Source organism: Hemiscyllium ocellatum, chromosome 1 (genome assembly GCF_020745735.1).
Source record: "Hemiscyllium ocellatum isolate sHemOce1 chromosome 1, sHemOce1.pat.X.cur, whole genome shotgun sequence".
NCBI lineage: Eukaryota > Metazoa > Chordata > Chondrichthyes > Orectolobiformes > Hemiscylliidae > Hemiscyllium > Hemiscyllium ocellatum.
The window spans coordinates 84,534,803-84,763,776 of NC_083401.1; the positions used below are offsets into that span (position 1 = coordinate 84,534,803).

Genomic DNA, 228,974 nt, shown 5'->3' on the forward strand with positions numbered 1-228,974 from the left:
TTTTCATAATTTGTCATCACATTGTCCAAATGCAATTTTGAGTCACACTTTCAATGAGCACAATGCTAATCTGTTGCTGTAATAATTCACATTTGTACAGTAACATTGATGCAAGCTTAAAAACCAAATATTTATCTTCCAATGACAACTGAAATTTTTTCTTCATATCTGTTAAACTACATATATTATAGAAACTAGTTTAATTAATTCTGCAAACATATTATACACACTGTAAAATAAATTGTACAATCTTCCTGCAAATGGTAAACATTCTCAAATCTTCTTAATCGTCTGTTAACTATGAATTACAGTCCGATGTTCCTGTCTGTTTTGTGTAAGCTGTGGCATTCAAAATTGATAAATACTTGCTCCTGGCATCCAGCATCTTTGGGATTTCTGATGTATGTATTCCCTGTTTGAGCAGAAATTATGAAAACACAATAAAGAAATTGGTAGATGTGCTTATAACAATATTAAAATCAGTAGGCCATGTAACAGTGCTAATTTAAGCAGGGCAATGGTTAGGGTACTAAAGCAAGAGAAAAATATATTGTCAGACTATCTCATACGATCATAATTCATCATTTCATGCTAAAATTTAATTTGATTTCATATATCTATAAAATGTGATTTTTAGGCTGTAAATCAATAAAATTGGAGAATTAAATAATTTTGCATCTCTACAAGGACATTTTAAACTTGATGATTGTATGAATGCTAAATGTAATAATCAATGAAGAAAGCTTACCACTGCACATCATGAGTGATCTTCATTGCTGCCACTGAATGATCGGGTTCGGATCTGGTTCCTCAACTGTTCTATTAGCTCTGGATTCTCTTCCTGCATCTGCTGTGCAAACTGCTGTCCTCTAGACAAAACAGATAAGAAGTTAACCAAGATAAGTCCTTTTAGCGTCATAGAGTCGTACAGCACTGAAACAGACCTTCGCTCCAACTGTTCACGTTGACTAGATATCCAAAATAAATCTAGACCCACTAACCAGCATTTGGCCCATATCCCTCTAAACCCTTCCTATTCATATAGCCATCCAGATGCATACACAATCTTGAAACATTTCTGCTAATAGAATTGTAGGATCGTGCTATTAAGAAAATAAAATATGCGAAAGGAAGATGCATTGATCTCTTGGGGAATGGTGCTGGGAAAATAATAATGGGGAACAAGGAAATGGCAGAGGAGTTGAATGTGTACCTTGCATCAGTCTTCGTGGTTCAAGACATGATCAACAAATTCAAAATTACTGAATAATCTTAAGGGTGAAAGGGGGAAGAGGAAATAAATACAATAATTCCTAGAGAAAAAAGTACTAGGGAAATTAATGGAGCTAAAGGCCATTAAGTATCCTTGAATTGATAGGTTGCATCTAGGATATTTAAAAAAAATTGTGGCAAAACAAACTAATAGTAATCCTTCAAGAATTATGAGCAACTTCAATTTTGCTTAGGTTATTTCATGGATGTTACTTTGTTAAAAGATGTGTAGATGTCAACTCTCCACTTCTGTCTTGCATTTCTACCAAGGGTTATCATGAGGACTGGAGTCGGGTGGCCTTTCTTGACATTTGAGCACAATATTCGAGATTTTGATGCATTAAGCTACCTAAAAGGAACGAGTCATAGGTAAATATAATTTTGGCATGGAAGAGTAAGGTAATTTGAGGTCACAGGAAAGAGATTGGCAAGGTGAAAAATAAAGGAGAAGCAAGGCTGGTTTCATTGAAAAGCTGCAGCTGTTGCCTTAAGATAGGAAAAGAATTGCTTAAAAAAAATGTTGAAAGCATTTAACTGTGAAACTGTCATAGCTGCCTGTCTTCCGTTTCCAATGCAAAACTGAATTGTGCAGCTACATAAAACTGACTGCAAATTCACTTCTTTCATGGAATGCAGACATTCTAGCAAGGAAATGTATACTGTCCATACCCAAATTACCTTTAAGTTGTTGGTGAGCAGCTTTATTGAACTGCTGCAGTCTGCATCGTGAATTTATTTCCAAGGTGCTATCAGAAAGGGAGTTTCAGAATTTTAATCCAGCACTAAATGATTTTGAGGGAATTGTGCAGGCAGTGGTGTTCCCACAGATCTGCTACCTTTGTCCTTCCAGATAGTAGGTGGCAAGGACTTGGAAAATGCTGTCAAAGGTTATTGGTGAGTTGCTTCAGTGCATCTTATCAATTGTACTTCAGCAACTTCTACTTGTGGTAGAGAGAGTAAATGTTTAAGGTGGTGAATGAGGTATTGATCAAACAAATTGCTTCACCTAAAATTCCTTAAATGTTCTTGCAACAGCACTCAAACTGACAAGTTTTGATGAAAGGTAGGCTAATATTTTTTGGAGTTTAGATTTCAAAATAGTGGCATTTGGATGTTGGTAATGTTTGTCAAGACTTTGTGAAACAGTGACCTAATCTAGCATTGTTGAGAAAGCATATAGGTATGACCCCCGGAATGTCAATGGAAAATGTTTATATTGTGATAGTTTACGATAGAGTAAAATATGAAAAGTTGCTATCTTGTTTTCAGTTCAGAATAATCAATGATTTTAGTTTAGAAAAACACAGACACAAAGTGTTTAGGTCAGTTCACAGGAGACCAGATTGAGTTCAGAAATTTAATATTTCTGCGTAGAAAGGAATTTTTCAGAGCAGTTGAACAAGTAAGTTACTCAGCAGGAGTTTAGTTTGTCCCATTTGGTTAGAAATTTGCAGGTTATTAGAAATTGGGATAGTTTAAATTCTCAGTTTTATGGGTGTTCACAAAAGTAGATTCCACTGTTCACAGCAAAGAAATTAGGGAGATTCAATTAAAGGTGTAATTTAGAGGTAATTTCTATACATTTGATTTGGTGGTGTTGGGAAATAGGTTGAAAGGTTCGTTTTGCTGTGGCTTTTAATATTTTCTAATCTGTTCTCTATCTGCATAGCTTAATTTTATTTTATTCCTTCTGTGTAATAAAATTTATTATTAAAGAACTCCACTCTTGTGTGTGACTATATTTCAATGACATCCCAGCTGTGCAGCTTATGGGTGTGAAAAAGGGTTGAGGAGCCATCCATAAACTACACAGCCTTAGTGATAGTGGACAATTCGGTTAATCAGATAAGGCTCCACAAACATTTCCATGTTCAATGACGGGGCCCAACATACAAAATAAACAAGATTGACGCATTTTTAAGCCAGCTATGCCTCCTGAAGCATCCAATATCACAGAAGCTAATCTTTTGTATCTTTAGCAGTGTTGCTTCTTTATTTGCTCTCACCAGGGGAGGCAATGGCCTAATGATATTATCGATGGACTGTTATTCCAGAGACCTAGGTAAAGTTCTAGGGACCTAGGTTCAAATCCTGCCATGGTAGATAGTGGAATTTGAATTCAATAATTATAAAAAAAAAGTTTGGAATTAAGAGCCGAACAATGCTATGAATCCATTGTCGATTGTTGGAAAAACGAATCTGGTTCACTAATGTCCTTTAGGGAAGGAAACTGCCCATCTTTGGTCTGATCTACATCTGACTCCAGACTCTCAGTGTTGTGGTTGACTCTTCACTGGCCTCTCGGAATTAGGGATGAGCAATAAATGCTACCTAATCAATTATGCCTTCATTTTGTGAATTAATTTAAAAATATCTAATTCTGGTGATGTGCTGGCTTATGTGATTTCAGTTCTATTTTCTGTTGATTGTGTTTTCCCTTTCACTGCTGAAGGTGATACATCCCAAGTCAGGAACCAGCTTTTTGACAACTTTTGTTGTTGTGTGGGAAGTTCCAAGAACCAGGAGACCAGACTACCACTGAGCAAGGGAATTTTTTTTTTATATTTCAAAAATATACTTTATTCGTAAAATAATCATAAAATAATTTGATGGACTGTACATTAGGTAATGCCATACATATGTCAACATTTACATACACAGCTCAGAATTATTATTATATACAGGTCTGTACATTTCTAGCTCATATGCCCATATATTTAACTGAGGCGTCAGCAGAGCCCAAATGACTGCATGGGCCCCCTGTTCTTCTTTAGACAGGCAGATGTTGAATGGTGGTCTTTCTCCACTGCACCTTGGCAGCAGCTGCCCCAAGCTTCAGCGCGTCCCTGAACACGTTGTCCTGGACCTTGGAATGTGCCAGTCTGCAACACTCAGTCGGGGTCAACTCCTTCAGCTGGAAGATCAACAGGTTTCGGACCACCCAGAGAGCGTCCTTCACCGAGTTGATGATCCTCCAGGCGCAGTTGATGTTCGTCTCGGTGTGCGTCCCGGGGAACAGGCCGTAGAGCATGGAGTCCCGCGTCACGGCACTGCTCGGGACGAACCTCGACAAATACCACTGCATTCCTCTCCAGACTTCCTCTGCATAGACACATTCCAGAAGGAGGTGTGCGACAGTCTCGTCCCCCCCGCAGCCGCTTCGAGAGCAGCGTGCGGTGCGGCAGAGAGTCCAGGTGTGCATAAATGAGAGCCCTTCTCACCACCAGCCAAGTCAGGTCTTGGTGCTTGTTGGAAAGTTCTGACGATGAGGCATTCTGCCAAATTGCTTTGACAGTCTGCTCAGGGAACCACTCAACAGGATCCACCCTCTCCTTTTCCCGAAGGGTCTCAAGGACGCTACGTGCAGACCACTTCCTGATGGACTTGTGGTCAAAGGTGTTTTTTTTCAAAAATTTCTCCACGAAGGACAGGTGATACGGAACGGTCCAACTACTCGGAGCGTTCTGCGGCAGCGAGGCCAGGCCCATCCTTCGTAACACCGGGGACAGGTAGAACCTCAGTACGTAGTGACACTTGGTGTTTGCGTACCGGGGATCCACGCACAGCTTGATGCAGCCACACACAAAGGTGGCCATCAGGCTGAGGGTGGCATTGGGAGTGTTTTATCCCCCATTGCACCGATCTTTGTACATGGTGTCTCTTCAGACCCGGTCCATCTTTGATCTCCACATGAAGTGGAAGATGGCCCGGGTGACTGTGGCAGCACAGGTTCTGGGGATAGGCCAGACCTGTGCCACATATAACAATACTGAGAGTACCTCACACCTGATGACCAGGTTTTTTCCCGCGATGGAGAGCGACCTTTGCTCCCATCTGCCTAGTTCTGTCTCATCTTTCTGATCAGCTCTTCCCAGGTCTTGGCGCACGCCCCAGCCCCCCCAGGTGGTCAGTCCTGACGGTGAAGGGGATATAGGATTGGTCGGCCCAGTTCCCGAAGAGCATGGCCTCGCTCTTGCCTCGGTTTACCTTGGCCCCCGAGGCCCGTTCGAACTGGTCACAGATGCACAGGAGTCTGTGTACGGACAGCGGATCCGAGCAGAAAACGGCGACATCATCCATGTACAGGGAGGCCTTAACCTGTAGGCCCCCGCTGCCAGGAATAGTCACCCCTCTCAGGCTCGCATCCTTCCTGATGGATTCGGCAAACACACAAACAAGGCAGGAGAGAGTAGGCAGCCCTGCCTGACTCCAGATCTTACAGGGAAGCTATCTGATTCCCACCCATTGATTGAGACTGCACTGACAAGGTTGGTGTAGTGCAGTCTGATCCAATTGCAGATTCCCTCCCCAAAGCCCATTTTGGAGAGGACATCCCTCATATATGTATGCGATATCCTGTCAAAGGCTTTCTCCTGGTCCAGGCTGATGAGGCAGGTGTCCACCCCACTGTCCTGCACGTAGGCGATCGTATCCCTGAGGAGTGCAAGACTCTTAGAGATCTTCCTGCCCGGTACAGCATAGGTTTGGTTGGGGTGGACCACCGATCCCAGAGCAGACCTGACCCGGTTGGCAATGACCTTTGACAATATTTTTTAGTCTGTGTTTAACAGTGAGATCGGTCTCCAATTTCTAATTTCGTCCCTCTCCCCCTTCTGCTTGTAGATGAGGGTGATGATGCCTTTCCTCATGGATTCACTCATGGTACCTGCCCGAAGCATACTGACATACACCTCCAGCAGGTCCCGGCCAATCAAGTCCCAAAGAGCGGAATAGATCTCGACCGATAAGCCGTCGCTTCTGGGAGTTTTATTCTTTTTGAAGGACTCAAGGGCCCTGGTCAGCTCATCCAGAGATAGCGGCTGGTCCAGCCTCTCTCGTGTTCCGTCATCTAGGATCTCCGTGATAGAGGACAGGAACGACTGGGAGGCTGCGCTGTCGGTTGACTTTGCGTCATACAGGGTGGCATAGAAGGATTTGCTGATCCTCATGATGTCAGCCTGAGATGACATCACCGAGCCATCTTCTTCCTTCACAAGGGAAATGTCAGCACAAGTGAATGCCTCAAACTCCTGGCATTGGTGCTGCATCCTGTAAACCTCCAGGCTTTTCAATATTCTTCTCCCTCTTCACAGTCTTATTAAATATTATTTTCTACCTCAGTGGTCAGGTGATAAAAGAAATCCAAAGATCTAATTCTCTCCAATTTAAGAACTTCCTCCTCCCTTCCTCAGTAACCCTTCCATATCTATAAACTGTTCCTCAACAAGTGCTGCTCACCCTCCATGCTGCTGATATTACTTTATCAACAACCAATGACAGAATTCCCCCCTCTCGTTTCCTGCTTGAGCCCCAATCTCCCATTTTCTACTACTTATACATTCCATTTCTCCATGTAACTCAAATTTCCAATCTCCTTTACTCTGAGCTTTTAACCCTCCTTTCCCATTTCTTCCTGTTACTGTATTCAAAGTTTCCAATTTCCGACCTCCACCACTAATGTCAAGGTCACATCATTTCAGTCTCCATCCTGAACATCAACAACCATGCCACCTGACTGTCTAGGCTCAAAATGATCATTCCCTATACAGCTAAGACTTTCTGTATCAGTGATCAGGAGATATCTTGAACCAGGGATGCATTGAGGTGGAAAATCCAATAAGATTATCACCATATAAATCATCTAAAATAATCTCATGATTCATTCACCATTTAGCAAAATTATAATAAGTTCTAGTAGAGTTTGCAGCTGTCATGAAATGCGAAATAATTCAATCTTCAACGTAATGCAGCAACTCTGCCAAAAATGTCAGACAATTTCTTTTGTGTTCATTTCTGACTCGCACCTGCAAGTTATCAGTTGCAAATTGTTTCTAATTTATGAGTGTCCTTGATTTCAAGGAACAAATTGTATCTACTACAATGCAAATTATTTGGGACTGTCACTAACTGTTCGTATTTTGGAGATGCCATTTTTGGGGGGATTTTATTCAGGTTCAATGCACTAATAACATGTTTCTATATATTTCTTTACTGTACTTGCAGGAAACATTCAAGTACTGATTTGTTGGGGCCAAATATCAGAATGCACCAATCAAAAATTTGAGCAGTATCTGTATCTATGCATTTTAAAAGCACTTTAAGAGATTCAAAACTGTCATTAGGGGTTTGCTGGTTACATTGTGCAAATAGATCAATCAGATCAGTATGCAATTAAAGAACATCTAGCTTTCTTTCAGTCTTGGGGCTCTTAAGTTATAGTTCTTTAGTTTATATTGTTTCAATAACTGGACTAAAAAAAACTATTGTAACTCAACAACAGAAATACTTTACTCAGTCATTAATTCTCACAAATACCTTACATGAAAACTCAATATTCTGTACCATAATTTATGAAAAATAGTAATCAAATTGTATAATGTCAAAGGTTACAAGTTGCAAATACTCACGCTTGTATTAGGCTGCCCATATCTGTCAGACCTCCTACTCCTGCTGCAGGACCACTAATTGCATTAGACATCATTCCTGACATTCTGGTCATAATATAGAGATAAAATTGAAAAATATTCAATTTAATAAGCATATTTTATGCAAATTTATAAAAAAATGAAAAATACGACAACTTACAGTTGTTGTAATTGGGGGTTCTGCATCAAGCTTGCAGCCTAGAAAAAAATTATACAGTCAAAAAAAAAGCAGCAATCTTCAAGTATGAGCTAAGTGTTTAGAAGGCATAATAAATTTTGAGAAATCAGTTTTTTTCATAAACCAATTTCTGTCCTAAAATCTCCTTTGGAATAGCACAGTAAAGGAAAAAAAAAATGTTTCTTAAGAGGTTAGCTCACTAATTACATTCAAGACTGAGATAGACATTTTTCATCAGTAAGGGAATCCAGGGTTATGGAAAAAGACAGAAAAAGTGGATTTGAGGGTCATCAGATCAGCCATGGTCACAATGAATGACCAAGCAGACTTGGGGTGGCTTAATGGTTTAACATAGAACATAGAAAAATACAGCGCAGTACAGGCCCTTCGGCCCTCGATGTTGCGCCGATCCAAGCCCACCTAACCTACATTAGCCCACTATCCTCCATATGCCTATCCAATGCCCGTTTAAATGCCCATAAAGAGGGAGAGTCCACCAGTGTTACTGGCAGGGCATTCCATGAACTCACGACTCGCTGAGTAAAGAATCTACCCCTAACATCAATCACCCCTTAATTTAAAGCTATGCCCCCTCGTAATATCTGATTCCATACGTGTAAAAAGGTTCTCATGGCCAACCCTATCTAAATCCCTAATCATTTTGTACACCTCTATCAAGTCACCCCTAAACCTTCTTTTCTCCAATGAAAACAGCCCCAAGTGCCTCAGCCTTTCCTCATATGATCTTCCTACCATACCAGGCAACATCCTGGCAAACCTCCTCTGCACCCGTTCCAGTGCCTCCACATCGTTCCTATAGTATGGCGACCAAAACTGCACACAATACTCCAGATGCGGCCACACCAGAGTCTTATATAACTGCAACATGACCTCAGGACTTCGGAACTGAATTCCTCTACCAATAAAAGCCAGTACGCCATATGCCTTCTTCACAGCACTATTTACCTGGGTGGCAACTTTCAGAGATCTGTGTACATGGATACCAAGATCCCTCTGCTCATCCACACTATCAAGTATCCGACCATTATCCAAGTATCCCATCTTCTAGTTAATCTTACCAAAGTGAATCACTTAACACTTCGCTACATTGAACTCCATTTGCCACCTTTCTGCCCAGCTCTGCAGCTTATCTATATCCCGCTGTAACCTGCCACATCCTTCCTCACTGTCAACAACTCCACCGACTTTCGTATCATCCGCAAACTTGCTCACCCAACCTTCTAGCCCCTCCTCCAGGTCATTTATAAAAATGACAAACAGCAGTGGTCCCAAAATAGATCCTTGCGGAATACCGCTGGTAACTGCACTCCAAGATGAACCTTTATCATCAACTACTACCCTCTGTCTTCGTACAGCCAGCCAATTCCTAATCCAAACCTCCAACTCACCCTCAATGCCATACTTTACTTCTGCTTCTACAGCTTGTGACCTTAAATACTTTATTCCATAGGTAACTCCAGGCTAGAAAGCTAGGCAATGAAGTTCATTTCAAAATTATACAAGATCAAAACTGCAATCTTCAAAACAATTTTTGTAGCCACAGTATTTATTACATAGCTAGTTTAGTTAAGTTGTTGGTCAATGGTAACCTCAGGATGTCAATAGTGAGGGGGGGGGGGGGCGGTTGCGTTCAGTGCTGGTAATGCTGCTGAATGGAAAAAGCTGATGATACAACTCTCTCTCATTAGAGATGGTCATTGACTGGCACTTGAGAGATGTAAATGATACTTGTCACTTTTTAGCCGAAGCCTGATTAACCAGGTCCTGCTGCACATGGACATGGTCTGCTTCAGTAACTAAGAATTGCAACTGTTACTCAATGTTATGCAATAAGCAGTGAGCATTCCCACTTCTGACCTTATGACAGGGTAGTGTTAAGGTTGGGGGTGGGGGGGGGGGGGGGGGGGGGGGGGGGGGGGCGGGGGTGGTGGTGATGTGAAACATTGTGAAGGGTGTAATTGATAAAGTAGCTAAAGATGATTGGGCAGAGAGCACTGCCCAGAGGAACTTTTGCAGTGATGTCCTTGGGCTGAGAGAATTAAACTTCAGCAAGCAGAAGCATCATGCTTTGTGCAAAGTGAGACTCTAACAGACATTCCCATTGACTGCAGTTTTATGAGGGCTCCTTAATATCATACTCAGTCAAATGTTGCCTTGATGTCAAGGACTGTCAGTCTTACCTCACCTCTGCAGTTCAGCTCTTTTGTTCATTTTTAAGCCATTAGGTCATACAGAAGCTGATTGGCCATACAGAATCCAAATTAATACCAGCAAGCAGGTCATTCCTTTTTAAGTGCCTTTTGATTGTACTGTCAAAAACCACATTTTGTTAATGATTGAGGGGGTGGCTGTCAAGTGGGATTTGTCTGCTTTTTATGCACAGACATTAGATTACTTACAGTGTGGAAACAGGCCCTTCGGCCCAACAAGTCCAGGGACCTGGGTTGAATTCCCGCCTCAGGCGACTGACTGTGTGGAGTTTGCACGTTCTCCCCGTGTCAGCGTGGGTTTCCTCCGGGTGCTCCGGTTTCCTCCCACAGTCCAAAGATGTGCGGGTCAGGTGAATTGGCCATGCTAAATTGCCCGTAGTGTTAGGTAAGGGGTAAATGTAGGGGTATGGGTGGGTTTCGCTTCGGCGGGTCGGTGTGGACTTGTTGGGCCGAAGGGCCTGTTTCCACACTGTAAATCTAATCTAATCTAATCTAATCTATCATAATCTCATTGAATGGTTGAATGGTGGAACAGATTTGAGGAGCTGAAAGCCCAATTCCAATTCCTGTCAACACCAAATTCGTCTTTCCAGTGTACATTCTATGTTCTTGCCACCTTCAACCTTCAACATGGAATAGTACTGATTCATTAGCCACAGGATGACTTGTAAATTGTATCAGCAGATGGTTTCCTTGCCCACGTTTGACCTGGTGCTAGAGGATTTCATTAAACTTTGCCTCTGTATTTAAACCTTTTCTTGGCTATCCTCTCCTTATGGCTATAACCTCATGCAGTTCAACAACACTTATCATTCCTTCAACTCTCACCTCTTGAATATTCTCCATTCTTTTTACTTAACCATTGAAGAATTTACTTCCAATCATTTATCTCCCATAGGCCTCAATTCCTTTCCCAATTATTATATCTCCCAGCTCTCTTCATATTTAACACTTTTCTTAAAACCCATCTATTCAATTATCCTTTTGATAATCTATTCTAATATTATCTTTGCCCCAAAATCTATTCTTATGTGTAAAGTGTCTTCGAGCATTTCCTAGATTAAAGATGACATGCAAATATAAGTGTTGTTGTTCTCTCACTTCCCCAAGGGACTGGTGATAAAAGAAAAAATCCAAATTGAAGAGGAAAAAGGAGAAGGAAAGGAAAGTCAAGTCAACTCTCTCTTCTTATTTTCCCTTTAAAAAGCAAACAAATCTTCCAAGCTACCAAATATCATCATATGAATTAGATCCACAATTAATATTGTCCACTTTGGTACAGGTATGTTTTGCAGTAACCTTACTTTAATTATACTTACCATACTTACAAAACTTGGATTATTCAGTAAACTTGCTAAATCAAATCCCAAACCAGCGCCTGTCTATAGATACAGAAATCACTTATAATCACATTCGTATTAACAATTATAAATTAAACAAACAATAGGTAATCGAGTTCTAAACAACACCAAAAATAGAAATAAATTATGAACAAATAGTGCAATAACATGTTTGGCTTCTACAGTCATAGTTAAACTGATATTTAGCAACTACAATAGTATATTGTTCATATTAAATGCTACTTTAAGTTGTCATCATTTCATTATTATATTGTTTGTTGACATGGCCCTAACCTATTACATAATAGAAGCATTGTCATTGTTAAGTAGCTGAATAGTTTTGTTGACTCAGAATAGCTAAAGATTTAGTCTTAAATTATTTCTTTCAATAATAAGGTTTAAAGGTTTTATTTTAGGATTGCATCTTTAACTGAAAATAAAGTGAAAGGGGTGACATGGTCTGTGTCTGACAGCAGGCTTAGTTGAGGTGGCTGTTAACGCTTCAATGATTGCTTGGATTTGCAGAAAAACATCTTTAAATTTAGTCAAGTAATGTGAGCACTGGTGGTTAAGCTGAAATTTAATGCTCAGTCTTAACTGCCCTTGAGAGGTTGGTAGTGAGCTGCCTTCTTGAACTACTGCAAACCATGGTTTAAGGTGTTCACATTTGAGGACCAAATTCAGTACTATATAGCTACAGTTAAATTGCTAGCTATCAAAGTTGTAATAAAATATTGAGAGTGTAATGTTGTAATGAGTTCACAGTCATAGAGTCATAGAGATGTATAGCACAGAAACAGACCCTTTAGTCCAACTTGTCCATGCTGACCAGATATCTCAACCCAATCCATTCCCACCTGCCAACACCCAGCCCAGATCCCTCCAAACCCTTCCTATTCATATACCTATTCAGATGTCTTTTAAATGTTGCAATTGTACTAGCCTCCACAACTTCCTCTGGCAGTTCATTCCATACACATACCACCCTCTGTGTGAAAAAGTTGCCCCTTAGGTCTCTTTTATATCTTTCACCTCTCACCATAAACCTATACCCTCTAGTTCTGGACTCCCCCACCCCAGGGAAAAGACTTTGTCTATTTATCTTAGCCATGCCCCTCATAATTTTGTAAACCTCTATAAGGTCACCTCTCAGCCTCCAATACTCCAGGGAAAACAGCCCCAGCCTGTTCAGCCTCTCCCTGTAGCTCAGATCCTCCAACCCTGGTAACATCCTTCTAAATCTTTTCTGAACCCTTTCAAGTTTCACAACATCTTTCCGATAGGAAGGAGACCAGAATTGCATGCAATACTCCAACAGTGGTCTAACCAATATACTGTTAAGCCGCAACATGACCTCCCAACTCCTGTACTCAATACTCTGACCAATAAAAGAAAGCATACCAAATGCCTTCTTCACAATCCCGTCGACCTGCACTCCAAGGTCTCTTTGTTCAGCAACACTCCCTAGGACCTTACCATTAAGTGTATAATTCCTGCTAAGATTTGCTTTCCCAAAATGCAGCACCTCGCATTTATCTGAATTAAACTCCATCTGCCACTTCTCAGCCAATTGGCCCATCAGGTCCAGATCCTGTTGTAATCTGAGGTCACCCTCTTTGCTGTCCACTACACCTCCAATATTGGTGTCATCTGCAAACTTACTAATTGTACCTCTTATGCTCGCATCCAAATCATTTATGTAAATGACAAAAAGTAGGGGACCCAGCAGCGATCCTTGTGGCACTCCACTGGTCACAGGCCTCCAGTCTGAAAAGCATCCCTCCACCGCCACCCTCTGTCTTCTTCTACCTTTGAGCCAGTTCTCTATCCAAATAGCTAGTTCTCCCTGTATTCCGTGAGCTCTAACCTTGCTAATCAGTCTCCCATGGGGAACCTTGTTGAACGTCTTACTGGATCACATCTACTGCTCTGTCCTCATCAATCTTCTTCGTTACTTCTTCAAAAAACTCAATCAAGTTTGTGAGACATGATTTCCCATGCACAAAGCCATGTTGACTATCCCTAATCAGTCCTTGCTTCTCCAAATACATGTCCATCCTGTCCCTCAGGATTCCCTCCAACAACTTGCCCACCACCGAGGTCAGGTTCACCGCTCTATAGTTCCCTGGCTTGTCTTTACCGCCCTTCTTAAACAGTGGCAACATGTTTGCCAACCTCCAGTCTTCTGGCACCTCACCTGTGACTATCGATGATACAAATATCTCAGCAAGAGGCCCAGCAATCACTTCTCTAGCTTCCCACAGAGTTCTCGGGTACACCTGATTAGGTCCTGGGGATTTATCCACTTTTAACCGTTTCAAGACATGTCCTTACAAATTTGCTTCTCAATTTCCCTGTGATATGATACAATCCCAATAGGGTGATCATCCCTTTCTTATTTCTCAATTCCACCCAAATAACTTTCTTGGATGTATATCCGGGAATATCCTCCCTCAGCACAGCTGTAATGCTATCCCTTATCAAAAACACCACTCCCCTTCCTCCCTGGCCTCTCTTTTTGTCCATCCTGTAGCATTTGTATCCTGGAACATTAAACTGCTAGTCCGGTCCATCCCTGAGCCATGTTTCTGTATTGCTATGATATCCCAGTCCCATGTTCCTAACCATGCCAGAGTTCATCTGCCTTCCCTGTTAGGCCTCTCGCATTGAAATTGATGTATTTTAATTTATCAGTCCTACCTTGTTCGCAGTTTTTTTCCCTGCCTGACCTGTTTGACTCGCCTTTGTTCTCAACTATACCAGTGTAGGATTGATCTCTTTCCTCACTATCTCCCTTGGTTTCCCCCCCCCCCCCCCCCCACCTTACTAGTTTAAATTCTTCCAAGCAGCTCCAGCAAATCTCCCTGCCAGTATATTAGTCCCTTTCCAATTTAGGTGCAATCTGTCCTTCTTGTACAGGTCACTTCTACCCCAGAAGAGATTCCAATGATCCAAAAATGTGAATCCTTCACCCACAACATCAGCTCCTCAGCCATGCATTCATCTGCTCTAGCCTCCTATTCCTGCCCTCACTAGCTCATAGCACTGGGAGTAATCCAGATATTACTACTCTTGAGGACCTCCTTTTTAAATTCCTGCCTAAACTTTCTATAATCTCCCTTCAGAATCTCAACCTTTTCCCTTCCTATCTTGTTAGTTCTAATGTGTATAATAACCTCCTGCTGGTCCCTCTCCCCCTTGAGAACATTCTGCACCCTCTCTGGAACATCTTTAATCCTGGCACCAGGGAAGCAACACAACATTCTGATTTTTTGTGCTAGCCACAGAAATGTCTGTCTGTACCTCAGACAAAAGTGTCCCCTAACACAATTGATCTCTTGGAGCCTGGCGTACTCCTCATTACATTAGAGCCAGTCTCAACACTAGAAACTTAGCTGTATGTGCTACATTCCCCTGAGAATCCATCACCCACTACATTTTACAAAACAGTATACTTGCTTGAAATGGGATAGCCACAGAAAACTCCTGCACTAACTGCCTATCTCTCTTACCTTTCCTGGAGTTAACCCATGTATGTGACTGTATCTGCGACGTTTCCCCCTTCCTATAACTGCCATCCATTTCATTCCCTTGCTCTTATAAAGTCCTTATTGCCCCTCACTGTCTCTCCAACCGGTCTATTCAATCTGATAGGCTTCCCAACCAATGGCATTTATTGTAGATATAATCCTCAGTAACTCTCCCAAAACTCCCACATCTGACAAGAACAACATATCTACTAAAGGCCATTTTTGCTTCTTTCAATCTACAGACCCAGAAAATAGCACTGTCTTATTCCGCAACAAAACACAGCTCCAGGTTAAATTAATACTTATGGCTTATATTTTAAGTTTCATCAAGAGACGTATCTCAATGAAACATTTAATCAAGAAAGAACTCACTCTACTCACTATTGCAGACTTACTGTAAGACCACACTTAAAATATCCACTTATCTGTTTCTGTGCTGTGACCTCTCCCAAGATCAGTTGTGAATTTCACTGTTTGTTAATTTTCCCAGACACACTCTGAAAGTCCAGCGACATGTTCACTGTTGTGTCATTGAGCAATGTGGGTTTCTCTCTCTCTCTCTCCTGCACTGACCTCATCATGGGTTTCTTTTCTCTGTTCTTCTCCCTTTTAAAAGTGCTGTTGTTTTGAGTTTTTTTTTCTGCAAGTTCCAAAACAATGCATCATCATATAAAACAGTAATTGCTGCGCCTGGAATTCAAGGAAATCATTTCCAACACCTCAAAAAAGAGCAGCTGTTACAGCCAGAAATTTATCCCGCCCTCCATCTTGGATTACCCAGAATCCTGTTGAAGTGTTAAATACATAAACAATGGATGACCTATTTTGTGAAAGAGCCAGAAGGTTTCTACTTATTTAAAAGGGTTGGCACAGTGGCTCAGTAGTTAGCACTGCTACCTCACAGCGCCAGAGACCCAGGTTCGATTCCATCTTCGGGTGACTGTCTGTGTGGAGTTTGCACATTCTCCCTGTGTCTGTGTGGGTTTTCTCAGGGTGCTCCGGTTTCCTCCCACAGACAAAGATGCGCAGGTTAGGTGAATTGGCCATGCTAAATTGCCCATAGTGTTCAGGGATGTGTAGATAGATGCATTAGTCAGGGGTAAATGTTGGGGAATGGGTCTGGGTGGGTTACTCTTTGGAGGGTTGGTGTGGACTTGCTGGCCCTAAGGGTCTGTTTCCAGACTGTAGGGAATCTGAAAAAAAGCAAAATGTTCTTTAAAAATAAAAGGATGAAAATTATGTAAGAATCTAATGAAAAGATATTTCATCCATCCTTCACCACACACAATGTGGGTGATTATTTGAACTTGGTTTGTAATTCATGAATGGGAAGAAATTGAAAGATTTGCCTAACTTGAAAATAAAGGAAAAAATCTACAGTAATCTTCATAGTGACAACCAGCAGTTAACTTAGAGAATGTTCTGAAGCCTAAGTTTGAACTGAGAAGTACATGGCTGCTGTGAAGAGAGTTTGGAAGATTTGGAAAATGTGCCCATAAAATTTCATACATTGGAGAATAAATGGAACACTGGGGAAAAATTAAGAGTAAATTCCAGAGAATTGTGGCATACCTTTGGATTGTTCCCAGAAGACACGAATGAACGTTCAAGGCTTTTGTAACATGAGGGAATTCTAGGTGGGGTATATATTTTTCAGTGAATGCTGGTTGCTCGCATTTCTCTCACAAGTGACCATTTAATTCCAAGATTGAAGAGAGTGTGAGCTTCAAACCTTTCTACCTGGATACAAGGCCAGTGTGATTCACAATGTCATAGATTTGGCTTTGAGAGGCAGGGGTTTATAAGATTTCCATGAAAGTCACAGAATTATTCTTCCAGCATCCAGAAGATAAAACAATTAATGACAACATATCTCTATGATTCACAATGCAGTGAAGGGGAGTGAGCTACTGCTTGGACTGAAAAGACTAAACATGATTATTTGAAACAAAACTGGAAAATTCAACTGCTTTGCTCTCGAATGACAATTGTCAGGAAAAACCTTAATTGTGAAAGTTAAAACTCACACAACACAAGGTTATAGTCCAACAGGTTGTGTGATTTTTAACTTTGCCCCCTCCAGTCCAACCATATTTTAATTGTAAAAAACAACTTTATGGCTAAAGGTTAACAGTTGGAAAAGGAAAGTGATAGAAACCCTTCATGAGACTGGAACACTGATTTAGGAGTAGAAATACACCATTTATCCCTTCGAGCCTGCTCCACCAGGTCTGGGAAAACCAAATAGCTTATCTTGGTTGTTCAACAAGTAAAGGAGGGAAAGCTGCTTTCTGCAATTTAATGTAGAAACGGTCTACAAAGTTGATGTACAGGCAAAAGTACTTTAGCATTTTGTTATGGTAAAATTCTTAACGTGATGATCTTATGTTATCTTTTCAGCTATTAACAGGATGAAGTTCTTTCAACAAATTCTAAGTGCCATCTAAAAAGCCCAACTCCTCACTTTCAGAAAATAAATAATAGATATCTTAAGACTTTCACATTTTTATTTATAACATATATGCATCAAATACACTGTGTGTTAATGGGGTAATATCCCAAAGAACTTTCCGTTTAAATTACCAGTTAACCATCCATTAGTAATGAGCTGGAAATTCAGAGTTTTCAAAGAGTTACTTATATTCAAACCAGCAGGCAAATAGCCTGAGAAAACATGCACATTTTGACGATCTGGAAAACCTTGAGGTGCAAATGTTACCTTTAAAGTAGACAAGTGCATCACATGGACTGCAAATTCAGTAGAACAACACTTACTGGACTTGATGCTTCTCCTATTTTCTGTTCTGCCACTCTCAGGTTTGATTTGAAAGTTCCATTTTCAGGGTCCAATTCTACAGCCTTTTTGTAATAGGTGATTGCTTCTGAATGCTTATTCAAAGAAGTCAATGCTAAACTGAAAAAAAAAATCACTTTCAGATCTTCAGGAAAAGAAAAAGGATACTTTTCTCCAATGAATTTGAAAGGTGTGATTACATACCCCATCCTTCCATAAGCTTTGCTATAGTCTGGGTCAATGGCTATTGCCCTCTTGCAATCCTCTATTGCTGCAGTGTAATTATTAAGTTTGCTCTGAGCAGCAGCCCTAAACAAATTCAGTTGAATTTTAGTGTATGAACTCTGATTAAAAGAAAAATTATATCAAATTTCAGAGTTACATGGAAAAGGAAACCAATTCCTGCCAAAATGATATTGTTTAAAGATTTAGGTTTTAATATTTATCAAACATTAACTTATCGATAAATAAAATTTCTGTAACAGTTTGTAACCCACAGAAGCATAGTCACATAAATAGGTAAGTGTTGGCAAAATTGAAGTAAGCTGTTTCAAAATTATCTTCTCTTCAAATATTTGTTGATCAATGATTTCAAAGATAGATTTTTCATTAAATAAAAAGTAAGCAATCAACCAATCATATAGCATTGTTACAAATGTATACTGAGATATTTGCTGAACATTCTTTCACTAGATTTATCATTTGTTTGAAGATCACCAAATTTCTCAATTTAATATCTAGATAAACTAAAATTCAAAATTATTAGATGGTGTTACCATATAAATAATACATATTATGTGACATGATTTTACAGTAATATATTTAATAACCTTATTTGTTCCAATTACTTGTCATTTTATATCAATAAAATATGATATTTATATAATAAAGGAAAACCAACAGTACATTAACTGTCATTATACTTAAATACTCTCTGCAACTCAATGGTAATTACTCAAAATGTCGATGTACAAATAGAATTCTTCAAGTTTTATTAAAGTAACCACTGTTCAATAATGTAAAAAAATTGTATGGAGTGAATGTAAGGATTTTACTCAATCTCAGAGAAAGATGGAGGAAATATTGTGTCGAGTGTGATAAAATACTAATTTTGTTGAAAAAGCGCATTATTACAATTTTGACATACAAAAAAATGATAAATCTTCACTTAGATCTGTTGACACATTCGCGGTTTTAATCTTTGTGAATTTAATCAGACTGAAACAGATAAATCAATACAAAATAGACAGCAGAAAGAATTATTACCGGTTACAAAAGTAAACTGCACTATTTGGATCCAATTCAATTGCTTGAGTATAAGAGTCTACAGCAGCCCTGTAATTCTCCTCTTTTATATAGTTGTTGCCTGAATATTTGAACAAATACAAATTAGAGTTAATCATTCATATTTGTGAGAAAATGTATTGTCACTCCTTGTTTTGTATTTTATTTACTTTTAATTATGTAGCACAGGGTTTCTCAAACTGTGGGAACAAAATTTTGGGAAAACAGTACACAAATCCATATGGAGATTATGGAGTGCAGACAGGAGGAACCAGGAGAGGGAATTCAGAAATGCTGAACATTGGAAACATGCTAATTGGCCTGATAATCCAGTGTCCACAACAGCCAATCTGAAAACAAAAGTGGTGGAGTGTTCTGTGGCCCTTAGATTTGCTCCTGAGTTACAGGTCTTTCAGCGCTGGAGCTAGATTTCCTCTGTCCTTGAAAGCAGAGAATATTTCATCCAGCATTGTTTTGGGAACTTTTAAAATCCAAAAACAAAAGATTTAGCAAACAGGCAGACCGATAGATATGGATAGATGGAGTTCGTTAGATCAGCCTGTGCTTAGCATTGCATGTGGCAAGGTCTCTGAGACAGGATTGTGTTGGTTCTGGAGAGGGAGCGTCTCTGGAAGAGAAGCAGCAATTGGGTGAATGACCTGAGGAGTTGCATGGAATTCAACTTGGATAAATGCAAGGTATTACATTTTGGTAAAACAAACAAAGCCAGGTCTTCTACAAGTAATGGCAGAGCCCTGCGTGGCATTTAGAACAGAGACCCCTTGGGCTCAGCTACATAATTCTTTAAAATTTACATCACAGGGTAGACAGCGTGGTTAAGAAGACATTTACCATGCTTGAATAGGAGATACCGGTGTTGGACTGGGACATACAAAGTTAAAAATCACACAACACCAAGTTATAGTCCAACAGGTTTATTTGGAAGCACTAGCTTTCAGAGCACTGCTCGTTCATCAGGTGGTTGTGCTTGATTTTTAACTTTAGCATGCTTGCCTTCATTGCTCAGATTTTTGAGTCTGGGAGTTTGGCTGTCAAGTTGAGGTTGTACAAGCTGTTTGTGAGGCCTCTTCTGGAGTTCTGTGTACAATTCGGGTCACCCTGCTATAGTAAAGATATTATTAAATTGGAGAGGGATCAGAAAAGATTTACCAGGATTTTGTCAGGAATGGACGGTTTAAGTTATAAAAATAGGCTGGGACTTCTTTTCCCACTGGAGCATAAGAGATTGAGGGGTGACTTTATAGAGGTTTATATAATAATGAGGCATAGATAAGGTGAATAACAAGAGTCTTTGCCCTAGATGTTCAAAACCAGAGAGCATATTTTCAAGGTGAGAAGAGAAAGATTTAAAAAGGACATTTTAACACAGCCAGTGGCTTACATGTGGAATGAACTGCAAATGGTGATTCCGGGTACAACTACAGCATTTAAAAGACATTTGGATAAATATATGAATAGGAAAGGTTTGGATGAAGATGGGCCAAAGGCAAGCAATGAGACTAGCTTGGTTTGGAAAATGGTTGGCATGAACTAGTTGGACCGAAGGGTCTGTTTCCATGCTATATGACTCTATGAGTGGAGACACAATGGGGAATGAATGAATCATTTATGATCACATGTATTTCATAGTGAAAAATACAATAATTTACAATTAAAAGCTTTCACGGTCACCAGCGCCATTTTGAATAATTTAAGAATAATAAAAATAGCTTAAAGACAGTCCATAACACTTCTACTACCACTTCACTGCTGCCAGCGGCAGAGCCAGCCAATGAAGTCGCTGCTCCTCAGGTGCCATCTTTCTACCTCACTGATGTCAGCTCTGCTCCACTGATGCCGGGTCCCATGCTTGCCCCTCCACTAGTTGTCTCCTTAAAGCCAATGCCACAGTCAGGCTTTAGGCTCATCAGCTGCCTTGACTCCATCTGCCTCCCATTCCTGGTTCATCAGCCACAGTTGGGGGGGGTTTCCCAGAATGGCTGCCATTGAGAGGCCGAATCCAGGAGACAGAAGAACTGTCACACTGTGACTCAGAGATGGAGAGGGCTGAGTAAGCGCCCAAAAATACCTGCCCTACAGCTGACCCTTAGAGGAGTATGTTTCAATCTCAAGTGTGATCAGCAAGAGTTTGCAAATACTTGCAATTAGGCTAATTGCTGGATTTTAAGAATAAAAATCTCTTTTTTGCATTCTTAAAATCTAAACCTGTTGGTGAGGGAAGGGTAGACATTTTAAGGTTTTTACTTACAGCTGGTTCTTGCAGGCCTTATAATATAAAAGATAAACATTAAGTTCTCCCAGCACAGCGTGCAAGCAGCAAGAGCGTGGGTGAGCCTGATGTCAGTGGTGGCTAAATTGTTAGAGGGGATTCTGAGAGACAAGATTTACATGCATTTTCAGAGTCAAGGACTGATTAGGGATAGTCAGCAAGATTTTGTGTGTGGAAAATCATGTCTCACATTCTTGATTGAGGTTTTTTTGAAGAACTGAACAATAGATGACAACAGAGCAGTAAATGTTGTTTACATGGACTTTAGCAAGGCCTTCAACAAGGTTCCACATGAAAGACTGGCGAGTAAGATTAGATCACATGGTATCCAGGGAGAGCTGGCTAATTAGATACAAAATTGGCTTGACAGTAAGAGACAGATAGTGATGATACAGGGTTGTTTTTCGGACTGAAAGCCTATGACCAGAGGATTTCCACAGTTGTTCTTCATTCATATAAACGATTTGGATGAAAAGGTAGGAGGCACAGTTAGTAAGTTTGAGGATAGCACCAGAATTGGTGGCTTGGTGGACAGTGAAGAAGGTTATCAAAGAGTATAACAGGATCTTGATCAGCTGGACCAATGGGATGAGGAGTGGCAGATGGAATTTAATTCAGATAAATGTGAGTTGTTGCATTTTGGCCAGAACAAACAGTGCAGGATGTACACAGTTAATGGTGAGCCCTGGGGAGTGGTACAGGCATTATGTTATTAAATTGGAAAGGATGCAGAAAAGATTTACAAGATTATTACTGGGACTGGAGGGTTTGAGTTATAAGGAGAGGCTAGACAGGCTGAGACTACTTTCCCTGAAGCTTTGGAGGCTGAGGGGTGACCTTGTACAAGTCTACAAAATCTGGAGAGGCATAGATAAGCCAAGGATTTTTTTCCCCCAAGGGTAGGGTATTCTAAAACTAGAAGCCATAGGTTTAAGCTGAGGGGAGAAACTTTAAAAGGGACCAGAGGGGCAATTGTTTTCACGCAGATGGCAGTACGTACGGAGAATGAGCTGCCAGAGGAAGTGGCGCAGGCTGGTACAATTGTGACATTTAAAAGGTATCTGGATGGGTACATGAATAGAAAGGGTTTAGAAGGATTTGAGCTAAACACAGGCAAATGGGACTAGATCAGTTAAGGATAGCTGGCCAGCATGGACAAGTTAGTCTGAAGAGTCTATTTCCATGCTGTATAACTCTATAACTTTATAAAATAAAATTACTTTACAAAGCAAAACAAAATGAATGGAGTGGAAAATTTAGATTTACAAACTCATTTCCCCTGCAATATTACCCAAGTACTGTAGAACATGGCATATTAAGGCAACCGTTGAAGTTTTCAAAATCCTGGAAAAACTGGTTGATTTGCAGGCAGCAAGAAAGTATGAATTGCCAGTGTTGCTACAGCCTGTCACCAATTGAAATGAGTGATTCAAAATAAAATCAATGTGGCACATTTTATTGACTAAATTAATACTACATGGATACCTTTATCCACAATTCAATTTCTTTTAAGCACTGTAAAATTTATTACCTTCAATGTTTGACACAAAGAGCTCAACAAATTCATCGCAAGTCATTTTGGCTACTGCGTCATCATAACAATGGATCAATTTGATAATCCGAATGATCCCTCCACAATAAGTAATTTTCCTCTCCATCCATTCAACTGTATATTCTACATTTTTGAACAATCTGATGACAATTTGTGCATAAGTATCCCACAAATTGATAATGAAATCATAGACGACACCAAATGATGCAGCACACATATATCCACTCCTTGAGGGCTTTTTATTTTCCCCAACTATCCATCTATTCGATTTAGTGTAAATGTGATCCGTGAACAGCCTGCTACATGACTAAGGTTTGAACCTTCAGATGTTAGACTCCCCCTGACATAACTAATGTTTTTTCCCCTCCACAGGTGTTTCTTGATTGGTTAAAGAACAAGGCCCATGCTCATTTGCTATGGTTTTTTTTGAGTAGGCCCCCTCTATGCCTGCCCAACACATCACTGACGAACAACTTCACTTCATCTTTATCCATTTCATCATAGCCATGAACATACACAAGGACTCCTAAAGGGAACTTGATTTTTGTCAGGATTTACATTTGAAAATCACCACCTGCTTTCTTTGCATCAATCATGCATGGTAGTGCCATTATGAATTTTGTCTTCTCGTGTTCTGTGGTTTTCTCTAAGATTATTTTTTAACCCTATAAATGCTATAGTTTAGATATTGGGCATACCAAAATTCATGTCTGTTTAATTTAGGTTGCTGATGTGACAATGAGTATTCATGCATTTGCAGCAGTCTGATGAAGAATCGCTAAAAACTGGTAATTTTGGCATCAAGTTGTTATGGTAGTCTCAGTGCGATCTTATCTTTCTGCCCAATATTAAACATTTTCATTCCATAATGTGGTTTCATTAGCTAGCTGTTATTCTGAAATATTTGTTGAGCTAGTGTTTGACTTGCCCAACTTAAGCACTTCCATCATTTCTGGTGACACGGTAATCATTCACCAGATTTGAGGACCCATTCCATTACATGCTTCTCAAGACACGCCAGCCGTTAGTTCCCATTCCTGAGATTGTAGCTACCTCTTCACTAAAACAATACAAAGAACAGATTCAATGCAGTGCGACTAAAATAGGGAAATGTCACAAAATGCTGCCATACTTGGAATTTCTGGTACTTCCTGTTTAATTTTAGGTCTTTAGCATTCAGAGTATTTTGTTTTCATATTTAACTTCACTGTTATTTGGAATTCTTCCAAATCTGAAATACATTTTTTCAGCAAACAGACTTAGATTAGCTATTGATTATGCTCAGTCTGAAAACAAGCAAGCATTATCCAAGCATGACTTACTGTCATGAGAATCCAGAAATAAGATTTTCAGGTGTTTTTCTAATCACCTCCAGAACCAGCTGAGGTATTAATATATTGAATCTACACTGTGTGACAATGCTGATTGTGATCTGCATAATGAGTTAAGAAACCTGTAAACAAATAGAATGTTCCATGCCGCCTTGACTTGAGGTGCAGAGGAATGTTCTGACTGGTGACTGTTTAATCAAGTCTAAATAACAAGTATATTTTAAGAAGATATAATTTAATACTTCAAAATGATTACTGCTCCATAAATACATTAATTCGCAGCAATACTAGCAACTGCTAACCAGACAGAATTGCTCAGGGATAACAAAAATATCATGATCATTTTGAGCACTATAATTAAACATCTTAAAATTATGACACAATAACTGCACCCACACACAATAAATGCAATCACACAAAGAGTTACCTTCATTTTTCAACTGTTCAGCTCTAATTACATCTTGTGCAGATGGAGTAAAGTCTGATGGAGTGTTCCATATTAATTTCTTCTAGAATAAAAAGAATATTGCACAAATTTTGTCAGTGTATTTGTTTAGTTCAATGGCATTCTAATGAGATGATGATGATTCTGAATTGTAAATTACTTTCAAAACAAAATATGAGGAACTCAAACCATGTCACATACTGAGCGTGATCTTCCTCCTAATACTAGGATACAAAACAGTTAGGATGCACTTTTCATGTAATGAATCCCTACACCTTCATTCTCTAGAAGATGCTGACTCTTAGTTGAGTTTGATTCGAGGCTAACATAAGAAATCCAACAATATCGTACCCGAACGAGTATCCTTCCTGCAAGACTGGACACTGAGTATTGGAAGGCTGTTGTTATTGTAGGTTGGAAAGTTCTGTTGAAAGGATTCTAGGCAGTTCTCAAATGTCATGCAGCAGAACCAAAAAGAGGGACCTTTTTCACCCCTGAAGCTGCTCCACCTACTGAATTCACCTATAAAGACAATTGTCAACTACTCAACTACAGAAGCTATTGCAGCAAAATTCTGATGTCAAGTTCTCAAACTCATTTAAAAAAAAGAGAAACTTCAAGCAAGTAAAAGGCCTATAGCGAAATTGGACACGGACCTTACTTTCATCTTTTGTAAGAAACATTATCTTTATGTTACATCTTTGTATCGTTATTTTAGATAATAAGCTTGATACCTTTTACTTAGAGATCATTGAGTGATCTAATTTTTTTAAATACAAGAATGAAGTTCCGTTGCTGGTTATTTTAAAATTGGAACACTTGGAAACTAAAAGGGATCTATAAATGAGCCAAACAAATTAACAGTTTACTGGATGTACTGCGTTGAAGAGTGTAGTGCTGGAAAAGCACAGCCAGTCAGGCAGCATCTAGGAGTAAGAGAATTGACGTTTCAGGCATAAGCCCTTCATCAAGAATGTACTGAATATACTGAGGACATGTATAATCTGGTCATGACATTATTTCAGCATGAAAGGCACAAGCAGCAAGCTGAATATGTACTGGCTGAAAATCCATAGCAGTAGCTAAGGGCTATGAAAGACAGAGTTCAATATGTGATATAAGTCAGCACACAAAGATTATTAAATTCATGCTTTTTTCAGTCTGTATAGTTTAGTGTCACAGAAGGTGTTACTTTTATCAACTAGGAGTTTTAAATCTGCAATTCAATGGTTCAGGTTTGGAAGGAAAGGTTTCTGAACTTGATCATGTTACTTAATGTTTCATCCACATTCAATATAATATAATGTTTTCTGGATTTTACTGAATAATCAAGCACTTTACATCACTATTCTACTGAAAAAGATTTGCTGATGAGACATTTGCTCAATTCATGAGCCAACAGAAAAAAAAAACCGTGATCCTTAGGTTTTAAAACTTTTAAAATAACTGACAAAATCATGAGAGCCATGATGATATGAAAAGCAAATTTCTGAAAACATAACAGTTTAATCTGCACGCAATGAAAAACAAGTTCAGGTTTTAGATAAGCATCAAATAATCAGATCTTCAGAGTGCATTTTTTCTGCATACTCAAAAACTTAACATTGAAATTTTTAAACAACTTTTTTTCATATTTATGCATCATAGAATCGACATGGAAGAGATACTGAGCTAACATCAAAATCTGAAATGATTCAGAGTCCTACAGGAGATGAATTAACAGTTAAAACACCACCATTCAAAAGCATGCTTGGATTATAACACGATCAAAGTTATTCACTGTCTTTGTACTGCTAGGTGATGTCTTTTTGTTTGGTTGAGAAAAAAAAGTTAATTAAAGGGAATTCTCATCAAACATTATGAAATACAATGTCGATAACAACTTCTAGAAGTATACATTTTTCAGTCCTTTGAATACGGAGTATATTTTACTGAATGTGAGAGATTTTAAATTGATAGCAACAGCATTTATTTATATAGTGCCTTTAAGGTAACAAAGCATCCCCAGATGTTTCACAGAGGCACTATAAACCAATTATAATGACAAGACACATCAGGATATATGATGACGGATGATCAAAGGCTTGAACAAGTGTTAGGATTTAAGGATTGTTTGAAAGAGGAAAGAAAGTGAGATAGCGAGATGCAGACATTTAAGAAAAAAATGTTGAACTTAGGGCTGACCCAACTAAATACTCAGCTATCAATCATGGAATAATTAAAACAATAAAGAGGCTGCAAATTGAGCAGTGCAGAAATCTTGTAGTGTTGGAGGACTACAGGAATTCAGAAGTAGGGAGGAATCAGGCAATGATGGACCCAGAAATAATGTTGGGAATCTTAAAAATCAGGACAATACTTAACTGGGAACATGACCAGGTCATTAAGCTACAGGAAGATTATACTAAAAGAAGGTGAAGCATACAACAGAACACAAGGTTCAAATTTACATAAAGTAGAACGTGGGAGGCCTGCTACATATGTTGTAGCCAAGCCAACTCTGTGAATAACAAAGGCATGGATGAGGGTTTCTGTAATACAAAGTAGTGTCAGGCAATGCTATGGACGTAGAAATAGTTGATCTCTGGAATGGCACAGACATGTGGTTGAAAGTTCATTGAGACATTAACGGTACACAGAATCTTATTCAGTTTAAACACTTCCAAGGAGTGGGACAGAATCAGTAATTAGAGGACAGAAGACAACAAATGGTTTCAGTACTCTGAATATTTATTTAGAAGGCATTGCTGCTCATCTAGCACTAGCTGCCAGACAAGCAACTGATAATTTAAAGACAATGGAGCTGTTAATGAAATAAAAACTTGGCATTGTCAGTGTGTCTGTGGATAATGACATTGTTTTCCAATAATATCTCTAAGCATCAGAACTGAATGGTGACATACGATGGATATCTAGGGAGTTAAATATATGCATGAGACAGTAGCAACTGGGAATTCTGCAATTGGTCTGGTGATTCTCCACAGTTGGCCTACCAACTACAACACCACTAAGGAGTGAGAATGAAATACTTTCCCCTTGCCTATATTAGGGCAGTTAACAATAACTAAGAAGCTTAACACCATGCAGAACAAAGCAGCCTATCTGATTGAACAGCACCCCATCCACAACTGCAACAATGCAAATCATCTACAAGGTTGTACTGCTGCAATTTGCCAAAGTTCCTTCAATAGTAATTTTCAGACTTACAACCTCTGTCATCTAGAAGACCAAGGCCAGCAGGCACATGGTCCACCTTCACTTGCAAATACTTCTCTAACATACAGACCATTCTCAGTTGGAAATATCAACATTCCTTAACTATTCCTGGAACTCGCTCGCAACGATCTTGTGGGTGTACCAACATGATAAGGACTGCGGTTATTTGAGAAAGTGGCTCATCAACTTTTCAAGGACAAGTAGAGATAGATAATAAATGCTGACATTGCCTGGGAAAAGCAATAAATGTTGTAGCTAATTACCCACATCCTTTGAATAAATAAGAACTTTTTTTGTTCAAATAGAGAATAAGGACAATTCTGATCTAATTGTAATAATGTGATTAATATCTTTAGTATCAATTAAAATGTTTCACTACATTACAGTACTGTCAAAGTGAATTTAAGAAATTCATTGACAAATTAAATGAATAAATATTTCCCAACCACTATGAAACTGGTTTGCAATTACTCAAACCTTTATGTAAGAACCTCAACTGAACAAATCAGATTAAATTAACAAACATCAAATGGATTCAGTATTTAAATAATGAAGAAAAATCAGGTATTCCCTACCATAAGACAATGATAACATTTCAAAAGTGTCCATTAACTATTTTGTGGATATTGAGGAAACTGATTGAAAGCCATAACTTAAACTTGGTCCTCTACTAACTCAGTATGCCTCTGTCATACACAACCGTTAAACAGGATCAGAAATCACAGAACTCAGAAATAGGCTCAAGTATTATCTTATAGTGTTTTATATGAACAATTTTATCGAAGTCATTTTTAAGTTCATATAAAACACTACTTTAGTCACATGTTTCAACCATATATATATACAGAACATTATATATATCAAAGCATTCAATAGTACATACAATCATGGTTTAAACCTCCCAGTCCCAGTGCATATAGTCTCTTGCACAACAACACTTTTGATCTATGCTGGCCAAACAAAATTAAATAAATTCTTAGATTTCTTCACTTTTCTCCCCACCTTTGCCTGAATGTTTAAGAAAAAATAGCTCAAAACTTAAATATATAGGTGAGACAACTTTTTGACTTGGCTCTAGATCTCTGCTTCATAATAAATTTCTATGTTATCTTGTCACGGTCCTCCAGTTGTCTCATTACACAATTCTTCTGACAATCTGAGGTTAGAAAATCAGTTTTAGAATTGCACTCACATTTCCATTGTATATCAATGTGCTTCCTACATACTATTTTCATTAGTTTCCATTTAAGTATTTAGACCAACCTTAGTAATTGCTGCAGAAAATATCTCCATTAGAGGTGGTGAGACGGCTAGATCGATATCCTGGGAACTTATTTTGAAGACATTTTCCAAACACTGTATAGCAACTGAAAGAAAAATACATCTCGTTACTATCATTCATAGACCAAAAGTAATGTCCCTGTAGAATAGCATTTTTCAGACAATGAGTTTCCAAAATATAATCTACATTACAAACAACAGATATCACTAAAGCATTTGATTGTTTAGGGTATTACAGTTTTGTGATTCAGCACACCAAGTCCTCACTTCATGCTGTAGCTTCATTCACAAAATGTGCAACTTTAAGTTAATCAGATTTTCTAATTAACCATAACTTTTATATCTGTTTTAAGCTTTGTAGAACTCAACATCTCAGAAAAAAAACATTGAAACATTATATCCTGTAAACTGAAATGCTTCCAATTATTAAAATTACATTATTATATTATTTAAATAAAATAAATCCTTAAAAATGTGATAACTTTCTTCTACTCTTGTCTCTGTGTTTGGGAGAGTCAGAACACTCTGAACCCTCTCTCTCAGTGAAACCACCATTCCCTGCTCTCCTACTTCTTGTTTTCCTCTTCGCTAAGCAATGTTTCTAGAGATGAGCAGCCAGAGGCCAGAAGAGCAACTTTAACTTCCAGGAAGAAAGCCACAAGCTAGACAGGGAAGGTTAGGGAGCGGACACTGTGAACCTGAATGTTAGCGGCAAGAGGAAAGGTAATGGAGTGGCAGGGATCATGAGTTCGATGGTCAACACCGCAAGGAACAGGGAGCGCGTGTAACGTGCAAAGTAGAGGTTTTGACTATAAGAGGAAGGGTCAGAATTTAGGAAAGGTTGAGAACTGAGGGTCAACATAAACAGTGAGTATTAAGAAGTGGAGGAGGCTGCTTCCAATGGTGATATTCAGGTAACACGGCTTTAGGTCAGACATGGTGCAACTGACTTTATAAAAAAAATTACAATACCAAATGCAACTCAGGGTCCTAAATAACTGACGTTAAAGTTAAACAAAACTTAAAATGGGGCTTGTTAAACAGGGATTCACTGTAAAGGCCACAGAGTAACTATAATTCATAAGCTTATAATTATTCAAATCATAAGGGTCTATTTTCTTCTGCCACGCATTCAATTTCCTGATGAGAGCAAAGAATATTTTTTTTAATTTCCAGGGGACATAGGTGTCCAGGTCAGCATTTATTACCCATTCTTAACTGTTCTTAAAGTGGTGGTGAATTGCCTTCTTCAACTGCTGCGCTCCAAGTGATGTACATACGCCCACAATGCTCTTGTAATGATATTTAGTTAGAAATACAGTTTTGGCTAAGAAATAAGAATAATTTAGTAGGAAAAACAAATATGAAGTGTGAAATAATGCATTTTGGGAATACTAACAAGGCAAATAAATAACAAATGGCAGATCCCCAGGTAGTACTGAGCTTCAGTGGAGCATTGGTGCACATGTATAAAGAACCTTGCAGGCAACAAGTGGATTGGTTTGTTAAGGACACCTATGGGATATTTATCTCCATTGACTAAAGAGGCATTAGATAAAGAACTGAGGGGGTATGATAGAGTATGCATAAGGCAGGAGATGAAAAAAAGTATAAAACATCACATTTAAATTGACCAGATTAAAAGTTACAACTCATAATGCAATCTTCACCAAATAATTAAGAAATAATGTATAATGATACAGCATCATATGAAATTGAGAAGAGGGTTGAGACCTGCATTTGTAAAGGGATCCAAATTATATTGGAAAAAAATCCTTTCACTGAAATTTCAGAAGTATGAGAAATATCATAATTCTCACAAGGCATTTTCTTCCACTCAGAGAAGATATCTTGCTTTAAGGTGGCTTAAACATTGATGGATATTTTGTCTTTATTGTTAAATAATTTAATGACAGCTATTTTCAGATTCTCCTATATGTTCTCAGATATTCTTGAACAGTTTCGAACTGGATCCCATTAGATTTGGTATTACATTTTTTGGTGGTTTTCAACAGTACATATTTAGCCACAAGTGTACTGCTTATTAATTTCTATTAAGAAACTTAGAAAATTAATAAATCACTTAAATTTACCGGTTACAATTGAAACAAACCTTGATATCTTAAGTGGGGAAATATATATTTTTGAAGAGAGAAATTCAGACCCTTAAAATACCTGTAGGATTAACTATACCCAAGACAAGACCAAGATTATGGCAACGTGAATTTTGTAAATGAGTCAGTGGCACATGTGTACTTATGGGTGAGAATCAAAGCAGAAATTCAAAGTAGCACTTGAATTATAAACTTACAGAAACCTGATAAAAGTTGGGAGGTGGGGGTTCAGGTTTCTTGAATTAGAGGAAACAGAAGTGGCACCTGGGAGTATTGGAAGGACGAGAGGTGTAAGAGTTCATTCATTTTTACAATTTTTAAATCTTTTGGTTAATACAGATTTGTCTGCTTGTGCCTACACCTTCAAGAATTCTGTGTTAACTGAAGGCCAGCTATAGGTTTCCTGCCTCTTGCTCTCTTAGCAGTAGACTCAATTCCTTATTATGCCACAGGTATGTATGAATGTAGACTGCTATGGCCTTGGTACAGCACAGGCTTTTTGCACTGTGAAAAGCACCCTGAAAAGTGTACCAATAACATGTTACTCTTTTGGGACACAGACAAGGAGAATTTGTTTTTGTCTGAGAGTTGTGCAACTTTGGAACTCTCTACTTGAAGACACCCTAACCTCCAACGCTGACATAAACATTATCCCAAAGTACTAGCATGACTAGTATGTAGAAATGATGTACAAAACATGAACAAATTCCAAGAACTTAAGTATTCATGGCTGAGATCCGCAAACTAAAAACAAATGTTTAGTTTTTAATTGACTCCTATAATTTGGAATATTTCCAAAGCGTTGGTACACACTTCAATTCAGACAAAACAAAGTTGAGAATTCCCACTGATCAGAAAAACCATCTCACCCACTGCTTTGCAGCTATAAACACCATGAACCCCTTGATACTCCAAAGCGCTCTCACAGTTGTACCACTCTCCCTAGTTTTTTTCCATTTTGTCTTCCTCAGATTAAAAGTCTAATATTATCTGAAAATGTTTTAACTTCCTGATTTAATTCAGTAAAATTCTAATACATGTTCCAGTTTTCTTAGAGTCTCTTTCTCCAGCATTCCAAGAATTCTCGGCCTATGCTCTAAAATATTGAAACTCATTCAAAATAATACTAGCCACAGTCCCATTCCAGTACTCTCATGCTCTGTTCACAACGTTTCGTATTTCCAGGAAAATCCCCAGTGACAGGTTCAATTACCTGTAATGTTGGCTTATCATAATGCTGTTGATTCGAAGTAATTCCTTGAAGCACCGAGAGCATGCAGAAACTATGTATAAAACCTGAACATATTCCAAGTAACTCAAGTTGCCATTGCTGAGATCTGCAATAAGACAGACTAAAAGAAAATGCCTATTTGTTCAATTGACTCCTACAATTTAGAATATTTCCAAAGGGTTAGGGTTTGCATATATCGCAATTCAGACAAAATGCCAAGTTTGGAATTCCTGCCAACCACAAGTATCATCTTACCAGCTGCTGTGCAACCATATGGCATCAAGCAAAATGGTCCAAAAAAAGTTAGGAAATCTCTGTAGGATGGTTAAAAGTGGATGAACTTCAAGCTAATCCCTTTGGAGAAAGTGGAATCCTTCATAGAAACCTGTTGCAACTATATAGAATCATACAGTACAAGTGAGGCCCTTTGGCCTATCGAGTCTGCACCAACAAAACAATTCTAAATCTGCATAGTCCATTTCCCAGCACTTAACCCATAGCTTTCAACGTTCTGACATTTTAAGTACTCATCCAAGTATTTTTTAAAGGTTGTGAGGCTTCCTGCTTTAAATATCTGCTATTCACCTTAAAATTATGCTATTAATACTTCAGCTAAGTAGAATATCTGCTTCCTGCTCATGACCCTGATAGCTCCTCTCTCAGCTTTCTCTGATGAGAAAGAAAACCTGAGCTTATCCAGCCACTGTTCATAGCTAAAATACCCCATCCTGGGAAATATCCTCGTAAAATCCTCTGCATCCCCTCCGCATCTTTCTACAGTGCACTGACCAGAATTGTACACAATACACCAACTGTTACCTAACTAAAGTTTTGTACATCTCCAGTGTAATCTCCCTGCTTTTATAATCTATGCCACAACAGAGAAAGGCAAGTATTCCATATGCCTTCTCAGCCACCCTATTAACCTGTCCTGATGCCTTTAACAACCTGTGAACAAGCATCCAAAGATTCTCTGTTTTTCATTTGAGCTTCCCAGTGTCCTGCCACTCTATGAATACTCGCTTGGAGTTACTTCTACTAGGTAAAAACAATGATTGCAGATGCTGGAAACCAGAGTCCAGATTAGAGTGGTGCTGGAAAAGCACAGCAGTTTTACTGCTCCGTGGTTACTTCTACTTGCAGTCTAGAATAGAGTATAAAAGTAGGAAGATATTGCTGCAATTGTACAAGGCATTAGTGAGACAATGTTTAGAGTATTGCACATAATTTTGGTCCACTTACTTGAGAAGAGATGTAGTTATGTTGGAAGCAGTTCAGAAGAGGTTCACTAGATTGATCCAGAGAGGAGGGGTTTGCTTATGAAGAGAGATTGAGTAGTTTAGGCTTGTACCCTCTGGAGTTTAGAAGAACAGGAAGAGATCTAATTGAAGTATAGAAGAAGCTAAAGGGGATTGACAAAGAAGACACACAAATTATGTTTCCCCATGTGGAGCACTCTAGATCATAGTTCTAAGCGAAGGGTTAGCAGATGTAAAAGAGATGTAGAGAAATTACCTCTTTTAAAGCATTGTGAATCTGTGTAATTTACAACCCCAAAAGTGTAGTGGATGCTGCGTCATTTTGTAAATTAAAGGAGGAGAGAGACAGATTTTTAATTAATAATGGGTTGAAGGGTTAAGGGGAGAGTGCGCAGGAAAGTGGAAATGAGGCCAAGATGACATCAGCCATGATCATTTCAAATGGCAGAACTGTTTCGAGGATCAAAATTGTCGACTCCTAGTTGTTTTGTTATTTTGTAGGGATTGTCACTACAGGATGTAGTGAGTTTCTTTGCCTTAACTTACCAAACTTGCCTCATGAACTAACTTTCCCACCTGTAGTGTCCCTCAAATCTGATTCCACCTCCTGCACCATTCCCAGAACCACTCACCACTGGAATGTACCAGCATCCCTTACACCTTTGCAACTTTAAAAGCCTGTTGTTCACCCAGAAAGCATAGTCAGCCTGGAGCTGGCCTACACACATCTTAACATTTGCCAAACATGGAGGGGTAGGGAAACTGGGGCCCTACTTTATGGGAAACTGGAGGTCCTGCTGGATGGGTGGTGCACACCCTCTTCCTCCAGGACCAACACTAGAGTCAATAACACCAGATTTTCCAACTTGGTCTGATCTTTTAGTCTCGGCCTTCTTAAGAAATGCACAGCACTGTAGTAAGAAGGTCAATGACCACCCCCACTCCACCAGCCTAAGTGGAGCCATGTTCGCTATAAGAACTTGTCATAAGACCTTTAAAGCAACAGGACAGCAACATACTGGTTAAGAAAAGTATCTGGGACACATGCCTTTATTAGCCGAGGCACGGAGTTTAAGAGCCAGGACGTTATACAGGAACTGTATAAAATGTTGATTAGGCCAGAGCTAAAGAATAGAGATTATATAGAATAGAGTTGTTTTCCTTGGAGCACAGGAGATTGAGGGAGTTATGTGACTGAGATGTACAAGATTAGGATGGGCATTGATAGGGTAAACAAGAAGAAACTTTCACTTTGATAGAGGGGGCAATGACTGGACGCACAGATTTAAGGCAAGGGGCAGGAGTTCAGAAGGAATATGAAGAAAAATATTTTCACTCAGGATGGTATGAATCTGAAACTCATAGCCTCCAAGGGTGGTACAGGCAGAAACACAATATTTAAGAAATATTTGGGCATACACTTGCGATGCCAAGGTATACCAGGCTGTGCAATAAGTGCTGGAAAATGGGAGTAAAACAGATAGATGGTTGTTTTGACCAGCACAGACTTGTTGAGCCAAAAGGCCATATTCTGAGCTGTAGAATTCTATGATTCTATGATATCTCACTCTCACACTATTGTACCCACCTCCCACCAACGATTATCTTCCCTCACTTGCTTTCTCGTCCCTCAATACTTGACAAGGCTTGACTTGATGGAGGCTTATCTTTGTGTCAGCACTAAACAGCAATGCAAGAGAGAAGTAACAGGAATCCTGTATCTCTGGCTCAGAGAGCAAAGTACAATAAAATCATTGCAAGCAAGGATGCTGTAAGATCCAGCTAAGGTCAAAGGGAGTGAGCGCTATGACACTGAATAAAAAGCTGAGTGATGCAGCCTGATCCAGTCTCTGAGCATTTGCTGCTGCATTACAACAATAGTTATTGGTGCAAACTGAGGTGCAGCACCAAAGTGCAGAGAATTTTGTAAGTGAATCAGAGATGTGCCATGAGGGTTCTTGAAAATTGGCACATCTCAGATACCAAAACTCCTGGAAGTGGATGTGGAATGCTTGTGGCCAGTGCCTGCAGAGCATCCTGCAAGACACTGGTGCCAGTGTCCAACACGGAGGTCTTTCAGTACAAACAGGGTGCTATTTTGCTAGATATTCACTCTGCTTTCCGTGTCGAGTCTTCTTGATGTCTCGCTTGTTTGTTAAGTTTGGGAAGATACAAAGCTTAATGTTAATGAAGTGAGTTCAGTTGTCAACAAAATTACAAAAAGTAATACCTTTTAACTGGCACCTTACCACTGCCCAGCAAGAAATTTGCTACGCTGGTTGTCAAAAGCATCCAAGATGGAGCAAGATGCGCCTGATATTAAGATCAGCCTTATCGGACCTCTCACTTGATTCTGCCACAAATCTTGCCATGACCTACATCACTCAGATACTTAAAAAATTCTATCCGTGGATGTTTAAGATCTGGACATTACACCTTAGCAAGGGTAGAGAATTTCCAATGGTTAATTGAATGGCAATGCGGACTTAATGAGCCAAGTGGCTTACTCCTGATTCTAATTTGTATATCTGAAAAAGATGTACAACTTCATTAAGAAGGAATAATTGCAGGTCACTTACCTTAACAAGGCTGTACTTAAAACATGCTTATTCTTTTACCTGTAAGTACTGAACAAAAATCTTCACAAATCACAGTATCATAATTAAGGGAATATCTGGTCTTCCTCACAGGACGAATAAATTCATAAGACCAATGGTGTGCCAGGAATGGTAGCACAGTAATAAACTGTGCTTCTTAAACTTCCGTTTTTTTTTCTGACTTAGGAACATCTACGGTACTGTTGGAAAGTTCCAGAATTTTGGTTAAGCAACAATGAAGGAACAGTATTTCAAGTTAGGATGGAATGCAGCTTGGATGGGAACTTGCAGATGTTAATGTTCTTATGCATCTGTTGCATGTGGTAAAGGTCACGGGTTTGGAAGGTGCTGTTGAAGAACCTTGATGAGTGCTGCAGTGTATCTTGTAGATGGCACATACTGCTCCCACTGTGCTGAAGGAAGTGAATGTTAAAGGCGGTCAATGGGGTGAAAATCAAACAAGTTGCTTTGTATTGGATGGTGTTGAGTTTGAGTATAGTTGGACCAGCACTTAAATAAGCAAGTGCAGATTGTTCCATCATATTTCATCTTGATTTCTGCATTGTAGATTGGAGCCAGGCATTGGAGGCAAGTATAATTATTCATTGTAGAATTACTAGGCTTTGAACTGTTCTTATAGCCACAATATTTACATGGCCAGTCCACTTCAGTTTCTGGTCAATGGTACCACCAGGAAGATTGAGCAAAAATAAGGCTTTTGAACATCAAAGGAAGATGGCCAGATTTCCTCTTGTAAAAGATGGTCATTGCCTGGTATTTGTGTGACATGAACTGTACTTGTCACTCATTAGATCAGATCTACACGTTGTACAGGCCTTGCTGCATATGGATACAGTCTATTGTGGTACTGGAGGAGTCACAAATGGTACTGAATACTGTGCAATCTCAGTAACTATCCTTAATGATGGTAATTGATGAAGCAGTCGAAGATGGTTGGTCTAGGGTTCTACGCTGAGGAACTCTTGCAGTGATATTCTGGGATTGAAGTGATTAAACCTCAAAACTGACAACCATCTCTCTTTGTGTTAGGCCTGACTACAACCAGTGGAGAGTTTGCTCCCTAATTACTTATGCCTGACATTGTGAAAAGAATTCTTGATGTCATACTTTGAAGTGGAAATGTGATGGTGAAGTGTTAGTAATCCAGAACCCAGACCAATGTTCTGGGGACAAAAACAGAAGTTGCTGGAAAACCTCAGCAGATCTGGCAGCATCTTAGATTAGATTAGATTACTTACAGTGTGGAAACAGGCCCTTCGGCCCAACAAGGCCACACCAACCCGCCGAAGCGCAACCCACCCATACCCCACATTTACCCCTTACCTAACACTATGGGCAATTTAGCATGCCAATTCACCTGACCCGCACATCTTTGGACTGTGGGAGGAAACCGGAGCACCCGGAGGAAACCCACGCAGACACGGGGAGAACGTGCAAACTCCACACAGTCAGTCGCCTGCGTCGGGAATTGAACCCCGGTCTCAGGCGCTATGAGACAGCAGTGCTAACCACTGTGCCACCGTGCCACCCATCTGTGAAGAGAGATCAGAGTTAATGTTTTGGGTCCACTGACCCAAAACATTCCCCAGAATTCCCCAGAAATGGTTTGGGGACTTAAGCTCAAATCCGACCATGGAAGATGGTGAAGTTTGAATTCGATTGTTGTAGAAACCCATCTATTTCACATTCCTTTAGGGAAGAAAATCTGCTATTCCTACCTGGTCTGGCCTATAGATGACTCCGGACTTACAGCACTATGGCTCACTTGGCTGATTGTTAACAACCTTCTGAACAATTAGGGATGAACAATATATGCTGGCTTAACCGGTTATGCCCATTTCCCATAATAAAGAAAAATAAAATTGATGCCAAGAACAGTCACCCTCACCTCACCTCTAGAATTCAACTGCTTTGTTCATATTTGGGCTTCAGCTGTAATGAAGTCAGGAGCTGACTGGCCCTGGCAAAGCCCAGTTTGAGTTTTCAACATCACTAATGCTGTCCCGCTACCAAAACCAGAGGAATACACCAATCATGAAAGACCATCCTTAACACCAGCAGTCACTATTTCTTCCTCCCAAATAACTGCCAGTAGTGTACTAATTTAACCAAAAGAGAAATAAAAAAAATGGTGAATAAAGCATCCACTCCTGCATAAATGACTCAATTTTCCTACTGATAAATAATAAAACTATTGGTTTATCATTGCATCTATCCATTTTGTATCATTTTTTTGAAGAGAAACTGCATGGCAGATTTACAATCAACTGATACGTTTTGCAACATTTAAAGATTCAACAATTGTCAGTCCCTCACATTTCTCATGGTGCTCTGAGATAATGTAAATGCTCACTGTCACAGCACCTTTCTTCTACAATGAATTTCAGCCCATAACTGAACCAGTTTATATTCTTTTCTTCCTCTTAATCACACCTCCTTATATCTCTCTCTCATCAATCTGCGCCAAGGCCAGATCACAAAACCCAGGCACAATGCAGAGTTGTCTTCTCAAAAAACAGTCCGCCTCTCACCCCTCCCTTTTTCTCACTCACCTTGCAGCCTCCACCTCACCATCCAGCAACTTTTCAGGCCCTGCTTTCCCCATTCCTTTGCAGTCACCATCTTCCTCCCCCAGTCCATGGCTAGCACGAGGGTGCATAGCTTTAAAATTGAGAGGTGATAGATATAGGACAGATATCAGAGGTATTTTCTTTACTCAGAGTAGGAGGGGCATGGAACACACTGCCTGCAACAGTAGTAGACTCACCAACTTTAAGGGTATTTAAATGATCATTGGATAGACATATGGATAAATATGGAATAGTGTAGGTTAGATGGGCTTCAGATTGGTTCCACAGGTAGACGCAACATCAAGGGCCAAAGGGCCTGTATTGCGCTGTAATGTTGTATGTTATTCATTCTACAGTCACCTGAGTGTCTTTCCCACCAGCCTTCTTGCAGCCTGTCAACCCCCAGGCTTTGTAACCTCCCCTCAACTCCCTTGCAGCATCTCTTCCTTCCAACTGTTTTACTATCAAGACTCTTGTTGCAATTTTCTGAGCCTCCCCCACTGTTGCTGCCCACTTGTCCCACCAGAATTCTTTGGTAGCCTCCATGCTTCCCTCCCCAACTCCCCTCCCTGAAACCTTGGTGAACACCACCCTATCCCAGTAAATGAGACACCGGTAGCAAAAGTTGGCTTTTTCCCGTTCCAGTTGAAAGCTCTCAAGTTCAAGGTTCATGACCTTCAGTAAAAGTCAGCTCCAATTGCCCAGTGACTTATTCATCATTGGCACTTCCCTTACTAGCTGGTCGAGTGGTGGTGCTACCCGAGCACAGACAGTGATTAATATTGTATACACCTCCCTTTCCGAGGTCTTGCCCTTTCAACACAAAAGCTGTAGCATGTACAGTTTATAACCATCTAAGTTGAGAACATTGTGTTGGTTACAAAATACACCTACCTTCTAAGCTTTCCCGTTCATCAGAAGTCCAAGCCTGAGACTTTGTCTGCTCACGCAGAAAGTCAATAATTGCATAGGCAAGATGCTTCAGTTCTGACATTGTTGCCACCTTAAAAACATTAAAAATAACGTTAAGTGAAATACTAATATCCTTTTGGATCAGCAATCATGTAACTACTGCCGAATGTCACAGAAACACATCCGCTTCACTAATGTCCTTTAGGGAAAGAAATCTGCCGTACTTAAATAAAACAAAGAACTGTGGATGGTGGAAATCTGAAACAAATGAAAATGCTGGAGAAACTCAGCATCTGCAAACAGAAAATTTGTGGAGTCTAGCGACCCTTCGTCAGAACTAAAATTTTGGGCGAGAAATGGTAGGGTATTGGAAAAGTGAGGAGGGAGTTGGTAAACAGGTAACACTTTCTGCAACTGCACGAGAAGGAGCGATGGTATGTGAAATAGTGTTGGGAGTGGAGAAGTGGTCGAGGGTATCCCAGAGGAAACAACCCCTGAATGAATACTGACAAGAGAGAGGAGGACTGTTTGCGCCTAGTGGTGGCATCCTGCTGGAGATGGAGGAAATGGTGGGTTATCATCCTTGGGGTGGAAAAGGAGGACAAGGGGTAGGGGCTCCTTTAATTATTGTAGTAGGGTAGGGAAGGAAAGGAATGAGGTCAGAAACAGGAAATGGGTCAGACATGGCTGATGGCCCTGTCAACCAGGATAGCGGGAACCCTCCACTGAGGAAAAAGGTGGATATGTTTGATGCCCTGTCTGAGGAAGATAGCATCGTCAGATCAGATGCAACAGACAAGAAGAAATTGGAAGAATGGAATGGAATCCTTACAGGAGGTAGGGTGTGAGGATGTGCAGTCAAGGTAACTGTGGAAGTTGATGGGTTTGTAATCTATGTAGGTGGCCAGCCTGTGTAATCTGCTGTATTTACCTGGTCTGGCTGACATGATCTGAGACCCACAGACCATGATCTGGTTGACTCTTAACCATCTTCTGGGAATTTAGAGATGGTTGATAAATAGTAGCCAATGATGGCTGCCTCAGTGATAAAGGGGTTATGCCTAAAATGTCAATTCTCCTGCTCCTCAGATGCTGCCTGACCAGCTGTGTTTTTCCAGCACCACACTCTTTGACTCATGACGACTGTATTCCACGAACAAACAAAAATGACCAAAAAGCATCTTGTTCATTGCTGGGATTTTATTTGGCAACATCGTGCTGTATTTCAGCTGTGAATACATTAATCTTTGCTCATACATGTATCTCTTCTCTCCAATAAAATTTCAGCAAAATTTCTGTTGTGTTGAATTGGCCCCACTGATAAAAGACAGGAAGTTTTCATATGCAAAATTCAAAACAAAAATAAATTGGCAAGATCGAGAAATAACCCAGCTCAATTGCAAGCCGAGTCCTCCCTCTAACACAACAGCAGAAAATGCAATTAAAGCTACATGCTATACCTCCATGCATTTATCTAAATCCCACTTCCTTCTCCCTGCGTACTGTTAATCTCTCAGTATTTGCATTATACAACACATTCCCAAGCCAAATAATGTATTTAGAAATATTTTAAATACATTTGTGGCCTTCTGATAAAATTGGAGAAAGTAATGTTAACGAGAGCTTCCAAATAAAAAAATGAAATGTAGAACAAAAGGAACAGCATGGGTGTAGAGGCAAAAACAATAAAATAAAACTGTTTTTGCACTTATTAAACCATTTCATTTTCAGAGTATTAAACTTTTTGTGAATTATCTGCAAGATTCTAAAGAAAGTTTCATTAACTTGCCAAACTAATATTCTTCAAAAATCAAAATATCTTCAATTATAATTTGGCTTTATATCAGATACTTGTTGTAATTGAATTTCTCTTTTTATCCATCCTATAAACAGAAACATAATCACAATTGGCAGGAACAGTCATGGTTTGGTTAGAAACTGCAATAAAGCAGATGGGAGGCAGGTAAGGGCTTAGTACAGGTCTGCCTGGTGCTACATAGCCAAAATGCTGCAAGTTTTTCTGAGACTACAGCTGGGAAAAACATGTCCAACATAGAGCCAACATAAACATAATAGCACACTCCAGTTAGGATTTTTTGGTACTGGTTGTTTCATTTGTAGGTGGATAAAACATGTATCCAGTTGAGGAAGGTGAACTCCAGCTCACAGGGCATTACCAAAAATGTAAGGTCCAGATATTCCCACAAACCTCACCATCTGGTGCACTCTTCTTACCACTGGCATCATATTCCAAAGTTTAACAGTTCTCCGGTGTGAATAAGTCATATTGAGCACAAGGATGTATCATGCATGTAACAGAAACTGGGCATTCACCATACCAGCTACGGGTGCAAGAAATGGAAAATGTGATTTACGTAAACTTAATTATTTTAAACGGTGTAGATTGAGATTGTGATCGAGATTATTTGTTGCACTGCAACATATGGTACATGAACTCAAGTAACTCCAAATTGCTAATTTTGGATAAAAATTATTAGCTTTTATTTTTATTGATTTAAGAACAAACATTGATCTGAGCAGACTTGTTTTGAAGTTTTAGACTTAGAGAAGATGGGATAATCAATTAATTTGATCAAGATAAAGATAATCCCTTTACAGACAGCAAAAACGCACGTAAGAACTAGGAATCAGAGTAGGCAAATTCAATCCCTTGAGCCTGCGCCGTCATGTCATGTGATCAAGCTGATCTCATCTCAGCCGAAACTCTACTTTCGAGCCCACTCCGCATAACCCTTTAACCCATTACTAATTAAAATTACCGTCTATCTCCTCAAATTTATTCAGTGAGTCAGTGTTCACTGTATGCTGGGGTTGTGAGTTTCACAGACTCATGACACTTCAAGGATAAGAATTCTTCCTCATCAGTTTTACATCTGCCACCTCTTAGCCAAAAACTATAACCTTTCAGTGTAGATTCCTCACAGGAGGAAACACCATTGCTCTAGTGACGAGAAACCCTGACCATGCTGAGGAGGAAAGGAAAGGTAAGCTACATGATTGACATTGGTCACTAGTAGGTAAAGAGGCTCTACATCAAAAAGATGCTGCTATTGCAGGTTTGAGACAGTGGGACGTCAAAGAAGCCATTTGAGCCCTTGATAATTCACCAGAGCTGAGAGTGAGGGTGAAGGAAGTTCACAAGCAGAAATTGCTTGGTGCACCTGGAACTTACAATGACTGGGATTTGTGTGTTAGGTTAATGAAGTTAGCAGACTACAAAATTACTGAAATTGTTCTTGTGAGTAAATGCAATGTTGAGAACACAATGTAATTCAGTCTCAGGAGAAGAGTATGAATGACAAAATCATGAGCAGTCATTGACACAGTGCACGATGGATCAACTTTCAAGTGAGTTTCAAAGTTAGATCTTTGAAAATAATGAATTAGAATTCCTTGTAAAGGAGAAAAAATGAGAGATCTGGTAACCCCACAGTAGCACTATTGTCAGGTTGGGTTGCTTACAAATCCATGGGATATGTCATGACTCATCATATATTTGATGCGTTATGTGGGATTTTCTACCACAGTTTATTATTAATCCATTTTGACCAATATTAATTCTGAATAATAGAAGATGATTTTAAATTTACTTATGTATATTTTACAGAGAGTATTTTGATTTTCTAACTCTATACAAAAATATATTTTTAAATAGACTGTGGAAACTTGTGATTTTATTCTCTTAGTAAGTACCCGGGATCTGAAGCTTTGTCTATTTTAAACAAGACATAATTATTGGTCTATGACCAGATTGTCATGGTTTGGTGGTCTCATCCAGGACCATAACAGTACTGACCAAAAGATCTATTCGAAGTTGTCAACAGTGAAGATTCCTCATATAGCTTCATATTCCAGGAGTTATTTCTAGCATCAAATGTGTTGAAAACCTTTAACCCCTGCTAATGCTGTTGCTATCTCTCCCAGTGTTGTGATGTAGTAGTGATTTCTCTTTATTGCTTAAGATAATGAAGACCCCGGAAAACTCACATATTTGGCTTCCCTCTTATCATGAAGGAACTTACCCAACCTATCAACTCTATGACTCTCTGACCTCATTTTTTGCCCCACATCTTAGCATTTTTTCAAATTTTCCTTTTCAATTTATTATCACATGTACAGAGATACAGTGAAGAGTGTTGCTCTGTGTGCTACATGGGCAGAATGTACCAAACTGCATCAGGATAGCAGAACAGAATGCAGAATATTGTTACCGCTGCAGAGAATATGAGAGAGAGAAGCAGCAGGGAAGAAGCTGTTCTCAAACTGTATCCAAATGTTCATATTTTCTGCCCAATGGAAGAGGGTGGAAGAGAATATGACCAGGGTCTTTGATCATGTTGATTGCTTCCTGAGGGAGTGGAAAGTATAACTGCTTTGTGTGATGGACAGGGCTGTGTTCACAATTCTCTGTAGTTTCTTGCAGTCTCAGGAACAGCAGTTGCCATACAACACCGTGATATTCCAGATAGGAAGCTTCCTATGGTGCATCTATAAAAATTGCTAAGTGTCTTTGTGGACACGCCAAATTTCCTTAGCCTCCTGAGGAAGTAGAGACATTGATGCACCTTCTGAACCATGGTGTCAAATGGAGTGGTCCAGGATAGATTATTGGTGAGCATCACTCCCAGGAACTTGATGCTCTCAACAATCGCCATCTCAGCACCATGCCCTCCACTTTGCTTCCTGAAGTCTGTGACCAGCTCTATGGTTTTGCTGATGTTGATGGAGAAATTGTTGTTTTTACACCATGCTAAGCCATCAATCTCTTTTCTGTCTTATCGCTGTTTGAGATTTGACCTATAAAGTTGGTGTAGTCAGCAAACCTGTAAATGGCATTGGGGTGGAATTTGGCCACACAGTCTTCAGTGTATAAGGAATATAGTAAGGGGCTGAGTATCCATGTTGAGAATTATGGTGGAGGAGGTATTGTCACCTATTCTTATTGACTGTGATGAATCAGTCAGAAAGTCGAGGATCCAGTTACAGAGGAAGGAGCCAAGACCTAGGTCTTGGAGAGGTTTGTCTGGAATTATGGTGTTGAAGGTGGAGCTGTATTCAATAAGTAGGAGCTTGACATAGGGATCCTTGTTATTCAGATGTTCCAGGGATGAGTGCAAGGCCAGGGAGATGGCATCTGCTGTGGAACCTGTTGCATTGGTAGGTGAATTGCAAAGGATCAGGTAATTTGGTAGGTTGGAGTTGATGTGAGCCATGACTAGCCTCTCGAAGCATTTCATAATCATGGAGTTCAGAATCACTGGGTGGCAATCATTGAGGCACGCTGCATGACCTTTCTTTGTGACAGAAGATGGCGGTCTTCTTGAAGCAGGTGACCACTTCAGATCATAGTGAGAAGAGATTAAAGGTATCTGTGAATACTCACACCAGTTGGTCTGCACAGGATCAGAGTGCATGGTTGGGGACTCCATCCAGGCCAGTCACTTTCCATGGATTCACTGTCAAAATGGCCAATCTAATGTGTGCGGTGGTGACCATGGGTACAGGTGCATCAAAGGCTGTATGGATAGGTGACATTGTTTCACTGATCTTCTTTCAAAGTGAGCGTTGAATACATTGAGCTCATTGGGTAGTGATGTATTGCTGCCCATGATTCTCTTCCACTTTGCTTTGTAGTTCGTTTACTTTTACTTTGGTTAATACTTTATGTGGGGTTGAATCACTGGTTCTTTTGCTGCACCAAATGTGATGCGACCCTCAAAAATCTTCAAAGTCATCAAACATCTCATCAAATCACTGCATGCATTTGCACCTGTTAAACCTTGTTTCTGACCAGGGAAGGGAGCAATTTGAAATGGCTGTACGAATTTTAACCTTCAATGATGCCTCTTTCAAATCATGGTTTCTTGAGATCAACTGCAATAATTCACAGCTGCTGAACCCTGGATAACAGGTCTATCTGTTTCCTGGCATGGAATGTACGGTTAACTTTTTTTTCCTTTGGTTCCCTCTAATTTTGGTTGTAATAGCTTCAAACCTCAGTTCTCCCATGTGCTGATAGCATGATGCTGCTCAGGGTAGAGCACCTTTTCTTTATTAATTGATTATTCTATGCTCAATTACCAAGCTTCAAAGTTAAGCATGATTTAAGGTGAGATAAACGTATATCTCATTTATTTGAGTGTGGACTTTTAAATTAGTAGCATTTGGGATTTCATCTTTATGAAAGAGTTCAATGATTAACCAGAGAGAGGAGGTCCCCGAGATGACGTTGGGGATTTGTTTGCTTTGTGCAAGATTTGAGTGGACAAAGTAAACACTGAGGAGTGTTAACTTGCTTTCAGTTAGAAGGGTCAGAATTTTTATTTTGTTTTGAGGAAAAATCTGCAGCTTGGAAAGCTTTTGTTTTCAGCTTGCTAAGGTCCTTGTGAAAGTTAAGTGTGTGATACAGCTCGCCTGAAAATCGGATTTAGGTGACCTATTAATACTTCTAAACTAAGTGTAAGGATTTTAATTGAAAGTTTCAGACTAGAAGTGTTTGGTTTCAACTCAGAACAAATTATTATAAGTTGAGAAAGTCTAAGCTCAGTTACATGACTCACCAGGGATAACGTTATCAAACTTTCAAGACTAAGTAATAGATGAAACAGTTAAGCCTATAGATGTGATAGAGAAGGGAATTCTTCCTGGCATTTGAGTATTTTGGATGGTGTTGAGGTAAATCGGATTTTGTTTTAGTAGCTTCTTTGGAAGCTTTAAAATGCATTATTTGTAAATAGCTCAGTTTATTCTATTTTGCCTTTTCTATAATGAATATTTTTAAAGAACAAACGTCAAACTTGTAGCATTTCATGCTTGTGCTTCAATGAAATACCACTTCATTAAATAATAAAAACAAAACTTGAGCAAGATTTCGAACTTGGGTTTGACTTGCCCAGAAGTAACATCGGCTGGTATCATAACAACAGATTGGATTTTAGTTTGTTTCTCATTTTCTCACTGATCTGAATTGTAATTGAATTGTTTTTCTCTACGATCTGTCCCATCAAATCATTTCATGTTGTTGTATGGTTCCCATGTCTAATGTATTCTCAAATTGTTCCTCTTCTTCCAGGGTATGAATATTTTGGATTCTTTTTCATCTTATTGATCTATTTGTGCAGCCATGGATAACTCCATTAACATTTTCTTCATTGCTCTGCAAAGCTGTTCCTAGGAATTGCAACTTTTACAAGCTCTATAGTTTCATCTGTACTCAGGCCATTTCCTTCTGTCTGTGAAGTCATCAGGCCATTCACAGCTCTTGCACATCTTCCTCTCTGCCTCGTGTTCATTTCTTTGTTGCAGTTTCACTGTAACAGATTGACTCAACTGAAAGTATCCATTTCTGTAAACACCTCTGTCTAAACTTAGTTTTATATGCTCTGTCAGTGTCTGCAGCCTGTGATATTGAGAGCTTGCCCTTCAAATCAAATCTTCTTGTCCTTCAGGTTGTGCAAAACCCCAAACAAATTGATCTATCAGCTTTTCAACAGTTTCTTTGGGTGCATTTTACAAACTTATCATGAAATTGTGAAATTCACCAGATTCCTGCCTCAGACCTTGAAATTCTTATCAGGGGATCTGAAGATTTGACTTCAGTTGGATTTTTCAAAAATTGCATCTGGGTTTTTACTGGTGTCATTATTCATCTACTCAACTACCACAAAAGGATGTACTAATGTATTTTCCTCTTCACTACTGCCTTTTAGAAAGGAACTGAATGTTAATCTGAACATTTGTTTCAATTCTCAAATACTTCCAGAACATCAACTTCCCAATTCATTATTGTGGTCATTGCTGCTATTTCTTTTTCACCTGATTTACTTTCTCTCGCACTTTTAAACTTAAAACAGGTAGGTTTATAAATTGTTGCTCACCTCAGAATAAATGTAAAGTCCTGAATAGCCATTCTCATAAGGATTCATTCCTATCTCTTTTTGAATAATATAAAAACATAACACCAGACAATCAAAAGTAATAGGCAAAGAAATTGCTGATATATTTGACTTTCCAAAGCTCAGATTCAGGATTTTATTTTGGATTTCTGTTTGGAAGACAAGGGTATTGCTGACAAAGCTAAAATTTAATGCCCATCATTAATTAGCCTTGAATACATAGTGAAAACCGTCCTTGAACACTGAAGGATACGTGGGGTATGTGCACCCACAATGTTGTTAGGGAGGGAATTCCAGGATTTTGAGCAAGTGACACTGAAGAAATGGCAATATGATTCCAACTCAGGATGCTACGTGAATTAGAAGTGATTTTGCAGGCAGTGCTGTCCACGTGAATTGTCCTGTCTTTCTTGGCAATACTGACCAGAGATGCTCGCTGATCGTTGCATGGAGTTAGTTTTTATTCATATCCCTCAGGTGGTGATGCAGGCAGGGCTTGCACATAGCAGGACCTGGATAACATTCAAGCTTGGTGTGATAAAGTACAAGTTCTATTTGCACCACACTAATGTTATGCAATGGCCACATTCAACAGCAGAAAATCTTACTTCCTTCCCTGACATTCTTTTTTTTAGAAATGATTTCACAGGATATGGAAGTTGATGGCTAGTTCAGCATTTGTTGTTCATCCCTAATTGCCCCAGAGGTTAATTAAGAGTCAACCATATCACTGTGGATCTGGCCCCATGTATAGGACAGACCAGGAAAAGTCAACAGAATCCCTTCCCACATTTGTGCGTTAGTGAACCAGATGGTTTTTTTCAACTAACATAAAATAGTTTCACGGTCATCATTAGACTCTTAGTTTCAGATTTCTTTTTAACATTGAATTCAAATTCACCAATGGCCATGGTGGGATTTGAACTCTAATCCTTAGAATATTACTGAGTCTCTGGATTACCAGTTTAGCGATAACACCACTAGTCCATCATCTCTTCATTCAACGTCATTACAAGTACTTAATTCCACTGTCAATATCCAGAATTTTCATATACTTTAATATAAGCGGAGCTCTGTAAATTGTTTTCTAACAGTCTTCAGCGAGGATAACGTCAGACTGGCAAAATGTCCAGGAAAATTTGGAGCAGCTTGATTAATTATTTCATTTTTTCCTCGAGCTATTCACATTCTTTATAATGTTGAGGCTATTGTATGTTCCTTTCTCTTTTAATATGGTTACTTGGATATTTATCACTGCATTTTCAGTTGCAACAATATATTCCCGTGCCTAAAATGGGTCAATAGTCTGATAGTTCCTTGAGCGTTTGATTTCACAACCAAGTCACAAACTATACTGACTTGGAACCATGGCACTGTTGCTTCACTGTCACTAGGTCAAATCTTTTCCTAATAGATCTGTAGGTTTTCCTAATCTCCCAAAGACTGCAACAATTCAAGAAGACAGCTCACTATTTTCTCAAGGACAACTGGGAATGGACAATAAAAAAAATGGCCTAGCCAGCAACACCCACACCACGAATGAATAAAAATGCTCAGCAACTTGTTGATGGGACTTCTTGTTGGAATACTGAAACTAGTATTCAACAAGTATCTATTCTGTGCTTCAATAAGATGATAATAATAACATTGTACTCAGATTATAAATTCTCTGAATGCATTAAGCAAAGACCTTTTCTAAAAGAAAAACATTTATATCCTGAACTAAAGCTCCTAAAATTTGTATTTTTTTCATCAAGCATCCATTCCTCCCTCTTGCTTCAAATTAACCAAGTAGAAAACACCTTGTCTTAACCCAGAGACTATACTCCTTTTTTAAAATTAGCTATAGCTGTATCTGTGGCTATCTCTGCAACAAGTACATCAAAACAACCAACCCCACTGTTCCTTGCTCACATTGGGCTATTACTCAGCATGTAATAATCTATCGTACTGATTGTTTCCCTACATGATATCATGCAGTCTATAACAAACCTATTAGCATTTTCATAATACAAATACTAGAATAAACAGCCTCCAAATATTAAAGTGGCACTTCTTACCAATGTTAGGCTGTGATCATATGCATTACAAAGACAAAATCTAGATTTTTTTCACATCTAAACACTTGGGTAATAGCAAGAATATTTGTATACAGAAAGAATGTTCTCCAGAATATTAAGAAAGCAGGTTTGGTATCAAGCCAATTGCTGAAAATGTGTTGCTGGAAAAGCGCAGCAGGTCAGGCAGCATCCAAGGAACAGGAGATTCGACGTTTCGGGCATAAGCCCTTCTTCAGGAACCTGAAGAAGGGCTTATGCCTGCAACGTTGAATCTCCTGTTCCTTGGATGCTGCCTGACCTGCTGCGCTTTTCCAGCAACACATTTTCAGCTCTGATCTCCAGCATCTGCAGACCTCACTTTCTCCTATCAAACCAATTGGTCAATTAAATCGTATTCTATTTGATTATTCGAAATTGCAGCTTGGCTGCAACTTTAACATACCATTTCTAGTCAATATTTGGAGGTAATTCATACCAAGCTCATACCAATAACCTCCATGTGATGTCAAGAAATGGCTGAAAACACTGGATACTGCAAAGGCTATGCACCCTGACAATTTTTCAGCAATTGCCCTGAAAACTCATGCTCTAGAACTAGATGTGCCATTGCCAAATTGTTTCAATACAGGTATAACACTGGCATCCACCCAATAATGTGGAAAATTGCACAAGCAGATCCTGTACACAAGAGGCAGGTCAAATCCAAATCAGCAAATTACCATCCTATCGGTCTACTCTAGAAAATCAATGTGATTGAAGGAGTTGTTGATGGTACTGTCAAGAGGCACACACAAACAAATAATTTACTCTCTGATGCTGAGTTTGTGTTCTGCCAGGGCCAATGGTACTGACTTCACTACAGCCCTGGTCTAAAAGTGTAGACATCAAACATGCATTCAACAAAGTATGGTGTCAAGGAACCCTAACAAAATTTGAACGAACGGGAATCGGAGAAAAACTCCACACTTGTGGGAGTCAAATTTAGCACAAAGAATGTGATTGTTGGAGGTCAAATCTCACTTCCAGGACATTACTGCATGAGCTCCTCAGGGTAATGTCCAAGGCCCAACTATTTCCAGCTGATTCATCAATGACCTTCCTTCCAATCATAAAAGGTCAGTGGGACATTTGCTCATCTTTACACAATGTTCAGTACCATTCACAACTTCTCAGATAGTGAAACGCCTGTGTGATTATGAACCAAAACCTGAACAACATCCAGTGTTGGGTTGATAAGTGGCAAGTAATATGCATGCCACAAAAACAGCAGGCAATGATCATCTCCAACAAGACAGATTCTAACCACTACTCTTATGTTCAATGGTATTACATCCCTGAACCACCTCTTTGCCTCCTGCACCTACCATCACCAACTGGGGGGGTTACCATTGACTAGAAACTGAGGCTAGGAATTCAGTCAAACAGCACAGAAACAGACTCTTCAGTCCAACCAGTCCATGCTGACCAGAATCCTAAACTAAACTAGTCCCACCTACTTGCACTTAGCCGACATCACTCCAAACATTTCTTACTCATGTACTTAAACATTGTAATTGCACCTGCATCCACCACTTCCTCTAGAAGGTTCATTCCATACATGATTTTAAAATGTTAAAAAATTGCTCATCTCTTTAAAATCTCTCATCTTAAAAATGCATCCCTTGTTCCCTCCACCCCACCTTCATATATCCCATTTCCCCAACAAGCCTCTATTATGTATCCTGCTCCCCATCCTGTACCCCTCCACTCTTCTCAACCATACCTCCTGACCCCACCCACCCAATATTACTCTTCCCCACAAACTTATTCTCCTGTGTTTCACTTCCTCTCCTCACCATCATCAGGCTGGGCTTCCCTCATTCCCTTCCCCTGGTATCCACACCTTGCCCCATTATCCCTGCATCTCACCCAGTATCCATCCTTCTCAAGTTCTTCCTTCACATAATACCCATTCCCAAGGTATCCCTCCCTCCCACCGCCCTCATCCCCAGTATCCTTACCCCACCAGCCCTGACATCCCTCTTCACTCCCACCACCTACCTCTCCCTCTCTACTGACACCCTGCAATTTTTAATCCCAGTCGCTCTTGCCTGATCCCCTCCTTATATCCCTCTCCTCTAACCAACCACCCGCTGCCCCTCCTCATCCCAATCCGCCCCTGGACACGGTACCCGCCGCCCACCAGCCCTTTCCCTGCATGTGCGGTTACCCTCCCTCAGGCTGCAGCATTTACCACTACCCTCCTCCCCGGTACCTGCCACTGCCGTTAACCGTTCCTCCTCGCGGTCTCTCCCAGCTCGAGCTCACCAACACCAAGTCCCACAGCTGGTTGGGAGCGCAGGCGCACTGCCGCAGCCAGGCGGAGCTGAAATTGTGCCGAAGCTTCCATCTCCCCACAGCCGCACAGAGTGACAGCTGTGGGGGCAGGGTGGCACCTTGATTGTCGGTTTCTGTCTTTGAAGTAGATATTGTTTTATCGCTTTGTGCGAAAACTAAGCTGTACATGGAATAACGTTCCTGCAGGCAAAGGGCAACTTAATCTGCCGTCAGTGGCCAATTGGAAGGATTTATTAGGGGTGTGTTTGATCAGAAACAGTAACTGCAGATTTACTGGATGAAATTTACTGTATCAATATGAGGACAAGAATGGATTTTGTGCCTGATGAGCATTCATAGCAGAGCATTTACTATGGATTCAGAGCATTTTGCTGTAATAACAAGTTATGATGCATATACATACCAACCGAAACACAGGAGTAAAATAGACGCACAGTATATGGGCGAACCAGAGGAACTAAACAAACGTATTCTTCAGCTCCAGAAGTGCTTCAATTTAACTGGGTGATTTAGGGGGAGGTGATCATGGTCAGGGAGGCTGGAAGCATTGCTAATGTCTTTGTGGTTCCAGGAGGAGAGTTTATCATTTACTGACCCCTCCAAGATCTTTCCTAAACCTTAACCTTTCTTGATTTTGAGTCGTTGCTTTAACCTATGCTTTGTGCTTGTCAGAAATTTGAAATAATCACAGTTTTAAACATAGTATATGGGAATATGAATAGGAAGGATGTGGAGGGATATGTGTCGGGTGCTGGCAGGTGGGATAGATTGGGTTGGGATATCTGGTTGGCATAGACGGGTTGGTTCGAAGAGTCTGTTTCCATGCTGTACATGTATATGACTCTAAATACATTTCCCACTACATGTGCTGTGATCTAATATACCATGCACAGATTGTAGTGTAGAATTTAGAGTTATAGAGTCCCAGAGATATACAGCACAGAGACAAACCCATGGTTCTAACTCATCTGTGCCAACTAGATATCCTAAATTAATCTAGTCCCATTTGCCAGCATTTGGCCTGTATCTCTCTAAACCCTTCCTATTCATATACCCATCCAGATGCCTTTTAAATATTGTTATTGTACCAACCTCCACCACTTTCTCTGGCTACTTAGTCTATACATGCACCATCCTCTGTGTGAAAAAGTTGCCTGCTGGATCCTTTTTAAATCTTGCTCTACTCACCTTAAACCTATGCCCTCTAGTTTTGGATTCCCCAACCCAAGGAAAAGACCTTGTCTATTTTCCTTATCCATCATAATTTTATAAAGCTCTATAAGGTCACACCTTAGCTTAAGATGCTCTAGGGACAATAGCCCCAGTGTATTCAGCCTCTCCCTATAATGTCTATGTTCTATATTAATCTGGAAGGCTAATGGAATCTGGTCTTTATATATAGAGGACTGGAGTACAGGGATGCAGAAATTATGCTGCAGCAAGACAAAACCCTTGTTAGACACTACTTGAAGTACTGTGAACACATCTAGGCACCACATCTTTAAAAGGATATATTGGCCTTAGAGAGAGTACTATATAGGTTACAAAAATGATTCTGGGACTTCAAGGGTTAAGTTATGAGGGGAGATAACACAAAATAGGCTGTCTTCTCTAGAATTTAGAAGATTAAGGGGTGATCTGGCCAAAGTCTCCAAGATCTTAACAGGAAAAGACAGAGAGATAAGGATAAACTATTTCCACTGGATGGAGACTCTAGAACTATGACGCATTGTCTAAAATTTAAGACTAGACTCTTAAGGAGAGATGTTAGGAAGCCTTCTACACTCAAAGCGTGGTGGTGTTTTGGAACTCTCTTCCACTAAAGGCAGTTGATGCCAGATCAGTTATTAATTTTACATCTGAGATAGAGACATTGTTGTTTTGCAAAAGCATTAAGGGATAAAGCAGGTATATGGAATTAGGTCACAGATCAGCCATGGTCTCATTGGATGGTGGAATAGGCTGGTGGGACTCTATGCCTTACTCCTGTTTCTATGAGTAATGTGGCACTTTGGATACTATCTGTGCATTTAATTTCTAAAGGTACAGTATTGCAACATAAAATAGAATGGAACCACTGGTTAGGTTGTCTGTTACCAAAACATGCAGATCACATGGTCTAATCAATAAAATTCAAACATTGCAAAAATATTTTGTGTACATTACAGAACCATGCTTTTACAAATAAGGCTGTTCCTGATACAGAATCGAAAAGTGTAGTGCTGGAAAATCACAGCAGGTCAGGCATCATCTGAGGGGCAGGAGAATTAACTTTTTAGGCAAACACCCTTCATCAAGAACGTGTGGGAGTGGGAGGGGGCTGAGAAATAAATAGGAAGGGGGTGGGGCTGTGGGAAGATAGCTGGGAAGGTGATAGGTAGATGCAAGTGGTGGGGGCAGGGGGTGGTGATGGTGATAGATCTCCAACATCTGCAGTCCTCACTTTCTCCTTGTCCCTAATACAGGAAGCCATCTACATTGCTATTGGGAAGTACCAAACAAAGTGGCAATAAGAATTTGGATGCAGAAACAAGGAGGTAAATTCAGCTGTCTGATTTCTGAACACTAAAGATCAGTTCATACAATTAAAATCAGTCTCAAAAAGTGATAATAAAGATCAATGAATTCATATTTTATCACCTGAAAGTTACTACAGTTTAGTACGGTAAAAGAATTGAAATTATCGATTGATTGCTTTTCAATACCATTATCATTGTCTGACTGGAATTGTAAAAGCAATCCATCTACTTGAGTGCCAGAAGTATAATTTAAATTAAATGGAATTAAACTATAACTGATGTTCACTTAATTTTGTAAAAGCTTAAAGCCTATGAATCACATTTTTATTGTGGATAGTGCATTAGCAGCATGCTGAAGACCCTCAAAATTTAAAATGGACAGTAGGTTTACAAATGGGAATTAATTGATGTATGACAAAATTTTGCTAGCATGGTATAGAACAAATAAAAGTGCATCACAGAAACAGGTCTATTGGGCCTGAGTTGACGCATGATGCCTTGTCTAAACTAAAAACGTTTTGCTTCTATGCAGTCCACATCCCTCTGTTCCCTGCCGATTAATTTATCTATCATGATGTCTCTTAAATCTTGCCTTTGTATCTTTTCTACCACCTCCTCTTGCATTCCAGGCACTTACCACCTTCTTTGTAAGAAATGCCTCTCCCACCTCCTTTAAACTTTTTCACTTTTACCATAAACCTATGTCCTCCAGAAATTGATGTTTCTAACCTGGGAAAATGACTCTGATTATCCCTTCCATCCAAACCTCTCATAATTTTGTAAATCTCTGTTAGGTTTCCCCTCAGCCTCCAATGTTCAACCGAGTTTGTCCAATCTCTCCTCATAGCTCATACCTTCCAAACCAGACAACATCCTGATAAATCGTTTCTCTACCCTCTTCAAAGCCTCTACCTGCTTCTGATAGTGTGGCAACCAGAATTCTAAATAATATTCAAAATGTGGCCTCACTAAAATTTTATACAAGTGCAACACGATTTGCCAATTTTTATACACTGTGCCCTGACCAATGAAGGTAAGCCTGCCGTACGCTTTATTGACCACCTCATTCACTTGTGTTGCCACTCTCAGGGAACTGTAGACTGGTATGCCTCGATCCCTCTGTATGTTAATGCTTCTAAGGGTTCTGCCATTTACTGTATGCTTCCCAACTGTATTACGCCTTCCAAAACGCATCGCCTCACATTTGTCTGGATTAAATTCCATCTGTCATTTTTCTGCCCAAAACTCCAGCCTATCTTCTCCTCCTGTATCCTCTGGCAATCCTCCTCACTATCCATAGCGTTATCTGCAAACTTACAAATCAGGCCGCTTGCATTCCCTTTCAAATCGTTTCTAGTAATTACAAACATCACTGGTCCCAGGTCAGATCCTTGCAGAGCACTACTGGTCACAGATCACCAGTCAGAACAACACACTTCCACTGCCATCCTGTTTTCTATGAGCAAGCATTTTACTAGATTACCGTAGATCCCATGTGACCTCACCTTCTGTATCAGCATCCATTAGGGACCTTGTCAAAGATCTTGTCAAAGTCAATGTAAACAAAATCCACTGCTCTGTCTTCATCAATCAACTTTGTCAATTCCTCAAAAAAACCTCAATCAAGTTCGTCAGACTCTTAAAAACCCTGCAGCCTGTTCTAACAAGCCCACATTTTCCCAAATATGAATAAATCTTGTCCCTAAGAATCTTCTTCAATAACTTGCCTACCATTAATGTAAGGTTCATCAGCCTGTAAATTCACAGATTATTCCAGTTGCCCTTCTTAAACAAAAGAACACTATTGGCTATTCTCCAGTTCTCTGGCACCTCTCCTGTGACTAAAGAGGATATGAAGATTTCAGACAAGATCCCAGCAATTTCGTCCCTCACCTCCCTCAGTATTCTGGAACATTTGCATAGACAATTATTACCTGATTCAAGGTTTGTGATTTTGATTTTGTTCTGTGATTTTTTTTAATGTTCTTTCTAAATATGCCTAGCATTTTGTCCAAAAATCTTTCAAATCGTCAGATGCTTATCAGACTATCCATAGCACTGATCTTATCAACTATTGTCAGTTTAAATCCATGACTGATCATCGTTTACATGTACAAATTTTTTATATAAGAATTTTCATACAAAGCAGTATGTTTACTGGTTTATTGATGAGTCATTTACCGGGAAGGGCCATCTCATGAAAAGCTCCTGGTCCATATTATGTCTGACACTGAGACTTTGCTAAAATCCAAATGTTTCAAATACTGCAAACTCCTACAGACTGTACTTTCCAAAGGGTCCTGAAAAAGATGACCTTTCCGAAATCTGTGTAAAAGATTGGCTCACCAACTCACAATCAAAATGAACCATTACTTTCCCCTTAGGTGTGAGGATTAGGAGAATATGTTGTCTAGCCAACTAGAGCTCCTGCTGTGCTCAATCACTTGAAGTCATTCTTGCATTATATCCAACTCCGCTCTGGAATGTACTAACAAACCACATCACCTCAAATACAGTTAGCAGCTTTACTGGCTAACCCATTTCCCTTTGGGAAATTTCATCAAAATTCCAAGCCACTCGTTGCTTTAGCAGCTCTGTGATTTTTGCTGCCAAGTTAGAAAAGTCTCATGAAACTCTGGAGCTCTGGTAATTAACCCACGATATTCTTTATATTACATCAAAAACACACTATGTCCAAAATTTAATTTAATATGCGTTAAGTGGGATGACATCAGCCATGATCGACGCTACAGCCTACTGAAGACTTATGCAGTCACTAAGCAGGGGCCATTACAGGCAATACCTGATGAATGCACCTGGGATCCTCTTCCAGAAAAAAAAGCTATTGTATGGGGCAAGGTCATTCACTTTCCTTGCAAAAACTAAAGAGATGAGAAAGACAACAGATGAGGAAAGGCAGATATGTAATGGAGCCTAAGTGTGTTTATATACCAGCCACTGAAAGTAAGCATCCAGGTGCAGCAGGACTTCATAGTGAGAAGGTACAGGAACACAATATCTTGCTGCAACTGTGCAGGACCTTGGTGCAACAACACCTAGAGTATTGTGTAATTTTGGTCTCCTTATTTGAGGGAGGATATTCTGGCTGTAGAGGGAATGCAATAATGGCTTACCAGAATGATTCTTGGGATGGCAGGATTGACATATCCAAAGCTCCTGAATCATTTAGACTATATTGACTGCAGTTTAGAAAAATGAGGATCTCTTGAAGCCCACAAAATTCTAACATGACTGGACAGGATAAAAACAGGAAGGGTGTTGCTGAATACTGTGGAGTCCAGAACTAGAGGTCACAGTTTAAGGATAAAATCACACAACACGAGGTTATAGTCCAACAGGTTTAATTGGAAGCACACTAGCTTTCGGAGCGACGCTCCTTCATCAGGTGGTAGTGGAGGGCTTGATCGTAACACAGAATTTATAGCAAAAATTTACAGTGTGATATAACTGAAATTATGCATTGAAAAACTGATTGTCTGTTAAGCCTTTCATCCGTTAGAATACAGTGATAGTTTCACTTCTTTCATGTGTAAATCACAAAACCTTTTTTTTAAAGTTGCATTCTCCGAGATGAAGGAACGTCGCTCCGAAAGCTAGTGTGCTTCTAATTAAACCTGTTGGACTATAACCTGGTGTTGTGTGATTTTTAACTTTGTACACCCCAGTCCAACACCGGCATCTCCAAATCATGACAGTTTAAGGATACAGGGTAGGCACATTTAGGATTGTGATGAGCAGAAATGTCTTCACCTTGAGAGTGGTGAATCTTTGGAATTCTCTGCTTCAGAAAGCAGTTGAGACCAAAACATCAAATGTTTTCAAAAAAGAGATAGATTTGGTTCTTAGGGCTAAAGCAAGCAAAATATAAAGAGAGAAAGTAGGAATATAATACTTAGTTGGATGATTAGACACAATCATATTGAATAGCAGAGTAGATTCAAAGAGCCGAATGACCAATTCCTGCTTCTACTTTCTGTGTCTCTATGTTTCTAAATGACCAATGCACAGTAATCTGGGCCATCCAAAATAGATTTGTTATGGACAGGAAGGAATATGTGCAATTTCCCCTTTCTTCATCTGTTAGCTAACAACAATTAGGTGTATTTTTATAGAAAATGCGAATATCACTTTTGAGTGTCATTACTTTGAAAGAACAGACAGGCTTTCTTATACTTTAAATCAAATGAAAGGATAAATACTTATTTTTCACAACATCTACTCCATTTCAGTCATGTGACAACATCATCAACGTATTCTATTGTCCTTACGCAATATCATATTAACATTCCAACTATGATTATCTTCCTGAATGACTGCAGTTGACATTCCATCTACGTGAAGCTGACAGGTCTTGTTGTGATTCTTGTTTTAAGTTTCTTCCATTGCAATGGTGAAAGGTACTTAAATAGAATGAGAGAAGGTCATTTGCATTTTAAATAGTTTTCCAGAGACGAGTTCAGACATGTCTGTCTCTGTCCACACCAAAACCACAAAGGAAGCCATCTAACTCCCCATGGAGACCATTTTGTGAAGGTATAGTATCCATCTGCTATATTGCTTTTTAACAATAGTTCACCTCCCAATAATGTTTATGAGCTCCTCAAAAGTGAAGTCTCATCCTGCCTGGACCCACCTTCCATTGAGGGCTAATTTGTGATAAGAACAGAGGCTAAACTTCTCTTGGCCTCCAATTTGACACCAGGTCTTCTGTTGACTGATAATTTAGAATCTCAACAATTAGATGCCCCTGCCCTTGCACATGTAATGTTTTGTTTTATCAAATTATAGCTTATTTGTAAATTTTAGAAAAATACATAATGAAACCATTCAAGTTGTCACTACTAAAAGGGAAATGCAAATTATTTTCATTTGCATTTGTATATTACTACATTTATACTTACTGTTAATACTTGCAACATGCATTTCATGTAGCCTGAGAGGTTTGATATGGGGTTCCACAACTTGAGTTACAGGGTGGGAGCGTTATAGGTAGTGACCTTTCACCATTTTGACTTTGCAGCAGTTGACCCAAACCTTAGTGCATTCCTCAGCACATAGTCCTGGACCTTTGAATGGACCAATCTGTCGTCAGCGGGTTTTTGCATTGGAAGACCAACAAGATTTGGATAAACTAAAGAGTATCTGTCATTAAGTTAATGGTACTCCATCAACAATTGATGTCTGTCTTTTATTTTATCCCTGAAAACAGCCTGCAGAGCATAGATTCAAATGTTATGAAACTGCTCAGGATGAAACTTGATTTAACCACTACATTTTTTTTGACAAAGGGTCAGTTAGACTTGAAACGTCAGCTCTTTTCTCTCCTTATAGGTGCTAGCAGACCTGCTGAAATTTTCCAGCATTTTCTCTTTTGATCTTTTTTTTCAGACCTACCTTGCACAGGCATTCCTGAAGAAGATGAATGATGGTCTTGTCTCCATCATGTTACTTTAAGAGCAAGGTTAGATGGAGTGAGACACTGGGCCTGCAAGGAGGATCCGTTTGAGAGGACCCTTCTCGCACCATCAAATCTTTATCTTGGTGCTTGTTTGAAAGTTCTGACAGTGCGACATTCTACTCTGATAATCTACTCCCAGAGCCATCTGATATTATCTCCTCTTCCCGAAGGACTTTGGGGAGATTACGTGCAGACCACTGATTGACGGACTTGTAGTCAAAGGTGGTTTTGTGCATTAACCTTTCCTTGAGGGACAGGTGGTACAGCATGTTCCAACTGAATGGTGCAGTTAATGGCAATTATGGCCAAACTGACCCTTCCAAACACCAGGGACAGGTAGAACCTTAGCACACTGTGACACTTGGTATTTGCACACTGAAAGTCTATGACCAACTTGATAGCCAAAGTTGGTCTTCAGGTTAAAGATGACATTAAGTATGTTTCCACCCCCCCTCCCCCCATCCACCACCTTTTAAAGGTTGACGCATGTTGTGTCCCAGTGAAGAATTCAACATTCAGTTAAGGTGAAAGATGGCTTGGCAGATCACCATGTCTCAGAGTGTAGTGTGGGTCAGGCCTATGCTATGTGAAGCAACACTGAAAGGGAAGATAAAAATTCAACCACTTATCAAGCATTACTATGGCTCTCCTACTAAAATTATGGACAGAAACTCATGGAACCTCAAAGGAATTTCAAATGCATTATATCTTAAATGATATATCCATTTGAGACCAGTAAAGAAAATAGCTGTAAACATTATAGTCAAACCACAGATCAATCAAAGGACAACTACTATTTCTAATTTCTTTAAGTTACTTATGGTTGGAGGGAAAGACTGCAAATGGCACTTGCATAGTCCTATCCGCAGTGTTTGCTGAGATGAACCTTTTTGCTGATCAGAACGCTGTTTCTTGGTGTTTTTTCCACAGTTACTTTCATTTGTTTGCAAGAGGCACAGGTAGACTGGTTCACAGTTAGAAAGGTCTTTCATTTATTAATTTACAATTGTAGATTACAGCAACTGGAAGGGGAAAATAAACAAGCTATCTTCAGGCTTGAGGTTCATTTTACTGCAAACAGGCAGCTCTTGTCTTTGCAAAGATCCAGTTGTTTTTCTCATACATTCACATCTCCAAACTGGACAACTGCCTGGGAGCAAATCACATATTTGTTGGCAGACAGAAGGTCATTTTCATCAATAACTGGTCACTAGTCCACAGACCAGTCAGCTACTTGTTGCCGACCAAGATCCATTCATTCAAATCCTTGGCTTCAGCTTATCTGCAAACTAGTCTTCCACTACTGCTTGGACAAACAACAGTATAAACTGTACTTATGATAGTGTGACATTACTTACTTTTAAATAATGTAGCAATATTTTAAAAACATTTAAAAAGTGTTATTTTCCTATTTCAGTTCACAATCAAGCTACAAAAAGTGAAGATTCTTTTGCAGGAAGTGCGGAATTGATGGTCAGGATAGTAGGAAGAGGATGAATAGGCTGGGACAGTTTTCCCTGGAGCATCTCGATGTTTTTGTTGACCCTCTCTCACTAGTATTCTCACATACGGATGAGGAAGGACGTCACTTCAACTGGGACAACACATCCATCCTAGGACAAACCAAACAAAGACACACATGAGAATTCCGAGAAGCATGGCATTCCAACTGGAACTCTATCAACAAACACACCGAGTTAGACCCCATCTACTACCCCCTGAGAAAACGAACAGTAAGTGACTTCACCATAGGGAGTAACATCACCACATGTAATGACATCACCAATCCACAGAAACCCAAACCTATAAATAGAAAGCAGGTATTTTCAGCATTGCTTCCCCTGAGGCCCACTGAAGATGTTACCTAGTGAGGTAACAAAACATCTGGAAATGAACCTTGCAGCTCAGCGAGCAAATCTACATGGCCAATTCACCTGACCTGCAGTGGTTAGCACTGCTGCCTCACAGCGCCAGAGACCCGGGTTCAATTCCCACCTCAGGCGACTGACTGTGTGGAGTTTGCACATTCTCCCTGTGTCTGCGGGGGTTTCCTCTGGGTGCTCCGGTTTCCTCTCACAGTCCAAAGGTGTGCAGGTCAGGTGAATTGGCCATACTAAATTGCCCATAGTGTTAGGTGTAGGGGTATGGGTGGGTTACGCTTCGGCAGGTCGGTGTGGACTTGTTGGGCCGAAGGGCCTGTTTCCACACTGTAGGTAATCTAATCTAATCTACATCCAAAACCTCAACCTGAGCTACAAATCTTCTCAAAACTCACTATGCAATTCTAGTTAGAATCAAGGAAGTAGGAGTCTGTATGGTTGAATATAGTTTACGGAAAAACAGTAGCTTGTGTTTTGAAGGGAGGCCAATAAATAATGTCCACTGGTCTAGAAATGTAGGATGGAGTCAGCCAGGTTTCTGCAAAAAGAAAATGTCTGAGTGATGAGGAGAAGCACTGGAGCTACTGGAAGAAAGTAAGGGCAATGAGTTTATAAACTTACATTGGGCATGGTTCATATTTCCTCACCTATGCCAAAATATTTATTGCTCAAATGTATTTGGCTTCTTATCATTCTTTTCTGCATTTATTGGTCCTGGTTGGCTAAGCAAAATGTACATCTGTATATATAATGAAAAAAATCTGTCCAATTGTCAGAAACAAAATGAAGCAGAATCAGCATTTAATTATTTCAGAAATCCTGTTACAGTGCCACCTATCGTCACCTGCATCATCTAAACAATAATGTTTAATAAGTAGATTTTCACATGGAAAGCTTGATGAAAGCATGCCGATGAATCTTGAAAACAAATGTTGCAAGTGTCACAGCTTTTTGATATATAAATTGAGAAGAAACAGATAAGAAAACATTGTTGACTTCATTGTAAAGAATGAAGACCGGAATAAGGAATAAAACTACCTTTAAGTTTGTATTCAAAGCAATAAGTAAATAAAAAAATAAATATTTGAATTCATATCTATTTTAAAGTAATACTAACTATGCTTTAAGTAAATGGACGACCGACTTCATACATACAAAATTAGTACTGCTTTGTATTCCTGCCATTTTAGACTGCGATTGTTCAAATTGATAAAGAACAAATTATTTGCTAAAACTGCTTTTAAGCTGTAACAGGAAGGCAATGAGGGCTTGAGATACTGAATTCACAAGAATTTTACTTTGTTATTCTGAGCCTATCCAACTTATTAATTCAGATATACATTCAAAATGCACTTATTATGCATCTCACATAAATTAAAGATCTAGCAAAAGTTAATGCTGATAGGATTATTATTGAAGAGTACCTTGGTTGTCAATATTAGTCATTACAAACATTAAAAGTGTGTATGCAAATGCATTTCAGGAGAAACCATTCTTGCTGAACTTTGTCCCTAATGAAATGTCTAGAGTGCATGACATGTCAGATTCCAGAGGCAGGGTGGCCATTTTCTGTTTCTTGGGGACCTTTTTTTTATGATGGTGGATACAAATGACCAAGTTTGTCATTATCTCCAATATATCAACTCAGCCACAGCCAATGCAGGAAGAGAGTCTTGAGGATCAGGCTTTAAACCTTGAGGCTAGAGTCAAGGCTAACTAGTTAGCAATGATCCTCACCTTCCTTTATGCTTCAGTGATTTGGATAACCTACAGCAGACAGCTCAAAATACTGGAGAAGAATTACTAGAGATATCTTTGCAATGTCCTATAAACTGGGTAGTAAGCAAGATTTTTTAACAGCAGAGCCCTTTCTCAAGCCAGCTTGTCAAGCATCAAGCCATAAAGCCAGGCCATATACCTGACTCTGAACTCCCAATTCATCCATTTGGAACTTGGAATAAACAAGACTCGCCCATGAAGCTAACAGTACTTTTTTTTTCATTCCATTCATTCACAGGATATGGACATCATTAACAATGTGAGCAGTTGATGCCCATCCCTAATTGCCCTTGTGACAATGACCTTGAAGTGCTTCAATTCATGTTTGGGAATAAGTTTCAAAATATTGTGTCAGAATCAGTGACTGTGAAGAAATGGCGTTATAGTTCCAAGCTGGGAAGGTGTGTGGCTTGGAGGGAAACTTGGGACTAGTGCAGTTGCTGTCTCCCTGCTGTAGAGATTGCATTTTTGTGAGGACTCTTACTGGGTTGCTGCAATGTTACTTGTATATAGTGTACAATGGTGTCACTTCACATCAGTGATAGATGAAATGAATGCTTAGGTTGGTGGTTAGGGTTCTGATCAAGCAGAATGCTTTGTCTGAGATGGTAGTCATGGTTTGTGATTGTTGTTGGAGATGCACTCATTGAGTCAATTGGAAAGAATTCCATCATTATCCAAATTTGTGTCTTATCAAGCTTTGTGAAATCAGAAGATGATTCACTCCCAGACATCCCAGCCACTGACCTGTTCTTATAGCCACAATGTTCACATAGAGTCATAGAATCATAGAGATGTACTGCACGGAAACAGATCCTATAGTCCAACTCATCCATGCTGACCAGATATCATAAATTAATTTAGTCCCATTTGCCAGAATTTGGCCCATATTACTCTAAACCCTTCCAATCATATACCCACCCAGATGTCTTTTAAATGTTGTAAATGTACCAGGCACCACCACTTCCTCTGCCAGCTCATTCCATACACACACCACCCTTTGCTTGAAAAGAGTGCCCCTTAGGTCCCTTTTTAATCTTTCCCATCTCACCCTAAACCTGTGCACTCTAGGTCTGGACTCTCCCAACCCAGGAAGAAGACCTTGTTTATTTACCATATGTATAAACCTGTACAAGGTCACCCTTTAGCTTCCGATGCTCCAAGGAAAACTGCCCCAGCCTTTTCAGCCTCTCCCAATCGCTGAAACCCTCCAACGCTGGCAGCATCCTTGTAAATCTTTTCTGAACCTTTTCAATTTTCACAACATCTTTCTGATAAGAGGGAGACCAGAATTGCACACAATATTCCAAAAGTGATCTAACCAATGTCCTGTACAGCTGCAACATGACCTCTTAACTCCTGTACTCTATGTCTAGTCCAAATCAGTTTATAGTCAATGATAACCTCCAGGATTTTGATAGCTGTAATTGAGCAATGATAATGCCATTGGATTTCAAGGGTTGGTAAACAGATTGTCCCCTTTTGAATGCGATCACTGTCGGGCACATGTGTGCCATGAATGTTCCTTGCAACTTATCAGCCCAAGTCTAAACATTGTTCATTGCCTGCTGCATTTGGACATGGAATGCTTCAGTGTCTAAACAGTCATGGATATTATTGAATATTGTGCAGACATCAATAGACATCCCATCCACTGCGCTTTTGCTGGAGGAAAGATTATCAATAAAGCAACTGAAGATGTATGGGAAAAGTACACAAGCCGAGATGCTCCTGCTGAGATGTCCTGGAAAACCACAACTTTCCTGGTGTGAAGATACTTGGGATTGTAGATGAAAATGCAAAATTGTAAAGAGACCTGAAGAGATTAAGTGAACAATCAAAACTAGCAAATAGATTTTGGTCTTAAAAAGGTGGAACCGGGTACTTTCTGAACTGCTATAAATAATTAAAGTTGTACTATTTTTGGGGTTTCAAGTGCATAAATCAGTAATTGTAATAAACATGTTCAGAAAACAATTAATAATGCTCATGATTGGTGGCCATTATATCTCAAACAGAAGACAGGCGAAGTCATGCTTTCAATCGTCAAAACAGTGGTCAGACCTAGAGTATTGTGAGTAAATTTTGGCATCACACCTTTGGCAATATATATTGGTTTTGGAGGAAATGAATTGTTGCTTGGCCAGGTAATATGTTGTCTCTGACAGCTAAATTGCCAGATTAGAATACAAAAGTGAGTATTCCTTGGAATTTAGAACATTTGTGTGAAATTTTCCAGATTTTAAGGAGATTCGATAGGCTGGATAGTGGGAGACTACTTTCACTGTTAAGTGAGTTTAGGACCATGAGACACAATCCAATAATTAGAGCCAGACCTTTTAGCAGTGAAATTAGGGAACATTTCTACACAAAGTATGGTTGAAGTTTGAAATTCTTCCATCAATAGCAATTGATGCAAAATCAATTCATAATTTTAAATCTGAGATTGATAGACATTTGTAAATCAAAGGTATATGTGCCAAGGAAGATATATGGCAAGAGGATTAAATCGCCTTTTGTCGTTCCTATGTTGCGATTTGTCAGCAAACAGGGGACATTTTAACTTTGTGAATCTCCTAAGAATGATTTGTACCTCAGTTTTCGATGGTGATTGATGTGACTTGTGTACATTTTTCAACATAACGGAAAATAACATTTCTATTTATTCATACGTTCAGAAGCATATAATTCCTTAATTTTCCATCGTGTGCGTTTCATATGGACGCTCGGATTTTTTTTTGAGTTCATTAGGAGTGATTCCTTTTCTGACACTGATGCTGAAATCGCTTTTACGGCTTACTATTTGATGCAACTGCAGAGTACAAGAAACTGACACCACTTTGTTCAGATGTAGTACGAAGAGTCAGTCCGAATTTTGCGCAGGAAATTCGGAAATGTATTAATTATGTCCAGTTATATGACACTGCTACACAAACTGCACAAGTTTCGCCAATTGGTATCACATACATGGCTTGTGCTCCTCCTACAGTTCGGGAAGGAAATTGTCTCCCAACAGCATTTATCCTTACAGGAGGTCATCAGCCTTGCTCTTTCTCGGTATCATGTTTTCTCACCAGAAGGAGCACCAATGAAAAATACTCAAAGGCTTAGGTAACCAGAAACCGCTAAGATCCTTTATGTAATGGCGGGTCGTGTTAGGAAATCATAGTCAAACAGCACGGAAAGAGTTCAGATGTCCTTCTCAGAATCATAAATCCCAGTCTGCTGTTTAATGAAATGAGATGAACAAGCAGTCATCTAATTGAAAATTACAAAATTATGAAGGGCCTTGACAGAGTAGGTATTGAGAGATTGTTTGCCCTGACAGTGGAATCAAAGTGGTGGGGCAGAATCACATGTTAAAGAGTAAATTATTTAGGACCGAGCTGAGGAGTAATGTCTTCACTGAGAGCATTGCCAAACTTCAGAATTGTCTACCTAGAGGGAGTACTGAATGCTTCATTGTAAAGTATATTGAAGAATATGTCTGATAGAGTTTTAATTTTGGGGCAAGGGAAGCAGGCAAGAAAATTGAAAAGAAGATAACAATGATCATATTGATTGCAAAGCAGGCTCGAGAGCGTGAATGACTTACTCCTGCTTCTATTTCATTCACTCTGATGACATCAGTCACTATACTTCGAAGTATTGCAGTGTTTTGGAATATTTCTGATCTGCAGTAATGTTGAATGTAAATGGTTGTCTTTCTGTTTTTTTCTATGTAATTGTAGTGCAACTTTAGAATTCCCTCACTATTACTGGCATGACATATTTTGTGAACCATTCTGATCATCTCAAAATTCACCTGATCATCTGAAAATTCATTCTCCCTCTTTCTATGTCGCACCTTTCACATTGCTAATCATAATTCAAACTATGACATATTATGAGGGGAGGTGAGAAGGCAAGATCTGAAAATGACCCCAGTCGGTACAGGGATTGAATTGTAGCTTTTATTTGTTTTGGAATCTGAGTCTCACTGGCACGGTCATCATTTACTTCCTACCCATTTTGTATTTGCTTAAGCTCAGAAGTTGTTCTCTTGAACTGCCATAGTCCATCTGATGTATGAGCTCTGAGAATGCTGTTGATGTTATTCTTTCCCTCCAGGATGACCATATTCTCTATGCTGTATGCGTGATAAAACTGCTCTTATTCAACCAAGTTCAATGCCAATCAATCAGAACTATGTTCAACAAACATTCATACTAAGATCAGGTTCACTAAGCCCCCTTTTAAAAGAAATATTGCATTATTATAACACTGATTATACGTAGGGAAAGTAAATATATTTTTCTAATTAGGTGGTTACTGTTCTTTCAAAGTGCCTGCCCGATCCTCATCTTGCTATCCTCCAATTTGCAATGTTTCTTGTGGACTGCATCTGTTGAAAGGTCCATTTGTTTTTTTGCCAGTTTTTCATAGAGTGCAATACAGTGTAGATCATAATACACAAACTAACAAAATAACCTTCATGGTAGAAACACTGAGACTTGATTTTTCAGGTGAATAATTTGTGTTTCACTCCTAAAAGGATACGTTCACCAAGAGCTGTGGTATACACCATACTCAACTGCCTTTACAATATTTGAGGGATTTACTGCCTTGTTGTTCATCATTTGAAAAATAGTCTGCTACATTTCAAAAATGGGTGCTTTATAAGTGTTTCAGTCTGACATGCAACAAGAGAATATTTGGGTTTGCATTTCCCCATTTATCAAAAATCACTTGTTCATCAAATTTCAGGTGCAAGGTTGCTTTGAAGATCATCCGACACTAGCAAGTAACAAGAATATATGGAACAGGAAGAGTAGACCATAAGACCTGTCGAGCTACCTCTACCAATCAAAACAATCATGGTTGATCTTCAGATTCAACTTCCATTTTCTTCCCATTCCCTTCTTTGCTGATTCCCTTAGAGACCAAATGTCTGTTTGCCCCAACCATACATGTATCCAGTGATGGACTCCCTATAACACTTTGAATGAAAAGAATTTCAAAATTTACAACCATTTGAGTGAAATAATTTCTTTGCAGCATGGATTTGTTGAAGGGAAATCCTGTTGACAAATTTAATTGTGTTTTTAGAAAAGATGACTAAATTTATTGATGAGGGTGTTGAGTGGATGTGGTTTATAGGAACGTCAACAAGGCCTTTGACAAGTTTCCATGTAGAAGGCTGGTCCAAAAGGTAAGAGCCCTGGGATCCAAAGCAAGTTGGTAAACTGGTTCTAAAACTGGCATCCAAATGGGAGGGAAAGGGTGATGGTGGAAGCCTGTGACCAGTGGTGTACCAGAAGAATTGGTGCTGGGATCCCTCGTGTTTGTTATATATGTTAACGACTTGGATGTGAATGTAAAAGCAATAATGATTAAGTTTGAAGATGACACGAAAATTGGTGGGGTTGTTGATAGTGAAGAGGACAGACTCAAGCTATAGTCTGAAATTAATCAGCTGGTAAATTGGGCAGAGCAATGGCAGATGGAATATAATACAGATAAGTGCGATGTGACACTTTTTGGGAGGTTTTACAAGGGAAGGTTTTACACAATGAATAACAGGTCCATAGAGAGCAAAGGGAACAAAGGGACATTGGTGTGCAAGTCAATAGATCACCGAACGTATCAGTACAGGTAGACAGGGTGGTGAAGAAGGCATATGGGATGTTTGCCTTTCATTAGCCTGGAGTAAAATGTAGGAGCAAGGAGGTCTTGTTAAAAATTTATAAAACAGTGGTTATAAAACATTGTCTACAGAAATGTTGTTTATAAAACATTGGTTAGGTCACAGATGGAACATCTTTTGCAATTCTGGTCACCACACTACCAGAAGGATGTGATTACACTGGACAGGGTGCAAAGCAGATTCACCTGGATGTTGCCTGAAATGAAACCCGTCAGTTATAGATAGGGTGTGTTTGCTTTCCTTGGAGAACCTGGAGAATTTGCTTCAGTGGGGTGGTGGGTTGGGGGGATGTTGGTCCTGACCGAGGTATAATTATGAGAGGCATAGATAGGATAGATCATGAGAACTTTATCCCCATGGCATATGTGGCTAAGACCAGAGGGCACAAGTTTAAGGTGAGGAGTAAGTGTTTTAGAAGACATCTATGAGAATTTTTTTTCATTTAGAGGGTGAGAGAAACGTAGAACATATGTTCTGAGAGTGTGGTGGAGACAGGTATTGTTGCAACATTTAGAAGCATCTGCATGAGCACTTAAAATGCTATGGACTAAGTGCAGGTAATTTGGATTACAACAGTTTGGTGTTTGTTGATCAGGAGAGACCTGGGAGGCTGAAGGGCTTGTTTCTATGCTAGGAGAAAGTGAGGACTGCAGATATTCTATGCTATACGCCTCTATGACTCTGACCTCAGCCTTAAGTGTCCAACATTTTATCCTGAGACTCTGCCCCTATGGTTTAGATTTCCCAGCAACAATAAACAAACCACTTCAGAATCTTGTATGTTTCAATGGGATTTCCCCTGGCCTTCCTGCCTCTCTCTAGAGTAAATAGACAGGCAGGATGCTGGAAGAACACAGCAAGCCAAGTAGCAACAGGAGGTGGAGAAGTCGACGTTTTGCGTGTAACCCTTCTTCAGGTTACACCCAAAATGTTGACTTCTCCACCTCCTGATGCTGCCTGGCTTGCTGTGTTCTTCCAACATCCTGCCTTTTTACTTTGGATTCTAGCATCTGCAGATTTTTTGTCTCATTCTAGAGTAAACCACTCAATTTTAGGTTAAAAATAAATATGAATAAATTCCACTATTAAGACAATTGCACCAGTATAGAATCACTAACAAGACAGATAAGACATTACCAGTTTAATTACCGTGCTATATAAACCATTTCAAAACAATATATTATTGAATCATGGGTATTCATTCCAACAGCTTTGAATGATGAAATGTTGCATTGCAGAAGTGCCAAATAGTAATTACCCAAACAGTAGTGAGAATGTGGAACTTAGTACAGTGGAGAGTGCCTGAAGTTAATAATATAAACGCGTTGTAGGGAGCTGGACAAGATTTTCGGGAGAGGAAAATAGATAGTTACAGTAATAAATTGAGATGAGGAAGATTGAAAGAAAAATACTCTTTGCAGAGCAGCTTTTCATCACTCAATGTGGAACAAACAATCAAAGTAGAGAACACCATCCTAATTTTACAACTCTGAGACTTCCAAACCGTTAAGATCAAAGCCACCAGGGTCATTTCAGATTTAGTACATCTAAAATTAGACTGATTTTTCTTGTTGCATTTCAATGGCTGTTTGTAGGTCAGATTGCAATGGCAGACATAATTAATTTAATGCAATCCTGTGATTCTTGCATGATCTCCACTGAGGCAACACAGTACTTTGAAAATTCTACAATTAAAGTATTAGATTACATAGATGGGCTATTCAGCCCAATCAGTCCAGATGGTGCAGAAACAGGTCATTCAGCCCAATCAGTCCATATGGTACAGGAACGGGGAGTTCTGCCCAATCAGTCCATATGGTACAGAAACAGTTCTGCCCAATCAGTCCATAGAGATGTTTATGCTGCACTCAAACTTCCTCTCATTTTTCTTCATTTCAATTTATTGCTCTTACCGTCAATTTCCCTCTCCCAGAAAAGTTTGTCCAGCTCCCTGTAATGCATCTGTGTTATTAACTTCACAGTACTAAGTCCCACATTATCACCATTATTTGGGTAAAGACGTGTTCTCTGAATTACCAACCTATAGTTACTCTCTTCCCTGCAAGGTAAATTCTTCTAGAGATATGCAAGATGATCCACGAATTAGATAGGGTGGACAGTGAAAGTCTTTTTCCTAGGATGATGACATCCACTTGTATGAGGGGGCATAGCTGCAAATTGAGGGGTGATAGATTTAAGACAGATATCAGAGGCAGGTTCTTTACTCAGAGAGTGGTAAGGGTGTGGAATGCCCTGCCTGCTAATGTAGTTAACTCAGCCACATTAGGGGCATTTAAACAGTCTTTGGATAAGCATATGGATGATGATAGAACAGTATAGAGGGATGGGCTTAGACTAGTTCACAGGTCAACACAAAATCAAGGGCCAAAGGGCCTGTTCTGAGCTGTATTGTTCTATGTTCTATTTGCTTCTAGTCTATCAAAACCTTTCGTAATTTAAAATATCTCATTTAGGTCATCCCTTTGTTCCAGCCTGTCAATCCTTTCCTGATTTGTAAGACAATTTGTTTTTGGAATCAACCTTATAAATGTTCACTGCAACCTTTCCAGAGCGTCTTTGTAATATTTCTATTTCTTCTTCATCTTCAGTCTTTCAGGATCAGGGATGAATCATTTCATGTCACGGGTAGGATAGTTTCTGCAATGTCTGAATAATCTAATTCAGGAACTACAGGCTCTGCCATAGGTAGTGGTATTAATGAGATAGGTGGGACACTGAATTCTGCGCACTTTTTCTGGTGCTTGCTATTGGTTACAAGTACTCTGCTCGGTGGCTAGCGTCTTCGTGATTACGTCTTCTTCAGGTTTTTCTAGGGCAAGTGACTCTGCTTTGGATTTTATATGTGATAACAACAGATGATACAGAGAAACACCAACCTGGCTCAGAAGAGGAGTTATATGCAACTTGGAAAATGTTAACTGTTTCCCTCTTTACAGATGTTTCCCAACCATCTGAGTATGTCCAGCATTTACTGGTTATATTTCAGAATTCCAACATCCACTGCATTTTACTTTTATTTTAATATATCCTAAGTATGGCCTAACAAGGTTCTATACAAGTCAGAATAATTTGTATTTCTATCACTATAGAAATAAAGCCTAGTGTTTGGTTTGTGTTTTTATACTTAAAAATCTGTACCATAACTTTGTACTCTGAGATCCCATTGTTCTCCAAACCAACCAATCAAATATAATTTGTCATATGTATTTGTGTTAAACTTTGTCCATTCTGTGTGAATATTTATGTCCTTCTGTAATTTATTTCAGCACCCCTCAGTATGAACTAAACTCCGTAAATGCTGCCGCTAACCACTGCCTGCATGAATTTGGAGTAATTCACAAATTTAGACATTTAGGACAGAAATTGCTGGAGAAACTCAGCAGTGCTAGCAGCATCTGTGGGAAGCAAGCAGAGTTAACATATTGGGGTCGGAGATTCTTCATTATCTTATGAAACCCAGATGAAGAGTCACTGGACTGAAAACATTAACTCTGCTTTCTTGTTAAAACAGAAATCATGTATGAGGACAAAGAATGGAACTTCTGAGATAGCAGCTTTTGCTTTCATCATCCTGTCAATTGCAAAACTGTAGATCTTGTGCTCCCCCTAATTGTACTGGAAATTAGAATACATTTTGAATAGATTAACTCTTCTGTATGCAGCCCAAATTCTGATCCTGTATTAAAACGATTCAACCTTTTGTCATAGCAATCCAGACTTCAAGGTTCAAGATGCCCAAGTATTGACATTTCCTGATAATTTAAATGTTAATTACATTTAGTACTGTAGCATCATATATAGTTTATGGATACAAAAAGAATGAATTGCAAAGTTCATTTATCTGAAACCGCTAATCAGTATAACAAATAGTGTGGCTCAAGACAAAACTGACAAAAATCACTTAATAGTCATGAAGCAAACTCATGTTGGTTATAAAATAGAAGCTATTTTGAGGTAACCATATTCATCAATAATTATAACATAGAAATTTTAATCGACATATTGTGACAAAAAGCATAATGAAAATGGTTAAAAATCACAATTAAAATGTTTTTGCACTAAATGTTTAAATAATGTAAACAGTAATGTAGTATAAAGATATTTAGTTTTTTTTATAGATATCTTTATTGAAAATTTCACATATTTTTACAAATTTACAAATAAAAAATACAAGTATAAACATTGATATACAATTAAATCTTAAATAAATAATAACCAAAATTTATCAAAAGAAAAATACAGAGAAGAAAAACAAAACTCAACTAACTACTAATCTAACCTACAACTACCCAGAGTGTATAATTAAGTCTCTTACATTATTCAAATAAGGGAAAAAAAATCCAATGGATAACACAGAAATTGAGTAGTGAGATACATGCTCGGAATGTATTAACATGAAATGTAACAAAACCCGTACTCGTGTGGGATTCCTCTCCCAAGGGGCCCCTGACCAGCCAGGTTCGCCATCTCAATAAAAGCTCTTATTAGGATGGCTGAAATATCTGTATTTATAAATTCCAGAAGGGCTGCCATATTTTATGGAATAATGCAGTCTTTTGGTGCACCATATTTGTATGGAAGTCAAGGGGAACACATTCCATAATTAATCTGTACCACCCAGTTTACCAAAATATTTTTCCTTGCACAGAAAGAGAGAATAGAAAATAATCTCTTCCCATACATATCCAGGGAGGGTAAGTTCGAAAAGCCCAGAAGGAGAGATACAGGGTCCACTCTAATTTCCGTTCCTAAGATTTCTGTAAGACCACTTGCTACTTTAGTCCAATATCTACGGATCTTATGACAGGTCCATAAGCAATGTGCAAGAGTGCCCACCTCTATTTTACATTTGGGACACATTGGAGATGCTCCTGCCTTAAATTTTGCCAATCGGTCCGGTGCTATATGGGCCCTATGAAGTATCTTCAACTGAATGGCCTGAGTTCTGTTGCAGATGGTGATTCTTCTGGCATTTCCCAAATGTCATTCCACGTTTCTATAGACATTTCTAGTCCCAAATCCTGATCCCATGTTTTAAGCAGATTGTCCATATCTCCCGATACTTCATCATGTGATAAATAGTACTGACAGAAGATACCCCCATTGGCCAGAACACTCTACATTCTCTATCTGATTTATAAAGACTATCTAATAACGTAGTCTTCTTCTGTATGTAATCTTGAATTTGGAAATATCGAAAGAGGTCTCCATTAGGTAATCGGAATTTCTGGTGCAGCTGTTCAAAAGACATCAGGACCCCATCTTTAAACAGATCCCCTAAACAGGAGATACCCCTGGATCTCCAGAGTTTGAAAGTGGCATCTGTAAACCCCGGTTGAAATCTCCATGCTCACACTATCGGAGCATAGGGGGATGTTTTATGTGAGTTGCCGTCATTTTACTGCGTTATATTTCAAACTTTAATTGTGTTTCGTATTATAGGGTTTTTACAGTGGTCCGTAATGATTTTCCTCTTGTCTGAAAATAAAAGGTTAATAAGTGGGCATTTTACTTGAGAAGCCTCGATGTCCAGCCAGATTGATTGCGGGTCAGACAAGACCCAATCAGCTATGTAACTTAATAGGGAACTTAACTTGTATTTCCTAAAATCTGGGAAATCCAATCCCCCCCTTGCCTGTGGAAGCTGTAGCTTCTTCAGCTTAATGAGGGGCTGTCTATGATTCCAGATAAAGGAACCCAACCAGCCATATAATTTATGTAGTGCAGCATCAACGGAAGCATTCTCATAGGGTATAGGAGACGGGGCAGGGCATTCATTTTAATTAGTGCTATTCTACCCAGCCAGGAAATTGGAAGGTCTCCCCATCGCTGGAGGTCCTGCCTTATCTTTTCCAGTAAATGCACAAAGTTAGCCCTTTATAACTGACCAAATACTGGGGTAATAAAAATACCTACATATAAAAAATTCTCCAGGGACCACCGAAAGGGAAAGTGGGATCCGTTCAATAAGTGGAATGTACTAGCAAGACCACCCATTGGCAGAGCCTCCGATTTTGAGAAATTAATTTTGTAGCCTGAAAATACACTAAATGTATTAATAACTTGGATTAAGCGAGGCACAGACATCAGAGGATTACTGAGAAATAGAAGAACATCATCTGCATAAAGGGTAATTTTATGTTTACCTGTACCAATCCTCGGGACCGTTATATTAGGATCAGCTCGTATAGCTTCTGCTAGTGGCTCAATTATTAGCGTAAATAGCAATGGCGAGAGAGGGCATCCCTGATGGCAGCCCCTGTCCACACTGAAGCTATCCGAGCCTAATCCATTGGTAATCACAACTGCCTTGGGATTACTATGTAATGCTGAGACCCATTTGGTAAACCCCTATGCAATGTGTAAAACAAATATGACCACTCATTCCTGTCGAATGCCTTTTCCGCATCTAATGAGACTACTACTCCTGGTATCTTTCCCTGATGGCAGGCTTGAATCACATTCAAAACCCTTCTGACATTATTGGATGATCTACAGCCCTTAATAAACCCCATCCGATCCTCATTTATAATACGTGGCAATACCCTTTCTAGCCTCAATGCTAACGTTTTAGAGAGGATTTTAAAATCTACATTTAGCAAGGATACTGGTCTATATGACGCGCAATCTTCTGGGTCCTTTCCTTTTTTAAGGATAAGAGAGATATTCGCTTCTTTCAGCGAAGGTGGGAGACAGCCCTGACTGTATGAATAGTTATACATATCCATAAGTGGACCAGTCAATATTCCTCTAAATTCTTTATAGAATTCAGCTTGAAAGCCATCTGGGCCAGGTGCCTTACCACTCTGAAGTTGCTTGATTGCGTCAAGTATTTCTTGGATTGTTAGGGGAACATTCAAGACTGATACCTGTTCTGGGGTTAGGTCTGGAAAGGTCAGATTTTTAAAAAATGACTGCATCCTCCTAGTCCTGTCTTCGCAATCCTGTGATTTATATAAATCAGAATAAAATTTTCTAAAGATTGCGTTAATCCTTTTATGATCATGAGTCAAAATACCCGTACTTTCCTTGATAGACGTAATAGTTTGAGGAGCCTTCTTTTTCTTTGTAAGAAATGTTAAGTATCGACCAGGTTTATCGCCAAATTCATATAACCTTTGTTTTGCAAATAATATTTTCCTCTTAGCCATTTGGGTAAGCGTGGTGTTTAGAGCTGTCCTAAGGGCCATCATCCTTTGTAATTTGATAATAGAAGGTCTGTCAGCGTTTGCTGTTTCAGCCGCTTTTAAGCGAGCTTCGAGCAGACGCTGTTGTTCTCCCTTTAATTTTTTCTGGGTCGCTGAGTATGAGATGATCAAACCTCACGTGTAAGCTTTGATGGTCTCCCACATCATTGATGGGTTGCTAGCCGTATCTGAATTAATTTCTAAAGACGTTTTAAATTCTTGAGAGAAGTACTTTACAAATTTACTATCTTTCATCAGGAAGGGGTCCATATGTCCCATTATTCCTCGCCTTGACTTCCATATATACAGCAGCGTGATTGGAAATTGCTATACTACTTATTTTACAGGATGATATGGAATTTTAAAAAATCGAGGGGGCAAAAAACATATCGATTCTGGTATGGCATTTATATGGATTGGAGTAAAAAAAAACTCTGCCCTGTGGATGAAGGCATCTCCATACATCTACTAGTCCTAATTCTTTGTTCAAATCCACCAATTGTCTAGATCTGGGAGATATTCCTGCAGTACTTTTGGGAATCCTATCTATTTCCAGATCCATAATATAATTAAAGTCTCCCCCTATAATTGTATGATGAGCACCAAGAGCCATCAATTTTGAGAAGGCTTCCGTTATAAATTTAAAAGGATGTGCCGGGGGGGGCAATACAAATTAAAAATCCCATATTCCTCTCCATTTATAAGGGCTTTAATAAGAATAGTCCAGATTCGTCTTTTATCTGATTTAGGATTTTGAAAGGGAAATTCTTATGAATAAGAATAACAACTCCCCTACTTTTTGAGCAAAAAGAAGAAAAAAAGGCCTGATCAAATCCATCCTGTCATAATTTCCAGTGTTCTTTATCCAGTAAGTGTGTCTCCTGTAGGAGAGCTATATCAACTCTTTTTTTCTTGAGGTTTGATAATATTTTCTTGCTTTTGACTGGTGAATTACTCCCCTTGACATTCCAGGTGCACCACTTAACCGACTGATCAACCATAATTGTCCAGGCAAATCCGAGATCCCTCGGGAGGGGAAACCCTATCCAGAACATCCCAAGCATAGAGCATATAAAATTCCCAAAAATAAAGGCTCTCTAATACACTCACAACAGTATAATAAAAACTATTTCTAAATAAAAAAATATAAAACATATTTAAATGGAGATTTTCCCCCTTGTTCCCGGGGGTATCACTTCCTTTCCAAAGGTCCATCGTATCCTCTCCCAACCAGTGCCCCACCCTTGGACCAGGCGCTCCTCAATAGGATGAAGAAAATTCAAATATACTACAGAACTAGAGTTAACAGTGAGCACCCTACACGCCCCCCCCCCCCCACCAAGGCTGGAATAGAACCAACACCAACACCTGGATATACTTGGTAATGTTAATACCATGTATAAACATATATAACTATAAAATTACAGCCTCAACAAGTAATAGTTAAATATAATAATACAAAGTAACAAGGGAAAACAATCCCGCTCCTAAAGACAGCGATAAAATAGGATAAGGTTACCACCTCCCCCCACCAACATTAACTAGACCCCCCTGACCTATAGAATAAAAAAAAGTGAGAAAATCGTAAAGTAGAGAACAAATAAATAAATCCCTCTCCCCACCCCCCAAGATAATATTAAACAGTAAAGTAAAAGAAAAGGATTAATATATAAAAAAAAGGGGATGTAAACTGAAGTGGGGGGAAAGCAAAACAACATCAATTAACTCTTACAATTTATCTAAGAGAGTCCAAAAATTCCTTGGCCTTTTCTGGCGATTCGAAGTTATACACGGACCCTTCATGGTTAAAGCATAGCGTTGCTGGGTAGCGCAGGGAGTACTGAATATTTAAGTCCCTTAAACACTTCTTCGCTTCATCAAACGCCTTCCTTTTTCGGACCAGAGCTGGGGAAAAGTCCTGGAATAACATGATCCTGGATCCTTTATAGATCATGGCTTGGGGATCTTTTCCAAGATTTCTGGAGGCTTCTAAGAGTATCTGCCTCTCCTGCAGCCGGAACAGGACCGGAGGGGGGCGCTGGTTCGAGCCGGGCCCGCGTATTGCAACCCGGTAGGCCCATTCCGCCCTTACCTGGCCTGATCCAGCCTCCAGATTTAAAAGCTGTGGAAACCACTGTTCAAGAAACACAGTAAGCTGGCTTCCTCTTCCCATTTGGGAAGGCCCAGCAAACGCGTATTTTTTCGACGACCTAGATTCCCGTGGTCATCAATGTGATTTTCTAAGGTCTGCACTCGCTGTTCGAGAGTCCGGACCCGATCCATGGCCGATTGTGCTGTAGTTTCGGAGGTCGTGGCCTTTAGCTCCGCCCCTCCGACTTGGCGCTCAATTTCCTTGTTGTCTCGGCTGTGCTTTTGCAGCACAGCCGAGAGTGAGTCCCATCGGCTTTGGGACTCTTCAATGAAAGCGTCGATCTTCGCACCAAGTTTGGAGATTATTTCCACAAGCCTCGCCACCGTAGGTAAGTCCCCCAGGGCAGCTGCGGATGCCTCTGCTGCAGTTGGAGAGGGTGGGGGAGAGGTTCCTGCTTGCCTAGAGCTGTGGGCTCCCTTCCCTTTAGTCATTTTTACTGGAGATTAAATTGTTTAAATTCAATACTAAGCAACTAATTACATTAAGTAAAAACTATTTTAAATAAGTTGGTGAGTGTGGTGAGAAAGTCTTGAGAGGAGCACTGTAGACTCAGACTTGCTGGGTCGCCGCCATCTTGGATCCCCGATATTTAGTTTTTAGTGCATGAACTTTACCAATTGCAGCATTATTATATGCTAAAGTAAGTTTGTAAACTATGTCATATTTGGTGATCTGCAAAATCTACCCAATGTTATAATTCTGTTTCAGTATATGTTGCAACAAATGATTGATAAAAAGAGACCATCTATTTGGGTTCCCAATGACTATTGTTAAAGTTCAGTGTGCTTGGTCAAATGAAAAGTTTTTGAAAAATTTAGTTAACCATCCCCAACTTCTTCACACTGGAGTGCATTCCTGCTGTGCACATTCCATGTAGCCTAGACAAAGACTCTTTGGTTGACCTTTCCCACAACAAAGGATTAGCAGCAACAAGTAAATCTAATGTAAAGCCATTTCCAGGCTGTTTACTCAGGAACCCATGGAACAAATATCACTATACACTGAGGGCTTTGGGGAGCTTTAGTCAAGTGGTACTGACATAGCTCAACATGTTGAAATAGATCACTCAGTGAAGGACCAGCTGGTCAGAATTGCCTGACAGAACCACGGGTAGGGCAGGTGTCAGGGGAAAACTGATTTCACTTTAGTGAGGTGTGAGTATTAGCAAGAAAGATGGGAAAATATGTGGGAATTTTTAAAAATCAGATTTGCCAACTTTAAGGGCATTTTAAATGGTCATTGGATAGACATATGGATGAAAATGGAATGGGCTTAGGTTAGATGGGCTTCAGATTGGTTCCACAGGTCGGCACAACATTGAAGGCCAAAGAGCCTGTACTGTGCTGTAATGTTCTATGTCCTATCTATGTTCTATGTAGATCAATATCAACAAACCACTAGCCTCGCCATCATTGTGTAAAAAATGAGGTCTGCAGATGCTGGAGATCACAGCTGCAAATGTGTTGCTGGTCAAAGCACAGCAGGCCAGGCAGCATCTCAGGAATAGAGAGTTCATTCCTGATGAAGGGCTTATGCTCGAAACGTCGAACTCTCTATTACTGAGATGCTGCCTGGCCTGCTGTGCTTTGACCAGCAACACATTTGCAGTCGCCATCATTGTGCCTACTCTCAGACTAACTCAAATACCACTTCAGCTGTTCCAACCCTTTACTATGGGACTCAGGGATAACTTGCATGCTTCTGCCAGGTTACTTTGTGTGCATGGACAGACACTCACCTCATACATCCACATAGGATATTTTTGCACTAATATTGGTACATGCATTTTATGACCAGGGAACACAGCGGTATGTTGAAATGGCAGGCAATCAGAAACTCAGTTTTTGTGGCCAGAACTTAGGTGTTCTGCGTGTTCACCCAGTCTGTGTTTCATCACTCCGATGTAGAGGAGGCCACATTGTGAGCAGCAAATACAGTAGACTAGATTGAGCAAAGTGCAGGTAAATCACTGCTTCATCTGGAAAGTGTGTCTGGGACTTTGGATGGTGAGGAGGAAGGAAGTAAACAGGCAGATGTTACACCTGCGATTACATAGGAAGGTGTAGGGAGGAGGTCTCAACTGAGGTTCCCAGTCCTTGCAGAAGGCTGACAGGGGAGGGGTGGAAGGTGGATGGGAGGGGAATGTGTGTCTGGTGGTGGCATCCTGCTGGAGGTGACAGAAATGGTGATGAATTTTCCTATGGATGTGGGCGTGGGTGGGATGGTGAGTGGGATGGTGAGTGGGTGAGGACTAAAATGTGGGAATACCATTAAACATGACTGAGAGACCTATCAATCATAGTAGCAGGCAATCCTTAGATGAGGGAAAAAAAGTGGACATTACAGAGGCCCCCTTGTTGAAGTCAGGATCAATGGAACAGGTGTGACAGAGATGAAGAAACTGGGAGAATGAGATGGAATCCTAATAGGAAGCAGTGTGTGAGGATATATATTTGAGGTAACTGTGGGAGTCAGTAGATATTTGTGGCCAGCTTGTCCTCAGATATACTAACCAATGTCGAGGAAGGGAGGGGAAGAATCAGAGATGGACCAGGTGAGGGTGAGAGCAAGGTGGAAATTGAAAGTGAAAGTGATAAATTTTTCCAATTCTGGACAAGAGAGAGGGAAGTAACACTAATAATATCATTGATACACTGATGGAAGAGTTGTGGGTCGGGATCTGAATAGGACTGGAATAAGGCATGTTCCATGTACCCTGCAAAGAGATAGCTGTAACTGGGACCGTGTGGGCACCCATGTCCACAGCTTTGATAGAAAGAGAGTGAGAGGAATTTGTTTTTCCATGAATTAACAAACAGGTTATAGTTTGTATTAACTTATGTATATCTTATTTTGATACACAAATAAAATAAAGACGATCTTACAAAGTCTACAAGCTTTTGTAACCCTTCCCTCACCATGTACACTCTCACAATAGTTTTAACTTGTCCTCTGAAATGTATGATCTCTCACTTCTCTCACTGAATATCTTTGGCTCTTAAACCACCTACAAAAGGACCCCCACTCCATCCAAGTCAGTGGAATTATAACCCAAATTGTACATTCTTGCAGAATCTCCTGTGCCTGGTTCAAGACACTCCTGGTACAGATTCCACACAGAACTTGTATCTGATTCCTTTCATCACATCTTTTAAAGGATCTGATCAGCTCTGGCAAAATTGCAGTGTGGTTATATAATTGCCCAATTCACAAATTGTGACCTGTTTTCAGCATTCTGTCCAGTTTAGGGTGGGAGAGGAGTTTCATAGAATCCCTACAGCGTGGAAACAGGCCATTTGGCCCAACAAGTCCACGCTGACCCTCTGAAGAGTAACTCACCCAGACTCATTGCCCCAAGGGTGGCATGGTGGCTCAGTGGTTAGCACTGCTGCCTCACAGCACCAGGGTCCCAGGTTCTATTTCAGCCTTGGGCGACTGTCTGTGTGGAGCTTGTACATTCTCCCCGTGTCTGCATGGGTTTCCTCCAGGTGCTCCAGTTTTCTCCTACAGTCTAAAGATGTGCAGGTTAGGTGAATTGGCTATGCTAAATTGCCCATAGTGTTAGGTGCATCAATCAGAGTGAACTAGGTCTGGGTGGGTTACTCTTTGGAGGGTCGGTGTGGACTGTTTGGGCCTGTAAATATATATATATAGCTTACCGGTAGAATGGATTCTAGACTGCGAGTGGGCGTGTCTTCAGCTTTCGGAGGTCAAATGGTCCTCTGATGCGTGCGCAGAGGATGATCACGTGATGCTCTGAGACCCGGGCGCGGTCACGTGGTCTCCCTGTTTCGCGCTCCAGAAGAGTGCTGGGAGGTCACGTGATCGGCCGTTTCGCGCCCCGGAAGTATGTGAGTCTGCCGGTTCACGCCCGAAAGGAGGCCGCGTGGTGCTCCTTTTCAGAGACAAAGGAGGGTCAGGTGGGATCGGACATCCGGGAATGCGAGGAGGTGGGGAATGGAGTCAGAGCAACAGCCAATTAGAAGACAATCTCACTTGAGTGATGGTATGATGTTTTGTATGGTATAAAAGACTGGGTCAGGGGCAGGAATACGTCTTTGTTCTTTGTGAACTGACTTACTTAGTAGTTTGTCAGGGACAGAAAGGTTTAGACCCAGATCTCTGTATACTTATCCACTTACTGATAGAATAAAACTAAAAGTGTAAGATTAAATATCTTCTCTTATTGCTTCATTTAAAGAGCACCCAGGACTGGGCTCACACATAGAAGAAAGTAAGTTGTTAGATTGAGCCTAAGTCCAACAGGCCGAAGGGCCTGTTTCCACACTGTAGGGAATCTAATGAAGGATCATATCAGACTCAATACAATAACTTTTGTTCTCATTCCTCAAATGTGCCAGACCTGATGCGTTTATCCAGAACTATCTGCTTTTATTTCTATTCTCTTTAAATTGGTTCACAGATGCACACAACTCTGAAATAACAGCACAGAGGCTGGATCCCTGACCAAGTCACCCTTTATTTACTAGTGCGCAGTAAACTGGTTTGCGGTCAGTCCTCAACTGAGGAGAATCTAAGCTCCTGGTTATATGTTTTTACATACATGATGGTTGATGTGAGACGCAGTGAGGGATAATTGTCAGGGACTCCTTGAAATGTTCATATGGAGCTCCTCTGTTCTGTTTATCAGGGACAGCTCTCTGTACAATACAAGCTTGGGCAAGTGATTGTCATCCATCTGGGCAATGTAACCTATCCCTTTTTGGACTTCACTGTTTGTGATACAGTCCTGCTGGTGAATCCTCAGATTGCTGTGGAGGTGATATAGGACTTATGACTTGGTGCCATACAGAAGGGTGGTGAGGACTAAAGCTTTGTACACTGAATTTAGTCAGTAAATTAAGAATGTGATTGTTCCACACTCATTTGTAGAGTTAGCCAAATAGGTTATTTGCTTTGAAAAGACTATTGTCCACTGAAATAACTGCACAGAGGTCAGGTCTGTCACCAAGTCACCCTTTATTTACGAGTGCACAGCAACACTGACTGTAGTCAGCCAGCTGGGAGTCACTCCTCAACTGAGGAGATTCTCCTGGTTATACAGGAAGAGGAAAACTCGCACTCTCTGTCGGTGAATCAAACTGCTGCCGCAGCAGCAAGAGCACTTCACCCTAATCACCCCCACTACCAGGAAAGGGTTTTTTTTTTGTCTGTCAAGACATTCCTGATTGGCCCAGGTTTACAACCCCAATCAAGATCTTCATAGTTGAGGTTCACCTAGTTTCAATCACTACATCCCTTCCCAGCTAAGACCAGGGTTGTAGTCCTGGTATTTCGTTTGTTGCTTCTCCTGCAATGTTTTCACCCCAGGTTCGGTTCCTCTGATTCTAAATTCCATTGAATATAATCCCCATCTACTCAGTCTCTCTCAAAAGCCAACCTTCTCAATTCCGGCACCAAACTTGTGAACCTCCTCTGCACCTCTTCTAGTGCCAATACATTCTTTCTCAAGTAAGGGAGACCAAAACTGCACTCAGTACTCCAGGTGTGGCCTCACCAGCACCCTATACAGCTGCAACATGACCTCCCTGCTTTTCAACTCAATGAAGGACAAAATTCCATTTATCATCCTAATTACTTGTTGTACCTGCAGACCAACTCTCTGCGATTCATCCACAATTCACACAGGTCCCTCTGCACAGCAGCACACTGCGACTTTTTACCATTCAAGTAATAATCCTTTTTACTTTAATTTCAAACAAAATGGATGACTTCACATTTATTTACATTGTATTCCATCTGCTAGACCTTTGCTTACTCACTTAACGTATCTATGTTCCTCTGCAAATGTTTCACCGTCCTCTGCACACTTTGCTCTGCCACTCATCTTAGTAATCCATTTCAGACTCTGAGGGTTCCTCGATACTAGATGGAAGGGGAGAATCCATGATTTCTGACAGGCTTCCTGGCTGTTCTGAGGGGCCAAGTATGTTTTGCTCCAGCCCTATTTGCAAGGTAACAGATTTCAGGTGATCCACATGTTTGTTCAGGACTTTATCGCCTATCCGAACTTTGTAAGTTATGGCTGAAAATGTGTTGCTGGTTAAAGCGCAGCAGGTCAGGCAGCATCCAAGGAACAGGAAACTCGACGTTTCGGGCCAGAGTCTTTCATCAGGAATGAAGGGCTCTGGCCCGAAACGTCGAGTTTCCTGTTCCTTGGATGCTGCCTTACCTGCTGTGCTTTAACCAGCAACACATTTTCAGCTCTGATCTCCAGCATCTGCAGACTTCACTTTTTACTCGAAGATTTTAACCTACTGCGAATCCTCTTGCAAGGATGCCTTCCTTGAAGAAGCTCTCTTCCTCCCTCTACAAGGATTTCAGTGAGTCTCTCTCTCACTGCACCCCCCAGGTCATCTCCTCTGCACAGAAACTCTTCAGCCACGTTCTCAAACAGACTCGTTACCACAGCCACATCTCCTTCCTCAGCACCTGCCTAAGGAACCGACTGATCCCGCACGGACTCCGGACTACATTCCAACCAACAAAATTTGGACCCAACCAGGACAACCTGTACCTGCAACAAATCCGAAGCCTCCAGCAACAGACCTCCCTCCGGATCCTCCGCTCCACCCTTGCAGCCATGTGTCGCTACCTACATTCCCTGCAATCAGCCCTACCCCAGCTCAGAACAACATTCTCACAAACTTTCCTGATGAAGGGCTCTGGCCCGAAACGTCGAGTTTCCTGTTCCTTGGATGCTGCCTGACCTGCTGCGCTTTAACCAGCAACACATTTTCAGCTCTGATCTCCAGCATCTGCAGACTTCACTTTTTACTTTTGTAAGTTATGGGACCTGATCTTGCGTCAACCTCGCCTTATCCATCCAGGGCCATTCCCGTGGATCTGGCACCAAACTTCATCCACTGAATTAAATTATCCGTCTCACTTAGAGGCAGCATGTGGCCGGCATTGGCGTTCCTGCTGCTGTTTGACCAACCCCCACTCCTTCACCTGTCCCTCTGCCACTGCACCCAACCCCCCCCCACCTCGCCACGACCCGCGATCTGGAATTATCAGGTGGACCCCTCTTTCCACTAGACTATTGAACAATGGATGGTATGGACCCATCCTTATGTGCCGAATTCCATTGGACTTCAGGAAATATTCAAATTCCCTGGTATAAAATGACATCCCATTGTCAGTGACCAATACTTCTGGGTCTCTGTGTATTGCTCGCAGCTTCATAATCATCATCCCTGAGTTTACTGAATGAACTTTATGCAAGTCCAATCACTTTTTTGGGCATCCATAATGACCAGGAACATTGAGTCCACAAAAAGGCCAGCATAGTCGACATGAAATGGAGTCCAGGGTTTTCCTGGCTATTCTCACAAAAGAGGGGGAGCTGCTGATGGCGAATTTTGTCCTTGTTGGCACTCTGGGCACTGTCCCACCAACGCAGTGATGTCAGCATCCAATCCTGGCCACCAGGCAGTTTCTTGCCAGCATCTTCATCTTGGAAACCCCGAGATGACCTTTGGTGGAGTTTGGTCAGTATCTGGCAGTGACCTTTACTCCTCTCCACACTAACATGCTGTCCTCAATGGTGATTTGGTATTGCTGGGTCCAAAAAGGTTTCAATCTTGGTTGCAATGGCCCTTCTGTTTCCCTCATTACCAGCAGCTGTTTATGCTTGGCTAGGACCAGATCTTTGTGCTCACAGTTGTATATTGTTAGTGGTGACTGGAAGAGTGTGTCCAGAAATTTTCAAACTAAAATGGACTCTTTCATGGGAGGCACCATCGATGGAGTATCTGGCAGTGGGAGGTGGCTCAAGGTATCTGCATTAGCCACTCAAATTCCTGGACAGTGTTCCAGCCTGTATTTGTACACAGTGGGAATAAGAACCCAGCACTGAAGTTATGGGAGGCACTGTCTTGACTTCCCTCAGTTGCCCTAACAGGAGTTTGTGATCTGTTACTATGCCGAATTTCCATCCATAAAGGTACTGGTGGAACTTCCTCACACCAAAGCTGACCACCAAACCTTCGAATTAGAATTCCTACAGTGTGGAAACAGGCCTTTCAGCCCAACAAGTCCACACTGACCCTGCAAAGAGTAACCCACCCAGACACATTTATCCCTGACTAATGCACCTAACCTACACATCCACGAACACTATGACAATTTAGCATGGCCAATTCACTGAACCTGCACATCTTTGGACTGTGGGAGGAAACCAGAACACCCAGAGGAAACCCACGCAGACACGGGGAGAATGTGCAAACTCCCTGCAGACAGTCACTCGAGGCCGGAATCAAACCCGGGTCCCTGGCACTGTGAGGCAGCAGTGCCAACCACTGAGCCACCATGCCTTCCTGCTCTATTTGGGCATATTTGCATTTGGCATCAGGCAAAGACCACGAAGCATACGCTATTGGGCATTTCTTTCCACTGAGCCACCAGTGAGCCAACACTACCCTGATACCATACGGGGAGGCATTGCGTTTCAGCATTACTTCTTGCTTCAGATCATAGTGGGCCAACACCTTAGAGGGCAATAGTTGCTTTTCATTTCCTTCAGGCGACTTCTTGACTACTCAGCCATTTCCAATCCTGACCTTTATTTCAATAGAGGGTGTAAGGGTGGAAAGGTGGAGGCTAGGTTATGTATGAACTTTGCACAATAATTCACTAATCCAAGGAAAGACCTGAGCTTTTGTATAGATGTGGAAGCTGGTGCTTCTTTGATCACCCTCAGTTTTTCTTCCAAGGGGTGTAACCCAGTTTTGTTGACTCCAATGCAAGTAGGTCACTTAAGGTGTCTGGAACACACATTTTTCCCTTCTAAACCATACACCCTGCTGTGAGAAACATTTAAGCATGATGTCCAAGTTCTCCCAAGTGTTCTTCATTGGTCTTCCCCATTATTAGTATGTTATCCAGATAAATGACAACCTGAGGTAGCCCTTTTAAAATGTTTTCCATGGTCCGCTGGAAAAGGGTGTGAGCTGATGATACCCCAATTGGCAGTCTTGTATATTGACATAAACCTTTATTAAAGGTAGTGTACTCCTGGGTCTCTTCATCTAGTTATAATTGCAGGTAGGTGTGCCACATGTCCAGCTTCATCAAGGGCTCGTCCTCCTGCCAAATTTATGTACAATCCTCTACACAAGGGGTCGGTTCAGCTGCGAGAAGTAGTTTGCCGGTTGCTTAAAATCCTCAAAAAGGTGGACTGAGCCATCAGGCCTCACAATCAGTACAACTGGTGCTGCCCATTCTGTGGGAGGAAACCAGAGCACCCAGAGGAAACTCACACAGACATGGCGAGAATTTGCAAACTGCACTGGTTTGATGATTCCTTCACTCTCCCACCTCCTGGTTTCTGCCTCTATTTTTGCTTGCAAGGCAAATGGCACCAGGCAGGCCTTGCAAAATCTCAGAATTAAGACCATAAGACATAAGAGAGGAAGTAAGGCCATTCGGCCCGTTGAGTCCACTCTGCCATTCAATCATGGCTGATGGGCATTTCAACTCCACTTACCCGCATTCTCCCCGTAGCCCAAATTGTGTTCTGATTAACACATAATGTGACTTTGGTCCCTTTGTGCTTCCTGAAATACTCCTGTTTTTCACTGAGGCAGCCAGCTTCCAATGCAAAATTGTTGAACCAATCTAGGTAAATCTTTCTCAACTAATTCCCCTGCAGCAGGCTTGGGCCCAACTCTTTTACTGCCATCAGTGCTACTGCACCAGCTGCTTCTCATAGGAGAGTGGAATTGAAGTCGTACCCTTAATCTGCAATGGTTCCCCAGTATATGTTCTCAGTCTGGCTGAGGTCTTGCTCCAGCTTAAAGGCTGGAACCCTGAGTGAATCTTGTAAAAGATAGATTCTGCAACCATAGATACAGCTGGTATCGACCTCCATGGGAACTGGGTGACCAGTTCACCAGAGCCCAATTTTAATTGACTCTGATTTGGGTTTCACTATGCAATTTAAATATTTCAACCCACATGTAGGGGAATGTTCCAAGGTCTGCACTCTCCTGGGTACTGGCCCTATGAGTTTTCCTATTCAAGTCAGGCCTTTAGGACTCCTTTACTGTCTCAAGTCTGCATTCCAGCAGCAATTACAATGGCTTGCCAGCCCAGATCCTGAAGAACATTTTAGCCACATGGCCGAGGATCGGCTTTATTGTGGGGTTCTGCAGTGGTGTGGCCCCAGGTCCCCCTGATCAGAACATGCTTTAAGTGAGGCTCTGCAATTGACTATACTCAAGTGGTATTTCTCAAGTTCACTTGAACAGGTGAGGGTGTCCATTTCTGTTAGGATGCCCTTGTAATTCCCATGTTCCACTTATTGCATTTTCTATTGACATGGCCAGCTATAATGCCTGCTTGAAGTTCAGTTAGGCTTCAGCTAGTAGGTGCTTCTGCATGGTTACGTCATTGCTCCCATGTACTAAACATCCCTCCAGCATTTCATTCAAGGTTATCCTAAAATCACATGCCAGTTGTCATAACCTTGTCAAAAATCCCAATACAGATTTCCCCCACTCTCTAACGGTTGAATAAAACCAATAGCATCTCAGAATTAGAGGAGATTTGGGGTCATAATATTCCTTAGCCAACTCTATTAATTCTTGCAAGGTTTTACTGTCTGATGTCTCTGGGAAAGTTAAGCCCCTTAGTTAACCAAAAATGTTGCGAGTCCACACGCATTCAGGATTACTTGTTATTTTTCGTCTGCCCCAATGTATTTCCCCTGGAGAATATATCACATTCTTTCCACATTATGACCAAGTCTTTGACAGCAGGGTCAAATGATTCAGGCTTCCCAAATAGAGGCATGATGCCAGAAATGTTTACCCCAACTCCAAGATGACAGTTCCAAGAGAATGTTCTTCAGGCATGTTCTGCTTTCTCCCTAACCTTGTCATCAAACTTGCTGACAAAGGGGGTGCTGTTGTCATCTGGCGTATTGACCTCTACCTCGCAGAGGCTGAGCGCCAACTCTCAGATTCCTCTTCTTACCTCCCCCTGAAGCATGACCAGACCACTGAGCATCAAGCCATTGTCTCCAACACAGTGACTGACCTCATTTCCTCTGGATACCTCCCCCCCACAGCTTCCAACCTCATAGTCTCCTAACCCTGGACAGCCTGTTTCTACCTACTCCCCAAAATCCACAAGAAGGTCTGTCCCAGCCGGCCCATTGTGTCAGCATGCTCCTGCCCCACTGAACTTATTTCCTCCTACCTTGACTCCATCCTTACCCCGCTGTTCACTCCCTCCCCACCCACATCTGGGATTCCTCTGATGCTCTGCGACACATTGACAGCTTTCAATTCGTAGGCCCTAACCACCTTCTATTCACCATGGATGTGCAATCTCTTTACACCTCCATCCCACACCAAGACTTCTTTCTCGAAAAGAAGCCCAAACAATCTCCAGCCACCACCACTCTCCTCCGCCTGGCTGAACTTGTTCTCTCTATCAACAACTTCTCCTTCAACTCATCCCATTTTTTCCGAATCAAAGGTGTAGCAATGGGTACCCGCATGGTTCCTAGCTATGGCTGCCTTTTCATGGGGTATGTGAAACATTTCTTGTTCCAGGCCTACCTGGGTCCCCTCCCACAACTGCTTTATCGGTACATTGATGGCTATTTCGGTGCGGCTTCATGCTCTTGCCCTGACCTGGAAAAATTCATAAACTTCGCTTCCAGTTTCCATCCCTCCATTAACTTCACCTGGTCCATCTCTGACACTTGCCTTCCTTTCCTTGACCTTTCTGTCTCCATTTCTGGCAATTGTCTATCCACTAATATCCATTACAAGCCACTGACTCCCACAGCTATCTGGACTACAGCTCTTCTCACCCCACGTCCTGTAAGGACTCTATCCCTTTCTCTCATCTCCTTTGCCTCCGCTGCATTTGTTCTGATGAGGCCACTTTCCAAAGTGGTGCTCTTAATGTGTGCTCCTTCTTCTCCAACCGTGGCTTCCTACCTATAGTTGTTGACAGGGCTCTCGACAGCATGCGGCCCATCTCCCGTGCCATGACCCTCACCCTCTCCCCCCTCCCTTCCCTTCCAGAGCAAGGATAGGGTCCCTCTTGTTCTCACCTTTCATCCCACCAGCCTTCACATGCAAAGAATAATCCTCCAGTAAAAAATGAGGTCTGCAGATGCTGGAGATCACAGCTGCAAATGTGTTGCTGGTCAAAGCACAGCAGGTTAGGCAGCATCTCAGGAATAGAGAATTCGACGTTTCGAGCATAAGCCCTTCATCAGGAATAAGAGAGAGAGAGCCAAGCCGGCTGAGATAAAAGGTAGGGAGGAGGGACTAGGGGGAGGGGCGATGGAGGTGGGATAGGTGGAAGGAGGTCAAGGTGAGGGTGATAGGCCGGAGTGGGGTGGGGGCGGAGAGGTCAGGAAGAGGATTGCAGGTTAGGAGGGCGGTGCTGAGTTGAGGGAACCGACTGAGACAAGGTGGGGGGAGGGGAAATGAGGAAGCTGGAGAAATCTGAATTCATACCTTGTGGTTGGAGGGTTCCCAGGCGGAAGATGAGGCGCTCCTCCTCCAGCCGTCGTGTAGTTGTGTTCTGCCGGTGGAGGAGTCCAAGGACCTGCATGTCCTCGGTGGAGTGGGAGGGGGAGTTAAAGTGTTGAGCCACGGGGTGATTGGGTTGGTTGGTTCGGGCGGCCCAGAGGTGTTCTCTGAAGCGTTCCGCAAGTAAGCGGCCTGTCTCACCAATATAGAGGAGGCCACATCGGGTGCAGCGGATGCAATAGATGATGTGTGTGGAGGTACAGGTGAACTTGTGGCGGATATGGAAGGATCCCTTGGGGCCTTGGAGGGAAGTGAGTGTGGAGGTGTGGGCGCAAGTTTTACATTTCCTGCGGTTGCAGGGGAAGGTGCCGGGGGTGGAGGTTGGGTTGGTGGGGGGTGTGGATCTGACAAGGGAGTCACGAAGGGAGTGGTCCTTGCGGAACGCTGATAGGGGAGGGGAGGGAAATATATCCTTGGTGGTGGGGTCCGTTTGGAGGTGGCGGAAATGGCGGCGGATAATACGTTGTATGCGCAGGTTGGTGGGGTGGTAGGTGAGAACCAGTGGGGTTCTGTCTTGGTGGCGGTTGGAGGAGCGGGGCTCAAGGGCGGAGGAGCGGGAAGTGGAGGAGATGCGGTGGAGGGCATCGTCGATCACGTCTGGGGGGAATCTGCGGTCCTTGAAGAAGGAGGCCATCTGGGTTGTGCGGTGTTGGAATTGGTCCTCCTGGGAGCAGATGCGGCGGAGACGAAGGAATTGGGAATATGGGATGGCGTTTTTACAGGGGGCAGGGTGGGAGGAGGTGTAGTCCAGGTAGCTGTGGGAGTCAGTCCCACTTCCTCCCACTTCCTCCAAACTAAAGGACTGACTGAACTGGTCCTCACCCTGAATAACTTCTCTTTTCAATCCTCCCACTTCCTCCAAACTAAAGGGCCCAAAATCCACAAACCTGCCTGCCCCGGCCGACCCATTGTCTCAGCCTGCTCCTGCCCCACCGAACTCATCTCCCAATACCTCGACACGGTCCTGTCCCCTTTAGTCCAAGAACTCCCCACCTACGTTCGGGACACCACCCACGCCCTCCACCTCCTCCAGGATTTTCGCTTCCCCGGTCCCCAACGCCTTATTTTCACTATGGACATCCAGTCCCTGTACACCTCCATCCCCCATCACGAAGGACTCAAAGCCCTCCGCTTCTTCCTTTCCCGCCGCACTAACCAGTACCCTTCCACTGACACCCTCCTTCGACTGACTGAACTGGTCCTCACCCTGAATAACTTCTCTTTTCAATCCTCCCACTTCCTCCAAACTAAAGGAGTTGCCATGGGCACCCGCATGGGCCCCAGCTATGCCTGCCTCTTCGTAGGATATGTGGAACAGTCCATCTTCCGCAACTACACTGGCACCACCCCCCACCTTTTCCTCCGCTACATCGATGACTGTATCGGCGCTGCCTCGTGCTCCCACGAGGAGGTTGAACAGTTCATCAACTTTACTAACACCTTCCATCCCGACCTGAAATTCACCTGGACTGTCTCAGACTCCTCCCTCCCCTTCCTAGACCTTTCCATTTCTATCTCGGGCGACCGACTCAACACAGACATCTATTATAAACCGACTGACTCCCACAGCTACCTGGACTACACCTCCTCCCACCCTGCCCCCTGTAAAAACGCCATCCCATATTCCCAATTCCTTCGTCTCCGCCGCATCTGCTCCCAGGAGGACCAATTCCAACACCGCACAACCCAGATGGCCTCCTTCTTCAAGGACCGCAGATTCCCCCCAGACGTGATCGACGATGCCCTCCACCGCATCTCCTCCACTTCCCGCTCCTCCGCCCTTGAGCCCCGCTCCTCCAACCGCCACCAAGACAGAACCCCACTGGTTCTCACCTACCACCCCACCAACCTGCGCATACAACGTATTATCCGCCGCCATTTCCGCCACCTCCAAACGGACCCCACCACCAAGGATATATTTCCCTCCCCTCCCCTATCAGCGTTCCGCAAGGACCACTCCCTTCGTGACTCCCTTGTCAGATCCACACCCCCCACCAACCCAACCTCCACCCCCGGCACCTTCCCCTGCAACCGCAGGAAATGTAAAACTTGCGCCCACACCTCCACACTCACTTCCCTCCAAGGCCCCAAGGGATCCTTCCATATCCGCCACAAGTTCACCTGTACCTCCACACACATCATCTATTGCATCCGCTGCACCCGATGTGGCCTCCTCTATATTGGTGAGACAGGCCGCTTACTTGCGGAACGCTTCAGAGAACACCTCTGGGCCGCCCGAACCAACCAACCCAATCACCCCGTGGCTCAACACTTTAACTCCCCCTCCCACTCCACCGAGGACATGCAGGTCCTTGGACTCCTCCACCGGCAGAACACAACTACACGACGGCTGGAGGAGGAGCGCCTCATCTTCCGCCTGGGAACCCTCCAACCACAAGGTATGAATTCAGATTTCTCCAGCTTCCTCATTTCCCCTCCCCCCACCTTGTCTCAGTCGGTTCCCTCAACTCAGCACCGCCCTCCTAACCTGCAATCCTCTTCCTGACCTCTCCGCCCCCACCCCACTCCGGCCTATCACCCTCACCTTGACCTCCTTCCACCTATCCCACCTCCATCGCCCCTCCCCCTAGTCCCTCCTCCCTACCTTTTATCTCAGCCGGCTTGGCTCTCTCTCTCTTATTCCTGATGAAGGGCTTATGCTCGAAACGTCGAATTCTCTATTCCTGAGATGCTGCCTAACCTGCTGTGCTTTGACCAGCAACACATTTGCAGCAAGAATAATCCTCCACCATTTTTGCCAACTCCAACATGACGCTACCACTAAACACATCTTCCCTTCCCTCTCCCTGTCTGCATTCCTCAGAGATCATTCCCCCTGGGACAACCTAGTCCACTCCTCCATCACACCCAGCACCTCTCCCATCACACACTGCACCTTCCTATCACACCTAACACCTCTCCCATCACACACGGCACCTTCCCATGCAATCACAGAAGGTGCAACACCTACCCCTTTACCTCTTCCATGCTCACCATCCAAGGCCCCAAACACCCATTTCAGACTAAGTAGCGTTTCACTTGTACCTCTTTCAATTTGGTCAATCGCATTCGTTTCTCGCAATGTGGTCTCCTCTACATTGGAGAGATAAAACGCCGACTGGGTGATCGCTTTGCTGAGCACCTTCGGTCTCCACGCAATCAGGTCCCGGACCTTCCCGTGGCTTGCCACTTCAACGACAATCCTGCTCCCATGCCCACATGTCTGTCCTTGGCCTGCTGCAATGTACCAGTGAAGCTCAACGCAAACTGGAGGAACAGCATCTCATCTTCCGACTAGGCACGTTACAGCCTGCCGGGCTCAACATTAAGTTCAACAACTTCAGATGATTATCCCACCTCGACCCCTCTGTTTTCATTCTGCTCCATAATTTTATTTCATTTATTTTTTTTTTCACTGTTCTGTACCTCTTATTTCTTGATTGTCTCTCTTTCTCTCGTTCCCCGCTCTCTCATCACATTTTTCCTCTCCTCTTCACCATTTGCTACCTTTCTCCCCTGTTTTCCATTTGGCCTCTGCTTCACCCATCCCCCTCATTCCCCCATGTATTTTGTCACATAGCATTGGCTTCAGCCTTGGCCATTCACAGCTCCTAATCTCCCTATAATCTCTCTATGCACTGTCATTATCACCTCTTTATTGCTACCTTTGCTTCTGGAGCCATGACTCTCAGCCTAGTATAAATACCTCCCTATTTCTCCCTTTTTGTAGCTTTGACAAAGGGTCAGTTAGACTTGAAACATCAGCTCTTTTCTCTCCTTACAGATGCTGCCACACCTGCTGAGATTTTCCAGCATTTTCTCTTTTAGTTTCAAATTCCAGCATCTGCAGTAATTTGCTTTTATTCTGCTTTCTCCTGTTGCCACTGAAATAATTGCACAGAGGCGGGGTCCCGTCATCAAGTCATCCTTTATTTACTAGTGCACAGTTCACACTGACTGTGGCCAGCCAGCTCAGAGTCAGTCCTCTGAATTAGATTACTTACTGTGTGGAAACAGGCCCTTCGGCCCAACAAGTCCACACCTACCCGCCAAAGTGCAACCCACCCATACCCCTACATTTACCCCTTACCTAACACTACGGGCAATTTAGCATGGCCAATTCACCTGACCCGCACATCTTTGGACTGTGGGAGGAAACCGGAGCACCCGGAGGAAACCCACGCAGACACGGGGAGAACGTGCAAACTCCACACAGTCAGTCGCCTGAGTCGGGAATTGAACCCGGGTCTCAGGCACTGTGAGGCAGCAGTGCTAACCACTGTGCCACCGTGCCGCCCACAATTGAGGAGATTCTTATCTCCTGGTTACCTATATATACTTTTCCCATTTTCTCAAGTCAAAGGAATAAAACCAGCAGTGACACTTGATGTCAGCCAACGTAAAGTCAGTTCAGCAACACACTGGCTGTGGCCAGCCAATTCGGAGTCAGTCCTCAACTGAGGAGATTCTAATCTCCTGCTTCTATTGGTCAGCCAAGGCTTTCCTGATTGACTATGAGGTTTTTGATTGGGGCCAATGAGGCCCACCTGGTTCCAATCATTACAAACTCCTTGTGAATATGCCTTCTCATTTTTCCCCAGGTGCTGCTTCTTTATTGTCTACAGTTCTGCCATACAGCTTATGTTCTTAAGTTAGCTCCTGTTGCTACAAGGGTCACTAGGACATATGAATTAGTTCAACACATGGCTAGACATCGAGCATTTCTTCCACCAACAGACTCCCATATGAATTACGATATCCTGTTATCCAAGAAGATGACAGTTGATCCCTTTACAATTTACGCAGTCTCTTAAAAATCTTTTTCAAATGATCTTAAAAATGATTCATTTTGGCCTCCTCCAATATCACACTCTTCAACCAATTTGATTCACTCCATGTGATATTAGGGAATGACTGGAGGGATTGGATGCAACAAAGACTGTCGGTCCTGGCAACGTTCCAGTGGTATTCTGAAGACTTCTACTCCAGAATATGCCATGCTACTAGCTAATCTGTTCCAGAAGCGTAAAACATTGGCATCCATCTGATAATGTGATAAATTAACCAAATAGATTCTGAAAGCAGAAGAAATCCAACTTGGCCAAATACAGTCGTGGGGTGGCACGGTGGCTCAGTGGTTAGCACTACTGCCTCACAGTACCATGGTTCCAGGTTCGATTCCAGCCTCGGGTGACTGTCTGTGTGGAGTTTGCACATTCTCCCCGTGTCTGCGTGGGTTTTCTCCGGGTGCTCCAGTTTCCTTCCACAGTTTAAGGATGTGCAGGTTAGGTGAATTGGCCATGCTAAACTGCCCATAGTGTTCTGTGCATTGGTCAGAGGGGTGGGTTACTCTTCAGAGGGCCGGTGGTGGACTTGTTGGGCCGAAGGGCCTGTTTCCACACTGTAGTTAATCTAATCTAAACAGTATATCAATCTACTTTACTTAATCAGTAAAGTGATGAAAGGGGCTATCAATGGTGCTGTCAAGGAGTCTTGCAAACTAATAATCTGCTCATTGACTGTCAGTTTGGATTCTACCAGAGCCACTTGTCTCCTGCCTTCATTGCAGGCTTGATCCAAAAATGGGTAAAAGAAGTGGGTGAGAGTGAGTGCCCATGATTTCGAGGTAGCCTCGCTATCTACTGAAGTCAGACATAGCACAAAGGAAGATGGTACAGTGTGAGTAGTGTGTACCATGTACAAAATGCATTACAGCAAATCACCTCTGATAGCATCTTCTAAACATACAGTCTGTACTATCCCAAAAGACAAAGATAGCCAAGTTGCCCTGAAAGCAACTCCCCATTCTGACTTGGAACTATGTTGTTATTCCTTCAATGCCATGGGTCAAATTCCAGGATCTCCCTTCTAACTGCACATTTGGTGCTCCTAAATCCCAAGGACAAAGTGAACAAAGAAGGCAACTCACCACCACTTTCTTAGGAGCAATGAGGTATGGGCATTAAATGCTGGCCTAGCTACCACTATCCACTTTGCATGAATGAATAGAAATTAATGACTCAATCCACTTTATAAAGAAATTACTGATTTTCCCACATGTAATGTGTCTGGGCCAAAGATCATCACAACCACTGATAGAAGTTAGAAAAATTATCCCTTTGATAATTTCTAGTAATTATTTTTTTAAAAAATCTTCTATGCATGTATTTGTGATGAATGGATTGCCACTGACATTAGAATTGCAGAGAAAATTGAAATGGGTCAGAATGTGAGATAGAATGAATGACTGTAATTAAACAGAAAATACAAAGTGACATTTACTGAGCAGTTTTCTGAGGTTGCTAAAGGTCCTGAGCTTTGATTGTGACCCGCAAATATTGCTTGCATTTATTTATTTGATTATTTTGTTGGCCTATACATATATTCTAAAACAATAAGAATGTGAGAAAAACAAAACTGATGGATAAATAATTAGACTACTGACGATATCAGTAATCATATATTTGTGGAATCTTAGAGCACAAAAAGCAGTCAATTGAAACGGTTATCAAATTACTCCCAGTTTCTCTGCTCTTTCCCCAGTGCCCTGTAAGAACAAGAACTTCTGCCTGTTAAAACCACAACAGCATAACCTGTCCTAAACTAGTGCAACTTTACACCCCTTTATGTGAAAGTAATCATAAGGAACAAATAACAAATAATTACAAACTTGCAACTCAATGAAACAAACATCATGTAGAAAGTTAGAACTTCCAAAATCTCCTTTAAAGAAAGCCTCCTTTAAACATCAAACTCAGTGATAGATCTTGTGTGCAAAACTTGATGTAACAAGCCCTTACATGCATAAAAACAAACGCTTTGTAACCTAATGACATTGTGTTGCTATCAGATCATATCTAAAGCATAAAAGCAATACTGCTGGGTGCAAATATTCATTGATTTAAGCCATTAGGATGTGCTTGCTGCTGTGACATCATTTTTCTTTCTGTTTAAATTGTGGTTACAGAGTTAGCCTTAGATTTAATTCCTTCACTCAGATGCTATAGCAATCCAAACGTACACAACATAAATCTTTCTATTTAGATGGCTTGTCCCTTGAAACTGGGCAGCAACTTAAACATATTTCTTTGATGGACTTGGAGAGGTATATTAATAAACTGTTTTAAATATCCTCTTTTCAGCAGTCCTTACTGCCTGCTGTTACAATTGTTAGGGCTAGTAGTATATTCTATAGTTGGGCCATTATACGGGAGCTGACAGCAATAGTGCTTGTTTCTTCTAACTGGGCGATAAACTTTTTAAAATATCAATGATACCATCAACTTCTCACAGATATTTATTTATAACAAGTACCAGGCAAAACTAGAAATTACAAACTTCAATGAGTTATCATGAGTTTGTTGACTGCTTTCTGGGTTATCTTTTCTCATAAGCCTGACTAGGATTAAATGAGACTTGAACCCAGGATTCCTGGCACAAGGATGGTGGCACGACTAAAATATCACAAGAGTCACGGCACAGAAACAGGCCCTTTGGTCCAATGTTATAACACGGGGTAGGCCCTGCCCCACCCTCCCCGGCTAATTTAACTCAGCAAGCAGAAATGACTTATCCCATGCTGTCATCTGTGCAAATTCGAGAGGCACAGAACTATCCCAAAAGTAACTATTTAAAAATTAACAACTTTATTTTTTAAAGTCTAACAGAATAATTAACTAACAACTATTTATAACTTATTTTTTATCTTCCCCTCAACAATACTGGTCCGATAAATCCCCGATTAAAATTTACAGAAAAATTCAAATTTCAAAACCAGCCAGCTGTCGAATCTTGTCTTTGTATCTTCCTCTGTCTTCATTACTTCTTCGTAGGACTTCTGTTTCACAAGTCAATGATAGTTAAAGGTAACTTTAAGTGAGCTATTCTTTGGGCAGTGTGCATATGTTGGTGGCTTAGCAGTTCTCCCCCAACTGTTCAATTTTTCCTGGTCTTACACACCCAAAGTGTACTTGGAGTATTATGCACAGTTCTGGTCACCGCATTATAAGAAGGATGTGGAAGCTTTGGAAAGGGTGCAGAGGAGATTTACTAGGATGTTGGCTGGTATGGAGGGAAGGTCTTACAAGGAAAGGCTGAGGGACTTGAGGCTGTTTTCGTTAGAGACAAGAAGGTTGAGAGGTGACTTAATAGAGACATATAAGATAATCAGAGGGTTAGATAGGATGGACAGGGAGAGCCTTTTTCCAAGAATGGTGACGGCGAGTATGAGGGGGCAAAGCTTTAAATTGAGGGGTGATAGATATAGGACAGATGTCAGAGGTAGTTTCTTTACTCAGAGAGTAGTAAGGGTATGGAATGCTTTGCCTGCAATGATAGTAGATTCGCCAACTTTAAGTATATTTAAGTCATCATTGGACAAGCATATGGACGTACATGGAATAGTGTAGGTTCGATGGGCTTCCAGATTGGTATGACAGATCGGCGCAACATTGAGGGCTGAAGGTTCTGTACTGCACTGTAATGTTCTATGTTCTATGTAAAACATCGGATCATTTCATTGATTTTAATATTGTCAAAATAACAAATTCAAACTTGATTGGAGTTTAGTATCTTGCGGCATAATTTAAACTGATTGGCTGAATTTGAATTTGTTTGTGACTCATGACAACCCAGGTACTGCTACCTGCTCGACCAAATGTTACACTGTAAATTCTCCAGTACTCTGTGTGCTTGCTAAGTCCTTCAACTCTCTTAAAGGTATAGTATACCTCTATACTTTCATAACACTAACTAGTCAGTGATGACCAGATATCCTAAAGTAATCTAGTCACATTTGCCAGCATTTGGTCCATATCCTTCTCAATCCTTCCTATTCATGTATCCATCCAGATGCCTTTTAAATGTTGTAATTGTATCAGCCTCCACTACTTTCTCTGGCAGCTCGTTCCATACACACACCATCCTCAGTGAAAAAAATTGCCTTATGGGTCCCTTATGTGTCTTTTCCCTCTCACCTTAAACCAATGCTCTCTAGTTTTGGACTCCCCCACCTGAGAGAAAAGACCTTGTCTATTTACCCCATTCATGCCCCTCATGATTTTATAAACCTCTGTAAGGTCACCTCTCATCCTCCAATGCTCCAGGGAAAAAGCCCCAGCCTCTTCAGCCTCTCTCTACAGCTCAAACTCTGCAAGTCCCACAACATCTTTGTAGATCTTTTCAGAATCCATTCAAGTTTAACAACATCTTTCCTATGGTAGGAAGACCAGAATTGCATGCAGTATTCCAAAAGTGGCTTAAACAATATCCTGTATAGCTGCAACATGACATCCCAACTCCTGTACTCAATGCACTGACAAATAAAGGTAAGCATACCTTTGCCTTCAAGGGACTATGGACCTTCATCCAAGATCTCTTTATTCCATAACATTGCCCAGGAGCCTACCATTAAGTGTGTATGTCCTGCCTTGATTTGCCTTTGCAAAATGCAACACCTCACATTTATCCACATTAAACTCCATCTGCTATTCTTTGGCCAATCAGCCCTTCTGATCAAGGTTTATTTGTAATCTGAGATAACCTTCTTCGCTGTCCACTACCCCTCCAATTTCAGTGTCATCTGCAAAATTACTAACCATACCTCCTATGTTCACACCCAAATCATTTATATAATTGATGAAAAGCAATGGACCCAGCACGAATCCTTGTGGCACCCTGCTGGTGACAGGTCAGAAGAGTAACCCTGTACCACGACCCTTTTTTTCTTACCTTTGAGCCAAATGACTAGCTCTCCTTGAAGTCCATGTGATCTAACCTTGCTAACCAATCTACTATGAGGAACCTTGCCGAACGCCTTGCTGAAGTACATATAGACTCTGCCTTCGTCAATCTTCTTTGTCCCTCCTATGCAAAACTCAGTCAAGTTAGTGAGACACGATTTCCCATGCACAAAGCCCTGCTGACCATCCCTAATCAGTCCTTGACTTTTCAAATACGTGTTAATACTGTCCCTTAGAATGCCCTCCAACAACTAACCAACTACTGATGTTAGGCTCACTGGCCTGTAGTTCCCTGGCTTTTCTTTATCACCTTTCTTAAATAATGACACCATATCAGCCACTCTCCAGTCTTCCTGCACCTCACCCGTGACTAACAATCACTTCCCTAGCTTCCCACAAAGTTCTGATCAGTTCCCAGGAAATTATCTACCTTTATGCATTTTAAAATGTCCAGCACCTCTTCCTCTGTAATATGGACACATTCAAGATATCACTATTTACTTCACCAAATTCCCTAGCTTCTATGTTCTTCTCCATAGTAAATACTGACGTGAAATACTCCTTTAGTATCTTACTCATCTCCTGCAGTTCCACACATAGACAGCCTTGTTGATCTTTAAGGAGTCCTATCCCCTCCCTAGTTACTCATTTATCCTTAATGTCTTTGTAGAATCTCTTTGGATTCTCCTTAACTCTATTTGCCAAAGTTCTCATGTTCCCACTTAGCCCTCTTGATTTCCCTTTGAGTATACTCCTATTGTCTGTGTACCCCTTGAGGATTCACTCAATCCTAGCTAGATATACCTGACATATACCTCCTCCTTTTCCTGATCAAAACCTCAATTTCTTGAGTCATCCAGCATTCCCTACGCCTATCAGCGTTTTTCAGTACTGGAGTCCTTTCCATTCTGCTTTGAAAATAAACCAGTTTATCATCAGTTCATCTTTTATGTGATGCCTAGAATGGTATGCAGATGATGGGAAGTGGTAGGCACTTGAGTCCACATAAAAATAATTACATGTTTTCAAAATACGATAAAAAATAAATATATTGAGTCGTTGATTTAGGAGATGTAATATTTTTCGGAGATGTTATGACATCCCTCTGGAGCAGGTGGAATTTGAAGCCAGAACTTCTGAATCAAGAGGGACATGCCCACTGTACTCTGAGAACCTCAACTTAGGAGGTATGCTATGTTTAACTCTTTGAATACAACCATGTAAAGACTATACATATAGAGTCATAGAGCTGTACAGCACGGAAACAGACCCTTTGGTCCAACTCGTCCATGCTGACCAGATATCCCAACCCAACCTAGTCCCACCTGCCAGCACCCAGCCCATAACCCTCCAAACCCTTCTTATTCATATACCCAACCAGATGCCTTTTATATGTTGCAATTGTACTGGCCTCCACCACTTCCTCTGGCAGCCCATTCCATATTCACACCACCCTCTGAGTTTAAAAGTTGCCCCTTGGGTCTCTTTTATAACTTTCCCCTCTTACCCTAAACCTATGCCCTCTATTCTGGATTCCCCCACCCCAGGGAAAAGACTTTTTCTATTTGTTCTATCTATGCCCCTCATGATTTTATAAACCACTATAAGGTCACCCCTCAGTCTCTGATGCTACAGGGAAAACAGTCCTACCCTATTCAACTTCTCCATATAACTCAAATCCTCCAACCCTGGCAACATCCTTCTAAATCTTTTCTGAACCCTTTCAAGTTTCACAACAACTTTCCAATAGGAAGGAGATCAGAATTGCATGCAATATTCCAACGGTGGCTTAACCAATGTCCTGTACAGCTGCAACATAACCTCCAAACTGCTGTACTCAATACTCTGAAAAGCATACTTAATACTATCCTATCTATCTGCGACTCCGCTTTCAAGGAGCTATGAACCTGCACTCCAAGGTCTCTTTGTTCAGCAATACTCCCTCGGACGTTACCATTAAGTGTCTATAAGTTCTGCTAAGATTTGCTTTCCCAAAATGCAGCACCACACATTTATAAATACTATGGCTACAGAATAGGCCAGAGACCAGGGATCCTATAGTGAGTAACTCATGTCCTATCTTCCCAAAGCTTGTCCTCTACAAGTCACAAGTCAGGAGCATATTTTAATATCTCCACTTTCCTGGATGGGTGCAGATCCAACAACATTCAGGATGATTGATACCAGCCAGGACAAAGCAACCCAGTTTGATTGACGTCACATTCACAAAATACACTCCTCCCACCACTAACACTCAATATCAGTAATGTGTATTATCTACGAAAGATTCACCAAATATCCTTAGACAGCACCTTCAAAACCCATGTCCATTACTGAATAGAAGGACAAGGACAGCATATGTATGATAATGCCACCATGTGCACGTTTTTCTCCTAGTCACTCACCATCCTTAATTGGAAATAGATTGCTATTCCATCTTTGACATAGAATCATAGAATCCCTATGGTGTAGAAGCAGGCCATTCGGCCCACTGAGTCCACACTGACCCTCCAAACAGCATCCCATCCAGATCCACCCTGTCCCTGTAATCCTACATTTTCCATGGCTAATTCACCTAACCTGCACATCCTGGACACTACAGGGCAATTTAGCACAGCCAATCCAACTAACCTGCACATCTTTGGACTGTGGGAGGAACTGGAGCACCTGGAGGAAATTCACGCAGACATATGGCGAATGTACAAACTCCACACAGTTGCCCAAGGGTGGAATTGAACTCAGGACACTGGCACTGAGTGTCACGGGAACAAAATCCTGTAAATCCCTCCCTACCAGATTTGTGGGTCTACATTGTAAAGACTACATTTTTTTCTCCGTATTTTTGATTGTGGTAAATGGAAAAAGGATCGATTTAAAATGAGAGTCTGGAAAGAATTGCTGCAATTTTGAAACAAAGTCTTGGGAACTCATTGAGAGTTGTGTTTGCACCGCTGCTAACGCAAGCAGTGGGAGAATTGAGATAAGATGCCAGGCACTGGGTGTGTAATTCAGCTGGCAAAAGTTGGCTGATTGATTTGTGTTGTTGTGATCAGATGTGGATATGAGAGGTCACCAGCTTGACAATAAATCCCCAATTGGTTCCTGGGCAGCTCGTGTGTGTTAGGGATATAGTAGCAGTATTTTGTTGAGACTGAAAGAAGCAGTCTATATCACTCTGGGGCAAAGTAACTCAAGCCTGGGACAGTTGTTATTCTCTCCCACCATTTGTTAAATGCTGTTGCCTCTAACCAGTGACATGAAACAGAACAATTAGTTTGTTAATCGGGTATCTTTGGCAAAGAACTGAGAATTTTTCAGGAAGGACTTGGAAGAACAGGAAGTCTTGGGAAGAAAAGGAATCACCTTATCTATGCCTTGAACTGGAGCGAGTGAATTGTGCTTCCCCAGTTTTTTCCTCCACTAATAACACCAATTTTGTATGTGTGTGCGTGTGTGTGTCTTTGTAGGAACTTTAATAGGGATTCGAGTTTTATCTAGTAGAGTCAGATGTTCCTAGTTCATAGCTATTCACTTATGCTTAGAATTTACTTATTTGTAATAAATAACTGTTCTTGTTAAATATAGGAACGCACTCTCTATTTCCTGTTAACCTGATCAGACAGGTAAATTGGATTGTTCCTGTACTTTGATTAAATATTTGACTTTTGTGCCATCCATAGGATTAGTGGAATTTAAGAATCAGCACACTTTCCTAAATGGGTCATAACAACAAGAACTACAGTGGTTCAAGGAGGCAGCTCACCAATACTTTCTCATTGACAATTATGGATGGAAACAAATACTGGCCCAACTACAATTCACATATTTTGAACAATTTAAAAACAAGATTGACTCTAGTACAAACATTTACCAAATGGATTTTTAGATTAAACAATCCAAGGGAACATGATAATTGTAGCATTAATGTCTTTTTAAAAAAAATTCACAGATATAAACATTGCTGGTAAGGCCAGCACTTCTTAATTGTCCTTGAGTTGGTAATGCTGATTCACAAACAACCTGAGCTGTTACAAACTTTTCTTTAGGGTTAGTTGTTACTCAGATTGATTAGGGTGAATTTTAAAACTCAAACACAGATGGCATGTGGTCAGGTAAGATGCTAAAAATATTAAAATAGGAAGCACTTGCAGGTTTGTAGACTGCATAATGTACAAGTTGACAATTTAAATACGAGTCTGGGAGCCTCTGATTTAATGTGTTTATCTACAGCCAACCCAAGTTCAGAAGAAGTGTCACTGGACTTGAAAGGTTAACTTTGCTTTCTCTGCACAGATGCTGCCAGACCTGCTGAATTTCTCCAGCAACTTCTACTACTAAAATATTTTTGGAACCCTATACCCAACATGACATCCAATTTGCTTATATAAATGGGACTACTTCCCGAGACAGGCAATTGTCTTGGCTGCCGAGTAGAAGACGAGAAAAATGTTACAGGATTGGGGGCTAGTTGGTGTTTCTGTAATCCTATGTAATCCCTGCCAGTACATCCTCTTCCACTGATTCTGAAAAGTCTGCTATCAATCCAATCACATGGTCCTCAACAGAAGTAATTAATAATTTCATTAAAATTAGACACTTTTAATGTACTATTTATGATAGAGATTGACTCCAAGGTGCTAAGCTAAAAGCAGCTTGATTCGCTTACAATCGAACTGCTAAATGAAGACTCCATAATTAAAGAAAGCAAATTATTCCAGTTGCTATTCATCCATCTCATCTTCCATTGTGCCTTTTCTTTGTAGGTGATAGTATCCCTGTCTGAAATGAATACCCTGAAAGATGAGCAGTTCTTTAGTTCAGTTCCCTCAGCTAAAGGTCACACTGTAAACCTCCATTGTGTTCTATTTCAAGCCCAGTTATCACAGTGAAGCTGTCGCTAGACGATAAAAGTGTAAAATTGTTAATTACCGCATTTATTTTCTTATTACATGAAATGAGTGAATGTTTGTTATGTTTATTCATTTGAGAAATAGTGAGGTTATATCTCCCAATTGTCAAATCACATTCTAAGGGAAAGGGAATAATTTAATATTTGATTGAGGACAGAATGGTTGGGGACAGGAGGGGCTGGCAAACAACTCTCCACAGCATGGTTTCTGTTGCACAGAATTCTACTGACTCTTCCTTCCGACAAGGTTCCCCATGGGAGACTGATTAGCAAGGTTAGATCTCATGGAATACAGGGAGAACTAGCCATTTGGATACAGAACAGGCTCAAAGGTAGAAGACAGAGGGTGGTGGTGGAGGGTTGTTTTTCAGACTGAAAGCCTGTGACCAGTGGAGTGACACAAGGATCGGTGCTGGGTCCTCTATTTTTTGTCATTTACATATATGATTTGGATGCGAGCATAAGAGGTACAGTTAGTAGTTTGCAGATGACACCAAAATTGGAGGTGTAGTGGACAGCGAAGAGGGTTACCTCAGATTACAACAGGATCTGGACCAGCTGGGCCAATGGGCTGAGAAGTGGCAGATGGGGTTTAATTCAGATAAATGCGAGGTGCTGCATTTTGGGAAAGCAAATCTTAGCAAGACTTATACACTTAATGGTAAGGTCCTAGAGAGTGTTGCTGAACATAGAGACCTTGGAGTGCAGGTTCATAGCTCCTTGAAAGTGGAGTCGCAGGTAGATAGGATAGTGAAGAAGGCATTCGGGATGCTTTCCTGTATTGGTCAGAGTATTGAGTACAGGAGTTGGGAGGTCATGCTGCGACTGTACAGGACATTGGTTAGGACACTGTAGTAATATTGCATGCAATTCTGGTCTCCTTCCTGCCGGAAAGATGTTGTGAAACTTGAAAGGTTTAAGAAAAGATTTACAAGGATGTTGCCAGGGTTGGAGGATTTGAGCTACAGGAGGAGGCTGAACAGGCTGGGACTATTTTCTCTGGAGCATTGGAGGCTGAGGGGTGACCTTATAGAGGTTTACAAAATTATGAGGGGCATGGATAGGATAAATAGGCAAAGTCTTTTCCCTGGGGTCAGGGAGCCCAGAACTAGGATAAGAGGGGAAAGATATAAAAGAGACCTAGGGGGCAACGTTTTCACACAGAGGGTGGTACGTGTATGGAATGAGCTGGAGGCTGGTACAATTGCAACATTTAAGAGGCATTTGGATGGGTATATGAATAGGAAGGGCTTGGAGGGATATGGGCCAGGTGCTGGTAGGTGGAACTAGATGGGGCTAGGATAGCTGGTCGGCATGGACAGATTGGACCAAAGGGTCTGTTTCCGTGCTGTACATCTCTATGACCTCACAGATGTAATCCTGTTAATACAACCCAGAGCCCATTCCAACTGCCCGATTGCAGCTCTTCAGCGGCCACACCCCTTCCCTGAACTCAACCCACTGGAGAGGCCACAATCCAGCAAGCTGCACAGCGTGATATTCATGGGGCTCCTGCCTGGTGAGATGAGTGGCTCTGCCCTGTGAGTACAGATTCCAAGAGAGGATTTAAAAGGTCAGTGCAATGACAAGTCAACGCTGGAACATGCATTCAATGCCTCTACCAAACCTTCATCGTTTCAGAATGGAGAAATCTGTTTCCTTACATGTTAAATAAGAACCACCCTTCAGTCATGGGTAATGGACCAACCAGCAGTAAGGGTTTTGTTTTGCGTAGCAACCTGTGCTGCTGCTGTCACCTGACAAGTCTGCTGGCCAGCCAACTCTTGTTTTTGATAGCAATCTTTTGTTCTTGTCCTCCGAAGAGAATTATTACTATACAAGCAGCCGAGCGAGCTGCGGAGTTGCAGTTATTTCTTCGTCAGCAATATAGCAGCAGACCAACAGGCAAGCTGACAAACAAGATTCTGGTTTCTTCAATCACACAGTGTGTCGTATCAGCAACGGCTGTAGTTAATGGGAGAGAAATGGATAGCCTGGGAGAATATCTGCAAGACCGATTTCTAAAGAAAACTTATTTTCTTCTTAATGGGGAAGTCAGATCGTATCAAATTTCTTAACTGCCTGTAGTTAGTGTTGTTTGGAGTCCTGCGGCTGAAGAAGCTGGTGTGCTTTAATTGACTTTAACAAAAAAAAATGAAGCTTGCAGTGCTGGACCTGGGAACCATATTTGCAAACATTTTCAAGACTTCCGCCTCTCCTGTTGTCCCGCCAGCGGGTTCCTCCAACAGTGGGCCATCAGTATCTTCAGCTAAAGCAACGCCTCTCACTTCTTCCTTGTTCAGTGTCTCCGGGAAAGCCTCTGGACTTTCTGCAAGCGGCTCTGCTCCAGGCAGCCCCGCCACCGTCAAAAACAGCAGCCCCTCTCTCCCAGCCCCGGCCACTGTGCCCAAGCCCGCCGGCCTGAGTCCAGGGAGTGCAAATCAGATCGCAGCCCCGCCACTTCCGTCCTCCAACCTGGCCGCTTTCAGTGCATTAAAACCCGTGCCAGCTCAGACCGGATCAAACAACAACATCATTTCTGGCTCGGGAAGGTCCTCGGTATCCGTTGAGGATAGCGTTACGTGGAAACTGTCGAACAAGCAACATCCCATCACATTACCCAACATCGGCGAGGAGGGACTCACAGATACTGATTCAATAGAAAGCAGCAATGGAAAGTAAGGAGATTGCATTCTGATAGGGGAAGGGAGATTTTTTTTGTTCGCTTTTCATTTTTAAAATGTAGATTTACTTTGAAGAAGCCTGCTTTGCAGACGCTCCAAATTTCATGACCTGTTCCCACTTGTTACCCCACATCCAATGATCCCTTGAGCTCCAAGACGCCGCCTTGGAGTCGTTGAGTTTTGACAGCTGTCTGTGGTAGTTGACGCCACAAGCTCACCCTACTCTGAGTGAAGAAGTTTCTCCTCCTCTCAATCCTTTATAGTTTACCACGGAACCTTCAACTGGAGCACATGGTTCTGGACTCCCTCCGGACCTTTCCTCCGTCGACCCTGTCGAATCCTGACAGAATTTCACAGGCTTCTGTGAGATCCCCAAAGTTTTAAGTGCCTCGCATTGGGCACGGTACTCCAGCGAGGCTAGTTTTTTTTTAACTGAAGGTTCACCATCACCACCTTGATTTTATATTCTTTTTTAAAAAAAAATCCCATGTGCCTCATAAACTTTATCCTTAATCTGTCCTGTACCTATTAATACTTTGTACGTGTACAAATCCAGGTGTTTCTCCCTCTGCACCCCCTTTAGGATTTATTTCACAGATAAGAGAAACCAGTGGATGTGGTGCATTTTGATTTTATCAAGATTTTTGTTAAGAACTTGCATAATAGGGTGGCGTATATTGGGGGAAATATACTGCCATGGGTTATGAATTGATTGACGAACCAGGAACACAGTAGGAATAATTTTTTCCTAGTGGCGTAAAGAATGCTGGGTGACTGGAGAAATTTTGGTTAAGAAAAAGAAGGAGGCATGTGTCAGGTATAATCGGGAGAAATCAAGTGAATCCTTAAGAGTATAAAGGCAGTAGGAGTATACTTAAGAGGGAAGTCAGGTGGGCAAAAAGGGGACATGAGTTAACTTTGGCAAATAGTCAAGGAGAATCCAAAGGGTTTTTATAAATACATTAAAAACAAAAGGGTGACTAGGGAGAGAATAGTGCCCCTCAAAGATCAGCAAAACACCCAGCCAATGTGTGGGGCTGCAGGAGATGGGGAGATACTAAATGAGTATTTTCCTTCCAGCTTGACATGGAGAATGACATGGAAGATATAGAATGTGGGAAGATAGATGGTGACATCCTGATCAATGTTCATATTACAGAGGAGGAGTTGCTGGATGTCTTGAAATGCAAAATCCCCAGGATCTGATCAGGTGTATCCTAGAGCTCTGTGGGAAGCTAGGGAACTGATTGCTGGACCCCTTGTTGAGATATTTGTTTCATTGATAGTCAGAGGTGAGGTGCTGGAAGACTGGAGGTTGGCTAATGTGGTGCCACAATTTAAGAAAGGGGATAAGGAAAAGCCAGGGAACTATAGACCATTGAGCCTGGTGTCAGTGGTGGGCAAGTTGTTGGAGGAAATCCTGAGGGACAGGATGTATATGTATTTGGAAAGGCAAGGGCTGATTAGGGATCGTCAACATGGTTTTGTGCATGGGAAATCATGCCTCATTAACTTGATTAAGTTTTTTGAAGAAAAAGCAAAGAGGATTGATGAAGACAGCAATGGACGTGCTTTATATGAACTTCAGTAAGGCATTTGCCAAGGTTCCTTGGGGGAGACTGGTTAGCAAGATTAGATCTCATGGAATACAGGGAGAACTAGCCACTTGGATACAGAACTGACTCGAAGGTGGAAGACAGAGGGAGTTAGTGGAGGGTTGCTTTTCAGACTGGAGGCCTGTGACCAGTGGTGTGCCACAAGGATTGGTGCTGGGTCATTTATATAAATGATTTGGATATGAGCATAAGAAGGATAGTTAGTAAGTTTGCAGATGACACCAAAATTGGAGGTGTAGTGGAGAGTGAAGAGGTTTACCTCTGAGTACAATGGGATTTTAATCAGATGGGCAAAAGGGCTGAGGAATGGCAAAATGGAATTTAATTTAGATAAATGCAAGGTGCTGTATTTTGGAAAAATAAATCAAAGCAGGCCTTAATGGGAAGGTCCAGGGGAGTGTTGCTGAACAGCAAGACCTAGGCATGTTGCACGTTCATAATTCCTTGAAAGTAGAGTCACCGGTATTTGGATAGTGAAGAAGGCATTTGGTATGCTTTCCTTTATTGGTCAGAGCATTAAGTGTAGGTGTTGGGAGGTCATGTTGTGAATGTATAGGACATTGGTTAGGCCATTGTTGGAATATTGCGTGCAATTCTGGTCTCCTCTCTATTGGAAAGATATTGTGAAACTTGAAAGGGTTCAGAAAAGATTTACGAGGATGTTGCCAGGGTTGGAGGATTTGAGCTATAGGGAGAGCTTGAATAGGTTTGGGCTGTTTTCCCTGGAGCGTTGGAGGCTGAGGGGTGACCTTATGGAGGTTTATAAAATCATGAGGGGCATGGATAGGATAAATAGGATAAATAGACAAAGTTTGTTTCCCTTGGTTGGAGCAGTCCAGAACGAGAGGACATAGGTTCAGAGTGAGAGGGGAAAGGTATGAAAGGGACCTAAGGAGCAACTTTTTTCATGCAGAATATGGTTCATGTATGAAATAAGCTGCCAGAAGAAGTGGTGGAGGATGGTACAATTACACCATTTAAATAGCATCTGGATGGGTATATGAATGAGGGGTCGAGAGATATGGGCCAAGTGTTGGCAAATGGGAGTAAATGAGGTTAGGATATTTAGTCAGCATGGACGAGTTGGACTGAAGGGTCTGTTTCTGTCCTGTACATCTCTGTATGACCCTTTGACTAGTGGTGTAATGTAGGGAGTCGGTGCTGGTCCTCAGCTATCCATGATATATATAACTCAGCCTGAGGAAACCAAATACGATATTTCCAAGACTAAGTGGGATTGTGATGATGATGATGATGCAAGGAGGCTCCAGGACAACCTAGGCTGTTAGAACACATCGCAGATGCAATATAATGTGGATAACTGTGAAGTTTTACACTTTGGTGTGAAACACTGAAAGGAAGAATATTATTTAAATGTTGATACGTTGGGAAGTGTGGATATACAGAGGGGTCTGTATATTCTTGTAGACCATTTAGGAAGGCAAGTGGTATATTGAGCTTCAGTGCAAAAGGATTTTAATTCTGAAGCAGGGATGTCTTACTAGTTATACAGGCTCTTGGTAAGATTGCACCTGGAGTGTCGTGTGCAGTTTTGATTTCCCTGGTAAAGGGTGGATGCACTGGCCATAGAGGGAGCGCAGTGGATGTTCACTCAGATGATACGGGGGTTGGCAAGGCTGTCATGTGAGGAGAGATTGGTTTAACTGGGCCTGTGTTCAGTAGGGTTTAAAATGATTAAAGGGGGTTTTGATTAGAATGTATAACATTCTAACAGATCTGGACAGACTAGACGCAGGGAAGATGCCTTCCCTGGCTGGGGAATCTGAAGGTAGGGGTCATGGTCTTAGGATAACGTGACCAATCCAGCTAACCTGCACATCTTTGGAGTGTTGGGAGGAAACTGCATCACTCAGAGGAAACTCACTTGGACACAGGGAGAATGTGCAAACTCCACAGCCAGTTGCTCAGGGCTGGAACTGGACCAGGGTCCCTGGTGCCGTGAGGCAGTAATGCAAACCACTGTTTTGCCTAAAACCTTTTTCTTGATCTTTGCTGATTGTGTGGCCTGGCTGTCTCCTATACTTTATCAATAACTCCCTGTATTTCTGACCATGCCCTCTTGTTTTTTTTTTGTCTTCCCATCAATTATCCTGTTTCTGTACATCAATGATTCTTCAGCATTTCCCCATTTGCTTTTTACTAACAGCTCTTCAAACTGAAAAAACTTTAAATAACTGAAACTGATTCACCCCTTCTCAGTGGTTCTAAGTTTTGTTTTGTGTTCTGTAGGTTTTGGGATTGTGTTTAAATCTATAATTTTAATGAGTCTGCTATTTAAACAAATGTAATTTGCAGAATGCAAAGATTAAAGTTAAACTGAGAAGGACTTACCATCACATAAATGCAGTATATGAAATCCCAGCATTAAACAAGGTCCCGGACAGCTTCTACAGTTGCAGGAGCATTTGTCAGTTTCTGGGAGCGCACTGTCCCAATAGAAAGACAGAAGCATTGCCGCATGCATGCCTTTATGTTCTCGGCCATTTTTTTCATGAACAGCTGAGTAAAGTGATTAAATACCCTGTACTGTTGTTAAGTTATTTTTCCCTGAGGTTCTTTACATACTTGATGCAACTACAGCACGGGTAAAAAATGAAGTCTGCAGATGCTGGAGATCACAACTGAAAATGTGTTGCTGGTTAAAGCACAGCAGGTTAGGCAGCATCCAAGGAACAGGAAATTCGACGTTTCGGGCATATGATGAAGGGCTTATGCCCGAAACGTCGAATTTCCTGTTCCTTGGATGCTGCCTAACCTGCTGTGCTTTAACCAGCAACACATTTTCAGCTGCAACTACAGCACACCAACTTGTGTGAACAAGCAAAATTTTATGAAGCACAATACACTGCAAGCTTTGGAGAAACCCTGAACACTCTTCGCCATGGTTGTGAAGAATGTCCAGGGAAGCTGTCTCTGAACAAAGGAAACAGTCTTTCCTTTAGACAGAATCTTTACATCACAGTCAGTAATACTCACAAGACAACCCCCAGTCTCACACTCACAGCCACATGCTACTCAACACAATGCAGTGACCACTCCAAAAACAATGTAATGCAAATCATCCTTTATTGGCCAGATCCGCTGTGAATTGTATTTTTTAACTACAGGGAATAGTCAAATTCTGACTGTAATGTTCTTATTGATTTCTGAATAGGGAATGCAAAAGTAAATAGGCTTTTGAATGGTGAGGAAATGGCCATGTAAATGGATCTGAATAATAGGAGATGATTATGTAATTTCTTATAATCTATTTGTAAATCAGAGGCATCCCACCCTAGCCTTGGGACAGCCAATTTCCTGCAGGTCAGCAGAGCAAGTTAACTCTTTAATATCACACTGTAAAACACATACTTTTGCAAAGGGCTGCGTAACTAACCCTTAGCTAAAAAAATGTCCAGTCGCTGTTGCTTGAGTTTCTTTGTTTTTGCCAGCATTTTCACATGTTCTTCGGTACAGGTAAATTGAATACACTTACCTTTTTGATGTAACAATTTTTCAGGACTTTGAAATCTTCTTTGGATAATTTGAAATTTAGTTAATCGAGATTCCTCTGTACACTTTTTTTTAAACAAAGCAATGGCTAATGCCATTCCCTGAGGAGCCACACTATATTCTTTCACAATGTGAAAAATTATTTACGACTATACTCTGTTTCAATAGTTACAATTTTCCTAGTCTTGAGTTGGAGTATGTTTTTGTTCATCTACTCTTAGATGTTGGGCAGGCAGTTTGGTAATTTTAGATTCAGTGGCGAGGTTGAGGAACGTGCTTGAAAGGGAAAGTTAGGTGTTACTAGTTTATAGTGAGACCTGACTTTGTGTTTCCAGATGTTTTGCAGTATGTGGATGAAAGGTACAGTGAATGTCCATCATTGGGGTATAAAGAATTGATTTACGTCATAAATGAGCCATGGACAGATAATCCAAAATGTCAGTGGTGTGAACTTAGGTGAGGTTGGTGATGAATTTCGCTCATTGTGCTGCTGCTCCCATCACCTTTTAAGAAACTCCAGGCATCCTCTGACCCTTATGATAGCAAAGGAGAAATAGAAATGGGATTTGGAGAACCTTTTTCTGTCTTACCTGATGTTGGTGGTACTCTGAGCTGTCACTGAATTTGTGGTATATTGATCCATATTATAATGGGCTTCCTCTGGGATCATCAGAGGTGAGGGTGTCAGAGCAGGAAGAGAAACTAGATGGGAAAGAATGGAACAGAGTGAGAGTGGTCTCATTCAACTGGATGGTAATGGAGAAGTACCTGAGGAGATAATATAGAAAATAGGAGTTGGCATAGGTTAACCATCTCCAGCTGGAGACAAACTGAGCAGGATTTGGAGGAATAGTTTATCTTTGTTACAGTCAAACAGAATGCCACTTCTGACTTTGATAAAGGCTGCTTCAGTATTGTGGGAGGGGCACAAAACTGACAGAAGATTCAAGTAGGAAGTTCTGGAAATACAGGGCGCAGCTTTGGAAGGTTCACATTCCCGGACTTTGGATATTTTGTGATTCAGATGAATATTTCTGCTCCCATTTTTATGGGATGAATGGACATAAGGTATGTCATGAATGTTAGTATATATAAATAACAGGCAGATAACAGATAAGAGGATGTTCCTTGTCAACCAATACTTAAACTAAAAGCAGAAAACACTGGAAATACTCAAGAACTCGGGTGATATCAGTGGCGAAAAACAATTAGCATTTCAGGTCTATCGCACATCATGTTTTTGAAAGCAAAAATATGCACGGTGGCAAATGGACTAATTGCTTCCAGTGAGATTGCTTCACAATTTTGCTGATATTATTTCTGCTGCCTTGTGAATTTTGCTTTGATATGATCAAGTAAGAATGATCAAATCTTTAAATCTACCTCCTTCTGACAAAAGTTGGAATCCCCTCCTGTTGAGGGGCCCTAATACACATGAATTCAGTGACAGCCAGTTAGAACTGAGGAGGCAAGGGCCCAGGCCAATAATATAGTGGGGATAGACAATGTCAGTAGTTCTGCTGTTATCTGGGATTGAATGGCAATTGGACAGCCATGTACATCCTGTACATGATCTACAGTTTGCAGATGGCTAGTGTGTAATTCCCACTGTTCAGATTTGCAAACCACTCCTGATCTCTTTAGGTCTGCACACAAAATATAACTCTCCTTGAATGTTGCCAAAATAGAGTTCATGTCAATCCACATCTAAGGCAGAATTTTACAGCCCCCGTTGGAGGAAGGATTTGTAGGCAGGGCCCCATCAACTTTCTTGGGTGTATTTTCTGCATCTTTCCTGCCTGCCTCGACCTGTCTGAAAGTTTGAGGGAGTCAAGAACCGGTCTTGGGTGTCTAACAGTTGAGTCCCTTAATTGGTCAAATGCAGGCAATAAAAGGTCGTTACTCACCGAGCCTCAATTTTAAGGCTGGTGAGAAAAGATCAGGCTGGGGATGATGGGGTGTTAGCACAGAGAAAAAATATCTCCAGAAAGGATTAGACCGAGGGGTTGAAGTCTTTAAGTTGATGGGATAAATGTAGAAAAGATGGTGAGACAGTATATGAGGCCATAAACATGAGATATTCATTAGTACATCTAATGGTAAATTCAGGAGAAACTTCCTTAGATAGTGGTTAGAATGGAAATTGCCATCATAAGGAGTAGTTGAGGTAGTTAGAATAGATGCATTCAAGGGAAAGCTGGAAGCACGAGGGAGAAAGGAATAGTGGGAGCACTGAATAAGGGTGGTAGGAGTCTCAGATTAGTTGCATGACATGGACTTGTTGGTTGAGTGGTCTTTGCTGTATTCTAATACACCCTAAGTAGAAATAAACTCCCCATTGATGGACTTTTTGATGAAGGTATATAGAGCATCCATACTTATGCTTTAGTTGGTAGTCTATTGCAGAATGTGATAAACATTTCCCAATAACCACATTAATTCCCCACATGTATTCAGAATTTCCAAGTTCTCCCATTGTCTTGCTGCATGTCATTCCCTTGGAAACTCTAATTCGTTATAAAAAATGATTAGTGCTCAAAAGTATACTGCAGCCAAATGCTTATATTTTTGATCCAGTGTGTAATGGGCTGTGGCACAGTTTTGTTCCCTTTGAGTTAAATGCAGTCTGCTTGATGTCATTTCCTATCACAAAAATGAAAATGATTACATGATCATTTCTATCTTGTGATCTACTCAATATACAACTAATAGGAAACCAAAGCTGATATGATTGCATGAGAAGTCTGTACAATGCAGTAAGTGCTTAGTTATCATGCCAACTATTCATTGCTATGCCTGCATTCTCTGCTGTAGCTGACTGGGATGCAAGCTTGGGCTTTCCTGTCTTTGTAATGTGCTCCATAAACTTCCCAGTTATTAACATTCCTCCCAATTTTTAGCTCTTGAAAATCGTTGATTTTAATTATCCCACCATTGGTGGCTATGCCTTTGTTTGGCTAGGCCCTACACACTGGAATTCTGTGAAATCTCTCTTGCCTCTCTTCCCTCTTTCCTCCTTCAAGATGTTCCTTAAAAACCATATCTTTGACCCATCAACCACAGAATGTCCTCATCTGTCTGTGTCAAAAATTGTTTGTATTGCTCCAGTGAAGGACATTGAAACCTTGTATGATGTTAAATGTTTTATAGTAAAACCATTCAAGAACACTCAAGTGACAGACTGTGACAATCCACTGAAATACATGTCAATCAGAAAAGCCATGCATTGACTAATTTTCTCATTCGATGACTCTGCAGAACTCATTTTGCAAAAAATAAAATCTCCTTGACAAAAATAATGATTAGAATTAGTGGTAGTGCTTATGCTGTATATTTTTGGTGATGTTTTAAATACAAATGTTTATGCAAGTTATAACTAAAATATTGCAAGAGGAAAATGGCATCTAAATTGAGAAAAGCTTCTAAAGTACAGGAGACCTTAGACAATTTAGGTGCTGCCATTTGGAAAGAAACTAATTAAAATGGCAAACCAAGCCAGTCTTTATATCGTATAACATTTCTTCTCTGAAATGAAATATATAACGCTCTGCTATTCAAGGACTTGAAAACTTGAGCTCAAGGTTAAGACTGAAGTTTTCAATATTTAATTGTCTCAGTCCAATTTAAGCTCAGAGTGCAAGTAACTAATTAAAAAAATGTTAATTCAAGAACAGCTGGGTGTAGGTTTTCATTCCTTCGTCTTGACTTCAATATTTGTTGGCTTTTATTCTATTCTGTCTATTGTGCTTTTTGGAGCACTGATATGTTGTGTGGTCCTTCTACTGTTGAAATAAACGGTATGCTTCAAGTTGTAAAATTAAATGTGACAAATTTCCCTTGGTGATTGCAAGGTGAAAGAACGCCTTGGCTTATTTTGTGAATATTTATCAGTTAGTTGAAATAGGAGATACTTCGTATGTAATTGAAGCATAACTTGTTTTTCTAAGAATTTTAGCCATTGATGTCATTGCTGCAGTTTAAGATATCTTTACTGTTTTAGTGCAGTATTTGTACTGATAAAAGATCATTGTCTGGCTTCCATGAGGAAACTCAGCCACTAGGAGCACTTATTTAAAAACAAAAGTAGGCTTGTTGCATACAATTTTTCAATCATTTATTTAAATATAAGTCAAAATCAAAACCATCTGGCCCCTGAATTTTCAATATGCCACTTTGTAGCGAGGGACCTGTATCATGGTGCCAGTGTACAAAGGTGATCTTGTGCTTTGAATGCCCAGTTGGAAAGCTTTATCTAAATGTAACACCACTTCCTCAAGGGCAATTGGGAATGGGTAGTAAAGGCTGGCCCAACGAGTGACATCCATATCCTGTGAATTAATAAGGGGATGAGGATCGTGTCCATGACTGAACTTATCTACTTTTCCCTTTGTTTAAATTGATGGTTTGGTGGATGGGTTCCATTTTGGGCATGCAGTTGTTCACTTAATTTCTTTTCTCTGATGCAAACAAGTGATGATATGCTTAGGGGTTGATGGTACAACTTTATTTCCGTGTCCAATGTCACCTGTGTGTTGAGAACAATGTCAAAAAAATAAGGTGAAGGATGACCATGCTGGGGCATGGGACGTTCTTTTATAGATTAGCATAAAACTCAGATATGGATAAAGTTCACACCACTTTGCCCTCTAACAGCCCTCAGTTCAAACCTAAAATCAGGGTAACAGTGTCAACACTCAGTCACTGCCATTTAGAAATGATATGTTGTCATAAACATTATTGATGTCAATGTTTATGTTTTAAAAAAAAATTCCTTCATGGGACATGGCATCACTGGCTGGGTCAGCATTTATTGCCCATCCCTAGTGGGCCTTGAGAATGGTAGTGAGCTGCTGCATGTGCTGTAGGTTGACCTGCAATGCTCTTTGGGGATTCTCGAATTTTGACCCAGCAACATTGAAGGAACAGTGATATATTGCCAAGTCAGGATTTACTGTAAGAAAGATGATACATCTGATGTATGGCAATTAAATGAAAACACTACACAGTACATGGTGACTTGGTCAGAAGTACCATCTTCCCATGACTATTCCCAAGTCATGCTGTGAGTACTGTTGCTTCAATCAATGTGTAATGTAATGTCCGTCAAAATTCAAAATACTAAGACTACCATTTCTTATAGATATTTTTCATCAACTGGTTCTGATGTTGATGGTACACGTCTGAAGCAATTGGGACTTGAACCTAGGCCTTCTGGCCCAGTAGCAGGGACACTACTACTGTGTCAAAAAAGCCTCCAAATTAGTGTGCAGTTTTTGTTTTTAAGAGGAGAAACGATGAGTGCAACAGATAGTGAGGATGCCCAGAACAAGCATTAAAGGGTGTGCTAATGAGACTAGAGAGGTATATATGTCTATAAGATATGAATTACAAGTGTTAATTGAAGAAAATAGGTCAGTTTTGCTGAGAGCAAATACATGCAAACAAAACACGGGGGTAACTGGTGATGGATGTAATCATAGGGAGGACAGTGTTCAAGCTCTGAGATGTTGAACTTAATAGAGTCCTGAGGGCTGCAATATGCCTACGTGGACAATGAGATGATATCCTTAAGCTTGCGTTGGACTTCACTGGACCATTGCAGCAGCTCTAGGGTGGAAATGTAAGCATGAGAGTCAAATGGTTTATTGAAATTGAAAGCAAATGGGAGGTTTGGGTCATTCTTATGAATAGGCACCTGCAGCTGTGTTAGAGGGGATGCATGAACTCGCTTCCTTCTGTTTCTTTCTCTCGACCTCCCCCCCCCCCCCCCCCCCCCAACGCACCACTGCCCAACCCAAAAATAAACAGAAAAGCTCTCTCCCAGGGTCACTTAAAATTGTATTGTTTTAGCTACCGTCTGGCAAGCCTTTAGCCATCTGTTTGACCATCGTGCATCCATGACCGCTGATGTTCTCAAGTACTTCCAAGCCACTTTTTAATATCTTTGACAGAAGGAAAGCCTTTATTTTCTCTCTCTTGCATGCAATCAGAATTTTTACAGTAGAGAAAGAGGCCATTTGAGCCATCGGGACTGTACCAACTCCTGAAAAGAGCTAATCCTACTCTCCGGCCCTATCTCTGTAGCCCTCTAACTTCTTCATTTGAAATTGATATCTTTTGAAAGACTCATATGGAATCCATCTCCACTGCTCTCAGAGAGAGCACATTCAGGATGCTCACAACTTTTGAGAAAAGAAATTTCTCTTTAGTTCACTTCTAGCTCTTTTGCTGTCAATCTTGAAATTGTGACCCCTAGTTATTGACATATTAACTACTGGAAATAGAATATCCTTCTTTACCCTTTCATCTTGGTTTCCCCAGTGCCTATCTCTCTTTTATCGGTGTAAATGACACAAGTTTCACCATATCTGGTGCTGAGGTTTTCTTCTCCTTTTGCTCTGAGTATGAATTAAACGTTTTCCGAGATTCACTCTTGGACCCTTGACTCCATTTCCAATATTTTTCTGACCTGATTCATTTGACTCCTATGCTAGAAGTCATTGTAACTGGTTCCTTCCAGGTACAGGTGACTTTTTTTACAAACCCAATAGTACCACTCAATTCTTAATTTAAAAAAAAATGCAACCTTCACCATTCTTGCAAACTATCTCTAATTTAATTTTGCATTTTCCAATTTTATGCCTCTCTTGCAGCTCCATGTTTGAACCTCATCAATCGTGCTCGTGTGTTGGTCATAGTTCTCTTCATTAGTTTTAGGTTAAGTATTTTGGATTGTATCTGTTAAATAGAAAAGCTGTTTGTGCAAAATATTTTTAATTTGGGTAACTTCTATCTATAAATGCATGAGTTTGTGGGGAAAAAAGAAATTGCACTAACAAATAATTTTGTTTATATTTGTTCACTATGGTATGGTTGCATCTACTTTCCACACCTGTACCAAGTGTGCAATTAGTTGTCTCTTTGGAATCAGAACTTGATGTAATAATAATTGAACACATTGCCCTTTCACACTTGAATCAGTTAATGACTAGAAACTTGGATTCTGAGATGCAAATGATGCTATTCTTCAGTTCTACCATTAGGTGGCTCAGGATTCAATACTATCTTTAATTCAGTGGTGCTGAATCCATATATGGGCATCTAAAGTTAATTGTTTGATGTAACAATATTGTTACAATATACACGAGTGAAAAAACTGATTAATAATTCATAAAATATAAGTATTTATGCATTCACTGTGCTGGAGATATCTTTTTCTGATAACCATATGATCTAATTCAAAATTAAATGTTTACATAGTGCTTTGAGATGTGTTGCAATATCTAAAACAGCAGATGTGGAGGAGCCGGTGTTGAACTAGGCTGGACAAAGTTTAAAAATCCAAGGAGCAGGAGAATCAACGTTTCGGGCATAAGCCCTTCTTCAGAAGGGCTTATGCCCGAAACGTCGATTCTCCTGCTCCCTGGATGCTGCCTGACCTGCTGCGCTTTTCCAGCAACACATTTTTCAGCTCTGATCTCCAGCATCTGCACTCCTCACTTTCTCAAAGTTTAAAAATCCGAAATCACCAGGTTATAGTCATAGAGTCATAGAGATGGACAGCATGGAAACAGACCTTTGGTCCAACCTGTCCATGCCGACCAGATATTCCAACCCAATCTAGTCCCAGCTGCCAGCACCCGGCCCTTAGCCCTCCAAACCCTTCCTATTTATATACCCATGCCCTCAAGCTTTCCCCACCACCCTGGGGAAAAGACCTGGGCTGTTCACCCTATCCATGCCACTCATGATTTTATAAGGTTGCCCATCAGCCTCTGATGCTCTGGGGAAAACAGCCCCAGCCTATTCAGCTTCTCCCCATAGCGCAAGCCCTCCAACCATGGCAACATCCTTGCAAATCTTTCCTGAATACTTTCAAGTTTCACAACATCCTTCCTATAACAGGGAGGCCAGAAATGCTCGCAGTTTCTAAAAGTGGCCTAAGCAACATCCTGTATAGTCGCAACATGACCTCCCAACTCATATACTCAGTGCACTGACCAATAAAGGCAAACACACCAAACACCACTTTCGTTATCCTATCTACCTGTGACTCCACTTTCAAGGAACTATGAACCTGCACTCCTAGGTGTCTTTAGTTGGCAACATTCCCAAGACCTTGCCATTAAGTGTATAAGTCCTACCCTGATTTGCCTTTCCAAAATGCAACACCTCTCATTTTAACTCAGTTAAACTCCATCTGCATCTCCTCAGCCTATCTGATCAACATCCAGTTATACTTCGGGAATCTTCACCAAATATAAGGCTTCTGAAATGTACCTTAGTATCTAACAGAAGTGATTAATAATTATGACAAATGTTTACACTCTTTTTACATTGGTGCTCATAAGTAACTGAACCAATGCGCTTAACATATTTTAAAAATATAAAAAATTTAGAATTGCAATGGACAAACTTTGCTCAATAGATTAAATGGGCTGAATGAATTTATGAAAGCTAAGTTTTATATAACTCTTTAATTCCAAGAAGTTGTCAAGTAAAATTTACAGATATTTATCAATTTCTTTGTTAAAATCTGGAGAGCTGTTTAATTTGCAGCAGATTCTAAGGTTAGATTTTCAATTTTTCTTCTGGGGCTTGTTTATAGATTTACTGTAGAAACCACATTGTTTTCCAATTGAATTCATGAAGTAGGATGTTTCTATAAATGGGTGGTTGATTTCCCTCATGCTAGAATTATATGTGGACGGGAAGCTGAAAGTCTACCATTGAAGTGAAAGCAAAGTAATTTTTGCTTGCTACATTGTCTTATGTTAATTGTCTTTGCATCAGGAGCAATAAATAATGTTAATATCCCACTGAAACCAATTCAAACAGTTAATGTAAAGTTATCAAACATTTGTGCTGGATCAATATTTCAGCTGACATTAAAAAGGGACAATTTTCATCCGTATGTTCGGCTGCCAAAGAACCTGAGGTGGACAAGATGAGGTCTTCTCCAAACCCTAAGAGATTCTGTTGGTAAAAGAGTTAAAGCATGTGCTAGGAGTAGTCATCAAGAGGAGAAAGTGAGGACTTCAGATGCTGGAGATCAGAGTCAAAACATATGGAGCTGGAAAAGCAGGTCCGGCAGCATCCTACGAGTAGGAGTGTCAACGTTTCAGGCATAAGCTCTTCATCAGGAATATTCCCGATATACCTGAAACGTTGTAGTCATCTAGAGGCTTGTTGAAGGGTTGATAGTCCCTAGAAACCCTGCCATAGTTCATTCAGGAAAAATTACAATTATTTCTTAGTATATCTAGTCTAGGAATCCAGGTTCAAGTCCCACCTGCTACAGACCTGACAATAATGTGTTTGAATTGGTTGTTTAAAATTATCTAGGATAATTTGGTGGCTGGTACTTATCCGAACACCAACTCACATCAACCAAGTATATGGAAGTAAACAGCACATTAATGTCAATTTCAAGAGTTAGTTAATGGAATACTCACCATAAAGCAGTGTGAGCCCATATAGGGAAGACCTGGAACGTAGTTTGTGTTTTGACTAAGTGGCAAATAACATTCGTGCCGAGCAAAGACCATCTTCAACAAGTAAGAATGTAATCATCCCACCTTGACATTCCCAGTGCAGGAACCCACAACACCAACATCCTCGGGCAGTGGTCTCCAGGTAGTTCAGGATGGGATCGCGTCATGAGTTTAAGTGCAACTCTGGATCTGTGACTAAGAAAATATAGAAGACAGTTTCTTTTTCATGTTAAGCAAGTAGAGAACTCAGTGTATATTAATTTTGACCTCTACTCACCAAGTCTGTGAGACTTGTGACTGCATATTGTCTGTGGGTGCCTTGAAGACTGTGTTATAATTTGAAATGGAGACTGGTTCAGTGAGGTGGGTGTGATATTTGAATTTCATCTTCATTTGATATGTGGAGTCAAAAGTAAGCTTTTACTTTAGAAGTATGGAATGATAGGAATGAGCATTTTTCTGTTTAAGTCCCCAGAAATCACTGTCCCTTGATCTGACTTTCAGCTCAAATCATTTTGCATAGTAGTTATTTCAAGATCAACTCCACCAGTTTGTAAATCAATATATGATAGAATTTAGTAGTGAAAAAAAACCAATGTCTACTTGAAAGAATGGATTTGAGACAAACACAACCGTTTGTTCTATCACACCTCATTCCTGAAATCACCTGTTGAATTCCTTTGCTAACTTCCTCGGATGCACACAGAGATTTTATAAGTGGAACCATTTTTCTTTATCTCTTGATTTTTCTTTCCTGCCTCACCTAGTGTTTTCTTAAGACTCAGTGTTGCTGTATTATCTTTTAATTGGGAGGGCAGTAGCCCCAGTTTGCATTTAAATACATTCTCAGTCCTGATCATATGTGCTAAGTCTCTGTCCTCTCCTTGCAGTTCTCTTCAGTTTTGACATTCTGTCGATAAGGATACTAAAGTTGAGTAACCATGTATTCACTGACTACTCAGTGATAACTTGATTTAATAAAAATGATTTTGGGCATTAAATCTAAAAATTTTGCAAGACCTTTCCTGAATTTAACCACATCTCATTAGCATGGAGGATTAATTTGCTGTAAACAGCATCGAGTAAGATCTTAAACTGTGCTGAAGGGTTTTGCTCAAAGTCAGGTTTACAACCTTAACAACTGCTTTCATTATGCAAGAGACTGCAGCTTTACTCAGTAGTGCCAGCTGGTGGGTTACCACGTGGTAATTGACAAAAGAGGGGAAACCAAGATCATTTCTGCAAATTGCAGCAAAGCCTGAGTTGTACCAAGCATGGCTGGTGTACTGTCGATTGTGTTGAAAATCATTTTCTCGACTGGAATCTTTTTGTCTCGCACATACCTTTTGAAATTATTGTAGATTTGCCTACACTTGTTCTATCTTTAACGGTGAGAAGATCCTCTTTAATTGTTATGGTCTTTTAAAAAACACTCTTAAATGTACTAAAACTCTCAACTAAGTCTCTGTCTGTCATGTCAGTAGATTCATTGAACTGCAGTGAGAAGCATTCGCAGTCCTTGAGGTCCTACTGTAGTTGGTGAAAGGCTTCTTCAGACAAAGATGCCACTCATCTCACTCTTGTGGAAGTCCCAAGTGACATGCTCTGGATTAGGTTGTAAACTTGCTCACTGAGCTGGTAGATTTGCTGTCAGACTTTTTGTCACCATGCTAGGTAACATCATCAGTGAGCCTCCCGCTTGCTATTTCTGTGTCTTATTCTGTTGTGGTGGGTGATATCACTTCTGATTCTTTTTATGGGAGGTTGTATAGATTTTCTCCTCCGCTTCTTGTAGATCCTGAATGCTGCAGTGTGTTGTGGCTCATTTAAATAATGTCCTGATGCAGCTCAGTTTGTGGGTGTTGGGGTGGTTGCTCCTGTAGTTGAGTACCTGGTCTGTGTGCATCGCTTTCCTGTAGATGCATGAATTTCATATACAGAGGTTAGAACGAACAGCCCTTCCCATGATCCAGCCCAAGCTTTGGGTCCGCTATGTGGATAACACTTGTCATCATGAAACGGAACATTTAGAAGAAGCCCACAAACATATAAACAACATCCTTACCAGTATAAAGTTCACCAAAGAGGAAGAGAACAAAAACAGACTCCCCTTCCTAGATGTCACAGTATAATGAAAAGCTAATGGAGAGCTACAGACCAGCACTAGCAGGAAAGCCACACACACTGACCAGATACTCCACTACAAGAGCAACCATCCCAACATGCACAAATGGAGCTGCATCAGGACATTATTTAAATGAGCCACAACACACTGCAGCACCCAGGATCTATGAAAAGCAAGGAAAAAACACTTATACAAACTATTCAGGAACAACAGATACCCAATAACCGCAGTCTTCCAATTCCTACACAACAAACCTAAGCAAGAAGACAACACACCCAGTGAGACTAGCCACCCTGCTATACATCAAAGACTCGCAGAGATGATAACCAGACTACTCCCGCCCCTAGGCATCATGGCAGCCTACAAAACTACCGCCATACTGCAACAGCTCCTGATGAATTTAAAAAGGATCCCACACCAACAACCAGAAGAACAAAATGTCCTATATAAAATACCGTGCAAGGACTGCAACAAGCAATACATTGGACAGACTGGCAGGAAACTAGCCACCAGGATACATGAGCACCAATTAGCCACTAAAAGACTGACTATCATGAGTATCCATCAACGCAGACGAAGAGGAACACCAGTTCGACTGGGACAAAACATTCATCCTGGGACAGGCTAAACAAAGAGACACATGGGAATTCTGAGAGGTCTGGCATTCAAACCGGAACTGCATTAACAAACATATCGATTTGGACCCCATTTACCAACCTCTTAGAAAAAGAACCAGAAATGATATCACCCACCACAACAGAATAAGACAGAGAAATAGCAAACGAACAGAACACCAACGCTTTACAGGAGGCTCATTGATGAAGTTACCTAGTATGGTGACAAAACGTCTGAGAACAAATCTACCAGCTCAGCACACAAACTTGCAACCTGATCCACAAGCTTAGCTACAAATCTTCTCTGAAATCGTATGCTCTGAATTATTATTGTTGTTTCTTCTTTGTTCTGAAAGTCTTTTGAATTAGGTGTCAACGGCCAGTCATTGCTTCTTTAATTACTTCACCATCTGTGACTTATTTCTTGTGTTTTGCCAGAAGGCAATAAATGTGGACTGATCCTTCAGTGTGGGCCTAAACATTTGCAATTGGTTTAGAAAAACATGAGGTTTTAAAAAAAACCATCAGCTTGGCAGCTTCCATTGCTCAAAGCATACTGTTCAAAGAAAAACTGTTCTTGAACTTACAGTAGATCATTGGGTGGCTTTGTTCCAAATTCCCTGTTACTCAGTGATTTACTCTGGTGACACAGAGCTCTGCTCATTTACAGGAATGAACAAAAATTCATTTTCTCCATTCTCCTTGGAAACTGTACAGTTTTTATTACTTTTTAGATGATCCAGGTTCACAGCTTTATTATTACTTCACCTCCGTTCATAACATCCCATTACCACTGGCCATGTTGCGGAAAAGCCTTTGGGACATCCAGAGAATTGCTGGCTACTTTCAAGGCCTATCACCCTCACCTTAACCTCTTCCACCTATCGCATTTCCGTCCCTCCTCCCTATCTTTTTATCTTAGCCTGCTTGGCACACTTTCCTCATTCCCGAAGAAGGGCTCATGCCCGAAACGTCGATTCTCCTGCTCTTTGGGATGCTGCCTGACCTGCTGCGCTTTTCCAGCAACACATTTTCAGCTCTGATCTCCAGAATCTGCAGTCCTCACTTTCTCTTTTCAAGGGGAGGCATGGGAGGTCACTTGAGTCATCTCGATTTATTTCTAGGGTCCCTGGTCACCTTATGTTGTTCAGGTCTTGGATGTGAGGGCCGTATTGCCCATAATTTTTATTTATCGTGTGTTGATTTACTAAATAAGCAGCTGAAGAAAAATAACTGCAGGTCTTCAGAGAACAGGCAGAGAAGTAGAAATAGTGGACCTGCTCTTGCAGAGACACTGAGTATGGGCTGAGTAGCTTTCTACATTCCTTATATTGTAATATACTGGCTTTACATGAGTTCCTGTAACAAGCTGACAGAACCTGTGAGGAGCATGCTTTCTTCTCTAACCATCCAGCTTTCCGAAGTAGAAGCCATGCAGTAGCGTGTGTGCAGTGAGAGACTCTGTAGTCGACTCGTTGTTCATTATTTACATGTTGGAGACCATTATCCTGGGGATTATCATTGACAAGAAACTGAATTGTACCAGCCATGTGAATGTTGTGAATATGAGAGGAGGTCAGATGCTGTGAATTTTGTGCCAAGTAAGTCACTCACTTACTGTCTCCCAAAAGCCTGTACACCATCTAAAAAGCATAAAGTAGGAATGAGATGCAGTACTCTACAGTTGTCTGAATGAGTTATTTCGGAGTCTTGGCAACATTCACAATAGAGAAGCCTTCTTGAGTGGCACTATTTCTGTCACCTTAATCATTCACACCCTCCACCAAAATTCATGCTGGCATTTGTGTTTCTAGCTGCAAGGCACAATTACAACTTGTCAAAGCTGCTTTTGACAGCACCTTCCAAGCCAGTGGCTTTCATCCCAGAGAAAAAACAAGGGGAGCAGCTGCATGGGAACTGCCACCTGCAAGTTCACACACATTCTGACTTGGAACAGCATCACTGCTCCTTCACTGACATTGTAATAGGATCTCCATACTCCATATTGCTGCTAGGAAGGGAGCCCTATCACTTTTTACATAGACTGCAGCAGCTCAAGAAGCAACTTAATGCCAACTTCTCAAAGTTGAGGATGGGCAGCTTATGCTTGCCTTTAACAATGCAACTTGTTCTTCCTTGAGTTAATGGCCCTAGAGACTGGCAAATTAATGTTAGAGAAATTTGTATTGTGTTAGGAAGAAGGCAGGATTCTAAACAGAACAGATTTTTAAACTTTATGAATTATGACTGAAAGACATTTCAAGCCGCTTGAAGGCACTAAGGTTGTGATCAATCCATAGGCCGCTATTAGAGTACTGTGTCCTGTTTTGGATTTTCCATTATGGAACAAGACAGTGGAATAGATGCAATATAGATTAACTCAGCTGAAATTTGACAGGAGAGGAAACATTAAAGGAATTTTGCAAAGGAAAAGAGCTGAAACAACCTCTAGGAATGGCCATCATGGGGATCCTGCAGATGCTGAGAATTACACGATCTGCAAGCACTCAGGTGCATGGTATATTGCTGTTGAGCAGAAGTAAATAACTTATTGCTGAGGCACAGTCATGAGCACAACTTAAGTGGATGTCCAACTTTCACCATTCACTAGCTGATGAGGACAGACTGAATACGTTGTATTTGAGGAAGAATTCAGTGACTATTTCAACTAAAATGACTGACTCCATTATAAAGGAGGGTTATTTTTGGGGAGTGTTGAACACTGGTCCTAGCTGTATACAGTGTAAATACTGAAAGTGTAAGTAAATTTTAGCTCAAAATGGGGAGCTGCTCAATGTTGGCCTTGGACTCAAGAAGAAATGGAGAAGATGAGGCTAGGTGGAATGTACAGCATCACCTGCTACAAAGGAGCAGCACAGGAGAGTGTGGTAGGTTTTACTTCTAGTGGGTACAGGATATCCTTCCTCGAGGACCTCAAATACTGCATCCAAGAATCAAAACATCTTTAATCTGTAAGCCATCCTGAAATGCTATTCGAGTTAACCAATACACCCAATCATTCAATGACAAACAATACACAGAGACTTTATATACTATTCCATGTAAGTTTGTCTAGATCAGCACTTGAAACTGATCCTGCAGGTTTAGTACTCAACAGCTGCACTCATGGTTAAATCATGATAATCAGCAATACCTCTAAAGTTATGAGCTAAAAACAAACCTGTTTCGCCCATTTCCAAAATCTCTCACCGTTTTAGTCAATTTCAGGATACTTTGGATACCTGCATGCTTTTCTCTGTCACTCAGTCTACCTAGCCCCACAGATCTGCCCCATCCTCTCCCCACCTGTTCGCTGTACGATGCCAGTGCTTGCCACAAAGATTTTCTGTCCTCTTGAAAGGAGTGACTAACCATTTCTGAGCAATGCAATCAGGTGGGCGGCTTACCAGTTACATGAGACAATAGTCAAAATGTTTCCAGTGAAGCTTGAACAAGTGTCCGTGCAAGAGTAGCGAAAAAGGTCTGGTGATTCCTATTCATCCATGGGACTGGAGTGTCATTGGCTAGCCCCGGCTTTGATTGCTGTTGAGACAATGGTTATAAACTGAAGTCCTGACGTAGGTTCACTGACAGTGCTGTCACAAAAGGTAATCTAATGATAAAGGAATTTTCAGTTTCCTGTGGGTGTGTGTTCATGACCAGATGTGCAGTTTGGGTTTCCATTACACAATAGTTCCTGTCCCTCTGCCCAAAGGGTTATAGGTACCCTGGCTCTGAGGGAACAAGCTGACAGCCCTGAAAGATGTGGGAAAAGCTGAGGAGTAGAGCTGAGAGCCCTGTGACTGATTTCTGAGAGAGAAGAAATATTATTTGTGGAGATTACTTAAGGTCTTTTATATGTTGGGATGCAGCACAACATGTCCTCTAGCCTCTCCTTGGGATCACAGGGACATAGTGATGTATTGGGAAGTGGCTAGGAGCCTGTAAGATATAGGTACACAGTTAGGCCATTCGGCCCATTCAGTTTGCTCTGCCAATCGATCATGGCTGGTATGTTTCTCAACCCCATTCTCCTGCATTCTTGCCATAACTTTTAATCCCCTTACTAATCAAGAACCTCGTAATCATTAAATACATTCAGTGATTTGGGTCTCTCAGCTTTGTAGGCCAATGAGTTCCACGGATTCGCCACTCTGGCTGAAAACGTCTATCCTCATCTCAGTTCTAAAGGGCCGTCCTTTCACTCTGAGGCAGTGCCCTCGGTTCCTGGTCTCTCCAATATAAGCCCTTCACTATTCTGTAAGTTTCAATCAGATCCCCCTTACCCTTCTAAACATTATTGAGTATAGACCCAGAGTTCTCAACCGCTCCTCAATGACAAACCCATCATCCATAGCATTGTTCTTATAATCCTTGTCTGGACCCCCCTCTCCAATGCCAGAACATCCTCCTTGAGATACGGGACCTTGGTGAATTATCACGAGAGATGCCTCCACAAAAGCCTGCAATTCCAATGGAAAGGTACACACTCAGCAATCTTCATGACACTCTTACACCAGCAGTTCCAGCATTGAGTGGTTAGGTTTAATCAGCTTCAGGGATAGGTGACATCACCTGCATTCCTGGCAAATAAAAGTCCCCCAAAGCGAGCTCTCTTTTCTGAGCTTTGTTATAGCAACCAATTACCAGGGGGATTGGCCATCACTTCTTGGATGTCCTCTGAACCTTGCTGAGAAAATGTACTATCCCCACTGATTTATGAGATTCTCTAGCCCAAACTGGGGAAGAAGTGCCCATGAAGGTGCCAGCAATTTTGATCATCTCTGACAGGCCCAAGTACATACTGCTGAAGGAGAATGTGAAAATCTGAGCATTCCCACCCACTAGCCTTTTAAACCCCAGCTCCCTCACCAATGGTGGGGTGAGGGGATTCACTATTAATTCTTTGGGCACTTCAAGACACACAACTCCAGAGTGTGTGTGTGGGGGGGGGGGGGCGGGAAATGTCATCCTCTGTTCAGAGGAGCTGACTAGGCGGGTAAGAAGGGAGGGAGTTCTAGCACTTTGACCGAGCAACAGTTTAATGATGATACATTTTAAATCAGAATGCTGTGAGACTTGAAGGGGAATGTTCCAGTGGTGATATAAATAAGCATCTTCTCAATAAAAGGGGTCAAGGGGTCATGGATTTGGAAGGTGCTGTTGAACCTCATTACATCTTGTAGATGGAATACACTATTACCATGATGCTGAGCTTCTGCAAGCTTCCCCACAAACTTACACACCATCCTGTCTTGGAACTACATCACTTTATCTTCAGTGTTGTCAGATCAAAATCCTGGAACTCCCAGCACTCTAGGATGCCTGCCCCAGATGGAACGCAACATGCAGGGGGTGTCTCACTCCCGCCATCAAAGGTAAATCAGCAATCAATTCTGACCTCCTCAGTAATTCCCACATCCATGAAAGAGGTAACAAGTATGAATGATACTTTACCACTGACCGTTTCATTGATTTATGTCTTGAATACACAGTGTACCTTTTATATTCACTATCATACAGATGTCTCTGCTAAGTATCCCAGTTGTATGAAAACAACATTTTTTTTGTTATGTGTTAATGATCCAGATAAAAGATCACTTAGAATTTTAAATAGTTTTGCCATTCGGGAATTGACGTGCTGTCTACGAGTTTTAAGAAAAAGGTCAGCACTTATTGTGACCTTCGATGATTAACACAGACAGCACATTGATAAGATTGGGTAGGTGAAGCAACGTCCTGGTGGCGGTTGGAGGGGTGGGGTTCATGGGCGGAGGAGCGGGAAGTGGAGGAGGTGCAGTGGAGAGCATCATCAACCACGTCTGAGGGAAAATTGCGCTCTTTGAAGAAGGAGACCATCTGGGTTGTTCGGTATTGGAATTGGTCCTCCTGGGAGCAGATGCGATGGAGGCGAAGGAATTGGGAATACTGGATGGCATTTTTACAGGGGGCAGGGTTGGAGGAGGTGTAGTCTAGGTAGTTGTGGGAGTTGGTCGGTGTATAGTAAATGTCTGTGTTGAGTCAGTTGCCTGAGATAGAAATGGAGAGGTCTAGGAAGGGGAGGGAGGAGTCTGAGATGGTCCAGGTAAATTTGAGGTCGGGGTGGAAGGTGTTGGTAAAGTTGATGAACTGTTCAACCTCCTCGTGGGAGCATGAGGTAGCGCCGATCCAGTCATCGATGTAGCGGAAGAAAAGGTGGTGGGTGGTGCCAGTGTAGCTGCGGAATATCCGACGAAGAGGCAGACATAGCTGGGGCCCGTGCAGGTGCCCGTGGCTATTCCTTTGGTTTGGAGGAAGTGGGAGAATTGGAAAGAGAAGTTGTTCAGAGTGAGGATCAGTTCAGTCAGTCAAAGGAGGGTGTCAGTGGAAGGGTACTGGTTGGTTCGGCGAGAAAGGAAAAAGCGGAGGGCTTTGAGGCCTTTGTGATGGGGGATGGAGGTGTATAGGAACAGGATGTCCATGGTGAAGATAAGGCGTTTGGGGGTGGGGGGCGGAGAAGCGAAAATCATGGAGGAGGTGGAGGGCGTGGGTGGTGTCCCGAACGTAGGTGGGGAGTTCTTGGACTAAGGGGGACAGGACAGTGTCGAGATATGCAGAGATGAGTTCGGTGGGGCAGGAGCAGGCTGAGACAATGGGTCGGCCGGGACAGTCAGGTTTGTGGATTTTGGGCAGGAGGTAGAAACGGGTGGTGCGGGGTTGTGGGACTATGACGTTCACAGCAGTGGATGGGAGATCCCCTGAGATGATGAGTTATGGATGGTCTGGGAGATGATGGTTTGGTGGTGGGAAGTGGGGTCATGGTCAAGGGGGCAGTAGGAGGAGGTGTCCACAAGCTAACATTTAGCCTCAGAAATGTAAAGATCGGTGCACCAAACTACCACTCTGCCTCCCTTATCTGCTGGTTTGATAGTGAGGTTGGGGTTGGAGTGGAGGGCTGCACGTTGCGAGGGTGAGAGGTTGAAGTGGGTAAGAGGACTGGACAGGTTGAGGCACGTTGGCAGTTGGTTATGAAGAGATCAAGGGCGGGTAAGAGGCCAGCATGGGGTGTCCAGGTGGATGGGGTGTGTTGGAGGCAGGAGAAGGAGTCGTCAGAGGGTGGGCGGGAGTCCTGGTTGAAGAAGTAGGCACGGAGGTGAAGGCGGCGGAGGTGAAGTTCGATGACTCGCCGCGTGTTGAACTCGTTAATCCGGGAGCGTAGGGGGATGAAGGTGAGGCCTCTGCTGAGGACTGATCTTTCATCCTCGGAGAGGGGGAGGTGTGGAGGATCTGCAGTCCTCACTTTCTCCTGGGGTCAGGGAGTCCAGAACTAGAGGGCATAGGTTTAGGGTGAGAGGGAGGTACGTGTATGGAATGAGCTGCCAGAGGATGTGGTGGAGTCTGGTACAATTGCAACATTTAAGAGGCATTTGGATGGGAATATGAATAGGAAGGGTTTAGAGGGATATGGGCCGGATGCTGGCAGATGGAACTAGATTGGGTTGGGATATCTGATCGGCATGGACAGGTTGGACCAAAGGGTCTGTTTCCATGTTCAAGTGAATTATTTTCTGTTGGCTTTCAGTGTTGCAATATTGGGGATTTCACTGATCATATGTACAGCCACAGTCCTTTTGTTTCAGCAGGGAAAACCTGTTGGAAGGTCAGAGAAGACAATATCAAATGGAGCAGGGACTAAAATGCTGTCCTGTTTCATCCCATTCATCCAAAGAAACCCAAACATATAAATAGAAAGCAGGAGTTTTCAGCAATGCTTCGCCTGAGGCCCACTGAAGATGTTACCTAGTAGAGTGACAAAACAACTGGAAATGAACCTTTCAGCTCAGCAAGCAAATCTATATCCATCATTAAGCACAGGCAGAGAGAAAGATTTGTCTCAATTGGGTGTAACTTGGGTAATGCTGTACCCAAAGGGTCATTTGTTTCTTCCCTGTCAGTGAGTACTTCCATCTGCTGAGGAATTCAAAGGGACATCTTTGATAGTGGGGATGTCCGAATGTCCCTTTGATGCCATCATATGTCGTGCAAAGATTCTGAATTTCAATTTCTGTTTCCTTGTATGAACTGTTTCACTGCTTTGTTGGTACGGTAACTTACTGTCTTCAATATAAAAGCCTTGGCTTGAGTGAGATTGTCACGTGCCCTAGGATTAGGTGATGGATGCTAAGCTAGGTGAGTTGCATCCTTAACCTCAATGACAGGACTTATGTTTCAAAATGGACCTTGAGTTAATCTTTAGTTCCTGATCCTTCCTTTGATAAATGGTTGACCTCTGACACTTTTGTGCTCTATCCCTGTTACTGCAGAATTGAAAAATATTTTTATAATATTTTTGACAGATGTGGAGATGGTGCAAAGACAATAGTTGGTATAAAGACATAGTGTAAAAGACAAAGCAATGGTTAATGGTGGTGAAAGAGATGTAAAATGAATCTTAATTAAGGTGTAGAAGAGAATGTGGTATCTCTACTGAGAAAAGAGTAAATGAGACACAAACAACACTTTGAGACTTTCTTCAAGGCTGTAAAGTGAATCAGCACAAAATGAGGTGTTCCATCAGCAATGATGTGGAGGTGCCAATGTAGGTCAATGTCAGAGGTCACATGACACCAGTTTATCGTCCAACAGGTCTAGTTGAAATCACAAGCTTTCGCAGTGCTGCTCCTTCAAGGTTGCATTGTGCTTTCTTTTTGAAGCATTGCAGTAGAGACAGGACAGAAATGGGAGCAATGTTGTTTATTATAATAGCAAGCAACTAGAAGGACAGGGATATCTCTAGGGACAGAACGGAAAACCTGTCGATGAACCATAATACAACCTTGCTTTCTGCTTAGGCACTTCGTGATTGGGGGTGGCATGGTGGCTTAGTGGTTAGCACTGCTGCCTCACAGCGCCAGCGACCCGAATTCGATTCCCACTTTGGGCGACTGTCTGTCTGTGTGGAGTTTGCACATACTCCCAGTGTCTGTGTGGGTTTCCTCCGGGTGCTCTGGTTTCCTCCCACAATCTAAAGATGTGCAGGTCAGGTGAATTGGCCATGCTAAATTGCCCACAGTGTTAGATGCATTAGTCAGGGGTAAATATAGGGTAGGGGAATGGGTCTGGGTGCATTACTCTTCGGAAGGTGGGTGTGGACTTGTTGGGCCGAAAAGCCTGTTTCCATACTGTAGGGAATCTAATCTTCAGAACTTGGCTACATGATGTCTGTTCTGCATTGTTCTTACATTCACTGTACCCTCACCCACCCAACAGCCTTGCCTTGTTTGATCTTTAGAGGTTTTATCTTTAAGACCCTGCATATCGAAATCTGATTGCTTTGAAGTGATGTTAAGCAGTTTCAACAGAAGACCTAACTAAAATTTGATTATGCTGAAAATAATGTAAATTGCTCATGAATAAGTTTGTTAATTTGATTATTAACCTTGGTTTACTGGCAGTATCAGTTAGAGAATTAATGCCATTCCATCATCAGAGGAATCATTTTAACTAGTGCAGGATGATCCATCTTCATTCAGATCCTTCCTTCATACAGAAGACCTAACTGTCTGGTTTGAGCAGAGTTGGTGTAAGGAACAACAAAGACAGACAGCTCATGCGCTCCTCTTTAACCTTGTAGCGTTTCTGTGGTCGAGCTGTTCCATCATAAATTAATGCTTATCTTTTGGTTGGCAGGGAAAAATAACGTGTCGTCTAGCCATTTTAAGTGGTTTCTTTTGCAAACCCGAAAGTATTATGATGAATCTTATGATTTTAGTTTCTATTTGTAAAAGTAAATATTGACCTATATTAGAGATCTTGTGGACATTATATAATTTCAATTCCACACTTTAAATTTACAGCAATACTGCTAGTAAATAACCTCCAACAAGCAGGACTTTTGCCATAATTAGTGGTTGTGGGTGCATGTCACAGCTATTCTTTTATTTCTTCCATGAAATCTTTGGTTTATCCAAGATTTTCCCTTGCCACTTTTTACATTGACAAAGTATATTTTGTGTTATGGTTAGCTTGCTTTGCTTTTTACATAAGGTTTCACAACATAAGAGCCAGTTAATGTTTATACATGATTGTATTTGCTTGGCTGTATTAATGAAGCTGATAAACTGCTGTTCAACAACCAGATAAGGAAAATTTAAAAACATTTTTCTGCATCTTAAGGTTAGTGACACATAATAAATTATCTTTAATAGGTGTCATCAGCCCTGACTACCTGGCTGAAGTGATCAATTCGTCATGTGTGATCCTAGATAGTTATAAAGTGACTTAACATTGGGAGTATCACAGTTTGACCTAATACTGCTTCACTTGACATTCCCACATGCTGTCTTTCCTGGATAGCAGCCAATGGCTGAAATCCAGGTTATTTCCTCCCATCCCAAGATGGTGGAACTCAGTTTGTAGCACTATTATCCTAGCTAAAATCAAGGGACTCACTACAGTTTAGAGCTCAACTTTGGAATCTTTATAGTCAGGTTTTGTACCACGCTGTGCAATACACCTACTTAATGAGGTGTTTGGGAAACCTACAGCCAAGATCCTGCTATGCCCAGATCAACAGTGTGCTGTCAAGAATCCATTCCAGTTGTTCTGTGCTGCAGGCCTTTTGGATAATGGGATTGGATTCTGTCCATAGTAGACCAATCACTACAGTGCATTATATAAGACAATGTATTAATGTATAATTTAAAAGATGCAAAGTCTAGATTTAAAGGACTGGGACTTTGAACTCTTTATCAGTTGCATAATTAGAATGTTTTTTGGAGGTTTTTGGATCAGAGGTCACTTGATCAATGAAAGTAATTCAAAATCTACATCATTTTAAAATTTAAAACATTCTCATAGCATTTACATAAAAACAATGATTTTCCTAATTTAAAATTTCAGACAAAGTGCAAAGAAAACCATAAAGTTGCAGGTCGATAGAATAGTGAAGAAGGTGTTTGGTATGCTTTCCTTTCTTGGTCAGAGTATTGAGTACAGGAATTGGTAGGTCTTTTTGGGACTGTACAGGACATTGGTTAGGCCACTTTTGGAATATGGCGTGCAGTTCTTGTCTCCTTCCTATTGGAACGGTATTGTGAAACTTGTAAAAGGTTTACAAGGATGTTACCAGGGTTGGAGAATTTGAGCTATAGGGAGAGGCTGAATAGTCTGGGGCTGTTTTCCCTGGAGCGTCAAGAGGCTGAGGGGTGACTTTATAGAAGCTTATTATATGAGGGGCTTGGATGAGATAAATAGACAAGGTTTTTTTCCCTGGGGTGGGGCAGTCCAGAATTAGAGGGCATAGGTTTAGGGTGAGAGAGGAAAGATATAAAAGAAAACTTAAGGAACAATTTTTTCACGCAGATGGTGGTATGTGTATTGCATGAGCTGCGAGAGGAAGTGTTGGAGGCTGGTACAATTACAGCATTTAAAAGGCATCTGGATGGGTATTTGAATAAGCAGGGTTTAGAGAGATATGGACCAAGTGCTGGCAAATGAGACTAGATTAGGTTAGGATAATTTTTAGGCATGGACGAGTTGGACTGAAGGGTCTGTTTCCGTGCTGTCAATAACTATGGCTCTAAAGTGCACAAATTCCAAGCTTGCTTTCAGTCTGTTTCTAACTTCACTACAATCCAATGCTGCATCCATTCGAAGCAGGAACCTAGCTAATGGCTGGTTTGCAGAACTGACTGATTCTGGAGACCATCAATTGTTGAGGCATGCTCTTTCAAAAGAGGTGTGACCCATTAAAAGAAAAGTTGAAATTTGAACTCTTTGGGTCCCCTGAACCGAGTCCATTATTTCCATGATTGTTGCTAGAATGTTTGTACAGATGAAGAGGTTCTCCAACCTACTGAAAGTGGTGCCAACAATGTGAATCTGAAAGTCCCATCCCTGAACACAGTTCTCATTATTTTTGACTGTGGAATGGTTTCAAGTTTTGAAGAGTGTGGCGCTGGAAAAGCACTGCCGGTCAGGAGCATCTGAGGAGCAGCAGAATTGACATTTCGAGCATAAGGTCTTCATCAAGAATGAGGGAGTGGCCCAAGGGGGCTGAGAGATAAATCGGAGGGTGGGGGGTCGGGTCGGGGGGAATGTGATGGGTAGACCAACCCCCCCCCCCCACCTTATCCCAGATCCAACCTTCCAACTCGGCACCGCTTTCTTGATCTGTCCATCTTCCTTCCCACCTATTTGCTCCACTCTCCTCTCTTATCTAACACCATCACCCCCAACTGCTTCTACCCATCACATCTTCAGCAACCTCCCCCTATCCCCTCACCTCGCCACTCCCCCAATTTATCTCTCAGTCCCCTTGGGCCACCCCCTCATTCCTGATGAAAAGCTTATGCTCGAAACATCGATTCTCCTGTTCCTCAGATGCTGCCTGACTGGCTGTGCTTTTCCAGCACAACACTCTTCAACTCTGATATCAGCATCAGCCGTGCTCACTTTCTCCCTGGTTTCAATTTTCCACATCCTTGGTTCACAGATGCAGCAGCACATGGTCAAGTACAGCTGCCTTCAGACTGATCTGACTCTCTGCTGGTAGATGTTCTAAACTAGACCTATGCACTTCAGACGTGATGGGAGAAGGTCAAAACTTCTCAGAGCACTTTGAAGAGGTAGGCATCCTTTTTAGAGAAGAATTACAATCTAAATACACTTGAATCTGATCAGTTCATATAAGGGCATAGAAATTTGAAATTCATAGGATCTGGCTTGTTTAATTCAGATTTGAGTTTCTTCACTTTTTTTGCCAAATGTTCTGAGTTCTTCAACACAAAGCAGTGAAAGCTCAGGCAGCGGAATCACTTTATACTGACGTAATCAGATCAGGATTTTTTTAGGGAGGTGCTGTTCTAAACCATGGCATTCAATTTACAGTGGAGATTTTATATCGTTTCCATTGGGCATTTATTCACCAAAAGTCTGAATGCGAGCCACTTGCCTGGAGCACTGGGTTCATGTGTCGCTTGGTTTGAACAGTATTATGGGGGAGGTTCTCATTTAATTTTACAACTAAGAATCAGTAAAGCTGTGTAGTTAGTGCCCATGGCTGTCAATAATTTTTTTTTAAAAACTATCAAATATCTAAAACTGACAAATGCCTACAATTGTCCGATTGCCTTAGTGAGTAGGTTTTGTCAGAAGATCAGACATGGTTCCTGTAAATTTAGTCTCCGCTTGAGTCAGAGGTAATATAATATGGACAATAAAGTGAATATTTCGTCAGTGTTTATTAGATCCATGTGTTTATCCTGAAAGGACAGTGTTTTTGTTTTTCCGTAGTTTTGGTTGTCGATTGAAATAGCGAACAAATCATTTTTTTTAAATACATGATTGTTGAGGGATTCAGTTTTTTTTGAAAGCAAATAACTTGATACTTATGAGTAGGGTGATCAGCCATGATACTGAATGGTGAAGGAGTTTCAGGGCTGAATGGATGCTCCTCGATTTTAATATTTCATTCCAAGTGGTTTGACATGCTGATTCTAGCAGTATTGGATGGTTCGCAGGTGAATTGGAGCCAAAAGCTGGGTACAAATAGAGATTCAGCTAACAACAATTAATTGATTGTTCTGTGGACTAATGACCAGCTATTGATGATGACCAGGGTTTCCTGCCTGTCAACAGCTATGAGATTGGCTGCTAAGCAGCTGAGCAACTTTGAGCTGTCAACAAGACCGAGGTTATCAGAGTCATTGAGATGTTCAGTATGGAAACAGACCCTTCAGTCCAACCCATCCATGCTGACCAGATATCCCAACCCAATCTAGTCCCACTTGCCAGCACCCGGCCCATATCCCTCCAAACCCTTCCTATTCATATAACTGGACTCCCCGACCCCAGGGAAAAGACTTTGTCTATTTATCCTATCCATTCCCCTCATAATTTTGTAAACCTCTATAAGGTCACCCCTCAGCACTTTGAAAGTTTTCTCCACTTAGATAATAAATTACCTTTTGTATTCTTCTGATCAAAATAAGACCATTAGACAAGAACAGACTGGTCCTTCATGTTTCAAAGGTTGCAGATGATACATAGATGGAGGTATGAGTAGTGTTGAGGAAGCAGGGAGGCTGATGAAGGACTTGGACAGGCTGGAAGAGTGGCCAAAAAACTGGGAGATGGAAAACAATGTAGGAAAGTGTGAGGTTATGCACTTTGGTAGGAAGAATAGAGGCTTTGACTATTTTCTAAATGGGGAAAAGCTTCAGAAATCTGAACCACAAAGGACTTCGAATTCCTAGATCAGGATCTCCTGAGGGTAGCACAGGTTCAGTTGGCAGTTAGTGCTCATTTTGAGAGGGCTAGAATACAAGAGCAGAAATGTACTGCCGAGGCTGTGTATGGCTCTGGTCAGCCTGCATTTGGAATATTGTGAGCAGTTTTGGATCCTGTGTGTAAGAATGTGTTGGCCATGGAGGGAGTTCAGAAGAGCTTTACAAGAATGATCCTGGGGATGAAGGCTTATCAAATGAGAATGCAACTCTCTACTCGAGTGGGTTTAGGAGGATGAGGGGGAGATCTGATTGAAACCTGCAGAATACTGGGAGTCCTAAATAGAGTGGATTATGGAGAAGATGTTTCCACTATTAGGAGAGACTTGCACCCCAGGCGACAGGCTCACCGGGAAGGGATGAGCTTTTAGAACAGAGATGAGAAATTATTTTAGCCAGAGAGTGGTTGATCTGTGGAACTCGTTGCCACATAAGGCCAATCCATTGAGTGTATTAAAGGCAGTGATAGGTTCTTAATTAGTAAGGGGAACAAGGGTTACAGGAAGAAGGCAGGAAATTGGGGTTGAGAAACATATCAGCCGTGATCGAATGGTGGAGCAGATTTGATGGGTCACTTGGCTAATTCTGCTCCTATATCTTACGGTCTTGTAATCCTATGGATGAATGCACCTATAGGACATAAGAGACAGAAGGGATTGCAGGCACTGGTTAATTGTGCTATTCCGTGCCTTGTTAATGTGACCATTGCAGTGGGATATCAAGCGTAATTTATGCAAGTATTGGAATATAGATGTCTCTGCATCCCCACATGAGCAGTCCTGCTTTTCTCCTGCCAGGACAAGAGTCCTTTTGTCAGAAAAGGCTGAAGGCATGAGCATCTGGCATCCAATCACTTGTACTATGACTTGGAGCCCTGTTATGGGCTGTTTTCTGTCACTACCTCATGGGGATGAATGAGTAAGGCACAATGGAGGCACAACTGTTAAGGTTGGTGCACATGGGGGGAAAGCTTTTCTTCACTTATGAGATGTGGGCATTGCTGGCACAGCCAACTTTTATTGTCTATCTCTAGTTGGCCTTGAGAAGGTGGTGGTGAGCTACCTTCTTGAACTGCTGCATGTCATAAGAGAAGTAGATCCACGACTTTGACCCAGTGATAGTGAAGGGAATGGTGATACATTCCTGTGTCAGGATAATGAGTGACTTGAAGGAATCTTGGATGTGTTCCCATATGTCTGCTGCCCTTATCCTTCTAGATGCAAGTGATTATGATTTTGTAATATGCTTGCTGAGTGTCTAGAATCAAGGAAAACCCTAAAGCTTTTCATAGGTATGTCAGGAATGAAAGAATTCTGGATTAGAGTGGTGCTGGAAAAGCACAGCAATTCAGGCAGCATCTGAGGAGCAGGAAAATCGACATTTCAGGCAAAAGCTCTTCATCAGGAATAGAGGCAGGATGCCTGCAATGTAGAGAGATAAATGAGAGGAGGGTGGGGGTGGGGAGAAAGTAGCATAGAGTACAATAGGTGAATGGGGGTGGGGATGGAGGTGATAGGTCAGAGAGGGAGGTAGGGGAGGGTAGCAAAGAGTACAATGGGCGAATGTGGGTGGGGATGAAGTTGATAGGTCAGAGAACAGGGTGGTGTAGTAGGTGCAAAGGAAGATGGGTAGTAGGGCAAGTCATGGGGACAGTGCTGAGCTGAAAGATTGGAACTGGGGTGAGGTGGGGGAAGAGGATATGAAACTGGTGAAGTCCACATTGATGCCCTGGGGTTGAAGTGTTCTGAGGCGGAAGATAAGGCGTTCTTCTTCCAGGCATTGGTTGGTGAGGGAGCGGCGGTGAAGAAGGCCCAGGACCTCCATGTCCTCGGCTGAGTGGGAGGAGGGAGTTGAAATGTTGGGCCACAGGGCGGTGTGGTTGATTGGTGTGGGTGTCCCAGAGATGTTCTGTAAAGAGCTCTGCTAGGAGGTGTCCATACTCCCCAGTGAAAGAATGACTAGAGTAAGATTAGGACCAGTCAAGGAGAATAGTGGGAAGTTGTGCATGGAGTTCAAAGAAATAGAGGCGCTAAATGAATATTTTTCATCAGTATTCACACAGGAAAAAGACAATGTTTTCAAGGAGAATATGATATATAGCTACAGGCTAGAAGGGATTAAGATGATCAGAGGATTAGATAGGGTGGACAGTGAGAACTTTTTTCCCTCTGATGGTGATGGCTAGCATGAGGTGAGATAGCTTTAAATTGAGAGGTGATAGATATGGGACAGGTGTCAGAGATAAGTTCTTCACTCAGAGAGTGGTAGGGGTGTGGAACGGTCTGCCTGCAACAGTAGTAGACTCGCCAATTTTTAAGGGTATTTAACTGGTCATTGGATAAACATATGAATGATAATGGAATAGTGTAGGATAAATGGGCTTCAGATTGGTTTCACGGGTCGGTGTGACATCAAGGGCCGAACGGTGTGTCCTGCTCTGTTATGTTCTATGTCGTTCAGTGCATCTTGTAACTATTATGCATTGCTGCTACTGAGCATCAGTGATAGTCATAGAGATGTACAGCATGAAAACAGAACCTTTGGTCCAACCTGTCCATGTCGACCAGATATCCCAACCCAAACTAGTCCCACCTGCCAGCACCTGGCTCATATACCTCCAAACCCTTCCTATTCATATACCCATCCAAATGCCTTTTAAATGTTGCTATTGTACCAGCCTCCACCACATCCTCTGGCAGCTCATTCCATACACATACAACCCTCTGTGTGAAAACGTTGCCTCTTAGGTCTCTTTTATATCTTTCTTCTCTCACCCTAAACCTATGCCCTCTAGTTCTGGACTCCCTGACCCCAGAGAAAAGGCTTTGTCTATTTATCCTATCCAAGAAGTGTAGAAAATTTTGAGGAATGCTCCCTAAAGAGTTAATCCTTGCTCCTAGTCTATTCTTGCTCCCTGTGAAACACTGGTTTTGCACATACAAAGAAATTCTTGCGCAAACGAAACTACCTTTTGTCTAATAGCAGACGTATTGGTGCCACCCGAGTTATGTACCATGAAAGGTCCCTAGGGCAGGAACCACCTGCTATTGGACAACTCAGGGAAGGAGATTTGATTGGCCTTTATAATGCTCTGTCCATTGGCTTAGAGCCCATTAACGTGTTGATGATTGATGAATAGCTGTGCAAATTAAGGAATGCTGAAAGCACAAGAGCATTTGATTGAATGTATCACTGTACAACTGCTTGATTGTTTCAGGGGAATAGCTAATATCAGGGGTCGAGCTGTTCCCCTTGCGCACAAGTTGATTAAAGAATGTATGCTGCATGTATGTGGAGTCTGAGTGTTTAGTCTTATTGGCGACATCAGTAGTAGAGAGCAGAGTATAGTGTTTACCCTGGTGGAAGTAGAGAAGGTCATTTGAGTGTCTTCCTGAACTGCTGCCTAGTCCTCCTCCCCATGGAGATGGCACTGACTTTGGTGGTGATCTCTGACCCAGTTGGTACAGTCTGGTGGTGTGGCCTCCTCTGTTGGTCCACTGGGCAGATGACTCCTCTTCAGCACCTTGTCCACAAGGACCTCTAGGTCCCTCTCAAAGAGTATGATGGCAACCTCTGTTTCTCCATCATCTCTCCTTGCTCCTTCCACAGCCAAGGAGCACCGACTCCAGATGGCACCATCCTGCAGATGGGCAGGGTGGGGCTTTGGAAGGTGACATGGCTGCAAGGGATGCTGGTCTTGGACATCTCTGCTGTGCGGCAAGTTGGCTGGGAACATTAGGTAGTGGGATTAGGCAGAGATTTAACTTGATTTTCCCATAAGAGCATAGGCTGTGATAAGTCAGGTAAAATGTAACAAGAAAATGCATTTGACCTTATGCCACAGAATGTGGCATGTCTCAGAATTATCCAAACAGCTGCAAGATTGACCCCGTGGTTTAGTTTCATTTCATTTTATTCTATATGGTCTGGAGAAAGCTGGAGGCTTTGTTTTTCATGAATGCATCTGAATGGGGTTTTGTATTTTTTAAGTGGAAATGAACATTGCTGTGAGAGCTTCCGTGCTTTCAGTATTTCTTAATTTGTGCAGATATTCCCCAATCACCAACACGCTTCAGAGGGCTGTAAGCCAATGGGGAGGGCATGACAAAGGCCAATCAAATCCCTTCCTTGAGTTGTCCAATTGCAGGTGGCTCCTGCCCTAGAGACTTTTCTTGGCACACAACTGGGGTGGCACCAATATGTCTGCTATTAGACAAAAGGCAGTTTCGCTTGCGCAAGAATTTCTTGGACAAGTGTCATAAAAGTTGCTGGAAACCGAACAGTGTTTCTTCTTAAAAGCAAAATCATTCAACCAGCGTTACAACTCATAGAAGTTGTGAAAATTCATCAACAACTTAAAAGTGAGGGATCAGTCTTTTGACACTGAAACGTGAAAGTTCTAAATGTTGGAGGCAAAATAGAGTTAAAATTTCAAGTTATTATTGTCAGAGTTTGCTAAAGCGAGGTACACTGTAAACCGTGAAGGTAATAACAGACTGCAGGAGGTTCTGCACAGCCTTCCAGACTCGATTCGAGACAGAGAGGTCTGCAGCACCAAAGAAGACATGTTGGTCCTTCGAGTAAAAAATGAGGTCTGCAGATGCTGGAGATCACAGCTGCAAATGTGTTGCTGGTCAAAGCACAGCAGGGGAATTCTCTATTCCTGAGATGCTGCCTAACCTGCTGTGCTTTGACCAGCAACACATTTGCAGATGTTGGTCCTTCGGGTTGGCACTAGGCTATGTACAGTTAGAAATAGTTGAATTGGGCAGATTTTGAAAATGTATCTACAAGATGCACTGCCAAAATTCACTAAAATCTGAGACAGCATCTTCTAAATCCATGAACACTTCCACCTAGCAGGACAAGGGAATACTTGAGAATGGTGTATTTTATTCCAGTGGATTTGAAATGCATTTCATGTTTTTTTCCCTTGTATGCACTTCACTGTAAATCTCACAAGTAGATCATTACCATAGTAATTTTTAAAAAATATATTCTTTTGTGGGGTGTGGGTGTCACTGGCATTTATTGCCCATCCCTAGTTGCCCTTTAGAAGGTGGTGGTAAGCTGTCTTCTTGAACTGCTGCAGTCCACCTGCTGTGAGTTGACCCACAATGCCCTGAGAGAGGGAATTCCAGGATTTTGACCCAGCGACAGTGAAGCAATGGTGAAATGTTTCCATGTCAGGATGGGGAGTGGCTTGAAAGGAGACTTGAAGGTGGTAGTGTTCCCATTATATCTGCTGCCCTAGTCCTGCTAGGTGGAAGTGTTCATGGATTTAGAAGATGCTGTCTCAGATTTTAGTGAATTTTGGCAGTGCATCTTGTAGATAGTACATTGCTGCTACTGAGTGTCGATGATGAATGGAGTGGATGTGGTGGTAACCAAGCGGGCTGCTTTACGCTGCATGGTGTCAAGCTTCTTGAGGGTTGTTGAGTTGCACCCAATGCAGGCAAGTGGAGGGAGTATTACATCACACTCCTGACCTGTGCCTTGTAGAGTCAGGAAATGAGTTGCTCACCATGGTATTCCGAGCCTCTGACCTGCTTTTGCAGCCACTGTATTTATGTAGCAAGTCCAGTTGAGTTTCTGGTCAATTATAACTTGCAGGATATTGATAATGAAGGTTGGGGATGTTCAGCAATGGGAACATCACTGAATGTCAAGGGGCAGTTATTAAATTGTCTCTTCTTGATGCTGGTCATAGCCTTGCATTTGTGTAGTAAGAATGTTACTTTCTACTTCTCAGTCCAGGCCTGGGTATTCTCTAGATCTTGTTGAATTTGAACATGGACTGTTTTCAATATCTGAGGAGTTGTGAATGGTCCTGAACATTGTGCAATCATCAGCGAACTTCCCCACGTCTGACCGTATGGTGGAGAGAAGGGCAGTGATAAAGCAGCTGAAGATAGTTACCCCAGGATAGTATCCTGAGGAACTCCGACAGAGAGGTCCTGAAACTGAGAGGACAGATCTCCAACAACTGCATCCATCTTCCTATGTGTCAGGTAAGACTCCAACCACTGGAGAGTTTGCCCCTCATACCCACTGATTCCAGGTTTGCTTGAGTGCCTTGATGCCACATTTGGTCAAATGTGGCCTGGATATCCAGGGCTGTCATTCCCCTCTGGAATTCAGCTGTTTTGTCTGTGTTTGAACCAAGGCTGCATTGAGGTCAAGAGTTGAATGGTCCTGGCAGAACCCAAACTGGGCGTCGCTGTGCAGGTGCTGCTTGATAGCACTGTTGATGACACCTTCCATCACTTTACTGATGATCGAGGGTAGACTGATAGAGGAGTAATTGGCCAGGTTTGACTTGGGAGCAGCAGGTTCCGGAGCGCAGGACGTCAGGACTGTTGCCGGAATTGCAGTATTCATTATTTCCAACCATTTCTTAATATTGTGGAGAGTCAATCAAATTGGCTGAAGGCTGGTATCTGTAACGCTGGGGGGTCACTGGAGGAGGCCAAGATGTATCATCCACTCGACACTTCTGGCTGAAGATTACTGCGAAAGTTTCAGCCTTGTAGAGTCATGGAGATTCCAAACTGGTCCAAACCAACCAAATTGTCCATCAATGCTAACCCGATTTCCCTGCACTGGGCCTATATCCTTCCAAATCTTCCCTATCCATGTATTTTTTTCAAATGCCTTTTAAATATTGTGAATGTACCCATCTCAACCACTTCTGTTGGCAGCTCATTCCACATGTATACCTCCCTCTGTGTAAAAAAAAACATTGCCCCCTCAGGTTCCCTCTTATTTTTTTCCCCTATAACCTTAGACTGATGCTGTCTCGTCCACAATTCCCTAACACTGGGAAAAAGACTGAGTGGATTCACCCTACTCATGACTCTCATGTTCTTATGCATTTCTGTAAAATGTCCCCTCTGTCTCCTATGTTCGAAAGAAAAAAGTTCTAGCTTGTCCAGGTCCTTGAGTTCTGGCAACATCCTTGCAATTTTCTTCTACACTCCTTCCAGTTTAATGACATCCTTCCAATAGCAAGGTGACCAAAATTGAACACCATACTCCAAGTGCGACCTCAATAACATCCTGTACAACCCCAACATAACTTCCCAACTTCTATACTCAGTGCTCTGACTGATGAAGGTCAGTGTGCCAAAAGCCGTCTTTACTGCCCTGACTAGCTGTGACTCCACTTTCAGAGAACTGCTCACCTGGACTCCAAGGTCCCTCTGTTCCACTACACTCCTTAACGCCCTGTCATTCACCATGAAACTCCTGCCTTGATTTGACTTTCCAAAATGCAACAACTCACACTTATCTTTAATGAACTCCATTTGCCATTTCTCGGCCCACTTGCCCAGCTGATCAAAGTCCTACTGCAATTTCTGATAAAGTTCCTCACTGTCAACAATGCCAACTATTTTGGTGTCATCTGCAAACTTACTAATCATGCCTTGTCCATTCTCATCCAAATAATTTGATATAGATAACAAACAGCAATGGGCTCAGCAACGACTCAGAGGCACTCCACTAGCCATAGTCTTCCAGTCTGACAGCATCCTTCCACTATTAGCCTCTGTTTCCTAACATCAAGCCAATTTTTGTATCCAATTTGTCAGCTCCCCCTAGATTCTATGTGATCTAACCATCCAGAGGAACCTACCATGTGGAACCTAGTCAAAGGCTTAACTGAAATCCATATAGACTACCTCGACCATCCTGCCCTCATCAAACTTCCTGGCCACTTCATCAATGAACACTAACAAATTAGTGAGGCATGAGCTCCCATGTACAAAGCCATGCTGACGATTCCAAATGAAACCCTGTCTTTCTAAATGCATGTTTATCTTATCCCTCAGGATGTTTTAAAGTAACTTACCCAACAAAGATATTAGGCTTACTGGTCTATAGTTTACAAGTTTTTCTTTGCAGCTCTCCTTGAATAATATTCACTATCCACTAGTCTTCCAGGACCTTACCTGTGGCTAACGATGATGCAAAAATATCAGCCAGGGCCCCCGCAATGTCTTCTCTAGCCCCTTGCAGTGTCCCTGGACATATCTAGTCATTACAAGGAGATTTTTCTACTTTCATACATTCTAATACATCCAACACCACCTCTACAGTCCCCATGATATTGCTGCTAACTTCTCCAAGTTCCCATGTCGAGAAATATTCATTGAAGACCTGCCTATCTCCTGTGTTCCAACACATATATGTCCATTTTTGGTCCTTGAGGGGTTCTATTTCCTCTTTAGTTATTCTTTTTCCTTTAATATATTTAAAGAACGTCTTTGGATTCACTCTAATCTTCTCAGCCAAAGTTGTCTCGTGACCCCTTTTCACCCTCCTGATTTCCTTCTTCAGTAAACTCCTGTATTTCCTCTATACCTCCAGGGACTTTTTCTTGATCCCAGCTGCCTCTTTCTGAGGCATGCCTCCTTTTTACTGGTGAAAGCCTCAATATCTCTTATCATCCAGGGTTCCCTATTCCTGCCAACCTTGCTCTTCACCCGCACAGGAACATACAGAACTTGAACTCTACCTATCTCCCTTTTAAAGGCCTTCTGCTTGCCAGAGGTCCATTTGCCTGCAAACAAATTACTCCAATCAATCCCTGCAAGCTCCTGTCTTATTCCTTCAAAATTCCATGAAAGACGATTGATGAGGGGAAAGCATTAGATGTGATCTATATGGATTTCAGTATGGCATTGGACAAGGTTCCCCATGGGAGACTGGTTAGCAGGGTTGGATCTCATGTAATACAGGGAGAACTAGCCAGTTGGATACAGAACTGGCTCAAAGATAGTAGACAGGTGGTGGTGGTGGTGGAGGGTTGTGTTTCAGACTGGAGGCCTGTGACCAGTGGAGTGCCACAAGGATCAGTGCTGGACCCACTACTTTCTGTCAATTATACAAATGATTTGGATGTGAACATAGGAGGCATAATTAGTAAATTTGGAGATGACACCAAAATTAGAGGTGTAGTGGACATTGACGAAGGTTACCTCCGATTACAGCAGGATCTTGCTCAGATGGGCCAGTGGGCTGTGGAGTGGCAGATGGAGTTTAATTCAGATAAATGTGAAGTGCTACAGTTTGGGAAAGCAAATCTTAGCAGGACTTATACATTTAATGGTAAAGTCCTAGGCAGTGTTGCTGAACAAAGAGACCTTGGAGTGCAGGTTCATAGCTCCTTGAAAGTGGAGTCACAGGTAGATAGGATAGTGAAGAAGGCATTTGGTATGCTTTCCTTTATTGGTAGGGGATAGAGTAGAGGAGTTGGTAGATCATGTTGCGGCTGTACAGGATATTAGTTAGACCACTGTTGGAATATTGCGTGCAATTCTGGTCTCCTTCCTATCGGATAGATGTTGTGAAACTTGAAAGGGTTCAGAAACGATTTACAAGAATGTTGCTGGGTTTGGAGGATTTGAGCTACGGGGGGAGGTTGAACAGGCTGGGGTTGTTTTTCCTGGAGTGTCGGAGGCTGAGAGGTGACCTTTATAGAGGTTTACAAAATTATGAGGGGTATGGATAGGATAAATAGGCAAAGTCTTTTCCCTGGGTTTGGGAAGTCAAGAATTAGATGGCATAGGTTTAGGGTGAGAGGGGAAAGATATAAAAGAGACCTAAGGGACAACTTTTTCACGCAGAGAGTGGTACGTGTATGGAATGAGCTGCTAGAGGAAGTGGTGGAGGCTAGCATAATTGTAACATTGAAGAGGCATCTGGATGGGTATATGAATATGAAGGGTTGGAGGGATATGGGCCGGGTGCTGGCAGGTGGGACTAGATTGGGTTGGGCTACCTGGTTGGCATGGATGGGTTGAACTGAAGGGTCTGTTTCCATGTATACATTTCTATAACTCTTAACTCCAAAATTCGCCTTGCCCCAATTTAGAATGTGAAACTGGGGACCAGTTTTGTCCCTCTCCATGGCTATTTTCAAGTTAATAAAACTATGGTTACTGGTCCTAAAGTGCTCCCTCACTGTCACCTCCATCACCTGTCCAGCCCTATTTCCCAAGAGTAAGTCGATATTTGCTCCTTCCTGAGTGGGATCCTCTATATAAAGCTTGAGGAAACTTGCCTGAATGTACTTAATAAATTCCACCCTATCTAAGCCCTTAATGCTCTGGCAGTCCCAGTGTATGTTACGAAAATTAAAATCCCATCACTATGACAAAACTATTGCTGCTCTAAGTCTCCACAATCTCCCTGCACATTTGTTCCTTTAATTCCCATTGATTATTTGGGGGCCTGTAGTACAACACTATGACATCACTATCCCCTTCTGATTTCTTAGCTCCACCCACAAAGCTTCACGGGATGATTCTTCAGTTATTTCATCTCTGATTACTGCTGTGATAGTCGCCTTAATCAAGAATGCAGCTCCCCCTCCCTTCTTTCCACCACCTCTGTTGTGCCTAAAACACTTGTATCCTGGTACATGAAGCTGCCAGTCCTGTCCCTCCCTAAGCCATCTTTTGCACTGATGAGCTGAGCTCCTCCATCATTAAGGATCAGAATATTTGTGGAGCCACATTCTCCCAGTGATTTGTTTAATTGTCCACCGCCATTCACGACTGGTATAGCAGGAGTACGGAGATCAGATCTGATTTGTTGGTTATGGAATCGCTTGTTGCTGATGCTGTTTGTTGTGCAAGTTGTCCTGTTGGTAACTTCACCTCATTTTCAGGTGTGTCTGCTGCTACTCATGGCATGCCCTCCTGCACTCTCCATTGAATTAGGATTGGTCCCCTGGCTTCATGGTAATGGCTGAGTTGGGGATATGAGGTTACAGATTGTGCTGGAGTACAATTCTGCTGTTGCAGGTCCACTGCGCCTCATGGAAGGCCCAGTACTGAGTTGCTAGATCTGTTCAAAGTCTGTTCCAATTTGTACTGTGGTAGTGCCATCCAACCTGATGGAATTTAATCTCAGTGTGATGGCGGGAATTCGTTTCCACATGGACTGTGCAGTTGTTGCTTTTACTGGTACTGTGATGGACAGATGCATCAGCAGCCGGGAGATGATAAAGATGAGGTTAAATATGTCTTTCCTTCTTGTTGGTTCCCTCACCAGCTGCTGCAGACCCAGTCTAGTAGCTGCATACTTTAGGACCTGACCATTTTAATCAGTAGATATGCTGCTAAGCCACTCTTAGTGGTGGACATTGTACTCTGGGTGGGAGATTTCACTTTGTGTCCTTGCCGTCCTCAGTGCTGCTTCCAATTGTTGTTCAACGTGAAATTAAATGTGACATTTATAAGTGATTGATTCAGCTGAAAAAAGTTGGTTTTTCTTGGAATTGTTTGTCTCATTGAACTGTGCCATGTTACTGAGAAGGTTAGGAGCCACTGCAATAGATTCTTGATGAACAAAGGGAGTCAAAGGTTATTGGGGTTAAGTGGGAATGTGTAATTGATGCCACAATCAGATCAGCCATATAATTGAATAGTGGGGGAGGACCGAGGGGCTAAATGACTTACTCCTGTCCTTAATCCATTTGTTCATATATCTGAATATAATAACTAGAAATGCCACCAACAGCATGGGTTCAATTCCTGCACTGGCTGAGGTTCTCATGAAAGATTCCCCTATGCGATCTCTCCCCTTGCCTGTGTCATATTGACCTTTAGTTTAAACCACCATCAGACATCTTTCTAATGAGAGAGCAGCCTTATGACCAGGTAGGACCATGGCAACTTTACCTTTACTAGAAATTAATTGCCAATTCATGAAGAATTTCATCTTGGCACTTAGTGGAGGTTAGTTTGCTGATTAGTAACTGAATTCATATATAGGATTTATGAATGTCTGTCTGATTTGCATTCAAAGCACAGGTGAAGAAATAGGTGAACAAGGGTGCAGTGTAAATTACACCATCTGCAAAAATAATTCAACGTATACTGTCCTTTTTCTGGTGAAGGTCATTTTTCTAATTTAAATTAGTGATAGTTTTTTGCTGCAATACTAATGGTACTTCGTGACTCTGCACTTAGAGTTTATTGATGACTATTTCCTTGCAGTTCACATTAGCTGTTGTTGCAGTTTGCTGGTTTGCCTGAGGCTGGTGGGAGGAGAATGTCTCTCAGTGAAAAATAAAAAAAAACTCCAACCTATATTGATGTAACTGTGAGTCACCGTGCAGCTGTCACTTAGTGCAGAGTATTCTGCTCCATTCAGTACCAACAGGACAAGTAGCAGGAAACAAACCCAACTCTTTTACTGACACATGTGAAGCATGGTTTTATCTCTGATAACAATGTCCATGTGCTCAGGAATGTAGCTGTAGCATGGCCTGGACAGTGGATGAAGAAATGCAATACTTGGATGATTCAGAAAAGCTGCCGTTGCTGTCATGGATATTTGATCTTTTGCAAATTAAGTGAATCCTTTGGAAAACTTGATCAACATTTTGTATTTTTTTTCTGAAAATTTCAAGATTGCCAGGTGGATAAATGCTGCCTCAAGTTGGATCCACCAGCAATATTTGCCCCTTTGCTTTTCTTTTGTGCTATGTGATTGGAATCAAGAAATATTCCTTTGATCTGAAGGGGCTGTGATTTCATGCTTGACTGATGTATAGTGCCAGCGCTGTGCTACCTCCCAGTTTTGCCTGTCTTTCCAATAACCTCCAGCAACTGTGTAAAGGCAACAGTAAGGAGGATCAGCTGAACAGAAACCAAGGCCTGATTGTAATAGGGTGAGTAAAGGATAGATCCACTGATTAAATTTAATGATCTTTTGTTCTGCCTAATCAACATTATGCATCTCCCAAAATAGGCCTGCAGTACAATTTCAGTATGTAAAAATTCATATGTTTTTAATCTTTATTAAATACAGACGTACTGGCTAGAGCTATAAAATTGGTGAGCAATTTTGTCAGATTCTTTGTCCATAAGATATGTCAGAAACAGAGTTATTTTTAAATGCATATTGTATGAATAGTTAGGATTCACACGCCTGTGCTCCCAGACATTAAACGACTGGTGTCTTTTCTATTCTTCTTTGTTGCTTTTGGAATGCTGCTGTTGTTGATTTCATTATTTGAGTTAAAAAGAAAGGAACCTTTTTTTAGGCATACCATATGTATTGACATATTCATTGTTTATAGATTCCAATCAGATTTATTTCTTAGCAATTTAATTAATTTTTATGTTGAAGCAGACACAATTTGTTTTAATTAAGGCTGAAATGGAGTGGGTTTTTTTTACTATAGTGATATAACGTTCATAATGTTCACAATTTAGATGCCATCATACAAGAGTCTCAAAGATCATATGCAAAATGTGAAAAATTGGCATTGAATTGAAAATCTGTTCTGCAGGATTTGAATTTAGGCATTGCCCTGAGCACTCTTCTTAAATATCAAATAGTTGGATTTATAATTAAGTTTAGACATTTTTACAGGTGAAAGTGAGAACTGCAGATGCTGGAGAAGAGAGTTGAGAGTGTGGTGCTGGAAAAGCACAGCAGGTCAGGCAGCATCTGAGGAGCGGGAGAATTGATGTCTCCAGCACCTTGGATGCTGCCTGGCCTGCTGTGCTTTCTCCAGCACCCCACTTAAACATTTTTCTATCTGATTATCTGTTTGAACAAAAATTGAAAGGTAAAACTGATGCAGTGGATCAGGTGACTGTCAGAGAAACTGCTTATTATTTCTGCTGACTTCAATATGAATTAAAATGGCCGACGTTGTGAGGTCAGCAACTGATCAGGATCACTAGGTTTACAACCAAACAGCAAGGTGAAAACCTAGCCTGTGATTTTTTTTGTTTGAAAGTATGCATGGATTTTATGATCAGCAGCAAGGAATGATGCTTGATATTTCCTGGAAAGAAAGTTCCCCACGAGTTTCCAGGCTTAGATTTTCATTATAAAAGTGGAATAATGCTTGACAATGGGTGGGGAGCTCATGATACGCTCTTCGCCTGTGCTTGCTCCTTATCATGTGGGTGGGCCAAAAACTGTGCTTCTGCTAATTTAGTTGAGAGTAATGGGCATTGCAGCTCTAAGCAATCAGTAAGTGTCTGCATATGTCAGTGTAATGCTACTTAAAACCAGCCTATACCTGTTCCACCTTCGGGTAACTGTGGAGTTTGCACGTTCTCCTCTGGGTGCTTATTCCCACAGCCCAAAGGAGTGCAGATTATGTGGATTGACCATACCAAGCAGCCCAGAGGTGTGCAGACTAGGTGGATTAGCCATAGGAGATGCAGGGTTCGTGTGAGGATATGTGTGTGTGTGTGTGTGTGTGTGTGTGTGTGGTCTATGTTAATGATGATGATGCAACTCTAACATTAACAATCACATAGAAGAGAGGAATGGGAGAACTCTGCTAGAGAGCTGCAATTAACATTCTGAATATTAGAATGTTAAATAAAAAGTTTGCAGGTTTTGCTGACAGTAGTTCCCCTGAGTTAAGATACAAAATGTGATACATTAGACTCCGATTAGGAATAGTCTAACTCGAACAGCCTCTCTAGTGTAGTACAGACATCCAGTCCCCAGACCCTATGGTAGGTAGAATCCGTGAGGGTAGAATAATGCAGTCTTTGAAGCAGTACAGTCCATCAAGACAGCTATGTCAACACAAAATCAGACAATACCAATAGGGTGGCTCAGCGATTAGACTCAGTGCACCAAGAGGTCAAGAACTGAGAGTGATTAAGATTACTGAAGGTATCTATGTTTGCTGCATACTTACAAAGCCACCACTGTTCAATTCTCTACCTCATTTCACTCACCTGTCAACAATCAACTTTAAGGACTCAGAAGAGTACTTTAATGAGGTGATGTATGGAGAAAGGCTGATGGATATGTACAATAAAGTGGTCATTTGGTCATAGAGCTTGGATATTTCTGAAAATAACAATTTAGTTAAAGCTTTTACTCTTGCATTCATCAGGACAGTTTGCAAGAAATGCCGAAGTAAAGGGAAAAGGACATTCATTCTCTAGTATAAAGTGCCCAGGTTACCCTAGAAGGGTTAAGGTACCTCAAAGGTTTGAGAAACAGGTAAAGCAAGCTGCTCAACTGCTACTATGCAGTAGCAATGCAAGTTCTGTTTTGCCACTAACAGGATACAGCCAAAAAGTTGTCTGGCTTGCACACAAATGAATAACGTGCTACAGATATCCCCTGCTTTTTGAACTTTCGCTTTATGCCAGTTCGCTTTTACAAAAGACCAACATTTAATACCTGTTTTCACTATTCGAAAGAGGACTTCTGCTTTTATGAAAAAGTGCGTGCAGCAAGCGTGGTGCTGCCAAGCGCATTTCCCGGAAGCATTAATAGAGGACCCTCATTCCCCTCTCTCCTTCACCTTAGTCTCCTGTACCTCCCACCACCCCAACCTCCTCCAACTCAGCCTAACATACCATCACCATCACTGCCATTGCTCAGCCTTGCAGTGCCCTCGCTATCTTCCCGATTCTGGTGAGGGAGACTATACTGTACATACATTATTTCTACTTTATCGTATCATTCCTGCTTTTATGACACATTAGTGTTATTTTAGGTTTTGGGTGTTATTTGGTAGGTTATTTTTTGGGTGGGAACGCTCAAAAATATTTCCCATATAAATTAATGGTAATTGCCTCTTCACTTTACATCATTTCGGCTTACGAAAGGTTTCTTAGGAATGATCTACTTTTGGATAGCAGGGGACACCTGTATATGAATTCTGGTGCTGGAGTAATGTTAGATAAGCAAATGTCCCAAAGATAGGCAGATCATATGAAACAGCATATCCTTTCACTTGTTAGCAATAAGCTCAACCAGCTTACACTTGCAAAGGTCACAGCATTAGATATTAATCTAAGATTGTGAAATATTTGCTAAATAATTTTGTGTGTGCAAAGATTTACTCTGGCAACTGATTTAGGATTGTCGGTTAGGCTTGCTGTGTGGCTCACTTGTGTGTACTGGAAGCTGTACATATATTCTTTACAGTCAGAAAGAACATATATGTATATCTCCTCAAGAAAGGTGACAATCATTCTATGGTTCATTTCTCAGGGCAGAGGCTTGACTATTGAAAACCAACATGTCTGGACGAAGATTAAAAAAATATTGGTGTTCAATTCTGTCACCAACAACTGTTACATTTTATCCATGGTAAAACTTCTACCAAGGTGTGCACCAATCAGCAATCTTCTCATATGTTTCAGTGTTGTTTTCCATTTTCATCATTACATCTTGAGTTGTCCAGATGAATGAAATATGAAAAGGTTCAAAGTGATATGTCTTTCTTCAGCAGTATTTAAGTACAATAAAATGTTTGTTGCATTGGCATTGTATGTCAAGGAATGTGGAGGAATTTGGCATCAGCTTGTCACTGTGCGCTTTGCAAAGTCTTTAAGAGCGCATTCTTTCTAGTGTGGCTAATTCTATGACAGCACTTGTAGATTGGACTGTGCTGCAGCAACTGAGAGCTGATGTCTCAGTTTCTGTTGAAGCACAGACAAAGATAACCAAATGTCTGAGTGCTGTAGTGGAAAGTCAATTATCATCGGAACTCAGCTGGGTGCAAGCTCAGGAATAGGCATTTTTAGTTCTGATAATGTGTAATGATAATGCTGTCATAGAAAAGAATTGGTTTGTGGGAATATTGCCAGAATGTGATAGTACTTCCTATGCAATTTGGTAGTGCAATACTTGGTCTGATGTGAAATAGTGTTTTAAACTTAACGATTCCAAAGAAGTGGGAAGTGGAAGGTAGGATTGTAGATGAATAGTGACATATGTTTGGGGAAATCTTTCATAATCCTTAGTAAAGATATGGTCCATTGAAAACGAAAAGCTCTAACAGAAAGAAGAACCGCTATGGCTAACTGAGGATATCAAATTGTGGGGAGAAACAGGTGGAAAATGTCACAAAGGTTAACTGTTCGCCAGTTGATTAGTAACATTTTAGAAACAGCAAAGAGTGATTTGAACAAAGAGGATTGTCTTTAGTGGAAGTAAAGAGGTGTTGATGGACATTCAAACTGAAAGGAGAATGAAATGGCTGCTTTACCCCTTGTTGCTCTCCTCAGCCTCAATTCCACCTGATTGAACAAGGTTTACGTTTTTAATCCACCTTTACAGATAGGCGTGGGTCACTTGTTTAAGTTCATGCTAAGTCGGTGATTTCTACTTGATTCCATCCATAAAAACTGCAACAGTGCATCCAATGGAAGAGCAAGGTATATCTGGCAGGAACTTTATTTCCACATTTTATGGTTCGTGCCTTAGTGTCACAACTTGCTGAATTTACTTAATAATTAATAAGCATTGACAGTTTTGGCATTATCATTGCTGAGCATTCCCGACCAGTGTTAATTGGTGCCTAATGACTTTTGACCAGTTAATATCAGTCATAACTTTACCACTCCACAGGCTGCCTGGCAAACAACTGAGTTAGGTTCAATGGCTAAAGTTCACCACTGCAAAACAGCCATTAATCCATACCTTATACTGATTAGCTGGGGACGTGTCAGTGGAGCCATTAGTATCTGCAGGATGGTGTTCTATGTTTTGGTCTTTCTTGTTTGAAGCTGGTGGCATATAGCATGTTTATGTCAGTTTGAGAGAAGTTTGACTTTTTAAAAGCAAATTATTATTTCATGGGATGTAGGCATCGCTGAGCCAGCGTTTGTAGCCTGTCTCTAATTGCCCTGGAGAAGGAGGTGGTGGTGAGCTGCCTTGAATCACTACAGTCCAGGAGCATCCAGGATTTTGACCTAACGACACTGAAGGAAAGGCGATAAAGTTCTCATTCAGGAGTTTGAATGGTTTGGAGAGGAACTTGCAGCTGGTATTGTTCCTATGTATCTGTTGCCATTGTTCTACTCAATGGAAGTAGTCATTGTTTTGGGGACTACATCCTAAGCTAAAAAAGCATGAAGTCAAAAGTTAACATTAAATTTTAATTTAATTCTTTGTCACTGTCTTTAAATTCCTTCACAAACTTGCACCATCTGATCGCGGCAATTTCCTCCAGTTTGTGTCCAATACTTTAGGGAGGTTTTAAACTAATGTGGTGGGGGCTGGGAACCAGAAGAGAAGGCAAGTAGACAGCGAGGTGAAAACTAGAGATGGTAAGAATCAGTAAGATAACATTAATAAAGGGAAGAGTAGGCAGAGAGTGGATGAATGCAAAAGAACTGGTGGCCTGAAGTGCATCTACTTTAATGCAAGGAGTATAGTGTGTAAGGCAGATGAACATAGGGCTTGGATTGGTGCCTGGGAGTATGACATTATTGCAATCACAGAGACTTGATTGAAGGAAGGGCATGATTGGCAACTAAATGTTCCAGGATATAGATGCATCAGACAGGACGGGGAGGGATGTAAAAGCAGGGGTGGAGTTGCATTGCTAATCAGGGATGCTACCACGGCTATGCTGAAGGAGGACACTAGGGAGGGCTTAGGTAGTGAGGCATTATGGGTGGAGCTGAGAAATAAGAAGGGTGCAGTTACGTTGTTGGGGCTGTATTACAGGCCTCTCAACAGTGAGCCTGAGGTAGAAGAACAAATAGGTAAACAGATTACGGAAAGATGTAGAGCCATTAGAGTAGTGGTGATGGGAGATTTTAATTTTCCCAACATTGACTAGGATATGCTTAGGTCTGGATGGGGTAGAATTTATAAGAAGCGTCCAGGAGAGTTTTCTAGAGCAGTATGTCAATAGACCGATGAGGGAAGGGGCCATATTGGACCTGGTATTGGCAAATGAGCCAGGCCAGGTGGTAAAGCTGCAGTGGGGGATTTCTTTGGGAACAGTGACCACAATTCTAAGTTTTCAAATACTTGTAGACAAAGATGAGAGTGGTCCGAAGGGAAGAGTACTAAACTGGACCAAGGAAAATTTATATCAAAATTAGGCAAGAGCTGAGAAATGTAGATTGGACACAACTATTTGAAGGGAAGTCCACATTTGATATGTGGGAGGCTTTCAAAGATAGTGCAGGATAGGCATGCCCCGTTGAAGGCAAAGGATATGAAAGGCAAGATTCGTGAGCCGTGGATGACAGGGGAAATTGTACGACTAGCCAAGAGGAAAAAGGAAGCGTACATAAGGTCTAGGCAGCTAAGAACAGAACAGGCCCTGGAGGAATATCAGAAGAGTAGGACCTAGCTTAAATGAGGAATCAAGTGGGCTGAAAAGGATCATGAAATAGCTTTAGTGAGCAGAATTAAGGAGAATCCCAAAGCATTTTACTCTTATATAAGAAGCAAGTGGGTAACTAGCGAAAGGATTGGTCCACTAAAGGATAAGGAAGGAAAGCTTTGTATTGAACCTGAGGGAATGGATGAGATCCTGAATGATTACTTTGCATCAGTGTTCACTGAAGAGAGTAGAGATAGAAGTTTGATTAGTCTGGATCACGTTGACATAAGTAGGGAAGATGTGTTGGGTAGGCTAGAGGTTATTACGGTGGACAAATCCCCAGGGCCAGATGGGATCTATCCCAGGTTGCTGAGGAAGGCGAGAGAGGAAATATCTGTCATGGTCCCAGCTATCTTTGTAGCATACTTAAACATGGATAAGGTGCCGGAGGACTAGAAGGTTGGTCATGTTGCCCCCCTGTACGAGAAGGGTAGTAGGGATATTCCGGGTAACTACAGACCAGTGAGCCTGACATCAGTGGTGGGAAAGTTGCGAGAGAAGGTACTGAGGGATAGGATCTATTTATATTTAGAAAAGAATGGGCTTATCAGTGACAGGCCACATGGCTTTGTGCGGGGGAGATCGTTCCTTACCAACTTAATAGAGTTCTTTTGAAGAAGTGATAGCTGAAGGAAGGGCTGTTGATGTCAGATTCATGGACTTTAGTAAGGTTCTTAATAAGGTTCCCCTTGGTAAACTAATGGAGAAAGTGAAGCCACATGGTGCGCAGGGTGAATAAAGAACTGGTTGAGCAAACAGGAGACAGAGTAGTAGTTCAAGGGAGTTTCTCAAAATGGAGAAAGGTGACCAGTGGTGTTCCACCAGGATCAGTGCTGGGGCCATTGTTGTTTCCGATATACATAAATCCTCTGGAAGAGGGCACTGTTGGTATGATCACCAAGTTTGCAGATGACATGAAGATTGGTGGAGTAGAATAAAGCATAAGGGACTGTCAAAGAATATAGGAGAATATGGACAGACTGGAGAGTTGGGTGGAAAAGTGGCAGATGGATTTCAATCCAGACAAATGTGAGGTGATGCATTTTGGTACGTTTAATTCTAGAGCGAATTATACAGTGAACAGAAGAGCCTTGGGAAAAGTTGATGAGCAGAGAGATCTGAGAGTGCTGGTCCATTGTACCCTGAAGGTTGCTGCACAGGTGGATAGAATGGTCAAGAATGTATATATAGTATGCTTGCCTTCATCGGACAAGGTATTGAGTATAAGAACAGGCAAGTCGAGTTAAAAATGTACAAGACATTGGTTTGGCCACATTTAGAATACTGTGGACAGTTCAGGTCGCCACATTACCAAAAGAATGTGGACGCTTTGGAGAGGGTACAGAGAAGATTTACAAGGATGATGTCCTGGTATGGAAGGTGCTAGTTATGAAGAGTGGTTGAATAGGTTAGGTTTGTTTTCATTAGAAAAAAGGAGATTGGGGGGGACCTGTTTGAGGTCTACAAAATCATGAAGGGTATAGACAGGGTAGATAGAGAGGTTTTTTTTCCCAGGCTAAGGGTTCAATAATGAGAGGTCACGCTTTCAAGGTGAGAGGTGAAAAGTTTAAGGGGAATATGTGCGGCAAGTACTTCACACAGAAGGTGGTGGGTGTCTGGAATGTGTTGCCAGCAGAGATGGTAGAGACAGGCACGTTAAATACATTGAAGATGCGTCTGGACAGATGCATGAGTAGGTGGGGAACAGAGGGATACAGGTGCTTAGGAATTGGGCGACAGGTTTAGACAGTACATTTGGATCGGCTCAGGCTTGGAGGGCCGAAGGGCCTGTTCCTGGGCTGTAAATTTTTGTTTGTTCTTTGTAAGCCATTAGCCAACAATCTGTCTCGCATGCTCTCTCTCATTTCAGGTGCACGTAACCTTTTGGTATGAATAGCAGCAGGTTATTCTGTTGTAGAAGAACACACTAAAATTAATCCTTTCCTCACCCAATGTTCATGTAAATGTTGAAGGATTGGTCTGCAGTAAGGATAGAAACCATGGTTAGGACTCTTGTGTTGTAGTGGTAATCTCTCTACTTTTAGGCTATGTTCCAAGTATGAGTCTGCCACAGAAGTGTCAGAGAAAATGAGGATAGCAGATGCTGAAGAATCAGAGTCTCAAAGTGTGGCACTGGAAAAGCACAGCAGTTCAGACAGCATCTGAGGAGCAGAAGTGTTGACGTTTCAGGATACTGATGGGCTTATGTCTGATTCTCCAGCTCTTCGGATGCTGCCTGACCTGCTGTGCTTTTCTAGTGTCACACATTATGACTGCTCAGAAATGTATTATCACATATCCAAGCATGCTGATTAAAATCTGAGAAACCATGGTCGAATATTAATTGATGTTTGCTTATACACATACATAGGTGTCTTTGAACAAAGTTAATACCTGATAATTCAGCACAATCTAAGAATCAGATCTAGAAATGCTCAGCTGGTCAGATAGCATCTATGAAGCTTAGAATTCATTAGTTTTTAGTTTATTAGGTATGGGATGAGGGTGTCGCTTACTTTATTATCCATGTCTTAATTGCCCAGAGGACAGTGCTAAGCCGACCATATTGCTGTGGGTCTGGAGTCGCATGTAAGCTGGACCAGGCAAGGACAGTAGATTTCTTTCCCTGAAGGACATATGTGAACCAGATAGGTTTTACACCAATTACAACAACTACGAGGTCACTGTTAGACTAGCTTTTTACTTCAGATTTCTATTGAATTCGGATTTCCCCACCTGAATCCATGCCCCCAGAACAACAGTTTGCATTACTAGTCTATGCCACTACCTCTCTTGAATATAAGATAAGATGATATTATACCCAGAAGTATCAAAATAATTATTTTCAGTTTCAGTTTTCATTTATGTATAATATAATCATTCCCCAATATTCTACTGTGATATTAAATTCATTTTAGTTTCCGGCAATAACTGGGTTAAAGATTAAACAAGTGCCACATCACTAAGCACAAACTGATGGATTGTACAAACAAAGCCCGTAGTTAATAATGAAGTGTTTTATTCAATACGGCAAAGCACAACCTAGTTTTGGAAGGCATGGTGTGAAATGAGTTTCTGACCTGAAGTAACATTGTCTTCATATTGCAAATCTGTAACCAGGGAAACACACCTTTAAAACATGTAAAATAACTCCTGAAGTTATGTTAATCAGTAACATAATTTTAATCAAAACCATGATTGTGGGAGCCTTGGCATAATTTATGATATTTAAAGGGGTGATTTAAATGCAATGTGTTATTGTTCAGTTGCTACTTAAAACAAAAATATGCATTTTTATAGCACCTTTTCACATCCCAGAAACACCACATAGATTTGTGATGGGCACATTTACTGGAGAATACTTGTGTGTTTTGAGAGTCAAACATATTTTATTTCTCAAAATACATGATGTAAACTATTTTTCTTGCTAATATTGTTTCAAAACACAATTGGATGATGGTTCAGGTGGGACAGTGTGTTGGAGATGCAATGTCCTGCACCCTGAAGTAGTGGCCCTGAGTTCATTTTTCTGCTCTGAGTGCAAACCTGCTTGTGATTATTTTTGTTAAATTCGAGGGGTTTAATAACAACAGAACCACCAGGAACATTGGGAAATCTGGAATTTTGATGACTTGCCATTCTAGACATGGTTGCAGTAAACTGAAATGACACCGTGGAGTAGGTTTTCACTTGCCAATTAAGTGGATTGTCAGTGGCATTATCAACTGGATTCTGCTGATTTTAACAGAAAGGAAAATTGTGCTGTTTCTATAAATATCCGTTCTGTTAGGAGCTGAAAAACACTCTATATTTCTATAAAATTAACTTACACAAGCATTAATAAGCATTCTATAGAAAACGAAGTCTATATTAATTTCCTGATTTTTCAATATGTGGTGCCATTGTATTGCTGGATAGTTTCGTTCTAGCAATTTTTCATTGAATGTCAAATTTGTTCAGCTTTGGATTCAGCTTAGGATGTTGTGCCTCTTTTAACCCACGTACAGAATTGAAATTAAATTTTAGCCCTTTACCAACTAAGTTAATGTGTGACTGGATTGAAGGAAACCTATCAATTGCCACTCAGTTGTTTTCAACAAACATTGGCATGTACAATCAATTTGAACTTGAAAAAGCAGAGATTGTAGGAACCATCGAAAAATATGCTGCATTGTTGAAAAATATGAAAAACATGTAAGGAGATATGTCTGTTCTTATCTACATGGCTCATCTTGAACAGAGGCTTGTTTTTCTTTCACTTCATTGGTAGAGACTTCAGGTGACATCAGTTAAAAGGATGCATTAGGAATATGCCTTTTTCTCTCCTGTTTGCCTTCGACTGATTTCAAGTTAGCCTGTGTTATTATTTTCTCAGTATACATCAAGCCTAATTAAAAACTCCGAGCATATTAAAACATTTTAGTGATCTTCATAATTGGTTATCTGTTAGGCATTTCTGACAATGTTCCTAGAAAAGGCAAAAAAAAATTGGTGTTTGTCGGTCAACAATAGTGTATGATCTTTCAACATAGTGTAGTCCAATAGACAACTCTGTCTATTTGTGTCGAGTCAGTCCCTCACCAGCTGACTGGATCAGACTGGTACTGATGATAATGAGCTTTCATTGTAATTAGAAATAACCTACTTGAAATATCAAGTCATGTTGTCACCTAATAAGAATAAACCAGCTGTGATCATTTCTTTATGAAATACTATGTGCTTTTCCAGAACTCTAGTAGTGAAGCTTTATTGTCTCACCTCTGAGCCAGAATACCTGGGTTCAAGTCCCAGAGGTGTTTTGTAACATCTCTCAACACGTTGATTAAAGTATACAATATGTTTTTATTTGTCACAGCTCAACGTTATGGTTGATCGCCAGCTTTAAATATTTAGAGGTGGTGATTCGGTTGCAGTTGAGTGATGGATGCATCCGTGGTATTGCAATGGAAAGGCCTATGATTTCGGACCCACTGGATGAGAGCAGCCAGCCAGCGAGGAGTAATCGTGCTATGATTCTTGCGGGTTCAGTTAGATTTAAGTTTTTACAGGATACATCTAGGGAGATATTCCACTGAGAACCTAAACTATCCTGGATAGAATAATGAATACAAAATATATCAGGAGAAATTTAGTAACAATTTCAACAAAACAGAGCATACCGAATGATGAAACGTACTAGAATAGATGATAGAAAATGTGAAATTGATGGTTGGGGCTGGGGCTGAGGGCCAATCGTTCATCTCTTCCCTCAAGGGGAGGCGATAACATCGTGGCCTAGTAATCCACAGACTTCCAATGATGCTACATTCTGTAGAGGAGCCTTTAAAAAAAATCCCCTATTTTCACAACTGGGGATTCCCAGCTACTGTGGTCGATAGGGCCCTGAGTCTATCGGTAGGATGCCAGGTTCAAACATTCCCCTCCCCTTCCTTGTCAGCCTTCTGAGGAGCTAGTCCCTCTAGGATATCTTGGTCCACTCCTCCTCCATTCCCACACACCCACGCACTGGCTGAAGGTGTAATACCTGCCCATTTACTTTCTTCCCCCTCACTGTCCAAGGTCTCAGACACACCTTCCAGGTGAAGCAGTGATTTATCTGCACTTCATTTAGTCTAGTCTACTGCATTCGCTGCCCACAGTGTGGTCTCTTCTATACTGGGGAGATAAACCACATACTGGGTAACTGCTTTGAAGAACACCTACATTCTGGCCACAAAAATGACCCAGAGCTTCCTGTTGCCTACCACTGGCTCCCACAGCAACATTTTTGTCTTTGGCCTGCTGCAGTGCTCCAGTGAACCTGGAAGAACAACATGTCATTTCCACATGGGGACCTCGCAGTCTCTAGGACTCAACATCAAATTCAATAAGTTTAAAGTCTGATTCCATCCTTCCAAGTTTTTTACCCACTCGTACCCGGTCCTATTATGATATTGGTTATTTTTAGTACAGCTCATCCATTCTCCTATTCCTAGCTCTTATTACCACTTATTCAGCTTTGCTTCTGCCCAGGCCTGCTATCCATAATCTTCTCTCTCTCTCTCTCTCTCTCTCTCTCTCTCTCTCTCTCTCTCTCTCTCTCTCTCTCTCTCTCTCTCTCTCTCTCTCTCTCTCTCCCTCCTCCATTTCCACCTACCTGCAGACCTGTCCCCATCCCTCCATCTCACTCCACCATTCCCCTAACTTTGTCTTCAGTATAAATCCACTTTTTCCTCGCTGCTAACCGCTCTGATGAAGAGTCATCAACTCAAAAAGTTAATTCAGCTTTCTTCCCACAGGTGCTGCCAGATCTACTAAGTTTCACCAGCAACTCCTGTTTTCATTTTAGAAAAATCTGCAGTTCTTTAATTATAGTTCTCCAGAGACCTGGGTGATGTTCTGACCCTGTCTACAGGCCAGCATTCTTTGTGGTGCATCTGCGGGGGATGCCTCATTCTACCAGCAGACCTTGCTTTGGGTTGGCTGGCCAGGGATTGGGGATATGCCTGGTTTAGCTGCTCCCACCCAGTCCGCTCTGAGAGCTAGTTTAAAACTCAAGGGAGGGATTCATCCTCAAAAGGATAAACTCCATCTCTGCTACTGTCAGCTAGATACTGCTGATATACTTGTGGCAAAGATATGCCGGTTTTTGACAGTGTTGAGAAGTGAGACCTTGCAGTTTAGGAAGTCTGTCCTTCTCTTTAATGGCATTGGCAGGGGCTCATTGATTTCATTCTTTGCTCCATTTCCCCAACAATAGCTCGCTCGCTCTCTCTCTCTTTCCCTCTCTTCTCCCCACTCCCTCCAATCTCATAATGCAGTTAAGTACAGTTCCTGGTACATCTGAAACTGTCCCAACTACCTTTCAACAGCGCTCTGCTGAAAAAAGTCACACAGTAGCAGAATGGATTTATTTTCTGCAGTTATCAAGTTCCTTCAGTGTCACTGGGTCAACATACTGACAGCACTGTGGGTGGTTCCTACCCCTCCTGACCCCCAAGTGACTGCAGCGGTTCAAGGGGCATCTGACCAGCACCACCTTCTTGGCAATTAGGTATGGGCAATAAATGGTGGCCTCACCAGGGTTGCCCACACCCCAGAAGAAATTTTTTTTTTAAATGTCAAAAGGTAGATGATGTTACTTTCATTACTTGCTCTTTAATTTTCAGCAGAAAGGGAATATCAAAAGGAGTTGACTGTCATCACTTTCCTGAGAAAACCAGTGATTCACTTCCAACTAATTTCACTGAACATGTTCAAGGAGCAATTCAGGGTTACAACAGGTAAAATGTTTCCATGCATTGTTGAAATAATAATTAGGGAGAAACTGCAATGCTATGAATAATGAATGTAAATGGGAATTAAGTTTCATTGTGAGCTGTGACCAGGTGTATTTGTTGGTATATTTGCACTGAGTAGATGCTTAAAAATTACTGTACTTTTTTGTTTGAAGTAATAAGTCAAAGTCGATGGCTAGGAGGGAGGAGGCGGGAATTTTGGGTGGAGTAACTGCTTCTGATTTCCATATCAGGATGTCTGTCTCCAATCTGGTGGGGGTGGGAAGGGTCTGGTCTGGGGCATTCTGCTCACTGGTGGTGGGATGTCATAGAGTAGTTATGAGCCATTAAAAAGCAAATATACCAGACACGACCAGTATTTCAGTATTTCATTTGAGACTTGCATGCAGCACCCATGACTCTCCGAATACTGTCCAGTTTAAAAACCCACAGTCTGCCCTTGCCTTTACATCCACATCTCCCTGTCACAAACAACCCATTCTCAACAGTCCCCATCCTGTGCCGTTCTCTAGGCTCCAGCTTTGATCCCTTGTGAAGGATCATTCCCAAAAGCCACTGTTTCTGGTGGGACTGCAAGTCCCAATTCATGGGTCCAAAATCTCCAGTCTTGGTGTTTGGGGAAGTGGGGAAATGTCATCATGTGGGAAACCTGATACTGACCAGAAAAGTACCTACTTCTGTCCAGGAGTTTGGTATCATTTAGAAGCGAAATGCTGATTCGACCACTCAGTTAAATAGAATCTTCCAAGATGCAAATGAATGCCTGAAAATACACATTGGCTCAGTGGGAGCACTCTAGTTATCAAGGTCATGTACTTAAATCTCGATACAGAAACTTCACAGAATCTGTACTGAAATGCCTGAGGATAGAGTGATCCACTGTCAACGTCTCACTGTTACTTTTCAGATGAGACTTTGAACTGCAGCACCATCTTGTCAGAAAAGAGCCTGTAGCACTATTTGAAGAAGAGCAGGGAAAGTATCTTGATACTAACACCAAAAGAAGATGCCGTGCTAATTTCATTGCTGCTTGTGGGACCTTACTGAGTACAAGATCTATGCTACAACTGTAGCTAAACTTCACAAGAACTTCACTTGCTGTGGGACACCAGAAGTTGGGACAAGTCACTATATAATTGGAAGATATTTGAGAAAATATAGGCAATGCAGGTGTCGTGAGTGTGGTGCTGGAAAAGCACAGCAGGTCAGGCAGCAAACGAGGAGGAGGAGAATCGACGTTTCAAGGCATAAGCCCTTCATCAGGAAGAGTCGATTCTCCTGTTCCTCAGATGCTGCCTGACCTGTGCTTTTTCAGCACCACTCTCTTGACTTTGACCTCCAGCATCTGCAGTCCTCACTTTCTCCTAGGGAATGACAGTATTCGGAGAGCCATGGGTGCTGCATGCAAGTCTCAAATGAAATACTGAAATACTGGTCATGTCTGGTATATTTGCTTTTTAATGGCTCATTCTAGTTAAAATTTAATATTACAATGGTTGAGTGAATTCCTATCATATGATGCAAAATAACATTTTGTTTCCTTTCAGTAATGTGTCCATCGTATCTGAATCATTAAGTGGGCAGACCTCACCAGCAGACCTTCATCATTCTTGGTCTGCAATCCAGAGTTATACAACAGGCCTGTCCACAGAGCGCAGTTCAGTTTACTCCTGGAGAGATGATGTAAGTATTGCAGGTTGACTGGAATTGTCAGAATATTGGATAGGAAGAAAAGATACTGAGAATTTTCCGCGGTGCATAAGCGGTTAGAGAGAGTTGACAAGAATACTGGGAGTTAAACATTAGGTTACAAAGATGCTTGGAATTAAAAACAGGATGACAGGCATGCTGGGAGTTATAGACAGGTAAATAAGGATGGTGTGAGTTACTGACAGGGTATAAAGGATATTTGCTACCATGCACAATACTGGAAATGTTGCGTTATGACTCACAATTAGTATATAGTATGACTTGGAGAGACATACTCATGATACATCACCATATGATGGCATATGAGCTGACGGTATGAAGGTCTCAGACTCTATCTTACTGAGCCTATTTGAAGCGTAATATGCCGATGAAAATGTGCGAATCTTTGTAACCGAATAGTTTAATATTAGCCCAGGCAGTGTAGGGCCTGTACCTGTAATATACTTGTATTTTTGAAACTGTAATAAATGTCTGCTGAATCTTTTAATGCCTCATTGTGCATATCTAGTTCTTTCGGTAAGATAACATAAGCAAAAGCCAAATACCCTGCTGGTGGTAAAGCCTACACCGTAGGGACAGATATCGAGTAGAAATTGATAATCTAACATATGCTTTCTTGCAGAAGTGGAGTATTTTCCAATTTCATCTTGAATGATTTGACCATTTTAGTTAACTCTATCTACCCTATAACAGAGATTTAACTGGCAGGGTAAAAATACCTTGTCATTTGCCACAATTTGTTCCGAGAGTTTCAGTGTCAGTTGTGTAACATCCTGTTACCTTATGCAATATAAATAGAATTAGAAAGAAACATTTTATGTCAATGACAAAGAATTAGCTCAGTGTGTGAGCCTCATTTGGATGTTACCTGGGCAAGCAACGGCCAAGTGGTGTTATTGCTGGACTGTGAATCTAGACACTTCGGTAACAGTCTTGGGACCTGAGTTTGAATCCTGCCTTGGCAATGCAATTTTTAAGAGTCTAATGGTGACCATGAATCTATTCCTCATGTTGGAAAAATGCATCTGGTTCACTAATGCCCTTTAGCGAAAGAAACCTATTGGCCTGGTCCACATGTGACTCCACACCCGTAGCAACGTTGATTCTTAACTGCTGTCTGGGCAACCAGAGATGGACAATGAATGCTTGTCTACCCAGCAACACACTCATCCACCTACCATGGACTGTGTCTCAGATTATTTAATTATTGGCACTTTTGGAAGACTGCGTTTAATTCTGGTCTCCCTGCTACAGGAAGGATGATGTGAAATATGAAGGGGGTGCAGAAAAGATTTACAAGGATGTTGCCAGGGTTAGAGGGTTTGAGCTGTAGGGATAGACTGAATAGGCTGGGGCTGTTTTCCCTGGAGCTGAGGGGTGACCTTATAGATGCTTATAAAATCATGGATAGGGACATGGATACGATAAATGGAAAGGTATTTTCCATGGGGTGGGGGATTCCAGATTCCAGTGATTAGTACTGCTGCCTCACAGCGCCAGAGACCCAGGTTCAATTCCTGCCTCAGGCGACTCTCTGCGTGGAGTTTGCATGTTCTCCCGTGTCTGCGTGGGTTTCCTCCGGGGGCTCTGGTTTCCTCCCACAATCCAAAAATGTATAGTTAGCTGAATTGGCCATGCTAAATTGCCCATAGTGTTAGGTGAATGGGTAAATGTAGGGGAATGGGTCTGGGTGGGTTGTGCTTCAGCAGGTCGGAGTGGATTTGTTGGGCCGAAGAGCCTGTTTCCACACACTAAGTAATCTAATCTATGAAACTAGAGGGCACAGTTTTTAGGGTGAGAGGGAAAAGATATAAAAGGGACCTAAGGGACAACATTTTCTGTACAGAGGGTGGTGCATGTATGGAATGAGCCACCAAAGGAAGTGGTGGAGGTTAGTACAATTACAACATTTAAGAGACATCTGGATGGGTATATGAATAGAAAGAAAGGATTTAGAGGAATACAGGCCAAGTGCTGACAAATGGCATTAGATTAGGTTAGGATATCTGGATGGCATGGACAAGTTGGACTGAAGGGCCTGTTTCTGTGCTGAACATCTCTATGATTCCATTGTAACAAAGTTACTTCCTGGAGCTAATATATCTAAGTTGTGTTGGAATCCTAGTTTTTTCTCATTTGCCTATAGTCCAAGGAGATGGACTTCCATCCCATAGTAGTACAAAACATCCAAATCTATCAAAATGTAGCAAAGTTTATATTCTGATTTGGATTTTGCATCTTGCAAATGTCAGTCTTGTCATGTAAACTTGTGTAAATGTTGGTCATAGAGTCGTAGAGATAGACCCTTTGGTCCAATTTATCCATGCTGACAAGAAATCCTAAATAAATCTAGTCCTATTTGATAGCATTTGGTTCATATCCCTCCAAATCCTTCCTATTCATATCCCCATCAAATGCCTTTTAAATGTTGTAATTGTACCAGCCTCCGCCACCTCCTCTGGCAGTTCATTCCACACACGCACCACCCTCTGCATGAAAAAGTTGCCACTTAGGTCTGTTTTAAATCTTGACCCTCTTGCCTTAAAACTTTGCTTTCTAGTTTTGGACTACACCACCCTAGGGAAATGACATTGACTATTCACCCTATCCAAATCCCTCTTGATTTGATAAACTTCTATAATTTCACCCCTCAGTCTCTGATGCTCCAGAGAAAATAGCCCAAGCTTGTTCAGCCTCTCCTGAAGACTCGAACCCTCCAACCCTGGCAACATCTTGGTAAATCTTTTCTGTACCCCTTTCACATTTAATAACATCATTCCTATAGCAAGTAGACTGAATTAAATACAGTATTTCAAAAGTGGTCTAACCATGTCCTGTACAGCTACAACATGGCCTCCATCTCCTGTACTCAATGTACTGACCAATAAAGTTAAAAATCACACATTACCGGGTTATTGCTCAACAGGTTTATTTGGAACTACAAGCTTTCAGAATGCTATCCCTTTGTCAGGCAGCTAGTATTAGCTACTTGATGAAGGAGCAGCTTGTACTTCCAATAAATGTGTTGGACAATAACCTGGTGGTGTATGATTTTTAACTTTGTCCAACCAAGTCCAACAACGGCACCTCCACAACCTGACCAATAAAGGCTAGTGTACCAAATGCCACCTTCACTACCCTGTCTACCTGTGTCAACACTTTTGAGGACTTATGAACCTGCAGAGGTTCCTTCGCTTAGCAAAACTCCCCAAAACTTTATCATTAAGTGTAGAAGTCCTATCCTGATTAATTCTAGCAAAATGTAGTGCCTCACATTTATCTAGATTAAACTCCATCTGACACTCCTCGGCCCATTTTCCTATCTGGTCAAGATCCCCTGTTGTCCTCTGAGATAACCTCCTTCGCTGTCCACTCCGTCACCAATTTTGATATCACCTGAAAATTTACCAACCATACCTCTTATATTCACATCCAAATCATTTTATATACTTTTCCTATCTGATGTTGTATTCTCATGGATGAGGACAAATTAAATTCGGGTTTGTCTTGATTGAATCAGACCAAGTAAGTTCACTTGGCACCAGTTAGTAACTCAATCAAAGATAGTACAAGTTACTTTCTTAAGAGACATTACTAGCAAGCAATGACTCATTGTGCTTGGGTTTCAGGAATTTGACAAGGCAAACACACGAACAGTGCACCAGTTGTTCTGGGAAATCGATGAGATGCTGTTTGAGGGAAAAGTTAGCAGTCGTACTGAAAGCATTCAAACAGAGTGTCGGGAATGGACGGAACGTTCACCCCAGCTCAGGTCAGTAATTCAGAAATATAAATATGTCACCTATCTCTAGAATACAATCAACAGCATTGTCAACTGAAACAATACATCAAAAATATCCATTTTTGCAGGGAAGAGGAGGGAAAAAGTTAACAGAAGGTACAACTTAGCCATTCAGCAGAAACCAGGTGGTTGGGTAGTTAACATGCCTGATCAGCTAATGAACTGTTTTGAGTTGATCCTAATTACAAAGTCACCAATCTGAATCTGACAGGAGCCTTCAAATAAGCAGATTGGAGATCATGGCTATCATTAGGACCCAATGTAAATTTTAACAGTGCCTGAGCAGCGCTGGCTTTCCTGCCAGGTTGAAGTTGCTCAGAAATGAGTCACATTCTGGGAAGATAGTCCAGATGGAAATCCAGTAAGAATCTAATCACTTTTGGAAATGAAAATATAGGATGTACTAGAGCTCCATTTTGAAATATGTAGACGAGTCAGACTGGAAGATGTCATTTGCAAGTTTTACGGCTGTCTCCCTCTGGGAAGTTATTTCACTGTTCTTTGTGGGGGCCAAAGTGGATCAGAACTGTCACAGAAATGTTTAGGTCTCCCTTTTCATCACTCCCTGCAAGCCCATTGGTGGGAAGGGAGGCCTAAACACTTTTGTGATAGTTCTGATCCACATTGGCATGACAAGAATGGTAAAATAACTGTGGTGGGATGGTACTTATTAGGTTATTTTACTATTCATAAAAAGCTGGAAACCAATTGTTCTGTGAATATATATCCTGGGGTCCTTCATTCATTGTTGCATTACAACCATGTGCCAAATAACAATGTGTCTTTCCACAACTACATGGTGAGGTGGAAGAAAGTGGCCCTCTTATGGTGCTGGATGGGGAAGCTGAAGTCCCATCTGCTCCAGGGCTGTGTAATAATCTCTCTGAACAGATTTGAAGGAAAAATAGGTTAAAAAATAGAAAAGAAGTAGGCTCAATGAAGCTTTGAGTCTAAAGTCTGATCATTTGTCATTTATGGAATCTAGAAGAGGCAACAGGTAGTCTATTTTCTGCAACCCAGCTATTGACTCCTGTGCAGTTATTTTGGGGCCCTTCATGTAAACGTCTCATTTTTTCACACCTATTGAGAATTAAAATCTACATTTTAACAGGGCAAAAAAGCAATCTAACATAAAAGCAGAATGTGCTGGGAATATCAAGCAGCTCATTCGATATCTTTGGAGAGAACAGAATTAGCTTTAGAGGAATAACTCTTTTTATCAGAACAGAACGATCATTTAAATGCACTAAGAAAGAAGAGGATAACAAAGGGGAAAGTTTTGTAACATGTTTAGAAGTGACATGACACGTAGAAGTTCTGGATTGCATTACCTGAAAGGGCAGTGGAAGCAGATTCAATAATAGCTTTCAAAAGGGAAATTGAAGGGGCAAGTAGGCTGGGTTGTCTGGAGAGTGAATAGAACTAAACTCTTTCAAAGAACTGACAGAGAGCTGTTGGGTTGAATGTTGTGTTGTATCATGCTTCGATTCTTTAACCAAGAAGATGATTGCACCAAAGAACTAAAATAAATATGAGAAAGAAGGGATTTGTGAATAGTTAAGACACCAGGGTGAATTGGGTCTGAAGCTGGAACAGGAGAAATCATGGAAATGGAAATAAACAAAATGAGCCAACATTGAGGGTTCCTGTAGGTGATGCAGTAACCAATTGCTGAGAAAAGTCCTTATCTCTGACGAATCACCAGTCACACTTCATTGATCCAAACTGCCCCAGTTGATATGTGTATCCAATCTTCTTTTTTTACCAGCACCTGGAGTACTTTGTTTACTCAAGAAAAATATGAAATTGGATGTCATCAAAGATGACAATTCCTCTGCCAATGTTATGTTCCGACAAATAGTTTTTGGGAACCTGCACTATAGACCCATTTATTGTTGTGACTCTCTTTGTGAACCTCCCACCTTATGCCTCTATATTCTTGGTCTCATCTGAAACTCTACTCTTCTCTAACTTGTGCCAAATCTCTTTCACCAATCACCTTGCCAGTCGATTTGCAGTTACCTTTGCAGCTACTTTCATTGATCTCATGAAGGGGTTTGACTCATTCGGTCATACATAACTCAAGAGAGCTCTGCAGTGAGTCGGTCCACCAAAGAATTTTATACAACTTATTGAGGACTTGTGTGTAGATGACACAACCGTAATGGAAGCCAGATGGTTGAAAACCAATCCAGTTGAGATAGAACAAGGAATAAAACAAGGGATTTTTTATATTGCATTAGATTGGTTATGGTGCATTCTTGAGGAAGCTAGTTTATGAGGACCATGACGGTAAATAACATAAGAATCAACTGCTTTGCTTTTGCTTTCATGGATGATATCACCTTTTTGAGTGACTCGCACTCTGGAATGGAACGAAATCTTAAAATTGTCCAATCATATTGAAACAATACCAGTCTGGTAATAAATATCTCAAAACCAAAGGTTTCCATTTACTTGTAAAAGGAAAACCTTTTTATACAATCATGGAAAACACTGGATGTTGAGCGGTGACATCGAGTGTATTCCACAGGAGAAAGAGAAAGATGCCTAATGGCCTGTGGGCAGATGTTGTGGATGGGGGTTGGCTATAGAAGCTTAAGAACTGGGTTTCCAATTTAGAAGCCTCTGCTCTGAAACCAATACAGAAGATCGAATTGTATCATCCTCTGGTTAATTTGATTCTTATTGCCTAGGTGTAGAAAGTCTGTAAATACACCTATCTTGCAAAAGAATTTATGGAACTGATTAAAGGATCCAAGACTGCATGTTTTGTTTTTATCATGATAAATGGTTTGAGCCTTGGAGTACAGCAATATAAAACTTTCACATAAGATTTATCAAGACTCACCAACTCCCTGACACTTGAACTCATAGAAATCTTTCGTGACAGGTTTTTAGCAAACTGACCTTTGGTTGTAAATGTCAAACACCTACCCGGTGATGCCAGGATGTGGTGTTTTGTTTGAGGTCTTACTGACTTTGGCACCTGCACAGTGAGTTTTAATTGGTGGTGGGTATTATGTTATTTAAAAATAGCATTAATCCTATAATACTATATTGTTAATAGTTGTGATTAACTTTTATCTTACTGTTTAATAGAAGTGTGTGTATTTAATGGTGCTAGGTTTTGCAGTATTAGGCACATCAAATGATGTACAGTCCTGATTACCCAACCATATAGCTCTCAATTTTATATCCGAAATGCGGTGACTATCCTTTAATGTGGATTTCCATTTGTTTTAGCCCTTCTTGGTATGGCATTTAGCTGTAGCCCTCAGTTAACATTAGTGATTCACTACCAGAGGTTTAGAAAATATCAGTGAGCTACATTAACACTCTCAGAAAAGACACTCGTGTGAGTGTTTCAAAATGAACTCTATAAGCTTTGGGGCATCTCCACTCTCCCACCCCCACCCCCCTTTCCTCTCTTGAGATGCTCCTTAAAACACAACTTTCTGCCTAAACTTTTGGTTGAGCTCCTTAGGCTCACTGTCAGAGTATTTGGTAATGTCCCTGTGGAAAGCAACTTGGGAAATTATACTACATCAAATGCATAAGGCAACTGTGAGTTGTGCTTTTCTTCCTGTTTCTATATTTTGCTTTTGTGCATTTGTTTGATCCTAATTAAGCCAGAAATCTTGTTTGGTGAATAATAATAGAGCTAACTAGGTGTTTTGATTTCAGTCATGCCTTTTGTACATGATGCAGGATTTTGGGAACTCAGCTCTTGATGCCGAAAGATGAAGGTTTTCAACATTTCCAGAGCAGAGAAAGCAACTCCATAACAACTCGGACATTATCTAGTTTCGGTGATAGCACTGGCAATATGAAGGAGTAAGTTCATACAGATTAAACGGGCATGTGGACATTCTGAAAGAATTTTCTACTGTCAACTGATCTCTGGTATAACTTTTGTACAACAATGATCCTGGTCTATTACATTTATTAAATTAATTACTGTATCAAATTACTGTTCTGCATTTTCTATAATTAAAAGTTTTGGAAATCATATTAAATAACATTTTGTAAACAAACAATCAGTTATGAAATCTTGTTTTTTTTCAGTTACATGTAAGAAATGCTACTGTTGGCCATTGCACCTTAACTGCAATGCTTAGAGCCATAAAAATGTCATATTAAATAAATGCCTTTTATTCGGGTAAATGTGCCATAAAGACATATTTCTTCTCTCAGGCTGAGCCTGTCAGGCCTACGTCTGCTTCCTGTACAATCTCCTTATCACAGTGGCTTGGAATCAAACTCCACTTTGAGTTCCCTTGATTCAGACTCCTCCGTTCTCTCATTCCTAGAGGAAGAGATCTTTGATGTGGATGGAAAGATTGAAGAGTATTTTGCATATGACAGTAAAGAATGGTAAGTGAAGATTATGATTATACTAAAAACCAAAAGCCTTGCGGATGCTGTAAATCAGAATCGATAACAGAGGTTGCTGGAAAAGCTCAGCAGGTCTGGCAGCATCTGTGAAGATAAATCAAAGTTAACGTTTCGGGTCTGGTCACCTTTCCTCAGTTCTGATGTTAACTCTGATTTCACTGTTGCTGCCAGACCTGCTGAGCTTTTCCAGCAATTCCTGTTATTGATGATGATTACAGCCTTGATTATTGTCTTCCCAGGTGGTACTGGAGAACTGCAAACACTGTACCTTCGATCCAATAAAGTTGTAAGGATGAACCCTTCAATTAGTAATCAGCTAATTTAACTTTGGTAATGGGGAAACATCCAGAAACAATAGTTCTGGATAGAATTAATAGTTATTTAGACAATATGGAATAATTAGAGATGGCCAGTATTGGTTTTTTGAGGGAAAGTAGTGTTTACCTAAATTGGCAGAGTTCCTGAATAGGTAACAAAGAGGGTCGATGAGGGTAATATGATGATGTGACGTACGTGGATTTCCCACCGATGTTTGATACAGCGTTGCACGCAAACTTGTGAAGAAATTTATAACTCATAAAAAAAGTTCCAATTATAAATTGAACCAGTAATTCAGAAAGTGGGCATCAAAACAAGCAGTATATCATCCATGATCTCAGCTGTATGAGCCTGAGGATGTTTTGACTTCTGGGCCTTGCCCAGAACTCTTCATTCAGTGCTGACTCAGAATGAAGTGGTATTTAACCTGTTTGAGGCAGTCTAATGTTAATCAGCCTGAGACCACTGGCAGGAACCAGAAGCATTTGAGTAAAAGATTTGGACGGGATGTAAAAAGCATCTCATGATGAATAAGATGGGCCGGAATGCTGAAACTTTCTTTATAGGCTTGGAGGACAGCTCCTACTCTTCTGACTAAGGGCAAAAAAAGGATTTATTTTTAGTTTGATCTGCTGGGAAAATCACAACAACCTCCCCATTCTGGCCACTGCTTAAAATAACAGACTGTTCTTAATTATCACATTGGAATCAAATTTGATGAGTTAAAGAGACACCCCATAGATTTTTGGTGCAGGTCTTTCTCATCTGCTTAGAGGTCCCTGTTAAATCTGAGATAAACATCACAGCAAAGATAAGTTCAGAATGTACAAGTTCCAGATGAGCTAGGTTTTAAATTTTAAACTAACTTTCCTTAAAATCTACTGAGTTCCAAATTAAATGAATGCTGTCAGTGTGACTTTATTGGCTTGAGGTTGATGATATCTGAAATGTGCACCAATTTTTCACTTGGTTATTTTCTTTAAGTTCAACAAAATTAAATGTTTGAAACTATTTAAAAAAAAACTAATTATTTCAGTTCTTTCGACATTATCATTCCTTGAAGCAAGCAGTCCCTGACCATTCAATTATATAATAATTGTTGTTCCATTTGAAGAAAAAAACTAAGTGTACTCATTGAGCATGTACAGAATGTATCATGTGTCATTTATTACTCCAATTTGATTCGATAACGTCAGCTTGTGGAATTTCCCTTTGCTGCAATTTTATTGCTACTTCATAATGTAGTGTATTCTCTAATTTTTAGATTACATTACTTTCAGTGTGGAAACAGGCCCTTCAGCACAACCACCCAGACCCATTCCCCTACATTTACTCCTTCACCTAATACTACGGGCAATTTAGTATGGCCAATTCACCTAACCTGCATGTTTTTGGACTGTGGGAGGAAACCGGAGCACCCGGAGGAAACCCACGCAGACACTGGGAGAATGTGCAAACTCCACACAGTCAGTCGCCTGAGGCGGGAAATGAACCCGGGTCTCTGGCACTGTGAGGCAGCAGTGCTAACCACTGTGCCACCATTTCCTATCTTTATTTCCCCCTGCTCGTGCCTAGTTTTAGTTTCATATAATTAATAATGGCTACTCGTAAATATCCAATCCAAAATACATTCTTAAGGAAAAGTAGGCTTACAGGAAGAATGGTTCTTTGAACATTTGCCACAGACTCAAAACACTAATTCCATTTCTCTCTCCACAGATGCCAGCCTTACTAAACTTCTCCAGCACTTTTTGTTTGAAAAACTCCACAGAGGCTGATATCCCGTCATCAAGTCACCCTTTGTCTATTCGTTCACAGTACATGGACTCTGACCAGCTAGCTCAGAGCCAGTCCCTTGAATGAGGAGAATCCCTGAGATTCCTGTTTGTTGGCACGGTGGCTCAATGGTTAGCACTGCTGCTTCACAGCACCAGAGTCCCAGATTCGATTCCAGCCTTGGGTGACTGTCTGTATGGAATTTGCACATTCTCCCCGTGTCTGTGTGGGTTTCCCCTGGGTGCACCGGTTTCCTTCCACAGTCTAAGGATGTGCAGGTCAGGTGAATTGGCCATGCTAAATTGTGTATAGTGCTAGGTGCATTAGTCAGCGGGAAATGGGTCATTTAAGCGGGCATTGGATAGGCATTTGGAAGTTATTGGGCTAGTATAGGTTAGGTAGGATTCGGTCGGCGCAACATCGAGGGCCGAAGGGCCTGTACTGCGCTGTATCCTTCTATGGGTTACTCTTTGGAGGGTCGGTGTGGACTGGTTGGGCCGAAGGGCCTGTTTCCACACTGTAGGAAAACTAATCTAATATATCTATCAGCCAGGGTTCCCTGACTGGGGCTGTTAATGTGGACCAATCAGCGAGCTCATACTCAATGAGATTCACATGGCCAACCTCGTTCCAATCACAACAGTGTTTTTGTTTCAGATTTCCAGCCTCCATAGTATTTTGCTTTTTTTTGTGAAATGTTAGTACTGTTTCAAAGGGATCTGGATACACTTGTATCCAAATTTCAGCAAGTGAACCCGTAGGTATAGCCAACTCTTCAATGGTCTGAGCAAGAACTGACATTAATTATTGGATTAAAATCCCAGGCAGCAGGGAAAGATAGTAGAAGACTTGTGTCTGATTTTAAAAATGTAATAAGATAAGAATTAGAGAAGGTTATTTGGCTGCTCAAGCCTGTTTGACTATTCAATAATTGTTGATCTTCCACCTTAGCTGCCCCTACCCCAACACTCCTCACATCACTTCATTCTTCAGGTCGATAGATTTTCAAATAATCTTGAATATATTCAAAAATTGACCCTCTATTATTCTCTCTGGTAGAGAAATCTAAAGATTCAGATCCTCTGAATGAAGACATATTTTTCATCTCAGTACTAAACGGCTGAGTATTAATTTTGTGACTTATGCCAGGGTACGTCTCCTCACAACATCAACCATGTCAAGCATCTTAAAAAAATAATATACTTAAATTAATTCATCTTTTATTTCCTGGAATTCAGTAAAATTATTGAAAAGCCTGCATAATCTCTTCCCATAGGACAACTCCCTCTTTCCAAGAACAGATCGAGTGAGCCTTGGTCATAATGCCTTCAGGGCATGTATATCCTTCCTTGTGAAAGAAGACCAGTATTATACACAGTAGTCTATCTGAAGCCCTGCTCAATTCCTGGGAGACGTATTTACTTCTCTCACTCGAATGTGCCATTTGTTGGTTATGCCTGCAGGTTAACTTTCTGAAATTTGGATAAAAGTGTTGCCAGATCTGTCTGACCACAGTACCAACATTTCACAAATAGAAGCAAAATACCAAGGAAGCTGGAAATCTGAAACAAAAGCAAAAGTGCTGGAGAAATTGAACAAATCTGGCAGCATCTGTGGGAGAGAGAAATGGAATGAATGTTTTGAATCTGATATGAATGTTCTGAAGAACCATTTTTCCTTAAGGACGTAATTTGAATTGAGGCATTTAGTTTGAGGGGGGCCATCATGAACGATATGAAACTAAAACAGGGCATTTAAAAAAATTCATTCAGAGAATGTGAACTTTCCTTCCAAGGTCAGTATTAATTGCCCATCCCTAACTCCTCAGGGAGATGGTGGTGAGCTGAATCACTGCACTCTTTTTGGTGCAGGTAAATCACAGTGATGTTAGCAAGATTTCAGTCTGGCACCAATGAAGGAATGGTATTATAGTTTCAAGTCAGGATGGCATGTGGCTTTGAGGGGAACTTGTAGGTGGTAGTGTTCCATGTATCTTCTGCCCTTGTGCTTCAGGATAATAGTGTTTGTGGATTGAATTTCTGTAGTGCAACTTGTAGATGGTACACACACTTACTGAGCGTCCAGGTGGAGGGAGTGAATATTTTTGAATATGGTGTCAATTGAGTTTCTTGAGTGTTGTTGTAGCTACACCCATTCAGAGGCATGTGGCGAGTATTCCATCACACTCCTGACTTTTGCCTTGTAGATGGTGGACGGGCTGTGGGGAGTCTGGATGTGAATTGCCGCAAGACATCAAGTCTCTAATCTGCTCTTGTAGCCACAGTATTTAATTTGCAAGCCCAGCCCTATTTCTGGTCACTGGTAACCACCAGGATGTTCATAAGGAATTCAGCAACGGGAATGTTTTGAATGTTGAGGAGTGATGGTTAGATTCTGCCTTACTGGTCGTCATCTAGTACTTCTGTGATGTGAATGTTGCTTGCCAGTTGCCAGCCCAAACCCAGTTACAGTCCAGGTCTCACTACATTTGGATATGAATTGCCTCAGCATCAGCAGAGTCACAAATGTTGTTAAGTGTTGTGAACATTCCACTGCTGATCTTATGATTAAAGGAAGTTAATTGATGAAGCAGTTGAAGATGTCTGTGTCAGGACACGACCCTGAGGAATTCCTGCAGAGATGGTCTGGAGCTGAGATAACTGATCTCCAGCAATCACAGCCATCTCCTTATGTGGCAGGTATGACTCCAACCAGTGAGAATTGTCTTCCTCATGTCCATTGACTCCAGGTTTGCTAGAGTTTCTTGATGGCACTTTTGACTAAATGTGGCCTTTAAGTTTAGGGTGGTTCTTCTTTCCTCACCTCTTGAATTTCTGTTCTTTTATCGATATTTGTGTAAAAGTTGTAATGAGGTCAGGAACTGAGTGGCTTTCACTGAGAGTCTCAATGAACAGTTTATTGCTAGGTAAGTGATGATGAAGGGCTTGTGCCCGAAATGTCGATTTTACGGCTCCTCGGATGCTGCCTGAACTGCTGTGCTTTCCCATCCTACTCTAATCTAGACCCAAGTGATGTTTGATAGCACTGTTGGTGACACCTTTCACTTTACTGATAATGAAGAGCATACAAGGAATGGGTCTATAAATGTCCATGATGGAATCGTTCTGTTTTTTTTTGCACAGGACATACCTGGGCAATTTTCCACATTGTAAAGTAGATGCTATTATTGTATTGGACAAGCTTGGCTAAGAGGCATGAAAAGTTTGAAACACATGTCTACAGTACTATTGCTTGAATATTGCAGTGTTCGGTGCTTTGATTTCACATGAAGTGAATCAAATTGATTGAAGACTGATATCTGTGTGATGCTGGGGAACACTAGAGAAGGCCCAGATGGATCATCCACTTGTGTTAATCTTTTCTATCGAACCTATTCAGAGATGTCATGGCAACTTGAGGAGTAGGTGGGACTTTGAAGCTGGGTTTCTGACTCAGATCTAGGGACACTACCATTGCACCATGTGGATGCTTTCCACTTGGAAGTTACCCAGTTACTCAACACAAAAGGTATTAGTTCTTAAATTGAATGTAGTTATCCCTGGTTGGAAGGAAAGACATTGGAACTCAAAGCATGATTCCTTCTTCAACCTGTCCCACTTCCTCCAACCATACAGATAAAATCTTAATGTTTTAAAGAATTATTCTTTTCACGGAGATTAAAAAGGCTCATTTGCTACATGGCTAAGATTAGAGTGGTGCTGGAAAAGCATAGCAGGTCAGGCTTTTGCCCAAAACGTCGATTTTCCTGCTCCTCAGATGCTGCCTAACCTGTTGTGCTTTTCCAGCACCACCCTAATCTTGACTCTGATCTCCAGCATCTGCAGTCCTCACTTTCACCTCATTTGCTACATAGACTGTACACAAAGCCCAGTGATACAGTCATATTATTAACTGTCTTCCTTTGGAGGGAGTTACCTGGAACTTATTTTGTTTAATTACAGTTTTAGTGATGATGAGAGTTTGCAACAAAAAAATGTTCAACTTGCTCGAAGGAGAAATAAACGAGGCATTCCGCCCATTTCTCCCAACGCCTGTATTAAAGATGCTGCCTCAGCAGAGATATTCGATGACATCTGGCGGGGTGTGATTGAAACGTTGGAAGAGCTAATCAGGAAACAATGGGAAAACACCCTTTCAGGTACTGGTGATCAATGATTTGAACTGTTACTTCACTCAAGCAGTTTACTGTTTTGCTTTGCAAATGCACCATGCAAATTTATTTAAACCTTAAATGCTTTCAGGAATACAATTCAGAACTGTACTTGCAGTCATGTGTGATCTCCAGTGGCACACTTTGTGCTCCTGTTCAATGCTAATATCTCCAATATGAATTTTTCTCTGTTGCACTCACCTTTTCATACAATCAACTATTCAAACTAGCCAATCACAAATTATAGCATTTCATTCTATTCATACTGTTTAAAAAAAAAAGTTACAGAAGTGTTGCATTGCAAATACATTAGAGAGCCAAGATTCATAAAGACAAGTATCACAAGCATTAATCAGAGTTCAACTTGAGAACACTTCACACGAGACCAAAGTACATGGAGTTGTGGTTAGGGAGGCTTCATTTGCTGATGACAGTTTTACTTGGCATGGGGGGGGGAATCAGGGAATGCAACATGGCACCTCCATCTCAGGATCTGCATTAAAAAGCCAAGTTATTTTGCAACTTGCCCTGCGCTCTAAGAGCAACAATCCATAGGTTTTGTGGTCCACCACCAGCTGTGTTTTCAGCAGGAAGGGCTTATAGACTAGATAGATAACTAGCCCACAGCCATCGCACCCAATCCTGTACCAGTCTCCATAAAATGGTGGGTGGGAAGGTCCAGAAAATGGCAAGCCATCAGCCATTTATAAAAATATAATGAACAAGAAATTGAGTTCATTTGCAATAAAATGGTTGGCATGGGTATCTGGGTATGAGCAAGTTTTATTTTAACCAAACTGGTTAAATGCTAGAAGGTGGGCATAGTTTACGTACTTTGCTGGCTTCCCTCTGTGCATTGGGAGCACCCTATCCCAAATGTTTCCCAGCTTATGTCACCTCCCATTGGCCCACCAAAAAGCAAATGCCAACCCTGCCTCATGCACCTGCTTAAAATCCACTCTATTCCTGGATCTGGACATTTGGGCTCTGGTCACTTGGGGCTTGATTCCAGCAGCTCCTATGACTGAGGTTTGGTTTTGCTGAGACAGCCAGATTGTCCAGTAACTCTTACGAGGGCTTCCTCCTACTAAATGGCAAAAATCTCAGTCTCTCACGTTGAGTTAAGGTTGTGTGCAGCATATTTTTACTGTGGACCAGTAGTGTTTGATGTGGATTAGCTGATGTCTGACATTTTTTTCTGGAGGGGAGGGTGGAGCTGCAGGGGTGGTGATCAGTCTGTAACTCCTACTTCCATCTTTAAAATTCAGCTCTGTATCATTTTCAGCCACTTATTACAGTGAATATTCAGGCTTGAAGTAGTCAACAAACATACCTCCCTGGCAGCATGTTCTCCAGAGTAGTTCACATTATTGATAAAATGAACAACCCCAGAATAGCTAAGCACTGCTTTTGGGAAGTTACACACAACTGTCTGGAAATGGAAAAGAATTTGCATGTCAATGAAAATGAAAGGGTACAGAACCACAAGTGCCTTTCCACGTGAACACTTCTATGAAAAATGTGCGAACGATTGTGTTGTTCCTAAACAGAATAATTAATAATCATCATATTGCATGCAAGACTTTTAATTTATTAAACTTTTGTTGATCTCATGTTCACCTTTCACGATGAATGATAAGTACACACATGATCATAAGAAGTGGATCCAACACATTCCCCAACCTGACAGGTGTTCAGTTGGCTGGAAGACCAATCAGCTATGTCACCCAAAGGATTGAGAGTTGCATTGTGGTCAGGATGCTTGAAGACGACCTGCTCATCCACATTCAGTTGTCACTTCCTGCCCTTAAAACTGATATGCGTAGAGAATTCTTCAGGGAATTGTTACCTTGTGCCCCTCAGAATTGGTGAACTACACTGCATTTAGCAAACTCCAAGATGCACTTCAAGTAATGAGATACTGGTCAGTTTATGTAAAATAGATGATCTCCTTTGAGATGTAAGCTGCTAGCAGGTGAATTCATAGAATTGCAGAATCTTGCTACATTGAAATAGAGCATTTTTCACCTTGGCAGATTCTTCTAGAACAATCAGATTAGTCACTCTCCACTCTTCCTTCTTTGCCCTGTTAATTCATTATTCTGATGTTATTCAATTAGCTTTGTTATTGATATAATCAAGGTAAATATAATGCTATATAAAGGATAGGGTTTAAACAGGTTAATGTTTCACTGGCAGGAAACAATAGCACGCAGCAATTTTTAAGTTCGATTGACAGAATATGTGTGACATTAGAAACACTTCTTAATGATTACTGATCAATTTTGTTTGACTCTCATTGTTGCTTTGAGAATGGAAACTGATGTTGACACTCTAATTTAAGACTTCTTGTTACAAACCATTCAAAAACTCCCTGCAAAATCTGCACTTTGTGTTGTATCTTTTTATTCATTTGGTTTGTATAAACCCTTGATCTAAATATCCCCTTATAAATACAGATTAAATCTTTGCACTGTCTGACACAGTTTAATGTTTGTGAAGGTGAAGCTGCTTCCTCCATTCCCACACTGGGTAACTACTATGTTTCCTTTTACTTCCTATGTTGGTTACAGACAGAGATAAGCAGACAGTGAATATGCAGAGTGCAATAATGAGCAAACTCCCTCGGATCAGTGATTCTCGAATCGTCGTAACAAGCTATGGTATTCCACCTTCCCGAGGCTCTGAGACACGTGTCTTAGCATTAGGTACATCTTTGATTCACTCTCAGGTATGTTCCAGTCTCTAATTATTTATAGGTGTAGCTGGGATCACAAAATCATCAAAAAACAGTCTTTGAAATCACATGGTGAATGCAAATCACAAACAATACATATTGCTCAAATAAAAGCAAAATACCACAATTGCTGGAAATTTGAAATAAAAGATTCCGATAAAAGACCTGAAACAAAAGGAGAAAAAATGTTCTGAAGATGTTCTTATTGGTCTTGACTTTGATTCCACAGATGCTGCCAGACTTGCTGAGTTCCTCCAGCATGTCCATTTTTAAAATTTCTATTATAATACATACGGCTATTTGGCAATGATTGCTGTGACGAGACGTATAACATAAGGTCAAAAGATACTTAATAGCTCAAATAAACCTATCAAAAACTGTTCTTGATTTTGTTGCTACTTTTATTAACCTATTATATAGCTGATCGAGGATTCTGGTCGAAACAGGGAAGTCTGTATGGAGGAGCTGGTCTCTGTCATTTCAGGTGTTACATCTGCATCTTTTACCTAGCAAAGAGAGAATTAATCAGAGTTTGTAATCCTGTGGGAAAGTGAATCTGTCTGGCTGTCAGGCAAACACAAGATTAAGCTCGGACACAATGTTGGTGGGTAAGATGTAGTACCTTCCTTGTGGTGGGGTTGTGGTGGGGTTGCGTTTAATCGTTCCCAAAAAGAGATTATTTGGAGCTCGTTGGCTCTCCAGCTGGTGGGGAAATACCCCTCTTGCTTCCCCCTGCTGTGTCTAAAACAGTTTACTGACGCTCACTCTGTGAACAATCACATTCTGCCAAATATTGTGGATACAGCTGGGACCCATGAAATGCGGATAGATCAACAATTTCAGGAAATCCTCAATTTGCCCACTTCAAGATGGATCCAGTGGTATGCTTCCCTGTCAAAATGAAATTGACTGCAATATGTAACATCAGTTTACAAATTTGTACCTAAACCAGAAATAAATGCAGTGGGGAAAGGATGAGATTGGTTTTGAGCAAAATAGTGTGTGCAAGTTCTCGGGCTCCATTCCACCACAACCATTTCTGCAGAGGCACAATGGTGGTGGGTGTGAGAGGAGGAAGCAGGAGTTGACCAAACTTATCAACAACCTTTTAAATCCAGTCAAAGGAAGGTCTTATGCTTTCCAGCAGCTGAAGGTGGGTTAATGCTCCTGACAGACACACAGGTGCTTCCTGCCTGCCCGAATACTGCAGCAATTGCTGCTCCATTGAGAAGAGTTCTGTCTTCCCCCCACCCCCCCCCCCCCCCCCACCCCCAACTCCAGCAACAGTGGTGACCTGGCACCAAAGGTTATTTTTAAATTACATTTTTGAAAAGGTGAAACAAGAATGACTCCGCCTTGAAGTGCGATCTCCCCCACTGCTGCTTTCAAATTTAGGCTTCTGGTTCTCCAGCTGTGCGAGTCAATGTATTGACCATTAATTAACCATAATTATGGAAAATCAAATTGAATAGCTGTTTCTTATGCTGAATCCCCACCATGTTCTCTGACCTCCATTTGAACCTGATGGTTGGACAGAAAATGTTCCCTGCAGTTTCACACTAAATTACCAAATACAACAAAATACTCTGTTTAGCGTTTAAATGCTTTTGTATTCTAGCTTACAATTATTACTTGTCAAGTTCCTCACTGAAAAGGGCCCGTGTTATAAGATTGAATAATTCAACTGGTCAAAGTGAAAATGAATTCAGGTTTTATTCTTCTCAAACGTATGTTTCAAAAGTGATTCCCTTTTGAGAATGTGCAGGTTGATTCTGCACTGGTGAAGAAATGCCCAAAGCTATGTTTATTTCCCCAACTAAGTCTGAAAGCCCAGAATATCATTCCAATCTTTCGACTTTGGTTTTCTGGTCAGCATGCCAAGTGACGTGATTTAAAATCTATCCTGTACTTTGAACCAAACATTGATAAAATCCCCAGAAGTAAATTGTTTCAATTTGCCTGTTTTTGAAGTAGACTCTCCCCTCAGCTTCCCCTGTTTAACAATATTTTAATTTTGCCCTTTAAGTATTTAAGTACAGCATCAGATCCAAAATTGAATTAGTTAGAATTTCTATTTGACAACTTGTCATCATGTAACTGGAGATATCATTGTGAAATGCAATGCTGTGAACATCTGATTCACTGCAAAAAATCTTGAAATCGCAGTGGGAGGAATTAGCAGAGGGACTTGTTTATGTGACAGGTATCTGCATTTTTAATGGAAATCTTCACCCTTTTAAAATGGCCAGATCTACACCTGTATCAAAATAGTGGGTGTAGGCTTGTCCTATGAACCATTGTGCCTTTGTCCATTGATTTCAGCAACAACACTTGGTACTTCGTTGTTGTCTCCATCAAAAATTAACTGAGCATGTAAAATTACAAGTATAACAAAAGAATTCCTACGGTATTAAGTGGGACTATTGAGTACTTTCACATATTAAAGTATTTAGAAAGAAGTATTTAGAAGGATGAGGGATGATGTAATTGAAACTTACAAGAATACCCAGATGCCTCAATTGAGTGAATTTGGAGAAGGTGCTTCCATTAGTAGGAGTGACTAGGACGAGAAGCACAACCTCAGAGTTCAGGGATGACCCTTTATAGAGGAAGTTCTTCAGCCAAAAGGTGGTGAATCTGTGGAACTTTTTGACACAGAAGACTGTGGAGGTCAAGTCATTGTGTATATCTAAGCCAGAGGTAGATTCTTGATTAGTAAGGGGATCAAGGGTCACAGGGAGAACAGGAGAATGGGGTTGAGGAACACATCAGCCATGATTGAACAGTGGAGCAGATTCGATGGGCTGAATGACTTAACTCTCTACTATGGTTTATGGTTAAGTCTGTCCTGTGGTCCGTGGTTGGTGACCAGTGCTCGATTTACTAAGGAAATAATATGCAGTGAGTTTCTTTAAAATCCTTCCTTGGTGAGTAGTCAGAAGCTGCATTTGAAGTTATGTCTGTTGTATCCCACAAACTTTCTATAGACAAACCAGAATTGTATTCTGATAATATTGAATAATATTGAAGCCAATAAACAGAAAGACACTCAGAACATGCTGGAGCCACTCAAAGGAAAGAGTCTGTGCAGAAAATAGGGTATGGCTAACATTGTGGATCAATGACTTCTCTCAAGATCCATTTTTGTGGAGGGTGAGGCCAAAAATAGGCCCTGTTATGGCTCAATGAGAGGGGAAGGGGTGAGGGTTCAAATGCAGAATATCAGAAGGACATGATGAAGCCTGTTTGTCATCGCTGGAGGCAGAGAGAAGGAAGAACATCAAGCAAGTCTGGTGTAGAAGTTGGCATCACCAGTACAGGTGTGATGAAGGGAGTGGCATTTTTACAGGAAGCAGTGCGGGAAGGTTTTCTTAGTTTGTGACAATGTAAACTTAATAAAGATTTCTTAGAACCCTTGCAGCTTTTGTTAAATTGAAACATCTTTGTTCACATTTCTTTGTCAGGACTTGAGCCTATAGTGTCTTTTTTTTTGCAGAATTGGCTAGAATATATATTTTTCTGTTGTTACTTATGTTCTTCTATCCACTGCTATAATTTCTAGCATTTCAAACATTGAATTGACTGGTCACATTATATGTATTCTTCTGTCAAACCTTGTAGGCTTACCGTATGACAAATAGTTCTCGTAATGATTTAAATGGTGTGATGACGATTCAAGCCAAACCACTACAGCAGAGACATGCAGGATTACCTGACAAAACACAGTGAGTATCGCAGAAAGAAGTTACAAACAGAAATTTGCTTCTTGTCTGAAAATTATTTCAAGTAAGCATTGAAAAGGAATTTGAGATGTTTAAAAAGTGAACTGTTAGCATTCACCAACATCAGCAGAGTCCATAAGGGGGATCCAGTGGATGTAGCATATTTGGATAAAGTCTCCCACAGGAAGTTAGTAAACAAAATCAGAGTGCTGTGAATTGGAATAATGCACTACTATTGATTTGAGAATTCGTTAATAGATGGAATACAGAAATTAGGAATAAACAGGTCATTCTTGTGATTAACCTTTTAGTCATTCTCTGCCTTTCTTTATATTCTGACCAACCATCTGACCTGCCACTCACCTTTGTGCAGTTATAAACTTTTTTTCTGAAGTTTGATTCTTCCCCAAACTATTTCAGCTAATCATGGATAGTGAGTGTCCCCTTTAAGAATTTTTCTTTATAATAGTCAAAGTTAAAAATCACACATCACGTTATAGCTCAGCAGGTTTATTTGGAAGCACTAGCTTTCAGAGCACTGCTCCTTCATCAGGTGGTTGTGGAGTATAAGATCATAAGACACAGAATTTAGAGCAAAAGATTACAGTGTCATATAGTGACCTATTGAACAAACCTGGATTTTTGAATCTTTTGTTTTTTAGAATGGGTTGCAGGTTTCTGTTCATTACTATGTAATTCCCAGAACTACTTTTAAGTCACATTCTCGAGAGAACTGAAGGTTTTATAACAAAGGTGACATCTCAGCTCAGACAATGCATTAAAGGTGTGAGGCCAGAGCCTGTCTGTATCCCAATCTTGGTTCTATTTCCAAAGTGGAATTTACAAAATATTATATGTATTAACTGCCTGCAGATTGTGCACTTTTTGAGCAAAACAGAATGAATCTGCAAATATAATTCTGAAATACAAATTCACCCCATAGACTTGTATGTGTCTGTGAATGCAGGAGAGAGAGAGAGAGAGAGTGTGAGTGTGTGCATGAGAGAGCCTGTATTTGCCTGCGTGCACGCTTGGTAGCATGTGCATGAATGTGACTGTGTATAAGCCTGTGAGAGGGTGTGTGGGGAGATGTGGAGGTGTATGAGTGTGTATGAGAGAGGGTCTGCATGAGAATGTAAGAGATTGTGTGTGTGTGTGTGTGTGTGTGTGTGTGTGTGTGTGTGTGTGTGTGTGTGTGTGTAGTATATAGTGTAGTGGGATCACCTGTAGTGCGACATGAACCCACGATCCAGGTTGAGGCCGGTCTCATGGGTACTGAACTTGGCTATCAGCTACTCAGCTACTTTGCATTGTTGCCTATCCCGAAGTCTGCCTTAGAGGATGGTCACCCAAAGATCCGAGGCTGAATGTCCCTGACCGCTGAAGTGTTCCCCGACTGGGAGGGAACACTCCTGTCTGTTGATTATTGCATGGTGTCCATTCATCCATTTTCGTAGCATCTCCTTGGTCTTACCAATGTACCATGCCTCGGGGCATCTTTACCTGCAGCGTATGAGATAGACAACATTGGCAGAGTCACACAAGTATCTGCTGTGTACATGGTGGGTGATCTCCCACTGGTAATGGTGATATCTGTGTTGTCATTCTGACACATCTTGCAGTGATTGACTTGACAGGATTGTACAGTGCTGTTGTCAATGTTGTCCTGAAAGCTGGGCAGTTTGCTGCAAACAATTGCCTGTTTAAGGTTTGACGGTTGTTTAATGGCGAAAAGTGGAGTTGTAGGAAAGGTATTTGCGAGATGCTCATCCTCATTGATAATATGTTGCAGGCTTCGAAGAACATGGCACAGTTTTGCTGCATAGGACCCTCCAACCAACACTATACACCAGACTTATTGATGATATTTTCTTCCTCTGGACCCATGGCAAGAAGTCACTGAAACAACTACATAGTGATACCAACGAGTTTCATCCCACCATCAGACCTACCATGGACTACTCTTTAGTATGTGTCTCATTCTTGGACACATGCATCTCCATCAAGGATGGGCATCTTAGTACCTCATTCTAACACAAACCCATGGATAACCTCATGATGCTACACTTCTCTGGCTTCCACTCTAAACATATTAAAACAGCCACCCTTACAGACAAGCCCTATGTATATACAGGATCTCTTTAGATGAAGAGGAATGTGACAGGTACTGAGGGTGCTCAAGGATGTCTTCATAAGAACAGGGTACGATGCTCAACTCAGAGATCGCCAGTTCTGACGTGCCACAACGAAGAACTGTAGCGACCTCCTCAGGAGACAGACACTGGCTGCAACCAATAGGGTACCCTTTGTTGTCCAGTGAGGACTCCCCAGGAGCTGAGAAACTGCACCATGTTCTTCGCAGGCAGCAACACATTCATCATGAGGATGAGCATCTCGCCAAGACCTTTTATACACCTCTACTTCTTGCCTTTAAACAACCACCAAACCTCAAACAGACCACTGTTTTCAGCAAACTGCCCACGCTTCAAAAAACTATTGACTACAACACTTTACAACCTCGTCAGGGCAACCACTGCAAGGTGTGTTCGTGTCGACACGGATACCACCATTACATGTGGAGACATTGTCCACCAGGCAGGTACTCGTGTTGTCTATCTGATACACTGCATGCGAGGATGCCCTGAGGCATGGTACATTTAGTGAGACCAAGGAGATGCTGTGAAATTGGATGAATGGACCCTGCATAACAATCAACAGACAGGGATGTTCCCTCCCAGTCGGGGAACACTTCAACAGTCCAGGACGTTCGGCCTCGGATGACCATTCTCCAAGGCGGACTCTGGGATACGCAACAATGCCCAGTGGTTGAGCAAAGGCTGACAGCCAAGTTCGGTACCCATAAGGATGGCCTAAACCAGGATCTTGGGTTCACAAATAACCCAGTTACATTATGTACTCTCTCTTTCGCACACGCACGAGCACGAGCACGAGCACACGTACACACACACTCTTACATACTCTCTCAAACCCACACAGACCCTCTCTCATACTCTCTCTCTCTCTCTCTCTCTCTCTCTCTCTCTCTCAAACACACACCCTCTCCCTATAGCTCAAATCCTCAAACCCTGGCAACATCCTTGTAAATCTTTTCTGAACCCTTTCAAATTTCACAACATCTTTTCAATAAGAAGGAGACCAGAATTGCATGCGATATTCCAACAGTGGCCTAACCAATATCCTATACAGCTGCAACATGACCTCCCAACTCCTGTACTCAATACTCTGACAATAAAGGAAAGCATACCAAACGCCTACGTCACTATCTTATCCACCTGCGACTCCACTTTCAAGAAGCTATGAACGTGCATCCAAGGTCGCTTTGTTCAGCAACGCTCCCTAGGACCTTGCCATTAAGTGTATAAGTTCTGCATGTTATCTATTTTTATAAAACCTTAAGTTCTCGAGAGAAGGTGACATAAACAAAATTCTGGTGTTTACATAGTAATGAACCAAAACCTGCAACCCATTCTAAAAGGTGAAAGACTTAACAATCCAGGTTTGTTCAATGTATCACTGTCTGACACTAATCTTTTGCTCTAAATTCTGTGTCTTACGATCTTATACTCCACAACCACCTGATGAAGGAGCAGTGCTCAGAAAGCAAGTGCTTCCAAAAAAAAACCTGTTGGACTATAATCTGGTGCTGTATCTACCCCAGTCCAATACTGGCTCCTCCACATCCTTTTATCCTAAGAATTTATTTCTGAGCATTCTTAAAAATCCTATTTAAAAACCTGTCATTGTCTTGATTGGTGTATAACCGAGCTTAATGTGCCAGTTCACATCAGATAGGTCAGGTTTTGTATTAACATAATTGCCCTTGTTTTGGTCTCACCTTTTAACTAACCTCAGTTTAGTTTCGGTCAAAGCCACTCAGCTCCTGACCTCATTACAACTTTGATTAAAATATGGACAAAAGATCTGAAACTTCAAAGATTAGAATGATTATACGAATAGGAAGGGTCTGGAGGGATATGGGCCGGATGCTGGCAGGTGGTACTAGATAGAGTTGGGATATCTGGTCGGCATGGATGAGTTGGACTGAAGGGTCTATTACTGTGCTGTACATCTGTAAGAGTCTGACTCTGCCAAGGCTGCATTTAACCTTATGTGGAAACAAGTTACCCTAGTATCGTTCAACTAAATATGAATTATGGGGAAAATGCTCTGCGAACTGTAATCATACCTGACACAAAGGAACGTGATTGTGGTTATAGAAGCTTGAGTACATCTCTGCAGGTGGTCCTCAGGAAAGTGTCTACCTTTAGCTTTGTGCAACAAATGCCAGATAATGACTATCTTCAACTCAAGAAAATCTAACTATCACCACTTGACATTCAATGGCATTACCATCAACAACATTTTTGGGGTTCCACTGATCAGAAGCAGAACTGGACTAGTCATACAAACACTGTAGTTATGCGTAGGTCAGGACCTAGTTTTCTTCCAGTGAGCAAGTAATCACCTGACTCCCCAAACCTGCCCACCAAGGCAGACATTTGATGGAATACTCCCTGTTTGCTTGGATGGGTGCAGCTCCAACAACACTCAAGAAGGTGCACAGCATCCAAGACAAAGTGGCCAATTTGATTGCCACCACATTCATTCCCTCCACCACTGATGCTCAATAACAGTAATGTGTACTATCTACAAGATACATTGCAGAAGGCTGCTTAGACAGTACCTTCCAAACCCATGGCCACTATCCTCTATATGGCCAAAAGCAGCTGAACATTGGAACACCACTTGGAAGTTCTTTTTCTCACTCTACACTATCTCGCTCCACTGTAGTGCTGTTCCTTTACTGTCACTGGGTAAGAATCCTGGAACACTCTCCCTCCTTAATGGCATCTTGAGTCTCCCTATGCCAAATGGGCATGAGCAGCTAGAGAAAGCTTAGAGATGAGCATAACTATTAGTCCATCCAAAGAAGCGTAAATCTCTTGAACAAATAAAAATCAAGTACAAGACATGAATTCTTCTTCACATAAAATAGATGGCTTTCAGTTGACATATTGAGACTCACAGATGGGTGTCAAAAAGTGTGGTGCTGGAAAAGCACAACCAGTCAGGCAGTAGCTGAGGTGCAGAGAGTCGACGTTTCAAGCATAAGGTTTTCATCAGGAACCTGTCAGGAGCTTGTGCTTGAAACATCAACTCTCTGCACTTCGGATGCTGCCTGACCGGCTGTGCTTTTCCAGCACCACACTTTATTTTTGACTCTGACCTCCATTATCTGCAGTCCTCAATTTCCCCCACACAAAGATGAGTGCAGCTGAACTCAGGCGGTTGTTGCTGCAATGTTTGTAGCCTCAGTTTGTGTAAGAAACAATGAGAGGAATTCTGAGGCTTTTTCAGCAGAAGATGTAGATGAACGTTTCGGTTATCCTGCTGGACACAATGGGCTTTGTCAGAAAGGCTGAGGATGATCTGGGTTGCTTCTGTCTCTCAGCAGCTGTACTCCATCTGAACTGTATAGAAAATTCAAAACAAAAATTGGACTCCTGATAGGTGTTCTTCCTAAATCTTTTCAATTTCAGCAGACGTTAGGGGAAAAAAATTAACTTCATTTCCCCTAAAATTGGGAATCACGAGGTGATATGGGGGAGAGGGCGGGGAATGGTGGAGAATGTATTCTTGAGAAAAGAATCCATTAAACTTTGGATGGAGTGTGCCTGAGGTGCTCCGTGGTACTTCATTAATTTGGATTTTCTTTCATTCTGGATTCACAGGTTCTGGGGGAGCTTTCAACACATGTACTGGATGTGATTTATAATGTTTTATTTCTTCCACCCATCTAAAGGTGTGAGCAGGATGAAAAGCAGTTAAGTGCAGGCTCCAGTATTTTGTCCACAATACGTAATCGCCTGGGACGGAGTACAGATTACAGTGTTCTGTCAGCATCCCGTATCATGCAGGCATCTTCACGAAAGACAGGTTCACAACGTAAGCTGCCCTCCCTCGGTTCAGAGCTGTTAAAGGCAAAGGCTGCAAACGTCTACAGTGATGAGATTCTTCGAGGAACTAAACTGTAAGGGGCATTTTAAAAAAAAAATAAATGTTAATTCAGGTTTGCAAAGTAACTTGTGTAGTTGCAGGCAGAATGGCTAGAAATGAATTGAAAATCATGATTTGAAGACAGTGAATAAAAACAGTGAATCCTGAGCAATTTAAACTTAAAATTGTTGACTAAAATGTTGGTAAGAATGCTTCAATCTGATTGGCTGATCAGTCTACTTCCACCCTGCTCTGTTGCTGGATGCCATAGATCTTGTCCTGATGGTACAAAATTTGACATGACATCTGCCTAAGCTCTACTGCCTGCAAAATCTCTGTGGGAAGATTTTTATCGAAGCCAGCCCTTTGGCACCAGCCACAAAAATTCATTTTCACTGTGTGTCAGTCAGGTCCGAGCTTGAATGACACCTCTTTGCATTTATAAAAATATTGAAGTGGGGCAATGAATGCACATGATTTGTTTCTATAAGTAATTAAAAAATTGAAGCAAGTTAGATGTAGTGTTTTTTTTTTGTCATTGACTCTATTTTTGTTAAAAATAGTGAATTCATCAAGCAATGCCCTAAAATTTTTGACAAAAACAGAAAAAACTGGAAAACAATTCAGAGGCAAGGTCACATGACCCGAACGTTAACTCTGATTTCCCTCCATAGATGCTGGCAGACCTGCTGAGCTTTTCCAGCAATTTCTGTTTTTGTATCTGATTTACAGCATCCACAGTTCTTTTGGATTTTTACAAATTTTGATCATATTTCATTTTTGCATCTGTCCTGATGTTTCCCCATAATGGATCCTGGGTAAATTTGGCATGGAAGATGCAAGGGTCAAAGGGTGAGGTGTCATGGGCTGACATGGACAGTGCATGGAAAGAGTTTGATAAAGAATGAATTTTGGATATTTTGCACATTCAGTTTAATTCGAAGCATTACACTTTATTGAAGGTTATTGGTATAAACTAACTATGGGATCACAGAAATGGCTAAAATTGCTACCAGAAAGAAAAGCTTCATTTAAACACCCTCACAAAATGCACTTGTATTTGCACAACCGAAATCCTTTTGAGAATCCTAATCAAGTTGCTACCAGTAGAATTGAAAAATCTGTTGTCGAAGGAAAATTTCTCAAGCAGTCCATAACATCACTGCTCTTAATCAATATATTTGGGTAGAGATAAAAACACTGCAGATGCTAGAATCCAAAGTAGACAAGCAGGAGGCTGGAAGAACACAGCAAGCCAGGCAGCATCAGGAGGTGGAGAAGTCAACACTTTGGGTGTAACCCATAGTCCTGAAGAAGGGTTCCAACCAAAGTGTTGACTTCTCCACCACCAGGTGCTGCCTGGCTTGCCGTGTCCTTCCAGCCTCCTGTTTGTCTACCTTGATAAATATATATCGTTAGAAATCAATTAGATTTGACAAAGTATTTTTTCTTGTTTATCCAATAGTGCAAACTCTTCTGCAACTTACAAGAGTAGTCAATATGTTGAAAGTAATGCTAAAACCTACAATGGAACAAGACAGCAATTATATCAACACTTCACATTTAAGAGGTAAGCTTAACTGTTAGGCAAATTACACCAGCACTGTGTCCTGATGTGAGAACAGACTGGTATAAGTTATTAAAGTATCATGTGAAGTAGAAGGAAAATTATCTAGAAGAGTCCTGTATAAATTGCGCTATAGTCTCAGTTTTCCATACAAAACTTTTTTTGGATTCCATGATTTTTTTTTAATAAACACTCTCATAAGCAGCCAATGAAAATAGAGACCACAGTGACAGTGCTGCATATTCCAGAGAACTACCTCATGTCACCTGTATCTTGGTGACTAGTGTGCTGTGTACAGGATAAAGTCTGATCACCGCACTGGACACCTCCACAGGTGAGCCTGAGACACACACTTGACTGGTTTGTCTATATAGCTGATAGGGCTTATTAAAAACATGTTGAGATTAAATAAAGCCCTAGTGAGGCTAATTAAAGAAGGATTTTCCAGTTACCCTCCAGGCTCTTGAGACAAAGTGATGATGTCTTACCCTGGGTCAGAAAATCCAGGTTCAAATCCCACCTCTCCTGGAGATTGATTAAAAAATAATTAAACGGCTTCACTCTAAACCTTTTACTCCAGAGCTAAAATCCTGCAAATGGTTGGCACTGGTTCAAAGTGATCACCACTTAAACGGTCTCAAATATACACTGCACAAGGATCCTTAGTACATTGCAAACCCATGACAATGGCCGTCGAGAAGGACAAGGGAATAAGATGTGCCTACAAGTTCCCCTCCAAGCCACTCACCATCCTGACCTGGAAATGTATCACCATTCCTTTACCGTCATGAGGTCAAAGTCTTGGAATTCCCTCTCTTACAGATGTGTGTGTCTACTTACAGCACACAGACTGCAGTGTTTCAGGAAGGCAGCTTACACGACCTTCTCCAGGGCAACAAGGGATACTCGATCGATGCTTGACCAGCCAGTGACACCCACATCCCATGAGTGAACAAATATACCCACTAAAATTTTTTAAAAAATTATGTGGCTGCTAAATCTATGTTCATTAGTGTTGTCTTTGTCCATTTGAACAAATATTATACATCAGTGACTGTCAGTAAAAACTGCGGTGGAAATTACAGCTGAGAATGGAACAAATTGATGCAGTATAAATATCCTCTGTTTGTACTTGAACAGTTGGAAATATTTTTAAATAATGAAGCCCAGATAGTTTGGTTCATAGGCATTCTATGATGTGTTAGGCCGGAACCTCGGGGTTCCAGTCTTCGCGAGTTCTTTGGAAGGAGAGACCGCACCAGCTTCTTTAGTTTGGAGCAGAGCACCATTTATTTTACAGAATCAAAACTGGCAAACTATACAACGAATTCTACAGCATGCAATTCGTTGGAGAAGGCGTTCTGTCTTCTCCTTCGGACTTGGCTCAATTATACTTCGCGCCGCCAGGAGTTCCCGGTCAGTTCTCCCTCGTTCGTTCCCCTCATTGGTCGGTACACCTGAGAGCGAGGGGGTCTGTGCCTCTATTGGCCGCATCGAGGTGCCTGTCCAGCTCCCGCTGCGCCGGACAATGGTACAGCCATCCTGGGGTCGGCAGTTCCGACCCTGCAATCAATAGTCCATTGTTCAGAGTATCGATCTCATTACTATGTGTCTGACAGGCTAGGTGTTTTCCGTAACAGAGTCAATGGTTTTCCACAAGCGAATTAACAATCATTATTATTTATCATGGGTTTTGATGGGAATTCGTTCTAGTAGGTACATTAACAGATGCTTTAACAATCATGTACTCCGATAGCGCAATTCACACCGTTCGACAGTTACCGGTTCCTTTATTAGTCATGAGTTCTCAATGGGGCAGTCTGATACTGGCTGACATGATCTAATCAGCGAGGAATGTTACTTCAGACAGGTAGCCCTGCAGTTGCTAGGTTCTCCCCCATGGCTGTGATTAACTGTTTGGGGACTGGAACTGGTAATGTCTGCTGTAGCAATAGTGCTACCCTCCCTAGCCCCACTCTAGGCAATCTGATGGTGTATTCTCCCCAACAGATGGAAGTAAATTGTTCAAGCTTTGCTTATCATTTAGACCATTAATTGAAAGCCTCTGCATATTACTTTACATTTCATCAAGTACAATTTCATATGTAATATAAAATCGGACATTAATATTCCAACATTACATCGTTAATCGATTATTGGAAATGATGTTTGTTTTGGTTGACAATTTTTCTATGGTGCAGTTTGTGATTATTCATTAATTCAAGTCTTAAACAATGCCCTAAGAACATCTGGTTGAGAGCAGTCGTTTTATTTTTTATTATGCTAAAGAGGCTTTTAATTCTCATCTATTCAGGCACATTGGCACTCCTCGTAATAACCAATTACCACCTATTCATACAGAATCAACAGAAGCACAATTTCCCACATTTGGATCAAGATATCAACTGGTAAGGTGAATACATGAATCAACCTTAGTAGATTCATGTATTTGTTACCTGAATTTATATGTGCTTGTGTTGTTAGAATTTTGAAGCCAAATTCTTGGGAGCATATAATTAACTGCAACAACCTTAGGCAGAATTCTCACTTCTGGTCACCATCCATGATCCCTTACATTTAATCTTTATATTAATGCGGCCTCATATTCAGCATTCATCAGCACTTTGTCTAGGTATACACATGGACAATGACCAATCAATATGTGCTTGTATTAATGAGAAAGAAAGAGAAATTTGAAAAAAGAAACTAGCAGGATTTTTATACAATTCATATCTAAATGCCTGTGGGAAAAGTTGATTAACGTTAACAACAAATTTCCCAAATGTTCCATCGGGGCACATCTTCTACTTACAAACATTAGATTATCATTAGTATCAATTTAAAAATGATACAAAAACTGTCTTTCGCAGAGAGGAAGATTCTCACATAGCAGAGTGTCAAGTGCCATTGGGGAAGGAACAGGTCGACAGACTCTCAGGGAGCGACCAATCACAATCGACACTTCTTCACGGCCGAATACAACACATACATTTCGGGTAAGGCCTTTGATTTATTTTCATTAAATTCCTGAATATAAAGTTACCATACATGAAAATATTAGTAATGTTGGGAAGATGGATGCATGTTTTCTTATCGTGTTCTGCAGAAGCTTAAATAGTTCTTGTTACATCATTGCTTTTTGTATTAACTATCTGCTAAATACTGAATCTATTGTTAATCAAGTTATAGGAAGGCACTTAGAAAATATTAATGGAACCAGCAGATCTGACAAACTTTGGGTGATGACCAAATGATCAGTTTTTAACAGGAGGAGAAGAATTGCGAGGATTCTAAAGAGAAGTCCTCTGCTCCTCCTCAGAATGGTGCCGGTATGGGGTTGGGTGGAATTTTATGGATCTCTCAAGAATGGGCAATGTGACATGTTATGAACCAGGCCAGACCCCTCAAAATAATTTAAGAAGGTAGCCTAGACCTTAACCATTTTTTCTTATTTTAAAGGTAGGATGTGAAGTGGGTGTTCCTGGTGTGATACAACTGATCAATCCATAGAACGTAGAACATTACAGCGCAGTACAGGCCCTTCAGCCCTCGATGTTGCGCCGCCCTGTCATACTAATCTGAAGCCCATCCCACCTACACTATTCTACGTACGTCCATATGCATGTCCAATGACAACTTAAATGCACTTAAACTTGGTGAATCTAGTACCATTGCAGGCAAAGCATTCCATATCCTTACTACTCTTACAACTTGGACTTAAGCAAAACAGAATTTATTTAAACACAGTTGAACCACAAACAAAATAAAGCGAAATTTAGAATAACTTAACTATTGAAAATCTTAACCGATCCTATACAACAACTTAACTAATTTACTGTTCCAATATATTAAGATCCCATAAATACCTCCCTCGGTGAAAAGGTAAATTCAAACACAGCTTCTTACATGCAGGAGGAAACAACGCCCAGAGAGATTTCCGAGAGAGTCAGTTAGGAATCATTTACTGAAGCTTGCAACCCATCTGGACTCCAACACCTTGTAACTGCTACAGCTTAAATAAAACTAGGAAAACCTGAACTGAGAGAACTGGCCACCCTCTCCTTCCATTGCTGAATTGTTCTTTAAAAAAAATTCCAGCTCTCTAGACTCTTCACTATCTCTGCCTCTACAACCTCTCTTCAACAAAAAAACCAGGATAAAATAACCTTTTTGAAGTTACAGCATTGTCACAGACACGAGAGGTGATTTCCTGATGGCAGATTGAGATAGCATGATAAAATGACAAAACTATAAAGGCCTGTGATGTGCAATATATTTGCATGTTACAATTACTCATTAATATGAAACAGTTTGTAATAAAGTCCACCCCGGCCAGAAAAATGTTAGTGGTGCATGAGAATGTTGTAACGCCTGATTCATTCAAAGGTAGTGTGCACCAGTCTGCTTTGTGCAGGTGTGTGTGAGACCATGAGAGGAGACACAGAGCAATTTTGTAAATTGGATCCAAAATTGACTTAGTGTCTCAAAGCAAATGATAATAGTGGAAGGTTGTTTTTGTGCCTGAAAGCCTGTCTTCAGTGGGATACCATATGACTTGATGCTGGGTTGTTTGCTGTTTGTCATGTACGTGAATGATCCAGATATGAAAGTAGGAGGTATTGTCAGTAAGTTTGCAGATGACATGAAAATTAGAATCAATTAGAATCCTGACAGTGCAAGTAGAGGCCTTTTGGCCCTTTAGGTCTGTACCCACCCTCTGAAGAGTGTCCCATCCTTTCCCCAAAACCCTGCATTTCCTATGGCTAATCCACCTAGCCTGTGCAGCCCTGGACACTGTGGTCAATTTAACATGGCCAATCAACCTAACCACATTTTTGGTCTGAGAGGAACCCAGAACACCCAGAGGAACCTAGAACACCCAGAGGAAACCCACGCAGGTAGGGGGATAATGTGCAAGTTCCATCCAGACAGTCACCTGAGGCTGGAATCAAATCCAGGTCCCTGACGTTGTGTGGTGGCAGCAGCATTAACCACTGAGACACTGTGCTGCCCATTTTGGTGGGGCGGTCAATAGTGCTGGCACTGTGATACAGCAGTGCTAACCACTGTGCCACCCCAAAATGGTTGGGTGGTAAATAGCAAGAAGGAAAGCCTTGGACTACAGGATGATATAAGCATTCTGCTCATTTATGCAGAACAATTGCAAATGGATTTACTTTTGAAAAGTGTAAAGTGATGCATTTTGGGAGAATTAACAAGGTAAATGTGTACACAATGAATGGTCAGTTCCTCGGAAGTATAGACGATCAGAGGGACCTTGTGCATATCCTCAAATACTTGAAGGCAGCAGGTCATGTTTTTCAGGTGGTTAAGAGGGCATATAGGAAGCTTACCTTTATTCATTGAGGCATTCCAAGGGTAGGGAGATCATGATGGAAATGCATTTAACTGAACACTTGAAGTATCATTGAATATAAAGCTACATGTCAAGTACCAAACAATGGGATTAGAATAGATAGGTGCTTGATCACTGATGCTGACATGAGGGGCTGAGGGCAGAAACAGTATATTCAGGTAAGGCGCAAAGCTCACAATCTTCTGTGCCTCAGAAATATGCCTTAAATCAATTTTGGTACAATTCTATTGCACAAGAGTAAGTTGTTCTAGTTTCTGCTGTAGTCTCATTCTAGTTTCCTTGAGTAAAAATGTTAGTCTGGTTCCCGCAAGTGCATAGGTTTCTAACTGTTTAAAATTTCAGTTAGTACAGGACATTCACTGACATTAAAGAGAAGATTTTGAGTCAGGATGCATTCAATTTCAGATTTCACAGTAAAAGGTCATGTACCAACTAGTCAAACCAATTGTTCACGGTAATAAAGAAAGATAATTTGCCGAACTTTCCGTATTTTTTAGTTAACAGTGATGAGAATGTGTTGCAGAAAATAATGAACAATCAGTGTATGACATGAAAGATACATTTTTACTATTTGAAGAAGAAAAGGACTGTTCTGGTCTACTGGGAGGAAAAAGTGAGGACTGCAGATGCTGGAGATCAGAGCTGAAAGTGTGTTGCTGGAAAAGCGCAGCAGGTCAGGCAGCATACAAGGAACAGGAAATTTGATGTTTCGGGCATAAGCCCTTCATTCATCAAACAACACCATAACAAAACACCATGATCTGGTGATTTATCTCTAAGTCCTCACTGTGCACAAGTTCTGTTGTTTTTCTTGATCAAAGCTGGTTGACTATACTTTAGAAGTACTTTAATACCTGGGAGAGGATTTGGGATGTCATGTGGTTGTGAATGATGCTATAAATATTTTTTACACTGATACTAACATGATATTGTTCTTCCCATTAAAGAGGGGCTAATTAATGCAATAATTCCGTGCCTTAAATTGCTACCTTTAAAATAGTTCCAAGTAGCATCATAGATCTGTGAATATTTTGTTGATAGCACGATTTTACATGGCTCCAGTCAACAATTACTGTTTAAAGTCTCTGAAAAAAAAAACTTCATGAAAAGATAGTAATAGCCCCATGGTCCATAATTGTATTTAGTAACTTCTGCATTGACATGGAATGACTTCAATGCAATGACATGCAAGATATGTTACATTTCAGTCCGATACACCATTCAAACGGTCTTTCACACCAATGGACTATAACAGTCACGCTCGAACACGGAGGGCTTCCTTCACAGGTAAGCAAGCAGCACTCTGCTTCACATATTCTACCAGAAACTCGGGAGGATTTCTATGAGCTTGAGAGCATTCTCACTGCAAACCTTTGGAATAAAATATCTTCTGGTTGCTAACTAATAACCCCAACTAGAAAATGCACCAGTGAACTTTGGATTTGACAAAATGAATCTCCATTATAATGGTCACCACTGTTTAATATCATTCCAATATTTAGTTTTGAGGCTTGGAAGTGAAGATTGGGCACTTAGTTGTGGTCTTTTGGTACTCATTGAACAGAATTCAGTGAGAAGGGGAGGAGATATGTCTTTGTATTAATAATGTGCAGATACCAAACATTTTGGTTGTTTCAAAATAGGTTCTTAGTAGAGTGAGTAGAGTCATTCTTAAAAAAAAAAATTCAGCATCCTAAGTAAATGGACAAGTCACCGATGTGGAACTGAAAGTGTCTCCAGAGATGGCTTAACTGTCTTCAGCTGCTTCATCAATGACCTTCCCTCCATCATAAGGCCAGAAACAGGGATATTCACGAATGATTGCACAACGTTCAGCACCTTTCATGATTCCTCCGAATCTGAAGCAGTGTTCAAATGCAACAAAATCTGGACAGTGTCCAGGCTTGGGCTGACAAGTGGCAAACAACATTCATGTTGCACAAATGCCAGGCAATGACCATCTCCAATAAGAGAAATCTAACCACTGCCTCTTTACATTCATTGGTATCACCATTATGAATCTCCCACTATCAACATTTCGGGGGAGGGGGTAACCATCGATCAGAAACTCAACTAGACTCACCATATAAACACAGTCGCTACAACAGCAGGTTAGTCATGAGGAATACTGTGATGAGTAACTCACTTCCTGACTTCCTACAGTCCATCCACCATCTAAAATGCATAAATCAAGAATGTGATGGAATGAGCTGCACTCATCCACTTGCCTGGATGAGTGCAGCTCTAACAGTACCCAAAAGGCCTGAACAAAAGAACTGTTTGATTAGCACTGTGCGTACAAAGCAGTGTATACCAGGTGCAAGATGCACTGAAGAAATTTAGCAAGCCTCCTTAAACAGCACCTTTCAAATCCTGCCCACCACCATCTAGTGCATACAAGCAGCAAATGCTTGGGAACATCACCACCTGCAAGTTCCCCTCCAAGCCACTCACCATCCTGACTTAGAAATATATCACTGTTCCTTCAGTATCACTGGATAAAAAAAATTGGGACTCCCTTCCTAACAGCACTCTGCTTATCTGCACTGCCCCAACCCAAATGAACTGCAAGCAGCTCAAGGAAGAAGGTCATCACTGCCTGCTCAGGGAGTTGGGGATGGGCAACAACCACATCCTTGGTGGGGTGGGGGGGGTGGGTAGGATAATAGATTAACGAACAGAACAGTACAGCTAATAGATGCTGAGATATTCTTTTTGGGCCAGCAGCAAGGTTTTATAAGAGTGATGTCTAACAGGCCAAAACAGGACATTTGATAAGTACCACAAGTTGATTTTGTTTATTTCCACAAATATGAACACAAATACCTAAACTGATACAAACATATTATACTCAAGATTATTTGATTAAAAATTAAGCTCTGCAGGTTTAACTTTCCAGCTCGAGAGTTATATAGCTATTCTCCTTGAAAACGTATTAACGTCATTGGAAAGGTTTTCATTTAATCTGATGAATAAAAGATAATTGTCCAATTATTTTAGAAAATAAAATGGAAGATGAATAGCATTTAGTTTCTGCAATTTCCATTTCATTGGAACCTGTGAAAAAAAAATCATTGGAAGGAGACTATGCTAATAGAATCTCTCTGTAACAATGATGCTTTCATTTATCTCAAGCACCTAAAGTAAAATTCAATGAACATAGTGAATATTTCATTTATCTAACTGCAGAGTGTGCAAAGCTTAAAAAATCAAAACCTCAAGGACTGGTCCTGCTGTATTGAGATCCTATTAGCATGCTCACAATATCTGGTTATTTTGAGACAGGGATGATGTATAAACATCCAAAATATCTAACTGTGACAGATTCAGGCAAGTCCAGCTGGTAGTTGCTGTCATCTCACTGTTGACGGACCAATTTTGATTTCCATTGGGAATCCTAGCTGGCCATCCTCTGATGGATCGTGGACTCGTATGAAGGACCTTCCAGTTCATCAGTCCACAGGTTTAATAAGAAGATGTACATACATGGAAATATAATGATGTTCAAAGTTTGGGAGAAGATTTGTAGCTCAGGTGCTTCTTGTTGTGGTTCTATTCGCCGAGCTGAGAATTTGTGTTGTAGACGTTTCGCTGCACAAAACACGACATAGGACAAACAGGAAGACAGCTAACGGTCCGCATCCATGAACACCAAATAGCCACGAAACGACATGACCAGCTATCTTTAGTGCCACACACTCAATGATAAGCAACATGAATTCAACTGGGACAACACTACTATTATAGGACAAGCCAAACAGAGAACAGCCAGGGAATTCCTAGAGGCATGGCATTCATCCACAGATTCAATCAATAAGCACATCGACCTGGACCCAATATACCGACCACTGCAACGGACAGTTGGAACTCAAAGTTTGTGAGAAGATTTGTAGCTCGGGTGCTCGTTGTTGTGGTTCTGTTCGCCAAGCTGGGAGTTTTTGTTGCAAACGTTTCATCCCCTTTCTAGGTGACATCCTCAGTGCTTGGGAGCCTCCTGTGAAGCGCTTCTGTGCTGATTCTTCCGGCATTTATAGTGGTTTGAATCTGCCGCTTCCGGTTGTCAGTTGCTGTCCGCTGTAGTGGCCAGTATATACGGTCTAGGTCGATGTGTCTGTCGATAGAATTTGTGGATGAGTGCCATGCCTCTAGGAATTCCCTGGCTGTTCTCTGTTTAATGTTTTTAATGGAACTGACAACCGGAAGCGGCAGGTATAAATCACTATAAATACTGGAGGAAACATCACAGAAGCACTTCACAGGAGGCTCCCAAGCACTGAGGATGTCACCTAGAAAGGGGACGAAACGTTTGCAACACAAATTCCCAGCTCAGCGAACGGAACCACAACATATAAGATGTGTATTTTGAAGATATGAATGTACTTAGGATTTAAAAGGAATCAATTTGTAGGGGACATGTCAGTTGTAAGGTGATTGATTGAGACATGTTTTAAAATTAGTTCCTTCAATATTAATGCAGCTTATTCTTCACATCTATCTATTTTCTTCATATTAAGAGTAATTAAATTAACAGTACCATTTATATGAAAGGATTAATTAAAATAAGAGAAATACAAGACAATTTTTGTGGACACTGCTGTTCTGTGAAACTGCCTTCCCTCTGGTCTCTGTGTACCTCAGTGAATTAGGTATTGGCCATAGGAAAAAGACAAATTAACTGAAATACTACTTGGTGCAGAAAATATAAACTTAAAGAAAAACCTGAAAGCATGGGGCTCTTCATGAGAAGAGAGATTCTGGGCAGTTTCTGGAGGTGTTTGAAATTATGAAATGATGGGGCAATCAATAGAAAGATATTGCTTTCAGTTAGTGAAGGATGTAGAATCAGGGTGAGGTGATGGTATAGAATAATGTCACCAGAATAGTAATGCAGAGCCCCAGGAGAATGTGGTGGGGAATTAAATAGGTTCAAATTCCACCATGACAGATGGTGAAATTTAAATTTGATAAAATCTGGAATTAAAATCATGTCAGTTAAAGTCTGCCTAATGCCCTTTAGGGAAAAAAAATTGTCATCTTTTCCTGGTCTGGCCTTCATGTGACTCGACTCTCAAAAATATGGTTGCACTTAAGTATCTTCTGAAATGATCTAACAAGCCATTCATTTGCTACAAAGCCTAAACAAAGAGATGACAGACCCCCTGACATTGAACTATGTACAACAGCCAACAGTCCTGTCAGCCTGCAAAGTCTTCCTTGTCACCATCTGGAGGCTTCTGCCAACTTTGATAGAGAGAGCTGTCCCACAAAATAATCAAGCAACAGCTACAGTTGTATTCCTACTTTACAACTATGTCCTGACACCACCATCACTATCTCTGAGTATGTCCTGCCCCATCGGAGTTGGCAGCACACTAAAGGAATTGCCCTGGGAGTCCTTAATACTGATGCCGGACACAATGAAGTGGTCATACGTGAGCATGGAAATCTCCAGCTGATTGCCCCTTACTGATGAATCAGTACCCTTCCATTTTGAACAGGACTTGGAGGAAGCACTGAGGGAGACAAGGGCACAAAATACACTCTGAATACATCTTATGCCCAGACTGAAACACCCATCAGCATGAATATTTTGGTAGCCCCATTGCTGGCTGAGTCTGAAAGTACATAGACTGGGTTTGCTGCAAGCTATGAAGGAATCAACAAGTTGGAAAAATGTACTTGCCCTAATCACCAGTCTTCCTATTGCAAATTACAGTATTGATAGAAGTGATCACGAAGTCCTTGTGAAGACAAAGAAACATTGAGGATAAGTTTTATTGTGTGGCATAATCACCCTGCTAAATGGGACAAAATTGGAGAAGATGTAGCATAACAACTCAACAGGGTATTCACATGGAGCTGTGGGCTATCATCAACAGCAAAGTTTCACTGCACAATAATCTGTAACCTCATGTCCAGCTGTTCTCCCACACTACCATTACAATCAAGCTAAGGGATTGACCGTAACCAATGAAGAGTAGAGGAGAGCATGGTAGGGTCAGCATCAGACGTACTTAAAAATGAGGTGAAGCAAAAATACAGTATACAGCATGTGGTAGACAGAGCTACATTCTTGTACTTGCTGCCCTCAATGTTCCCTCCATATGTTGATGGGAAAGGACATACCCAGCAATGGTGGTGTCTGGGACATTGTTTGCAAACATAGGTATTCTCACAGGATTATGCCATGTCAACCTGTTGCTGAACCAATCTATGACATAGTTCTCCCAATTTTGGAACAAGTCCCCAGATGTTGGTAAGGATAAGTTTGCAGTATTGATAACACTTGTGCTACTGTCGTTGTCAGTTGACAATTGGTTGCTACTAGATAGTTTGTCTGGTTTCACTCCTTTCATTAGACTTTGGAATGGTTAGATACAACTGAGTGGCTAGATTGGAGATAACCACTGGAATTGGATTCACATGTAGACAGATTCTCCATTCCAAAAGAACATTAATAAACTGGATTTTTTTTCAAATGTTAAATGAAAATCAACAATGATTTTATGGTTTCCATTAGATTAGCTTTCAATTACAACTTTATGAATTAGACAATAGACAATAGGTGCAGGAGTAGGTCATTCTGCCCTTTGAGCCTGCACCACCATTCAATATGATCATGGCTGATCATCCTTAATCAGTATCCTGTTCCTGCCTTATCTCCATAACCCTTGATTCCACTATCTTTGAGAGCTCTATCCAACTCAGAGATTCATTCTGGAGAAGAGCATTCCACACAGCCACCACTTTCTGCGTGAAGACGTTTCTCCTCATCTCTGTCCTAAATGGTCTACCCCGTATTTTTAAGCTGTGTCCTCTGGTTCGGCACTCACCCATCAGCGGAAACATGCTTCCTGCCTCCAGAGTCTTATATGTCTCCATCAGATCCCCTCTCAGTCTTCTAAACTCAAGGGTATACAAGCCCAGTCACTCCCGTCTTTCAACGTAAGGTAGTCCCGCCATTCCAGGAATTGACCTCGTGAACCTACTCTGCATTCCCTCAATAGCCAGAATGTCTTTCCTCAAATTTGGAGACCAGAACTGCACCCAATACTCCAGGTGTGGTCTCATCAGGACCCTGTACAGCTGTAGAAGAACCTATTTGCTTTTATACTAGATCCCTCTTGTTATGAAGGCCAGCATGCTATTAGCCTTCTTCACTATCTGCTGTACCTGCATACTTACCTTCATTGACTGGTGTACAAGAACACCCAGATCTCTTTGTACTGTCCCTTTACCTAAATTGATTCCATTTAGGTAGTAATCTGCCTTCCTGTTCTTGCTATCAAAGTGGATAACCATACATTTGTCCACATTAAACTGCATCTGACTACTCACCTAACCTGTCCAGGTCACCCTGTAATCTCCTAACATCCTCCTCACATTTCACCCTGCCACCTATCTTAGTATCATCAACAAATTTGCTAATGTTATAACTAATACCATCTTCTATATCATTAACATATATCGTAAAAAGCTGCGGTCCCAGCACTGATCCCTGCGGTACCCCACTGGTCACTGCCTGTCATTCCGAAATGGAGCTGTTTATCACTACTCTTTGTTTCCTGTCAGCCAATCAACTTTCAATCCAAGTTAGTACTTTGCCCCCAATACCATGCGCCCTGATTTTGCTCATTAACCTCCTATGTGGGACTTTATCAAAAGCTTTCTGAAAGTCCAGATACGCTACATCTACTGGATCTCCCTCATCCATCTTCAGAGTTACATCCTCAAAAATTCCAGAAGATTAGTCAAGCATGATTTCCCCTTCATAAATCCATGCTGACTCTGACCTATCCTGTTACTACTATCCAGATAGTAGTAATAATAATAGTCATAATTTCATCCTTTATAATAGACTCCAGCATCTTTCCCACCACTGAAATCAGACTAACTGGTCTATAATTTCCTGTTTTCTCTCTCCCACCTTTCTTAAAAATTGGTACAACATTAGCCACCCTCCAATCCACAGGAACTGATCCTGAATCTATCGAACTCTGGAAAATAATCACCAATGCATCCACGATTTCTCCTTCAGTACCCGAGCCACCTCCTTCAGTACCCTGGGATGTAGACCATCAGGCCCCGGGGACTTATCAACCTTCAGACTTAATAGTCTCTCCAACACCAATTCCTGGCAAATATAAATTCCCTTCAGTTCAGGTCCTTCAGTCACTGTTACGTCAGGGAGATTGTTTGTGTCTTCCCCAGTGAACACAGATCTGAAGTACCAATTCAATTCTTCTGCCATTTCTTTGTTCCCCGTAATATATTCCCCTGATTCTGTCTTCAAGGGCCCAATTTTAGTCTTAACCATTTTTTTGCCTTTCACATACCTAAAACAGCTTTTACTATCTCCTTTATACTTTTGGCCAGTTTACCTTCATACTTCATTTTTTCTCTGCGTATTTCCTTCTTAGTAATCCTCTGTTGTTCTTTAAAAGCCTCCCAGACCTCCATTTTCCCACTTATCTTTGCTATGTTATACTTTTTCTCTTTTAACTTTATATGTTTCTTAACTTCCCTCGTCAGCCATGGCCACCCATGCCTCCTCTTAGGATCTTTCTTCCTTTTTGGAATGAACTGATCCTGCATTTTCTGCATTATACACAGAAATATCTGCCATTGTTCCTCCACTGTCATCCCTGCTAAGGTATTGCACCATTGAACTTTGGCCAGCTCCTCCCTCATAGCTCCATAGTTCCCTTTATTCAACTTAAATATTGTCACTTCCGATTGTACCCTCTTCCTCTCAAATTGCAGATTGAAGCTTATTGTATTGTGGTCACTACTTCCCAATGGCTCCTTCACTTTGAGGCCCCTGATCAAGTCTGGTTCGTTGCACAATACCAGATCCAGAATTGCCTTCTCCCTGGTCAGCTCCAGCACCAGCTGTTCTAAGAATCCATCTCTGAGGCACTCCACAAAGTCTCTTTCTTGAGGTCCAATACCATCCTGATTCTCCCAGTCTACCTGCATGTTAAACTCCCCCATAACAACTGTAGTAACATCTTTACCACAGGCCAATTTCAGCAACTGACTCAACTTACATCCGACATCCAGACTACTGTTTGGGGGCCTGTAGATAACTCCCAAGAGGATCTTTTTACGCTTAGAATTTCTCAGCTCTATCCATACTGACTCTACATCCCCTGATTCCAGGTCCTCCCGTGCAAGGGACTGAATATCCCTTACCAGCAAGGCCACCCCACCCCCTCTGCCCGTCAGTCTGTCCTTACGATAGCACTTATAGCCCTGAATATTCATTTCCAAGGCCCTGTCCACTTGAAGCCACGTCTCCGTTATCCCCACAATATCGTATCTGCCAATTTCCAAAAGAGCCTCAAGCTCAATCATCTTATTTCTAATGCTTTGTCCATTCATATATAAATTTATATTTTGTTACTGCCCTCACCCCTCCTATTTCACTCAACCTTACAGCATGATCCCGATGAGTTTTCTGCTTCATTGATACAGTTGTTTTTCTTGACTTCCCTTGTTCTTTCCCTTCAATTTCCTTCTTAAATATCCAGTTTGTCCCCTTCACCCCCCCCCGCCCACTACTAGGTTTAAACGCAGCTGTGTTGCAGTAGCAAACCTGCCTGCTAGATTGCTGGTCCCCATCCTATTAAGGTGCAAACCGTCTCTCTTGTATAATTTATGCTTACCACAAAACATATAGATTTCAGCATTCAAATACATGCCCACCAGAGAATTGGCCTGAGTCTCTGGATTACTTGTCCAGTGACAATACCACTATGTCATCATGTCTGCTTTGCTCAAATATTAAGCGTGAACAGAATTGGGACTGACAAATGTGAAATTTGGAATTAGAGCAGGGGCAGTCGCAACAGCCAGGATCTTATTGAATGGTGAGCAGGTGCAAAGGATTACATGACCTACTCCTGCTCTTATTTCTTATGCCCTTATGTAACAACAAATATGAATGGATTAAGACAGATTTTTTTTATCAAAGGAAGCTAATATCATTTAATGTTACCGATACTTTAGAATTTTCTTTACAGATCATGCTGGAATTGGTGTGACTGGCATCAGCCTCGGAATTTCTGCCTCCAGCTCTAATTATCCCACAGATTTTGCACATCACCATCATCACCTGTTAAACCAGCCACCCATCGAAGGCGATGAGGACGAGTATCGAATAACATGGGGTATGGACATTTTTAATTTTTTATTGTTCGTGTAAAGAGGAAAAAGCTGCAAACTGGGATATTTGGGCTAATTTGTTGCTATCTATTGGGATACTGGCTTGTTTAATGAAAAAGCTAGAATGATCACGAGAAACTAAAACATGTGGTAATCCTTCAGGGTCTGACTGGGCCTAACCAAACTACAAGTGAGCCTGTATTTTTGTAAACCCATGTGGGCAGCTTTTGAGGTGGGTCGGGGGTTGGGCCTTCCTCAATCAAAGATATGTAACCACCTGATAGTGGGACTGGATGTAGTGCAGAAGGGAGCCTGCTAAAAGCCACTCACCTTTCTTTGCTTCTGAACTTGACTTCTGCACCCAGAAATGTACCTCCTCCGCATCACAAAAGACTTGCTCTAAGCCTTGATTCTCTGTCACCTAGGTGTCTCATCTATGATACTGAAGTGTGCAAGAACCTTTTGGGTTCTGAGTAGTTGACAGATCTAAAACAAATGGTAGCATAGTGGCTCAATGCTTAACATTGCTGTCTTTCAGCGCAAGGGACCTCGGTTTGATTCCACCCTTGGACAATTCTGTGTGGAGTTTGCAAATTCTCCCCATGGCTGTATTGGTTTCCTCTGGGTGCTCCAGGTTTCTCCTACAGTCCAATAATGTGCAGGCTAGGTGGATTAGCCATGGCAAATGCAGCGTTACATGGATAGGGTAGGGACTTGGGTATGGTTGAGATGCTCTTCATAGAGTTGGTATGGACTTGATGAGTCAAATGGCCTGCTTCCACACTGTGTAGGGATTTTATGATTCTAAAAACAAACAAAAAACCTCTTCAGTTCTGAACAAGTTAACTCTACCTTCTTTCCATAGATGAGTTTCTCCAGCTATTTCTGTTTTGTTTGTGGTCTAAACAATGTCTGACCCAGGAGTCAATGCACCTTGCTTGGAAGAGGCAGCACAGTTCTCTAGGTGACTGAGAAGACTCCCCCCACTGCCTCAATCGTATTGCTCTTTACCACTCTCATCGATATTTCAATCTAAATTAACAAAAAAAAGGCAACTTTTTTTTCTTAAACTAAGCTGTTTTTTATTTGGTTGTCTGTGTCCGTTCTAGGTCCACAAGCACATTTTCAGTCCAAACCTTTTAATCGTCTTCCTACAAGTTCCAGAAAACGATCCCAAGTGGTTTCGTAGGTAAAGTCAGTTGAAGCACTAAAGAGTGGGAAGCTCGAGGATTAATGAAGATGGTTTGCTTACATCAGGTCACGAACAGGACTAGCTTCATTAGAAGAAAACATATGAAGTATTGAAAGGCTCACCATGAAGCACTTAATTTTGTACAGTGACTGACGGTGTACAGTGTTGTTAGCTGTCTTCCTATTAATTAATACCTATTAAACAAACTATACAAAAATTGTACCAATTTTATAGGTACATACAAGACTATTTGTCAAGGTAGCTTGCAGTGGAAAGCAACATTTCCTTGTATTGTAACTACCAACCTGACACTTGTATTCTATTGTTCTTAATTGTTCATTATTCCAACATGCTACTTATACCTCAATAACCTACTGACAGGCAGCTACTGCAAGTCCATGTTTTGCTAATTAAGAAGCTAGACAGCTTTAACAAGTTCAGTCTGTATTGTTGAGAGAGCTTTTGTTGAATTCACTGTGAGCAAGGTAAAGTGAAATAATCAGTTTGCAAGTATGCCATGGAAATGCAATTTATTTCTTTCTAGATATGTGTGCTTCTTCGTAGATTGTCAGTATTTGTAAGACAAATATCTGTGGCATATTCTTGTCATCTCTTTCCACATTCATAAAGGTGTGACAAACTTTTGTTTTATTTTCCTATTTGTTATTTATAATGCAAAGTTGCAAGTAGCAATCATGTTGCACATACCAGTTCATGTACAGTATGCTGTATTCAAGTAATCTATGCAGTGACCAGAAAAGAGCTTGGAACCATTAGATGCCAGAAATGTTCCCTCTAACGTATTCAGGTATTAGATCATGCATTTAGTATTCCAAACCTAATTCACTATGTCAAATCTTGCTGCTGTGGGCATCTTCTGATATGTTGTTAGAAATTTTTTGCACCATTTGATTTACACCGTAACTTTCTGGACATGTGAGCTGATAACTTTCTGGTGAGGGTAATGATGCACTGGATCTAAATGAATGGCAAGGCTGAAAGTATAATCCCTTTCCCAATGAGATTCTGAGATTGAAAGCTAAGAAAGAGAAAGGAGAAAGTTAATATTGTCTAATCAGATACAGAAAGAGAATCTATGATTACATTGAGAGAGAGGAAATAAAAGACGGAAAGGATTACTTTGTTTTTTTTATCTTTCATCTAACATTGCTGGCAGTAATGAGGCTGAACAAGATATATTGGTTCTTTTCGGAGTTGGACAGATTAATCGACATTGCATTAACAATATAGTAATTGCATAACTCAAAATGTACTGATACTGTTGAGGAGGAATCCTTGTTCTGTGTTGAGTTTATGTACAAAACCAGTAAGTTCTTAACCATAATCAGGGAGGCTAAGGACAAGATACCATTTATGCAAACCAATAACAGGATAGCATGTTTTGAAAAATTCAGGAAAATCATAATTCTTGCTATATCTTTGTTCCATGAACTTGCTGGCTGATTTATACATCAATAACAGCATGCATTATGAACACATTGTTCTTTTAACAGAAAGATTTGGTCCATTATTTAGTAAAGTATGTGTTTTTACATATGTAAAGGTATTTTTTGATTGTATTTTAATGCGTGAATTTGCCAAATCTTTTATATGTTGCTCAGAAGTGTGTGCATTAAATACTATTTGTGAAATAGGTGGATTAATACTTAATGTGTATGATTTTTTTTCTGCATGCCATTTTAACTGAGGTATTTACTTCTAAATAAATGGATTCATGCCTGTCTAAAAAGAGGAATCTCATACATACAAATTCAGTGTTCGCCTATTTTCACAGTAGATTCCAAACTAAAAAAAAAAGTTTTATTTATAAATTCAGATACTTTTGGTATTTCTAGCACTTTATCTTTAATTTTATTTTGTAAATAAACAACTTATGATGCAACACAAACTATCTTTGCTTTATTTTCTTCTCTTTTGAAAAGTAGGTATAATTACAAAATAATATTTATCCATTTATCAAAGCAAACCTATTTAATTTGGATAAGTTGACTTGTTGCTTCAAAGTTTGAGAGTTGTATTTCTCCTGCGAAAAAAAGCTTAGTAAGTAATCTAAACTCCATTACAATGCAGTGTGGAGGAATTGCTGTGTTATTTGAAAGGCCCCTCCAATGAGATATTAAACTTTTTCTCTATTTCAATGAATGTTAGATGTTAAAAATCTCATGATACCATTCATTGAAAATCCAAATCTTCTAATACCCCGATCCGCTTAAAATTATTTTGCTTCAGCAATCCAGCCAACAGCTATTTGTTGAGGGTTTTTTTTTGAAAACAATGACAAGAACATCCTTTTTTATAGTTTATTTGCAAGATCCCTTACAGTTTGGCAGACTATCTCCTTTACACATTTAGTTACAACAAAAATGTCAAGCGTGGCATCTCAAAACAGGGCAAAATATTATTCCCAATTGTTATTTCACTAATTCATATTCTACAATTTGTGGAAAATGACCGTAATCATTCTTTTAGATGATACCATAAAATTATGTGATGATATATCCAGGGAGCAGTCACTTTGTTATTACTTAAAATCAATGAAGTTTGAGATCCTGAGTATCTATTAGGGGAATAAAGCCACAGTTTTGAATTTAAAAAAAACATTTCCTACACAAGGTTAGAAAACTGAAACACACATACACATGCATTCAGAATTATCCTGAGGTAGATGTGAGTAAACATGCAAATTGTGGTTGAACAAGAAATAATAGATGTGGCTTAAAACAAATACCACAGTTTTCTCAGTAACCCACCCAGACATTAGTGATAGTGTACCACCAAATTTTACTAAAATGTTATTCCTTCACAAGATACTTTCAAAGATCTGGCACTGAAACTCTCTCAAACATTCTGCCGGTGATAATTCAATCTCTTACATTCTGCATTCCACTGGATTCCCAATATTGCACCATCTACCAATGGGTACTATTCCAGCTCTTGCACAGACAGTGGGCTTCACTAAGATGACACTGCCCAGGGTTTGAGCTCTGATTTTCAGAGTTAACACCATGCAGATAATGCTTGCGGGCTTCCTACACACAGAGTAAAAAGTGAGGTCTGCAGATGCTGGAGATCAGAGCTGAAAATGTGTTGCTGGTTAAAGCACAGCAGGTTAGGCAGCATCCAAGGAACAGGAAATTCGACGTTTCGGGCCAGAGCCCTTCTTCAGGAATGCCTGATGAAGGGCTCTGGCCCGAAACGTCAAATTTCCTGTTCCTTGGATGCTGCCTAACCTGCTGTGCTTTAACCAGCAGCACATTTTCAGCTTCCTACACACAGAGACACACATACTCTTAAACATGTGCCAAATTAATGTAGCCTAATATAATTTATAATTAGTGTTAGTATCATAGTGAAATCTGAAGTTAAGATTTTGTAGTTGTAAGATTTGAGCAGGTTTATTCTGATGGGTTCCATTGGTAGTGCCGTCCAATTAAGAATAGCTTAAACTGGATACTTAAGAACTGAGTGAGAGAGGTGGTTTGTTTCGGTGCATATAAATTCAACTCCAGATTTCAGTTAAGCCTTGGACTGATTTTATTCATTTGTTGGGTAAGAAAGTGGGTGGCACGGTGGCACAGTGGTTAGCACTGCTGCCTCACAGCACCTGTAGACCCGGGTTCAATTCCCGACTCAGGTGACTGACTGTGTGGAGTTTGCACGTTCTCCCCGTGTCTGCGTGGGTTTCCTCCGGGTGCTCCGGTTTCCTCCCACAGTCACAAAGATGTGCAGGTCAGGTGAATTGGCCAAGCTAAATTGCCCGTAGTGTTAGGTAAGAGGTAAATGTAGGGGTATGGGTGGGTTGCGCTTCGGCGGGTCGGTGTGGACTTGTTGGGCCGAAGGGCCTGTTTCCACACTGTAAGTCTAATCTAATCTAAAGTAAGAAATCTTTAATATTTCTGAACCTGATTTACATCAATATTGAGTTCAACAATTTTTAGGGCAATTTCTGATTGACAATTGGTAAATAGAATTGGTGAGTATTTCTAGATGAAGTTAATAAGTCTTCAGTTTGTGTCCTTGTCTCTAGTTCTTTTTCCCTTTTCTTACAAATTGCCTGGTAGGTACAAGGTTGATATTGTGGTGGATAAAAAATAGTGTCAAGAGTGGTGGTATCGAAGTGATTTGATTAATAACTTAAAAGAAAAACAATAGAGATTACAGATTGGCAATGTTCTTGCTGTAGCTTGTGGGAGCAGTTGAATGCCAAGGTTAACCACAGTGAATATACTGCAGCAAGTAACAGAGTTAATGATTCACTTTTTAGTAAAGCTAGAGTTAGATGTCCCCTTGAATTCAGTGGATATAATATGGGGCATATTATTCCACAAAATAAGGACAGGCTTGAGTTTAGAATGTACAGCTTCAATTAAAAGTGTCAATACTCTTAAAGAGAGTCCAGGTGAGAACACGCAACTACTCTCTAACAATATTGAATCAAGGGAATCACTATTTGAGATTCTGTAAATTCCACAAGTAGTACTGTATTTTTTAATGTCTTTTTAAAAGAAGATTAACCACCATTAACATTTTAATGAGTTGAGAAATTTGACAGCATTCTTGTCTGAGCATAACTGGCATAAGATCACCTGACTGCCCCAGACTCCATCTTTGATCACGATAAATTGTTTCATGTGCCATACCATAAATTCATGCACATATTCTGAGTGGCATGTTAGATATTGAGGAGAACAGAAGGAAAAAGATAACAAGACAACTAATGAAATGCAAAAATAGTTTTGGGAGAGAAACATTGGGAGAGAACGGGAAGACGTAATATGATCATTAGGAGAAAGCGAGGACTGCAGATGCTGGAGATCAGAGCTGAAAATGTGTTGCTGGAAAAGTGCAGCAGGTCAGGCAGCATCCAAGGAGCAGGAGAATCGACATTTCGGGCATGAGCCCTTCTTCAGAAATGGTGACACCTTCCTGAAGAAGGGATCATGCCCGAAACGTTGATTCTCCTGCTCCTTGGATGCTGCCTGATCTGCTACGTTTTCCAGCAACACATTTTCAGCTCGGTAATATGATCATTGCCAAATGAGGGGTGTGCTAGACTGAAATTATAAAGATAGTGAGAAGATTCAAGGTATTTCTATCTGATGTTTTAATAAGATGACTGGATTCCTTCTTATAGTGTGAAGTGGCAGAATTGAAATAGCTAACATGATAAAATAATGTATTTTGGAATTACTAGTTGTATCTACATAAAAATTAATTACATTACAATACTGTCTCTTAAATAGAGGGGCGATCCCTAGATTGGGGATTCAGTGACTGTGTTGGGGTGAGTGCAGAAGAAAAGATCAGGAATAAGAATTGGAGGATGGTCAATATTTGAGATTGAGGAGAGCTCGTGGTGATAGAAGGAAATTTGTGAATTAAGATAGGAATTGGGGGGCTGTCAAGGGTTAGAGGCCTGTTGAGCAATCAAAGTCTGGGATAGGGAAGAAAAACATGAGTGCAGCATACATCGTGGTGAGTAGTGGGTGCAGGTTCAGAGAAAAAGGGGCACACAGATGGGAAATGGGGAGAGGCGCAGACTGAGGAAATAGAGACCAGAAATAAAGAGACATTGGGGAATGGTTAGAGATTGGATGGTTGGGGGATGAATGTCTGGAGATCTGCACTTAAAATAAAGTGGGAAGTGAGGGTGAGGGAGATTTGGAGAATGCAAGTCAAAGGACTGTGGCTTGGATAGGGAAAGTGAAGAAGATTGAGGCTTGAGTGTGAGGGAAGAAAAGGAAAGAACAATCAAATTATCACTTGGGGACCAGTAGTTTCTGCAGGGGGCAAGAGCATCGGTAGGCTGTTTAATGGGAATAGGCCATGAGAGGTGCAGCCTGTCAAAGGTCAAATGAATTGTTAAATTGTTACAATGGATAACCAATAAAGCACTCACCCACCAGTGGAATGGATGTGGAGCAGGTAGACAGATGCTGAAGACCAAGGAAGAAGGGAGGTCGTTAGGTCCCTCAGTTGACAGTGGATGTGTCAGGAAGTTGAAATTTAGATTTTGAAGTGCTTCTTCATGAATGGATATTGTGGTAAACACTAGAATATCATTTAAATTGGGGAAATATACAAAGTTTTGAAGCTGGATTTACATTGGAATAGAGAAAGCACTGGATATACAGAGACTGAAACTGGTCAGAATGCAATGGAGACAGAATCTCTGATTTCCCATTCCTACTAAGAGTTTATTTACCTTAAAACATTCAAAGATCATCTAGATAGGAATGTGGAATTCAAAATGTTAACAAATCAGAATGATCTTTGGACCAAAGGGCCTACTTCTGCTTCTACATTTGTAGTTTTGTATGAATATTGAAATTTCTTTCATTTTACGTCAACTCACCTTTGTTTGGTCCAAGGTGAGGGAGCAGTTTAGAAATATCAGAATACAGTGAGGGAAGGATGATGCTCCCCTTGAGAAGTGGATCAAATACTGAGTCAACTAGCCTTTTGTATCACCTCTCCATTTTGTTCCAGGTCAGTCTGTCTTGAATTGTTGAAAGTTGTGGAAGAAAAGGAGGACTGCAGATGCTGGAGATCAGAGCTGAAAATGTGTTGCTGGAAAAGCGCAGCAGGTCAGGCAGAATCCAAGGAGCAGGAGAATCGACGTTTCGGGCATGATCCCTTTTCAGGAATGAGGAGAGTGTGCCAAGCAGGCTAAGATAAAAGGTAGGGAGGAGGGACTTGGGGGAGAGGCGTTGGAAATGCGATAGCTGAAAGGAGGTTAAGGTGAGGGTGATAAGGTGAGGATGATAGGCCAGAGTGGGGGTGGGCGCGGAGAGGTCAGGAAGAAGATTGCAGGTTAGGAAGGTGGTGCTGAGTTCGAGGGTTGGGACTGAGACAAGGTGGGGGCAGGGGACATGAGGAAACTGGAGAAATCTGAATTCATCCCTTGTGGTTGGAGTGTTCCTAAGCGGAAGATGAGGCGCTCTTCCTCCAGCCTTCATGTTGCTATGGTCTGGTGATGGAGGAGTCCAAGGACCTGCATGTCCTTGGTGGAGTGGGAGGGGGAGTTGAAGTGTTGAGCCACGGGGTGGTTGGGTTGGTTGGTACGGGTGTCCCAGAGGTGTTCTCTGAAACGTTCCGCAAGTAGGTGGCCTGTCTCCCCAATATAGAGGAGGCCACATCGGGTGCAGTAAATGACGTGTGTGGAGGTGCAGGTGAATTTGTGGCGGATATGGAAGGATCCCTTGGGGTCTTGGAGGGAAATAAGGGGGGAGGTGTGGGCACAAGTTTTGCATTTCTTGCAGTTGCAGGGGAAGGTGCCGGGAGTGGAGGTTGGGTTGGTGGGGGGTGTGGACCTGACAAGGGAGTCACGGAGGGAGTAGCAACACGACGGCTGGAGGAAGAGCGCTTCATCTTCCGCCTAGGAACCCTCCAACCACAAGGGATGAACTCCGATTTCTCCAGTTTCCTCATTTCCCCTCCCCCCACCTTGTCTCAGTCCCAACCCTCGAACTCAGCACCGCCCTCCTAACCTGCAATCTTCTTCCTGACCTCTCCACCCCCACCCCCACTCCGGCCTATCACCCTCACCTTAACCTTCTTCCACCTATTGCATTTCCAACACCCCTCCCCCAATTCCCTCCTCCCTACCTTTTATCTTGGCCTGCTTGGCACACTCTCCTCATTCCTTAAGAAGAGCTCATGCCCAAAACGTCGATTCTCCTGCTCCTTGGATTCTGCCTGACCTGCTGCACTTTTCCAGAAAGTTGTGGCAGCCCCATTATAGGAAAAATATGAAAGCATTGAAAAGAATGCAGGAGCGATTTACCAGAATGGTTCTGGGAATGTGAAACTTCAGTTATGAGGCTAGCTTGGATAGGTTGGGACTGTTCCCAGAGCAGAAGGCTGAGAGGAAATATGATAGATGTTTCTAAAATCATTTCACTGAGTGTGGTATCAAAGAGCCCCAGAAAAACTGGAGTTAATGGGAATGGGGAGATGTCTGCTGCTTGGAGTCATACCTGACACGAAAGATGATGGTTGTCATTGGAGGTCAGTCATCTCAGCCCCAGGACATCTCAGCAGGTGTTCTTCAGGTAGTATCCTAGACCTATTGATTTAGTGGCCCTGTCCAGCCACTAAATCAGTTACCTTCCCTCCATCATAAGGTGAAAAATAGGAATGATGACTGCACATGTTCAGCAGTATTCGCAACTCCTCCGATATGGAAGAAGTCCATGCCCAACTGCAGCAAGACCTGGACAATATCCAGGTGTGGGCAAGTAACGTTCAAACCATTTTCCAATAAGAGAGAATCTGCTCATCATCCTTTAACATTCAATAGTGATTCTGTTATTGAATCCCTGCTCTCAATATTCTGATCACTACCATTCATCTGAAACAACTGGATTCACCATCTGCATACAATGGCTCCAACAGCAGGTCAGAGTCTCGGAATCCTGCAGCACATAACTCAGTTCCAGACTCGACAAAGCCAGTCTGCCATCTACAAGGCACAAGTCAGGAGTGTGGTGGAATACTCCCCACTTGCCTGGATGGGTGCAGCTCCAACAACACTCAAAAGCTTGACACTATCCAGGACAAGACAGCCCATTTGATTGGCACACATCCACAAACATTCACTCTCTCCCTCCACCACTCATGCACAATAACAGCAGTGTGTACCATTGACAAGATGCACTGCAAACAATTCATGTAAGATCCTTAGATAGCACCTTCCAAATCCAGGATGGCAGCAGATACATGGAAAAACCCGCACCTGCAAGTACCTCTCCAAGTCACTCACCATCCTGGTGAATGAACAGCTAGGTATTTCCATTATTGGATCAGAACACTCTCCCTAATGCTGACCAGACATCCCAATCTGACCTTGTCCTATTTGACAGCATTTGGACCATATCCCTCTAAACCCTTCCTATTCATAAACCATCCAGATACTTTATAAATGTTGTAATTGTATCCACCTCCACCACTTCTTCTGGCAGCTTGTTCCATACATGCACCATCCTCTGTGTGAAAAAGTTACCCTTCAGATCCCTTTAAATTTTCCCCCCTCACCTTAAATATTTATGTCCTCTAGTTTTGGACCCCCCCCCCCTTGGAAAAAGACCCTGGTTATCCACCCTGTCCATGCTACTCTTCATTTTATAAACCATTGTAAAGTCATCCCTCAACCTTCAACGCTTCAGGGAAAAGAAGGTCCAGCCTATTCAGCTTCTTCTTATAACTCAAATTCTCCAGTCCTCGCAACATCATTGGAAATCTTTTATGCACCTTCTCAAGTTGAACATCATCTTTCCTATATTATGTGCAGTATTCTAAAAGTGGCCTTACCAATGTCCTGTAAAGCTACAGCATGACATCCGAATTCCTATACTCAATGTTTGACCAATGATGGAAATGTGTCAAATGCTGCCTTCATCACCTTGTGTATCTGCAACTCCACTTTCAAGGAAGTATGCACCCCAGATCTCTTTGTTCAGCAATCTGGAACGTAGCATGAACAGCCAAGTTTCTGGTATTGAGACTGGCTCTAATGCAATGAGGGGTACATCGGCTTCCAAGAGATCAGTTGTGTTAGGGGATTCTGTAGTCAGGGGTACAGACAGACATTTCTGTGGCCAGCAGAGAAAAAGCAGAATGGTGTGTTGTTTCCCTGGTGCCAGGATCAAGAATTCCTCAGAGAGGGTGCAGAATGTTCTCACGAGGGAGAGGGGCCAGCAAGAGGTCATTGTCCACATTGGAATCAATGATATGGGAAGGAAAAAGGTTGAGATTCTGAAGTGATATTACAGAGAGTTAGGCAGAAATTTAAAAAGGTCATCAAGGGTAGTAATATCTGGATTACTCCCAGTGCTACGAGCTAGTGAGGGCAGGAATAGCAGGATAGAGCAGATGAATGCAAGGCTGAGGAGCTGGAGTATGGGAAAAGGATTCACATTTCCGGATCATTAGAATCTCTTTTGAGGTAGAAGTGACCTGTACAAGAAGGATGTATTGCACCTTACTTGGAAGGAAATTAATATACTGGCAGGGAAATTTGCTAGAACTGCTTGGGAGGATTTAAACTAGCTGAAAATGTGTTGCTGGTTAAAGCACAGCAGGTTAGGCAGCATCCAAGGAATAGGAAATTCGACGTTTCGGGGCATAAGCCCTTCATCAGGAATGAGGAGAGTGTGTCCAGCAGGCTAAGATAAAACGTAGGGAGGAGGGACTTGGGGGAGGGGCGATGGAGATGTGATTGGTGGAAGGAGGTCAAGGTGAGGGTGATAGGCCGGAGTGGGGTGGGGGCAGAGAGGTCAGGAAGAAGATTGCAGGTTAGGAGGGCGGTGCTGGGAAGGAGATGTGGCTGTGGTAACGAGTCTGTTTAAGAACGTGACTGAAGAGCTTCTGTGCAGAGGAGATGACCTGGGGGATGCAGTGAGAGAGAGACTCACTGAAATCCTTGTAGAGGGAGGAAGAGAGCTTCTTCAAGGAAGGCAGCCTTGCAAGAGGATTCGCAGTAGGTTAAAATCTTCGGGTAAAAAATGAGGTCTGCAGATGCTGGAGATCACAGCTGAAAATGTGTTGCTGCCTAACCTGCTGTGCTTTAACCAGCAACACATTTTCAGCTGTGATCTCCAGCATCTGCAGACCTCATTTTTTACCCGAAGATTTTAACCTACTACGAATCCTCTTGCAAGGCTGCTTACTTGCGGAACGCTTCAGAGAACACCTCTGGGCCGCCCGAACCAACCAACCCAATCACCCCGTGGCTCAACACTTTAACTCCCCCTCCCACTCCACCGAGGACATGCAAGTCCTTGGACTCCTCCACCGGCAGAACACAACTACACGACGGCTGGAGGAGGAGCGCCTCATCTTCCGCCTGGGAACCCTCCAACCACAAGGTATGAATTCAGATTTCTCCAGCTTCCTCATTTCCCCTCCCCCCACCTTGTCTCAGTCGGTTCCCTCAACTCAGCACCGCCCTCCTAACCTGCAATCCTCTTCCTGACCTCTCCGCCCCCACCCCACTCCGGCCTATCACCCTCACCTTGACCTCCTTCCACCTATCCCACCTCCATCGCCCCTCCCCCTAGTCCCTCCTCCCTACCTTTTATCTCAGCCTGCTTGGCTCTCTCTCTCTTATTCCTGATGAAGGGCTTATGCTCGAAACGTCGAATTCTCTATTCCTGAGATGCTGCCTAACCTGCTGTGCTTTGACCAGCAACACATTTGCAGCTGTGATCTCCAGCATCTGCAGACCTCATTTTTTACTCCAGGATTTAAACTAGTAAGGTGGGGGTGAGGGGGTGGGACCCAGGGAGATAGTGAGGAAAGAGATCGATCTGAGACTGGTACAGTTGAGAACAGAAGTGAATCAAACAGTCAGGGCAGGCAGTGACAAGGTAGGACTGATAAATTAAACTGCATTTATTTCAATGCAAGGGGCCTAACAGGGAAGGCAGATGCACTCAGGGTATGGTTAGGAACATGGGACTGGGATATCATAGCAATTATGGGAACATGGCTCAGGGATGGGCAGGACTGGCAACTTAATGGTCCAGGATACAAATGCTACAGGAAGGATAGAAAGGGAGGCAAGAGAGGAGGGGGAGTGGCATTTTTGATAAGGGATAGCATTACAGCTGTGCTGAGGGAGGATACTCCCGGAAATACATCCAGGGAAGTTATTTGGGTGGAACTGAGAAATAAGAAAGGGATGATCACCTTATTGGGATTGTATTATAGACCCCCTAATAGTCAGAAGGAAATTGAAAAAACAAACTTGTAAGGAGATCTCAACTATCTGTAAGAATAATAGGATAGTTATGGTAGGGGACTTTAACTTTCCAAACATTGACTGGGACTGCCATAGTGTTAAAGGTTTAGATGGAGAGGAATTTCTTAAGTGCGTACAAGACAATTTTCTGATTCACTATGTGGATGTACCTACTAGAGAAGGTGCAAAACTTGACCTACTCTTGGGAAATAAGGCAAGGCAGATGACTGAGGTGTCAGTGGGGGAGCACTTTGGGGCCAGTGACCATAATTCTATTCGTTTTGATATTGCGATGGAAAAGGATAGACCAGATCTGAAAGTTGAAGTTCTAAATTGGAGAAAGGCCAATTTTGACAGTATTAGGCAAGAACTTTCGAAAGCTGATTGGAGGCAGATGTTCGCAGGTAAAGGGACAGCTGAAAAATGGGAAGCCTTTAGAAATGAGATAACAAGAATCCAGAAAAAGTATATTCCTGTCAGGGTGAAAGAGAAGGCTGTTAGGTATAGGGAATGCTGAATGACTAAATAGATTGAGGGTTTGGTTAAGAAAAAGAAGGAAGCATATGTCAGGTATAGACTAGATAGATCGAGTGAATCCTTAGAAGAGTATAAAGGAAGTAGGAGTATACTTAAGAGGGAAATTAGGAGGGCAAAAAAGGGACATGAGATAGCGTTGGCAAATAGAATTAAGGAGAATCCAAAGGGTTTTTACAAATATATTAAGGACAAAAGGGTAACTAGGGAGAGAATAGGGCCCCTCAAAGATCAGTCAGACGGCCTTTGTGTGGAACAACAGAATGGGGGAGATACGAAATGAATATTTTGCATCAGTATTTACTGTGGAAAAGGATATGGAAGGTATAGACTGTGGGGAATCCTGAGGGACAGGATGTACATGTATTTGGAAAGGCAAGGACTGATTAGGGATAGTCAACATGGCTCTGTGCGTGGGAAATCATGTCTCACAAACTTGATTTAGGTTTTTGAAGAAGTAACAAAGAAGATTGATGAGGGCAGAGAAGTAGATGTGATCTATATGGACTTCAGTAAGGCGTTCGACAAGGTTCCCCATGGGAAACTGATTAGCAAGGTTAGATCTCATGGAATAAAGAGAGAACTAACCATTTGGATACAGAACTAGCTCAAAGGTAGAAGACAGAGGGTGGTGGTAGAGGGTTGTTTTTCAGACTGGAGCCCTGTGACCAGTGGAGAGCCACAAGGAACGGTGCTGGGTCCTCTACATTTTTTCATTTATATAAATGATTTGGATGTGAACAAAAGAGGTACAGTTAGTAAGTTTGCAGATGACACCAAAATTGGAGGTGTAGTGGACAGCGAAGAGGGTTACCTCAGATTACAACAGGATCTGGAACAGATGGGCCAATGGACTGAAGTGGCAGATGGAGTTTAATTCAGATAAATGCAAGGTGCTGCATTTTGGGAAAGCAAATCTTAGCAGGACTTATACATTTAATAGTAAGGTCCTAGGGAGTTTTGCTGAACAAAGAGCCCATGGAGTGCAGGTTCATAGCTGCTTGAAAGTGGAGTCGCAGGTAGATAGGATAGTGAAGAAGGTGTTTGGTATGCTTTCCTTTATTGGTCAGGGTATTGAGTACAGGAGTTGGGAGGTCATGTTGTGGCTGTATAGGACATTGGTTAGGCCACTGTTGGAATATTGCGTGCAATTCTAGTCTCCTTCCTATCGGAAAGATGTTGTGAAACTCGAAAGGATTCAGAAAAGATTTACAAGGATGTTGCCAGGGTTGGAGGATTTGAGCTACAGGGAGAGGCTGAACAGGCTGGGGCTGTTTTCCCTGGTGCGTCGGAGGCTGAGGGGTGACCTTATAGAGGTTTACAAAATTATGATGGGCATGGATAAGATAAATAGACAAAGTCTTTTCCCTGGGTTCGGGGTGTCCAGAACTAGAGGGCATAGGTTTAGGGTGAGAGGGGAAAGATATAAAAGAGACCTAAGGGGAAACTTTTTCACGCAGAGTGTGGTACATGTATGGAATGAGCTGCCAGAGGATGTGGTGGAGGCTGGTATAATTACAACATTTAAGAGGCATTTGGATTGGTATATGAATAGGAAGGGTTTGGAGGGATATGGGGCTGGATGTTGGCAGGGGGGACTAGATTGGGTTTGGATATCTGGTCATTGTAGACCAAAGGGTCTGTTTCCGTGCTGAACCTTTTCAAATTTCACAACATCTTTCCGATAGGAAGGAGACCAGAATTGCATATAATATTCCAACAGTGGCCTAACCAATGTCCTGTATAGCCGCAACATGACCTCTCAATACTCTGACCAATAAAGGAAAGCATACCAAACGCTGCCTTCACTATCCTATCTACCTGCACCTCTACTTTCAAGGAGCTATGAACCTGCACTCCAAGGTCTCTGTTCAGCAACACTCCCTAGGACCTTACCATTAAGTGTATAAGTCCTAGTGTTTTATATAAAATTTTACTATCTTTCTTTTGCTTATATTCAATCATATTTATAAAACCAGGGATAATACATGCCTTTTCAGCAGCTCTGCCCTGCTATCTTCAAGCCTCTCTGTTCCTACAGCAGCTTTAACATTTAATGATGGAGGAGAAGACCCGGTCAACATCAAACAGCAGTGACTGGCGGAACAGCAGAGGCAGATCAAAAAGTAGGAGAAGCCACCTGAGAAGAAAATGCAAAGATGAACTGCTGAACAAAAATACCAAAGCTATTGAAGTAAGAACATGCAAAACAATCAGTGATCCAAGGTGCTGCTGGAGAGTGCTACCAATTTGCGAATAACATGCAAAACAACACTTGTCATTGTATTTATGTATGTAACAAATCTAAGTTGAACTATTTAGTTTGTTATCTCTCATCATTCATCTGAATAAAATGTAGCACTTTATACTTCAATTAGATTTAATTGGCCATGTGTTTCCATACATTTGTGTTCCTGTAATGCAAACAAGAAATGCTGGAAATATTAAGCAAGTTAGGCAGCTCCAATGGTGAAAGAGAGTCAATGGGTTTGCGTAACAGCCTTTTTCAGTTTAAAATACTAGTATAATTCTGCAGGAATTGTGTATAATTTTGGGTGGTTGTTCATTTTTGTCCTGTTGCCTTGCAATTTTGTTAGTATAAAGAAAGAGAGAGGTTATCCCAACTCCTTGCAAAAGAGCCACTTTAGTAGCCAATCAGAGGCCTCTCCCCATCTCTAGACAGTGGCTTGAGTGGGGTAGGGCTTAAAATCTTCCCACACGGACTCCGAACTACATTCCAACCAACAAAATTTGGACCCAACCAGGCTCCAGTTTCCTCATTTCCCCTCCCCCCACCTTGTCTCAGTCGGTTCCCTCAACTCAGCACCGCCCTCCTAACCTGCAATCCTCTTCCTGACCTCTCCGCCCCCACCC

At 41.3% G+C, this 228,974-nt stretch overlaps 2 protein-coding genes across 3 annotated transcripts; one reads left to right on the top strand and one right to left on the bottom strand.

The window, feature by feature from the left end:
* Nucleotides 1–401: 401 nt before the first annotated feature.
* On the bottom strand, nucleotides 402–39,955 carry sgtb (small glutamine rich tetratricopeptide repeat co-chaperone beta). The gene is made up of 11 exons (XM_060830455.1): nucleotides 39,856–39,955; nucleotides 29,148–29,255; nucleotides 24,655–24,708; nucleotides 19,037–19,136; nucleotides 17,975–18,079; nucleotides 17,752–17,890; nucleotides 11,426–11,488; nucleotides 7,858–7,895; nucleotides 7,680–7,763; nucleotides 749–869; nucleotides 402–412 (listed from the first exon to the last, which is right to left on the bottom strand). The coding sequence occupies exons 1-10, from the start codon at nucleotides 39,953–39,955 to the stop codon at nucleotides 758–760; spliced, it is 903 nt and encodes a 300-aa protein (XP_060686438.1). The 3' UTR covers nucleotides 402–412; nucleotides 749–757.
* Nucleotides 39,956–107,924: 67,969 nt separating this feature from the next.
* Nucleotides 107,925–214,414, top strand: LOC132815092 (protein FAM149A-like). 2 transcript variants are annotated; one of them, XM_060823847.1, is made up of 16 exons: nucleotides 107,925–108,797; nucleotides 166,719–166,832; nucleotides 168,395–168,530; nucleotides 172,187–172,329; nucleotides 176,071–176,196; nucleotides 176,557–176,736; nucleotides 182,814–183,010; nucleotides 185,596–185,753; nucleotides 189,381–189,484; nucleotides 195,306–195,533; nucleotides 196,965–197,069; nucleotides 199,381–199,474; nucleotides 199,937–200,062; nucleotides 203,652–203,730; nucleotides 212,469–212,615; nucleotides 213,720–214,414. In XM_060823847.1, exons 1-16 carry the CDS (start codon nucleotides 108,274–108,276, stop codon nucleotides 213,797–213,799), a joined length of 2,541 nt encoding a protein of 846 aa, XP_060679830.1. In that variant the 5' UTR covers nucleotides 107,925–108,273; the 3' UTR covers nucleotides 213,800–214,414. The 2 variants fall into 2 exon arrangements, with proteins under 2 accessions (XP_060679830.1, XP_060679838.1); XM_060823855.1 differs by having other exon boundaries at nucleotides 166,722–166,832.
* The last annotated feature ends 14,560 nt before the right edge of the window (nucleotides 214,415–228,974 follow it).

Coding starts and splice junctions, on each gene's coding strand:
- LOC132815092 (XM_060823847.1), top strand. CDS start 108,274: ATGAAGCTTGCAGTGCTGGACCTGGGAACCATATTTGCAAACATTTTC. Junction 176,197..176,556: donor AGCACTGGCAATATGAAGGA/GTAAGTTCATAC, acceptor TTCTTCTCTCAG/GCTGAGCCTGTCAGGCCTAC. Junction 185,754..189,380: donor CATCTTTGATTCACTCTCAG/GTATGTTCCAGT, acceptor CAAACCTTGTAG/GCTTACCGTATGACAAATAG.
- sgtb (XM_060830455.1), bottom strand. CDS start 39,955: ATGTCAGAACTGAAGCATCTTGCCTATGCAATTATTGACTTTCTGCGT. Junction 17,891..17,974: donor AAAGCTTATGGAAGGATGGG/GTATGTAATCAC, acceptor TTTTTTTTTCAG/TTTAGCATTGACTTCTTTGA. Junction 11,489..17,751: donor TAGGAGAAGCATCAAGTCCA/GTAAGTGTTGTT, acceptor CTGTATCTATAG/ACAGGCGCTGGTTTGGGATT.